The 288,358-nt window shown below is 44.3% G+C and overlaps 2 protein-coding genes and 1 long non-coding RNA gene across 3 annotated transcripts in view; 2 read left to right on the forward strand and 1 right to left on the reverse strand.

The window, feature by feature from the left end:
• Positions 1–42,170: 42,170 nt before the first annotated feature.
• On the reverse strand, positions 42,171–203,283 carry LOC138638822 (uncharacterized). The gene is made up of 3 exons (XM_069728446.1): positions 203,000–203,283; positions 47,041–47,522; positions 42,171–43,368 (listed from the first exon to the last, which is right to left on the reverse strand). The coding sequence occupies exons 1-3, from the start codon at positions 203,177–203,179 to the stop codon at positions 43,212–43,214; spliced, it is 819 nt and encodes a 272-aa protein (XP_069584547.1). The 5' UTR covers positions 203,180–203,283; the 3' UTR covers positions 42,171–43,211.
• Positions 203,284–219,349: 16,066 nt separating this feature from the next.
• LOC138680984 (uncharacterized) lies at positions 219,350–222,937 on the forward strand. The gene is made up of 3 exons (XR_011321863.1): positions 219,350–219,695; positions 222,405–222,565; positions 222,740–222,937. It is a non-coding gene; the product is annotated as an uncharacterized lncRNA (long non-coding RNA).
• A 22,549-nt stretch (positions 222,938–245,486) lies between these two features.
• The window catches only part of EPHX2 (epoxide hydrolase 2), an 81,169-nt gene continuing 38,297 nt past the window's right edge, over positions 245,487–288,358 (forward strand). The window contains exons 1-13 of the mRNA XM_069728447.1: positions 245,487–245,646; positions 256,856–256,940; positions 258,751–258,910; positions 259,536–259,726; positions 262,395–262,517; positions 262,607–262,678; positions 272,982–273,077; positions 273,277–273,355; positions 273,560–273,594; positions 281,860–281,886; positions 285,521–285,606; positions 285,758–285,869; positions 286,131–286,205. Of these exons, the coding sequence (XP_069584548.1) occupies positions 245,543–245,646; positions 256,856–256,940; positions 258,751–258,910; positions 259,536–259,726; positions 262,395–262,517; positions 262,607–262,678; positions 272,982–273,077; positions 273,277–273,355; positions 273,560–273,594; positions 281,860–281,886; positions 285,521–285,606; positions 285,758–285,869; positions 286,131–286,205 (1,245 nt within the window). The 5' untranslated portion in view covers positions 245,487–245,542. The remainder of the gene's footprint in view (positions 245,647–256,855; positions 256,941–258,750; positions 258,911–259,535; positions 259,727–262,394; positions 262,518–262,606; positions 262,679–272,981; positions 273,078–273,276; positions 273,356–273,559; positions 273,595–281,859; positions 281,887–285,520; positions 285,607–285,757; positions 285,870–286,130; positions 286,206–288,358) is intronic.

Below are 288,358 nucleotides of genomic sequence, written 5' to 3' on the forward strand. Positions count from 1 at the left end.
AGAGTATCTGCGTATCCAAACCAGTGACCCTGCAGAGTATCTGCGTATCCAAACCAGTGAGCTTAAAGAGTATCTGCGTATCCAAACCAGTGAGCCTACAGAGTATCTGCGTATCCAAACCAGTGAGCCTGCAGAGTATCTGCGTATCCAAACCAGTGACCCTGCAGAGTATCTGCGTATCCAAACCAGTGAGCCTACAGAGTATCTGCGTATCCAAACCAGTGAGCCTACAGAGTATCTGCGTATCCAAACCAGTGAGCCTACAGAGTATCTGCGTATCCAAACCAGTGACCCTGCAGAGTATCTGCGTATCCAAACCAGTGAGCCTAAAGAGTATCTGCGTATCCAAACCAGTGACCCTGCAGAGTATCTGCGTATCCAATCCAGTGAGCCTGCAGAGTATCTGTGTATCCAAACCAGTGAGCCTACAGAGTATCTGCGTATCCAAACCAGTGACCCTGCAGAGTATCTGCGTATCCAAACCAGTGAGCCTACAGAGTATCTGCGTATCCAAACCAGTGAGCCTAAAGAGTATCTGCGTATCCAAACCAGTGACCCTGCAGAGTATCTGCGTATCCAAACCAGTGAGTCTACAGAGTATCTGCGTATCCAAACCAGTGAGCCTATAGAGTATCTGCGTATCCAAACCAGTGAGCCTGCAGAGTATCTGTGTATCCAAACCAGTGAGTCTACAGAGTATCTGTGTATCCAAACCAGTGAGCCTGCAGAGTATCTGTGTATCCAAACCAGTGAGTCTACAGAGTATCTGCGTATCCAAACCAGTGAGCCTATAGAGAATCTGTGTATCCAAACCAGTGAGTCTACAGAGTATCTGCATATCCAAACCAGTGAGCCTACAGAGTATCTGCATATCCAAACCAGTGACTCTGCAGAGTATCTGCGTATCCAAACCAGTGAGCCTAAAGAGTATCTGCGTATCCAAACCAGTGAGCCTAAAGAGTATCTGCGTATCCAAACCAGTGACCCTGCAGAGTATCTGCATATCCAAACCAGTGAGCCTAAAGAGTATCTGCGTATCCAAACCAGTGACCCTGCAGAGTATCTGCATATCCAAACCAGTGACCCTGCAGAGTATCTGTGTATCCAAACCAGTGAGCTTAAAGAGTATCTGCATATCCAAACCAGTGACCCTGCAGAGTATCTGCGTATCCAAACCAGTGAGCCTACAGAGTATCTGTGTATCCAAACCAGTGAGCCTAAAGAGAATCTGTGTATCCAAACCAGTGAGCCTAAAGAGAATCTGTGTATCCAAACCAGTGAGCCTAAAGAGAATCTGTGTATCCAAACCAGTGAGCCTACAGAGTATCTGTGTATCCAAACCAGTGAGCCTACAGAGTATCTGTGTATCCATACCAGTGACCCTGCAGAATATCTGTGTATCCAAACCAGTGAGCCTACAGAGTATCTGCGTATCCAAACCAGTGAGCCTACAGAGTATCTGTATATCCAAACCAGTGAGCCTACTGAGTATCTGTGTATCCAAACCAGTGAGCCTACAGAGTATCTGTGTATCCAAACCAGTGACCCTGCAGAGTATCTGTGTATTGTAAGGCTGCAGTAGCATCGTACGCAGTGAAGAAGCAATGACCCACAAATTCAAACACAAAAGGCTCTTTTAATGTGTTTCTTCACAGCATTAAAGTCCAATTCACATAAATGCATATAACTTCAGTGGATATTATCAGTGATCAGTTTACACCAGATCAAAGTAATACATATCACATGGCTTTAGATTTGCGGTCCCTAAACAGGCCAGACTTCCCTTGTCCAGTTTCCCTGGGCAACCGCACGCCATCTCACAGTTTCTATACGTCTCCATACACACAGCCTCATATGTTGCAGACACTACACGCCAGCCCTCCTCTGACTATTTCTTGTGGGTGTCCTGCATCACTGTATCACAGTCTCTTTACAGACTCTTTACTCACACAGTCATACACAGTTCAGGATATCCTCCGGATAGCAGCCGGGCACCATATCCACCTGTTTGCAATCGTTGCACATGCTAGTCCTCTTTCGGGCACAGGACATCCACCTCCGGGCACAGGACTGTCCACATCTGACTCCTACGGGCACAGGACATCCACCTCCGGGCACAGGACTGTCCACATCCGAGACCAGTACCATGGATGACTTGCATCTCTGAGTACGCTGCGGGTGCCAGGCTATTCAGCTGCCCTGGGTGCTGGCTCTGCTGGCCTCCATGCACTCTGCAGACCAGCACACACCAGACTGACACTGACATGCACCTCGCACACCTGGCCAGACACCTGACACACCCATACACCTTAATGCAGGGTTTTTAAACACACACAAACCTGTGGCCTTCAGCCACCTGGAAAACCCGGACAGGAGATCCGTGACTCTCATGCACACCTATGGACTTCATCCGTCTGCATGCACATTCTGGGGAGAGCAAACAGCGCCCCCTAGCTGTATCAGAGGCCACAGCCTCACAGTATCCAAACCAGTGAGCCCACAGAGTTTCTGCGTATCCAAACCAGTGAGCCTACAGAGTATCTGCGTATGCAAACCAGTGACCCTACAGAGTATCTGGGTATCCAAATCAGTGAGTCTAAAGAGAATCTGCGTATCCAAACCAGTGAGCCTACAGAGTATCTGCGTATCCAAACCAGTGAGCCTAAAGAGTATCTAAATATACAAACCAGTGAGCCTACAGAGTATCTGCGTATCCAAACCAGTGAGCCTAAAGAGTATCTAAATATACAAACCAGTGAGCCTACAGAGTATCTGCATATCCAAACCAGTGACCCTACAAAGTATCTAAATATACAAACCAGTGAGCCTACAGAGTATCTGCGTATCCAAACCAGTGAGCCTAAAGAGTAAATTGTTATGAACAGGTAATTCAGAACCACAATGGACCTTGAAGTTCAGAGCACACAAGGTGACCTGACATTTACCAAAAATATAGGACGAGCTCTGAGACGTGGAAACTCTGCTGACCGCAATCCCTAATCCTAACACACCACACTAGAGGTAGCCGTGGATTGCGCCTAACGCTCCCTATGCAACTCGGCACAGCCTGAGAAACTAACTAGCCCTGAAGATAGAAAAATAAGCCTACCTTGCCTCAGAGAAATTCACCAAAGGAAAAGGCAGCCCCCCACATACAATGACTGTGAGTTAAGATGAAATACAAACACAGAGATGAAATAGATTTAGCAAAGTGAGACCCGACTTACTGAATAGACCGAGGATAGGAAAGATAGCTTTGCGGTCAACACAAAAACCTACAAACAACCACGCAGAGGGGCAAAAAGACCCTCCGCACCGACTAACGGTACGGAGGTGCTCCCTCTGCGTCTCAGAGCTTCCAGCAAGCAATAAAAACCAATATAGCAAGCTGGACAGAAAATATAGCAAACAAAAAATAACACAAGCAGAACTTAGCTTATGCAGGATAGAGAGGCCACAGGAACGATCCAGGAGGAAGCAAGACCAATACTAGAACATTGACTGGAGGCCAGGATCAAAGTGGAGTTAAATAGAGCAGCACCTAACGACTTAACCTCATCACCTGAGGAAGGAAACTCAGAAGCCGCAGTACCACTCTCATCCACCACAGGAAGCTTATAGACAGAACCAGCCGCAGTACCACTCACGACCACAGAATTCACAACAGTACCCCCCCCCCTTGAGGAGGGGTCACCGAACCCTCACTAGAGCCCCCAGGCCGACCAGGATGAGCCACATGAAAGGCACGAACCAGATCGGCAGCATGGACATCAGAGGCAAAGACCCAGGAATTATCTTCCTGACCATAACCTTTCCACTTAACCAGATACTGGAGTTTCCGTCTCGAAACACGAGAATCCAAAATCTTCTCCACAATATACTCCAATTCCCCTTCAACCAAAACCGGAGCAGGAGGATCAATAGATGGAACCACAGGTGCCACGTATCTCCGCAACAATGACCTATGGAACACGTTATGGCTGGAAAAAGAAGCCGGAAGAGACGAAAAGACACAGGATTAAGAACCTCAGAAATCCTATATGGACCAATGAAACGAGGCTTAAATTTAGGAGAGGAAACCTTCATAGGAATATAACGAGATGACAACCAAACCAAATCCCCAACACGAAGTCGGGGACCCACACAGCGCCTGCGGTTAGCGAAACGTTGAGCCTTCTCCTGGGACAAAGTCAGATTGTCCACTACATGAGTCCAAATCTGCTGCAACCTATCCACCACAGTATCCACACCAGGACAGTCCGAAGACTCAACCTGCCCTGAAGAGAAACGAGGGTGGAACCCAGAATTGCAGAAAAACGGCAAAACCAAAGTAGCCGAGCTGGCCCGATTATTAAGGGCAAACTCAGCCAAAGGCAAAAAGGACACCCAATCATCCTGATCAGCAGAAACAAAACATCTCAGATATGTTTCCAAGGTCTGATTGGTTCGTTCAGTCTGGCCATTAGTCTGAGGATGGAAAGCCGAGGAAAAAGACAAATCAATGCCCATCCTAGCACAAAAGGCTCGCCAAAACCTCGAAACAAACTGGGAACCTCTGTCAGAAACGATGTTCTCTGGAATGCCATGTATACGAACCACATGCTGAAAAAACAATGGCACCAAATCAGAGGAGGAAGGCAATTTAGACAAGGGCACCAAATGGACCATCTTAGAGAAGCGATCACAAACCACCCAAATAACCGACATTCTTTGAGAGACGGGGAGATCCGAAATAAAATCCATAGAGATATGCGCCCAAGGCCTCTTCGGGACCGGCAAGGGCAAAAGCAACCCACTGGCACGAGAACAGCAGGGCTTAGCCCGAGCACAAATCCCACAGGACTGCACAAAAGAACGCACATCCCGCGACAGAGACGGCCACCAAAAGGATATAGCCACCAAATCTCTGGTACCAAAGATTCCAGGATGACCAGCCAACACCGAACAATGAACCTCAGAGATAACTTTATTCGTCCACCTATCAGGGACAAACAGTTTCTCCGCTGGGCAACGGTCCGGTCTATTAGCCTGAAATTTTTGCAGCACCCGCCGCAAATCAGGGGAGATGGCAGACAAAATTACCCCCTCTTTGAGAATACCCGCCGGCTCAGACAAACCCGGAAAATCGGGCACAAAACTCCTAGACAGGGCATCCGCCTTCACATTTTTAGAGCCCGGAAGGTACGAAACCACGAGCCTGTCTAGGATTCAACCGTTTGGCAGACTCGAGATAAGTCAAGTTTTTGTGATCAGTCAAGACCACCACGCGATGCTTAGCTCCTTCAAGCCAATGACACACTCCTCGAATGCCCACTTCATGGCTAGCAACTCTCGATTGCCAACATCATAATTTCGCTCAGCAGGCGAAAATTTCCTGGAAAAGAAGGCGCATGGTTTCATCACCGAGCAATCAGAACTTCTCTGCGACAAAACAGCCCCTGCTCCAATTTCGGAAGCATCGACCTCAACCTGGAACGGAAGCGAAACATCTGGTTGGCACAACACAGGGGCAGAAGAAAAACAACGCTTCAACTCCTGAAAAGCTTCCACAGCCGCAGAAGACCAATTGACCACATCAGCACCCTTCTTGGTTAAATCAGTCAACGGTTTAGCAATGCTAGAAAAATTAGCGATGAAGCGACGATAAAAATTAGCAAAGCCCAGGAACTTCTGCAGACTCTTCAGAGATGTTGGCTGAGTCCAATCATAAATGGCCTGAACTTTAACAGGGTCCATCTCGATAGTAGAAGGAGAAAAAATGAACCCCAAAAATGAAATCTTCTGAACACCAAAGAGACACTTTGACCCCTTCACAAACAAAGAATTAGCACGCAGGACCTGGAACACCATTCTAACCTGCTTCACATGAGACTCCCAATCATCCGAGAAGACCAAAATATCATCCAAGTATACAATCAGGAATTTATCCAGGTACTCTCGGAAGATGTCATGCATAAAGGACTGAAACACTGATGGAGCATTAGAAAGTCCAAATGGCATAACCAGGTACTCAAAATGGCCTTCGGGCGTATTAAATGCTGTTTTCCATTCATCGCCCCGTTTGATACGCACAAGATTATACGCACCACGAAGATCTATCTTGGTGAACCAACTAGCCCCCTTAATCCGAGCAAACGAATCAGACAGCAGCGGCAAGGGGTACTGAAATTTGACCGTAATTTTATTTAGAAGGCGGTAATCAATACAAGGTCTCAGCGAACCATCCTTCTTGGCCACAAAAAAGAAACCCGCTCCCAATGGCGACGATGACGGGCGAATATGACCCTTCTCCAAAGACTCCTTCACGTAACTCCGCATAGCGGCGTGCTCAGGTACAGACAAATTAAACAGTCTACCCTTAGGAAACTTACTACCAGGAATCAAATCGATAGCACAATCACAATCCCTATGCGGAGGTAGGGCACTGGACTTGGGCTCATCGAATACATCCCGGTAATCAGACAAGAACTCTGGGACCTCAGAAGGAGTGGATGATGAGATAGACAGAAATGGAACATCACCATGTACCCCCTGACAACCCCAGCTGGACACAGACATGGATTTCCAATCTAATACTGGATTATGGACTTGTAGCCATGGCAACCCTAACACGACCATATCATGCAGATTATGCAACACCAGAAAGCGAATAACCTCCTGATGTGCAGGAGCCATGCACATGGTCAGCTGGGTCCAGTACTGAGGCTTATTCTTGGCCAAAGGCGTAGCATCAATTCCTCTCAATGGAATAGGACACTGCAAGGCTCCAAGACAAACCCACAGCGCCTAGCATACTCCAAGTCCATCAAGTTCAGGGCAGCGCCTGAATCCACAAATGCCATGACAGAATAGAAAGACAAAGAGCAGATCAAAGTAACGGACAAAAGAAATTTCGACTGTACCGTACCAATGGTGGCAGACCTAGCGAACCGCCTAGTGCGCTTAGGACAATCAGAGATAGCATGAGTGGAATCACCACAGTAGAAACACAGCCCATTCTGACGTCTGTGTTCCTGCCTTTCAGCTCTGGTCAAAGTCCTATCGCACTGCATAGGCTCAGGTTTATGCTCAGATAATACCGCCAAATGGTGCACAGATTTACGCTCGCGCAAGCGTCGACCGATTTGAATGGTCAAAGACATAGACTCATTCAGACCAGCAGGCATAGGAAATCCCACCATGACATCCTTAAGGGCTTCAGAGAGACCCTTTCTGAAAATAGCTGCCAGCGCAGATTCATTCCATTGAGTGAGCACGGACCACTTTCTAAACTTCTGACAATAAATCTCTATCTCATCCTGACCCTGACATAGAGCCAGCAAATTTTTCTCTGCCTGATCCACTGAATTAGGTTCGTCGTACAGCAATCCGAGCGCCAGAAAAAACGCATCAATATTACATAATGCAGGATCTCCTGGCGCAAGGGAAAATGCCCAGTCTTGAGGGTCGCCACGTAATAAAGAAATAATGATTTTAACTTGTTGAACTGGGTCACCAGAGGAGCGGGGTTTCAAAGCCAGAAACAGTTTACAATTATTTTTAAAATTCAAAAATTTAGCTCTATCTCCAGAAAATAACTCAGGAATAGGAATTTTAGGTTCTAACATAGGATTCTGAACCACTAAATCTTGAATGTTCTGTACTCTTATAGTGAGATTATCCATCAAAGAGGACAGACCCTGAATGTCCATGTCCACACCTGTGTTCTGAACCACCCAGATGTATAGGGGAAAAGAAAGACAGAACACAGTGCAAAGAAAAAAAAATGGTCTCAGAACTTCTCTTTTCCCTCTATTGAGAAGCATTAGTACTTTGGGCCTCCAGTACTGTTATGAACAGGTAATTCAGAACCACAATGGACCTTGAAGTTCAGAGCACACAAGGTGACCTGACATTTACCAAAAATATAGGACGAGCTCTGAGATGTGGAAACTCTGCTGACCGCAATCCCTAATCCTAACACACCACACTAGAGGTAGCCGTGGATTGCGCCTAACGCTCCCTATGCAACTCGGCACAGCCTGAGAAACTAACTAGCCCTGAAGATAGAAAAATAAGCCTACCTTGCCTCAGAGAAATTCACCAAAGGAAAAGGCAGCCCCCCACATATAATGACTGTGAGTTAAGATGAAATACAAACACAGAGATGAAATAGATTTAGCAAAGTGAGGCCCGACTTACTGAATAGACCGAGGATAGGAAAGATAGCTTTGCGGTCAACACAAAAACCTACAAACAACCACGCAGAGGGGCAAAAAGACCCTCCGCACTCCGCACCGACTAACGGTACGGAGGTGCTCCCTCTGCGTCTCAGAGCTTCCAGCAAGCAATAAAAACCAATATAGCAAGCTGGACAGAAAATATAGCAAACAAAAAATAACACAAGCAGAACTTAGCTTATGCAGGATAGAGAGGCCACAGGAACGATCCAGGAGGAAGCAAGACCAATACTAGAACATTGACTGGAGGCCAGGATCAAAGCACCAGGTGGAGTTAAATAGAGCAGCACCTAACGACTTGACCTCATCACCTGAGGAAGGAAACTCAGAAGCTGCAGTACCACTCTCATCCACCACAGGAAGCTTATAGACAGAACCAGCCGCAGTACCACTCACGACCACAGGAGGGAGCTTGGCCACAGAATTCACAACAGTAAATATACAAACCAGTGAGCCTACAGAGTATCTGTGTATCCAAACCAGTGAGCCTACAGAGTATCTGCGTATCCAAACCAGTGAGCCTACAGAGTATCTAAATGAGCCTACAGAGGATCTGGGTATCCAAACCAGTGAGCCTACAGAGTTTCTGTGTATCCAAACCAGTGACCTCACAGAGTATCTGCGTATCCAAACCAGTGACCCTACAGAGTATCTAAATATACAACCAGTGACCACACAGAGCATCTACATTTCCAAACCAGTGACCCCACAGAACATCTACATAACTGAGCTTGTAAGTGGTGGCAGGTGCTATTGAGTTGAGCTCAATATGTTACATGCAAAAGATTGAGCTTGGGAGATAGGAGATTAACAATTTGCATAGGACTGCAGGTGAATGTACTGAATTATCTCATGTCACACACGGTTGATAAACTACATAACCAAACCAGTGACCCCACAGAGAATGTACATATCCAAACCATTGACCCCACAGAACATCTGCATATCCAAACCAGTGACCCCACAGAGTATCTACATATCCAAACCTGTGACCCTACTGAGTACTTACATATCCCAAGCCAGTGACCCCATAAAGCATCTACATATCCAAACCAGTGAACCTACAGAGCATCTACATATCCAAGCCAGTGCCCCCACAAAGCATCTACATATCCAAACCAGTGACCCCACATAGAACATCTACATGTCCAAACCAATGACCTCGCAGAGAATCTACATATCCAAACCAGTGACCCCACAGAACAACTACATAGCCAAACCAGTGACCCCACAGAGCATCTACATTTCCAGACCAGTGACCCCAAGGGAATCTACATATCCAAGCCGTGACCCCATAGAAGATCTTCATATACAAACCAGTGACCCCACAAAGCATCTACATATTCAAGCCAGTGACCCCACAGAACATCTACATATCCAAACCAGTGACCCCACAGAGCTTCTGCATATCCAAACCAGTGAGCCTATAGCAATCCGGCAGTGACAACCATAGAGGTCTGCTGGAGGCCTCTGATTGTTATGCAAACCCATCAGCCATCAGCAGTCATGTGATACTGGCGCTGATGGTCGGGATTACCGGCACGCTTTCTGGAAGTGCATATTAAATGCCGCTGTCAGAGTTTGCCTGCAGCATTTAATCAGTTAACAGCCGTGGGTGGATTGCGATTCCACTCGCGGCTGGTAGAGGCACATGTCAGCTGTTCAAAACACTTAGAAGGGCGCAAATGGGTGCGAAGGTGAAGTGTTTCTAATTAGTGCAGGAGTAGGGGAAATCAGTGGCTGCGGTCTTCAGGCTCCTCTCTGTCGCGATAAACACATGACAAACTTCAGCTGCACATGTTGAAACTCCAATCTGCTAAGAAATCTTTGTTTGAGAGATATTTAGCTGATGTGTAGAAGCGAGGACCGCGCTGCTGCGGCTGCTGAAGCATCGGATCCAGAACTGCTGGGGCCGAACCTCCCGTTTCTGAGGGGAACGAGATTGAAGCCGGAACGAGCCGGTACCCAGGGTGAAGGGGGCGTGGCTAGTCTGTGTGAGGTAAAATGCATTGGGCGGCAACTGGGGTGTTGTTCCCGCCAGAACGGCAATGAGGGGCAGACTGCAACCACTGTGAGTGGATCAACAGGCCGTGGCATGAAGAGAAGGGGCGGCATAGTGAGGGACTCACCGAAACCGGCGGGTGCGCAGGAGAGCGTGCGAACAATGGAGCATCGAAGTACAAACGTCTGGGTGTTGGCTGATATTCAGAGAGGCGCACGCCGGGTAAAGCATTGCAGCGCAGCCCTTCAGGCCACAACGGTTGAGTAGGAGCAGAAGAATTTTTTGTGGTCTCTGGACCAGGCCTCTATAAGACACTAGATGCTACAAACTATTCTAAAGTCAGGTCCCCTACTGTATGACACTAGGAGCAGAAGAATTTTTTGCGGTGTCTGGATCAGGCCTGTATAAATCACTAGATGCTACAAACTATTCTAAAGTCAGGTCCCTTACTGTATGACACTAGGAACAGAAGAATTTTTTGCGGTCTCTGGATCAGGCCTGTTATGATCAGGTGACCTTGGAGCAGCATGACAACTTTCACTGGAGTAGGTGGTAACTATACTGACCGCAAACCCTGATCTTATCACCGCAAATATAAGTAGCCGTGGGGTGTGCCTAACAAAACCTAGACACCTCGACACAGCCGGAGGACTAAATACCCCTAGAGATGGAAATAGGAATGCTATCTTGCCTCAGAGCAGAACCCCAAAGGATAGGCAGCCCCCCACAAATAATGACTGTGAGTAGTAGAGGAAAAGACACACGCAGGCAGAAAACAGGATTTAGCAAAAGAGGCCACTTCTAGCTAAATAGGAAAGGATAGGACAGGATACTAAGCGGTCAGTATTAAAATCCTTCCAAAAATATCCACAGCAGAAAATACAAAAAACTCCACCACCTAACTAAAGATGTGGAGCGTATATCTGCAACTCCAGAGAATCCAACCAGACTGAGAAAACACTGACACAGTCTAAGCTGGACAATAGAAAACAAATGAATAGCACAGAATATAAGCACACAGCATGTGTGCCACAGAAAAAGAAACAGACACTTATCTTTGCTGAATTGGCAGCTAAGCAGGAGAGGCCAGGCAGAGATCCAACACTTCCCAAGAAACATTGACAACTGGAAAGGACTAATGAGTCCTGCAAACCTAAATACCCCAGTCAGAATTGCAATCAGCAGATACACCTGTCCAAGACTGAAGCCCAGGGACAACTACATTACCATCTACAACCACCGGAGGGAGCCCAAAAGCAGAATTCACAAAAGTACCCCCCCTTGAGGAGGGGTCACCGAACCCTCACGAGAGCCCCCAGGCCGATCAGGATGAGCCAGATGAAAGGTACGAACCAAATCAGCGGCATGGACATCAGAGGCAAAAACCCAAGAATTATCCTCCTGGCCATAACCCTTCCATTTGACAAGGTACTGAAGCTTCCGCCTCGAAAAACGGGAATCCAAAATCTTCTCAACAACATATTCCAACTCCCCATCAACCAACACAGGGGCCGGAGGATCAACAGAGGGAACAACGGGCTCCACATATTTCCGCGATAAAGATCTATGGAAGACATTATGGATAGCAAAAGAGGCCGGAAGCGCCAGTCGAAAAGACACCGGATTAATAATCTCAGAAATCCTTTAAGAACCAATAAACTGAGGCTTAAACTTAGGAGAAGAAACCTTCATAGGAACATGACGGGAAGACAACCAGACCAGATCCCCAACCCGAAGCCGGGAACCAACACACCGACGACGGTTAGCAAAACGTTGAGCCTCCTCCTGAGACAACACCAAATTGTCCACCACATGAGCCCAAATCTGCTGCAACCTGTCAACCACAGAATCCACACCAGGACAGTCAGAAGGCTCAACCTGCCCAGAAGAAAAACGAGGATGAAAACCAAAATTACAAAAGAAAGGCGAAACCAAAGTAGCCGAACTAGCCCGATTATTAAGGGCAAACTCGGCCAATGGCAAAAAAGCCACCCAATCATCCTGATCAGCAGACACAAAGCATCTCAAATAAGTCTCCAAAGTCTGATTAGTTCTCTCGGTCTGGCCATTTGTCTGAGGATGAAATGCAGAAGAAAAAGACAAATCAATGTACAGCTTAGCACAAAAGGCCCGCCCAAACCTAGAAACAAACTGGGAACCTTTGTCGGACACAATATTCTCTGGAATACCATGCAAACGGACCACATGCTGAAAAAACAACGGAACCAAATCCGAAGAGGAAGGTAATTTAGGCAAAGGCACCAAATGAACCATCTTAGAGAATCGGTCACAAACAACCCAGATAACCGACATCCTCTGGGAAACAGGAAGATCGGAAATAAAATCCATAGAAATATGCGTCCAGAGCCTCTCAGGGACCGGCAATGGCAAAAGCAACCCACTAGCACGGGAGCAACAAGGCTTGGCCAACGCACAAGTCCCACAGGACTGCACAAAAGAATGCACATCACGCGACAAAGAAGGCCACCAAAAGGACCTACCAACCAAGTCTCTGGTACCAAAAATGCCAGGATGACCAGCCAACACGGAACAGTGAACCTCAGAAATCACTCTACTAGTCCATCTGTCAGGAACAAACAGTTTCCCCACAGGACAGCGGTCAGGTTTATCAGCCTGAAATTCCTGAAGAACCCGTCGTAAATCAGGGGAAATGGCAGAAAGGACCACCCCTTCTTTCAGAATACCGACCGGTTCCAAGACCTCAGGAGAATCAGGCAAAAAACGCCTAGAGAGGGCATCAGCCTTAATATTCTTAGAACCCGGAAGGTACGAGACCACGAAATCAAAACGAGAAAAAAAACAAGGACTATCGAGCCTGTCTAGGATTCAGCCGTTTGGCAGACTCGAGGTAAATTAAATTCTTATGATCGGGCAAGACCACAATACGGTGCTTAGCTCCCTCAAGCCAATGTCGCCAATCCTCAAACGCCCACTTCATAGCCAACAAGTCCCGATTGCCGACATCATAATTGCGTTCAGCAGGCGAAAACTTACGGGAAAAGAAGGCACACGGTTTCATTAAGGAACCAACAGGATCCCTCTGAGACAAAACGGCTTCTGCCCCAATCTCAGAAGCGTCAACCTCAACCTGAAACGGAAGAGAAACATCCGGTTGGCGCAACACTGGAGCAGAAGTAAAACGACGTTTAAGTTCCTGAAAGGCAGAGACAGCTGCAGAGGACCAATTCGCCACATCAGCGCCTTTCTTCGTCAAATCGGTCAAGGGTTTAACCACACTGGAAAAATTAGCAATGAAACGGCGATAAAAATTAGCAAAACCCAAAAATTTCTGAAGGCTCTTCACGGATGTGGGCTGAATCCAATCATGAATGGCCTGAACCTTAACCGGATCCATCTCTATAGACGAGGGAGAAAAAATAAAGCCCAAAAAAGAAATCTTCTGCACCCCAAAAAGACACTTAGACCCTTTCACAAACAAGGCATTGTCACGAAGGATCTGAAATACCATCCTGACCTGTTGCACATGAGACTCCCAATCATCGGAAAAAATCAAAATATCGTCCAAATATACAATCAAGAATTTATCAAGATAAGTCCGGAAGATATCATGCATGAAGGACTGAAAAACAGATGGAGCATTAGAGAGTCCGAATGGCATCACAAGGTATTCAAAATGGCCTTCGGGCGTGTTAAACGCAGTTTTCCATTCATCACCCTGCTTAATACGAACAAGATTATATGCCCCACGAAGGTCAATCTTCGTAAACCAACTAGCTCCCTTAATCCTAGCAAACAAATCAGAAAGCAAAGGGTATTGAAACTTGACCGTGATCTTATTCAAGAGGCGATAATCAATACAGGGTCTTAAGGAACCATCTTTTTTAGCAACAAAAAAGAACCCCGCTCCCAACAGTGAAGAAGATGGCCGAATATGCCCTTTCTCCAAAGACTCCTTAATATAGCTCCGCATGGCGGTATGTTCAGGTACAGACAGGTTGAAAAGTCGACCCTTAGGAAACTTACAGCCTGGAATCAAGTCAATAGCACAATCGCAGTGCCTGTGCGGTGGAAGGGAACTGGACTTGGGCTCATCGAATACATCCTGAAAATCAGACAAAAACTCTGGAATTTTAGAAGAGGAAGAAGAGGCAATTGACATCAAAGGAACATCATTATGCACCCCCTGACAACCCCAACTAGTCACAGACATGGACTTCCAATCCAAAACAGGATTATGTACCTGCAACCACGGAAAACCCAGAATGATAGCATCATGCAAATTATGCAACACCAGAAATCGACAATCTTCCTGATGGGCTGGCGCCATGTGCATGGTCACCTGTGTCCAAAACTGGGGCTTATTTTTAGCCAAGGGTGTATCATCAATGCCCCTTAAAGGAATAGGGTTCTGCAAAGGCTGCAAGGGAAAACCACAACGCCTGGCAAACTCAAAGTTCATTAAGTTCAAGGCGGCGCCTGAATCCACAAACGCCATGACAGAAAATGATGACAATGAGCAGATCAAGGACACAGATAACAGAAATTTAGGTTGTACAGTACTGATGGTAAATGAACTGGCGATCCTCTTTGTCCGCTTAGGGCAGACAGAAATGACATGAGAAGTGTCGCCACAATAATAACACAACCTATTCTGATGTCTGAAACCTTGTCGTTCCGTTTTAGACAGAATCCTATCACACTGCATAGGCTCAGGAATTTGCTCTGAGGATAACGCCACAGCGCGCACAGTTCTGCGCTCCCGCAAGCGCCGGTCAATCTGAATGGCCAGAGACATAGAATCACTCAGACCGGAGGGCGTGGGAAACCCCACCATAACATCTTTAACAGATTCAGAAAGACCCTTTCTGAAAATTGCCGCCAAAGCATCATTATTCCATTTAGTCAACACAGACCATTTTCTGAATTTCTGACAATACAATTCAGCCGCCTCTTGCCCCTGAGACAGGGCCAACAAGGTCTTCTCAGCTTGATCCACAGAACTAGGTTCATCATATAATAATCCTAACGCCTTAATAAAGGAGTCTACATTAAGCAAAGCCGGATTCCCAGATTCCAGGGAAAATGCCCAATCCTGTGGATCACCACGCAGCAGGGATATGACGATTTTAACCTGCTCAATGGAATCACCGTAGGATCGAGGTCTCAAAGCAAAAAAAGGTTTACAGTTGTTTTTAAAACTCAAAAATTTGGACCTGTCACCAAAAAACAAATCAGGAGTAGGAATCTTCGGTTCTAAAACAGGAGTCTGAACAATATAATCAGAAATACCCTGTACCCTAGCAGCAAGCTGGTCTACACGAGAAGCTAATTCCTGAACATTCATGCTATCACAAGGCTCCTCAGCCACCCAGAAATAAAGAGGGAGGAGAAGACAAAGCAGACTGAAGAAAAAAAAATGGCTCAAGACCTTTCTTCCCTTCTTCTGAGATGCATTTGACTCATTATGGGCCAGTTGTACTGTTATGATCAGGTGACCTTGGAGCAGCATGAAAACTTTCACTGGAGTAGGTGGTAACTATACTGACCGCAAATCTTGATCTTAACACCGCAACTAGAAGTAGCCGTGGGGTGTGCCTAACAAAACCTAGACACCTCGACACAGCCGGAGGACTAAATACCCCTAGAGATGGAAATAGGAATACTATCTTGCCTCAGAGCAGAACCGCAAAGGATAGGCAGCCCCCCACAAATAATGACTGTGAGTAGTAGAGGAAAAGACACACGCAGGCAGAAAACAGGATTTAGCAAAAGAGGCCACTTCTAGCTAAATAGGAAAGGATAGGACAGGATACTAAGCGGTCAGTATTAAAATCCTTCCAAAAATATCCACAGCAGAAAATACAAAAAACTCCACCACCTAACTAAAGATGTGGAGCGTATATCTGCAACTCCAGAGAATCCAACCAGACTGAGAAAACACTGACACAGTCTAAGCTGGACAATAGAAAACAAATGAATAGCACAGAATATAAGTACACAGCATGTGTGCCACAGAAAAAGAAACAGACACTTATCTTTGCTGAATTGGCAGCTAAGCAGGAGAGGCCAGGCAGAGATCCAACACTTCCCAAGAAACATTGACAACTGGCAAGGACTAATGAGTCCTGCAAACCTAAACACCCCAGTCAGAATTGCAATCAGCAGATACACCTGTCCAAGACTGCAGCCCAGGGACAACTGCATTACCATCTACAACCACCGGAGGGAGCCCAAAAGCAGAATTCACAACACAGGCCTGTATAACACACTAGATGCTACAAACTATTCTAAAGTTAGGTCCCTTACTGTAAGACACTAGAAACAGAAGAATTTTTTTGTGGTCTCTGGATCAGGCCTGTATAACACACTAGATGCTACAAACAATTCTAAAGTCAGGTCCCTTACTGTAAGACACTAGAAACAGAAGAATATTTTGTGGCCTCTGGATCAGGCCTCTACAGTTCAATTTCAACCCAACAAAATGACAAAGTGTGATACAGTGAGCTGTCTAACTTTTTGCAACTGAAAAATTATAATTTTTTTTATATGCCTTAGGTCTGCAGACAGTTTCATATCACCACAGCACTAAATGACGAGGTGGGATACAGCAGGCTGTTTCACATTTAGTTAGTGAAAACATCATTTAGAATGCTATACTCGTGCATGGGAGCACAATAGAAGCAGTGCACAACACACTTGTAGACAGGGGCAGGCTGGGCTGGGTGGCAGGGAGGCAAATTCCCCCAGGGCTGCTACCCCAGCAGCTATGCAGGGCCCAATGGCCGTGCACAGCAAACTGCGTGCGGCCATGTCTGCTGTGCTGTGATGCGGCCGGCAGCCGAGTACGGCCATGCGCATCAGTCTGTCTCAAGCTGCAGACCGCGGCTTGTGAGACCTCAGCGTGCTCATGCAGGGGGTGCGATGACGTCATTGTCTCGCGCCACTCTACAGGCCAGAAGAGAAGACGGAGGCTGCAGTGCCAGGAATCAGGATGAGGGGAGTATAAACTTAATTATTTGTTATATGAACGGGCTGTGGGCCATCCTACTATATATATGGGGGCTGGGGCCATCCTACTGTATATGTGGGGGCTGGGGCCATCATACTGTATATATGGGGGCTGGGGCCATCATAATGTATATATGGGGGCTGGGGCCATCATACTTTATATATGGGGCTGGGGCCATCATACTATATATGGGGGCTGGGCCATCCTACTATATATGGGGGCTGGGGCCATCATACTGTATATATGGAGGAACTGGGGCCATCATACTGTATATATGGGGGCTGGGGCCATCATACTTTATATATGGAGGAACTGAGGCCATCATACTTTATATATGGAGGAACTGAGGCCATCATACTTTATATATGGGGGCTGGGGCCATCATACTGTATATATGGGGGCTGGGACCATCATACTGTATATATGGGGCTGGGGCCATCATACTGTATATATGGGGGCTGGGGCCATCATACTGTATATATGGAGGAACTGAGGCCATCATACTTTATATATGGAGGAACTGGGGCCATAATACTGTATATATGGGGGCTGGGGCCATCATACTGCATATATGGAGGCTGGGGCCATCATACATCTCTGTGTATCTACGGATCCTGACCAGTGTCTTCCTCATCTCCGTGTATATACATATCATGACCATTGACCTCCTTATATTCATCTACACAGATCCTGACCAATATCCTCCTCATCTCTGTGCATCTACAGATCCTGGCCAGTGTCTTCCTCATCTCCTTCTATCCACAGATCTTGACAAGTTGTATCCTCATCTCTGAGGACTTTTCACCAAACTTTTCATGTTTCATTTCCAGAGGCCCTCATTCTCAAGATAGAGACCAAAAATGTTTACCTTGCATCATGTTTTTAATAATAGGTTCCTGTGGTGCATGAATGACTAGACATCCATCCTGTCTGTGGCCACTGTCAGACATGTTCTTCTTGAGCATTCACATTGAATGGTGGCCATAAATGCAGTCCACAGGGTGACTCTAGCCTAAAGATGGTTTCACACCTCTGTGTTTCATGGTCTGTGTACAGACAACAGAGTCTTGACCCATCAGAGGTCTCCTTGCCTGAAGGCATATTTGATGTTGTTTTTTCGATTTGAAAACTCGAGGTCGGTAAGGACAGTGGGGGCCATATGTAGACCATGGAACATTGGTAAGTAATTGCAGCCTACATTGGTTGTCAGTGACAGACACTATGACTTTTTTTGCAGTTTGCTTCCTTTGTGCATTAGTTGTCAGGATCTTACCTGTAAAGTTTTCTTTCCATAATTGTCAGAGCCAAAACACTCTTGTGTTAGCTGTGGCATTAGATACAGGTGCTCGTGCACTCGGAGACATCTTGCGAGCTGTCCAGATTTATTTTTGTTTGTGACAATCAGATAATTTGTATCTGATGTCAAAGCAACTTAGTTGTCTAAACTTTTTACTTTATACATGTATTAATTTCTGTACCCTTCTTTCACATTTTATTAGTTGTCAGAGCCTTATACTTCATGCTAGTTGTCAGGATCATACTGTCTATATATACATTTGTGCTCAAAAGTTTACCCTGGCAGAACCTTTTCTCCTCCACTCATGGTTAGTGGTTGGGTGAAGCCTTTTATTGTCAAAGTACTGTGTTTTCTCTTTTTAAATCATAATGACAACCCAAAACATCCAAATGACCCTGATCAAAAGTTCACATACCCCATTTCTTAATACCGTGTATTGCCCCCTCTAACATCAATGACAGCTTGAAGTCTTTTGTGGTAATTGTGGATGAGGTTCTTTATTTTCTCGGATGGTAAAGCTGCCCACTCTTCTTGGCAAAAAGCCTCCAGTTCCTGTAAATTCCTGGGCTGTCTAGCATGAACTGCGCCCTTGAGATCTCCCAAGAGTGGCTCAATGATATTGAGGTCAGGAGACTGAGATGGCCACTCCAGAACCTTCACTTTGTTCTGCTGTAGACAATGACAGGTCGACTTGGCCTAGTGTTTTGGATGATTGTCATGTTGGAACGTCCAAGTACGTCCCATGCGCAGCTTCTGGGCTGATGATTGCAAATTTGTCTGATAACGTGCTGCATTCGTCTCTCCTTCAACTTTGGCCAAGTTTCCTGTGCCTTTGTAGCTCATACATCTCCAAAACATCAGTGATCCACCTCCATGCTTTACAGTAGGAATGGTGTTCCTTTCATCATAGGCCGTTTATAGCCAGAAAGTTAAATTTTGGTCACATCACTGCAAATTACCTTGTTCCAGAAGTTTGGAGGCTTGTCTCTGTGCTGTTTTGCATATTGTAGGCAAGATACTTTGTGGCATTTGCGCAGTAATGGCTTTCTTCTGGGGATTCGATCATGCAGCCCATTTTTTTTCAAGTGCCTCCTTATTCTGCATCTGGAAAAAGCCACACCGCTAGTTTTCAGAGAGTCCTGTATTTCCGCTGATGTTATTTGTGTGTTTTTCTTTGCATCACAAACAATTTTCCTGGCAGTTGTGGACAACATTTTTGTTGGTTTACCTGACCCTTGTTTTGTTTTTACCGAGCCCCTGATTTTCCATTCGTTAATCACAGTGTGAAAGCTGCTGACTGGCATTATCAATTCCTTGGATATCTTGTTGCATCCCTTCCTTGTTTTATACAGTTCAACTACCTTTTCCCATAGATCCACTGACAATTCTTTTGCTTTCCCCATGAATCACAATTTAGAAAAGTCAGTGGCTGGATGGAAGATGCAAGAGTCTGTCTGGATCCCAGAAACTCACTCAGTTTTTATGCACACACACGGATTATAAGCAAACAGGTCACAGGTTAGGATGTTACCTTTAGTAGCCATTCACACCCATTTGTGTCAACTTCTGTGCATGTTTTGGCCAAGAAAGCAAAAATTCTGCCGGGGTATGTAAACTTTTGAGCACAACTGTAAATTGTCAGGATCATACTCTCTGCCTGGTCATTTCCAGGAGTTTACACTTTACAAGTTGGTTGTCGGAACTATCCTCTGTTATGAACACGTGATTCAGAACCACAATGGACCTAGTGGTTAAGAGCACACAAAGTGACCTGATAGTTACTAACATAGGACGAGCTCTGAGACGTGGGAACTCTGCTGACCGCAATCCCTAATCCTATCATACCACACTAAAGGTAGCCGTGGAGCGCTCCTGACCAGAACCTAGGCGCCTCGGCACAGCCTGAGAAACTAGCTAGCCCTGAAGAAAGAAAAATAAGCCTACCTTGCCTCAGAGAAATTCCCCAAAGGAAAAGGCAGCCCCCCACATATAATGACTGTGAGTTAAGATGAAAATACAAACACAGAGATGAAATAAATTTTAGCAAAGTGAGGCCCGACTTACTGAATAGACCGAGGATAGGAAAGATAGCTTTGCGGTCAGCACAAAAACCTACAAACAACCACGCAGAGGGGCAAAAAGACCCTCCGCACCGACTAACGGTACGGAGGTGCTCCCTCTGCGTCTCAGAGCTTCCAGCAAGCAAGAAAAACCAATATAGCAAGCTGGACAGAAAATATAGCAAACAAAAGTAACACAAGCAAAACTTAGCTTATGCAGGGCAGACAGGCCACAAGAACGATCCAGGAGAAAGAAAGACCAATACTGGAACATTGACTGGAGGCCAGGAACAAAGAACTAGGTGGAGTTAAATAGAGCAGCACCTAACGACTTAACCTCGTCACCTGAGGAAGGAAACTCAGAAGCCGCAGCCCCACTCACATCCACCAGAGGTATCTCATGGACAGAACCAGCCGAAGTACCACTCATGACCACAGGAGGGAGCTTGACCACAGAATTCACAACAGTACCCCCCCCCTTGAGGAGGGGTCACCGAACCCTCACCAGAGCCCCCAGGCCGACCACGATGAGCCAAATGAAAGGCACGAACCAGATCGGCAGCATGAACATCAGAGGCAAAGACCCAGGAATTATCTTCCTGACCATAACCCTTCCACTTAACCAGGTACTGGAGTTTCCGTCTCGCAATACGAGAATCCAAAATCTTCTCCACTATATACTCCAACTCCCCCTCAACCAAAACCGGGGCAGGAGGATCAACGGATGGAACCACAGGTGCCACGTATCTCCGCAACAATGACCTATGGAATACGTTATGGATGGAAAAAGAAGCTGGAAGGGTCAAACGAAAAGACACAGGATTAAGAACCTCAGAAATCCTAAACGGACCAATGAAACGAGGCTTAAACTTAGGAGAGGAAACTTTCATAGGAATATAACGAGATGACAACCAAACCAAATCCCCAACACGAAGTCGGGGACCCACACAGCGCCTGCGGTTAGCGAAATGTTGAGCCTTCTCCTGAGACAATGTCAAATTGTCCACCACATGAGTCCAAATCTGCTGCAACCTATCCACCACAGTATCCACACCAGGACAGTCAAAAGACTCAACCTGCCCTGAAGAGAAACGAGGATGGAAACCAGAATTGCAGAAAAATGGCGAAACCAAAGTAGCCGAGTTGGCCCGATTATTAAGGGCGAACTCAGCCAAAGGCAAAAAGGACACCCAATTATCCTGATCGGCAGAAACAAAACATCTCAGATATGTTTCCAAGGTCTGCTTGGTTCGTTCAGTCTGGCCATCAGAACTTCTTTGCGACAAAACAGCCCCTGCTCCAATCTCAGAAGCATCAACCTTGACCTGGAACAGGAGCGAAACATCTGGTTGGCACAACACAGGGGCAGAAGAAAAACGACGCTTCAACTCTTGAAAAGCTTCCACAGCAGCAGAAGACCAATTGACCACATCAGCACCCTTCTTGGTTAAATCAGTCAACGGTTTAGCAATACTAGAAAAATTATTGATGAAGCGACGATAAAAATTAGCAAAGCCCAGGAACTTTTGCAGACTCTTCAGAGATGTCGGCTGAGTCCAATCATAAATGGCCTGAACTTTAACAGGGTCCATCTCGATAGTAGAAGGGGAAAAAATGAAACCCAAAAATGAAACCTTCTGAACACCAAAGAGACACTTTGACCCCTTCACAAACAAAGAATTCGCATGCAGGACCTGGAACACCATTCTGACCTGCTTCACGTGAGACTCCCAATCATCCGAGAAGACCAAAATATCATCCAAGTATACAATCAGGAATTTATCCAGGTACTCTCGGAAGATGTCATGCATAAAGGACTGAAACACTGATGGAGCATTAGAAAGCCCGAATGGCATAACCAGGTACTCAAAATGGCCCTCGGGCGTATTAAATGCTGTTTTCCATTCATCGCCCTGTTTAATACGCACAAGATTATACGCACCACGAAGATCTATCTTGGTGAACCAACTAGCCCCCTTAATCCGAGCAAACAAATCAGACCGCAGCGGCAAGGGGTACTGAAATTTGACCGTAATTTTATTTAGAAGGCGGTAATCAATACAAGGTCTCAACGAACCATCCTTCTTGGCCACAAAAAAGAACCCTGCCCCCAATGGCGACGACGAGGGGCGAATATGACCCTTCTCCAAGGATTCCTTTACGTAACTCCGCATAGCGGCGTGCTCAGGTACAGACAAATTAAACAGTCGACCTTTAGGAAACTTACTACCAGGAATCAAATCGATAGCACAATCGCAATTCCTATGCGGAGGTAGGGCACTGGACTTGGGCTCATCAAATACATCCCGGTAATCCGACAAGAACTCTGGGACCTCAGAAGGGGTGGATGATGAAATAGACAGAAAAGGAACATCACCATGTACCCCCTGACAACCCCAGCTGGACACAGACATTGATTTCCAATCCAATACTGGGTTATGGACTTGTAGCCATGGCAACCCCAACACGACCACATCATGCAGATTATGCAACACCAAAAAGCGAATATCCTCCTGATGCGCAGGAGCCATACACATGGTCAGCTGGGTCCAGTACTGAGGCTTATTCTTGGCCAAAGGCATAGCATCAATTCCTCTCAATGGAATAGGATACTGCAAGGGCTCCAAGAAAAACCCACAGCGCCTAGCATACTCCAAGTCCATCAAATTCAGGGCAGCGCCTGAATCCACAATTGCCATGACAGAATAGGATGACAAAGAACAGATCAAAGTAACGGACAAAAGAAATTTCGACTGTACCGTACCAATGGTGGCAGACCTAGCGAACCGCTTAGTGCGCTTAGGACAATCAGAGATAGCATGAGTGGAATCACCACAGTAAAAACACAGCCCATTCTGACATCTGTGTTCTTGCCGTTCAGCTCTGGTCAAAGTCCTATCACACTGCATAGGCTCAGGTCCATGCTCAGATAATACCGCCAAATGGTGCACAGTTTTACGCTCACGCAAGCGTCGACCGATCTGAATGGCCAAAGACATAGACTCATTCAGACCAGCAGGCGTGGGAAATCCCACCATGACATCCTTAAGGGCTTCAGAGAGACCCTTTCTGAAAATTGCTGCCAGGGCACACTCATTCCATTGAGTGAGCACAGACCACTTCCTAAACTTCTGACAATATATCTCTACCTCATCCTGACCCTGACACAGAGCCAGCAAATTTTTCTCTGCCTGATCCACTGAATTAGGTTCATCATACAGCAACCCGAGCGCCAGAAAAAACGCATCAATATTACATAATGCAGGATCTCCTGGCGCAAGGGAAAATGCCCAGTCTTGAGGGTCGCCACGTAATAAAGAAATAATGATCTTAACTTGTTGAACTGGGTCTCCAGAGGAGCGGGGTTTCAAAGCCAGAAACATATTACAATTATTCTTAAAGCTCAGAAATTTAGCTCTATCTCCAAAAAACAAATCAGGAATAGGAATTCTTGGTTCTAACTTAGAATTCTGAACCACAAAGTCTTGAATATTTTGTACTCTTGCAGTGAGATGATCCACACAAGAAGACAGATCTTTAATGTCCATCACTACACCTGTGTCCTGAACCACCCAAATGTCTAGGGGAAAAGAAAGACAAAACACAGTACAGAGAAAAAAAAATGGTCTCGAAACTTCTCTTTTCCCTCTATTGAGAAGCATTAGTACTTTTGGCCTCCAGTACTGTTATGAACTGGTGATTCAGAAACACAATGGACCTAGTGGTTAAGAGCACACAAAGCGACCTGATAGTTACTAACATAGGACGAGCTCTGAGACGTGGGAACTCTGCTGACCGCAATCCCTAATCCTATCATACCACACTAAAGGTAGCCGTGGAGCACTCCTGACCAGAACCTAGGCGCCTCGGCACAGCCTGAGAAACTAGCTAGCCCTGAAGAAAGAAAAATAAGCCTACCTTGCCTCAGAGAAATTCCCCAAAGGAAAAGGCAGCCCCCCACATATAATGACTGTGAGTTAAGATGAAAATACAAACACAGGGATGAAATAGATTTTAGCAAAGTGAGGCCCGACTTACTGAATAGACCGAGGATAGGAAAGATAGCTTTGCGGTCAGCACAAAAACCTACAAACAACCACGCAGAGGGGCAAAAAGACCCTCCGCACCGACTAACGGTACGGAGGTGCTCCCTCTGCGTCTCAGAGCTTCCAGCAAGCAAGAAAAACCAATATAGCAAGCTGGACAGAAAATATAGCAAACAAAAGTAACATAAGCAAAACTTAGCTTATGCAGGGCAGACAGGCCACAAGAACGATCCAGGAGAAAGAAAGACCAATACTGGAACATTGACTGGAGGCCAGAAACAAAGAACTAAGTGGAGTTAAATAGAGCAGCACCTAACGACTTAACCTCGTCACCTGAGGAAGGAAACTCAGAAGCCGAGCCCCACTCACATCCACCAGAGGAAGCTCATAGACAGAACCAGCCGAAGTACCACTCATGACCACAGGAGGGAGCTTGACCACAGAATTCACAACAATCCTCTATGTCCGCATTCTCTCAGTTGTCAGCTCTGCTCATACATTAATACAATATTTGGAATCTGATGAGAATCTTCTCTGTAATTCAGCCCATCTTTAATTCATTTCACAAGAGAACGACTTCTAAACCACGGACTTAATGAGCATTTTGTCTTAGTGTACGTCCAGGAAGACTGTAGACCAAGTCCCAAGACGTCCCCTGTAATGTAGCAATCAACAAGACCATTATTTACTGGGAGCTTCTCTACCAGGGTGACGGGAAAATTGCTCAGCACTGTGAAAAGTGTCACCGATATATAAAAGACACCAGCGATGATTGCTGCGATACTCCGAGGGGATCCTGGGGTGTAATCAGCCGTTCCTCCAACAAGCTGCAACTCTGCAGGTAAATTGTATTATATTTTCATCTTAATGTTCGGAATATAAAATAGTATTATAATAATACTCGCCTCCACCGCAATCCTATCACACAGCATAAAATCGTAAAAATCCCCTAGAAATGGCGTAATAAGAGATGTCCTCTTCTGTGACATTGTTACAATGTATCCCAATAACTGGGTGTCAGTCAATAGGGTGACTAATGTATGGTGCCCATTGCGGTACCCTCTACAGATGCGACCCTCCAAATATTATGTGCTGTCAACAATGTAGGAATTACAGCCACCACTAGAGGGAGCTCGCCACATATAGGCCACCTCTAAGGCTTCTATTACACTTGCCGTGATTTTGCGGCCCGTTTTTGCGGCCCCTATAGATTTTTATGGGGCCGCAATAATTTCACGGTGCGCCGTAAGGCCACGAGGGCCATATTTACAGCCGTTAAAAAAAGATAGAGCTTGCTCGATCTTTTTCACAGCTTACGGACAAGGCCCCCATTGCAAATCAGTGAGGCCGCAAAAACAACGGAAGGTTGTTTTTGCGGTGCACCGTGACTTCTGGTTTTTGCGGAACGCCGTTTTTTTTTCCAAATACTTTTGCTATAGTATTGGGAACCCAAAAAACATCAATCCACAAGTTTTTTGTGGTCCGTTATTGCAGCAGACCATGAAAATTGCGTCAATACGGCCTGCAAAAATGGCCCTAAGGGAGAGCTCACTACATACAGATTTATACAGTCACCACTATAGGGTCCTCAATATATATGGATTTATACAGTTACCACTAGAGGGGGCTCACTACATACAGAATTATACAACTGTCACGCCCGCACATACTTACCCGGCTTCTCCCATCCCTCGGCGCGCTCACGATCCTGTCCCGCGCCGCTCTGCCTCCTCCTTCGCCGGCTCTCGGCGTCTGGTCTCTTCGCGCATGCGCGGTCGCGTCTCCCCCGTCGCTGAGCCTTCTGGGAGGTCGCGACCCGGTGGCTCCGCCCCAACATGGCGGCGCCCATCGGGTATTTCTTCCCGGCGTCTCCCTAGGTAAGACGCCTTTGCTTTGTAGGTGCACTGTCTGCCGTCAGTGTCCCTATGCCCTAGGCTCCCCTGTACCAGTGTCTTTTCTCAGCCCAGTCCTTGCTTTGTCTCTGTATCCCGCCAGTCCGTGTTCCTGCTGTATCCTCCCAGTCCGTGTTCCTGCTGTATCCTCCCAGTCCGTGTTCCTGCTGTATCCTCCCAGTCCGTGTTCCTGCTGTATCCTGCCTGTCCGTGTTCCTGCTGTATCCTGCCAGTCCGTGTTCCTGCTGTATCCTCCCAGTCCGTGTTCCTGCTGTATCCTCCCAGTCCGTGTTCCTGCTGTATCCTGCCAGTCCGTGTTCCTGCTGTATCCTGCCAGTCCGTGTTCCTGCTGTGTCCTGCCAGCCCGTGTTCCTGCTGTATCCTCCCAGTCCGTGTTCCTGCTGTATCCTCCCAGTCCGTGTTCCTGCTGTATCCTCCCAGTCCGTGTTCCTGCTGTATCCTCCCAGTCCGTGTTCCTGCTGTATCCTCCCAGTCCGTGTTCCTGCTGTATCCTGCCAGCCCGTGTTCCTGCTGTATCCTGCCAGCCCGTGTTCCTGCTGTATCCTGCCAGTCCGTGTTCCTGCTGTATCCTCCCAGTCCGTGTTCCTGCTGTATCCTCCCAGTCCGTGTTCCTGCTGTATCCTGCCAGTCCGTGTTCCTGCTGTATCCTGCCAGTCCGTGTTCCTGCTGTGTCCTGCCAGTCCGTGTTCCTGCTGTATCCTCCCAGTCCGTGTTCCTGCTGTATCCTCCCAGTCCGTGTTCCTGCTGTATCCTGCCTGTCCGTGTTCCTGCTGTATCCTGCCAGTCCGTGTTCCTGCTGTATCCTCCCAGTCCGTGTTCCTGCTGTATCCTCCCAGTCCGTGTTCCTGCTGTATCCTGCCAGTCCGTGTTCCTGCTGTATCCTGCCAGTCCGTGTTCCTGCTGTGTCCTGCCAGCCCGTGTTCCTGCTGTATCCTCCCAGTCCGTGTTCCTGCTGTATCCTCCCAGTCCGTGTTCCTGCTGTATCCTCCCAGTCCGTGTTCCTGCTGTATCCTCCCAGTCCGTGTTCCTGCTGTATCCTCCCAGTCCGTGTTCCTGCTGTATCCTGCCAGCCCGTGTTCCTGCTGTATCCTGCCAGCCCGTGTTCCTGCTGTATCCTGCCAGTCCGTGTTCCTGCTGTATCCTCCCAGTCCGTGTTCCTGCTGTATCCTCCCAGTCCGTGTTCCTGCTGTATCCTGCCAGTCCGTGTTCCTGCTGTATCCTGCCAGTCCGTGTTCCTGCTGTGTCCTGCCAGTCCGTGTTCCTGCTGTATCCTCCCAGTCCGTGTTCCTGCTGTATCCTCCCAGTCCGTGTTCCTGCTGTATCCTCCCAGTCCGTGTTCCTGCTGTATCCTGCCTGTCCGTGTTCCTGCTGTATCCTGCCAGTCCGTGTTCCTGCTGTATCCTCCCAGTCCGTGTTCCTGCTGTATCCTCCCAGTCCGTGTTCCTGCTGTATCCTGCCAGTCCGTGTTCCTGCTGTATCCTGCCAGTCCGTGTTCCTGCTGTGTCCTGCCAGCCCGTGTTCCTGCTGTATCCTCCCAGTCCGTGTTCCTGCTGTATCCTCCCAGTCCGTGTTCCTGCTGTATCCTGCCAGTCCGTGTTCCTGCTGTATCCTGCCAGTCCGTGTTCCTGCTGTATCCTGCCAGTCCGTGTTCCTGCTGTATCCTGCCAGTCCGTGTTCCTGCTGTGTCCTGCCAGTCCGTGTTCCTGCTGTATCCTGCCTGTCCGTGTTCCTGCTGTATCCTCCCAGTCCGTGTTCCTGCTGTATCCTGCCAGTCCGTGTTCCTGCTGTATCCTGCCAGTCCGTGTTCCTGCTGTATCCTGCCAGTCCGTGTTCCTGCTGTATTCTGCCAGTCCGTGTTCCTGCTGTATCCTGCCAGTCCGTGTTCCTGCTGTATCCTGCCAGTCCGTGTTCCTGCTGTATCCTGCCTGTCCGTGTTCCTGCTGTATCCTCCCAGTCCGTGTTCCTGCTGTATCCTGCCTGTCCGTGTTCCTGCTGTATCCTGCCTGTCCGTGTTCCTGCTGTATCCTGCCAGTCCGTGTTCCTGCTGTATCCTGCCAGTCCGTGTTCCTGCTGTATCCTGCCAGTCCGTGTTCCTGCTGTATCCTGCCAGTCCGTGTTCCTGCTGTGTCCTGCCAGCCCGTGTTCCTGCTGTATCCTGCCTGTCCGTGTTCCTGCTGTATCCCGCCAGTCCGTGTTCCTGTTGTATCCTGCCGGTCCGTGTTCCTGCTGAGTCCTGCCGTTCCGTGTCCCAGACATTCTTTCAGTTAAGTCTTGTTTTCCTATTATTCCCTGCCATTCTTATAGCCTGTGGTTTCCTTCTTTATTTTGGGTCGTCCCTTTGGCTCTAGCTGTTGTGTCTCCATTCCCCCGAGGTCCTGCTCCTAACACTCCCTATATAGGGGGTGATTCCATCTGGTCCGCTCGACTCCGGGGGCTCTAGAGTCACGACCCAGAGGGTCCACTCTCGGATTTTTGTCCGAATACTTACAACAGCTACCACTAGAGGGAGCTCACTACATACAGAGGTATACAGCCACCACTAGGAGGAGATCACTACATACAGATTTATACAGCCACCACTAGAGGGAGCTCACTACATACAGATTTCTACAGCCACCACTAGAGGGAGCTCACTACATACAGATTTATACAGCCACCACTAGAGGGAGCTCACTACATACAGATTTATACAGCCACCACTAGGGGGAGCTCACTACATACAGATTTCTACAGCCACCACTAGAGGGAGCTCACTACATACAGATTTATACAGCCACCACTAGAGGGAGCTCACTACATATAGATTTATACAGCCACCACTAGAGGGAGCTCACTACATACAGATTTATACATCCATCACTAGGGGGAGCTCACTACATACAGATTTATACAGTCACCACTAGAGGGAACTCACTACATACAGATTTATACAGCCACCACTAGGGGGAGCTCACTACATACAGATTTATACAGTCACCACTAGAGGGAGCTCACTACATACAGATTTATACAGCCACCACTAGAGGGAGCTCACTACATACAGATTTATACAGCCACCACTAGAGGGAGCTCACTACATACAGATTTATACAACCACCACTAGAGGGAGCTCACTACATACAGATTTATACAGCCACCACTAGGAGGAGATCACTACATACATATTTATACAGCCATCACTAGAGGGAGCTCACTACATACAGATTTATACAGCCACCACTAGAGGGAACTCACTACATACAGATTTATACAGCCACCACTAGGGGGAGCTCACTACATACAGATTTATACAGTCACCACTAGAGGGAGCTCACTACATACAGATTTATACAGCCACCACTAGGGGGAGCTCACTACATACAGATTTATACAGTCACCACTAGAGGGAGCTCACTACATACAGATTTATACAGTCACCACTAGAGGGAGCTCACTACATACAGATTTATACAGCCACCACTAGAGGGAGCTCACTACATACAGATTTATACAGCCACCACTAGAGGGAACTCACTACATACAGATTTATACAGCCACCACTAGGGGGAGCTCACTACATACAGATTTATACAGTCACCACTAGAGGGAGCTCACTACATACAGATTTATACAGCCACCACTAGAGGGAGCTCACTACATACAGATTTATACAGCCACCACTAGAGGGAGCTCACTACATACAGATTTATACAACCACCACTAGAGGGAGCTCACTACATACAGATTTATACAGCCACCACTAGGAGGAGATCACTACATACAGATTTATACAGCCACCACTAGAGGGAGCTCACTACATACAGATTTATACAGCCACCACTAGAGGGAACTCACTACATACAGATTTATACAGCCACCACTAGGGGGAGCTCACTACATACAGATTTATACAGTCACCACTAGAGGGAGCTCACTACATACAGATTTATACAGCCACCACTAGAGGGAGCTCACTACATACAGATTTATACAGTCACCACTAGAAGCTCACTACATACAGATTTCTACAGCCACCACTAGAGGGAGCTCACTACATACAGATTTATACAGTCACCACTAGAGGGAGCTCACTACATACAGATTTATACAGTCACCACTAGAGGGAGCTCACTACATACAGATTTATACAGCCACCACTAGAGGGAGCTCACTACATACAGATTTATACAGTCACCACTAGAAGCTCACTACATACAGATTTCTACAGCCACCACTAGAGGGAGCTCACTACATACAGATTTATACAGCCACCATTAGAGAGAGCTCACTACATACAGATTTCTACAGCCACCACTAGAGGGAGCTCACTACATACAGATTTATACAACCACCACTAGAGGGAGCTCACTACATACAGATTTATACAGCCACCACTAGGGGGGGCTCACTACATACAGAGGTATACAGCCACCACTAGAGGGAGCTCACTACATACAGATTTATACAGTCACCACTAGAAGCTCACTACATATAGATTTATACAGCCACCACTAGAGGGAGCTCACTACATACAGATTTATACAACCACCACTAGAGGGAGCTCACTACATACAGATTTATACAGCCACCACTAGGGGGAGCTCACTACATACAGATTTATACAGTCACCACTAGAGGGAGCTCACTACATACAGATTTATACAGTCACCACTAGAGGGAGCTCACTACATACAGATTTATACAGCCACCATTAGAGAGAGCTCACTACATACAGATTTATACAGCCACCATTAGAGAGAGCTCACTACATACAGATTTATACAGCCACCACTAGGGGGAGCTCACTACATACAGATTTATACAGTCACCACTAGAGGGAGCTCACTGCATACAGATTTATACAGCCACCACTAGAGGGAGCTCACTACATACAGATTTATACAGCCACCACTAGAGGGAGCTCACTACATACAGATTTATACAGCCACCACTAGAGGGAGCTCACTACATACAGATTTATACAGCCACCACTAGAGGGAGCTCACTACATACAGATTTATACAACCACCACTAGAGGGAGCTCACTACATACAGATTTATACAGCCACCACTAGGAGGAGATCACTACATACAGATTTATACAACCACCACTAGAGGGAGCTCACTACATACAGATTTATACAGCCACCACTAGAGGGAACTCACTACATACAGATTTATACAGCCACCACTAGGGGAAGCTCACTACATACAGATTTATACAGTCACCACTAGAGGGAGCTCACTACATACAGATTTATACAGCCACCACTAGGGGGAGCTCACTACATACAGATTTATACAGTCACCACTAGAGGGAGCTCACTACATACAGATTTATACAGCCACCACTAGAGGGAACTCACTACATACAGTTATGGCCGAAAGTGTTGGCACCCTTGAAATTGTTTGAGAAAATAAAGTATTTCTCCCAGAAAATTATTGCAGTTACACATGTTTACTTCCCTTGTGTGTATTGGAACAACACAAAAAAAAAAGAGAAGAAAAGGCAAATTTGACACAATTTGTCACAAAACCCCCAAAATGGGCCAGATAAAATTGTTGGCACTTTCAGCTTAATATGTGTTGCACACCCTTTGGAATAAATAACTGCAATTAATTGCTTCCTATAACCATTAACAAGCTTCTTACTCCTCTCACCTGGAATTTTGGATGACTTCTTTTGCAAGCTGCTCCAGGTCTCTCATATCTGAAGGCGCGTTTTTCCAACAGCAATTTTAAGATCTCTCCACAGGTGATCAATGGGATTTAGATCCGGACTAATTGCTGTCACTTCAGAGCTCTCCAGCGCTTCGTTTATATCCATTTCTGGGGGCTTCTTTAAGTATGTTTGGGGTCATCGTTCTACTGGAAGACCTATGACCTTGGTACACAAACCCAGCTTTCTGACACTGGGTACTACATTGTGACCCAAAATCCTTTGACAATCTTCAGATTTCATGTTGCTTTGTACACAGTCAAGCCACCCAGTGCCAGAGGCCACAAAAGAACCCCAAAAGATCTTTGAACCTCCACCATATTTGACTGTATGCGCTCTGTTCTGTCTTATTCTGTTTTCAGTAGACATTAGAATGATGTGCTTTACCAACAAGCTCTATCTTGGTCTCATCTGTTCACAAGACATTATCCCAGAAGGATTTTGGCTCACATACATTTTGGCCAACAGCTGTCTAGCTTTTTTATGTCTCTGTGTCAGCAGTGGAGTCCTCCTGGGTCTCGTGCCATAGTGTTTCAGCTCATTCACATGTGTTTGAGACGACACTGATGCTCCCTGACCCTGCAGGACAGCTTAAATGTCTTGGGTCCTTGATTGGGGCTGCTTATCCACCATCCGGACTATCCTATGCTGCAACCATTCATCAGTTTTTCTTTGCTGTCCACATCCAGGGAGATTAGCTACAGTGCGATGGGTTGTAAACTTCTTGATTATCTTCAGCACCGTGGACAAAGGAACATCAAGATCACTGGAGATGGACTTGTAACCTTGAAGTTGTTGATATTTTTCAACAATTTTGGTTCTTATTTCCTCAGACAGTTCTCTTCTCCTAGTTCTGTTCTCCATGCTTAGTGTGGCACACACAGACACACAATGCAAAGATTGAGTCAACTGCTCTCCTTTTTATCTGATTTCAGGTGTGATTTTCATATTGCCCACACCTGTTACTAGCCATGAGTGAGTTTAAAGGAGCATCACATGCTTGAAACAAATTTGTTTACCCACAATTTTGGAAAGATGCTCACATTATTGTCCAGCCCATTTTTGGGGTTTTACGTGAAATTATGTCCAATTTTCCTTTTTCCTCTGTTATTTGTGGTGTTCCAATACACACAAAGGAAATAATCGTGTACAACAATAATTACACAGTCATGAAGACAAGTAGTAGCTGGGCAACTTGGATGTGACCATCTAATAAGACAGACAGTCTACATATATTGATTTTCAGTCCTGACATCCGCTTTTCAATTGTGATAATCATGTCGAGCTTACATTATAATAGCTATACAGTACACTGAACTCAATAATAAAACCACATGCAACTGTCTCCCTCTAGTGGTGACCGGATGTAGCTGGAATGTTGTTCTGTGACTGCAGTAGATTTTGAGCTCCATAAGAGAAAATCTATACTCTGCCATCTATAGAGATATATTCCGGAAATAATCAGGACAGTATTGAACATAAAACTAACATAATGATTTATCATCGTCTTTGCGCCTTTTGGCTGATAATATGACTTTTTATTTGTGCCTTATTCTTTCATTTGCTCCCTTTCTAGGAACCTCTGCTCGTCTTCGTCTCTTGTTCTTTGACCATGTGGCTTCATTTTTCCTTATTAGAATGTTTTGTTCTGATTCATCATTTGCGACTTTTTAAAACGCTGCTACATTTCTGCATAATTTTACACTAATGTCCCTAGCGGAGTTCAAAATCACTTCCCCCCCTAGGAGGTCTTTCCCCATCCTGTCAATTACTTCTTGTTTGCATTGGTTTTTATTTATTGTATGCACATGTTAATAAAATGCCTTGTGTTTTCTACCTTTACTAGAGTTTCTTTTATTGACGGCAGCAATAGGTCTAGCTGCTATCAGTTTTGTATTCCAGCTGCTCTCAGTTTTGTATTCCAGCTGCTATCAGTTTTGTATTCCAGCTGCTATCAGTTTTGTATTCCAGCTGCTATCAGTTTTGTATTCTAGCTGCTATCAGTTTTGTATTCTAGCTGCTCTCAGTTTTGTATTCTAGCTGCTCTCAGTTTTGTATTCTAGCTGCTATCAGTTTTGTATTCTAGCTGCTATCAGTTTTGTATTCCAGCTGCTATCAGTTTTGCATTCTAGCTGCTCTCAGTTTTGTATTCCAGCTGCTATCAGTTTTGCATTCTAGCTGCTATCAGTTTTGTATTCTAGCTGCTATCAGTTTTGCGTTCTAGCTGCTCTCAGTTTTGCATTCTAGCTGCTCTGTTTTGTATTCCAGCTGCTATCAGTTTTGTATTCTAGCTGCTATCAGTTTTGTATTCTAGCTGCTCTCAGTTTTGTATTCTAGCTGCTCTCAGTTTTGTATTCTAGCTGCTATCAGTTTTGTATTCCAGCTGCTATCAGTTTTGTATTCTAGCTGCTCTGTTTTGTATTCCAGCTGCTATCAGTTTTGTATTCCAGCTGCTATCAGTTTTGTATTCTAGCTGCTCTGTTTTGTATTCCAGCTGCTATCAGTTTTGTATTCCAGCTGATATCAGTTTTGTATTCCAGCTGATATCAGTTTTGTATTCTAGCTGCTATCAGTTTTGCATTCTAGCTGCTATCAGTTTTGTATTCTAGCTGCTATCAGTTTTGCGTTCTAGCTGCTCTCAGTTTTGCATTCTAGCTGCTATCAGTTTTGTATTCTAGCTGCTCTGTTTTGTATTCCAGCTGCTATCAGTTTTGTATTCCAGCTGCTATCAGTTTTGTATTCTAGCTGCTCTGTTTTGTATTCCAGCTGCTATCAGTTTTGTATTCCAGCTGCTATCAGTTTTGTATTCCAGCTGTTATCAGTTTTGTATTCTAGCTGCTATCAGTTTTGTATTCTAGCTGCTATCAGTTTTGTATTCTAGCTGCTCTGTTTTGTATTCCAGCTGCTATCAGTTTTGTATTCCAGCTGCTATCAGTTTTGTATTCCAGCTGCTATCAGTTTTGTATTCCAGCTGCTCTCAGTTTTGTATTCCAGCTGCTATCAGTTTTGTATTCTAGCTGCTATCAGTTTTGTATTCCAGCTGCTATCAGTTTTGTATTCCAGCTGCTATCAGTTTTGTATTCCAGCTGCTATCAGTTTTGTATTCTAGCTGCTATCAGTTTTGCGTTCTAGCTGCTATCAGTTTTGTATTCTAGCTGCTCAGTTTTGTATTCCAGCTGCTATCAGTTTTGTATTCTAGCTGCTATCAGTTTTGTATTCTAGCTGCTCTCAGTTTTGTATTCTAGCTGCTCTCAGTTTTGTATTCTAGCTGCTATCAGTTTTGTATTCTAGCTGCTATCAGTTTTGTATTCCAGCTGCTATCAGTTTTGCATTCTAGCTGCTATCAGTTTTGTATTCTAGCTGCTCTCAGTTTTGTATTCTAGCTGCTCTCAGTTTTGTATTCCAGCTGCTATCAGTTTTGCATTCTAGCTGCTATCAGTTTTGTATTCTAGCTGCTATCAGTTTTGCGTTCTAGCTGCTCTCAGTTTTGCATTCTAGCTGCTCTGTTTTGTATTCCAGCTGCTATCAGTTTTGTATTCTAGCTGCTATCAGTTTTGTATTCTAGCTGCTCTCAGTTTTGTATTCTAGCTGCTCTCAGTTTTGTATTCTAGCTGCTATCAGTTTTGTATTCCAGCTGCTATCAGTTTTGTATTCTAGCTGCTCTGTTTTGTATTCCAGCTGCTATCAGTTTTGTATTCCAGCTGCTATCAGTTTTGTATTCTAGCTGCTCTGTTTTGTATTCCAGCTGCTATCAGTTTTGTATTCCAGCTGCTATCAGTTTTGTATTCCAGCTGATATCAGTTTTGTATTCTAGCTGCTATCAGTTTTGTATTCTAGCTGCTATCAGTTTTGTATTCTAGCTGCTCTGTTTTGTATTCCAGCTGCTATCAGTTTTGTATTCCAGCTGCTATCAGTTTTGTATTCCAGCTGCTATCAGTTTTGTATTCTAGCTGCTATCAGTTTTGCGTTCTAGCTGCTCTCAGTTTTGCATTCTAGCTGCTATCAGTTTTGTATTCCAGCTGCTATCAGTTTTGCATTCTAGCTGCTATCAGTTTTGTATTCTAGCTGCTCTCAGTTTTGCATTCTAGCTGCTATCAGTTTTGTATTCTAGCTGCTCTGTTTTGTATTCCAGCTGCTATCAGTTTTGTATTCCAGCTGCTATCAGTTTTGTATTCTAGCTGCTCTGTTTTGTATTCCAGCTGCTATCAGTTTTGTATTCCAGCTGCTATCAGTTTTGTATTCCAGCTGATATCAGTTTTGTATTCTAGCTGCTATCAGTTTTGCATTCTAGCTGCTATCAGTTTTGTATTCTAGCTGCTATCAGTTTTGCGTTCTAGCTGCTCTCAGTTTTGCATTCTAGCTGCTATCAGTTTTGTATTCTAGCTGCTCTGTTTTGTATTCCAGCTGCTATCAGTTTTGTATTCCAGCTGCTATCAGTTTTGTATTCTAGCTGCTCTGTTTTGTATTCCAGCTGCTATCAGTTTTGTATTCCAGCTGCTATCAGTTTTGTATTCCAGCTGTTATCAGTTTTGTATTCTAGCTGCTATCAGTTTTGTATTCTAGCTGCTATCAGTTTTGTATTCTAGCTGCTCTGTTTTGTATTCCAGCTGCTATCAGTTTTGTATTCCAGCTGCTATCAGTTTTGTATTCCAGCTGCTATCAGTTTTGTATTCCAGCTGCTATCAGTTTTGTATTCCAGCTGCTATCAGTTTTGTATTCTAGCTGCTATCAGTTTTGTATTCCAGCTGCTATCAGTTTTGTATTCCAGCTGCTATCAGTTTTGTATTCCAGCTGCTATCAGTTTTGTATTCTAGCTGCTATCAGTTTTGCGTTCTAGCTGCTATCAGTTTTGTATTCTAGCTGCTCTGTTTTGTATTCCAGCTGCTATCAGTTTTGTATTCCAGCTGCTATCAGTTTTGTATTCTAGCTGCTCTATTTTGTATTCCAGCTGCTATCAGTTTTGTATTCCAGCTGCTATCAGTTTTGTATTCCAGCTGATATCAGTTTTGTATTCTAGCTGCTCTGTTTTGTATTCCAGCTGCTATCAGTTTTGTATTCCAGCTGCTATCAGTTTTGTATTCCAGCTGATATCAGTTTTGTATTCTAGCTGCTATCAGTTTTGTATTCTAGCTGCTATCAGTTTTGTATTCTAGCTGCTCTGTTTTGTATTCCAGCTGCTATCAGTTTTGTATTCCAGCTGCTATCAGTTTTGTATTCCAGCTGCTATCAGTTTTGTATTCTAGCTGCTATCAGTTTTGCGTTCTAGCTGCTCTCAGTTTTGCATTCTAGCTGCTATCAGTTTTGTATTCCAGCTGCTATCAGTTTTGCATTCTAGCTGCTATCAGTTTTGTATTCTAGCTGCTCTCAGTTTTGCATTCTAGCTGCTATCAGTTTTGTATTCTAGCTGCTCTGTTTTGTATTCCAGCTGCTATCAGTTTTGTATTCCAGCTGCTATCAGTTTTGTATTCTAGCTGCTCTGTTTTGTATTCCAGCTGCTATCAGTTTTGTATTCCAGCTGCTATCAGTTTTGTATTCCAGCTGATATCAGTTTTGTATTCTAGCTGCTATCAGTTTTGCATTCTAGCTGCTATCAGTTTTGTATTCTAGCTGCTATCAGTTTTGCGTTCTAGCTGCTCTCAGTTTTGCATTCTAGCTGCTATCAGTTTTGTATTCTAGCTGCTCTGTTTTGTATTCCAGCTGCTATCAGTTTTGTATTCCAGCTGCTATCAGTTTTGTATTCTAGCTGCTCTGTTTTGTATTCCAGCTGCTATCAGTTTTGTATTCCAGCTGCTATCAGTTTTGTATTCCAGCTGTTATCAGTTTTGTATTCTAGCTGCTATCAGTTTTGTATTCTAGCTGCTATCAGTTTTGTATTCTAGCTGCTCTGTTTTGTATTCCAGCTGCTATCAGTTTTGTATTCCAGCTGCTATCAGTTTTGTATTCCAGCTGCTATCAGTTTTGTATTCCAGCTGCTATCAGTTTTGTATTCCAGCTGCTATCAGTTTTGTATTCTAGCTGCTATCAGTTTTGTATTCCAGCTGCTATCAGTTTTGTATTCCAGCTGCTATCAGTTTTGTATTCCAGCTGCTATCAGTTTTGTATTCCAGCTGCTATCAGTTTTGTATTCCAGCTGCTATCAGTTTTGTATTCCAGCTGCTATCAGTTTTGTATTCTAGCTGCTATCAGTTTTGTATTCCAGCTGCTATCAGTTTTGTATTCCAGCTGCTATCAGTTTTGTATTCCAGCTGCTATCAGTTTTGTATTCTAGCTGCTATCAGTTTTGCGTTCTAGCTGCTATCAGTTTTGTATTCTAGCTGCTCTGTTTTGTATTCCAGCTGCTATCAGTTTTGTATTCCAGCTGCTATCAGTTTTGTATTCTAGCTGCTCTATTTTGTATTCCAGCTGCTATCAGTTTTGTATTCCAGCTGCTATCAGTTTTGTATTCCAGCTGATATCAGTTTTGTATTCTAGCTGCTATCAGTTTTGTATTCTAGCTGCTCTGTTTTGTATTCCAGCTGCTATCAGTTTTGTATTCCAGCTGCTATCAGTTTTGTATTCCAGCTGCTATCAGTTTTGTATTCCAGCTGCTATCAGTTTTGCATTCTAGCTGCTATCAGTTTTGTATTCTAGCTGCTATCAGTTTTGTATTCCAGCTGCTATCAGTTTTGTATTCCAGCTGCTATCAGTTTTGTATTCTAGCTGCTCTGTTTTGTATTCCAGCTGCTATCAGTTTTGTATTCCAGCTGCTATCAGTTTTGTATTCCAGCTGATATCAGTTTTGTATTCTAGCTGCTATCAGTTTTGTATTCTAGCTGCTATCAGTTTTGTATTCTAGCTGCTCTGTATTGTATTCCAGCTGCTATCAGTTTTGTATTCCAGCTGCTATCAGTTTTGTATTCCAGCTGCTATCAGTTTTGTATTCCAGCTGCTATCAGTTTTGTATTCCAGCTGCTATCAGTTTTGTATTCTAGCTGCTATCAGTTTTGTATTCCAGCTGCTATCAGTTTTGTATTCCAGCTGCTATCAGTTTTGTATTCCAGCTGCTATCAGTTTTATATTCTAGCTGCTCTCAGTTGTGTATTCTAGCTGCTATCAGTTTTATATTCTAGCTGCTATCAGTTTTATATTCTAGCTGCTATCAGTTTTGTATTCTAGCTGCTATCAGTTTTGCATTCCAGCTGATATCAGTTTTATATTCTAGCTGCTCTCAGTTTTGTATTCTAGCTGCTATCAGTTTTGTATTCTAGCTGCTATCAGTTTTGTATTCTAGCTGCTATCAGTTTTGTATTTATGTAATGCATCTCGCACACTATACCTATTCTTTGGGACATATGCAATTACTAATCTTATTTTAGCACACCAGAAGACTAATGTGCGACATTCTAAGGGATCATGATTCTTCTTTTTCTTGCTCTCAAAAGGCTCAGAAAAAAGTAAAAGAAAAAACAAAAAAGTGACTTAAAAACAAACTCGCTAAGGATAGATCAGAGCTTTACTTTATAAATCGCGATATTAGCACGAAATATTGCATCAATTTGGTGAAAAGTGAACTTGCTGGGAAGGGGTTAAAAATGATGGACTTTTATACTAACCTTTCGTTATACCCCAGATGACCACCGCTTGGGGACTAGTCAGTGGTGGCAGCTACCAAAATACACAGAGTGAGAAGAAGACTGAAAAGGGTCTGATCGAAGGACTAGCTGGGAGCTCAGGGGTGGGACATGTATAACATCACAGCCCTCGGGGTCCAGGATAGGCTGAGAGCCATTCTGTAGAAATTGGGCAAATCTAATCCCCTTCCAAAAAATGCAACTTAGAACTGAGTTGCTCATCTGTGGTCATTAATATCTTAGACCTGACAAACTGAGGTGCAATTCACATGATAACCACCAGGCGTCCCCATACAGACACATAGAGCATACACATCCCCCAGCAGAGTATCATAGAATCCTGTTTTCTTTGGTTTTCCCATCTGTAATCCCCTCTATTGAAAGTCTCGTCACTGGATGAGTCACTCAATCTGGAGATTTCGCTGGGAGTCGTCTCTCGCCATTCACAAGGGCTTAGTTCGCTTTGCTGCATAAATTTAATGAAAATGTAATTCTGAAAACAATGTGATTGTAAAATGTATTCCGGAAAATGATTAACGAGACAGGAAGAAAAGCTGGTATGGCGGAGTTCACACCAATGTATCATTATGAGTTGTCTATAGCTACAGAAAAGGCTACAGGAATTCTTCTTTGCTGTACTTGAGACTTCCTCTACCAGCTGCACCGACTTGTTTTAGGCTCCTCCTTCTCTGTTTTTTTTTTCTGAAAATGGGATTGAAATTTTTTTTTTCTTTTAATCATTGTAGAAAATCATGTTTCGTCCCTCAAAACAAGTAAACCATGCCAGGAGCTGTCTTTGTCAGTGGGCGGTTCATCTTCAGTAGCATTCTACCAGAACTATTGGTCTGGGAACTTCCACTTAATAGCTCCTGCTACTGTCTAACACTTTACCTGTACAGATTTGACAAATATTCCCAGGAAATTCAATTTGTGACAAATCAATTCACAGCAAATATAAAGTATTTCACAGTCTAAAATTCCCCTGAACGACCTGTATGACACTATTCTCCTTCCCTCGCACCCTCATCTCCTTCATTTCTGGGCTGTCACACACTATTTCTAGTTTCTTTAGTGTTTTATGACTTTCTCTTCCTATCGCTGCTAAGCTGTGAGCTGTGACGCCTGCTTACTATCCAGATTCACCACAAAATGGTTGCTCCGTTTCCTGCCTCTGCTTTTATACTGGCTGTGCTGGTCTTTCCTGAGAACTGTTATATCTTGACTGACAGCACTGAAGCCAGCGCTGCCTGAACACAATCAGCTCCACACAAACACTGCAGCTGCATTCACATAGTGTCAGATCTCTGTCTGTGCCTGCCACCAAGTCACGTCCTGCAGACAGGAGCCAGCGAGGAGAGTCGGCACTGACACTATGGTCCTGATTCATCATTGCCTTTGCACCTGTTTTTGTGTCTAGTTTTGTGTGTTTTGCACCTTTCTTACGTTTGCACCCAATTCATTATACTATTTGCACCTTTCTTGAAATCTATTTCACATGTTCTCACCTCTTTCTTTTCCGCTCTGTAGGTGGAGTTTAGCGATTACAGATTTTTTTGGCCCAATTCATCAATTGTGACATTATAAAAAGTAGTAAGATTTGTATAGCCACACGCACGGACACTGCAGCTGCACTCACATAGGTAGTTCCTGGCTCTCATCACTGGCTCCTGTCTACAGGACACTACTGAGCAGCAGCCGCAGACAGGAGCGAGCAATGTGAGCCAGCAATTACACTATGTGAGAGTGGCTGCAGTGTCAGTGCAGACTTGCATAGCCACACGCACGGACACTGCAGCTGCACTCACATATGTAATGTCTGGCTCTCATCACTGGCTCCTGTCTGCAGGACACTACTGAACATCAGCCACAGACGGGAGCGAGCACTGTGAGCCAGCAATTACACTATGTGAGAGTGGCTGCAGTGTCAGTGCAGACCTGCATAGCCACAGGCACGGGCACTGTGACTGCACTCACATAGGTAATGTCTGGCTCTCATCACTGGCTCCTGTCTGCAGGACACTACTGAGTGGCAGCAGCAGACAGGAGCCAGGGATGAAAGACGGCAATTACTCTATGTGAGCGCGACTGCAGTGTCCATTGATTGAGCTCAAACAGCACTTGCTTAAGTGCTCTCAATCAAGTTATAACAATGCTCAGTATGCAAATTGAGGGGGCGTAATGATGCATCGAGCCCTTGGCTACATCAAGGGTGCGCTGAAGTTCCCTCATTTGCATACAAAATACATTTTTTATGGCAACTGAATAACTTTATGCTCTAGTATCGATATGACTTTTACAAGTGATAAGCGCCCTACATATCTGTTTAAGAGGTTTAGGTAGTATTTATTTTGGGGTCTCCCTATACAATGAATCTCCAAATGTTATTTTCATTCCATTTTAATATCCGGCCTATACCCTTATGGCGGTCAGAGATCTTGTTTTAGTTTGCTGAGCTCCAGACCCATCTAGGAATGTATTCAAAAGATTATTTCCTTCCTGCAGCTGCCTCTAGAGGGAGCTAATACTAGATGATCATTGAGCGCAGCGTGTAGTGCGCTGCCCCCGGTGGCAGCCGCAGAGGGAGCCATCTTAGCCATCTTTGACTATGAGCGTATTTGGAGCTCTGTGTCAGAAAAAAACATCATAAAGATATATTTTAAAAAAAAATGAATTGGAGCAGAAATTTGCAAGTAAAATAGATTTAAAAAAAACAATAACGTTCCAAATAATATGTTTTTTCCATACTTTGTGAAGGACAGGCTTCATCCCCCGCAGCGTTCCCATGTGATACAATTACTAGTGAAGTACACGCAGATGAATACACTACCTTATTACAATCTTCTATCACATCCGCTACATGAATGAATACATTACATATCTGTAAAATACCTATAAGCTCCGCACTGAAGATACGTCGGGCTTTCATATGAAAACGTCGCTCACATTTACATTTATATAAGAAAATACTGAAAACGCGTATTTCTCAACACAACTTCCCACTGACGCCAACGAGCAGCCGCCATTCTGAAGCTGTCGGAGATGAATGCCGTCGTTGAGCTGAAGGTACAAAATGTAGATCAGGCTTTCTTCAGATTGAGGCAGTCCTCTGTGGTGGTCAATGGCGCATGTAGCCCATGAGGGCACATGGTGAGAGAACGTCCCGCCATGGTTGACCCCAACGTCACATCCCATGGAAGGTTCCAACCCTTCGGACATGGAAGAAAGAGCCAAAAAGTCATCCACCTCTGGGAAGGTAGTGTTCTTCTTCTGGGGTGGATGGAGAATATAAAGGTATAAACCAGCCCACCTAGCGTTTTGGTATGGGACCTCCCTTCTCCTTTCTCTACACCCCTAAATCTACTTATTGGCCCAAGATCAGGATTTCATCATGTTTCTGTAGGCCAAGGTGGTGGATCGTTCCAACTGTTTGGCTAGAAGGACATCCAGATCTTGAGAGGTCTTGTCCAGCTTCTCCGCCAAGTGGGAAGTGGATTGAAGCAGATGATTCATGGTAAGGAAGTTATTCTTCAGCCTAAAGAAGAAGCAGAATGAGAAAAATGAGAAAAGAGGGAAATAAGGGCAAAGTTTTTGAGATTCGGATAGTATGTGGACCCTGCTGGTGTAACCTGGACATTGTCTGACAAGGGATAGTCTAATGGTACAGACCCTATAAGACGATGTAGAGCTGTTTGGACCCACAGCCTAGAAACAAGAGGACAAAGTACTACAGAGAGGCAGGTTCTGAAATGAGCTTGCCGATTGTTTCTATTCTGGATCCAACCTCTGATGACTACAATGTGGAATCATGAGTAATCAGACACTTTTGGAGATCACATCGGCCAACGAGATGAAGGAGTTAACTCTGGCAGAAGCCAATTGCCGCCCCATCACTTGGCATAGCATCCTCCTGTCATTATAACATCGTTAGTCGTCATTAGTCGTGGACTGTCTATCCTTTTGTTTTACACTTTTTGGAATTGATGATTTCCAGGCCGTTACCTGAGGGATCATCCATCATCCTGCCAATAAGAGAGTGGAGATGATCTGCCGTCCGATGTTCTGTGGACAGACAAGATCTGGAGGAGCCAATTATTGTCTTGTGGTTGTGGGATGCTGCCCACCACAGGTAATGAGAAATGTGAAGGCAATTGTGCATGTTCCTTAAGTGGCAGCCTCCTCTGTCACCCCTCGCCCAATGCTCTGCCTAGAAAAACAGTGCAGAGGTCATTGAGATGATCAGTGGGTGTCCAAGAGGTCGGATCCCTACCAATTATGCCATGATGGGATGTGTCGTAAATGTCTATGAGGAGGAGGTTTCACCTTTGGAACTTGCACCAATATTGCAGAGTATGGCCATGTCCTCAGATCAGGTCATCGCTCGTGTGTTCAGGACCCATAAGAAGTAAAGATAATTTCATCAAAGTATCGGAAGATAAGTGTCCTGTGTTTCATGGTTAATAACCATGGTCACAAATAAGGCACAACCTGCCGAAGCCCAGGACACTTTACAGACTCCTGTGCTTTGTTATAATGTTTATTCCTTCATGGTTAAAATGAGATCTTATGGGATCCTCTGACCCCCGGCCCATCTGATAATGGAGGACACCACATATGGTAGGAGAAAGAATGGAGGATTAGCCACTCTCACCATATTGTGCTATGGGAAATATGGAAAAGAATGAAGATGGAGACATAGAGGAAGGAGAATAGGAGGAACAGAAGGAAGGAGAATAGGAGGAAGAGAAGGAAGGAGAATAGGAGGAAGAGAAGAAGGAAGGAGAGAAAGAAGGAGGGAAGGAAGTAGAGAAGAAAGGAAGGAGAATAGGAGGAAGAAAGGAAGGAGAGAAAGAAGGAGGGAAGAAAGGAAGGAGAATAGGAGGAAAAGATGATAGGAGTAAAAGAAGGAAGGAGAGAAAGAAGGTAAATAGGAGGAAGAAAAGGGAGGTGAATAGGAGGACGAGAAGGAAGGAGTATAGGAGGAAGGGAAGGAAGGAGAATAGGAGGAAGAGAAGGAAGGAGAATAGGAGGAAGAGAAGGAAGGAGGGAAGGAAGGAGAGAAAGAAGGTAAATAGGAGGAAGAAAAGGGAGGTGAATAGGAGGAAGAGAAGGAAGGAGAATAGGAGGAATAGAGGGAAGGAGAATAGGAGGAAGAGAAGGAATGAGAATAGGAGGAAGAGAAGGAAGGAGAGAAAGAAGGAGGGAAGGAAGGAGAATAGGAGGAGGAGAAGGAAGGAGAATAGGAGGAAAAGAGGGAAGGAGAATAGGAGGAAGAGAAGGAAGAAGAGGAGGAAAAAAGGAAGGACAGAAAGAAGGAAGAGAAGGAAGGAGAATAGGAGGAAGAGAAGAAAGGAGAATAGGAGGAAGATAAGGAAGGAGAATAGGAGGAAAAGAGGGAAGGAGAGTAGGAGGAAGAGATGGAAGGAGAATAGGAGGAAGGGAAGGAAGAACAGGAGGAAAAAAGGAAGGACAGAAAGAAGAAAAAGAAGGAAGGAGAATATGAGGAAGAGAAGTAAGGAGAATAGGAGGAAGAAAAGGAAGGAGAATAGGAGGAAGATAAGGAAAGAGAATAGGAGGAAGATAAGGAAAGAGAATAGGCGGAAGATAAGGAAGAACAGGAGGAAAAAAAGGAAGGACAGAAAGAAGGAAGAGAAGGAAGGAGAATAGGAGGAAGAGAAGGAAGAACAGGAGGAAAAAAAGGAAGGACAGAAAGAAGGAAGAGAAGAAAGGAGAATAGGAGGAAGAGAAGGAAGGAGATTAGGAGAAAAAGAGGGAAGGAGAATAGGAGGAAGAGAAGGAAGAACAGGAGGAAAAAAGGAAGGACAGAAAGAAGGAAGAGAATGAAGGAGAATATGAGGAAGAGAAGGAAGGAGAATAGGAGGAAGATAAGGAAGGAGAATAGGAGGAAAAGAGGGAAGGAGAATAGAAGGAAGAGATGGAAGGAGAATATGAGGAAGAGAAGGAAGAACAGGAGGAAAAAAGGAAGGACAGAAAGAAGGAAGCGAAGGAAGGAGAATATGAGGAAGAGAAGGAAGGAGAATAGGAGGAAGATAAGGAAGGAGAATAGGAGGAAGAGAAGGAAGGAGAATAGGAGGAAGAGAAGGAAGGAGAATAGGAGGAAAGGATAGAAGGAGAATAGGAAGAAGAGAAGGAAGTAGAATAGGAGGAAAAGAAGGAAGGGGGAAAGGAGGAATAGAAGGAAGGAGAATAGGAGGAAAAGAAAGAAGGAGAATTGGAGGGAGGGAATGAAAGGGGGAAAGAAGGAGGGAAGGAGAGAGAGAAGGAGGGATGGAAGAAAAGAAGGAAAGAGAGAAAGAAGAAGGGAAGGAAGGAGGGAAGAAAGGAAGTAGAAAAATAATAAAATAAGGAAGGAAAAAGCAAGGAAATAAACATAATACATAACAGAGGAAGGAAGAAAGGAAGGAAAGAAGAAAGGAAAAACAAGGAAGGAGCAAAGAAAAGATGTAATATAGGAAGAAAGGAAGGAGAGAAGGAAGGAAGGATCAGAATAAGAAGCAAATGATGGAAGCAATGAGTGAAGGAAGGAGGCATAGAAGAAAGGAATAAAGGAAGAAATGAAGGAAGAAAGGTGCAAAAGAAGTAAGGATCAGAAGAAAGGAAAAGATGTAAGCAAGGAGTCATGGAATGAAGCAGAGAAGAAAGAAGCAGAGGGAGGTAGAAAAAAGCAAAGAAAGCAGGAAAGATGTAAGGAATGAGCGAAGAAAAAAGTAATAGAGGAAAGAGGGAAGGAAGGAAAAAACTAAAGGATCAGAAGAAGGAGCAAAGGATGGAAGCAAGGAGTAAAGAAAAAAGGCAGAGAAAAGAGCAGATGAAGGAAGAAAGGAACAAAGGAATTAAAGAAGGAAGGGAGAATCAAAGGAAGGAGAGAATGAAGGAATGATTTGAAGAATGAGCAAGAAGTGAAATAAAGAGGCAGAGAAAGAAGGAGCAGAGGAAGGATGGAAGTATGCAGAGAAGGAAGTAGGGAAGGAGCAAAGAGAGCAATTGAAGTGAGAAAAGAACAAAAGGACCAAAGGATGGATGGAGCAAAGCAAGGAATGACGGAGCATATAAAGGATCGAGGAAGGAAAGAAAGAAGGAAGGGAATAATTATTTCCTCAAAGTGAACTCAAGAAGATAGTGACTGAAGGTGAAGAGGAGCCGCTGATATCCCTCAAAATTGACCATGTCCGGCTTGGATTCTTACTTCTTCCTCTCATCGAGGAGCTCTGCTCCATCATCACCCATCCGGGTGTGGAGCTCATGGATGATTTTGTTCAGCGTCCCATAGAATTCCTTGTTGTCCTCCCGGATTCCCTTATTATGTTCTGAGATGACCTGCTGGTACCCCAGGTCCTGGGCGTCAGCGTTCACCGTATACTTCAGGCTCTGCAGAACCCGGTTGTGGTCCTGTAGAAGGTTCTGGAAATACTTCACGTCCTCTTTGATGCCCGCAGAGTCGTCCTTCCCCAGACAGGACTCCTGGTGTGGAGTCACAAAAGTCAGCTGACACGTGTTTGTGTCTTGTGGGCGATGGCGGGAATGTTTAGGTTGGTCCTGAGGAGTGTCAAGGATGTATCCGGACCCCAGATCGGCCAAGATGTCGTCTCCACTTTGGCAGGAACTGAGTGACACAACGAGCCAGAAGTTCAGCACCAGACGGACGGCCACCAGCTGCCGCATTGTACCCTGGAATCACAGAAAGAAGAGACATTAATGTCGGTGTCTTTCCTTTTAAGTGAATTTCAGACAAAAAGGAGCAAAAAGAACATTTTTGATTTGTGAAGAATTCATGAACCCGCGTGTGAAATATGGAAGAGTGTGGAGCAAAAAACAGAGAACGATAGAAGAAACGAAAAAAAAGAAAGACTTAAAGGAAGTATATGAGAAAGTTTCCGAACTTCCCGACACCACAGATACGGGGCAGTGTAGGATGATCTGCACTACTTGTATAGGATGGTGGGATCCACCTCCGGAGTCCGAGGAGGCGTCGATCGGATTCCTCAGCGGTGTCGGTGTATCTATAACTATTGGTGTCAGTGAGAGCAAATAATCCTCAGCTCATCCATTACCGGAGGACGAGGCAGAATGCGCTGTCATCACCGAGAGGGAAGAAGTGAATTAACGAGGTGCAAATCTACATGGAGGTGTCAGGACCACGCAGCGTCTGCAGCGCACAGATCGTCCTTTATTCCAGGGCAGGTGTTAGTCTGCGACCATCTGCTGCCGAGAGAGATGAGCTCCCAGCACCGCAACGCACCGCACCGCACCGCCAGGGACATGTGCGCAACGCCGCAGCGGGACACGGAAAACGCAGACTCAGCAGAGCTCAACGAGTCACGGGAGTCTATAGGGAAGCATAGCACCAGTATAGATAGTGCAGTCCTATGTAACACCACAGATAACACAGTGCAGTCCTATGTAACACCACAGATAACACAGTGCAGTCCTATGTAACACCACAGATAACACAGTGATATCTCTCTGAGTACAGATAATGTAGTAGATGTCACCTGCAGTCCTATGTAACACCACAGATAACACAGTGATAACTCTCTGAGTACAGATAATGTAGTAGATGTCACCTGCAGTCCTATGTAAAACCACAGATAACAGTGATAATTCTCTGAGAACAGATAATGTAGTAGATGTCACCTGCAGTCCTATGCAACACCACAGATAACACAGTGATATCTCTCTGAGTACAGATAATGTAGTAGATGTCACCTGCAGTCCTATGTAAAACCACAGATAACAGTGATAATTCTCTGAGAACAGATAATGTAGTAGATGTCACCTGCAGTCCTATGCAACACCACAGATAACACAGTGATATCTCTCTGAGTACAGATAATGTAGTAGATGTCACCTGCAGTCCTATGTAACACCACAGATAACACAGTGATAACTCTCTGAGTACAGATAATGTAGTAGATGTCACCTGCAGTCCTATGTAAAACCACAGATAACAGTGATAATTCTCTGAGAACAGATAATGTAGTAGATGTCACCTGCAGTCCTATGCAACACCACAGATAACACAGTGATATCTCTCTGAGTACAGATAATGTAGCAGATGTCACCTGCAGTCCTATGTAACACCACAGATAACACACTGATAACTCTCTGAGTACAGATAATGAAGTAGATGTCACCTGCAGTCCTATGTAACACCACAGATAACACAGTGATAACTCTCTGAGTACAGATAATATAGTAGGTGTCACTTGCAGTCCTATGTAACACCACAGATAACACAGTGATAACTCTCTGAGTACAGATATTGTAGCAGATGTCACCTGCAGTCCTATGTAACACCACAGATAACACAGTGATAACTCTCTGAGTACAGATAATGTAGCAGATGTCACCTGCAGTCCTATGTAACACCACAGATAACACAGTGATAACTCTCTGAGTACAGATAATGTAGCAGATGTCACCTGCAGTCCTATGTAACACCACAGATAACACAGTGATAACTCTCTGAGTACAGATAATGTAGTAGATGTCACCTGCAGTCCTATGTAACACCACAGATAACACAGTGATAACTCTCTGAGTACAGATAATGTAGCAGATGTCACCTGCAGTCCTATGTAACACCACAGATAACACAGTGATATCTCTCTGAGTACAGATAATGTAGCAGATGCCACCTGCAGTCCTATGTAACACCACAGATAACACAGTGATAACTCTCTGAGTACAGATAATGTAGTAGATGTCACCTGCAGTCCTATGTAACACCACAGATAACACAGTGATATATCTCTGAGTACAGATAATGTAGCAGATGTCACCTGCAGTCCTATGTAACACCACAGATAACACAGTGATAACTCTCTGAGTACAGATAATGTAGTAGATGTCACCTGCAGTCCTATGTAACACCACAGATAACACAGTGATATCTCTCTGAGTACAGATAATGTAGTAGATGTCACCTGCAGTCCTATGTAACACCACAGATAACACAGTGATATCTCTCTGAGTACAGATAATGTAGCAGATGTCACCTGCAGTCCTATGTAACACCACAGATAACACAGTGATATCTCTCTGAGTACAGATAATGTAGCAGATGTCACCTGCAGTCCTATGTAACACCACAGATAACACAGTGATAACTCTCTGAGTACAGATAATGTAGTAGATGTCACCTGCAGTCCTATGTAACACCACAGATAACACAGTGATATCTCTCTGAGTACAGATAATGTAGTAGATGTCACCTGCAGTCCTACGTAACACAACGGATAACACTGTGATCACTCTCTGAGTACAGATAATGTAGTAGATGTCACCTGCAGTCCTATGTAACACCACAGATAACACAGCGATAACTCTCTGAGTACAGATAATGGAGTAGATGTCACCTGCAGTCCTATGTAACACCACAGATAACACAGTGATCACTCTCTGAGTACAGATAATGGAGTAGATGTCACCTGCAGTCCTATGTAACACCACAGATAACACAGTGATCACTCTCTGAGTACAGATAATGTAGTAGATGTCAATTGCAGTCCTATGTAACACCACAGATAACACACTGATAACTTTGAGTACAGATAATGTAGTAGATGTCGCCTGCAGTCCTATGTAATAGCACAGATAACACAGTGATAACTCTCTGAGTACAGGTAATGCAGTAGATGTCACCTGCAGTCCTATGTAACACCACAGATAACATACTGATAACTCCGAGTACAGATAATGTAGTAGATGTCGCCTGCAGTCCTATGTAACACCACAGATAACACAGTGATAACTCTGAGTACAGATAATGTAGTAGATGTCACCTGCAGTCCTATGTAACACCACAGATAACACAGTGATAACTCTCTGAGTACAGATAATGGAGTAGATGTCACCTGCAGTCCTATGTAACACCACAGATAACACAGTGATCACTCTCTGAGTACAGATAATGGAGTAGATGTCACCTGCAGTCCTATGTAACACCACAGATAACACAGTGATCACTCTCTGAGTACAGATAATGTAGTAGATGTCAATTGCAGTCCTATGTAACACCACAGATAACACACTGATAACTTTGAGTACAGATAATGTAGTAGATGTCGCCTGCAGTCCTATGTAATAGCACAGATAACACAGTGATAACTCTCTGAGTACAGGTAATGCAGTAGATGTCACCTGCAGTCCTATGTAACACCACAGATAACATACTGATAACTCCGAGTACAGATAATGTAGTAGATGTCGCCTGCAGTCCTATGTAACACCACAGATAACACAGTGATAACTCTGAGTACAGATAATGTAGTAGATGTCACCTGCAGTCCTATGTAACACCACAGATAACACAGTGATAACTCTCTGAGTACAGATAATGTAGTAGATGTCACCTGCAGTCCTATGTAACACCACAGATAACACAGTGATAACTCTCTGAGTACAGATAATGTAGTAGATGTCGCCTGCAGTCCTATGTAACACCACAGATAACACAGTGATAACTCTCTGAGTACAGATAATGTAGTAGATGTCACCTGCAGTCCTATGTAACACCACAGATAACACAGTGATAACTCTCAGAGTACAGATAATGTAGTAGATGTCGCCTGCAGTCCTATGTAACACCACAGATAACACACTGATAACTGTGAGTACAGATAATGAAGTAGATGTCACCTGCAGTCCTATGTAACACCACAGATAACACAGTGATAACTCTCTGAGTACAGATAATGTAGTAGATGTCACCTGCAGTCCTATGTAACACCACAGATAACACAGTGATATCTCTCTGAGTACAGATAATGTAGTAGATGTCGCCTGCAGTCCTATGTAACACCACAGATAACACAGTGATATCTCTCTGAGTACAGATAATGTAGTAGATGTCGCCTGCAGTCCTATGTAACACCACAGATAACACAGTGATATCTCTCTGAGTACAGATAATGTAGTAGATGTCGCCTGCAGTCCTATGTAACACCACAGATAACACAGTGATATCTCTCTGAGTACAGATAATGTAGTAGATGTCACCTGCAGTCCTATGTAACACCACAGATAACACAGTGATAACTCTCTGAGTACAGATAATGTAGTAGATGTCGCCTGCAGTCCTATGTAACACCACAGATAACACACTGATAACTCTCTGAGTACAGATAATGTAGTAGATGTTACCTGCAGTCCTATGTAACACCACAGATAACAGTGATAACTCTGAGTACAGATAATGAAGTAGATGTCACCTGCAGTCCTATGTAACACCACAGATAACACAGTGATAACTCTCTGAGTACAGATAATGTAGCAGATGTCACCTGCAGTCCTATGTAACACCACAGATAACACAGTGGTCACTCTCTGAGTACAGATAGTGTAGTAGATGTCACCTGCAGTCCTATGTAACACCACAGATAACACAGTGATATCTCTCTGAGTACAGATAATGTAGTAGATGTCGCCTGCAGTCCTATGTAACACCACAGATAACACACTGATAACTCTCTGAGTACAGATAATGTAGTAGATGTTGCCTGCAGTCCTATGTAACACCACAGATAACAGTGATAACTCTCTGAGTACAGATAATGTAGTAGATGTCACCTGCAGTCCTATGTAACACCACAGATAACAGTGATAACTCTGAGTACAGATAATGTAGTAGATGTCACCTGCAGTCCTATGTAACACCACAGATAACACACTGATAACTCTCTGAGTACAGATAATGTAGTAGATGTTGCCTGCAGTCCTATGTAACACCACAGATAACAGTGATAACTCTGAGTACAGATAATGTAGTAGATGTCGCCTGCAGTCCTATGTAACACCACAGATAACACACTGATAACTCTCTGAGTACAGATAATGTAGTAGATGTTGCCTGCAGTCCTATGTAACACCACAGATAACAGTGATAACTCTCTGAGTACAGATAATGTAGTAGATGTCACCTGCAGTCCTATGTAACACCACAGATAACAGTGATAACTCTGAGTACAGATAATGTAGTAGATGTCACCTGCAGTCCTATGTAACACCACAGATAACACACTGATAACTCTCTGAGTACAGATAATGTAGTAGATGTCACCTGCAGTCCTATGTAACACCACAGATAACAGTGATAACTCTGAGTACAGATAATGTAGTAGATGTCGCCTGCAGTCCTATGTAACACCACAGATAACACACTGATAACTCTCTGAGTACAGATAATGTAGTAGATGTTGCCTGCAGTCCTATGTAACACCACAGATAACAGTGATAACTCTCTGAGTACAGATAGTGTAGTAGGTGTCACCTGCAGTCCTATGTAACACCACAGATAACACAGTGATAACTCTGAGTACAGATAATGGAGTAGATGTCGCCTGCAGTCCTATGTAACACCACAGATAACACACTGATAACTCTCTGAGTACAGATAATGTAGTAGATGTTACCTGCAGTCCTATGTAACACCACAGATAACAGTGATAACTCTGAGTACAGATAATGGAGTAGATCATGTGGTTCTTTCTGTAAAGAGAAGCAATACATGGATGACACAATGGATATAAATGTAAGACAATTCATTTTCTTCCATCTTCCATAGACTGATTGTTATAAATAATGGATCCATTTTACATCCGATTTTGAAAAGTTCGTCCTGTATACAATGGATTAATTAGATATATGCACACTCGGGTTCCCAAGTGACAGATGTTCTTCGGACTTTGTACAATGAAATACTACAGCCCCCGCTTCACTCAGAGAAGTAGGAAGAAAAGCTTATCATTATGTGACGATAAGTACGAAAATCGCATGTAAATTACCACTGTAACCGGCAATCAGAACCGAGTCCTTACAGTTAGCGTATTACACAATATTAGATTGGGCATGTGCAGCGCCCCAGAGTCCTGGTCGTTGCAGTAATGTTATTCTTCCACCAGGGGGAGTGATGTTACGTCTGATGGCACTAAAGGAGTTCACCTTGCCAGGTATCACAAACCACATAACACACTTCACACTCCAGTCCACCAGGGGGAGCCTTGCTCCTATCTACTAGGGCACTCCTCACATTAGGTTAAAACTGGTGGGTTGGATAGAAAGTTAGTCAGAAGCCAGAAGTGAGAAGTCAGAAGCTGGCTGAGCTTGACTCAGTCGGTTGCTCACTGGACTTCACCCAGTGCAGTCCCTGTCCGGCAGACAGAGGGGAAAGAGGAACATCGCAGAGCTACAGACAGAGAGGTCCCTGACAGGGGTGGGATCCTGTCAGAGGCCTAGCCAGAAAGACACAGAGCTGCGCCTGCCCCACGTGCGGCAGCATCCTAAGAAAGGACACAAAGAGAATTGTATTGTAGGGAGTGAGAAAAGAAATCATAGCACAAGGAGAAGAAAACCAGAAGGAGTCCTGTCCTGTGAGAGGCTGCCTCCTTCTGGGGCACAGACCGGTGGCCGGAACACCGAGGGAGTAATAGACTCTACGCTTTACTTCAGAGATCGGCAGGACAGTTAATTCTATGTTGGCTGTCCGACCATCATACACAGGAGTCACGGTGGCAAATTGTGGAAGCCGGGGCGTCTCTAGGGTCCTTATAAAAAGCCTCAGGCCACCAGTCATACGGGTTTTGTTCTATCCGACTACGGGGAACAGTGAGAAGAGTAATAACAGTGAGGACCTTGTTGGAGCTTATGCAAGTAAGGACCTACTGTGTTACTGTGCGCATAGGAAGGCTATTGATTTCCACCTGGATAAGGGGACTCTGGAATTGCCAAAGGGGACTCTGGAATTATCCTCAGATCAACCGGACACTGCCTATCCCGTGATCCGCACCCTGGGCTGTGGATGCTGAAGCCTTCAGTAAAGGTAAAGAGACTGCACCCATTGTGTCCTCATTATTCACTGCGCCTCACACCATCCACCATCACCATCTACTCTTCTGAGAAGCCCTGAGGATACACTTCACCTGTGGGAAGGTATACCATCTAGCTGCCATCACATCACCCTAGCGGACCCCTAAGCAGCGTCGGTCACCCTGACCGAATACCACAGGTGGCGTCACACAAACTCTGCCTTTTATTGGACGCCCCTCTTAGGGCCACGGGCCACCGTGACATCCCCGCTGAAGAACCGAAAGACCCGGTGCCGAGTACCCCATTGCCCTTACGTGGGGGTGATCCACATGCAACAGTGCTTAATTTTAGAATCAATGCTCCTAACAAAAATACAGGTGTAATAACTCGTAACTTGTCAGATGACACAATACTTTATTAGCCATGTATCACATTATCTGACAAGTAATGTATTGCTACATATGTAAAGGATCAGAACAACACACAGGAATACATTCCCAGGAACACCAACAGTACATGAATACATCACCAGATCCACAATTTATACAGGATTACATCACCAAAACCATCATCAATCGAGAGATACATGACCAATGCCACCATCAGTACAGTAGTACATCACCAGAACCAACAACTGTACAAGAATACACCAGCAAAACCACCATCAGTACATGAATACATCACCAGAGTCATTATTAGTACAGGAATACACCACCAGAACCACAATCCATACAGGAATACATAATCAGAACATCAGTACACGAATACATCACCAGAACCACCAACTGTATAAGAATACATCACCAGAACCACCATCACTACAGGAATACATCACCTTAAACACCATCATTTTAGGAATACTTCATGAGAACCATCATCAGTTCATCAATACAGCACCAAGGTTAGCACTGCGATCAATTGTAATGTCAGGTCAGCCCTAAACACAATTGTATTGCATGAACCTACAATTCCCAGTATGTTTTTAACAATGCTAAGGAGATACTGGGAGTGAAACCACAGTACTGATGAGACGCAGGCAGTATCAACAAGTAAACATTCACATCCAGGTAGCTTACAGGTGACATCTGATTGGAGTCTTTCTGTTTCTTTTCTTCTTCCTGTCAAAACGCCATGATGAATTTTCACATCCACAGCTCATCTCTGCAGACTTCCCTCTTCTACGGCCTTCTGCAGACTACCATCCCAACACAGTGCCCTTAAAAATAACAGTGTCATTATGTCTGCCTGCCCTATGCTGTGCCTCTGAATAATTGCCCCTCACAATGCTCCCTGCACAAAATATAACCCCAACATTGTGGTATGTGCCCTCCACAGTGTGCTGTCCTTTCAATACTGGGCTCCCTCTTCACACGGTCTCCTTACACTGTGTCCCCCACCCTATACTGCCCAGTCTGTATACTGTGCCTTCTCTTCATACCTCCCTCTGCAAACTGTTGCTTCCATACTATTCCCTCACAGCCTCCCATGCTGTCCCCTCCCCAAACTTCATAGTCCCTATAATGTGGCCCTTTATGCTTTTATCCCCCAATAATATCTACTAACACATTTTACCCATACCCATATTGTCTCTTCACACATTCCCAGAAACTCATTTCCATACTGTCTCCTAACATATTACAAGCCCATAGTTTCTACTCACAGATTCCCAGCACCCTCTACCCATACTGTCTCCTCATACGTCCCCCATTACCTGTACTGTCTCTTAGCATACTCACCGCCGGGGGACAGTAAAAATGCCTGGGAGACACCATGGACCACCGCACTGATGGCGCCTCTCTACTTCCTGCTTCCGGGGAAAATACCCGCCTGGGTCCCTGCAGTGCAATACATACCTACTGCCAGTTAATCAGAGACCGGCAGCTAAAGTCGACAAGAGGCGCATAGCGGTGATGCCAATGTTCGCTTCCGGCTTTTGCGCAGGCTACATAAGATGGTGCTGCACGTCGTGGGAGCGGAGGAAGATGAGAAGAATGGTTATTTTTTATGCTTTCGAGAACCGAGGCAGAACAGGGGACATACAGTATATGCCATGAAGGAACCCAGAATGGGAGACTGTGACAAAGTCACTTGCAAAGTGCTGGAGGGGAGATACGTTTCATTGAGGCTATGTTATGAACTGGTGGTTTAGGAGCAACATTGGACGAGCTCTGAAGGAGGTGGTACCTGTACTAACCGCAGTCCCTAAGCTCAACACAACACTAGAAGTAGCCGTGGGATGCTCCTGTCACTCCCTAGGCACCTCGTCACAGCCTGAGAACTAACTACCCCTAAAGATAGAAACAGGAAAACTATCTTGCCTCAGATAAAATCCCCAAAGGATAGATAGCCCCCCACAAGTAATGACTGTGAGTGGAGAGGGAAAAGACATACGTAGAATGAAACCAGGATGTAGCACAGGAGGCCAGTCTAGCTAGATAGATAGGACAGGACGGAATACTGTGCGGTCAGTATTAAAAACTACAAAATTCCACACAGAGTTTACAAAAATCTCCACACCTGACTAAAGGTGTGGAGGATAAATCTGCTTCCCAGAGCATCCAGCTTAACTGAATTAATCCATACTGACAAGCTGGACAAAACATAGAATGCACAGAACGAATAAGTCCACAACATGTGGACAGAAAAGAGCAAAGAGAGGACTTATCTTTGCTGAACTGGTCAGGATATCAGGGAAATCCAAGAGAGATGTGAATCCAACCAGGAACCATTGACAAGTGGCACTGGCTGAAGGAAAGAGCCAGGCATAAATAGCCGAGCAGAAAGACAATCAGTGGAAGCAGCTGCAGACTGCTAAATCCAAGGAGCAGCCATTTCACTTAAAACCACTGGAGGGAGCCCAAGAGCAGAACTCACAAAAGTGCCACTTACAACCACCAAAGGGAGCCCAAGAGCGGAATTCACAACAGGCTATTAGCTTCAGTGATTTGAAACCCTGATGTTTGCTCCAGCACACTATGTGTTGAGAGGTGGTTAGTCAGCCATTTTAAAGGCTGGATTTTGTGAAGAACCATACAGCGTGTGGGAGGTTGTCCAACTTATCTCCACCCCAGGGTGTGGTCTGGGGCTTAGTAGGCCTCCTGAGACATTCAGTGTTCAGTGTGTCTGGAGAGGTTAACTCCAGAGAGGTGTTAGTGATTGTGCCAACCTGAACCAGGTGTTTTGCTAACCCTAAGCGGGCAGATCCCCGCTACCACAAAGACTGTGCTTTGTGTTACCACTTTATTTTGTTTACCTGCTTTTGCCCAAAGGGCCCTTTTTATTTTACTTCACCATGGTGTATGCCACATATATAATAAACCAGTGAAGATCTTAAAGAGACAGTGCTCCCGTGTTTACCTCCGTGTACAGCTGAGTAAGCCGATCTACCACAGGGACATATATCTCAGGAAGGTGCCTAGGACTGGTGGCAAATATAAAAGAATGGGGGACATATATAAGAGGAAGGACCCCAGGACGGGAGACATATGTACCAGGATGGGGGATATATATATACCAGAAAAGGGCTCAAGATGGAGGACATATATACCAGAAGAGGTGGCATATATAAATGGAAGGGGGGCATATATACCAGGATGGTGGACATATATACCAGGAAGGGCCTATGATAAGGGACATATATACCAGGACGAGGGGAAACTATAAAAGGATAGGGGGGCATATATACAAGGAAGGAAACCAGTATGGGGGTAATGTATACCAAGATGAAAGGCATATATAAAAGGATGGGGGACATATATAAGAGGAAGGAAGCAAGGATGTGGGACATGTATACCAGGATGGGGAATATACTGTATATACCAGAAAAGGACTCAAGATGGGGGACATATATACCAGGAAAAGTGGCATATATAAATGGAAGGGGGGGGTATATACCAGGAAGGAGCCCAGGATGGTGGATATATATACCAGGAAGGAAATGAGTATGAGGGTAATATATACCCAGAGGAGGGGCATAGCAAGCACATTGGACCCACTCAATAAACGCCTTCCCGACCAATTGGAGGCATGAAGATGACTCCACCCCCGAGGATCCTTAGAATCAGTCAACACTGCAGGAAGGTACATCTTGTACCCATAAGGAATGCCTGGCAGGGTCCCGATACTAAACAAACCTTGATTTCATAAAAATATAACTTCAATGCCAGGAGCATGATACAATATATTATCATCCACCATACATTCAATATAGAGGAGTATACAACTGACAATGGAGGCAATTATCTAGGGAGAAGCGAGGACGATGATTAAATTCTGATTTTCAAGACGTCTTAATTGCATTGAATAGAGGAGTGATACAAAAGACTCCTCCGGAGAATACAGAACATTCCGGATCCGTCGCTTAATGGATCACTTAACAAAACTTAATATAATCAATCAGCTCAACTCAGCTGACATTTATCACCGCGCAGGATAGTGCTATCGCCAGAAGTTAGCTGATCCTGTGCAACCATCAGACGGGGGATGGGGTCACTCCAAGGATTGGACTCATAGTTATTATTTATAGTGTATTTTCTGGGAGGCTGATCATTCTGTCATGTTCTGCATGGGAGCAATAGAATTAATGGACTGACAGAGGGAGATTTCTGCCTCTGGCTAACTACCTAGATGCTGCGGTCACTACCGATCGCGGCATCTAAGGCGTTAACCTACATAGAGGGTATTCTCAGCCATCACTGCCGCTAGTAACCTCCTGACCTGATGAATGATGGATATACCCATCCACTGATGAACGAGAGCTTGTGGCGGATATACACAGCAGGTAGTGTTAAGGGGTCCGGAGTTGTGGTCAGGCTTCCATCCATCCCGCCAACTAGATGCATTTACAGTTTTGTAGAGTCTTTCACATGTGAGTACAGATCACTGGAGAATCTCCGCTGACATTTCTGAAAGATCATCATTCTCCGCAGAGCAAAAAAGTTGAATTAATGATCATCATTGTAACAATAAAAGGTCTACATGGAAATGATTGCCTTACACGTCATTAACAGAACTCGGAACCGTTCCCAACCGTCACATCTTCTCCGGCTCAAACCGACCGCTCGCTGATTGATGGAACATTTTCACATTTTTTTTCTCCAAACTCAACATGAAAAGATGCTTCAGACCAGCGTTCAACGAGCTTTTCCGTTCATCTCAATGAGAACGCGCCCATAGATCACGTCATGGCGTGTAGAGCCACGTTCACACATCCGAGCATCAGATTTCACGATCTTATCTTCACGGCCTCAAAGATGCCTATTGAGACGGTCGACATCGGGTCGGAAGCTCCGCGGATGTCTAAGTCACAGTTTTTAGAGGGAAATCTCCAAATCCTCCTTCAAAGTCTTAAAACTCTTTAAAAACTTTGAGCTTTTGCTCCGGAAACTCCAAAAACAAATCCTCTTTCTGCACACGGTCTAAGTTTGACATTGAAGCAGTTCACGCTTTTCTTAAGATGAAAAATCCAAATGTAAAAAACCGTTACTAAAAAGCATGATTTTTTTTTGCAGTTTTCTATGAATATATTCTCACATTGGTTTACAGTGAGTTTTTTGCTGAGATTTTAGAAAGGAAACTCCCAAGTTTTTGAAAAGGATTTTGGAGATTTTGCTGCTTTAAAAAACTCAGCAACAAGACCGGGTATGTGTACGCAGTCTTTTTTGCAGAACCTTCAAATTTTTGAAGAATTTTTTGGAGAGTTTCCGCTCCAAAACCTCCTGTACAAACTGTGTGTGCATGGACCCAATCAGTGTGAACATGCCCTAAGAGCATGCGCACACGGGGCCTTTAAGATGCACATGCTCTTTGAACACACAGAGTTTTCCAAAGCAAAAATGGTTCCGCAAAACGTCATCCGACGACTCTGAACGGTACTTTCGAGAATGCAGAGCTGGTGGCTTCGTTTGGAAGATTGAACATGTCCCTTCTTTTCACCCACGTCAAGGTTGCAAACCCTAAAAAAGGTTAAAAGTAGAAAGAAAAAAGTTTAAAAAAAAAAGAAAAACGCTAAATCCGGTGGCGTCTTTATGGAGCTTTTCCCCATCTTCGCCCATCTTCATAATTCTGGTTTATGACGCGTTTTTTTGATAAGGTTTTTGCGGTGGATATGTGCCAAAAAAACACTTAATTCCTCCACTTCATATTATTATTAACTCCTCATTAAAAAAAAATAATTAAAAAATTGAAAAACGTGCCAAGTGCCGTAATTCATAGACAGGTAACTCACCAAAGAATCGACATGATGCATTTTGTAAAAAATTCAACAAGTGCACTAAATGAAGAGCGAAATGGGGGATGACTGACAGGCGAAGGGGCTACACGGAGGCTTGACGTGAAGGGCGCGCTGCCCGGGCACGTACCGAATGCTAATCTGCGGAGATTATCGTCTGCATTCTGAGCTTTATTTCCAATCAGCGGACAAATTAATTGCTGCTACCAGACAATACTAAAAAGGTCTTGGAAAAACAAAGCTTTGGCCGCGTGCACGGAGGAAGGAAAGCATTCTGGGAAAAGCAACAGACGAGAAAAAAAGGAATCAGAAGAACTGTCCGCGTGATGCCGTTAAATCCCCCATCGCAGGACACATTGCCCACGTCTCGTAACGTCGAAGGAGAGTCAAGTTCACGCATTCAGCGCTTAGAAATCAGCGCTTGGCCCCTGACGGAGACATCCCAGGTGACAGCCACATGTATGATAAACAGACGTGGGCTCCTCGCCTCCAGGGGCCCGGGGAATTCTGAGGGTCACATGTGAAATGGTTTCTAATTTATTACTTTTTGATAACGTCGCCATTGTTGGGGTATTCTCCTGTGAACATCCCTCCATCTACACTGAAAAGAAGCCAACCCTGATTATCTGGACTTATTCATTTCACTGCTTAACATGCAAGAGGCGCGGTGACTACACACGTCAGACACAATGGACCTGAAAACATTCCAGCCGCTCCACAACTGATCTCACCTGCTCTGTCCCCACAGCCATGAAATAGTCATCGCATATCGCCCTGTAATCGGCAACTGCTGTAACACTGAAGAGTGATTCTACTGATATGTGTAATCACACGAATCCGTTATATTATTTACATATCCTTATTAAAAGAATACAATAAATATCCTTTACTTAACACAAAAAAGACCCTACGATCAGGAATCAAAGTATACTATGTACTGGAAAATGGCTCCTGTAATACTGCCCCTATATACAAAAATATAACTACTATAATACTGCCCCCTATGTACAAGAATATAACTACTATAATACTGCTCCTATGTACAAGAATATAACTACTATAATACTGCCTCCTATGTACAAGAATATAACTACTATAATACTGCTCCTATATACAAGAATATAACTACTATAATACTGCCCCTATGTACAAGAATATAACTACTATAATACTGCTCCTATGTACAAGAATATAACTACTATAATACTGCTCCTATGTACAAGAATATAACTACTATAATACTGCCTCCTATATACAAGAATATAACTACTATAATACTGCCCCTATGTACAAGAATATAACTACTATAATACTGCCTCCTATATACAAGAATATAACTACTATAATACTGCCCCTATATACAAAAATATAACTACTATAATACTGCCCCCTATGTACAAGAATATAACTACTATAATACTGCCCCTATGTACAAGAATATAACTACTATAATACTGCTCCCTATGTACAAGAATATAACTACTATAATACTGCTCCCTATGTACAAGAATATAACTACTATAATACTGCCCCTATGTACAAGAATATAACTACTATAATACTGCCCCTATGTACAAGAATATAACTACTATAATACTGCTCCTATGTACAAGAATATAACTACTATAATACTGCTCCTATGTACAAGAATATAACTACTATAATACTGTCCCTATGTACAAGAATATAACTACTATAATACTGCCCCTATGTACAAGAATATAACTACTATAATACTGCTCCTATGTACAAGAATATAACTACTATAATACTGTCCTTATGTACAAGAATATAACTACTATAATACTGCTCCTATGTACAAGAATATAACTACTATAATACTGCTCCTATGTACAAGAATATAACTACTAAAATACTGCCCCTATGTACAAGAATATAACTACTATAATACTGCCCCTATGTACAAGAATATAACTACTATAATACTGCTCCTATGTACAAGAATATAACTACTATAATACTGCTCCTATGTACAAGAATATAACTACTATAATACTGTCCCTATGTACAAGAATATAACTACTATAATACTGCCCCTATGTACAAGAATATAACTACTATAATACTGCTCCTATGTACAAGAATATAACTACTATAATACTGTCCTTATGTACAAGAATATAACTACTATAATACTGCTCCTATGTACAAGAATATAACTACTATAATACTGCTCCTATGTACAAGAATATAACTACTATAATACTGCTCCTATGTACAAGAATATAACTACTATAATACTGCTCCTATGTACAAGAATATAACTACTATAATACTGCCCCTATGTACAAGAATATAACTACTATAATACTGCTCCTATGTACAAGAATATAACTACTATAATACTGCTCCTATGTACAAGAATATAACTACTATAATACTGTCCCTATGTACAAGAATATAACTACTATAATACTGCCCCTATGTACAAGAATATAACTACTATAATACTGCTCCTATGTACAAGAATATAACTACTATAATACTGTCCTTATGTACAAGAATATAACTACTATAATACTGCTCCTATGTACAAGAATATAACTACTATAATACTGCTCCTATGTACAAGAATATAACTACTATAATACTGTCCCTATGTACAAGAATATAACTACTATAATACTGCCCCTATGTACAAGAATATAACTACTATAATACTGCTCCTATGTACAAGAATATAACTACTATAATACTGTCCTTATGTACAAGAATATAACTACTATAATACTGCTCCTATGTACAAGAATATAACTACTATAATACTGCTCCTATGTACAAGAATATAACTACTATAATACTGCTCCTATGTACAAGAATATAACTACTATAATACTGTCCCTATGTACAAGAATATAACTACTATAATACTGCTCCTATGTACAAGAATATAACTACTATAATACTGCTCCTATGTACAAGAATATAACTACTATAATACTGCTCCTTTGTACAAGAATATAACTACTATAATACTGTCCCTATGTACAAGAATATAACTACTATAATACTGCTCCTATGTACAAGAATATAACTACTATAATACTGCTCCTATGTACAAGAATATAACTACTATAATACTGTCCCTATGTACAAGAATATAACTACTATAATACTGCTCCTATGTACAAGAATATAACTACAATAATACTGCTCCTACGTACAAGAATATAACTACTATAATACTGCTCCTATGTACAAGAATATAACTACTATAATACTGCTCCTACGTACAAGAATATAACTACTATAATACTGCTCCTATGTACAAGAATATAACTACTATAATACTGCTCCTATGTACAAGAATATAACTACTATAATACTGCTCCTATGTACAAGAATATAACTACTATAATACTGTCCCTATGTACAAGAATATAACTACTATAATACTGCTCCTATGTACAAGAATATAACTACTATAATACTGCTCCTGTGTACAAGAATATAACTACTATAATACTGCTCTTTGTACAAGAATATAACTACTATAATACTGTCCCTATGTACAAGAATATAACTACTATAATACTGCTCCTATGTACAAGAATATAACTACTATAATACTGCTCCTATGTACAAGAATATAACTACTATAATACTGTCCCTATGTACAAGAATATAACTACTATAATACTGCTCCTATGTACAAGAATATAACTACTATAATACTGCTCCTACGTACAAGAATATAACTACTATAATACTGCTCCTATGTACAAGAATATAACTACTATAATACTGTTCCCTATGTACAAGAATATAACTACTATAATACTGCCCTATGTACAAGAATATAACTACTATAATACTGCCGTATGTACAAGGATATAACTGCTATAATACTGCCCCTATGTATAAGAATATAACTGCTATAATACTGCTCCTATGTACAAGAATATAACTACTATAATACTGCCATATGTACAAGGATATAACTGCTATAATACTGCCCCTATGTACAAGAATATAACTACTATAATACTGTCCCTATGTACAGGAATATAACTACTATAACACTGCTCCTATGTACAAGAATATAACTACTATAATACTGCTCCTATGTACAAGAATATAACTACTATAATACTGCTCCTATGTACAAGAATATAACTACTATAATACTGCTCCTATGTACAAGAATATAACTACTATAATACTGCTCCTATGTACACAAATATAACTACTATAATAGTGCTCCTATGTACAAGAATATAACTACTATAATACTGCCCCCTATGTACAAGAATATAACTACTATACAGTTACAGTTACAGAAGAAGAAGTAATCAGGCTCCTTGCATCTTCTCGCCCAACCACTTGCACCAGTGACCCCATTCCGTCACATCTCCTCCAGTCCCTTTCCCCGGCTGTCACCTCTCACCTAACAAAAATATTCAACCTTTCCCTCACTTCCGGTATTTTTCCCTCCTCATTTAAGCATACCATCATACATCCATTACTTAAAAAACATCCCAGGACCAGAACTGTGCCGCTAACTATAGACCTGTCTCTAATCTTCCCTTCATCTCTAAACTCCTCGAGCGCCTGGTCCACTCCCGTCTTACCCGCTATCTCTCAGATAACTCTCTTCTCGACCCTCTTCAATCTGGCTTCCGCTCTTTACACTCTACTGAAACTGCCCTCAGTAAAGTCTCTAATGACCTACTAACAGCTAAATCTAATGGTCACTACTCCTTGCCAATTCTCTTGGATCTCTCCGCAGCATTCGGTACTGTGGATCATCAGCTCCTCCTCACTATGCTCCGCTCCATCGGCCTCAAGGACACCGTTCTCTCCTGGTTCTCCTCCTATCTCTCTGATTGCTCCTTCACTGTATCTTTTGCTGGTTCCTCCTCCTCTCACCTTCCCCTTACTGTTGGGGTTCCTCAAGGATCAGTCCTAGGCCCCCTCCTCTTCTCTTTGTATACTGCCCCTATTGGACAAACAATCAGTAGATTTGGTTTCCAGTACCATCTCTATGCTGACGACACCCAATTATACACTTCTTCTCCTGATATCACGCCGGCATTTTTAGTAAACACCAGTGATTGTCTTACCGCTGTCTCTAGCATCATGTCCTCCCTATATCTGAAACTGAACCTGTCAAAAACTGAACTCCTCGTGTTCTCTCCCTCTACTAACCTACCTTTGCCTGACATTGCCATCTCCGTGTGCGGTTCCACCATTACTCCAAAGCAACATGCCCGCTGCCTTGGGGTCATCTTTGATTCCGAGCTTTCATTCACCCCCCACATCCGATCACTGGCTCGCTCTTCTTACCTGCATCTCAAAAACATTTCTAGAATTCGCCCTTTTCTTAATTTCGACTCTGCAAAAACTCTGACTGTTTCACTTATTCATTCTCGTCTGGACTATTGTAACTCTCTACTAATCGGCCTCCCTCTTACCAAACTCTCCCCGCTCCAATCTGTCCTGAATGCTGCTGCCAGGATCATATTCCTCACCAACCGTTACACCGATGCCTCTACCTTGTGCCAGTCATTACACTGGTTACCCATCCACTCCAGAATCCAGTACAAAACTACTACCCTCATCCACAAAGCTCTCCATGGCTCAGCACCACCCTACATCTCCTCTCTGGTCTCAGTCTACCACCCTACCCGTGCCCTCCACTCCGCTGATGACCTCAGGTTAGCATCCTCAATAATCAGAACCTCCCACTCCCGTCTCCAAGACTTTACACGTGCTGCGCCGATTCTTTGGAATGCACTACCTAGGTTAATACGATTAATCCCCACAGTTTTAAGCGCGTCCTAAAAACTCATTTGTTCAGATTGGCCTATTGTCTCAACACATTAACCTAACGATCCCTGTGTGGCCTATCATAAAAAAAAAAAAGGTTCCTCGCATCATGTTCTCATACACTTTATGCAGTTAATAGCCCTCTGTGTCTGTACTGCTACATACTTAGGCAGTTAACTGGTTCATGCAGCTTTACATGAACACCCGAGCCTTAAGGTACCGTCACACATAACGATTTCGTTAACGATATTGTTGCTTTTTGTGACGTAGCAACGATATAGTTAACGAAATCATTATGCGTGACAGCGACCAACGATCAGTCCCCTGCTGGGAGATCGTTGGTCGCTGCGGAATGATCAGGACCTTTTTTTGGTCGCTGATCACCCGCTGTCATCGCTGGATCGGCGTGTGTGACGCCGATCCAGCGATGTGTTCACTGGTAACCAGGGTAAATATCGGGTTACTAAGCGCAGGGCCGCGCTTAGTAACCCGATATTTACCCTGGTTACCATTGTAAAAGTTAAAAAAAAAAACAGTACATACTCACATTCCGATGTCTGTCACGTCCCCCGGCGTTCCCTGCACTGACTGTGTCAGCGCCTACTTCACAACCCTCGTATCCTCCCTATCCTACAACCCCAAACAGTTATTCAAAACCTTTAACTCCCTCCTCCGCCCCCCACTGCCCCCTCCAGCTTCCCTCATCTCTGCTGAGGACTTTGCCACACACTTTAAAAATAAGATTGACCAGACAAGGCAAGTCTTTATTGTTCAACCACCACAACCCCTTTGTATACCAGACCAATGCCCAAACCCCATAACCTCCCTCTCCAACATCACTGAAGGGGAGCTTAACTGTCTCCTCTCCAAATCGCACCTCACCACCTGTGCGCTTGACTCCATCCCATCCCACCTGCTCCCCAACCTCACCAACACACTTATCCCATCCCTAACCCACCTCTTCAACCTATCACTAACTTCTGGCACCTTCCCTTCTGCTTTCAAACATGCCACAATCACACCTATCCTTAAAAATCCAACCCTCGACCCAACAGCTATGTCCAGCTATCGCCCAATATCGCTACTTCCATTCACTTCCAAACTCCTGGAGCAGCACGTCCACGCTGAACTTTCCTCCCACCTCTCATCTAACTTGCTCTTTCACAATCTACAATCTGGTTTCCTCCTCCATTACTCCACTGAGACAGCCCTGACCAAAATCACTAATGACCTACTTACAGCCACGGACAATATTCTGTACTCCTCCTTCTAGACCTGTCCTCTGCTTTTGACACAGTTGACCTCTGCCTCTTACTACAAATCCTCTACTCTTCTGGCATCAAAGACCTCGCCCTATCCTGGATCTCCTCATACCTTTCGAACCGCACATTCAGCGTCTCCCACTCCCATACTACCTCCTCATCCCACCCTCTCTCTGTTGGAGTCCCCCAAGGCTCTGTTCTAGGACCCCTACTCTTCTCAATCTATACACTTGGCCTGGGGCAACTCATAAAGTCCCATGGATTCCAGTACCACCTTTATGCTGATGACACTCAGATCTACCTCTCTGGCCCAGACGTCACCGCTCTGCTGTCCAGAATCCCGGAGTGTCTATCAGCCATATCCTTCTTCTCATCTCGCTTCCTCAAACTCAATGTGGACAAATCTAAACTCATCATCTTTCCTCCGTCTCATAGATCTTCCTTACCTGACCTATCTACCGCAATTAACGACATCATGCTTTCCCCCGTACCGGAAGTCCGCTGCCTCGGAGTAACCCTTAACTCTGCCCTGTCCTTCAAACCGCACATTCAAGATCTTTCCACCTCCTGTCGCCTCCAGCTCAAAAATATCTCCAGAATCCGTCCTTTCCTCAACCGTCAATCTACTAAAATTCTTGTGCATGCCCTCATCATCTCCCACCTTGACTACTGCAACATCCTTTTCTGTGGCCTCCCTGCTAACACCATTGCACCTCTCCAGTCCATCCTTAACTCTGCTGCCCGACTAATTCATCTCTCTCCTCGCTACTCCTCCGCTTCCCCCCTCTGGAAATCTCTTCACTGGCTCCCATTCCCTCAGCGTATCCAGTTCAAATTACTAATACTGACCTACAAAGCCATCCATAACCTGTCTCCTCCATATATCTCTGAACTAATCTCCCGACATCTTCCCTGTTGTGAATTCTGTGGCTGAATTCACTCCTGTGGTCACAAGTGGTACTGCAGCTTCTGAGCTTCCTCCCTCAGGTGTTCTGGTGAGCTCGTTAACTGCTTCATTACTTAACTCCGCCTGATGCTGCTATCCTTGCTCCTTGTCAATGTTTCAGTGTTGGATCTGAGCTTCTCCTGATTGTTCCTGTGACCTGCTGCTCTGTATAGCTAAGTGCTTTTTGCTTTTTTGTTGCTTTTTTTCTGTCCAGCTTGTCTTTTGTTTTGCTGGAAGCTCTGAGACGCAAAGGGTGTACCGCCGTGCCGTTAGTTCGGCACGGTGGGTTTTTTTTGCCCCCTTTGCGTGGTTTTGCTTTAGGGTTTTTTGTAGACTGCAAAGTTCGCTTTACTGTCCTCGCTCTGTCCTAGAATATCGGGCCCCACTTTGCTGAATCTATTTCATCCCTACGTTTTGTCTTTTCATCTTACTCACAGTCATTATATGTGGGGGGCTGCCTTTTCCTTTGGGGAATTTCTCTGGGGCAAGTCAGGCCTATTTTTCTATCTTCAGGCTAGCTAGTTTCTTAGGCTGTGCCGAGTTGCCTAGGTAGTTGTTAGGCGCAATCCACAGCCGCTTTTAGTTGTGTTTAGGATAGGATCAGGTGTGCAGTCTACAGAGTTTCCACGTCTCAGAGCTCGTTCTTGTATTTTTGGGTATTTGTCAGATCACTGTGTGCGCTCTGATCGCTAAGCACACTGTGTTTCTGGATTGCCTTCATAACACCTGTCATTAGCAAACATAACAGTACAAGGAGCCCAACTAATGATTCTCAATAGAGGGAAAGAAAAAGTTCTGACATCATTTTTTTTTTTTCTGCTCTGTGTTCACTTTTTTTTTTCCCCTAGACATTTGGGTGATTCTGGACACAGGTGTGGACATGGATATTCAGGGTCTGTGCTCTTCAATGGATAATCTCGTTATAAATGTACAAAAAATTCAAGATACTATTGATCAGAAATCTATGTTAGAACCAAGAATTCCTATTCCTGATTTGTTTTTTGGAGATAGAACTAAGTTTCTAAGTTTCAAAAATAATTGTAAGCTATTTCTGGCCTTGAAACCTCATTCTTCTGGTAATCCTATTCAACAGGTTTTGATTATTATTTCTTTTTTGCGCGGCGACCCTCAAGACTGGGCATTTTCTCTTGCGCCAGGAGACCCTGCATTGAGTAGTGTCGATGCGTTTTTCCTGGCACTCGGATTGCTGTACGATGAGCCTAATTCAGTGGATCAGGCTGAGAAAAATTTGCTGGCTTTGTGCCAGGGTCAGGATGATATAGAAGTATATTGTCAGAAATTTAGGAAATGGTCAGTACTCACTCAGTGGAATGAATCTGCGCTGGCAGCTTTGTTCAGAAAGGGTCTCTCTGAGGCTCTTAAGGATGTCATGGTGGGATTTCCTATGCCTGCTGGTTTGAATGAGTCTTTGTCTTTGGCCATTCAGATCGGTCGACGCTTGCGCGAGCGTAAATCTGTGCACCATTTGGCGGTACTACCTGAGGTTAAACCTGAGCCTATGCAGTGCGATAGGACTATGACTAGAGTTGAACGGCAGGAATACAGACGTCTGAATGGGCTGTGTTTCTACTGTGGTGATTCCACTCATGCTATTTCTGATTGTCCTAAGCGCACTAAGCGGTCCGCTAGGTCTGCCGTCATTGGTACTGTACAGTCCAAATTCCTTCTGTCCATTACCTTGATATGCTCTTTGTCGTCGTTTTCTGTCATGGCGTTTGTGGATTCGGGCGCTGCCCTGAATCTGATGGATTTGGATTATGCTAAACGTTGTGGGTTTTTCTTGGAGCCCTTGCAGTGTCCTATTCCATTGAGAGGAATTGATGCTACACCTTTGGCCAAGAATAAACCTCAATACTGGGCCCAGCTGACCATGTGCATGGCTCCTGCACATCAGGAAGTTATTCGCTTTCTGGTGTTGCATAATCTGCATGATGTGGTCGTGTTGGGGTTGCCATGGCTACAAACCCATAATCCAGTATTGGATTGGAATTCCATGTCGGTATCCAGCTGGGGTTGTCAGGGGGTACATGGTGATGTTCCATTTTTGTCGATTTCGTCATCCACCCCTTCTGAGGTCCCAGAGTTCTTGTCTGATTATCAGGATGTATTTGAAGAGCCCAAGTCCGATGCTCTACCTCCGCATAGGGATTGTGATTGTGCTATCAATTTGATTCCTGGTAGTAAATTCCCTAAAGGTCGATTATTTAATTTATCCGTGCCCGAACACGCCGCTATGCGCAGTTATGTGAAGGAATCCCTGGAGAAGGGACATATTCGCCCATCGTCATCACCACTGGGAGCAGGGTTCTTCTTTGTAGCCAAGAAGGATGGTTCGCTGAGACCATGTATTGATTACCGCCTTCTTAATAAGATCACTGTTAAATTTCAGTATCCCTTGCCATTGTTATCTGACTTGTTTGCTCGGATTAAGGGGGCTAGTTGGTTCACTAAGATAGATCTTCGTGGTGCGTATAATCTGATGAGAATCAGGCAAGGAGATGAATGGAAAACTGCATTCAATACGCCCAAGGGTCATTTTGAGTATCTAGTGATGCCGTTCGGACTTGCCAATGCTCCATCTGTGTTTCAGTCTTTTATGCATGACATCTTCCGTGAGTATCTGGATAAATTCCTGATTGTTTACTTGGATGACATTTTGATCTTCTCAGATGATTGGGAGTCTCATGTGAAGCAGGTCAGAATGGTTTTTCAGGTCCTGCGTGCTAATTCTTTGTTTGTGAAGGGATCAAAGTGTCTCTTCGGTGTGCAGAAAGTTTCATTTTTGGGGTTCATCTTTTCCCCTTCTACTATCGAGATGGATCCAGTTAAGGTCCAAGCCATCCAGGATTGGATTCAGCCGACATCTCTGAAAAGTCTGCAAAAGTTCCTGGGCTTTGCTAATTTTTATCGTCGCTTCATCTGTAATTTTTCTAGCATTGCCAAACCATTGACCGATTTGACCAAGAAGGGTGCTGATTTGGTTAATTGGTCTTCTGCTGCTGTGGAAGCTTTTCAGGAGTTGAAGCGTCGTTTTTGTTCTGCCCCTGTGTTGTGTCAGCCAGATGTTTCTCTTCCGTTCCAGGTCGAGGTTGATGCTTCTGAGATTGGAGGAGGGGCGGTTTTGTCACAGAGAGGTTCTGATTGCTCAGTGATGAAACCATGTGCTTTCTTTTCCAGGAAGTTTTCGCCCGCTGAGCGTAATTATGATGTGGGCAATCGAGAGTTGCTGGCCATGAAGTGGGCATTCGAGGAGTGGCGTCATTGGCTTGAAGGAGCTAAGCATCGCGTGGTGGTATTGACTGATCATAAGAACTTGACTTATCTCAAGTCTGCCAAGCGCTTGAATCCTAGACAGGCCCGTTGGTCGTTATTTTTTGCCCGCTTCGACTTTGTGATTTCGTACCTTCCGGGCTCTAAAAATGTGAAGGCGGATGCTCTGTCTAGGAGTTTTGTGCCCGACTCTCCGGGTTTATCTGAGCCAGCGGGTATCCTCAAGGAAGGAGTCATTGTGTCTGCCATCTCCCCTGATTTGCGGCGGGTGCTGCAAAAATTTCAGGCGAATAAACCTGATCGTTGTCCTGCAGAGAAACTGTTCGTCCCTGATAGGTGGACTAATAAACTTATCTCTGAACTTCATTGTTCGGTGTTGGCTGGTCATCCTGGAATCTTTGGTACCAGAGAGTTAGTGGCTAGATCCTTCTGGTGGCCATCTCTGTCACGGGATGTACGTACTTTTGTGCAGTCCTGTGGGATTTGTGCTAGGGCTAAGCCCTGCTGTTCTCGTGCCAGTGGGTTGCTTTTGCCCTTGCCGGTCCCAAAGAGGCCTTGGACACATATTTCGATGGATTTCATTTCTGACCTTCCCGTTTCTCAAAAGATGTCAGTCATTTGGGTGGTCTGTGATCGCTTTTCTAAAATGGTCCATCTGGTGCCCTTGGCTAAATTGCCTTCCTCCTCTGATTTGGTACCTTTGTTCTTTCAGCATGTGGTTCGGTTGCATGGCATTCCTGAGAATATTGTTTCTGACAGAGGTTCCCAGTTTGTTTCAAGGTTTTGGCGAGCCTTTTGTGGTAGGATGGGCATTGACCTATCCTTTTCCTCGGCTTTCCATCCTCAGACTAATGGCCAGACCGAACGAACCAATCAGACCTTGGAAACATATCTGAGATGTTTTGTTTCTGCAGACCAGGATGATTGGGTGTCCTTTTTGCCGTTGGCTGAGTTCGCCCTTAATAATCGGGCCAGCTCGGCTACCTTGGTTTCTCCATTTTTTTGCAATTCTGGGTTCCATCCTCGTTTCTCTTCAGGACAGGTTGAGTCTTCGGACTGTCCTGGTGTGGATTCTGTGGTGGATAGGTTGCAGCAGATCTGGACTCAGGTAGTGGACAATTTGATCTTGTCCCAGGAGAAAGCTCAACTTTTCGCTAATCGCAGACGCCGTGTGGGTCCCCGACTTCGTGTTGGGGATCTGGTTTGGTTATCTTCTCGTCATATTCCTATGAAGGTTTCCTCTCCTAAATTTAAACCTCGTTTTATTGGTCCGTATAGGATTTCTGAGGTTCTCAATCCTGTGTCTTTTCGTTTGACCCTCCCAGACTCCTTTTCCATACATAATGTATTCCATAGGTCGTTGTTGCGGAGATACGTGGCACCTATGGTTCCATCTGTTGAGCCTCCTGCCCCGGTTTTGGTGGAGGGGGAATTGGAGTATATTGTGGAGAAGATTTTGGATTCTCGTGTTTCTAGACGGAAACTCCAGTATCTGGTTAAATGGAAGGGTTATGCTCAGGAAGATAATTCCTGGGTTTTTGCCTCTGATGTTCATGCTTCCGATCTTGTTCGTGCCTTTCATGCGGCTCATCCTGGTCGGCCTGGGGGCTCTGGTGAGGGTTCGGTGACCCCTCCTCAAGGGGGGGGGTACTGTTGTGAATTCTGTGGCTGAATTCACTCCTGTGGTCACAAGTGGTACTGCAGCTTCTGAGCTTCCTCCCTCAGGTGTTCTGGTGAGCTCGTTAACTGCTTCATTACTTAACTCCGCCTGATGCCGCTATCCTTGCTCCTTGTCAATGTTTCAGTGTTGGATCTGAGCTTCTCCTGATTGTTCCTGTGACCTGCTGCTCTGTATAGCTAAGTGCTTTTTGCTTTTTTGTTGCTTTTTTTCTGTCCAGTTTGTCTTTTGTTTTGCTGGAAGCTCTGAGACGCAAAGGGTGTACCGCCGTGCCGTTAGTTCGGCACGGTGGGTTTTTTTTGCCCCCTTTGCGTGGTTTTGCTTTAGGGTTTTTTGTAGACTGCAAAGTTCGCTTTACTGTCCTCGCTCTGTCCTAGAATATCGGGCCCCACTTTGCTGAATCTATTTCATCCCTACGTTTTGTCTTTTCATCTTACTCACAGTCATTATATGTGGGGGGCTGCCTTTTCCTTTGGGGAATTTCTCTGGGGCAAGTCAGGCCTATTTTTCTATCTTCAGGCTAGCTAGTTTCTTAGGCTGTGCCGAGTTGCCTAGGTAGTTGTTAGGCGCAATCCACAGCCGCTTTTAGTTGTGTTTAGGATAGGATCAGGTGTGCAGTCTACAGAGTTTCCACGTCTCAGAGCTCGTTCTTGTATTTTTGGGTATTTGTCAGATCACTGTGTGCGCTCTGATCGCTAAGCACACTGTGTTTCTGGATTGCCTTCATAACACCTGTCATTAGCAAACATAACACTTCCCTCACGTAATCTCCAGTCCTCCCAAGACCTCCTTCTCTCCTCCACACTCATCTGCTCCTCACCCAACCGCCTCCAAGACGTCTCCCGAATATCCCCCATCCTCTGGAATTCTTTGCCCCAACACGTCCGACTATCAACCATATTCGGATCCTTCAGACGGAACCTGAAAACCCACCTCTTCAGCAAAGCCTACAGCCTGCACTGACATCGCTGCCTCCTCATCACTACCGAAGCTACCGCCTCACCAACACCGGAGCTCCTGCAACCCTCAACCTATTGTCTCCTTCCCCATAATCCTGTAGAATGTAAGTCTGCAAGGGCAGGGTCCTCGCCCCTCTGTATCAGTCTGTCATTGTTAGTTTGCTGTAAGTGATATCTGTAACTTGTATGTAACCCATTCTCATGTACAGCACCATGGAATCAATGGTGCTATTTAAATAAATACCGTAATAATAATAATACTGCCCCTATGTACAAGAATAAAACTATTATAATACTGCTCCTATATACAAGAATATAACTACTATAATACTGCCCCTATGTACAAGAATATAACAACTATAACACTGCTCCTATGTACAAGAATATAACTACTATAATACTGCTCCCTATGTACAAGAATATAACTACTATAATACTGCTCAAATGTACAAGAATATAACTACTATAATACTGCTCCTATGTACAAGAATATAACTACTATAATACTGCCCCTATGTACAAGAATATAACTACTATAATACTGCTCCTATATACAAGAATATAACTACTATAATACTGCCCCTATGTACAAGAATATAACTACTATAATACTGCTCCTATGAACAAGAATATAACTACTATAATACTGCTTGCTATGTACAAGAATATAACTACTATAATACTGCTCCTATGTACAAGAATATAACTACTATAATACTGCCCCTATGTACAAGTATATAACTACTATATTACTGCTCCTATGTACAAGAATATAACTACTATAATACTGCCCCTATGTACAAGAATATAACTACTATAATACTGCCCCTATGTACAAGAATATAACTACTATAATACTGCTCGCTATGTACAAGAATATAACTACTTTAATACTGCTCGCTATGTACAAGAATATAACTACTATAATACTGCCCCTATATACAAGAATATAACTACTATAATACTGCTCCTATATACAAGAATATAACTACTATAATACTGCCCCCTATATACAGGAATATAACTACTATAATACTGCCCCTATATACAAGAATATAACTACTATAATACTGCTCCTTTGTACAAGAATATAACTACTATAATACTGCTCCTATGTACAAGAATATAACTACAATAATACTGCTCCTATGTACAAGAATATAACTACTATAATACTGCCCCTATGTACAAGAATATAACTACTATAATACTGCTCCTATGTACAAGAATATAACTACTATAATACTGCTCCTATGTACAAGAATATAACTACTATAATACTGCTCGCTATGTACAAGAATAAACTACTATAATACTGCCCCTATATACAAGAATATAACTACTATAATACTGCTCCTATGTACAAGAATATAACTACTATAATACTGCTCGCTATGTACAAGAACAAAACTACTATAATACTGCCCCTATATACAAGAATATAACTACTATAATACTGCCCCTATATACAAGAATATAACTACTATAATACTGCCCCCTATATACAAGAATATAACTACTATAATACTGACCCTATATACAAGAATATAACTGCTATAATACTGCTCCTATGTACAAGAATATAACTACTATAATACTGCTCCTATGTACAAGTATATAACTACTATATTACTGCTCCTATGTACAAGAATATAACTACTATAATACTGCCCCTATGTACAAGAATATAACTACTATAATACTGCCCCTATGTACAAGAATATAACTACTATAATACTGCTCCTATGTACAAGAATATAACTACTATAATACTGCTCCTATGTACAAGAATATAACTACTATAATACTGCTCGCTATGTACAAGAATATAACTACTATAATACTGCCCCTATATACAAGAATATAACTACTATAATACTGCCCCTATATACAAGAATATAACTACTATAATACTGCCCCCTATATACAAGAATATAACTACTATAATACTGACCCTATATACAAGAATATAACTACTATAATACTGCTCCTATGTACAAGAATATAACTACTATAATACTGCCCCTACGTACAAGAATATAACTACTATAATACTGCCCCTACGTACAAGAATATAACTACTATAATACTGCCCCTATGTAGAAGAATATAACTACTATAATACTGCTCCTATGTACAAGAATATAACTACTATAATACTGCTCGCTATGTACAAGAATATAACTACTATAATACTGCCCCTATATACAAGAATATAACTACTATAATACTGCTCCTATATACAAGAATATAACTACTATAATACTGCCCCCTATATACAAGAATATAACTACTATAATACTGCCCCTATATACAAGAATATAACTACTATAATACTGCTCCTATGTACAAGAATATAACTACTATAATACTGCACCTATGTACAAGAATATAACTACTATAATACTGCCCCTATGTACAAGAATATAACTACTATAATACTGCTCCTATGTACAAGAATATAACTACTATAATACTGCTCCTATGTACAAGAATTTAACTACTATAATACTGCCCCTATGTACAAGAATATAACTACTATAATACTGCTCCTATGTACAAGAATATAACTACTATAATACTGCTCCTATGTACAAGAATATAACTACTATAATACTGCTCGCTATGTACAAGAATAAACTACTATAATACTGCCCCTATATACAAGAATATAACTACTATAATACTGCTCCTATATACAAGAATATAACTACTATAATACTGCCCCTATATACAAGAATATAACTACTATAATACTGACCCTATATACAAGAATATAACTACTATAATACTGCTCCTATGTACAAGAATATAACTACTATAATACTGCACCTATGTACAAGAATATAACTACTATAATACTGCCCCTATGTACAAGAATATAACTACTATAATACTGCTCCTATGTACAAGAATATAACTACTATAATACTGCTCCTATGTACAAGAATATAACCACTATAATACTGCCTCTATGTACAAGAATATAACTGCTATAATACTGCCCCTATGTACAAGAATATAACTACTATAATACTGCTCCTATGTACAAGAATATAACTACTATAATACTGCTCCTATGTACAAGAATATAACTACTATAATACTGCTCGCTATGTACAAGAATAAACTACTATAATACTGCCCCTATATACAAGAATATAAGTACTATAATACTGCTCCTATATACAAGAATATAACTACTATAATACTGCCCCCTATATACAAGAATATAACTACTATAATACTGACCCTATATACAAGAATATAACTACTATAATACTGCTCCTATGTACAAGAATATAACTACTATAATACTGCTCCTATGTACAAGTATATAACTACTATATTACTGCTCCTATGTACAAGAATATAACTACTATAATACTGCCCCTATGTACAAGAATATAACTACTATAATACTGCCCCTATGTACAAGAATATAACTACTATAATACTGCTCCTATGTACAAGAATATAACTACTATAATACTGCTCCTATGTACAAGAATATAACTACTATAATACTGCCCCTATGTACAAGAATATAACTACTATAATACTGCTCCTATGTACAAGAATATAACTACTATAATACTGCTCGCTATGTACAAGAATATAACTACTTTAATACTGCCCCTATATACAAGAATATAACTACTATAATACTGCTCCTATGTACAAGAATATAACTACTATAATACTGCCCCCTATATACAAGAATATAACTACTATAATACTGCTCCTATGTACAAGAATATAACTACTATAATACTGCTCCTATATACAAGAATATAACTACTATAATACTGCTCCTATATACAGGAATATAACTACTATAATACTGCTCCTATGTACATGAATATAACTACTATAATACTGCCCCTATGTACAGGAATATAACTACTATAATACTGCCCCTATGTACAAGAATATAACTACTATAATACTGCTCCTATGTACAGGAATATAACTACTATAATACTGCCCCTATGTACAAGAATATAACTACTATAATACTGCTCCTATGTAATGGACTTGTTCTCGGAAGAGATTGAATCACAATCAGTGTAATTATATTAGCGTCCTGATAAAACCATCTTTTTAATTTATGCGCGCTGATTACTTATTCGAATGTGTTCAACAACTTTATAATTAATGTATGATCCACAAGACAGCAAAGAAATATGACTCGGAGAAGGAAGCTCCTCCACGACCCCTCAGGGACGACATTGTGCGGAGTTTCCACCACTTGTTGTTTTAATCGTGAAGTGCGCGATTATTACGTAATTTACCACATCATTATTTTTTTCAGATTCCCTCTCATTTGCTTTCGATATGTAAGAATATGTCACAATTACTGCCCATGTAACAGTGCCATTCAGTGCTGAAATAATACTGCCATACTGTGCTGAGATTATAGAACCAACCAACACGACCATAAAATAAAGAAATAGATAATAAATAAACATCATAATAATAATACTGCCATATTGTGCTGAGGTTATAGAACCAACCAACACGACCATAAAATAAAGAAATAGATAATAAATAAATATCATAATAATAATACTGCCATATTGTGCTGAGATTATAGAATCAACCAACACGACCATAAAATAAAGAAATAGATAATAAATAAACATCATAATAATAATACTGCCATATTGTGCTGAGGTTATAGAACCAACCAACACGACCATAAAATAAAGAAATAGATAATAAATAAATATCATAATAATAATACTGCCATATTGTGCTGAGATTATAGAACCAACCAACATGACCATAAAATAAAGAAATAGATAATAAATAAATATCATAATAATATACTGCCATATTGTGCTGAGATTATAGAACCAACCAACACGACCATAAAATAAAGAAATAGATAATAAATAAATATCATAATAATAATACTGACATACTGTGCTGAGATTATAGAACCAACCAACACGACCATAAAATAAAGAAATAGATAATAAATAAATATCATAATAATAATACTGACATACTGTGCTGAGATTATAGAACCAACCAACACGACCATAAAATAAAGAAATAGATAATAAATAAATATCATAATAATATACTGCCATATTGTGCTGAGATTATAGAACCAACTAACACGACCATAAAATAAAGAAATAGATAATAAATAAATATCATAATAATAATACTGACATACTGTGCTGAGGTTATAGAACCAACCAACACGACCATAAAATAAAGAAATAGATAATAAATAAATATCATAATAATATACTGCCATATTGTGCTGAGATTATAGAACCAACCAACACGACCATAAAATAAAGAAATAGATATTAAATAAATATCCTCCTAATAATACTGCCATATTGTGCTGAAATTATAGAACCAACCAACACGACCATAAAATAAACAAATAGATAATAAATATCATAATAATATACTGCCATATTGTGCTGAGATAATAGAACCATCCATCACATCCATAAAATAAAGAAATATATATTAAATAAATATCCTCATGTCATAGTCGTCATATCACTGAACTGAGTGCTGATATAATAGTGCCGTAAGGGTGCACATAAAAGCACAAATATACCCATAGAATAGTGTATTCTATAGTGCACACATCTACGCCATCACTAGCCCATGCTGCCATATAATGCACATATAATAGAACCGCCATATAACACTGATTGATGTTGTACAACATGGTTTCTATCTTTGGGTAACAGCGCCACACCTGTGCACAGGTTGTAACTGGTACTGCAGCTCAGATCCAATGAATGGAATAGGACGAGATGCAATACCAAACACAACCTGTGGACAGGGGTGGTGCTGTTCTTGGAATAGAGCCGCTATGTTGTTCCAATCTTACAAATCCCTTTAATTTTTAAAGCCACAGGCACAGGTTGTCAGAGCGATGATGATGAGGGCAGAGCCTGCGGATCGATCCGACAGGAAGACGGTTCGTCGTGAGGATCCGTAATGTAATGAGGTTACAGCCCCATTAACGTGCGGCGGCACTAAAATGTGACAATTACGGAAAAAGCTGAAATATTTCCCTCTGGGAGATGAAATGAATATTTCCTGTGATTAAACCGTCAGATCGATCCAGCGAGGTCAGGAAACTTCACCGGATTCGCGCAGTTGTCAGAAGCCACAAGCCGCCCGCTCCGTCATCGCTGCGGGGATAATGCGTCCTGTGTAAACGTGTGTGTATGGAGGAGCGAGGCATAGACTGGGGGGTGACACTGCGATGGCTGCACCGGGAGGCTTATAGGCACACACAGAGCGAGGAGCCGGGTGATAGCGAGAAACTGAGGGGCCACAGAGCCAACGTGTCATAAGTCCCTACACCACCCTGACTGAGGGCAGCAGCAAGGTCTGACATGGGAAGGAGATATCCAACGCCCTAATACACCGGAATAGTGCACACAGTGATGTCACAGTACAGAGATAATACACACAGTGATGTCACAGTACAGGGATAATACACACAGTGATGTCACAGTACAGGGATAATACACACAGTGATGTCACAGTACAGGGATAATACACACAGTGATGTCACAGTACAGGGATAATACACACAGTGATGTCACAGTACAGAGATAATGTACACAGTGATGTCACAGTACAGGGATAATACACAGTGATGTCACAGTACAGGGATAATACACACAGTGATGTCACAGTACAGGGATAATGCACACAGTGATGTCACAGTACAGGGATAATACACACAGCGATGTCACAGTACAGGGATAATACACACAGTGATGTCACAGTACAGGGATAATACACACAGTGATGTCACAGTACAGGGATAATACACAGTGATGTCACAGTACAGAGATAATACACACATTGATGTCACAGTACAGGGATAATACACACAGTGATGTCACAGTACAGGGATAATACACACAGTGATGTCACAGTACAGGGATAATACACACAGTGATGTCACAGTACAGGGATAATGCACACAGTGATGTCACAGTACAGGGATAATACACACAGTGATGTCACAGTACAGGGATAATATACACAGTGATGTCACAGTACAGGGATAATACACAGTGATGTCACAGTACAGAGATAATACACACATTGATGTCACAGTACAGGGATAATACACACAATGATGTCACAGTACAGGGATAATACACACAGTGATGTCACAGTACAGGGATAATACACACAGTGATGTCACAGTACAGGGATAATACACACAGTGATGTCACAGTACAGGGATAATACACAGTGATGTCACAGTACAGAGATAATACACACAGTGATGTCACAGTACAGGGATAATACACACAGTGATGTCACAGTACAGGGATAATACACACAGTGATGTCACAGTACAGGGATAATACACAGTGATGTCACAGTACAGAGATAATACACACATTGATGTCACAGTACAGGGATAATACACACAGTGATGTCACAGTACAGGGATAATACACACAGTGATGTCACAGTACAGGGATAATACACACAGTGATGTCACAGTACAGGGATAATACACACAGTGATGTCACAGTACAGAGATAATACACACAGTGATGTCACAGTACAGGGATAATACACACAGTGATGTCACAGTACAGGGATAATACACACAGTGATGTCACAGTACAGGGATAATACACACAGTGATGTCACAGTACAGGGATAATACACACAGTGATGTCACAGTACAGAGATAATACACACAGTGATGTCACAGTACAGGGATAATACACACAGTGATGTCACAGTACAGAGATAATACACACAGTGATGTCACAGTACAGGGATAATATACACAGTGATGTCACAGTACAGGGATAATACACACAGTGATGTCACAGTACAGGGATAATTCACACAGTGATGTCACAGTACAGGGATAATACACACAGTGATGTCACAGTACAGGGATAATACACACAGTGATGTCACAGTACAGGGATAATGCACACAGTGATGTCACAGTACAGGGATAATGCACACAGTGATGTCACAGTACAGGGATAATACACACAGTGATGTCACAGTACAGGGATAATACACACAGTGATGTCACAGTACAGAGATAATACACACAGTGATGTCACAGTACAGGGATAATATACACAGTGATGTCACAGTACAGAGATAATACACACAGTGATGTCACAGTACAGGGATAATACACACAGTGATGTCACAGTACAGGGATAATACACACAGTGATGTCACAGTACAGGGATAATACACACAGTGATGTCACAGTACAGGGATAATACACACAGTGATGTCACAGTACAGGGATAATACACACAGTGATTTCACAGTACAGGGATAATACACACTGTGATGTCACAGCACAGGAATAATACACACTGTGATGTCACAGCACAGGGATAATACACACAGTGATGTCACAGTACAGGGATAATACACACAGTGATGTCACAGTACAGGGATAATACACACAGTGATGTCACAGTACAGGGATAATACACACAGTGATGTCACAGTACAGGGATAATACACACAGTGATGTCACAGTACAGGGATAATACACACAGTGATGTCACAGCACAGGGATAATACACACTGTGATGTCACAGCACAGGGATAATACACGCAGTGATGTCACAGTATAGGGATAATACACGCAGTGATGTCACAGTACAGGGATAATACACACAGTGATGTCACAGTACAGGGATAATACACACAGTGATGCCACAGTACAGAGATAATACACACAGTGATGTCACAGTACAGAGATAATACACACAGTGATGTCACAGTACAGGGATAGTACACAGTGACGTCACAGTACAGAGATAATGAACATAGTGATGTCACAGTACAGAGATAATGAACACAGTGATGTCACAGTACAGAGATAATGCACACAGTGATGTCACAGTACAGAGATAATACACACAGTGATGTCACAGTACAGAGATAATACACACAGTGATGTCACAGTACAGGGATAATACACACAGTGATGTCACAGTACAGAGATAATACACACAGTGATGTCACAGTACAGAGATAATACACACAGTGATGTCACAGTACAGGTGTAAAAGTCGTCCAGGGCCTGAGCTTATCGGGCTTTGTGTGCCCTGGCCTCCCCTTACATAAAATCTTTCCCTGGCAGCTTACTTGTCTCTCCATTGTCTGCGCTGGCAGGGCCTTTCCTCTGTTCCTGTATTTCTCCTCCGGTCACTTGTGAATAAACAGAGACACAGTCCAGGTACAACTCAAAACGCAAAACTTTACTCTCCCCTCACAGCACATCCAGATCCGTTACATCGCTAACATCAGATTTCACATTACACGTCACTTCAGCTTTCCCTTCACTCCTCTCCTTATCACACGGTATCTCAGCGTCCTCCCTGTCCAGATTTTGCGCATTTGAGACTACTCTCAGCCGTTTCGTGCCGGTTCTGAAGGCATCAGCGCATGCTATCATCTGTCACATGGCGAGCGACCTGCCCGTCTTTCCTGCCATGTCCTTTCACTATAGCTTTTGTTCCCGAAGCTGCTGACCCTAGTGTTACTGGGGCTATGCTAGTCCCCTGGTTCTGGAAGGCTGGGATCCTTTCTTAACCCCTTTACCCCCAAGGGTGGTTTGCACGTTAATGACCGGGCCAATTTTTACAATTCTGACCACTGTCCCTTTATGAGGTTATAACTCTGGAACGCTTCAACGGATCCCAGTGATTCTGACATTGTTTTCTCGTGACATATTGTACTTCATGACAATGGTAAAAATTCTTTGATAGTACCTGCGTTTATTTGTGAAAAAAACGGAAATTTGGCGAAAATTATGAAAATTTCGCAATTTTCCAACTTTGAATTTTTATGCAATTAAATCACAGATATATGTCACACAAAATACTTAATAAGTAACATTTCCCACATGTCTACTTTACATCAGCACAATTTTGGAACCAAATTTTTTTTTGTTAGGGAGTTATAAGGGTGAAAAGTTGACCAGCAATTTCTCATTTCTACAACACCATTTTTTTTTAGGGACCACATCTCATTTGAAGTCATTTTGAGGGGTCTATATGATAGAAAATACCCAAGTGTGACACCATTCTAAAAACTACACCCCTCAAGGTGCTTAAAACCACATTCAAGAAGTTTATTAACCCTTCTGGTGCTTCACAGGAATTTTTTGAATGTTTAAATAAAAATGAACATTTAACTTTTTTTCACAAAAAATTTAATTCAGCTCCAATTTGTTTTATTTTACCAAGGGTAACAGGAGAAAATGGACCGCAATCATTGTTGTACAATTTGTCCTGAGTACGCCAATACCCCACATGTGGGGGTAAACCACTGTTTGGGCGCATGGCACAGCTCGGAAGCGAAGGAGCGCCATTTGACTTTTCAATGCAAAATTGACAGGAATTGAGATGGGACACCATGTTTCGTTTGGAGAGCCCCTGATGTGCCTAAACATTGAAACCCCCCACAAGTGACACCATTTTGGAAAGTAGACCCCCTAAGGAACTTATATAGAGGTGTGGTGAGCTCTTTCACCCACCAAGTGCTTCACAGAAGTTTATAATGTAGAACCGTAAAAATAAAAAATCATATTTTTTCACACAAATTATCTTTTCGCCCCCAATTTTTTATTTTTCCAAGGGTAAGAGAAGAAATTGGACCCCAATAGTTGTTGTACAATTTGTCCTGAGTAAGCTGATATCCCATATGTGGGGGTAAACCACTGTTTGGGCGGATGGGAGAGCTCGGAAGGGAAGGAGCGCCGTTTGACTTTTCAATGCAAAATTGACAGGAATTGAGATGGGATGCCATGTTGCGTTTGGAAAGCCACTGATGTGCCTAAACATTGAAACCCCCCACAAGTGACACCATTTTGGAAAGTAGACCCCCTAAGGAACTTATCTAGAGGTGTGGTGAGCACTTTGACCCACCCAGTGCTTCACAGAAGTTTATAATGCAGAACCGTAAAAATAAAAAAATCATATTTTTTCACAAAAATTATCTTTTCGCCCCCAATTTTTTATTTTTCCAAGGGTAAGAGAAGAAATTGGACCCCAATAGTTGTTGTACAATTTGTCCTGAGTGCGCTGATACCCCATATGTGGGGGTAAACCACTGTTTGGGCGGATGGGAGAGCTCGGAAAGGAAGGAGCGCCGTTTGACTTTTCAATGCAAAATTGACAGGAATTGAGATGAGACGCCATGTTGCGTTTGCAGAGCCCCTAATGTACCTAAATAGTAGAAACCACTCACAAGTGACACCATTTTGGAAAGTAGACCCCCTAAGGAACTTATCTAGATGTGTGGTGAGCGCTTTGACCCACCAAGGGCTTCACAGAGGTTTATAATGGAGAGCCGTAAAAATAAAACAAAAATTTTTTCCCACAAAAATTATTTTTTAGCCCCCAGTTTTGTATTTTCCCGAGGGTAACAGGAGAAATTGGACCCAAAAATGTGTTGTCCAATTTGTCCTGAGTGCGCTGATACCCCATATGTGGGGGGAAACCACTGTTTGGGCGCATGGGAGGGCTCGGAAGGGAAGGAGTGCCATTTGAATGCAGACTTAGATGGAATGGTCTGCAGGCGTCACATTGCGTTTGCAGAGCCCCTAATGTACCTAAACAGTAGAAACCCCCCACAAGTGACACCATTTTGGAAAGTAGACCCCCTAAGGAACTTATCTAGATGTGTGGTGAGCGCTTTGACCCACCAAGGGCTTCACAGAGGTTTATAATGGAGAGCCGTAAAAATAAAACAAAAATTTTTTCCCACAAAAATTATTTTTTAGCCCCCAGTTTTGTATTTTCCCGAGGGTAACAGGAGAAATTGGACCCAAAAATGTGTTGTCCAATTTGTCCTGAGTGCGCTGATACCCCATATGTGGGGGGAAACCACTGTTTGGGCGCATGGGAGGGCTCGGAAGGGAAGGAGTGCCATTTGAATGCAGACTTAGATGGAATGGTCTGCAGGCGTCACATTGCGTTTGCAGAGCCCCTAATGTACCTAAACAGTAGAAACCCCCCACAAGTGACCCCATATTGGAAACTAGACCCCCCCGGGAACTTATCTAGATGTGTTGTGAGAACTTTGAACCCCAAGTGTTTCACTACAGTTTATAACGCAGAGCCGTAAAAATAAAAAATCTTTTTTTTCCCACAAAAATTATTTTTTAGCCCCCAGTTTTGTATTTTCCCAAGGGTAACAGGAGAAATTGGACCCCAACAGTTGTTGTCCTATTTGTCCTGAGTACGCTGATACCCCATATGTTGGGGTAAACCCCTGTTTGGGCACACGGGTGAGCTCGGAAGGAAAGAAGCACTGTTTTACTTTTTCAACGCAGAATTGGCTGGAATTGAGATCGGACGCCATGTCGCTTTTGGAGAGCCCCTGATGTGCCTAAACAGTGGAAACCCCCCAATTATAACTGAAACCCTAATCCAAACACTCCCCTAACCCTAATTCCAACGGTAACCCTAACCACACCTCTAACCCTGACACACCCCTAACCCTAATCCCAACCCTATTCCCAACTGTAAATGTAATCTAAACCCTAACTGTAACTTTAGCCCCAACCCTAACTGTAGCCCTAACCCTAGCCCTAACCCTAGCCCTAACCCTAGCCCCAACCCTAACCCTAGCCCTAGCCCTAACCCTAGCCCTAACCCTAGCCCTAACCCTAGCCCTAACCCTAGCCCTAACCCTAACCCTAGCCCTAACCCTAGCCCTAACCCTAACCCTAGCCCTAACCCTAACCCTAGCCCTAACCCTAGCCCTATCCCTAGCCCTAGCCCTAACCCTAGCCCTAACCCTAGCCCTAACCCTAACACTAGCCCTAACCCTAGCCCTAACCCTAGCCCTAATGGGAAAATGGAAATAAATACATTTTTTTATTTTTCCCTAACTAAGGGGGTGATGAAGGGGGGTTTGATTTACTTTTATAGTGGGTTTTTTAGCGGATTTTTATGATTGGCAGCCGTCACACACTGAAAGACGCTTTTTATTGCAAAAAATATTTTTTGCGTTACCACATTTTGAGAGCTATAATTTTTCCATATTTTGGTCCACACAGTCATGTGAGGTCTTGTTTTTTACGCGACGAGTTGACGTTTTTATTGGTAACATTTTCGGGCACGTGACATTTTTTGATCGCTTTTTATTCCGATTTTTGTGAGACAGAATGACCAAAAACCAGCTATTCATGAATTTCTTTTGGGGGAGGCGTTTATACCGTTCCGCGTTTGGTAAAATTGATAAAGCAGTTTTATTCTTCGGGTCAGTACGATTACAGCGACATCTCATTTATATCATTTTTTTATGTTTTGGCGCTTTTATACGATAAAAACTATTTTATAGAAAAAATAATTATTTTGGCATCGCTTTATTCTCAGGACTATAACTTTTTCATTTTTTTGCTGATGATGCTGTATGGTGGCTCGTTTTTTGCGGGACAAGATGACGCTTTCAGCGGTACCATGGTTGTTTATATCTGTCTTTTTGATCACGTGTTATTCCACTTTTTGTTCGGCGGTATGATAATAAAGCGTCGTTTTTTGCCTCGTTTTTTTTTTTTTTTTTCTTACGGTGTTTACTGAAGGGGTTAACTAGTGTGCCAGTTTTATAGGGCGAGTCGATACGGACGCGGCGATACTAAATATGTGTACTTTTATTGTTTTTTTTTTTTTTTATTTAGATGAAGAAATGTATTTATGGGAATATTTTTTTTTTTTTTTCATTATTTAGGAATATTTTTTTTTAATTTTTTTTACACATTTGGAAAATTTTTTTTTTACTTTTTTACTTTGTCCCAGGGGGGGACATCACAGATCAGTGATCTGACAGTTTGCACAGCACTCTGTCAGATCACTGATCTGACATGCAGCAGTGCAGGCTTCACAGTGCCTGCTCTGAGCAGGCTCTGTGAAGCCACCTCCCTCCCTGCAGGACCCGGATCCGCGGCCATCTTGGATCCGGGACCTGGAGCAGGGAGGGAGGGCGGCAAGACCCTCGCAGCAACGCGATTACATCGCGTTGCTGCGGGGGTCTCAGGGAAGCCCGCAGGGAGCCCCCTCCCTGCGCGGTGCTTCCCTGCACCGCCGGCACATCGCGATCATCTTTGATCGCGGTGTGCCGGGGGTTAATGTGCCGGGGGCGGTCCGTGACCGCTCCTGGCACATAGTGCCGGATGTCAGCTGCGATAGGCAGCTGACACCCGGCCGCGATCGGCGCCGCTCCCCCCGTGAGCGCTGCCGATCGCATATGACGTACTATTGCGTCCTTGGGAAGTAGGGCCCACCCCCCATGGACGCAATAGTACGTCTGATGGCAGAAAGGGGTTAAACGTGATGTTACGGGGCGTCTACGCTGCTTGGGCTAACAGCCCACCCGAGCTCTATGGGCTCCCAGGCCCTTCTGACCCAAACCAGGAAGCTACCTTCCACTAACTACAGTGACGCCTCCTACAGTAAACTATTCACATTGCTATATCTGAAACTATACTGTACCTTGTATCTTGTCGCAAAACATGGGTACTGTGCTTTCCTATGAAACAATACCCATACAAATGATTCATACACAACAGACAGGGCATGAAGCAATCACATGTAAAACATTGCAGACAACTATACATATGTTACACATAGCAGAATATCACATTTACAGATCAGTGAAATGACTATTTATCCAGGACGTGTAAAGAGAATATACATAACCGTTCATACAACCCCGTTACACAGGAATACTGCACACAGTGATGTCACAGTGCAGGCATAATAAACAGTGATGTCACAGTGCAGGGATAATAAACAGTGATGTCACAGTACATTGTATGTTTGTACGTACAGTAGGAGCAGTGTTATAGTAGTTATATTCTTGTACATAGGGGCAGTATTATAGTAGTTATATTCTTGCACATAGGAGCAGTATTATAGTAGTTATATTCTTGTACATAGGGGCAGTATTATAGTAGTTATATTCTTGTACATAGGAGCAGTATTATAGTAGTTATATTCTTGTACATAGGGGGCAGTATTATAGTAGTTATATTCTTGCACATAAGAGCAGTATTATAGTAGTTATATTCTTGTACGTAGGAGCAGTATTATAGTAGTTATATTCTTGTACATAGGAGCAGTATTATAGTAGTTATATTCTTGTGCATAGGGGCAGTATTATAGTAGTTATATTCTTGTACATAGGAGCAGTATTATAGTAGTTATATTCTTGCACATAGGGGGCAGTATTATAGTAGTTATATTCTTGTACATAGGAGCAGTATTATAGTAGTTATATTCTTGTACATAGGGGGAAGTATTATAGTAGTTATATTCTTGTACATAGGAGCAGTATTATAGTAGTTATATTCTTGTACGTAGGAGCACTATTATAGTAGTTATATTCTTGTACATATGGGCAGTATTATAGTAGTTATATTCTTGTGCATAGGGGCAGTATTATAGTAGTTATATTCTTGTACATAGGAGCAGTATTATAGTAGTTATATTCTTGCACATAGGAGCAGTATTATAGTAGTTATATTCTTGTACATAGGGGCAGTATTATAGTAGTTATATTCTTGTACATAGGGGCAGTATTATAGTAGTTATATTCTTGTACATAGGAGCAGTATTATAGTAGTTATATTCTTGTACATAGGGGCAGTATTACAGTAGTTATATTCTTGCACATAGGAGCAGTATTATAGTAGTTATATTCTTGTACGTAGGAGCAGTATTATAGTAGTTATATTCTTGCACATAGGAGCAGTATTATAGTAGTTATATTCTTGTACATAGGGGCAGTATTATAGTAGTTATATTCTTGTACGTAGGAGCAGTATTATAGTAGTTATATTCTTGTACACAGGAGCAGTATTATCGTAGTTATATTCTTGTACATAGGAGCAGTATTATAGTAGTTATATTCTTGTACATAGGAGCAGTATTATAGTAGTTATATTCTTGTACACAGGAGCAGTATTATCATAGTTATATTCTTGTACATAGGAGCAGTATTATAGTAGTTATATTCTTGTACATAGGAGCAGTATTATAGTAGTTATATTCTTGTACATAGGGGCAGTATTATAGTAGTTATATTCTTGTACATAGGGGCAGTATTATAGTAGTTATATTCTTGCACATAGGAGCAGTATTATAGTAGTTATATTCTTGTACATAGGGGCAGTATTATAGTAGTTATATTCTTGTACATAGGAGCAGTATTATAGTAGTTATATTCTTGTACATAGGGGCAGTATTATAGTAGTTATATTCTTGCACATAGGAGCAGTATTATAGTAGTTATATTCTTGTACATAGGGGCAGTATTATAGTAGTTATATTCTTGTACGTAGGAGCAGTATTATAGTAGTTATATTCTTGTACACAGGAGCAGTATTATCGTAGTTATATTCTTGTACATAGGAGCAGTATTATAGTAGTTATATTCTTGTACATAGGAGCAGTATTATAGTAGTTATATTCTTGTACATAGGAGCAGTATTATAGTAGTTATATTCTTGTACATAGGGGCAGTATTATAGGAGTTATATTCTTGTACATAGGAGCATAATTATAGTAGTTATATTCTTGTATATAGGAGCAGTATAATAGTAGTTATATTCTTGTACATAGGAACAGTATTATAGTAGTTATATTCTTGTACATAGGGGACAGTGTTATAGTAGTTATATTCTTGTACATATGAGCAGTATTATAGTAGTTATATTCTTGTATATAGGAGCAGTATTATAGTAGTTATATTCTTGTACATAGGAACAGTATTATAGTAGTTATATTCTTGTACATAGGGGGCAGTATTATAGAAGTTATATTCTTGTACATAGGAGCAGTATTATAGTAGTTATATTCTTGTACATAGGGGCAGTATTATAGTAGTTATATTCTTGTACATAGGGGCAGTATTATAGTAGTTATATTCTTGTACATAGGGGCAGTATTATAGTAGTTATATTCTTGTACATAGAGAGCAGTATCATAGTAGTTATATTCTTGTACATAGGGAGCAGTATTATAGTAGTTATATTCTTGTGCATAGGAGCAGTATTATAGTAGTTATATTCTTGTACATAGGGGGCAGTATTATAGAAGTTATATTCTTGCACATAGGAGCAGTATTATAGTAGTTATATTCTTGTACATAGCGGCAGTATTATAGTAGTTATATTCTTGTACATAGGAGCAGTATTATAGTAGTTATATTCTTGTATATAGGAGCAGTATTATAGTAGTTATATTCTTGTACATAGGAGCAGTAATATAGTAGTTATATTCTTGTACATAGGGGGCAGTATTATAGAAGTTATATTCTTGTACATAGGAGCAGTATTATAGTAGTTATATTCTTGTACATAGGGGCAGTATTATAGTAGTTATATTCTTGTGCATAGGGAGCAGTGTTATAGTAGATATATTCTTGTACATAGGGGCAGTATTATAGTAGTTATATTCTTGTACATAGGGGCAGTATTATAGTAGTTATATTCTTGTACATAGGGGCAGTATTATAGTAGTTATATTCTTGTACATAGGGGCAGTATTATAGTAGTTATATTCTTGTACATAGGAGCAGTATTATAGTAGTTATATTCTTGTATATAGGAGCAGTATTATAGTAGTTATATTCTTGTACGTAGGAGCAGTATTATAGTAGTTATATTCTTGCACATAGGAGCAGTATTATAGTAGTTATATTCTTGTACATAGGGGCAGTATTATAGTAGTTATATTCTTGTACGTAGGAGCAGTATTATAGTAGTTATATTCTTGTACATAGGGGACAGTGTTATAGTAGTTATATTCTTGTACATAGGAACAGTATTATAGTAATTATATTCTTGTACATAGGGGACAGTGTTATAGTAGTTATATTCTTGTACATAGGAGCAGTATTATAGTAGTTATATTCTTGTATATAGGAGCAGTATTATAGTAGTTATATTCTTGTACATAGGAACAGTATTATAGTAGTTATATTCTTGTACATAGGGGGCAGTATTATAGAAGTTATATTCTTGTACATAGGAGCAGTATTATAGTAGTTATATTCTTGTACATAGGGGCAGTATTATAGTAGTTATATTCTTGTACATAGGGAGCAGTGTTATAGTAGTTATATTCTTGTACATAGGGGCAGTATTATAGTAGTTATATTCTTGTACATAGGAGCAGTATTATAGTAGTTATTTTCTTGTACATAGGAGTAGTATTATAGTAGTTATATTCTTGTACATAGGGGCAGTATTATAGTAGTTATATTCTTGTACATAGGGAGCAGTATTATAGTAGTTATATTCTTGTGCATAGGAGCAGTATTATAGTAGTTATATACTTGTACATAGGGGGCAGTATTATAGAAGTTATATTCTTGCACATAGGAGCAGTATTATAGTAGTTATTTTCTTGTACATAGGAGTAGTATTATAGTAGTTATATTCTTGTACATAGGGGCAGTATTATAGTAGTTATATTCTTGTACATAGGGAGCAGTATTATAGTAGTTATATTCTTGTGCATAGGAGCAGTATTATAGTAGTTATATACTTGTACATAGGGGGCAGTATTATAGAAGTTATATTCTTGCACATAGGAGCAGTATTATAGTAGTTATATTCTTGTACATAGCGGCAGTATTATAGTAGTTATATTCTTGTACATAGGGGCAGTATTATAGTAGTTATATTCTTGTACATAGGGGCAGTATTATAGTAGTTATATTCTTGTACATAGGGGCAGTATTATAGTAGTTATATTCTTGTACATAGGGAGCAGTATTATAGTAGTTATATTCTTGTGCATAGGAGCAGTATTATAGTAGTTATATACTTGTACATAGGGGGCAGTATTATAGAAGTTATATTCTTGCACATAGGAGCAGTATTATAGTAGTTATATTCTTGTACATAGCGGCAGTATTATAGTAGTTATATTCTTGTACATAGGAGCAGTATTATAGTAGTTATATTCTTGTATATAGGAGCAGTATTATAGTAGTTATATTCTTGTACATAGGAGCAGTAATATAGTAGTTATATTCTTGTACATAGGGGGCAGTATTATAGAAGTTATATTCTTGTACATAGGAGCAGTATTATAGTAGTTATATTCTTGTACATAGGGGCAGTATTATAGTAGTTATATTCTTGTGCATAGGGAGCAGTGTTATTGTAGTTATATTCTTGTACATAGGGGCAGTATTATAGTAGTTATATTCTTGTACATAGGGGCAGTATTATAGTAGTTATATTCTTGTACATAGGGGCAGTATTATAGTAGTTATATTCTTGTACATAGGGGCAGTATTATAGTAGTTATATTCTTGTACATAGGAGCAGTATTATAGTAGTTATATTCTTGTATATAGGAGCAGTATTATAGTAGTTATATTCTTGTACATAGGAACAGTATTATAGTAGTTATATTCTTGTACATAGGGGGCAGTATTATAGAAGTTATATTCTTGTACATAGGAGCAGTATTATAGTAGTTATATTCTTGTATATAGGAGCAGTATTATAGTAGTTATATTCTTGTACATAGGAGCAGTATTATAGTAGTTATATTCTTGTACATAGGGGGCAGTATTATAGAAGTTATATTCTTGTACATAGGAGCAGTATTATAGTAGTTATATTCTTGTACATAGGGGCAGTATTATAGTAGTTATATTTTTGTACATAGGGAGCAGTGTTATAGTAGTTATATTCTTGTACATAGGGGCAGTATTATAGTAGTTATATTCTTGTACATAGGAGCAGTATTATAGTAGTTATATTCTTGTACATAGGGGCAGTATTATAGTAGTTATATTCTTGTACATAGGGGCAGTATTATAGTAGTTATATTCTTGTACATAGGAGCAGTATTATAGTAGTTATATTCTTGTACATAGGAACAGTATTATAGTAGTTATATTCTTGTACATAGGGGCAGTATTATAGTAGTTATATTCTTGTACATAGGGGCAGTATTATAGAAGTTATATTCTTGTACATAAGAGCAGTATTATAGTAGTTATATTCTTGTACATAGGGGCAGTATTATAGTAGTTATATTCTTGTACATAGAGGCAGTATTATAGTAGTTATATTCTTGTACATAGGGGGCCATATTATAGAAGTTATATTCTTGTACATAGGAGCAGTATTATAGTAGTTATATTCTTGTACATAGGGGGCAGTATTATAGTAGTTATATTCTTGTACATAGGGGCAGTATTATAGTAGTTACATTCTTGTACATAGGAGCAGTATTATAGTAGTTATATTCTTGTACATAGGGGCAGTATTATAGTAGTTATATTCTTGTACATAGGGGCAGTATTATAGTAGTTATATTCTTGTACATAGGAGCAGTATTATAGTAGTTATATTCTTGTTTATAGGAACAGTATTATAGTAGTTATATTCTTGTACATAGGGGCAGTATTATAGTAGTTATATTCTTGTACATAGGGGCAGTATTATAGTAGTTATATTCTTGTACATAGGAGCAGTATTATAGTAGTTATATTCTTGTACATAGGAGCAGTATTATAGTAGTTATATTCTTGTACATAGGGGCAGTATTATAGTAGTTATATTCTTGTACATAGGGGCAGTATTATAGTAGTTATATTCTTGTACATAGGGGCAGTATTATAGTAGTTATATTCTTGTACATGGGGAGCAGTGTTATAGTAGTTATATTCTTGTACATAGGGGCAGTATTATAGTAGTTATATTCTTGTACATAGGAGCAGTATTATAGTAGTTATATTCTTGTACATAGGGGCAGTATTATAGTAGTTATATTCTTGTGCATAGGAGCAGTATTATAGTAGTTATATTCTTGTACATAGGAGCAGTATTATAGTAGTTATATTCTTGTACATAGGGGCAGTATTATAGTAGTTATATTCTTGTACATAGGGGCAGTATTATAGTAGTTATATTCTTGTACATGGGGAGCAGTGTTATAGTAGTTATATTCTTGTACATAGGGGCAGTATTATAGTAGTTATATTCTTGTACATAGGGGCAGTATTATAGTAGTTATATTCTTGTGCATAGGAGCAGTATTATAGTAGTTATATTCTTGTACATAGGAGCAGTATTATAGTAGTTATATTCTTGTACATAGGGGCAGTATTATAGTAGTTATATTCTTGTACATAGGGGCAGTATTATAGTAGTTATATTCTTGTACATAGGGGCAGTATTATAGTAGTTATATTCTTGTACATAGGGGCAGTATTATAGTAGTTATATTCTTGTACATAGGGGCAGTATTATAGTAGTTATATTCTTGTACATAGGAGCAGTATTATAGTAGTTATATTCTTGTACATAGGAGCAGTATTATAGTAGTTATATTCTTGCACATAGGGGCAGTATTATAGTAGTTATATTCTTGTACATAGGGGCAGTATTATAGTAGTTATATTCTTGTACATAGGAGCAGTATTATAGTAGTTATATTCTTGTACATAGGGGCAGTATTATAGTAGTTATATTCTTGTACATAGGAGCAGTATTATAGTAGTTATATTCTTGCACATAGGGGCAGTATTATAGTAGTTATATTCTTGTACATAGGGGCAGTATTATAGTAGTTATATTCTTGCACATAGGGGCAGTATTATAGTAGTTATATTCTTGTACATAGGAGCAGTATTATAGTAGTTATATTCTTGTACATAGGAGCAGTATTATAGTAGTTATATTCTTGCACATAGGGGCAGTATTATAGTAGTTATATTCTTGTACATAGGGGCAGTATTATAGTAGTTATATTCTTGTACATAGGAGCAGTATTATAGTAGTTATATTCTTGTACATAGGGGCAGTATTATAGTAGTTATATTCTTGTACATAGGAGCAGTATTATAGTAGTTATATTCTTGCACATAGGGGCAGTATTATAGTAGTTATATTCTTGTACATAGGGGCAGTATTATAGTAGTTATATTCTTGTACATAGGGGCAGTATTATAGTAGTTATATTCTTGTGCATAGGAGCAGTAGTTATATTTCTGATAATTATTTAACATTTTTATTTTTATCTTGAAAGTTTTTCTGAACAGCTGAAAGAGCAGTAGAATTGTCTTTAGTTTGCTCCATTGCTCCTGTTATTATTTAAAGCTTTTTGCAGCATTTTTAAACATTAGGATGATGAGGAATGAAGCGGACTTCTTTATACTTTGACTTTGTATATCTTTGCGTCGTATACATATGAACCCGGATACTGGCTTTGCTCGTACTTTTTGACCCTTTGGGACTTTTTGTTTATTGTCTTTTTTTCTCTTAGACACATTTACGTTCTCACTATTTAATTCGCCTTTGTCTCTATGATGGAGCCTGATGAAGGGTCTCTTGACCTGATGTGTTGCATCTACTGAATAAATATTACACAACTTTTTTGGGGGTCTGAAATATTTTAACAAATCTATTATTTGTGGCAAACCTGTAAATCTCTGGAGATCTTTCTTATTTTTTCTACATATATGGACACTTTATAGTGAGTGGATTTGTGTATGTAAACTTGACCTTCCTTTTGGAACAAGGTATTTGCTCCGTGTGGGTTCTCCTGGCATTTTCTTTTGCCCTTTCTCGGTGCTTGGCATTTTTTTCGGAAACACACAGTTTCCACTGGGGGATTTTATAGATCTAGTCTATAGGCGCCCCCCATCCTTATAAACATATAATAAGCCATAAAATAATATTGGCGGAGTTTGTTCTGGCCCTAAATTTGTCATAGCGATAATTGCAGAGTTGCTGTCACACGAACCGAGGGCTTTACTGTTCTCGGAAAAGAAAAAAATGTCTTTGTTCCCAGCTCGAGACCACAAGCACTTGAATTAAAGGAGCAGGCAAACACTCGGAAATGGGCAAATCCTAAACTCTAATGGGAACGTGAGTCACGGAGCTCGGGGGCCGCCAGAGCAATGATTACCAGCAAACAGAAACACATGTTTTCACATCCTCATCCTCGCTGCGAACCATCCACCGAGCTCCGCGTCCACCACAAACCACAGGCTATTAATATGTGCGGCTTCGAGCAGAAGCTTAGAATTATTCAACGTAAATGAGGGTTCCACTAATGGCATAATGAGTGCGACACCGGGGACCGTCCCCGGGAGGAATCCCTGACAAGTTTTGCCTCCGGCACAAACGTAATGTTTGTTTTTCCCTATAAACAGAATAATAATCATCTTTGTTAGTGGCTCTCCTCCCTGGCTATTAATGGGGGAACTCTAAACCCGAAACAGTTGTATTGGGAGACGTCTCACACACTTTTCCTCATGATAACAAGCCATGATAGAGTATCCCCCGATATCATGGCAAGTAACCATTTTTTTTTCCCATGTACAGTTTTACTTTATCAAAAGTTGTGGTTCCATTCCAACAGAGGTGAAAGAAGAAAAAACTTTTTTCTATAGGCCAATGTATCTATCTACTCTCAATACCCATACCTATTACATGACCAATGTAACTAACTACTCTCAGTACCCATACCTATCATGTGACCAATGTAATTACTCTCAGTACCCATACCTATTACATGATCAATGTAACTAACTACTCTCAATACCCATACCTATTACATGACCAATGTAACTAAGTACTCTCAGTACCCATACATAATACATGGCCAATGTAACTATATACTCTCAGTACCCATACCTATCACATGACTAATGCAACTAACTACTCTCAGTACCCATTCCTATCACATGACTAATGTAACTAACTACTCTCAATACCCATACCTATTACATGACCAATGTAACTAACTACTCTCAATACCCATACCTATCACATGACTAATGTAACTAACTACTCTCAGTACCCATACCTATTACATGACCAATGTAACTAACTACTCTCAATACCCATACCTATTACATGACCAATGTAACTAACTACTCTCAGTATCCATACCTATCACATGACTAATGTAACTAACTACTCTCAGTACCCATACATAATACATGGCCAATGTAACTAAATACAATCAGTACCCATACCTTTCATGTGACCAATGTAATTACTCTCAATACCCATACCTATTACATGACCAATGTAACTAACTACTCTCAATACCCATACCTATCACATGACTAATGAAACTAACTACTCTCAGTACCCATATTACATGACCAAAGTAACTAAATACAGTCAGTTCCCATACATATTACATGACCAATGTAACTAAATACTCTCAGTACCGTATCAATCACATGGCCAATGTAACTTACTACTCTCAGTACCCATACTTATTACATGACCAATGTAACTAACTACTCTCAGTACCCATACCTATCAAATGACCAATGTAGCGAAATACTCTCAGTAACTATACCTCTCACATGACCATTGAAGCTAACTACTCTCAGTACCCATATCTATTACATGACCAATGTTACAAACTACTCTCAGTACCCATACCTATCCAATGACCAATGTAATTAAATATACTCAGTACCCATAAATACTACATGACCAATTAAACTAACTACTCTCAGTACCCATACCTATCATGTGACCAATGTAATTACTCTAAGTACCCATACATATTACATGACCAATGAAACTTAGGGTATGTGTCCACGTTCAGGATTGCATCAGGATTTGGTCAGGATTTTATGTCAGTATTTGTAAGCCAAAACCAGGAGTGGGTGATAAATACAGAAGTGGTGACGTGTTTCTATTATACTTTTCCGCTAATTGTTCCACTCCTGGTTTTGGCTTACAAATACTGAGGTAAAATACTGACCAAATCCTGATGCAATCCTGAACGTGGACACATACCCTAACTTCTCTCAGTACCCATACCTATTACATGATCAATGTAACAAATTATTCTCAGTACCCATACCTATCATATGACCAATGAAGCTAACTACTCTCAGTACCCATACCTATCACATGACCAATGTAACTAACTACTCTCAGCATCCATGTGTATCACCTGACCGATGTAACAAACTACTCACAGTACCCATACCTATCACATGACCAATTATTATTATTATTATTATTATTTATTATTATAGCGCCATTTATTCCATGGCGCTTTACATGTGAGGAGGGGTATACATAATAAAACAAGTACAATAATCCAATGTAACTAACTACTCTCAGTACCCATACCTATCATGTGACCAATGTAATTATTCTAAGTACTCATAAATATTACATGACCAATGTAACTAAATACTTTCAGTACCCATATCAATCGCATGGCCAATGCAACTAACTACTCTCAGTACCCATACCTATCACATGACCAATGTAGCTTACTACTGTCCATACCCATACCTATTACATTTGAATCCCAAATCGTAGGGCATTTGTACCCCAACCAAGGACAGTATCCAAATCTATCCCAAATTCACATGAAATCCATCCATTTTACAGTGCCAGTTCATGGGACAAAACTACAACAATCAGGACTTTGGATAATTATTACTGCATCTTCACAACTGTCAAGATTCTGCTATACCACATACTCCTCTCCATGCTGCACAGACTTGTTTCAGGCTCCTCCCCCAATTAGGTAGCTTTAGAAGAATTCACTGGAGTCGTCACCCTACAATAATAGTAATGCTAAAAAGAAGTATAATGAACTACATAACATATTCCAAAGAGACATTATGGAGAACTGGGGTCATCAACGACGTATTGACAGCCATATATAGATCATTCATCCCATCTGTGGATTTCCCATACATCATCGTCTGAACATCTCATTCCCAATATTGTTATAGGGGAGGAGTTAGAATTTAGGGAATTTACCATATCATGGTCCTAAATTTTAGAAGCAGGTGAAGACACATAGAAAATTAGGCTACCACATTGTTGTATCATTACTGGAAAACGTTCACATGTTCTGGACTTGAGCTTTGCGGCCTCACATGGAAATTCTCCAGAGAGTCCTAATCGGCATCAATCCTTGGAAATCTCTGAGGTGATCCGATGGAAATAGGAATGTTTATTGCCAATCATAAGAGCAGATAATTAAAGAACAATGTGGTCACCATGGACACAGGGCCAACGTTCTATGTGATACGTGGTCACCGTGGACACAGGGCCAACGTTCTATGTGATACAACCGTAACATTCCGAAGGATTCGAAAATGATCAGAAATTCCGTCAGGGGAAGGTTGTCTACGGACACCTGCAACTATCCAACCAGCCGAAAATATGGCAGATTTTTAACCCGTCGCTCTAGTAGACGTGGTCAAAAGGTTCAGTCATCGTCGAGTCCACAGAGAAGAACAAATCTCAGTAATTGACCACTGAAAGTAGACCTACAGTATATCTCAACCCTCAGAGCCAGAAGACTTTCCAAGGATCGAGGACCAATTACCCCTTTTTGACAAAGCATTGGAAGAACCCATCTTTGCTCCGACATCTGCTCTAGGCTTTGAAGAAGCAAGTGAGGACACTGATGGCCATAACCCCGCTAGACCCCTGAGAGGGACACCAACATCATCAAACCGCACAAGGATCTCCACCATATTTTGTAGAGGTATGACGCTGTTCAGACACTCACACTGTGTCATCAGTCTCCTCTTGTTAACCAGTATTTCTCATCCTTCCTGGCAGCCGTTTAAAGTTTATATTTGTTTCCAGCCGTACAATCTGTCACAATCTGTCACCTATTTGTGAGGCTGAACCGCATCCATTTCTGTCAGAGAGGACCCTGCCGGTAATCTAGGCTTTAATAATGAACGGAGATAAAAAAGGCTGGGGGGAGGGGAACGATGGCAGAATATTACCGCACTATATTAGGTTCTGATTAACCCTTCTGTGCCCAGTGCATTCTGCAGAGCGTCACTAAGGTGTACATGCATTTAAACCCTTTACAGATGAAGACCCCCTAAATTAAAGTCGTCAGATCAGACCCTTAAATCCTTCCACCAAATAAATGAGACCCAAGATCATCTGCTCCGGCACCTCGAGGGTTAGATGTGGCATGGAGCACTTTCAAGCAGATAATACTGCCATATAGTGTCAAGATACTAGTAATATACAGTACAGACCAAAAGTTTGGACACACCTTCTCATTTAAAGATTTTTCTGTATTTTCATGACTATGAAAATTGTACATTCACACTGAAGGCATCAAAACTATGAATTAACACATGTGGAATTATATACTTAAGAAAAAAGTGTGAAACAACTGAAAATATGTCTAATATTCTAGGTTCTTCAAAGTAGCCAACTTTTGCTTTGATGACTGCTTTGCACACTCTTGGCATTCTCTTGATGAGCTTCAAGAGGTAGTCACTGGGAATGGTCTTCACTTTACAGGTGTGCCCTGTCAGGTTTAATAAGTGGGATTTATTGCCTTATAAATGGGGTTGGGACCATCAGTTGTGTTGAGCAGAAGTCTGGTGGATACACAGCTGATAGTCCTACTGAATAGACTGTTAGAATTTGTATTATGGCAAGAAAAAAGCAGCAAAGTAAAGAAAAAAAAGTGGCCATCATTACTTTAAGAAATGAAGGTCAGTCAGTCCGAAAAATTGGGAAAACTTTGAAAGTGTCCCCAAGTGCAGTTTCAAAAACCATCAAGCGCTACAAAGAAACTGGCTCACATGAGGACCGCCCCAGGAAAGGAAGACCAAGAGTCACCTCTGCTTCTGAGGATAAGTTTATCCGAGTCACCAGCCTCAGAAATCGCAGGTTAACAGCAGCTCAGATTAGAGACCAGGTCAATGCCACACAGAGTTCTAGCAGCAGACACATCTCTACAACAACTGTTAAGAGGAGACTTTGTGCAGCAGGCCTTCATGGTAAAATAGCTGCTAGGAAACCACTGCTAAGGACAGGCAACAAGCAGAAGAGACTTGTTTGGGCTAAAGAACACAAGGAATGGACATTAGACCAGTGGAAATCTGTGCTTTGGTCTGATGAGTCCAAATTTGAGATGTTTGGTTCCAACCACCGTGTCTTTGTGCGACGCAGAAAAGGTGAACGGATGGACTCTACATGCCTGGTTCCCACCGTGAAGCATGGAGGAGGAGGTGTGATGGTGTGGGGGGGGGCTTTGCTAGTGACACTGTTGAGGATTTATTCAAAATTGAAGGCATAGTGAACCAGCATGGCTACCACAGCATCTTGCAGCAGCATGCTATTCCATCCGGTTTGCGTTTAGTTGGACCATCATTTATTTTTCAACAGGACAATGACCCCAGACACCTCCAGGCTGTGTAAGGGCTATTTGACCAAGAAGGAGAGTGATGGGTGCTACGCCAGATGACCTGGCCTCCACAGTCACCAGACCTGAACCCAAGCGAGATGGTTTGGGGTGAGCTTGACCACAGAGTGAAGGCAAAAGGGCCAACAAGTGCTAAGCATCTCTGGGAACTCCTTCAAGATTGTTGGAAGACCATTCCCGGTGACTACCTCTTGAAGCTCATCAAGAGAATGCCAAGAGTGTGCAAAGCAGTCATCAAAGCAAAATGTGGCTACTTTGAAGAACCTAGAATATAAGACATATTTTCAGTTGTTTCACACTTTTTTGTTAAGCATATAATTCCACATGTGTTAATTCATAGTTTTGATGCTTTCAGAGTGCATTTACAATTTTCATAGTCATGAAAATACAGAAAAATCTTTAAATGAGAAGGTGTGTCCAAACTTTTGGTCTGTACTGTATACCAAGGTATTGTGCCCACATAATATACAGCATCTAAGAGGCGCGCGCAGATAATAATGCCATATAATGTCCATATACTACTGATATATACAGCTCACATAATACCAAGATATTGTGCCGACATAATATACAGCATCTAAGAGGCGCCCCAGATAATACTGCCATATAGTGGCCAGATATTACTGATATACAGTATACAGCTCACATCATACCAAGATATTGTGCTGACATAATATATAGCATCTAAGAGCCCCCAGATAATATAGCCATATAGTGTCCAGATACTACTGATATATACAGCTCATATAATACCAGAGTATTGTGGCAACATAATATACAGCTGCGGTGCCCCAGGGTCCTGGTCGTCGCAGTGGTATTGCTTTCCTCTCGGGGAGAGTGACGCTAAGTTTCGAGGCAAAGAAGGATAACTGCATCCAGGTACCACAAACATGCAACACATTTCACACTCCAGGCCACCAGGGGGAGCTCTTGCTTCTATTTATTAGGTCACTCCCCACATAGGTAAAACTGGTCGCCTGTAGGGAAAGTTAGTTAGTTGCTGGCTGAGCTCCGCTTAGTTAGTTGGTCCCTGACAGGGGTGGGATCCTGTCAGAGAGCAAGGACACGGAGCTGTGCATGCCCTCATAGCTGCAGCTCTTAGAAAGAGACATCGAAGGCAGAACTGTATTGCAGCGAGCGTGCAAAAGAAGTCGCAGCAAATGAGTGGATATCAAAAGGGGACCAGCCCTACACAGGCTGCCTCCTTCTGAGGCGCAGAAGCCCGGTAGGCAGAACACCGAGGAAGTAACGAACTTTATGCCTTGCTCCAGAGACCGTCAGGACAGCTAATTTCACAATACCTGTCCGCCCTACACCCAGGACGCACGGTGGCACCCCTTAGAGGCTGGGGCATGATAGAGTCCTTATAAACTGCCTCAAGCCACCAGTCATACGGGTTTGTCCTATCCTATCCGGGTGACAGAGAGAAATCATCTCTGAGGACCTTATGAGAAGCTTAGCAGTAAGGAACTACACCACCACGGCGCTAGAGGAAAGGCTTTTACTCTCCAACTGGACAAGGAGACTCTGGACTTGCCTCCAAACCGGCCGGACCCTGCCTGCCCTGTGGTCTGGTGCTCTGGACTGTGGATGCTGAAGTCTTCAGTAAGGGTAAAGAGACTGCAACCTTGTGTCCTTGTTTTTTTCTGCGCCACTCACCATTCACCATCTATGCACTGGGAAGCCCTGGGGACATACTTCACCTGTGGGAAGGTATACCATCTAGCTGCCATAACATCACCCCAGCGGACCCCTTAAAGCAGCGTCGGTCACCCTGGCCGAATACCACAGGTGGCGTCACAAACATAAACTTTATCCCTTTAAAGACCTTTCCCTTTTATACGGATGTCCCAGGGCCACGGACCGGGTCAGCCACCGTGACATCCCCCTATAAAGTACAGTACCCGGTACCGAGTACCCCACTGCCCGGGCGGGGCGCTCTAAACTTGGCATTACGAACAGGATGGACTGACCCAGCAAATCGGGTCATGTGCGCCTAAAAGACTGTGCCTGAACCATACTTTATTGAGAGACTGTGTATCGCAAAAGGCCACCAAAATTTCCACCAAAACCACTGCCATTACAGCACCATGTAGCGTGCAGGAGGAGTGGGGCGTGTCATCGTGGGCATAGCCTGGAAAAACAGAGCCAAAGTGAAAGCCGTCCCTCACCAATACTACTATGTCAGAAAGATATGCCCATTAACAAAAGGGATCCGCCTCCTAGTCTGGGATGGTGGAGGTAGAAGAAGGAACCACCCTCCAGGAGAGGAGGAGCCAGAACAACAGGAAGATGCCGACACAGACCTGGTTGGCAAGATGGCGAGCAGAGATCACCCGGAGGAGGGGGAGAAAGCCCGCGGCGCCTCGCACCAATTGAACGAAGAGAAGGCCGTGTCATCACTCATGAACCCTGAGGTTCTTGGCGCGGAGGTCGAGGAGCTGGGTCGCCAGCTCCGGAAGTCGTGGTACCACGAAGTCGCCAGCATCCAGGAGCGGCAGTGCAGCCAGCCATCGGAGCCCCAGCCTGCAGCGGAGGAGACCGGCACCGGAGACGCTGCAACAGCGGGTAAGCCGACTGACCCTGCCCTGGTAGCCGAAGACACCACCCTGCTAGTGGCCATAGACTCGCCACTACCACCCAGACGGGTGTGTAGCCATCTAGCATGGGACCGGCCCTGGGAGACCTTAGAGACTTCTGATGCCCTGCTGCAGCCCATCAAAAGGACTGTGGACATCCAGGGGGAGTGGGTGACCTTCAAATACGATACGATACGATACGATACGATACACTTTATTGATCCCGTGGGAAATTATGGTATCACAGCAGCACAACTTAAATCATAAAAATCATAAAGGAATTCCATAGTTGACATGACAGTTTGTTGACAGAAGAACATTATACATTAGAATAGGTCATACACAACGAGTGAACTGAAATGTAGAGAAATAAGTAGACATTCACCTTGGTGGTTTAACCCTAATGTTATTGTTGTACATTCCCATGGCAGTTGGCACAAACGATTTCCTATATTTTTCCTTCTTACACATCAGAAGTATTAGCCGGTTACTGAAGGTGCTCTTCTGTCTCATGAATAGCTCATATAATGGATGTGCATTATTGTTCATAATTGCCATACACTTTCTCAGAGTTCTTTTCTCCACTACCTCCCCAAAAGAGTCCAGATTACAGCCCACAGCAGAGCTTGCCTTCTTAATAATCTTATTCAGCTTATTAGCATCAGAGGCCCGCACACTACTACCCCAGCACGTGATTGCAAAAAAGATGGCACTTGCCACCACAGATTGGTAGAACATTTCTAACATTTTGCTACACACATTAAAAGACCTCAGTTTCCTTAGGAAATACAGTCTGCTCATCCCCTTCTTGTAGACAAACTCTGAGTGGCATCTCCAGTCCAGTTTGCTATCCAAATGGACCCCCAAATATTTGTAACTCTCCACCTGCTCTACCTCCTGACCAGCAATAGTGATCGGTAAGCATTCCAACTTAATCCTGCTATAGTTGGCCACCAACTCCTTGGTTTTCTTAACATTTAGCTGCAGATAGTTACCATTGCACCAATCCACGAAATTCGACACCACCCTTCTATATTCCTCATCTCCCTGATCTCCCCTAATGCATCCCACAACCACGGAGTCATCCGAAAATTTTTGAAGATGGCAAAGTTCAGATTTATACTGAAAGTCTGAAGTATACAGAGTGAAAAGAAAGGGCGCAAGCACCGTTCCCTGGGGGGCACCTACACTGCTCAGTAATCTGCTTGACACCACTGCTCCCATCTGTACAAACTGTGGCCGATCTGATAGGTCGTCAGTTATCCAATTTCTCATCCCCTCCTCCACCTTCATATCAGTCATCTTTTTGTGTAGTAAAAGTGGCTGCAGGGAGTTAAATGCACTCGAGAAATCGAAGAACATCGCTCGCACCGTGGTTCCGTCATTCTCCAGAAATGAATGTACCCTATGTAACAGAGAAAGAATAGCATCATCCACCCCCAATCTATGTCGGTAAGCAAACTGAAGGGGATCAATAAAAGCATTGACCCTCGGTCTTAAGTGAGCAAGCACTAATCTTTCCAAGGCCTTCATAGCATGAGATGTTAAGGCTACAGGACGATAGTCATTTAGGGTTGCAGGAGAAGTCGTCTTGGGTACCGGCACCAGACAGGAAGTTTTCCATAACACCGGTACCCTCTGTGTTTGTAGACTTCCATTAAATAGGCGCGTAAAGACAGTACACAGCTGGTCTGCACACACTTTAAGGACACGTGAGCTGAGTCCATCTGGTCCTGCAGCTTTACCAATGTTAAGTGACTTAAACTGCCTCCTCACATCATTTTCGGATACTCTAAAATAGGTCTGCTCATCCTCCAATATCGATGTTGCAGAATTTGCACCCAGTTCCCATCCACTATCAGTTGGCACATGTACACATGTACTGCTGAACCTGTTGAAATACTCATTCATCTCATTAGCCTTGTCCATTGTTCCTGGATCATTTTCAAGCCTCAGCTTAAGCCCAGTCAGTAATTTCATTCCTGCCCAAACCTCTCTGGTATTATTGTGGGACAGTTTCTTTTCAAGTTTAATTCTGAAGGCTTCCTGGGCCTCCTTTATTTTATGCTTCAATTCATGCTGTATCATTTTAATTTCCTCTTTGTCACCCAGTTTAAATGCCTTTTTTTTCCTGTTGAGCAAATGCTTCAATTCCTTTGTTATCCATGGCTTGTTGTTTGCAAAACACCTAATCTTTTTAGTCGGCACCAACATATCAGTGCAGAAGTTAATGTAGTCAGTCACTCTACCAACCACTTCATTAACATTTGTATACTCGTCCATTGTCCCAAGCAGCACATCCCAGTCTGTAAGATGAAAGCAATCCTGTAAAGCCTGTTCATTTGTTGGATTCCACATTCTAACTGATTTAAAGGTAGCAGGCTGTTTTCTAACAACAGGTTGGTAGACTGGTGACAATAGTACAAGATTGTGATCAGACTTCCCCAAGGTCGGCAGGGTAGAGGATGAATAAGCATTCTTGACATTCGCATAGAGTAAGTCCAACGTAATTTTGTCACGTGTTGTACATTTAACAAATTGATAGAATTTAGGTAAGGCAGTAGACATTTTAGCCCGGTTAAAATCCCCAGAGATTACAGTAAGCGAGTTGGGGTGTTGGACCCATGGACCCATACCAATACCGACTTGATCGGGTTCCCCGAGGAGGCCCAGCCGGAAGGGGAGCGAATCGAGGTCATCAGCCAACAGGAGTACCACCGGCAGCGGGCGCTCCAACGAGAACAGAAAGAGCGGGAGGAGGAGCGCCAACGCCATGTTGCCCACGAAAAGGACCTACTGGCCAAAACCCGGGCCTGGAAGGTGGGTCGTGAGGACCGGGGCCCGCGGAGGCGTGGGACAGTAGTCGCATTCCACCTCAATTCCGGCTGGGGTTTCATCAAGGAGCCAGATCTTTACCCCGAAGTCTTTGTGACTAGGCGAGACATAGAGGCGCACCTTATGCAGGGACACCCGGACAGGGGCCTCTATCCTGGAGACCGCGTCACCTACACTAGACATTGGGGAGACAAGGGGTGATACGCCCTCCATGTTCACAAATGTGAGCTAAATGAGCCGAAATCGCCACCTCGCGGCCTGGAGCCACTACCACCAGCAGCACCATGTTACTCAGCGTCGCCCCCACCTGGCCAGGTGACCCCTGCATCAGTCACCATGTGCACAAAGGCCACACAGACTACCATCAGGCAGACCTCGGTGGGCACACAAACGCCTATTCAGAGCGTGGACTCTCTATATGTACTAGGTGGGGATCGTCAGACCCACATATACTGCCGTGGAAACAGCCCCAGCCTAAGTAAAACAAATGTGAAAATGACTGTACATAGTTAATTTAACTTCACTGCAAATTTAAAATGACTGTTGCTGTTCACAAGTTTACCGTTAACTCTTTGCTGCTACCGTTCAAAAGTTAAGTAAACCCTACCAGGGTTTCTTCTTAAAGGGGTCCCCTGTTTAAAGGGATCCTATGTTTGCACAAGTTACCTACTTGATTAAACCCTTTCTGACATCAGACGTACTATCCTGTCGAGGTGGGGTTGGCCCGTATGCCCACCGATGGGATAGTACGTCATAGCGATCGGCTGCGCTCACGGGGGAGCGCGGCCGATCGCGGCCGGGTGTCAGCTATTGCAGCTGACATCCGGCACTATGTGCCAGGAGCGGTCACAGACCGCCCCCGGCACATTAACCCCCGCCACACTGCGATCAAACATGATTGCAGCATCTCGGGGGCATAGGGAAGCATCGCGCAGGGAGGGAGCTCCCTGCGGGCTTCCCTGAGACCCTCGGTACAAGGTGATGTGCTCACCTTGTACCGGGCGTCTCCTCCCTGCAGGCCCGGATCCAAAATGGCCACGGGGGGCCTTCCGGGTCCTACAGGGAGGTGGCTTACCAGCGCCTGCTCAGAGCAAGCGCTGGTAAGCCTGCAGCCCTGCATGTCAGATCGCTGATCTGACACAGTGCTCTGCAAAGTGTCAGATCAGCGATCTGTCACTATAACATGATGCCCCCCACTGGGACAATGTTATAAAGTAAAAAAAAAATATTCAGATGTGTAAAAAGAAAAAAAAAATCCTAAATAAAGAAAAAAAAATATATTGTTCCTATAAATACATTCCTTTATCTAAATTCAAAAAACAATAATACTTAGCATCGCCGCATCCGTAACGACCCCACCTATAAAACTGTCCCACTAGTTAACCCCTTCAGTGAACACCGTAAAACAATCTTTAAAAAACGAGGCAATTAACAACCCTTTATTATCATACTGCCGAACAAAAAGTGGAATAACACACGATCAAAAAGACGGATATAAATAATCATGGTACCGCTGAAAACGTCATCTTGTCCTGCCAAAAACGAGCCACCATACAGCATCATCAGTGAAAAAATAAAAAAGTTCTAGTCCTCAGAATAAAGCGATGCAAAAATAATTTTTTCTTCTATAAAATAGTTTTTATCGTATAAAAGCGCCAATACATAAAAAAAAATCTATATGAGGTATCGCTGTAATCGTACTGACCCGAAGGATAAAACTGCTTTATCCATTTTACCAAACGCGGAACGGTATAAACGCCTCCCCCCCCCAAAGAAATTCATGAATAGCTGATTTTTGGTCATCCTGCCTCACAAAAATTGGAATAAAAACCGATCAAAAAATGTCACGTGCCCGAAAATGTTACCAATAAAAACGTCAACTCGTCTTGCAAAAAAAAAAAGATCTCACATGACTCTGTGGACCAAAATATGTAAAAATTATAGCTCTCAAAATATGGTAATGCAAAAAAATATTTTTTGCAATAAAAAGCGTCTTTTAGTGTGTGAGACGGCTGCCAATCATAAAAATCCGCTAAAAAACCCGCCATAAAAGTAAATCCAACCCCCCTTCATCACCCCCTTAGTTAGGGAAAAAATAATTAGGGCTAGGGTTAGGGCTAGGGTTAGAGTTAGGGCTAGGGTTAAGGTTGGGGTTAGGGCTAGGGTTAGGGCTAGGGTTAGGGTTTGGATTTCATTTACAGTTTGGATTAGGGTTAGGGGTGTGTCAGGGTTATGGTTGGGATTAGGGTTAGGGGTGTGTTGGAGCTAGAGGTGTGGTTAGGGTTGGTGTTAGGGGTGTGGTTGGGATTAGGGGTGTGTCAGGGTTAGGGTTGGATTAGAGTTTCAGTTATAATTGGGGGGTTTCCACTGTTTCGGTACATCAGGGGCTCTCCAAATGCGACATGGCGTCCGATCTCAATTCCAGCCAATTCTGCGTTGAAAAAGTTAAAGAGTGCTCCTTCCCTTCCAAGCTCTCCCGTGTGCCCAAACAGGGGTTTACACCAACATATGGGGTATCAGCGTACTCAGGACAAATTGGACAACAACTTCGGGGGTCCAATATCTCTTGTTACCCTTGGGAAAATAAAAATTTGGGGGGCTAAAAAAACATTTTTGTTGGACAAAAAAGATTTTTTATTTTCACGGCTCTGCATTATATAGTGTAGTGAAATATTTGGGGGTTCAAAGTTCTCACAACACATCTAGATAAGTTCCTTGGGGGGTCTAGGTTCCAATATGGGCTCACTTGTGGGGGGTTTCTACTGTTTAGGTACATCAGGGGCTCTGCAAATGCAACATGACGCCTGCAGACCAATCCATCTAAGTCTTCATTCGAAATGGCGCTCCTTCCCTTCCGAGCTCTGCCATGCGCCCAAACCATGGTCCCCCCCCCCACATATGGGGTATCAGCGTACTCAGGACAAATTGGCCAACAAATTTTGGGAACCAATTTCTCCTGTTACCCTTGGGAAAATACAAAGCTGGGGGCTAAAAAATAATTTTTGTGGAAAAAAAAAATAATTTTTATTTTCACGGCTCTGCGTTATAAACTGTAGTGAAACACCTGGGGTTCAAATTTCTCACAACACATCTAGATAAGATCCTTAGGGGGTCTACTTTCCAAAATGGTGTCACTTGTGGGGGGTGTCATTGTTTAGGCACATCAGTGGCTCTCCAACGCAATATGACGTCCCATCTCAATTCCAGCCAATTTTGCATTGAAAAGTCAAACGGCGCTCCTTCCCTTCCGAGCTCTCCCATGCGCCCAAACAGTGGTTTACCCCCACATATGGGGTATCAGCGTACTCAGGACAAATTGCACAACAACTTTGGGGTACAATTGATTCTGGTACCCTTGGGAAAATAAATATTGGGGGCGAAAATTTCATTTTTGTGAAAAAATATTTTTTATTTTAAGGCTGTGTGCACACGATGCAGATTTAGCACAGATTTAGTGCAGATCTGCAGCGTTTTTTCCACACAGAAACGCTGCAGATCTGCACTGTGGTTTACAGTACAATGTAAATCAATGTGAAAAAAAAAGCTGTGCACATGGTGCAGAACAATCCGCGCAGAAACTCTGCAGATTTCAAAGAAGTGCATGTCACTTCTTTTGCGCAGTTCTGCAGCGTTTCTGCACCCATCCATGATAAAAATCCGGAGTGGTAAAAAAAGTGCAGAAAAAATGCACAAAATCCGCAACAAAAACGCACAAAAACTGCAGAAAATCTGCACCTGCAGATTCTGCCAGGAGATGTAGATTTAGCGCAGAAAATTCTGCACCACATTTCCTACGTGTGCACATAGCCTTACGGCTCTACATTATAAACTTCTGTGAAGCACTTGGTGGGTCAAAGTGCTCACCACACATCTAGATAAGTTCCTTAGGGGCTCTACTTTTCAAAATGGTGTCACTTGTGGGGGGTTTCAATGTTTAGGCACATCAGGGGCTCTCCAAATGCAACATGCCGTCCCATCTCAATTCCAGCCAATTTTGCATTGAAAAGTCAAATGGCGCTCCTTCCCTTCCGAGCTCTGCCATGCGCCCAAACAGTGGTTTACCCCAACATATGGGGTATCCAGGTACTCAGGACAAATTGTACAACAACTTTTGGGGTCCATTTTCTCCTGTTACCTTTGGTAAAATAAATCAAATTGGAGCTGAAGTAAATTTTTGTGAAAAAAAATTAAATGTTCATTTTTTTAAACATTCCAAAAATTCCTGTAAAACACCTGAAGGGTTAATAAACTTCTTGAATGTGGTTTTGAGCACCTTGAGGGGTGCAGTATTTAGAATGGTGTCATACTTGGTTATTTTCTATCATGTAGACCCCTCAAAATGACTTCAAATGTGCCGTGGACCCTAAAAAAAAATGGTGTTGTAAAAATGAGAAATCGCTGGTCAACTTTTAACCCTTATAACTCCCTAACAAAAAACTTGTTTCCAAAATTGTGCTGATGTAAAGTAGACATGTGGGAAATGTTACTTATTAAGTATTTTGTGTAACATATCTCTGTGATTTAAGGGCATAAAAATTCAAAGTTGGAAAATTGCAAAATTTTCAAAATTTTCGACAAATTTCCGTTTTTTTTCCACAAATAAACGCAGGTACTATCAAAGAAATTTTACCACTATCATGAAGTACAATATGTCACGAGAAAACAGTGTCAGAATCACCAGGATCCGTTGAAGCTTTCCAGAGTTATAACCTCATAAAGGGACAGTGGTCAGAATTGTAAAAATTGGCCGCTCATTAACGTGCAAACCACCCTTGGGGGTAAAGGGATTAAAGAACTGTGAATCATGAACTGTGCATGATCAAGACTTTGCTTGTAAATAGTTTGCACCTTCTTAAAGGTGCTTCCTACTGGTTTCACAAAAGAAGCTTTTAAAGACAAGAGACTGCTTCTAACATTGTTGTGAGAACTGCTTTGTTTTCCAGAGACCTGAAGGAAAAAACCCATTTGGCACGGCAGTATTCCAGGTCAGGTTCCAGGATTCCAAGTCCAACATTGGGGTTAATGACGGGTCCATCGCTTCGTTTCTGCTGTTACAACGTTAATGATTGACTTGAGTATTGATAGCACTACCTCACTATTAAAAGAAAAAGACTTGAATACTGTTTGAACCCTTAAAGGGAATGTCGAATTGTTGCACTTTGCCAGATGGACTTATATGTTGCGAGAAAGAAAGTTGATATATTACAGAGCTAATATAGTAGATAAACTTGAGACTTGAACTTAGATAGGATTGTGTTCTATATAGCCGATATTATGAAACTGAAGAAAATATAGTGAGCCCATGGGGGTTGATAGATAGTTCTGCACCTGAATAAAGATTGAATGATTATCTGCACTTTGAAAGGTCTAAGCTAGTATACCCGGCCGTAGTGGGTAATCATATTTCATAGTTATATTGTTTTATTAAAGTACGCGTACAATTTAAATAGTTATTGCAACGTTTAAGTGTCCTCCTCACTTCCCATACAGGGAAGCTTTAGCTATAATATTAATTTGTTTTATAAGTGTATTGCATTCCAAAAATTGTATGTCTTCCCCCCCCCCCCCCTTAGCTGTTGTTTTTCTTTTCCCAGTCAGGGAGTACTGGATTTAACGGGGGGAACTGTGGCGCCCCAGAGTCCTGGTCGTCACAGTGGTATTGCTTTCCTCCCGGGGAGAGTGATGCTATGTTTGGAGGCAAGGAAGGATAACTGCATCCAAGTACCACAAACATGCAACACTTCACTCAGGCCACCAGGGGGAGCTTCTGATCCTATTTACTAGGTGACTCCCCATAGATATATTACTGGTAGCCTGTAGGGAAAGTTAGTTAGTTCCAGACAGGAATCAGTTCCAGACATCCATCTGAGGAGGACAGAGGGTCCACGGAGCTGTGCTAGCCCACAGAGCTGCAGCTCCCAGAAAGAGACATTTTGAAAGTCGAATTGTTTGCAGCGAGCGTGTAGGAGAAGGAGCACAGGAGAGGATACCAGAAGGGGACCAGCCCCGAGCAGGCTGCCTACTTCTGAGACGCAGAGACCGGTAGCCGGAACACCGAGGTTGTAAGGGACACTATGACTTACATCAGAGACCGGCAGGACACCTGAACTCTACGTTACCTGTCCGACCTAACACTCAGGAGGCACGGTGACACCCTTAGTGGCTGGGGGGTGCTAGAGTCCCTATAAACCGCCTCAAGTCACCAGTCATACGGATATGTCCTATCCAATCCGGGGGACAGAGAGAGATAACATCTGTGAGGACCTTATGAGAAGCTTAGCAGTAAGGGACTACACCACCACGGCGCTAGAGGAAAGGCTTTTACTCTCCAACTGGACAAGGGGACTCTGGACTTGCCTTCAGACCGGCCGGACTCTGCCTGCCCTGTGATCTGGTGCTCTGGACTGTGGATGCTGAAGTCTTCAGTAAAGGTAAAGAGACTGCAACCTTGTGTCCTCGTTCTACTCTGCGCCTCTCACCCTCCACCATCTACACACCGGGAAGCCCTAGGGATATACTTCACCTGTGGGAAGGTATACCATCTAGCTGCCATAGCATCACCCAAGCGGACCCCTTAAAGCAGCGTTGTTCACCCTGACCGAATACCACAGGTGGCATCACGAACATAAACTTTATCCCTTTAAAGACCTTTCCCTTTTATACGGATGTCCCAGGGCCACGGACTGGGTCATCCCCCTGTAAAGTACAGGACCCGGTACCGAGTACCCCATTGCCCTGGCGGGGTGCGCCAATAATATACAGCATCTAAGAGACGCCCCCAGATAATACTGCCATATAATGTCCAGATACTACTGATATATACAGCTCATATAATACCAAGGTATTGTGGCGACATAATATACAGCATCTAAGAGGCGCCCCCAGATAATACTGCCATATAATGTCCAGATACTACTGATATATACAGCTCACATAATACCAAGGTATTGTGGCGACATAATATACAGCATCTAAGAGAAGCCCCCAGATAATACTGCCATATAATGTCCAGATACTACTGATATATACAGCTCATATAATACCAAGGTATTGTGGCGACATAATATACAGCATCTAAGAGAAGCCCCCAGATAATACTGCCATATAGTGTTCAGATACTACTGATATATACAGCTCATATAATACCAAGGTATTGTGGCAACATAATATGCAGCATCTAAGAGGCGCCCCCAGATAATACTGCCATATAGTGTCCAGACACTACTAATGAAGCTGTTTCCTTAGCTTTGATGTCACCCTCTTGTTATGGGCATTATAGGGCACCATTAGTTATTTGGCACCATGTGGCACTTTTTTTTGCTTTATGCCTATACAGGTCCTTCTCAAAAAATTAGCATATAGTGTTAAATTTCATTATTTACCATAATGTAATGATTACAATTAAACTTTCATATATTATAGATTCATTATCCACCAACTGAAATTTGTCAGGTCTTTTATTGTTTTAATACTGATGATTTTGGCATACAACTCCTGATAACCCAAAAAACCTGTCTCAATAAATTAGCATATTTCACCCATCCAATCAAATAAAAGTGTTTTTTAATAACAAACAAAAAAACCATCAAATAATAATGTTCAGTTATGCACTCAATACTTGGTCGGGAATCCTTTGGCAGAAATGACTGCTTCAATGCGGCGTGGCATGGAGGCAATCAGCCTGTGACACTGCTGAGATGTTATGGAGGCCCAGGATGCTTCAATAGCGGCCTTAAGCTCATCCAGAGTGTTGGGTCTTGCGTCTCTCAACTTTCTCTTCACAATATCCCACAGATTCTCTATGGGGTTCAGGTCAGGAGAGTTGGCAGGCCAATTGAGCACAGTAATACCATGGTCAGTAAACCATTTACCAGTGGTTTTGGCACTGTGAGCAGGTGCCAGGTCGTGCTGAAAAATGAAATCTTCATCTCCATAAAGCATTTCAGCCGATGGAAGCATGAAGTGCTCCAAAATCTCCTGATAGCTAGCTGCATTGACCCTGCCCTTGATGAAACACAGTGGACCAACACCAGCAGCTGACATGGCACCCCACACCATCACTGACTGTGGGTACTTGACACTGGACTTCAGGCATTTTGGCATTTCCTTCTCCCCAGTCTTCCTCCAGACTCTGGCACCTTGATTTCCGAATGACATGCAAAATTTGCTTTCATCAGAAAAAAGTACTTGGGACCACTTAGCAACAGTCCAGTGCTGCTTCTCTGTAGCCCAGGTCAGGCGCCTCTGCCGCTGTTTATGGTTCAAAAGTGGCTTTACCTGGGGAATGCGGCACCTGTAGCCCATTTCCTGCACACGCCTGTGCACGGTGGCTCTGGATGTTTCCACACCAGACTCAGTCCACTGCTTCCTCAGGTTCCCCAAGGTCTGGAATCGGTCCTTCTCCACAATCTTCCTCAGGGTCCGGTCTCCTCTTCTCGTTGTACAGCGTTTTCTGCCACATTGTTTCCTTCCAACAGACTTACCATTGAGGTGCCTTGATACAGCACTCTGGGAACAGCCTATTTGTTGAGAAATTTCTTTCTGGGTCTTACCCTCTTGCTTGATGGTGTCAATGATGGCCTTCTTGACATCTGTCAGGTCGCTAGTCTTACCCATGATGGGGGTTTTGAGTAATGAACCAGGCAGGGAGTTTATAAAAGCCTCAGGTATCTTTTGCATGTGTTTAGAGTTAATTAGTGGATTCTGAAGATTAGGGTAATAGGTCGTTTAGAGAACCTTTTCTTGATATGCTAATTTATTGAGACAGGTTTTTTGGGTTATCACGGAGTTGTATGCCAAAATCATCAGTATTAAAACAATAAAAGACCTGACAAATTTCAGTTGGTGGATAATGAATCTATAATATATGAAAGTTTAATTGTAATCATTACATTATGGTAAATAATGAAATTTAACACTATATGCTAATTTTTTGAGAAGGACCTGTATAAAGGTTTAGATCGGATGAATACCGTATTTTTGGTGTTTTTGCGCTGCACGGAGTCTCAATAGTTAATTCTACGGATATGACATGTCCTGGGGCAGACACATCCGAAGGTGCAGGACTTGTCAGGGGATCCTCTGGAGTTATCCATCATGATCAGCAGATTTATGGAGCGCTCTATTACCAGCGTGCATCACGGGATTACTCACTGAATGCAGTCAATCCCGTCTGCGCAATTCGTGACAGATTTCATTGCAAACCCAATTGCAAATGGTTCCACGGGCGGAGGCCGTACCCCCATGATACCATGGCTAATAGATTTACTTTCTGTCCTATGAATCTGTGTCATGAGGCATGTGCGCTATATATGGGGACTCCTACCTAAGGAGGGTGCATGACGAACAATTCCTTAAAGAGTCGCCCCTTCTGCCAAATGAAGAAATGTGGATTTTTATTCTTGCTGCAAATCCTCATAGTCCGGAATTTGGTGGCCATACAAAAGTCAGGATTTATTTTTCATTCACAACCAGTCAATATTGCTGCGTTTATTCATACCTGCTGACTGTTTCCATGTGAAAGTATAACAGGACTGGACGGCCCTGTAATATTTAGATGTTTCATCTTGTCTATTGTTACTTGCATCTAGTAGAAGAGTTAAATTGAATGCAGATCCATAGACAGGTCAGTGCGGGATCAGAGGGAGCTTCTGCCCATCTGCTTCTGTTTAGTGGGGTCCATCGCACACAACTTTCTCTTGTATTCTGTATCTGGTTAGTGGTTTTTGGAGAAGTCATTGGAAAATTGTGGCTTTTTTTCCGCTTTGCTATATTTAATTTCCAGCCGTTGTGATCCTCATAGACCAACATAGCCCGCTGCTACTCTGATGACAGCTTTGCACCTCCTTGCCATTCTCTCCGGCAGCTTCGCCAGGTCGTCACCTGGAATGGCTTCCAATGAACAGGTTGCCTTGGCAAGAGTCCAGTTGTGGAATCACTGGTCGTCCGAAAGTGTTTGCAACCAGCTCCATAAACTGCTGAGCTCTATTCCACAACTGTTCTAAGCCAGAATATGGCAAGAAGCACTCAACTAGGAAAAGAGAAATGACCGTCCATTATTAACAGGTCAATAGGTAGCTAGAACCTTGAAGGTATCAAGCGCAATCATGAAAACCACCAATCGCTATGATGAAACAAGCCCTAATGATAACCATCCCAGGAAAGGAACATCAAGAATGACCTCTGCTGCAGAGGATAAGTTCATCAAAGTTACCAGTCTCAGAAAACGCAAATTAGCAGATAACAGCCCTCATAAATGATGCACAGACAGCAAACAGTAGACACTCAACGTGAACTATCCAGAGGAGACCGCGACAAGTTGGGTTTTACGGACAAATTTCTGCAAAGAAGCCGCTAAGAAAAAGAGACTTGCACGGTCCAATCAACACAAGGGCCAGGTGGCATGGGCTCCACAATCACCTGAGCTCAACCTAATGGAGACCGTTTGGGATGATTGGACGTAGAGTGAAGGTAAAGCAGTCGATAAGCGATGAGCACCGATGAGATCTCCTACAAGATTATTAGAAGCCATTCCAAGTGACTGAAGAAGCTGCCAGAAATAAAGCCAAGGGGGTGTAAAGCTGTCATCAGAGAAACTGGGGAGTATTGTGAGAAATCTGAGTTTTAACCCATATTCTGGTTTATGTCACATATTTCTTTACTCCTTATTTCCATATCTGTTCCTTCATAGTTTTCATACTGAAATAAGAAAAAGGAAAACTACTGCATGAACAGGGGTGTACAAACTTTTGTTCAATATTATATACAGTACAGACCAAAAGTTTGGACACACCTTCTCATTTAAAGATTTTTTCTATATTTTCATGACTATGAAAATTGTAAGTTCACACTGAAGGCATCAAAACTATGAACTAACCCATGTGGAATTATATACTTAACAAAAAAGTCTGAAACAACTGAAATTATGTATTATATTCTACGTTCTTCAAAGTGGCCACCTTTTGCTTTGATGACTGCTTTGCACACTCTTGGCATTCTCTTGATGAGCTTCAAGAGGTAGTCACCGGGAATGGTCTTCCAACAATCTTGAAGGAGTTCCCAGAGATGCTTAGCACTTGTTGGCCCTTTTGCCTTCACTCTGTGGTCCAGCTCACCCCAAACCATCTCGATTGGGTTCAGGTCTGGTGACTGTGGAGGCCAGGTCATCTGGCGTAGCCCCCCATCACTCTCCTTCTTGGTCAAATAGCCCTTACACAGCCTGGAGGTGTGTTTGGGGTCATTGTCCTGTTGAAAAATAAATGATGGTCCAACTAAACGCAAACCGGATGGAATAGCATGCTGCTGCAAGATGCTGTGGTAGCCATGCTAGTTCAGTATGCCTTGAATTTTGAATAAATCCCCTACAGTGTCACCAGCAAAGCCCCCCCACACCATCACACCTCCTCCTCCATGCTTCACGGTGGGAACCAGGCATGTAGAGTCCATCCGTTCACCTTTTCTGCATCGCACAAAGACACGGTGGTTGGAACCAAAGATCTCAAATTTGGACTCATCAGACCAAAGCACAGATTTCCACTGGTCTAATGTCCATTCCTTGTGTTCTTTAGCCCAAACAAGTCTCTTCTGCTTGTTGCCTGTCCTTAGCAGTGGTTTCCTAGCAGCTATTTTACCATGAAGACCTGCTGCACAAAGTCTCCTCTTAACAGTTGTTGTAGAGATGTGTCTGCTGCTAGAACTCTGTGTGGCATTGACCTGGTCTCTAATCTGAGCTGCTGTTAACCTGCGATTTCTGAGGCTGGTGACTCAGATAAACTTATCCTCAGAAGCAGAGGTGACTCTTGGTCTTCCTTTCCTGTGGCGGTCCTCATGTGAGCCAGTTTCTTTGTAGCGCTTGATGGTTTTTGCAACTGCACTTGGGGACACTTTCAAAGTGTTTCCAACTTTTCAGACTAACTGACCTTCATTTCTTAAAGTAATGAAGGCCACTCGTTTTTCTTTACTTAGCTGCTTTTTTCTTGCAATAATACAAATTCTAACAGTCTATTCAGTAGGACTATCAGCTGTGTATCCTCCAGACTTCTGCACAACACAACTGATGGTCCCAACCCCATTTATAAGGCAAGAAATCCCAATTATTAAACCTGACAGGACACAACTGTGAAGTGAAAACCATTCCCGGTGACTACCTCTTGAAGCTCATCAAGAGAATGCCAAGAGTGTGCAAAGCAGTCATCAAAGCAAAAGGTGGCTACTTTGAAGAACCTAGAATATAAGACATACTTTCAGTTGTTTCACACTTTTTTGTTCAGTATATAATTCCACATGTGTTAATTCATAGTTTTGATGCCTTCAGTGTGAATGTACAATTTTCATAGTCATGAAAATACAGAAAAATCTTTAAATGAGAAGGTGTGTCCAAACTTTTGGTCTGTACTGTATGTATACTGTATATACAGTGGCATGTAAAAGTTTGGGCATCCCTGTTCAAAATTACTGTTATTGTGAACAGTTAACCAAGTTGAAGATTAAATGATCTCTAAAAGGCCTAAAGCTAAAGATGACACATTTCATTTGTATTTTATGCCCCCAAAATTTATATTTTCTACTTTTATCTTTTGTACAGTACATTAAATACATACATATCGGAGAAATTGAAACAGGCAAATATCCTCTTTAGAGAGGAAGCGAACTTGAAATCTAGCGCCACTTATTGGAGGTAGAAATTCTAAAAGTCAACATTGACCGACCCTTTTATGACAAACCAGACACTCCATCTGTAGACACGTGTTCCAGGGCGTTTGCCCCTCATCAGTGCAAAACAAAAGGTTTGATTTGGCAAAGTGAAAGGGTCAATATTGACTTTTAGGATTGCTACCCTCAATAGTTGGCACTAGAGTTCTAATGCTCTTCCTTTCTGGAGCGGATATTTGGATACATAGAAGTACATATCTTTGCACGGTAACATACACATGTCCCCCAGTTTGCACAAATTTACACTTCGTGACTATTATGGGTCCTTCATTCAGCGTAATCTTCTTGCATTGATTAAATGGCCATTTGTTTGTTGCTTTGCTTCCAAGACTTTATTTACATGAACCATTTGTTGGCCTCATACAAATCAATAGAAAATTTGCTCTACCGTTTTGCTTCTTTGGCACTCGACCCTCCAGGACAGAAGCTAGAAAAATCATCTTCCAGCCCGAAAAATAGAAACTCGTTATTTAAAACTCTATAATGTTCTCTCTTCCCTTTTTAACTGCGGTAGATGAATTAACCTCAGGTGAAGAAAATGCAAGTGTAGCAAAAAAAACAAAAAAAAACAACATTAACCATAAAAACATTGAGCACCCGATGTTTAGAGGAAAAGTGGAACATGTGGGATTTTATGACTGCAACCTCAGCAGGAAATTGTGGAGGTTTTACTTCTGGGAAACTTCAAATGTAGCAAGTTATAATACAGAATTCTAAAATTCTACATGATCGTCTTCTGGTATATGAGTTTGTTTCCTTCTCATAAGCTAGTGAAGATGGGTCAAAGCAGGAAAAACTGATACACAGTGTGATGCTTAGTGCACGACCTGCGGGGGTGGAGAATTACCCTTGTGTTATATTCCGCCCCCGCTGATCTGCACATTGGGATAGGATCCATCAACAGCCTTTTCAATGCTATAATATGATCAAACTGTCATGATCCGTTCCAGGGTTTATTAGTGTCTGCCCTTTTTTGGACGGATCATGTCAAGGGTTAACTTTGCTCTGCCTCATTCTGGGTTTGGGTTTGCTATTTAGCTCCCATGAATCTTGCTGGCAGTGTCAGCTATAGTTCTGTCTTCGGCTTGTGAACCTGTCTCTGGAAACCCTTGGTTTGTCCTTCTGTGAACCCTGACTTGTCCGGTGTCTGTTATCCTCCTCTGTCTGCCCTTTCCCTGCGTTTGTCTGTTCTGCTTGTTTCTCTGATTCTGACCTCCTGGCTTGGCTGTTGACTCTGTCTTGATTTGTCCCTATTGTACCGTATTTTGCTCGCCCTGGTTTACTGATCCCTTGCTACGTCCTGACTATCCGTCTGTCTAATCCTATTATACTGTCATGCTATATCGTGCTTTTGACTCGGCTTGTCTGACCACTCTCTCGCAACTTGGTGGCGTCTGTTCTGCTGTCCTGTGTGTGCAGTCTCACTTTCCACTCAAGCTCCCCCTGGGGGAGGTTGCGCTGTACTGCACTGCAGCAGCTTGACACAAACAAGTTGGATTTTTACAATATGGCTCCAGAATGGAGTGCACTTATTTCTTATCCCCTTAGTAAAATAATATGCAAGCTCAGCTATGCTCAATCTCCATTTTAATGGAGAGAACCAAAAAGGTAGATTCAGTCAATTTACAGTTTTCTTTTCTCCAGGGTGTTTCATAGTCCTGGTCTCTTGTAGGTAAGAGGAGGACTGGTCAGGTTTGGGTAAATAGCTCATCCTTTGGATCCCTAAGAGACTTAGGTAACATAGTTGCCATTCTGTAAGTTGTGTTTGGGGTTTCCATTGGAAGGATCACGCTGTGCACCTACAGCCCCAACTGTTGTGAATTCTGCTCTTGGGTTCCCTCCAGTGGTTGTAGGTGGGAATGCAGTTGTCTCTGACTCGCAGTCCTGGCCAGGTGTATCGGATGATTACAATTCTGACTGGGATATTTAGGTGTGCAGGATCCTTTAGCCCTTGCCAGTTGTCAATGTTCCTTGTGAAGTGTTGGATCTCTTTCTGGCTTCTCCTGCTTACTGCCAAATTCAGCAAAGATAAGTGTTTGGTTTTTGTATCTGTGGCACACTGCTGTGTGCTTGTTTCAGTTTTATTCCTGCTCTGATTGTAGGATTCACTGGAGTTGCAGATTTACGCTCCTACATCTTTTAGTTAGATGTAGGAAGTTTTTTGTATATTCTGCTGTGGATGTTTTGAAGGGTTTTAATACTGACCGCACAGAACTCTGTCCTATCCTGTCCTATCTAGCTAGAGTGGCCTCCTGTGCTAAATCCTGTTTTTCTGCCTGTGTATGTTTTTTCCTCTCCGACTCACCGCCAATATTTGTGGGGGGCTGTCTATCCTTTGGGGATTTTCTCTGAGGCAAGATAGTATTCCAATTTCCATCTTTAGGGGTATTTAGTCCTCCGGCTGTGACGAGGTGTCTAGGTGTGTTAGGTACACTCCACGGCTACTTCTAGTTGCAGTGTTAAGTTCAGGATTGCGGTCAGTATAGTGGCCATCTTCTCCAGTGAAAGTTCTCATGCAGCTCCAAGGTCACCGGATCATAACACCCAACATTGTGCTGAACAAACAGTTTGCTGGACCTTTAAGAGAGTGGCAAAATGCTTGTGCTTAAGAGTAGTGGCATTGAAGGAGGAGCACTGGGAAGTTCAAAGCCAGTGCCAATGCAAATATTGCTGAGTGCCAAATGGTGCCAAAGAGTCGGATAACCTCACGAATGTGCTGATGAAAGTACTGGTATATGCCACTATGTGAATGCATCCCCAAGCTTGGGAGGCTTCTGAGGTGCTATGCAGATGGCAGGTCGATGGACATGGAGAATGACACATACATTCCTTAGATTGGGGAGAATTTTGCAGCTGTCTTCATTTCACACCATCCCATGACCTATGTGCACCTCACACTCCAGTCACTTGTCGCCTCCTCCCTATTGATTACAATGAATGTACTAGGAGATAGTTCAATTCTTAGGGGGTACTGGGAAATTTGGCTATAATTTATCTCATCAGCTACCTTATGAATACAGTCACGTATGCTGTAGACTGCCCCTCCATGCTAATCAGACTTGTTTTTCTTACGCTGGAAGACAAAATCAAAGGCCTGTCTCACTATTATGCCACACATGCCAAATCGCCTCCCATGGAAATTGACTGATCTCTCGGTGACGACCAAAACCTTTCAAAAAGCAGCATTTCCAGAAGGCGCCTTGTGCTTCTCGCCAGAATTCACTGCCATAAATAAAGAGCTACAGCATTCACATTCAGGAGTGGACAGTGAGGTGAGAGAAAACGTAGAAGAACACAGCCTGAAAAAGGGGATGAGACAAAAAAAATTGTTGGTTGCATACTGCGGTCACAATCCGTTTTGGGATGAGTGGCAGCTCTGGATCCACTATGATTTAAATGTAGCTTTATTCTCTTCAGGCCAGCAGGGGTTAATGTCAGTTTCCATTGCGACAACTGCAGAGGTGCTAGGTCAGCTGATGTGGGTGGTGACCCCTCCCACCATATGTTAAATAGTCACCTGATGCATCAGCTGACTGTTGGTGATAGAACAATCTATGTTGACCAAGCCTGGAGTAAGGAGCTCGCTCGCTGGCTACAGTGATGGGTCAGCTGATTTCATGGAGCTCATGGTCTGGCTGCCTTTCCTCCGCTGTGTGGTGCTTTGCAGCAGAGAAGGGTATCAAGCTAAGTTTGGTGTTTCTTCCTTGTCTGTCTTGTGTTTGTCACTGTTCTCTGCGTTATTCAATCTGCAGTGGTGAGGCTAGCACCCTTGCCGGCCAGTGCACTAGCCAGGGCACTGTGAGGTGACAGCGAGGGATGAGGTTCCTGATGGCGGTGGGGGGAAGGACCCACTTAGGGCGTTAGGGGAGTACAAGGACAGGCTCAGGTTTGAGCAGCAGGTGTCCTTCTCTCATTCCCTGTCAGCATGGCCTTTCTCTCCCCATTTCCATTCTCTTGTGAATGTGCCGTGCCGTCTGCTGACCGACTCCCTGGTGGAATCGTGACAACTGCCCCAAACATCTTCCAAAATATTAAGAAGTTTTCAAGTTGACCATGTGCCCCAATAGGTCCTATGGAGAGGTTTCTTTATCTCATATGAATAGTTGCTCCTCTTCTCCATGAAATCTATTAGTTATCTCAACACGTAGATTCGGTTGATCTTCTAATTGGGGAATATGTTGTCCTAGTCGGAAAGCTGACATCATATCTGCCCATAAGGATAACACACAGGGAGCGGAGTAGCAGGATTCGTAGTGATTTATTACCTGTGTCAATGTGTTAGGAATCTACACCGAGGACCCTCGCATTTCTTATACAGAAGTGATCTGACTAGTAATGATAAGAATATGTTTTTTTATTATTCATGCAACTGACAGAAGGAGCTTGAGGCCGGCTCACCGCAGAATACTGATGGTTATGTGGCCTCAAGTCAGGGCTCTGCTCATTTACGAGAAGAACTTTGTTTTTTTTTTTTTCAAAAATGAAATATGGATTCTGGAGTGAGAAGCTCCAAGGAAAAAAAGGTTAACGCACTACTAGAATTAATGCGTAAGGAAATTACAAAGAATTTAAAACAAAAATTAGATTTGTTTTTCTTTCAATTGAAGGACGATTTGATCAACCGTAGATCCAAAGGTCGACTGGTCAATTGTTATCTCATATATGCAAATCAAAAACTCTGATCTGTCTAAACATCCAAAGATCCATCGGTCAATAGGATACAATAGTACATAAAGTTTAATGGTTAGATGTCATAGATTTTATTGGATTGTCCCTATTTTAGTCCCCAGAATTGCCACTCGATCCAGGGAACGAGTCTGATTGCAGTATGTGGAGTAACAAAGTCATTTTTCCCCTAATGTCGGACACTTAATATCGGCCTCATGAGGTTTTGGCTTCCTCTGGATCAACACATAGGATGAACTTTTTAGACTTTGTGTCTTCTATAAACCTTAAAACTATGAAAGAATAAAGATTTTATTAGAGGGTTTAAATTTTGGAGCTGATATATGGAGACTGTTCGGTGGTTTTAGGGTCAAGACTGGGATCGGCATCTCTCAAACCAACCTTCCAAAAAGCAGCATTCCCGGAGGTTTCTTTTACATGTTTCTGGGAAGCTCCCACCGTCCAGTTGTACATTCAGAGACTAGGAAAGGGTGTTGAAATGGATCAGATGGACACGGACTAAAAAGAGGTCTGGTTTGGGAACATTTTCAACTTTGTGCAAAATTTTACTGCCTCCCATACATCTGTAAAAAGTTGGAAAATATTGCTTAGGAGCGTGTATGAATTATGAGATCTGGTCTGAGATCAGAATTTAGGGGTTTTACAGTAAGGATCCGAATTATGGAGTCTGAATATTGAGTTAAATCCAGGATTAACCAAAATGAATCACATTTGCAAACCATGGCCAATCGACTCCTTCTGCACCGTCCTCACTATAAAGTGCCCACAGAAAGGGGAATATACAGAAAGAAAAAATGTAATTTCTGACAACCTCACCCATTCGCAAGACAAAATGATTCCCAATGGCGAGCCATGATGACCCAATGTAATCTCACTTGCCTCAATGAATTTGCACACCTTGGAAAGTCATGCACAGCCATAGCCCACCCTGCCAAACCAAGAGAAAAAATGGCAAAAATTGTCAACTGGAGGTGAAGGCACATGGTCGTCATTTACGTCATGGACTGTAATGTTTGCGTTTGCTTGTGGAGATGATAATGAGACTGGAGGAAGCCTGTAACGGTCCAGCCAAGAGGTCCCAGTTGCTTTCATTCGCAGGTTGGTGGAAGATCTCACCCAGTCATTAAGAAGCCACAGATGCAAATTTGAGGTTTCCCTAAACCATAAACCCATTCCTCTGATGACCTATCATGCCACCACTCCATCAACAGAAGAGGACAAAAAACCATCATTCTTGAGATGAGTTGAGAACCCGATTGGCCGCTATGTGATTTATTTCCATAATTTGGTGTTCAAAGATCAATCTGGAACTGACAATTAACACTTCTACTCTTCCGAGAATCCCTCGTATTCGCCATGCTTGTAGAGGAAGGAGGTATGTTCTTACAGTGATCGTAAATTCTAAAGCATGATCAGCCCCCGTTTCACCGGCCAATGATTTTGACCTTATATGTATTTGATTAACAAATCTGACCAAATTCCATTCTCAAGATTTGCCAAAATTCATCCGGGAAGTTCAATTCATGTCAAAAAATTTTCAAATTTGAACATGAATCCAATTGCCGGTAAAAGCTATTATGTTCTTAGTTCTTTCCAGACCCCAGAGTATAATAATGGAGGGTAAAAAATTTAAAAAAATATTATAATCACTTCGCCCCTACTCGGTGCTCTAAATTTTAGATTTAGGGTGTTCTGGTTTGTCCTACAGATTTACGGATTGACACCAAGTTGAGCCCCGGTATCTTTCCCTGTCTCAGGGTTGGCGGCTCTGGAACTCAATCAGGGAGAGCCTCCTTTAAGAGGTGTAACTTTGGCCCCAGTGCAAAATCTGGAACATGGGTCCACCCCACCCCCCACTTATCATGGGCCATTTGTAACACTGTTGTCTTCTTCTGCGGCCAAGGGGCACTGGACATCCTCAGGCACCACGGCCCTGGTGGTGCTGCTAACTCTACACCCCTGGTTCCATTTTGCCTTCAGAATCTAAAGGAAGAAACTAAAATAAAATAAATTCCACCGACACAGACCCCTCCATTCTGGCCCAGTATAAGTAATCCAGATCTCAGTTCTGCACTCAGCAGCATATGGCGGGCAGACGGCAGCACGACTACTGAGTATACAAATCGCGCGTCCCTCGCTGGGAATCTGCACTCCTGGCAATATTCCAATATTTACATTTTTCTTCCATTCATTCATCAGTCTTGTCACAGACATCACAAAGCCGGAGCTAATGCGCTCATATGTAATCACCAGTGCAGTAATGGAGCCGGGGGTCTGCGCTGGATCAAGGGGCTGCAGTCCTCATGTCACAAGTCCCCATTCACCTAATCAATGGAGCCTACTTATCATCAGCACATTGTCACCGACCTCCGGGGGTGGGGAGGACGCCAGAAAGATATTATCGCATATAGTGGTCGCTCCATACTCCACCTGTAGGAGGCCTAATAATTCATCAGTTAAAGCCAATAAAAGGGCACAAGAAGGGTAAAAGGATGTCTATAAATGTGTATAATTACAGCATGTTATTATCAATAAGTGTCAGTATTATAGAAGTTATATTCTTGTATATAGGGGCAGTATTATAGTAGTTATATTCTTGTACATAGTAGCAGTATTATAGTAGTTATATTCTTGTACATAGGAGCAGTATTATAGTAGTTATATTCTTGTACATAGGGGCAGTATTATAGTAGTTATATTCTTGTACATAGGAGCAGTATTATAGTAGTTATATTCTTGTACATAAGGGCAGTATTATAGTAGTTATATTCTTGTACATAGGAGCAGTATTATAGTAGCTATATTCTTGAACATAGGGGTCAATATTATAGTAGTTATATTCTTGTACATAGGGGCAGTATTATATTAGTTATATTCTTGTACATAGGGGGCAGTATTATAGTAGTTATATTCTTTTACATAGGAGCAGTATTATATTAGTTATATTCTTGAACATAGGGGTCAATATTATAGTAGTTATATTCTTGTACATAGGGGCAGTATTATAGTAGTTATATTCTTGTACATAGGAACAGTATTACAGTAGTTATACTCTTGTACATAGGAGCAGTATTATAGTAGTTATATTCTTGTACATAGGGGCAGTATTATAGTAGTTATATTCTTGTACATAGGAGTAGTATTATAGTAGTTATATTCTTGTACATAGGGGCAGTATTATAGTAGTTATATTTTTGTACATAGGAGCAGTATTATAGTAGTTCTATTCTTGTACATAGGGGCAGTATTATAGTAGTTATAGTCTTGTACATAGGAGCAGTATTATAGTAGTTATATTCTTGTACATAGGGGCAGTATTATAGTAGTTATATTCTTGTACATAGGAGCAGTATTATAGTAGTTATATTCTTGTACATAGGGGGCAGTATTATAGTAGTTATATTCTTGTACATAGGAGCAGTATTATAGTAGTTATATTCTTGTACATAGGGGCAGTATTATAGTAGTTATATTCTTGTACATAGGGGCAGTATTATAGTAGTTATATTCTTGTACATAGGAGCAGTATTATAGTAGTTATATTCTTGTACATAGGAGCAGTATTATAGTAGTTATATTCTTGTACATATGGGTAGTATTATAGTAGTTATATTCTTGTACATAGGGAGCAGTATTATAGTAGTTATATTCTTGTACATAGGAGCAGTATTATAGTAGTTATATTCTTGTACATAAGGGCAGTATTATAGTAGTTATATTCTTGTACATAGGAGCAGTATTATAGTAGTTATATTTTTGTACATAGGAGCAGTATTATAGTAGTTGTATTCTTGTATATAGGAGCAGTATTATAGTAGTTATATTCTTGTACATGGGGCAGTATTATAGTAGTTATAGTCTTGTTATTGTCCCTATACTTTTCTGTAACATTTCCAGTTGCTGCTTATGATCACAGGTTGGAACAGTGCAATTCCCCTATTACATTGTCACCGCCTGTTTTATTCCGGATCCATCGGTGAGATGTAAATTTTAGATATGATGATTGCGGGTTGCACTGAGCGCAGTATGTATAACATAATGTGAGAACATCGTATCCCCTCTCGGAGTTAATTCTGCATTTTCAGCCGTGTGTCATCGCCTCTTTCTTGGTGAATGCTCAAGTTGAACATCACAGCAGGAGGTGAGAACGTGTTGGATATTACGGAGAGTGATCAGTATAAGCCTATAGTTACACATAATGACGGTAAACACAATTTCCCGGGAGTGATTTGGGGGAGTCACTTATTCCGCGGTCAGGAGGTGTTTATTATATTGTGGTTTCTAATTCAGAACATTTTTATATTTCTTATCACCATTTCTAGAACTGGGAATTCTAAAAGATTTACTACCTTTTGCCTTTAGATTGTATTTCCATTGCCCAAATGCATGGGATATAATCAGTGGGGATTATTGGCGACCCCATACTGGCAGTAATATGTGAGCACTGTATGGATGTATTATTTAGAAGCTATGTGCCGGTGTTATGTTTGCACTGTATGATACTATAATGTAAGCTTAGTTGGGAGTTTTATGTGGCACTTTATGGTATTAATATGTAAGCTCTATATCGCTTTAGTACGGTACTATTATATAAGCTCTATATGGCAGTGTTATGTACACATTGTATGGTACTATTATGTAGGAGATATATGACCCTGTACAAACCTATATTGTAAGCTCTATATGGCAGTATTATATACCTACTGTATGGTACTATTATGTAGGAGATATATGGCACTGTATGATCCTATATTGTAAGGGGTATATGGCAGTATTATGTACCTACTTTATGGTACTATTATGTAGGAGATATATGGCCCTGTACAATCCTATGTTGTAAGCTCTATATGGCAGTATTATGTACCTACTGTATGGTGTTATTATGTAGGAGATATATGGCACTGTACAGTCCTATATTGTAAGCTCTGTATGGCAGTATTATATACCCACTGTATGGTATTATTATGTAGGAGATATGTGGCTCTGTACAGTCCTATATTGTAAGCTCTGTATGGCAGTATTATATTCCTACTGTATGGTACTATTATGTAGGAGATATATGGCTCTGTATGATCCTATGTTGTAAGCTCTGTATGGCAGTATTATGTACCCACTGTATGGTGCTATTATGTAGGAGATATATGGCTCTGTATGATCCTATATTGTAAGCTCTGTATGGCAGTATTATGTACCCACTGTATGGTATTATTATGTAGGAGATATATGGCTCTGTACAGTCCTATATTGTAAGCGCTATATGGCAGTATTATGTACCCACTGTATGGTGCTATTATGTAGGAGATATATGGCACTGTACGGTCCTATATTGTAAGCTCTATATGGCAGTATTATGTACCCACTGTATGGTACTATTATGTAGGAGATATATGGCACTGTACGGTCCTATATTGTAAGCTCTATATGGCAGTATTATATTCCCACCGTATGATACTATTATGTAGGAGATATATGACTCTGTATGATCCTATATTGTAAGCTCTATATGGCAGTATTATGTACCCACTGTATGGTATTATTATGTAGGAGATATATGGCACTGTACGGTCCTATATTGTAAGCTCTGTATGGCAGTATTATGTACCCACTGTATGGTATTATTATGTAGGAGATATATGGCTCTGTACAGTCCTATATTGTAAGCGCTATATGGCAGTATTATGTACCCACTGTATGGTGCTATTATGTAGGAAGGAGATATATGGCACTGTACGGTCCTATATTGTAAGCTCTATATGGCAGTATTATGTACCCACTGTATGGTACTATTATGTAGGAGATATATGGCACTGTACGGTCCTATATTGTAAGCTCTATATGGCAGTATTATATTCCCACCGTATGATACTATTATGTAGGAGATATATGACTCTGTATGATCCTATATTGTAAGCTCTATATGGCAGTATTATGTACCCACTGTATGGTACTATTATGTAGGAGATATATGGCACTGTACGGTCCTATATTGTAAGCTCTGTATGGCAGTATTATGTACCCACTGTATGGTATTATTATGTAGGAGATATATGGCACTGTATGGTCCTATATTGTAAGATTTATATGGCAGTATTATATTCCCACTGTATGGTACTATTATGTAGAAGATATATGGCACTGTAGGGTCCTATATTGTAAACGCTATATGGCAGTATTATGTACCCACTGTATGGTGTTATTATGTAGGAGATATATGGCACTGTACGGTCCTATATTGTAAGCTCTGTATGGCAGTATTATGTACCCACTGTATGGTACTATTATGTAGGAGATATCTGGCACTGTACGGTATTATTTTGTAAGCTATATATGGCAGTTTTATGTGCCCACTGTATGGTTCCTTTATGTACACTTTATATGGCAGTATTATGTCGGTATTGTATGTCACTATATAATTTACACACTACAGAACACTAATATTAGGCCAATATATGGCAGTATTATATTTAATAAACTCTTTCTAAATTGTCAAATGATTCTTCACTGGCCTAAAACGCTCAATACCAGTATTGCAGACGATCCCATTTCCTTAGGATCGGGAATGACACACTGATCGGCCGGGGTCCCAGTGATCAGACCTCTGAAGAAGCCTTGCGATGTGCTTGGCTTTCTTCGGATATCCTAGAGTCAGTGAATGGAGGGAGGTTGAGCATGCGCACCGCCGCTGCACGCAAGACGGGTGTTGTTGTGGTCCTGGATCCTCGGTGATTTTGCAAATTACCTAGTTCTCCAAAACCTTTTGTCAATGAGCCGTCAATGACGTCGACTGAACCAGCTGTTATAGACGGGTCTCACCGATGGTCTCATGAGTATGGAGGCCTCCAACCAATGGTGTTGGGGAGGCCAAGGACCCAGCATATTCGATTTTTGGACTGGGAATCCTATAGCCCTCCCTTGAGATAAGCCTCCACCAGAGATGTCTGATAGTGACCCTCTCATAGAGAGCAAAGCGAGCGCTCCTGTCAATGGGAGAACCAGGCGAGACAGCTACCGGCCAAACAGTGCGGAGAACCATCCCTGGGGCTTAGAGAAGGGCTTACTTGGCATCCTAGGAATAACCCAGTCATCTAACCCATTGTCTCCTATGTTTAAATCCGCCCAGCTGTGCATATACGGTATGTATACAGTGGGGAGAATAAGTATTGGATACACTGACGATATTGTAAGTTTTCTCACCTACAAAGAATGGAGAGGTCGGTAATTTTTACTGTAGGTACACTTCACCTGTGAGAGAAAGAATGTAAAAATAAAAGCCAGAAAATCACATTGTAGGATCTTTAAATAAATACAGTACAGACCAAAAGTTTGGACACACCTTCTCATTTAAAGATTTTTCTGTATTTTCATGACTATGAAAATTGTACATTCACACTGAAGGCATCAAAACTATGAATTAACACATGTGGAATTATATACTTAACAAAAAGTGTGAAACAACTGAAATTATGTCTTATATTCTAGGTTCTTCAAAGTAGCCACCTTTTGCTTTGATGATTGCTTTGCACACTCTTGGCATTCTCTTGATGAACTTTCAAGAGGTAGTCACCGGGAATGGTCTTCACTTCACAGGTGTGCCCTGTCAGGTTTAAAGGGAACCTGTCACCCCCAAAATCGATGATGAGCTAAACCCACCAGCATTCTGGAATGCTGTAGATAAGCCCCCGATGTATCTTGAAACATAAGAAAAAGAAGGTTAGATTATACTCACCCACGGGCGTTCCCGCTGCTGTGGGCGTTGCGGTCTAGTCCGGGGCCTCCCATCTTCTTACATTGACGTCCTCTTCTTGTCTTCACACTGCGGCTCCGGCGCAGGCGTACTTTATCTCCCTGTTGAGGGCAGAGCAAAGTACTGCAGTGCACAGGCGCCGGGAAAGGGCAGAGAGACCCGGGGCCTGCGTACTGCTGTACTTTGCTCTACAGGACAGACAAAGTACGCCTGCGCCGGAGCCGCAGCGTGAAGACAAGAAGAGGACGTCATCGTAAGAAGATGGGAGGCCCCGGACCGGACCGCGACGCCCATCGGACCGGATCGCAGTGGGACCGCCCCTGGGTGAGTATAATATAACCTGTTTTTCTCATCTTTCAGGTTACATGGGGGGCTTATTTGCAGCAATACAGAATGCATTACAGAATGCTGTAGATAAGCCCCTGATGCTGGTGGGCTTAGGTCATCGTCGATTTTGGGCGTGACAGGTTCTCTTTAGTAAGTGGGATTTCTTGCCTTATAAATGGAGTTGGGACCATCAGTTGTGTTGAGCAGAAGTCTGGTGGATACTCAGCTGATAGTCCTACTGAACAGACTGTTAGAATTTGTATTATGGCAAGAAAAAAGCAGCTAAGTAAAGAAAAGCGAGTGGCCATCATTGCTTTAAGAAATGAAGGTCAGTCAGTCTGAAAAATTGGGAAAACTTTGAACGTGTCCCCAAGTGCAGTGGCAAAAACCATCAAGCGCTACAAAGAAACTGGCTCACATGAGGACCGCCCCAGGAAAGGAAGACCAAGAGTCACCTCTGCTTCTGAGGATAAGTTTATCTGAGTCACCAGCCTCAGAAATCGCAGGTTAACAGCAGCTCAGATTAGAGACCAGGTCAATGCCACACAGAGTTCTAGCAGCAGACACATCTCTACAACAACTGTTAAGAAGAGACTTTGTGCAGCAGGCCTTCATGGTAAAATAGCTGCTAGGAAACCACTGCTAAGGACAGGCAACAAGCAGAAGAGACTTGTTTGGGCTAAAGAACACAAGGAATGGACATTAGACCAGTGGAAATCTGAGCTTTGGTCTGATGAATCAAGGTTTGAGATCTTTGGTTCCAACCACCGTGTCTTTGTGCGACGCAGAAAAGGCGAACGGATGGACTCTACATGCTTGGTTCCCACCGTGAAGCATGGAGGAGGAGGAGGTGTGATGGTGTGGGGGGGCTTTGCTGGTGACACTGTAGGGGATTTATTCAAAATTGACGGCATACTGAACCAGCATGGCTACCACAGCATCTTGCAGCGGCATGCTATTCCGTCCGGTTTGTATTTAGTTGGACCATCATTTATTTTTTAACAGGACAATGACCCCAAACACCTCCAGGCTGTGTAAGGGCTATTTGACCCAGAAGGAGAGTGATGGGGTGCTACGCCAGATGACCTGGCCTCCACAGTCACCAGACCTGAGCCCAATCGAGATGGTTTGGGGTGAGCTGGACCTCAGAGTGAAGGCAAAAGGGCCAACAAGTGCTAAGCATCTCTGGGAACTCCTTCAAGATTGTTGGAAAACCATTCCTGGTGACTACCTCTTGAAGCTCATCAAGAGAATGCCAAGAGTGTGCAAAGCGGTCATCAAAGCAAAAGGTGGCTACTTTGAAGAACCTAGAATATAAGACATAATTTCAGTTGTTTCACACTTTTTTGTTAAGTATATAATTCCACATGTGTTAGTTCATAGTTTTGATGCCTTCAGTGTGAATATACAATTTTCATAGTCATGAAAATACAGAAAAATCTTTAAATGAGAAGGTGTGTCCAAACTTTTGGTCAGTACTGTAAATTGTATTTTATTGCATGAAATAAGCATTTGATCACCGACCAACCAGCAAGAATTCTTTCATTCTTTTTTTTTAGAAGCCTCCTACTCTTCACTCATTACCTGTACTGACTGCACCTGTTTAAGTGTGTGGACACGTGTCTTTTATACAGGTAACGAGGTCAATCACACTCCAACCTCTCCACCATGGCCAAGACCAAAGAGTAGTCTAAGGACACCAGGGACAAAATTGTACACCTGCACAAGGCTGGCATGGGCTACAAGCAGCTTGGTGAGAAGGCAACAAGTGCTGGCACAATTATTAGAAAATTGAAGAAACACAAGATGGCTGTCAATCTTTCTCAGTCTGCGGGTCCGTGCAAGATCTCGACTTGTCGGGTAAGGATAATTCTGAGAAAAGTCAGGAATCAGCCCAGAACTACTCGGGAGGACCTGGTTAATGACCTGAAGAGAGCTGGGACCACAGTCTCAAACATTACCATTAGAAACACACTACACCATCATGGATTAAAATCCTGCAGGGCACGCAAGGTCCTCCTGCTCACACCAGCACATGTCCAAGCCTGTATGAAGTTTACCAATGACCATCTGGATGATACAGTGGAGGCATGGGAGAAGGTCATGGGGTCATATGAGACCAGAATAGAACTTTTAGGTATCAACTCCACTCGCCATGTTTGGAGGAAGAAGAAGGATAAGTACAACTCCAAGGACAACAACCCTACTGTGAAGCATGGTGGGGTAAACATCATACTTTGAGGGTGCTTTTCTGCAAAGGGGATAGGACGACTGCACCGTATTGAAGGGAGGATGATTGGGGTCATGTATCACCAGATTTTGGCCAGCAACTTCCTTCCCTCTGTAAGAGCATTGAAGACGGGTCGTGGCTGGGTCTTCCAGCATGACAATGATCCGAAACACACCACCAGGGCAACAAAGGAGTGGCTCCATAAGAAGCTTCTTAAGGTCCTGGAGTGGTCAATCCAGTCTTTAGACCTGAAGCCAATACAATATCTTTAGATGGAGGTGAAACTCAATGTTGCCCAGTGACAGTCCCGAAACCTAGAAGATCTGTTTGGAGGAGGGGGCCAGCATCCCTGCTGCAATCTATGCAAACTTGGTCAAGATCTACAGGAAACATCTGACCTCTGTAATTGCAAACAAAGGTTTCTGCACCAAATATTAAGTTCTGTTTTTCTATTGCATCAAACACTTATTTCATGCAATAAAATGTTAATTAATTATGGAAAAATTAGTCAATATGATTTTGTCACGGGTATGTCAGAGGCTGCCGGCAGTCGCACTGCATCTAGCTGCAGAAGGTCTCAGCGGTAGGCTTTGCAGATTCCTTTCTAGTCCTTCTGACTTTAGGACCCAGTGGCAACCTCCCCCTCTCTAGTTGACACACCGGGGTGTATGTAACTCCCATCTTGCTGCTGGAAGTTGCGGTTGATATTTCTATTTCCAGCTCCCTGTTGCAGCTTGGAACTATTGCAGTTGGCTATCTTCCTCCTTGCTGTTGCTGGAGGATGTCTATTTTTTCTCTGAGTCTATGCAAGCTAAGTGTTCCCCCTTGTTTGTGTATCCAATCTGTGTTTAGTGGTAGTGGGGATTGACTCAAACTATCCTGTCCTTCCCACTGCAGGGCTTATCGCCAGGGTCAGGCAGGGATTAGGTATCTTGCTCAGCGATAGGTGCAGAACCTATATAGGGATGATAGGGCAGACAGGGTGATGTTAGATCTGCCTAGTGGTCTCCACTCCTCCCTTCCCTAGTGTTTGGTTCCCTTTCCCTTATCCCTTCGTGTTGCACTTAGCCTTTCCTACATGTTACCTGACAGATATTCTGGATTTTTAGATTTTTTTCTCTCACAGGTGAAGTGTACCTATGATAAAAATGACAGACCTCTCCAATCTTTGCAGGTGGAAAAACCTGCAAAATCGGCAGTGGACCAAATACTTATTTTCCCCACTGTGGATAGTATATACACTCCTCTGATCAGTCTATAATGGCTAGCCAAAATTGATATCTTCACGGCCATAATTTCACATGCGGAAACTCCAAAGGGACCGAATCTAATCTTCACGTCCTTACCCAGACTTCATAGTGTGGCCAAGGATTACAGAAGAGTCTATTAATTTCCCTTCATCCCAGGCCCACTCCACTCGTAATTGTGTCACTTCATTGCGAAGGTCAAGGGTTCACCTCGGCTCCATTGTGTGTTCATTTTATGTAGTCTGATGGTGAATGTAATGAGACTGCGGCACGAGGTGTTGTATCATAAGAGCGCGATACGATCCGGCCATTCATTCTGAGCCATCTGCTGGGTAACGACGTAATATAAACACAACCTTCTGATTTCAGACTTTTATTAAGTCTGGAAAAGCAAATTATTTCTTAAGGTAGACATTACTAATGCTGAAGGCTCTTATACAGAGGAACGTGAGAGTTTCTAAAGTCTGCGGTGTCTTCTTACCCAGTTCCGGAAAAAGTCGAGGATCGGTCAAGTGGATCCTTGTGCCACAGTCAGTTTGGCAATGGTTAAACTAAGTTGTGGAATTTATCCCCCACTTTTTCTCCCAGGTGGTGGATTCATGCGGGCAATATTTTTTTTCTGCCATGGAAATGTAATTGCTGCAGATTTAACCCTCTGTTTTTCCGCAGGAAATCCATGTGTAAGACGTGCACAGTTTATAGAATTTTGCCCTCTGTGAAAGCACATTAACACCCCAACAAGTAACTGTGATCACAACTCAAGCCGATACAGAATCCCGGAAGAATGGAACAAATCAAAGGGTCAAGCCGAGACATCAAAGGAGCAGACGGGACGACAACGAGGACACAAGTCACATATGCGACCAAGGAGCTGGACTCCAGCTACCAGGTGACTGCACCCGAGGGAGCAAGGCAAGACGAAAACTCAAGGGCGAAGAGGTGATCAGCAATCGTAGGACAATACATGCAGAAGTATCAGTATTTTACCTCTGGGCAATGGTCTAGGATCAGATTCTTTCTTAGACATAAGCTCCTTTTCAGGAACCGACCAGAAAAAAAATGTTTAAACGGAACTGTTCACGTCAAAAAATGCTATTTCAAGTAGATATTGGGCTAATATCCAGGTTAAAAGCAGTAAAACGATGCCCAGGAGTCTCTAGTGAAAGTGCAGCACCCAGGAGAAAATGAACTCTCTTCATCCCAGGAGCCGCCGGCTTTCACTGATATGGTGTGAGCAGTGACTGTGGCCACTCTGGCACGACTGAAAGCCGGCGGCTCCAGGGAGAAATACAGTTAATTTTCTCCTGAGTGCCGTATTTTCAGTACAGTGGCCGGGCCTCTTCATATTACCTATAGATTAACCCTTTACCTGCAAGTTAATAGTGTAATAGGATGTAATAGATTCCCTTTAAAAAATGGGAAAAATTATTAACATGACGCACTGCAATGTAAATGTGACTTTATCCTAAGTTGGCAATGCCACCGGCGGCGGGAAGCAGAAACCACAAAGCCATGAGATTGACGCACGGTTAGGATAGGAATAAATAGTAATGGAGGTCAGGACATGGAATCAATGAGAAACTTTTGCAGGGGCTTTGCACAGCGTCCCACCCTGTAATGATCCCTTATCACGTTTATCCACAAGATGGCCGATTGTTGGAATCTGCAGACACAAAGTCACGGCTGTGCGTTAGATCGGCGGTACTTACACACAGTCATGTCACACAGTGGCCACACTATGGCGCCGTCGGGCTCAGCTCTTGTGACAAATGGAGAAAGAAGGAACATTTCGTTTTAACAATCAAATAAGGATTGTATCTTTGTAATGTAGTAACACGAAAACCATGAGGTTCTTCAGCAACTTTGCACCACTAACCGTGGCAGACACTATTCTTCCATAACAGTACCGGCCCCAGTACTCTAAGGCTACTTTCACACTTCCGTCTTTATAAAGATGTTGAAATGCGTCATTCTGTGCAAAAAACGCATCCTGCAAAGTTGCCCGCGGGATGCGTTTTTTGCACATAGACTTGTCGCATCGCGACGTATGGACACACGTTCAATACGTTGTGCACTGGATGCGTCGGTAATTGGCGGACCGTCGTCACAAAAAAACATTCAATGTAACTTTTTTTGTGCGACACGTCCACCATTTTTGACCACGCATGCGCAGTCGAAACTTCGCCCCTCCTCCCCGAAACTCATAATGGGCAGTGGATGTGTCTGAAAACAGCATCCGCTGCCCACGTTGTGCACTATTTTGCACAACGTCCGTCGGTACGTCGGGCCGACGGTTTGCGATGGCCCCGTTCCGACGGAAGTGTGAAAGTAGCCTTAGGAGAGTAACATACATAGGGCCCCCATAACAGTAACATTGACAGTGCCTCCTGATAGAGACAGGCACAGTGCCCCCATAACAGTATTCATCACGGGGCTCCCATAAGTTACATTCACAGTGCCTCCTAATAGTGACAGGCACAGTGCCCCCATAAAAGTAACATCCACAGTGCCCCCTACCAGTGACAGGCACAGTGCCCCCATAACAGTATCCATCACAGTGCCCCCATAAGTTACATCCACAGTGCCTCCTAATAGTGACAGGCACAGTGCCCCCATAAAAGTAACATCCACAGTGCCCCCTACCAGTGACAGGCACAGTGCCCCCATAACAGTATCCATCACAGTGCCCCCATAAGTTACATCCACAGTGCCTCCTAATAGTGACAGGCACAGTGCCCCCATAAAAGTAACATCCACAGTGCCCCCTACCAGTGACAGGCACAGTGCCCCCATAACAGTATCCATCACGGAGCCCCCATAAGTTACATCCACAGTGCCTCCTAATAGTGACAGGCACAGTGCCCCCATAACAGTATCCATCACAGTGCCCCCATAAGTTACATCCACAGTGCCTCCTAATAGTGACAGGCACAGTGCCCCCATAACAGTATTCATCACGGGGCTCCCATAAGTTACATTCACAGTGCCTCCTAATAGTGACAGGCACAGTGCCCCCATAAAAGTAACATCCACAGTGCCCCCTACCAGTGACAGGCACAGTGCCCCCATAACAGTATCCATCACAGTGCCCCCATAAGTTACATCCACAGTGCCTCCTAATAGTGACAGGCACAGTGCCCCCATAAAAGTAACATCCACAGTGCCCCCTACCAGTGACAGGCACAGTGCCCCCATAACAGTATCCATCACAGTGCCCCCATAAGTTACATCCACAGTGCCTCCTAATAGTGACAGGAACAGTACCCCCATAAAAGTATCATCCACAGTGCCCCCTACCAGTGACAGGCACAGTGCCCCCATAACAGTATCCATCACGGAGCCCCCATAAGTTACATCCACAGTGCCCCCTACCAGTGACAGGCACGGTGCCCCCATAAAAGTAACATCCACAGTGCCCCCTACCAGTGACAGGCACAGTGCCCCCATAACAGTATCCATCACAGTGCCCCCATAAGTTACATCCACAGTGCCTCCTAATAGTGACAGGCACAGTGCCCCCATAAAAGTAACATCCACAGTGCCCCCTACCAGTGACAGGCACAGTGCCCCCATAACAGTATCCATCACGGAGCCCCCATAAGTTACATCCACAGTGCCTCCTAATAGTGACAGGCACAGTGCCCCCATAACAGTATCCATCACAGTGCCCCCATAAGTTACATCCACAGTGCCTCCTAATAGTGACAGGCACAGTGCCCCCATAACAGTATTCATCACGGGGCTCCCATAAGTTACATTCACAGTGCCTCCTAATAGTGACAGGCACAGTGCCCCCATAAAAGTAACATCCACAGTGCCCCCTACCAGTGACAGGCACAGTGCCCCCATAACAGTATCCATCACAGTGCCCCCATAAGTTACATCCACAGTGCCTCCTAATAGTGACAGGCACAGTGCCCCCATAAAAGTAACATCCACAGTGCCCCCTACCAGTGACAGGCACAGTGCCCCCATAACAGTATCCATCACAGTGCCCCCATAAGTTACATCCACAGTGCCTCCTAATAGTGACAGGCACAGTACCCCCATAAAAGTATCATCCACAGTGCCCCCTACCAGTGACAGGCACAGTGCCCCCATAACAGTATCCATCACGGAGCCCCCATAAGTTACATCCACAGTGCCCCCTACCAGTGACAGGCACAGTGCCCCCATAAAAGTAACATCCACAGTGTGTGATACCAGTGACAGTGATAGTGCCCCCATAAAAGTAACATCCACAGTGCCCCCTACCAGTGACAGTCATAGTGCCCCCATAAAAGTAACATCCACAGTGCTCCCTACCAGTGACAGGCACAGTGCCCCCATAACAGTGTCCATCACGGTACTGCCATAACTGTATCATCCGGCACAGTATCTCCCACGTTTCCAAACAGTGCAGGACACAATGACTTTGTAGCCGTCCTCACAAGTGACCTTCCGGTGCCCCCCAGACAAGTGTACCGTGCACAGTGCCAGTGCCCTGCGCCATTGGTTCGGCACTAATAGTATCAGGACGTTCCCTCTAAGCTTTTCAGAATCCTCCCGATCCCGCGGCCTCTGGATGGAGCATGTGTGATCACCATCAGTCTCTTGGCGGACGGACGGGTCCGGTAATAGTGGAAACACTGACATCTCCATTGTGTTATTTGACAGCTGCTCGTATATAATGGATATTTTAGCACGTGCTAAGACTTCTGCAGCTGAATTTATTGACTGGTGACAAATAGTAAAGTGACGTATAACAGACATCATGCACACTGCCGTCACGTCCTTCTATTACGGGAGCGGTGGTAACAAAAGGCTCCAGAGGTTGTGAAACGCGCTGCCAGCGACTCGCTCCTAAGATACTAAGATGCCTGCATTACCCCTCCAATGAGGGGCTCTGGGGGGCGCTAGTGTAAGTCACCTCGTCACCGTATTAATGGGGGGTGTCACGATATGGTATGAAATATCATAAGTAGTTCTCTAGCCTGTGTGGGCTAAGCCCCCCTTCTTGGAGTAACAGTTTGTAGCTGCAAATTCCTGGCGTCGTCCACCAACAGCTCAACCCGGTCACGTACGTGGTCACGCTTGACCACGCTCGGGGTAGGCGAAAGGCCTTTCACGTCAACATGATGAAGGCTCATCACGAACGTGAACCTTTCGTCCTACCGGTCTGCAGCTTGCCCGAAGACGGTGAGGAAGACACCCTCCTGGACTTGCTGGCCCAAACCAAGGCCAATGGGTCCATCGAGGATGTGGAGGTAAGCGCCTCGTTAACTGAACCCCAGCGGGTGCAGTTGCAAACCACCCTGGAACCTTTCCGGGTCGTGTTCTCCAACCGACCTGGGAGGACTGAGTTAGCAGTCCACGAGGTGGACACCGGGAATCACGCCCCACTACGGCGAACACCCTATCGAATCTCTGACCAGGTGCAGCAGACTATGCGCCAAGAGATCGATGAGATGTTACAGCTGGGGGTGATTCGGCGGTCAAAGAGCGCGTGGGCATCACCTGTAGTTCTCGTGCCAAAGAAGGACCGGACCACCCGGTTCTGCGTGGACTACAGGGGGCTCAACGCCATCACAGCCTCGGATGCGCACCCAATGCCGCGCATGGAGGACCTGCTTGAGAAGTTAGCTGTCGCAGATTATCTAACAATAATGGATCTGAGTCGAGGATACTGGCAGATTCCCCTGAGCCCCGAGGCGCAGGAAAAATCCGCCTTTATCACACCCTTTGGACTGTACGAGTCCACGGTCATGCCCTTCGGCATGAAGAATGCCCCTGCCACTTTCCAGTGGATGGTCAACCTCCTGCTTCAGGGACTGGAGACGTACGCCGTGGCGTACTTGGATGACATTGCCATTTTCAGTCCCTCCTGGAAGGAACACCTGCAGCATCTCGAGGAGGTGCTCAGGCGAATTCACCAAGCAGGACTGACTATCAAGCCGGGAAAGTGTCAGATGGGCATGAGGGAGGTTCACTACCTGGGGCACCGGGTAGGCGGGAACACCCTGAAGCCAGAGCCTGACAAAGTGGGAGTGATCGTGAACTGGCCCACTCCCGTGACCAAGAAACAGGTGATGTCCTTCTTGGGCACTGCAGGGTACTATAGGCGCTTCGTAAAGCACTATAGTAGCCTGGCAAAACCTTTGACGGACCTCACCAGGAAGAAGCTACCTCACATTGTCAACTGGACAGATGGCTGTGAGGGGGCCTTCCAGGCGTTGAAAACCGCACTGTGCAACGCCCCTGTGTTGAAAGCAGTCGACAGCAGTCGACCGTTCTTGGTGCAGACCGACGCCAGCGAGTTTGGCCTTGGTGCTGTGCTCAGCCAGGTTGACTCGGAGGACCAAGAGCACCCCGTGTTATACCTGAGCCGGAAACTTTTGCCGAGGGAAGTGGCCTACTCCACAATTGAGAAGGAGTGCCTGGCCATAGTCTGGGCCCTGCAGCGCTTGCAGCCCTACTTGTATGGTCACACTTTCACTGTGGTGACCGACCACAACCCTCTTTGCTGGCTAAACGCCATGTGTGGAACCAACGGCAGGTTGCTACGCTGGAGCCTTGCCCTTCAGCAGTTTGACTTCACCATTGAACACAAAACGGGCAAAGAGCATGGGAATGCAGAGGGACTCTCCCGCCAGGGTGAACCTACTGAGGTGCCCATGGAGGCATACCGTCGGGTTCTACCTCCCTAGCGCACACCAAAAGGGGGAGGTGTCACGATATGGTATGAAATATCATAAGTAGTTCTCTAGCCTGTGTGGGCTAAGCCCCCCTTCTTGGAGTAACAGTTTGTAGCTGCAAATTCCTGGCTGTCCTTCTCTGAGAGTATGGGGGAAGAGAGGTTTTATTGCCGAACGGAATTTACGACTAGCATTTCCTGTGTAAGCTCTTGTTCAGCTATAAGGAAAAGTGGCTCCAAAAATTCATGAAAGATTCTTTGTTTAGTTTTTGTTAGATATTAGGCAAACGATTTAAGCTAGAAATACGAAAATATATATTTTTATTCTCACTCGATGTATCTACACAACCCGCGAAACACGAGTTTCTAACTCCATCTGGTAAAGAAGTAGGGTTTTCTCTGTAAATATGTATCCCAGATAGGACATATTTGATCTCATTAGAATGCTCACGTTAATCCGAGATGAATTATGGGTTTGGTATGACTCTGTCATGTTTTGTAGTGAAGTTATAGAAATTAGAGAGAATAGTTTAAAGTTTAGGCAGAATGTAGAGAGAGGAGGGTCTGGATAAGCCAGCCTTTCTGTGATGTCACAGCCTTAATGTTTTAAGTGTCTGGCAGGCTCTGAGGAGTCACTTTTTGCTGATTTCTCCCTCTGGACTGCTTTGTCCTATTGTCCTGGAAGAGCTGGTACATCCCATGGACTGGGATGTATGGAAACTGCACTAGCCTGGATGCCTGCAATGCTTTTAATATGTGAGTGTTATCTTTTCTCATTTATTCCCTTTATGTTATAATTACCCTTGTACATATTTGCAATTGTCTCATGTATAACATCTTTATAAACTATTTTTAATAACGCACTGCCTAGTTATTTTGAATGGGATATACTATTATATATTAGTTCGTTCTCCTGCTCTAAACCGTACCCTAAGTCTCTTGAAGGGAAAATACGCTACTGTTACTGTTGTGTTGGGTTAGCTTCGGACCCGTTTAATCGAAGCTGGTGGCAGCGAAAGTGTGCTGACGGTTGGATTATGCTGAAGCAACTGCGGGTTTGATAATTATTGTTCCTGCCTGTGTGGGAGTAGTTATCGCGTCGCTGCAGCGTGCCCAATAGCCAGTACATAGCAGGCAGCCTTTCTGGCGACTAATTACCCAGGGTGCAGTACCTAATCTGACCTGAGAGTAAGGGGGCGCCAGAGAGCTGCAAGTGTTAAGTGGAACTGTAAGCGGGATATACATAAATCCCTGCAGTTCGTGGTATATAGAAAAGCAGTGGGATACCTAGAATAAGCCCCTGCTGTAAACTAAGAGGTCAATAGCCTTGTGTGTGGTTTTTCATCACATTGTTAGCAGTGGAGGGATAACTAAGATAAGCCCCCCTGCACATGTGATAGCCGCCTGTTGGCCTAAAGTCACCCTGATCCGTGACGTAGGGGTGACGGTCACGGTGTGAATCCTGACCCAGTGGTGACAGCGGTCAGGGGAATCGTGACAGGGGGACTCACAGAGACAAAGACTAATTTAAAGGGGGTTTCCAACTAAATATTAAAAGCTTGTCATATATCAGTCATATATCAGTAAACCATAAATCGGAGCATTTCTCAAAGTTTGGCAGTTACTTTGCTTTTACTTATGGAGATATTGGCATTTTTTTATTTTGGGATGCGGCAGCCATTTTTTAAAGAGTGAAAACAGGAAGTCATAATAATAATAACTGTGAACACAATTCTGAGGAATCAGCACGTGCTGGAATTGTTACTTTGTTATCTACAGCGTCTGAGAAGATAAATCCAGTGTTATATATAGTGGCATGTAAAAGTTTGGGCGCCCCTGGTCAATATTACTGTTAATGTGAACAGTTGAGCAAGTAGAAGATGGAATGATCTCTAAAAGTCCTGAAGTTACAGATGACACATTTCCTTTGTATTTTAGGCAAAAAAAGGAAAAAAAATTGTCATATTTTACATTTTAAAAAAGTACAAAAAGGAGAATGAAAAATGTGGGCACTCTGCATGGTTAGCACTTAGTAGTACCCCCTTTTGCACGTATCACAGCTTGTAAATGCTTTTTGTAGCCAGACAAACGCAGTTCTGTGAGATTCCTGGGGCGTCTTGCATCCTCTGCTATTTTGTGGTCTAGTCACATATTTTCAATGATGTTCGGATCAGGGGACTGTGAGGGCCATTGTACAACGTTCAGCTTACACCTTTTGAGGTTGTCTATTGTGGATTGTGATGTGTGTTTACGATCATTCTCCATGTGTAGCAGCCATCCTCTTCCTCTTTTCACCTTCAGCTTTTTTACAGATGGTGTTATGTTTGCATCAAAAATTTGTTGAAATTTCATTGAATCCATTCTTCCCTCTACCTGTGAAATGTTCCCTGTGCCATTGGCTGCAACACAACCGCAAATCGTGATTGATCCACCCCCATGCTTAATGGTGGGCAAGATGTTCTTTTCCTGAAGTTCTGTGCCCTTTTTTCTCCAGTCATACCTTTGATCATTGTGGCCACAGATTTCTATTTTATCCTTATCAGTCCAAACAACTTGTTTCCAAAACACATCAGGCTTGTTTAGATGTTCTTTTCACACTTCTGATGATGAATTTTACACTGAGGATGCAGGAGAGGTTTTCTTTTGATGACTCTTCCATGAAGGCCATATTTCTGCAGGTGTCTGAACAGTAGAACATTGTACCACAACTCCAGAGTCTGCTAAATCTTTGCGAATGTCTTTTGCAGTCAAGTGGGGGTTCTGATTTGCCTCTCTAGCAATCCTACAAGCAGCTCTCACTGAAATTTTGCTTGGTTTTCCAGACCTTTTCTTGACCTCCATTGTTCTTGATATCGGCCATTTCTTATTTACAATTCAAACTGAAGAAAGGGCAACTTGAAAATGCTTTGCTGTCTTCTTATTGCCTTCTCCTGCTTTGTGGGCCTCCATCATTCAGAGTGCTGGGCAGCTGCTTAGAAGATCCAATGGCTGCTGTTTTTTGGCACAAGGTTAGAGGAGGCTGGGTTTTTATAAAGTTGGGAAATGTTCATCACCTGGCATTTCCTAACGAAGATAGTGAAGAAGTCATAACCCTAACAGGCTAATCAAGGTCTGAAACCTTGGTCACAATTATCTGAGCACACAAATCTGCACGGGGGCACAAGCTTTAGCATCAGTCCATTTTCCTTTTTATAATTTTTAAAATGTAAAAGATGAAAATATATAGATTTTTTTTATTAAAATACAAAGGAAATGTGTCAAAGGGATCATTTCATTTTCAACTTTCATTAACAGTAATTTTGGCCAGGGGTCAACTTTTACATGCCACTGTATGGGGTTACATGGGACTGCAAATGATGATATCTACAACATTCTCTGTTATCTCCGTTATCTGTGGTGTTACATAGGACTGCAGGTGACATCTACTACATTACCTGCACTCAGAGAGTTATCACTGTGTTATCTGTGGTGTTACATAGGACTGCAGGTTATATCTACTACATTATCTGTACTCAGAGAGATATCACTGTTATATGTGGTGTTACATAGGACTGCAGGTGACATCTACTACATTATCTGTACTCAGAGAGTTATCACTGTGTTATCTGTGGTGTTACATAGGACTGCAGGTTATATCTACTACATTATCTGTACTCAGAGAGATATCACTGTTATATGTGGTGTTACATAGGACTGCAGGTGACATCTACTACATTATCTGTACTCAGAGAGTTATCACTGTGTTATCTGTGGTGTTACATAGGACTGCAGGTGACATCTCCTACATTATCTGTACTCAGAGAGTTATCACTGTGTTATCTGTGGTGTTACATAGGACTGCAGGTGACATCTCTTACATTATCTGTACTCAGAGAGTTATCACTGTGTTATCTGTGGTGTTACATAGGACTGCAGGTGACATCTCCTACATTATCTGTACTCAGAGAGATCTCAGTGTGTTATCTGTGGTGTTACATAGGACTGCAGGTGACATCTACTACATTATCTATACTCAGAGAGATCTCAGTGTGTTATCTGTGGTGTTACATAGGACTGCAGGTGACATCTACTACATTATCTATACTCAGAGAGCTATCACTGTGTAATCTGTGGTGTTACATAGGACTGCAGGTGACATCTATTACATTATCTGTACTCAGAGAGTTATCACTGTGTTATCTGTGGTGTTACATAGGACTGCAGGTGACCTCTACTACATTATCTGTTCTCAGAGTTATCACTGTGTTATCTGTGGTGTTACATAGGACTGCAGGTGACATCTACTACATTATCTGTACTCAGAGAGTTATCACTGTGTTATCTATGGTGTTACATAGGACTGCAGGTGACATATCCTCCATTATATGTACTCAGAGAGTTATCACTGTGTTATCTGTGGTGTTACATAGGACTGCAGGTGACACCTACTACATTATCTGTACTCAGAGAGTTATCACTGTGTTATCTGTGGTGTTACATAGGACTGCAGGTGACCTCTACTACATTATCTGTACTCAGAGTTATCACTGTGTTATCTGTGGTGTTACATAGGACTGCAGGTGACATCTACTACATTATCTGTACTCACAGAGTTATCACTGTGTTATCTATGGTGTTACATAGGACTGCAGGTGACATATCCTCCATTATCTGTACTCAGAGTTATCACTGTTATCTGTGGTGTTACATAGGACTGCAGGTGACATCTACTACATTATCTGTGCTCAGGGAGTTATCACTGTGTTATCTGTGGTGTTACATAGGACTGCAGGTGACATCTACTACATTATCTGTACTCAGAGAGTTATCACTGTGTTATCTGTGGTGTTACATAGGACTGCAGGTGACATCTACTACATTATCTGTACTCAGAGAGTTATCACTGTGTTATCTGTGGTGTTACATAGGACTGCAGGTGACACCTACTACACTATCTGTACTCAGAGTTATCAGTGTGTTATCTGTGGTGTTACATAGGACTGCAGGTGACACCTACTACATTATCTGTACTCAGAGAGTTATCACTGTGTTATCTGTGGTGTTACATAGGACTGCAGGTGACACCTACTACATTATCTGTACTCAGAGAGTTATCACTGTGCTATCTGTGGTGTTACATAGGACTGCAGGTGACATATACTACATTATCTGTACTCAGAGAGTTATCACTGTGTTATCTGTGGTGTTACATAGGACTGCAGGTGACATCTCCTACATTATCTGTACTCAGAGAGTTACCACTGTGTTATCTGTGGTGTTACATAGGACTGCAGGTGACATCTACTACATTATATGTACTCAGAGAGTTACCACTGTGTTATCTGTGGTGTTACATAGGACTGCAGGTGACATATACTACATTATCTGTACTCAGAGAGATATCACTGTGTTATCTGTGGTGTTACATAGGACTGCAGGTGACATCTCCTACATTATCTGTACTCAGAGAGTTACCACTGTGTTATCTGTGGTGTTACATAGGACTGCAGGTGACATCTACTACATTATATGTACTCAGAGAGTTATCACTGTGTTATCTGTGTTGTTACATAGGACTGCAGGTGACATCTACTACATTATCTGTACTCAGAGAGTTACCACTGTGTTATCTGTGGTGTTACATAGGACTGCAGGTGACATCTACTACATTATCTGTACTCAGAGAGTTATCACTGTGTTATCTGTGGTGTTACATAGGACTGCAGGTGATATCTCCTACATTATCTGTACTCAGAGAGTTATCACTGTGCTATCTGTGGTGTTACATAGGACTGCAGGTGACATCTCCTACATTATCTGTACTCAGAGAGTTATCACTGTGTTATCTGTGGTGTTACATAGGACTGCAAGTGACATCTACTACATTATCTGTACTTAGAGAGTTATCACTGTGTTATCTGTGGTGTTACATAGGACTGCAGGTGACATCTACTACATTATCTGCACTCAGAGAGTTATCACTGTGTTATCTGTGGTGTTACATAGGACTGCAGGTGACATCTACTACATTATCTGTACTCAGAGACTTATCACTGTGTTATCTGTGGTGTTACATAGGACTGCAGGTGACATCTACTACATTATCTTTACTCAGAGAGTTATCACTGTGTTATCTGTGGTGTTACATAGGACTGCAGATGACATCTACTACATTATCTGTTCTCAGAGACTTATCACTGTGTTATCTGTGGTGTTACATAGGACTGCAGGTGACATCTACTATATTATCTGTTCTCAGAGAGTTATCACTGTGTTATCTGTGGTGTTACATAGGACTGCAGGTGACATCTACTACATTATCTGTACTCAGAGAGTTATCACTGTGTTATCTGTGGTGTTACATAGGACTGCAGGTGACATCTCCTACATTATCTGTACTCAGAGAGTTATCACTGTGTTATCTGTGGCGTTACATAGGACTGCAGGTGACATCTACTACATTATCTGTACTCAGAGAGTTATCAGTGTGTTATCTGTGGTGTTACATAGGACTGCAGGTGACACCTACTACATTATCTGTACTCAGAGAGTTATCACTGTGTTATCTGTGGTGTTACATAGGACTGCGGGTTAAATCTACTACATTATCTGTACTCAGAGAGTTATCACTGTGTTATCTGTGGCGTTACATAGGACTGCGGGTTAAATCTACTACATTATCTGTACTCAGAGAGTTATCACTGTGTTATCTGTGGTGTTACATAGGACTGCAGGTGACATCTACTACATTATCTGTACTCAGAGAGTTATCACTGTGTTATCTGTGGTGTTACATAGGACTGCGGGTTAAATCTACTACATTATCTGTACTCAGAGAGTTATCGCTGTGTTATCTGTGGTGTTACATAGGACTGCAGGTGACATCTACTACATTATCTGTACTCAGAGAGTTATCACTGTGTTATCTGTGGTGTTACATAGGACTGCAGGTGACATCTACTACATTATCTGTACTCAGAGAGTTATCACTGTGTTATCTGTGGTGTTACATAGGACTGCAAACCTCTTGCGTAAATTACATTTTTTTTTTCCTTACCTTCCGTAGATGATAACTGCGAGCAATCCTCCCGGTCAGGGGACGGCGGACATACCCCGGGTGCCGCTGAGTGTTGTAGTTGGGGGTTGATTACTTTAATTCCAGTGGTCGTCCCCTGCGATGGTCGGAGATCGGGGGGATCCTTGTCTCAGCCGTCGCTCCTCATAGATTTGGCTCTCATTGACTCTGCGGAGAACACTGAATAGTCCCTTTCTCTCCACTTCCCAGGACTTGGATCTATTTTTTTTTTTTTGGGTAAATGTACTTAACATCTGTGGAATGCTAATGACTGACAGATGAAACAGGCGGCGGAGTCACCAGGGTACGGGCACTCGGGAGGAAGAGGCCCGATCCGCGCCCCCGTTATTACCGACTCCACTGTCCTATTGGCTTATGTCAATATTATTCCTGGAATAACTTGTGAGGAGAAATTAGGGGATACGTCTGGAGGTGAATTACTGCCCCCCACCCACCAAAAAAATAAAAATATTTTGGTTACTGTATAAGGGCCTGACCTCATCAGGATTACAGTCGACGCAACTGAAACGTGGCGGTAATTAGGAGTAAAATCAGCAGCCTAAATATTAGGGAGGATGCGCAGAAATAGCTTTTTGTAGATGTGGGGGAAATAAAATAAACAAAAATAATTTAAAAAAAAAATAATAAAAAATACGAATACAAAAATATAGACTATAAAACAAAAACTAATAATATACAGAAAAACAAAACCATAACTAAAGTCATGAAAATATCAACTTTTCAAACCTATTAGCTTGAAAAGTTGTAATCGCGAAAAGAATATTGCTGTAAAATAACGATTATTGAAAGTTACATAGTGTTTGTAAGCAAAAAATAATAATAAAAAAAGAAAAACAAAATCAATAATTTTAACACTGATATATTTAGAGTAATAATTTTTGTTAAATATGACTAATGATATATATAGTAATTAATATTCTAATATATTAGTGTAAGTTTATGTAACGGGGCATTTGAAAATTTCCTTAGTAACTCTTATCGTAATGTTTATTTTCCTTAATAAAAAAATCATGACTGAAAAAAAAAACAGAAATGTAGAAATTTTTGCAAATTTAACCCCTTTATCCCCAAGGGTGGTTTGCACGTTAATGACCGGGCCAATTTTTACAATTCTGACCACTGTCCCTTTATGAGGTTATAACTCTAGAACGCTTCAACGGATCCCGGTGATTGTGACAAAGTTTTCTCGTAACATATTGTACTTCATGATAGTGGTTAAATTTCCTTGACATTACTTGAGTTTATTTGTGAAAAAAAAAACGGAAATTTGGTGAAAATTTTGAAAATTTCGCAATTATCCAACTTTGAATTTTCATGCCCTTAAATCAGAGAGATATGTCACACAAAATACTTAACAAGTAACATTTCCCATATGTTTACTTTACATCAGCACAATTTTGGAACCAAAATTTTTTTTCCGTTAGGGAGTTTTAAGGGTTAAAATTGACCAGCGACTTCTCATTTTTACAACACCATTTTTTTTTAGGGACCACATCAGATTTGAAGTCATTTTGAGGGATCTATATGATAGAAAATAACCAAGTGTGACACCATTCTAAAAACTGCACCCATCAAGGTGCTCAAAACCACATTCAAGAAGTTCCATAGGAATTTTTGGAATGTTTAAAAAAAAAAACAATGAACATTTAACTTTTTTTCACAAAAAATTTACTTCTGATCCAATTTGATTTATTTTACCAAGCGTAACAGGAGAAATTGGACCTGAAAGGTTGTTGTACAGTTTGTCCTGAGTATGCTGATACCCTATATGTGGGGGTAAACCACTGTTTGGGCGCATGGCAGAGCTCGGAAGGGAAGGAGTGCCATTTGATTTTTCAATGCTAAATTAGCTGGAATTGAGATAGGACACTATGTCACGTTTGGAGATCCCCTGATGTGTCTAAACAGTGGAAATCCCCCAAAAGTGACACCATTTTGGAAAGTGGCCCCCTAAGGAACTTATCTAGATGTGTGGTGAGAACTTTGAACCCCGAAGTGCTTCACAGAAGTTTATAATGCAGAGCCGTAAAAATAGAAAATCTTATTTTTTTCATAAAAATGATTTTCGCCCCTAATTTTTTATTTTCCCAAGGGTAGCAGGAGAAATTGGACCCCAGAAGTTGTTGCACAATTTGTCCTGAGTACGCTGATACTCCATATGTGGGGGTAAACCCTTGTTTGGGCGCATGGCAGAGCTCAGAAGGAAGGAGCGCCATTTGACTTTTCAATGCAAAATTGGCTGGAATTGAGATGGGACGCCATGTCTCATTTGGAAATCCCCTGATGTGCCTAAACACTGGAAGCCCCCCAAAAGTGACCCCATTTTGGAAAGTAGATCCCCTAAAGAACTTATCTAGATGTGTGGTGAGCACTTTGAACCCCAAAGTGCTTCACAAAAGTTTATAACGCAGAGCCATGAAAATTAAAAAATCTTTTTTTTCCACAAAAATGATTTTTAGACCCTCAGTTTTGTATTTTCCCAAGGGTATCTGGAGAAACTGGACCCCAAAAGTTGTTGTCCAATTTGTCCTGAGTACGCTGATATCCCATATGTGGGAGTAAACTACTCTTTGGGTGCATGGTAGAGCTTGGAAGGGAAGAAGTGGCGTTTTGGAATGCAGACTTAGATGGAATGGTCTGTGGGCGTCACGTTGCATTTGTAGAGCCCCTGATGTACCTAAACAGTAGAAACCCCCCACAAGTGACCCCATATTGGAAACTAGACCCCCAAGAAACTTATCTAGATTGTGTTGATCACTTTGAACCCCCAAGTGTTTCACTAAAGTTTATAATGCAGAGCCGCGAAATTAAAAAAAATGTTTTTTCCACAAAAATGATTTTTTAGCTTCCAGTTTTGTATTTTCCCAAGGGTAACAGGAGAAATAGGACCCTAAAAGTTGTTGTCCAATTTGTCCTGAGTACGATGATACCCTATATGTGGGGGTAAATCACTGTTTAGGTGCACAGCAGAACTTGGAAAGGAAGGAGCACCGTTTTACTTTTTCAACGAAGAATTGAGATCGGACGTCATGTTGCGTTTGCAGAGCCCCTGATGTACCTAAACAATGGAAACCTCCCAATTCTTACTCCAGCCGTAAGCCTAATCCCAACCCTAACCACAAAATTTTTTCACTTATAACGCTGTATGGTGGCTCATTTTTTGCGGGACAAGACGTTTTCGGCGGTACAATGTTTATTTATATCCGTCTTTTTGATCGCGTGTTATTCCACTTTTTGTTCGGTGGTATGATGATAAAGCATTGCTTTTTGCCTAGTTTTTTTTTTTACGGTGTTCACTGAAGGGGTTAACTAGTGGTGCAGTTTTATAGGTCGGGTCGTTACAGACGTGGCGATGCTAAATATGTGTACTTTTATTGTTTGTTTTCTATTTACATACAGAAATGTATTTATTGGCACAATATATATTTTTTTAAATTCATTTAGGATTTTATTTTATTTTTTTCACTTTTTTACTTTGTCCCAGTGTGGGACGTCATGGTAAAGTGTCAGATCGCTGATCTGACACTTTGCAATGCGCTGTGTCAGATCAGCGATCTGACAGGCACTGCAGGAGGCTTGCCGGCGCTTGCTCTGAACAGGCGCTTGCAAACCATGTCCCTACTCACATCACGATGCTCCGAAGGTCTCAGGGAAGCATCCAGGGAGCCCCCTCCCTGCGCGATGCTTCCCTATGCCGCCGGAATGCTGCGATTATGTTTGATCGTAGTGTTCCGGGGGATAATGTGCCAGGAGCGGTCCGTGACCGCTCCTGGCACATAGTGCCGGATGTCAGCTGTGATAGTCAGCTGACACCCGGCCGTGAGCGCGGCTGATCGCGTTAGACGTACTATCCCGTCGGTGGTCAAACGGGCCCACCCCACCTCGACGGGATAGTATGTCTAATGTCAGAAAGGGGTTAATAAAAACGAAAAAAATTAAATATCACATGGTCATAAGTATGCAGACCCTTTGCTCAGACACTCATATGTAAGTCCCATGCTGTCTATTTCCTTGTGAACCTCCAATTATTTTGTTCATTTAAAATCTGACCTTATTGATTAGAATCTTTACACTTTATGCGTTTGTTCCCAGGTGCGGCGCTTATTTGTGTAAACTATTGGAGATACATTTATTTTTTAGCTTAGAAGTCACAGATGCCCTGAAATATTACAATCAGCTCATGAACATTTCCACAATTGAGTTTCCCATTTCTGCTGCAATTAATTTTTTGAGAATACAAACAGTCTAATAAACCTCCGCGAGTGAGATGACGACGGGAGTCAGTGAATCGCGATGGGTTCATCGGGGTAAATGCACAAAATCAGAAACGTTGCCAACGTTTCTCTGATGATTCAGGACTGAAGTGGTCGGATGGGATCATTATGGGCAAAACAATGTCCAGCAGCGCATGAAGATGTAATGCTCATTATCTCCATCCAAAAAGAAAGAAATGGACGGGTGAAGAATCTAGTTCTAAAGGAGCCTGACGTCACCTGACCACCATCATTGCTGCAAATGGGCAGCTGCTTTACGTAGAATCTTCTCTAGTAGGAAGAAAAAACTTGATCACACTCATGTTTCTTCAGTAGACCATAGAGGTGAGAAATCCACTGGATCACACCTTGACTATCCTAGATTACCAGGGATTTTAAAGGGAACCTGTCACCTGAATTTGGCGGGACAGGTTTGCGGTCATATGGGCGGGGTTTTCGGGTGTTTGATTCACCCTTTCCTTACCCGCTGGCTGCATGCTGGCCGCAATATTGGTTTGAAGTTCATGCTGTGTCCTCCGAAGTACACGCCTGCGCAAGGCAATCATGCCTTGCGCACGTGCAGTATGCTTTGCCCAACTGCGGGCAAAGCCGAAAAGCCTTAGTGCGCATGCGCCGGCGCACTATGTCCCAGAACACAGCAAAATACTTCCGGGACATAGTGCGCCGGCGCATGCGCACTAAAGCTTTTCGGCTTTGCCCGCAGTTGGGCAAAGCATACTGCACGTGCGCAAGGCATGATTGCCTTGCGCAGGCGTGTACTTCGGAGGACACAGCATGAACTTCAAACCAATATTGCGGCCAGCATGCAGCCAGCGGGTAAGGAAAGGGTGAATCAAACACCCGAAAACCCCGCCCATAAGACCGCAAACCTGTCCCGCCAAATTCAGGTGACAGGTTCCCTTTAACATTAGTTCATGCATTATCCCAGACCACCAGGGATGTTAGCACTTTACTGTATATGAGCCTACTGCATCTAGGGTTAAAAATGTAACAATTGTAAAAAGTGTTCTATGCATACTTGTGTCTCCGTGGTAACAGACTACAAACAAACCCTGTGTAGTCAGCGCATGCAGTTATACTCATTTCATCATTCCTCCTGACCCACCAAAGGCATGGAAAGAAGAAGGACTATGCAGCTTTTAATTGTAGTCTGTTACTATGGAGATCTATAAGTTTGCCTAGGAGCTGTAGATACAAAGCAGTGGGGGATTAGGTCATGCAGAATATATGCAAATTTGGTACATTTTTGGTAGCCATGGAGCCAAAAAATATGGTTGCAGAAGTGAATGCACCCTTTAAATGTAGTTTCTCAGTCTTAGGTGCTGTGCGATAGGCTAAACATGCAGAGAACGGAGGAAAAATAATCATATGTTGTAGTAGGCGATTAAGGCTTTATTCACATGCATTTTTTTTTGTGGCAGTTTTTGCAGCATTTTTAGAGTCTGTGGGTGCAGATTACATGTTTACTTTGTCTACAGAACATGTTTAAGACAATTAATTTTATTATTTTTTAAAAACGCTCCAAAATATAGGGAAAATTATGTGAAAAGTAGAATTTTTCGCTTTGTGTGAGTGAAGAAACACTACAAAAAACGCTGAAAGAAATGCGATGCCACAGATTTAAAAAAAAGCAGCAGTTCTCACGTTCAGCCAGGATGAAAAAAACAAGCAAGATATTTTTCATCTTTTTCAATGTTTTTGGCATATTTTTTCCTGCATTTTGTATGCTTTTTTTGAAGCACGTTTTATGCTTTTTTTTGCAACATTTTTTGGGTACAAATTACATATGTGCTTTGTCTACAGCACATGTTTCATACAATTCGTTTTATTAGTTAAAAATGCTCTAAAATATAGGAAAAAAGTATGCGAAGAACACAATTTTTCATTTTCTCTTTCCTTTCATGGGTGCGCAGATTAAAAAAAAATGCTGCAGCTCTCAAACTAAGGCGGGGAAAGAAAAAGACGAGCTGTGTGCTTGAGATTTCTGGCATCTCAGAGCTGGTGCTGTAAAATGCAGCTAAAACGCCTCGTGTGAACACAGCCTAATACTTTTGTGTTTAGTATTTGTGATATATGTGAATCATTGGACAAATATTTTTTTTCTGTGGATCTGTGTCGTACAATTCTTATTAAATCCATGTGATTGACAGAGGGGGCGAGGGGATAAAAGCTTACGAGCGGCGCGGTCTGCACCCAGGGGACGCTCCTGTGTCTGCAGCGTCCTCCACTCCCACTCATGTTTTCCTTTCCCGTGACCAGCGAGGCTCGCCTGCCAGTACGTCCCTTCCCATCACATAAATGTCTGCGGTTTTCAATGTTTTCACAGCAGAAGTTGGCATTTACTGTATCGCTGACACAACAAGCACCACACAGATATAACAGCAACCGAGCAGAGACTTTCCAAAACTCCAAAAGTTTTCGAGAGCCGCCGATCAGATAAGTGACGGTCATCACCGCGCAGAGAATTGAAAATGTTAATGTTTAATGCACAACTCCAATCACATAAGTTGGAAAGATGTAAAATGTAAAGAAAACAAGAACGCAATGATTGAAGATATCGTCTACCCACATCAGAAGGTGAACGTTGGACATTTTACCATTTGATTTGACAAAAGAAACTCATTTATAAATTGATGGAAGCGACATATCTTAGAAGCCTTGGGACAGAGTTAAAAAAAAAAAAGCTGGAGAAGTTAAGTGACGCTAATGAAAAACAGACGGAGGGTCAATTCTCTACTTAGTCCCATGACTGTGTATACAAAGAGCGTGTTAGAGAGGCAGAGTCTCTCAGAAGCAAAGATGGTCGGAGGTCACCAATCTGTGGACGACTGGTACTAAAAATTGTGAAACAATTTCAGAAAAATGTTACAAAGACTTTGAATATCCTCCATTTGCAGAACATAATGTCACCAAAAGATTCATGGATTTTGGAGAAATACCTGACCTGACTTGATATAGTCGTGCAAGTCACTACATGGGCTCAAGAATACTTCTATAACTCATCGTCTGTGAAAAAAGTTCTCTATGCATTCATCAAATGTAAGTGAACGCTAAAGAAGGACTCAAATGTTGGCACAATCCAAATACACTGCTGTCTTCTCTGGGCCAAAGCTCATTTATTACGGATAGAGGTAAAGTGAAAAACTGTTCTGTTGTTAGATGAATCAAAGTTGAAAATCTGTATGGACACTGTATTCTGTGGACTTAGGAGGAGAGGGACCATCCATCTGGTTATCGAGAAGAGGGACCATCCAGCTTGTTATCGAGTAGAGGAACCATCCAGCTTGTTATCGAGTAGAGGAACCATCCAGCTTGTTATCAGTGCACAGTTCCTGCATCTCTGATGGTTGGAGTTGCATTGGTGCCTGTAGCAGGCGCAGTGCACATATGTGAGAAGTCATAAGTGCTAAGAATTATATAGAGGAGTTAGAACAACATCTGCTCCATCCAGACAACGTCTATTTCAGGGAAGACCTTGTATATTTCTGTCACGCTGGGTGAGGCAGAAGTAAGGTGCACAGCAATGCAGATCTAACAACACCCTGTCTGCCCTAAACGTCCCTAAATAGGTTACACATTGCCAAGCAATCCCTAATCCCTGCTTGACCCTAGCCATAGGCCCTGGATAGGGAGGGGACGATTTGTCCGGTAGTCAACCCCCACTACAACTAAAGACAGCAAGGGTGGACAAATGAGGGGATACACTTGGCTTGAGGAACCCACTGAGATATCACACCAGCAATCCTCCAAAAGGCCCCAACAAGACACTAGCCGACTGCTAGTACATCCACCAAGACAGAGAGAAATTTAGATAACACCTGCACCCTGCTGCAGAAACTGAAAGTATTTAAACCTTCAGCAAAGGTGTGTTAATTGGCAGCAGAAGTGGAGGTAACTACTGGGTCCAAGAGGGAGAAGGATATCACTCCACAGCAGATGCAAAAATCAAACAGGTGCTTGTAAAGCTAATTGCAATGACCTTCTACAGCCGGATCCAGGATGACTGTCTGTCACACTTGTCACACTTGTGACAATTTCAGTAAGTCATTGCTAAACTACATTCAGCATCTATCACACCCGCTCCACAGAAGAAGAGTTTGGGTGATGAACTGGCCGCCTGTGGTCCAGACCTGTCACCAATAGAAAGCACATGGAGCATTATAAAATGAAGAATCCAGTAAAGTCCTTGGGCTGTGAAGCAGAGAGAATCCGACATCAGACATGAAGGGGACAACATTCCTCCCCCAAAACTCCAACAATAGTCTCCTCACTTCCCCGACATTTACAGACTGTTGTAAAAAGAAAAGTGGATGCGGCACAATGCTGGACATGGCCAGGCACAATGTGGAACATAGCCCAGACACAATGGTGGACATGACCTGAACACAATGGTGGACATGGCACAGACACAATGGTGGACACGACTCAGGCACAATGGTGGACATGACCCAGGCACAATAGTGGACATGACCCAGGCACAAGGGTGGACATGGCCTAGGCGCAAGGGTGGACATGGCCCAGTCACAATGGTGGACCCAACCCAAACACAATAGTGGACATTGCACAGACACAATTGTGGACACGGCCGAGGCACAATGGTGAACACCACCCAAGGACAATGATGGACATAGCCCAGACACAATGGTGGCCATGGCCCGAACACAATGGTGGACTAGGCCCAGAAACAATGGTGGACACAACCCAGGCACAATGGTGGCCATGACCCAGACACAATGGTGGACACGGCCCAGAAACAATGGTGGACACAACCCAGGCACAATGGTGGCCATGGCCCAGACACAATGGTGGACACGGCCCAGGTACAATGGTGGACATCACCAGGGGACAATGGTGAACATGGCCCAGACAGCGGTGGACAAGGCCTGGACATAATGGTGGAAACCACCCGGGAACAATGGTGGACACAACCCGCCACAACTGTTCTTGGATGTGTCACTGCCATCAATTTGTAAAACTGTTAATTTCTTCACATGAATGAGAAAAATGTCCAACTTTCAACTTGTTATCTGTTCAGAATCCAGACCGATCACTCCATTCACTGTTCAAGAGATTTCCAAACCATTGCATTCTTGTTTTCTTTACATTTCACAGGTTCCACCATTCACAATACAGTAGGTGATGTGTTGTCCTCAGAGTTGAATGACCACTGGTTTACTTATCTACAGTGATATAGATCTGTTACTTATTACATCAGTCGGACTGCACAATTCCAGTATCAGAATATCAGACGAACCTTCACTTTATTACCCCTGGCCACATCATGTCTGTATTTTGCATATATGTCCGCGGTCACTTTCTCCATGTGTATAGGGGTTATTTTGCAGCATTTACAGTATGTACAGCGCTCAGAGCTGCACATCACCCCCCAGAGCTGCATATCACTCCCCCACAGCTGCACATCACCCCCCCCCCACAGCCGCACATCACCCCCCAGAGCTGCATATCATCCCCCAGAACTCCACATGTACATTTGTACACAGTCCGTGCAGCTTCTGAGGTGCTAATGTCACCTCTTCACTTGGAGATCATGCTCTCTAGATCTTGTCCATCTGCTCATCACCTAAAAATAAGAATAAACAGGACCAAGAAAAATCCATCCATCCAAGAGATTCTTCGTCTTAATAATTATTACCCCCTAACCTGTACTCAGCGGTCATTGAGCCGAGGTCTAATCTGGGCATTGTGCGGAGTATACTGAGAGCCATGAAATATGCATTATAGTGCAATTCTGCCCACAAGGTATTTATCCAGCCATGTATTAAACAAAATTCTCCTTCCTGACAATTTTGTGTTGACAGATTCCCAACATCCTGAGGTGATCCGGAGCCTGAAATTACATATTGTCACGACACAGCTGTCGGATGACGTGGGACTAGGGACTCCTTCCATGTACCTAACACTAGGGGGCGCCTTAGCTCGCCCTACTCCCCAGGATACTTCTGTAGGTGAAGATTCCAGGGCCTCCACCTTAGCTTTTTCTCCTGAGTTAGTCCTCCGTCTGTTCTCTTCTCCCACCCAGGGAAGAGGGGGCACTGCAGTGCACCATAGTACACCAACCTGACAAACAAGGCAACACAAACAAGGGTTAACAGAAAACTCCAGGCATACAAAATATTTACTCACATATAACAGAGGAATGCAATGGGGCATGGAGGTAGGGGAATAAACCAAAAGAGAAGGATAGCGAATTACCACACATACAAACCAAGCAACAGTCACAGATAACTCCTCCAACTCTCCTCATATGAACTCCTCTCCCTCCATTAGCTATGCAGCAAATGCTAGCTCTGACAAGGATTTGTAACAGAGCCCAGGGGAGTGGAGTGACTAACTGAGCTCAGCTGCGAGCTCAGAGATTTCCAACATTGCTGATTAACCCCTGTTCTGCCAGAAGTAATAAACACATTTAAAATGAAAGAGAAGTGCTTCTTCTCAGCGCCGGAGTAGGAGAAATCAGACGCTGTGGTCTTCTGGCTCCACATTGTCACAGTTACCTCATGACAGTACTCCCTCTTCTACGAGGGACCTCCGGAACCTCAAGACCAGGCTTATCGGGGTGTGCCACGTGAAAAGCCCAGCCCAATCTGGCCTCATGAACATCAAATGCTGTTACCCACATCCTCTCCTCAGGACCGTTGTTATGATGAGGTAATTCAGTACCACAATGGACATAGAAGTCAGAGCACATACAGTGATCTGACAATAACCCAAAAACATAGAACGAGCTCTGAGACGTGGGAACTCTGCTGACCGCAATCCCTAATCCTCTCCAACCACACTAGAGGCAGCCGTGGATTGCGCCTAACGCTCCCTATGCAACTCGGCACAGCCTGAGAAACTAGCTAGCCTGAAGATAGAAAATAAGCCTACCTTGCCTCAGAGAAATACCCCAAAGGAAAAGGCAGCCCCCACATATAATGACTGTGAGTTAAGATGAAAAGACAAACGTAGAGATGAAATAGATTTAGCAAAGTGAGGCCCGACTTACTAAACAGAGCGAGGATAGGAAAGGTAACTTTGCGGTCAACACAAAACCCTACAAACAACCACGCAAAGGGGGCAAAAAGACCATCCGTACCGAACTAACGGCACGGAGGTACACCCTCTGCGTCCCAGAGCTTCCAGCAAGCAAGAAAAAACAAATAGACAAGCTGGACAGAAAAAAACAGCAAAAAAATAGCAAAGCGGAACTTAGCTATGCAGAGCAGCAGGCCACAGGAACGATCCAGGAGGAAACAGGTCCAATACTAGAACATTGACTGGAGGCCAGGATCAAAGCACTAGGTGGAGTTAAATAGAGCAGCACCTAACGACTTCACCACATCACCTGAGGAAGGAAACTCAGAAGCCGCAGTACCACTCTCCTCCACCAACGGAAGCTCACAAAGAGAATCAGCCGAAGTACCACTTGTGACCACAGGAGGGAGCTCTGCCACAGAATTCACAACAGTACCCCCCCCCTTGAGGAGGGGTCACCGAACCCTCACCAGAGCCCCCAGGACGACCAGGATGAGCCACATGAAAGGCACGAACAAGATCGGGAGCATGGACATTAGAGGCAAAGACCCAGGAATTATCTTCCTGAGCATAACCCTTCCACTTAACCAGATACTGGAGTTTCCGTCTTGAAAGACGAGAATCCAAAATCTTCTCCACAATATACTCCAACTCCCCCTCCACCAAAACCGGGGCAGGAGGATCAACAGATGGAACCATAGGTGCCACGTATCTCCGCAACAATGACCTATGGAATACGTTATGTATGGAAAATGAATCTGGAAGGGTCAGACGAAAAGACACAGGATTAAGAACCTCAGAAATCCTATACGGACCAATGAAACGAGGTTTAAACTTAGGAGAGGAAACCTTCATAGGAATATGACGAGAAGATAACCAAACCAAATCCCCAACACGAAGTCGGGGACCCACACAGCGTCTGCGATTAGCGAAACGTTGAGCCTTCTCCTGGGACAAGGTCAAATTGTCCACTACATGAGTCCAAATCTGCTGCAACCTGTCCACCACAGTATCCACACCAGGACAGTCCGAAGACTCAACCTGCCCTGAAGAGAAACGAGGATGGAACCCAGAGTTGCAGAAAAACGGCGAAACCAAGGTAGCCGAGCTGGCCCGATTATTAAGGGCGAACTCAGCCAAAGGCAAAAAGGACACCCAGTCATCCTGATCAGCAGAAACAAAGCATCTCAGATATGTTTCCAAGGTCTGATTGGTTCGTTCGGTCTGGCCATTAGTCTGAGGATGGAAAGCCGAGGAAAAAGACAAGTCAATGCCCATCCTACCACAAAAGGCTCGCCAAAACCTCGATACAAACTGGGAACCTCTGTCAGAAACGATATTCCCTGGAATGCCATGTAAACGAACCACATGCTGGAAGAACAATGGCTCCAAATCAGAGGAGGAAGGTAATTTAGACAAGGGTACCAAATGGACCATCTTAGAGAAGCGATCACAGACCACCCAAATGACTGACATCTTTTGAGAGACGGGAAGATCTGAAATAAAATCCATAGAGATATGTGTCCAAGGCCTTTTCGGGACCGGCAAGGGCAAAAGCAACCCACTGGCACGAGAACAACAGGGCTTAGCCCGAGCACAAATCCCACAGGACTGCACAAAAGAACGCACATCCCGCGACAGAGATGGCCACCAAAAGGATCTAGCCACCAACTCTCTGGTACCAAAGATTCCAGGATGACCAGCCAACACCGAACAATGAACCTCAGAGATAACTTTATTCGTCCACCTATCAGGGACAAACAGTTTCTCCGCTGGGCAACGATCAGGTTTATTAGCCTGAAATTTTTGCAGCACCCGCCGCAAATCAGGGGAGATGGCAGACACAATTACTCCCTCTTTGAGGATACCCGCCGGCTCAGATAAACCCGGAGAGTCGGGCACAAAACTCCTAGACAGAGCATCCGCCTTCACATTTTTAGAGCCCGGAAGGTACGAAATCACAAAGTCAAAACGGGCAAAAAACAGCGACCAACGAGCCTGTCTAGGATTCAACCGCTTGGCAGACTCAAGATAAGTCAAGTTCTTATGATCAGTCAAGACCACCACGCGATGCTTAGCTCCTTCAAGCCAATGACGTCACTCCTCGAATGCCCATTTCATGGCCAGCAACTCTCGATTGCCCACATCATAATTTCGCTCAGCAGGCGAAAACTTCCTGGAAAAGAAGGCGCATGGTTTCATCACCGAGCAATCAGAACTTCTCTGCGACAAAACAGCCCCTGCTCCAATCTCAGAAGCATCAACCTCGACCTGGAATGGAAGCGAAACATCTGGTTGACACAACACAGGGGCAGAAGAAAAACGACGCTTCAACTCTTGAAAAGCTTCCACAGCAGCAGAAGACCAATTGACCACATCAGCACCCTTCTTGGTCAAATCGGTCAATGGTTTAGCAATACTAGAAAAATTGCAGATGAAGCGACGATAAAAATTAGCAAAGCCCAGGAACTTTTGCAGACTTTTCAGAGATGTCGGCTGAGTCCAATCATGGATGGCTTGGACCTTAACAGGGTCCATCTCGATAGTAGAAGGGGAAAAGATGAACCCCAAAAATGAAACCTTCTGAACACCAAAGAGACACTTTGATCCCTTCACAAACAAAGAACTAGCACGCAGGACCTGAAACACCGTTCTGACCTGCTTCACATGAGACTCCCAATCATCCGAGAAGATCAAAATGTCATCCAAGTACACAATCAGGAATTTATCCAGGTACTCTCGGAAGATGTCATGCATAAAGGACTGAAACACTGATGGAGCATTGGCAAGTCCGAATGGCATTACCAGATACTCAAAATGGCACTCGGGCGTATTAAATGCAGTTTTCCATTCATCGCCTCGCTTAATACGCACAAGATTATACGCACCACGAAGATCTATCTTGGTGAACCAACTGGCCCCCTTAATCCGAGCAAACAAATCAGATAACAACGGCAAGGGGTACTGAAATTTAACCGTGATCTTATTTAGAAGGCGGTAATCTATACAAGGTCTCAGCGAACCATCCTTCTTGGCTACAAAAAAGAACCCTGCTCCCAATGGCGACGATGACGGGCGAATATGACCCTTCTCCAAGGACTCCTTCACATAACTCCGCATAGCGGCGTGCTCAGGCACAGACAAATTAAACAGTCGACCTTTTGGGAATTTACTACCAGGAACCAAATCGATAGCACAATCACAATCCCTATGCGGAGGTAGGGTATCGGACTTGGGCTCATCAAATACATCCCGGTAATCAGACAAGAACTCTGAAACCTCAGAAGGGGTGGATGACGAAATAGTCAGAAATGGGACATCACCATGTACCCCCTTACAACCCCAGCTGGACACAGACATGGATTTCCAATCTAATACTGGATTATGGACTTGTAGCCATGGCAACCCCAACACGACCACATCATGCAGATTATGCAACACCAGAAAGCGAATAACCTCCTGATGTGCAGGAGCCATGCACATGGTCAGCTGGGTCCAGTACTGAGGCTTATTCTTGGCCAAAGGCGTAGCATCAATTCCTCTCAATGGAATAGGACACTGCAAGGGCTCCAAGAAAAACCCACAACGCCTAGCATACTCCAAGTCCATCAAATTCAGGGCAGCGCCTAAATCCACAAATGCCATGACAGAATACGATGACAAAGAGCAGATCAAGGTAACGGACAAAAGAAATTTTGACTGTACCGTACCAATGGTGGCAGACCTAGCGAACCGCTTAGTGCGCTTAGGACAATCAGAGATAGCATGAGTGGAATCACCACAGTAGAAACACAGCCCATTCAGACGTCTGTGTTCTTGCCGTTCAGCTCTGGTCAAAGTCCTATCGCACTGCATAGGCTCAGGTTTAAGCTCAGGTAATACCGCCAAATGGTGCAGAGATTTACGCTCACGCAAGCGTCGACCGATCTGAATAGCAAAAGACATAGACTAATTCAAACCAGCAAGCATAGGAAATCCCACCATGACATCCTTAAGGGCTCCAGAGAGACCCTTTCTGAAAATAGCTGCGAGCGCACCTTCATTCCATTGAGTGAGTACGGACCACTTTCTAAATTTCTGACAATATACCTCTATATCATCCTGAGCCTGACACAGAGCCAGCAAATTTTTCTCTGCCTGATCCACTGAATTAGGTTCATCGCACAGCAATCCGAGCGCCAGGAAAAACGCATCGATATTACTTAATGCAGGATCTCCTGGCGCAAGAGAAAATGCCCAGTCCTGAGGGTCGCCACGTAAAAAAGAAATAATGATCAAAACTTGTTGTACTGGGTCACCAGAGGAGCGAGGTTTCAAGGCCAGAAATAGTTTACAATTATTTTTGAAACTCAGAAATTTAGTTCTATCTCCAAAAAACAAATCAGGAATAGGAATTCTTGGTTCTAACATAGATTTCTGATCAATAGTGTCTTGAATCTTTTGTACTCTTGCCGAGAGCTGATCCACACATGAAGACAGACCTTTAATGTCCATCGCTACACCTGTGTACTGAACCACCCAAATGTCTAGGGGAAAAAAAAGGCAAAACACAGTGCAGAGAAAAAAAAATGGTCTCAGAACTTCTTTTTTCCCTCTATTGAGAATCATTAGTACTTTGGGCCTCCAGTACTGTTATGATGATGTAATTCAGTACCACAATGGACATAGAAGTCAGAGCACATACAGTGATCTGACAATAACCCAAAAACATAGAACGAGCTCTGAGACGTGGGAACTCTGCTGACCGCAATCCCTAATCCTCTCCAACCACACTAGAGGCAGCCGTGGATTGCGCCTAACGCTCCCTATGCAACTCGGCACAGCCTGAGAAACTAGCTAGCCTGAAGATAGAAAATAAGCCTACCTTGCCTCAGAGAAATACCCCAAAGGAAAAGGCAGCCCCCACATATAATGACTGTGAGTTAAGATGAAAAGACAAACGTAGAGATGAAATAGATTTAGCAAAGTGAGGCCCGACTTACTAAACAGAGCGAGGATAGGAAAGGTAACTTTGCGGTCAACACAAAACCCTACAAACAACCACGCAAAGGGGGCAAAAAGACCCTCCGTACCGAACTAACGGCACGGAGGTACACCCTCTGCGTCCCAGAGCTTCCAGCAAGCAAGAAAAAACAAATAGACAAGCTGGACAGAAAAAAACAGCAAACAAAATAGCAAAGCGGAACTTAGCTATGCAGAGCAGCAGGCCACAGGAACGATCCAGGAGGAAACAGGTCCAATACTAGAACATTGACTGGAGGCCAGGATCAAAGCACTAAAACGGAGCGGAACTAAGGCTACGTTCACATTAGCGTTGCGCGCCGGTGCGTCGGCGACGCAACGCACGACGCACAAAAAACGCGCGCAAAACGCGCGCAAAAACGCTGCGTTTTGCGACGCGTGCGCCGTTTTTTGACGAAAATCGGACGCACGAAAAATGCAACTTGTTGCATTTTCTTGCGTCCGACGCTAGCGTCGGAAACGACGCACGTGTCGAAAAACGCCACCCAAAAAACGCACGCGTCCCCTATGTTAAACATAGGGGCGCGTCGCCGCTGCGTCGCCGACGCAACAGCGACGCACATTAGCGGAACGCCAATGTGAACGTAGCCTTAGCTATGCAGAGCAGCAGGCCACAGGAACGATCCAGGAGGAAACAGGTCCAATACTAGAACATTGACTGGAGGCCAGGATCAAAGCACTAGGTGGAGTTAAATAGAGCAGCACCTAACGACTTCACCACATCACCTGAGGAAGGAAACTCAGAAGCCGCAGTACCACTCTCGTCCACCAACGGAAGCTCACAAAGAGAATCAGCCAAAGTACCACTTGTGACCACAGGAGGGAGCTCTGCCACAGAATTCACAACAGACCATACTCCCTCCAATGTACCAGATACTGAAGCGATCGACGAACAAGACAAGAATCCGAGATCTTCGCAATCTGAAACTCCAAGTTTCCATCAACAATGTCAGGAGACGGTGGTAGCGGCGATGGTACTGAAGATGCAACATATTTTTTGAGGAGAGATCGATGGAGCACATTATGGATCCTAAAGGTAGGCGGTAAGGCAAGGCAAAATGCTACAGGATTGACAATGGCTACGATCTTATAAGAACTAAAAAACCTGGGACCCAGTTTCCAAGACGTAACCTTCAGCTTCATATTCCTAGAGGACAGCCACACCAAGTCACACAGGTCCGGACCCACCAAACGTCTCCAATCAGCCACACTTTTATATTTGGATCCCATCTCCCTCAAATTATTCGTAGTCCCTTGCCATATGGTAGAAATGGAAGATGAAAACCATTATTCTTCCGGTAATCCAGAAGGGGAACTGCTATTAAATGAACTAAACTAAGGATGGAACCCATATGCCCGGAAAAACTGGGACTTACCAATCGTTTCCTGACTATCGAAAAGTTTTTGATGAACTTACGGTGGTAGTTGGCAAAACCTAAAAACCTTTGTAACACCTTCAAATCCTCAGGATAATCCCAATCCAATACTCCCTGAACTTTCACCGGATCCATGCAAAAACAAGGGGAAGACGGAAGACAACACATATCCTAGGAAAGGGATCTCCTCAACCGAGAAATACACTTCTCGGGTTTGACAAATACCGTAAATATTGTCTCTGAGTATATGTAAGACCTGCCTGACATGTACCTGCTGTGACTCAAGGTCAGGTGAATAAAATAATATGTAATTCAGATAGATAAGCATGAATCTGCCTACCAGGTGACTAAAGATGTCATTTATAAAGTGTTGCAAGACGGCAGGCATGTTCGTCAACCCAAAAGGCTTCACCAGATTCTCATAATGTCCCTCGGGCGTACTGAGCGCAGTTTTCCACTCATCCCCATATTTAATGCTATTACATGCCCCCCCCTGAGGTCCATCTTAGAGAACAATTTTGCCCCTACAATCTGGTTAAAGAGGTCTGTAATGTTAGGGAGTGGATAAGTATCACGGACAGTGATCGTATTGAGTTTGCGGAAATTTAGGCAAGGTTGTAACTCCCCATCTGTTTTCGTTACAAAAAAGAACTCCACATCAATGAGGGATGAGGACGGTCTGATATAACCTTTAGCCAGGCTTTTCTTAAAGTAGTCCTTCATGGCCTGTCTCTCTGGACCAGAGATACTATAGAGTCTGCTCTTGGGCAGCTTGGCACCAGGAACAAGATTAATAGCGCAATCATAAAGACAATGGGGGGGAGTTCTTGGAATCCCTGCTCCGAGAACACATTCCCAAAATCCGACACGTAACTCGGCACAGACTGGGTATCCACCCTAGCCACCCGGGTACCCAAGCAGTGTCCTTGACAATACTCACTCCACTTTACTACCTCTTGAGTCTGCCAATCTATCACAGATTTGTGCAGATAGAGCCAAGGAGGTCCCAGTAGCACAGGTGAGTGCAGACCCTGTAGCACATAACAGTCTAACACCTCAGAGTGCATGGCCTCCAGGTGAAGCTGTAAGTCTCGGACGACTTGAGTGAAATGCCCGTCTCATAGGGCAGAGTCAATGGCAATTATGGGTATGGGTATGGACAGAATATGTGGGATGAGGCCTTGGACCTGGACAAATCTAGCATCAATCAAATTAAACTTCGCCCCACTGTCCAGTAATGCAGACACGTCCACCTTAGACCCACCCAGGTGGATTACAGCTGATAGGACAAATTGTGTCCTACCCACGAAGGTCATGAGGACACCTGGGCTGCTAACCTCCCCGCAACCCGAGCCACCTAGTTTTCCTAGCAGCTGTTTAATATGTGATCAGGAGGGAGACGTGCCCACAAAATGGCCCTTTTTACCACAATTGAAGCACACTCGCCCTTTATGCAGGACAACATTTAGTTTACCCTAGTGATGTGCCACACATACCCTCACGGGTTCCTCAATAGGCTCAGTGCTGACCTCCCTCTGCCCCCGGACCTCCCGCACTCAGAGGTGACTCCCTATGTCTCTGGCGAAGACGGCGATCAACCCGGATCACCAGAGACATGGCTGCCTCAAGGGAGTCAGGAGTCTCATACAGAGCTAAGGCATCCTTCACCCTTACTGTAAGCCCCTCACAGAACAAACTTTGAAGTGCAGGGTCATTTCACTTGGTATCCATGGCCCACCTTGAGAACTCAGAGCAATATTCCTCCCCTGGTCAGTCTCCTTGCTGAAGTTGGAGCAGTGTGGACTCAGCTAAGGAGATGCCATTGGGGTCATCATATATAAGGCCCGGTGCCCGAAAAAAATCCCTCCACTGTCTGAAGCGACTGAGAGTCAGAAGGGAGAGAAAATGCCCATGCTTGGGGGTCCCCTTGGAGGAGCAAAATAACTATCCCCACACGTTGCTCCTCTGTACCTGAGGAAACCGGACGTAAGCTGAAGTACAGTTTACAGGCCTCTCTGAAAACAACAAACTTGCCACTCCCCCCCCCCCCCAGAGAACCTGGGATCCGCTGTGGTTTGCTGGGGAGATGGGAGTCCCACACCAGATGTATCAGGATGCTGCAAAACCACCATATGTAAATCTGCCACCTCCAGACTGTGCTGCGGCAGTTACCCTGTCAAAGCAGCGGTTGGATCCATAATGGATCGGAAAAAGTGGTTACAGTCAGAGCTAATGTCACAACACAGCTGTTGGGTGACCTGGGACCAGGGGCTCCTTCCCTGTCCCTAATACTAGGGAGTGCCCTAGCTCGCTCTACTCCCCGGGATACTTCTGAAGATGAAGGTGAAGATGCTGGGGCTCTGCCCTTGCCTTATCTCTTGAGTTTTCCATCAGTCTGTTCTCTTCCCCCACCCAGGAAAGAGGGGGGCTATGTTGCACAGTAGGACACCAACCCGAAAAACAAGGCAACACAAACAAGGGTTAACAGAAAACTTCAGACATACAAAATATTCACTCACATGCAGCAGAGGATTGCACCGGGGCATGGAGGTAGAGGAATAAACCAAAATAGAGAAGGATAAGGAATTACCACAAATACAAATCAAGCAACAGTCATAGACAAATCCTCCAACACTTCTCATATGAACACCTCTCCCTCCTGAAGCCATGCAGCAAATGCTAGCTCTGACAGGGATCTGTAACAGAGCCCAGATTAGAAAGGGGAAAGGAGTGGCTAGCCAAGCTGAGCTGTGAGCACAGGGATTTCCAACATAGCCAATTATCCCCTGTTCTGCCAGAAGGAATAAACACATTTAAAACGAAGGAGAAGTGCTTCTTGTCAGTGCGGGAGTAGGAGCAATCAGATGCTGCGGTCTTCTGGCTCCGCATTGCACGGTAACCCCATGACACATATGTAGCAACTCCAGCCGTAGCGCCTGGTGCAATGATCATTTGTAAATTGTATATTGGTGGGACTAAGGTGATTCTATATACAGTGCACATACACTCACAACATTTATAATTTATATTATACTATAGGATTAATGCTTGAGCCACGTTCCCACCATGAGCTTTTGCTGAGTTTTTGATGTTTGTTTTACCATTTCTGCACTCATTAAGTAAAATAGGTTTCTTGCATTTTTTAAAATATATGCAGCGTAAAAAAATCACTAAAAATTCGTCTATGGTACCTAGCATGCATCTCGGAAGTGAGCGGCTCTGGACATTGCCTCAAGAACCTATTAAATATAAAAATTGAAAGGTACGGATAGTCCTCACTGGTTAAAAAACTTCTTTATTCCAATACTTTAAAACATCGGCGTCGGGAGGATGGGAGCAGGAGTGGAATGGACGACAGCCGTTTCGCGCTGCATTGGCGCTTCTACTGGTCACACAGGTCAGTGAGACCGACATCACCACTTAACAGAGGTAGGCAGCAGAACCTCAACCCCGCTGCTTGAACACATGTGCAGCAGCTATACATAACAATTAAAATGCATTTGGAAAACAATACAAAAACACAATAAAACCGGCTTATTACAGGAAAATGGACATATCCAATCTTTCATTCAAACCAGCGGATTCTTGTGCTCGAGTGCGCATAATCCATATGGCCTCTCTTTTTAGTAGAAGCTTGTGCAGAGCTCCTCCTTGCACTGGAAGAGACACCCTTTCAAGGCTGTATGTCGTTGTAAGTCCTTCTATATTGGTAAGACCATTCGCCTCTCTATGTGAGGGTCAGAGAGCATTACAACTCGATGGGTTCAGGCAAGGGGGTTCCACGTTTGATCAAACATGTTAGGGAATTCCATGGAGGAAACCCAGAGGTGCTTTCTTTTGCTGGCCTTGAAAGGGTGTCCACTTTTTCCGATCCATTATGGATCCAACCCCTGCTTTGACAGGGTAACTGCCGCAGCTCAGTCTGGAGGTGGCAGATTTACACATGGTGGTTTTGCAGCACCCTGATACATCTGGTGTGGGACTCCCATCTACCTAGCAAACCACAGCGGATCCCAGGTTCTCTCGGGGGAGGGGGGGGGGGGGGGCTGGCAAGTTTGTTGTTTTCAGAGAGGCCTGTAAACTGTACTTCAGCTTACGTCCGGTTTCCTCAGGTACAGAGGAGCAACGTGTGGGGATAGTTATTTTGCTACTCCAGGGGGACCCCCAAGCATGGGCGTTTTCTCTCCCTTCTGACTCTCAGTCGCTTCAGACGGGGGAGGGATTTTTTCAGGCACTGGGCCTTATATATGATGACCCCAATGGCATCTCCTTAGCTGAGTCCACACTGCTCCAACTTCAGCAAGGAGACCGACCAGTGGAGGAATATTGCTCTGAGTTCGCAAGGTGGATACCAAGTGAAATGACCCTGCACTTCAAAGTTTGTTCTGTGAGGGGCTTACAGTAAGGGTGAAGGATGCCTTAGCTCTGTATGAGACTCCTGACTCCCTTGAGGCAGCCATGTCTCTGGTGATCCGGGTTGATCGCCGTCTTCGCCAGAGACATAGGGAGTCACCTCTGAGTGCGGAAGGTCCGGGTTCAAGGGAGGTCAGCACTGAGCCTATTGAGGAACCCGTGAGGGTGGGTGTGGCACGTGACTAGGGTAAACTAAATGTTGTCCTGCATAAAGGGCGAGTGTGCTTCAATTGTGGTAAAAAGGGCCATTTTGTGGGCACGTGTACCTCCCGATCACATATTAAACAGCTGCTAGGAAAACTAGGTGGCTCGGGTTGCCCGGAGGTTAGCAACCCAGGTGTCCTCATGACCTCCGTGGGTAGGACACAATTATGTGCACTCGAGCGCAAAAATCCACTGGTTTGAATGAAAGATTGGATATGTCCATTTTCCTGTAATAAGCCGGTTTTATTGTGTTTTTGTATTGTTTTCCAAATGCTTTTTAATTGTTATGTATAGCTGCTGCACATGTGCTCAAGCACCGGGGGTGGGGTTTAGCTGCCTCCCTCTGATAAGAGCAGGGGCGGATTATCAGAGGGTCAATATGGGCGGTAGCCCAGGGCCCAGTGGTCTGGGGGGGCCCTGGGCTACCGCACAGATTGACCCTCTGATAATCACCTGTGAATGACGGCGGCCGCCTCCGGCATTTATGTGCCCCCCCGCCGTACCCGGTGGGCAGAGAGAGGGGGCCCGCATCGGGCCCCTTCTCATCTGCTCACCGGGCTCCTTCCGGCGCTTCGGCGGTTTCCTATTGACGTGCGGGCGCGCGCCCGCACGTCAATAGTTAACAACAGCCGCCAGCCAATTGGAGGCTGGCGGCTGATGTCGGCCGCAGGCGCACATGTCGCCGGCGTCTGACGTCATTGTCAGTCGCCGGCGAGTGTGCGCTGCTGCCGGGAGCTCGCCGCCTGGAGCGCGGACAGGTGAGGAGACTGCTTGTTTTTTTTTTGTTTTTTGTTTTTCATAATGGACACACTGAGCGCAATGCTGGAGGACACTGGGGCAGATTGCTGGAGGACACTGGGGCAGATTGCTGGAGGACACTGGGGCAGATGGCTGGAGGACACTGGGGCAATGCTGGAGGACACTGGGGCAGATTGCTGGAGGACACTGGGGCAGATGGCTGGAGGACACTGGGGCAGATGGCTGGAGGACACTGGGGCAGATGGCTGGAGGACACTGGGGCAGATGGCTGGAGGACACTGGGGCAGATTGCTGGAGGACACTGGGGCAGATGGCTGGAGGACACTGGGGCAGATGGCTGGAGGACACTGGGGCAGATTGCTGGAGGACACTGGGGCAGATTGCTGGAGGACACTGGGGCAGCTTGCTGGAGGACACTGGGGCAGCTTGCTGGAGGAAACTGGGGCAGATTGCTGGAGACACTGGGGCAGATTGTTGGAGACACTGGGGCAGATTGCTGGAGACACTGGGGCAATGCTGGAGACACTGGGGGAAATGCTGGACATACTGGGGCAGATTGCTGGACACACGGTTGGTAATATTCTGGACACACTGTCTGGGGGCAATGCTGGACGCACTGGTGCAGATTGCTGGACACACTGTCTGGAGGCAATATGCTGGACACACTGGGGCACTATGCTGGACATACTGGGGCAGATTGCTGGACACTGGGGGTAATATGCTGGACACACTGGGGCAGATTGCTGGACACACTGGGGCAGATTGCTGGACACACTGTCTGGGGGCAATGCTGGACACACTGGGGGCAATATGCTGGAGACACTGGGGCAGATTGCTGGACACTGGGGCAATATGCTGGACATACTGGGGCAGATTGCTGGACACACTGGGGGCAGGACTGGAGGCATGGGCAGAATGTAGACACGGGGCATGATTGGAGACACGGGGCAGAATGAAAGACATGGGGCAGGATTGGATCATGGGGCAGGATGGATACGATGGAGACATATGGGGCAGGATGTGGAGATCATATGGGGTAGAATGGATACTCATGAGGGCAGGATGCGAGAACATATGGCTGGAGCCAGTAATGAGACACACGGGGCCAGGATGTGGAATATTATTACCATAGGGGCTAATTAAGGGATATTATTACTGCAGTGATGTATTTATTTTATTTTTTGAGTATACTGTTTTAAATGGGGGTCGGTCCTGTTACTGTGCAGAGTGACACTATATCGCCTTTTTTTCTTCATGTGGTGTAATGTAGAAGTTGTGAAAAATTAAGTAATGTGTTCTACAAGCGGAGCTCGAGATAACTGTGTTATTTCCTGCAGAAACGAGTCCTGGCTGGAAGAAATGATGGCGGTCTGTGCTGGATGAAAGATGAAGGACTTCACCTAGAGACGTCACTGGTGAGTCAGTGTTACCTATACACTGACACTATACACTGTATACTATATAGAGGTCCTGTGTATAATACCACCAGTGATCTCTGTATTACCTCTACACAGACACTGCATACTAAGTACAGATCTCCTGTGAATACTGGCACTTATGGTGATAGTATTGTGTTGTTGTTTTTTACTGATCAGTATTGTAGTATTCAGTCACTATGTGGTGGTAATATGTGGTCTGGAAATGGTGTTGTGGTATTTGTCCCTTGTATGTGATATTTGGTCACCAAGTGGTGGTAATATGTGGTCTTGACATGGTGCGGTGGTATTTGTTCCTTGTATGTGATATTATTCGATCACTGTGGTTGTAATTTGTGGTCTGGTCACGGTGCGTTGGTATTTGTTCCTTGTATGTGATATTATTCGATCACTGTGGATGTAATTTGTGGTCTGGTCATGGGGCGGGGGGCGGTGGTATTTGTTCCTCGTATGTGATATTATTGGTCAAAATATACCTAAATTGTATTGCAGATTCTACCAAATATTTAATAGGTTACAGTAGAGTAGGGCCTGGCCATTTTTCTGGAATAATCTGGTTCGGGTATATCATGACCCCCGTCACATGACCCCCGTCACATGACCCCCGTCACATGACCGGGGGGGGGGGGGGCCCACAGTGTCTGAACAGCCCGGGGCCCTGGCTACCCTTAATCCACCCCTGGATAAGAGGTGATGTCAGTCTCACTGACCTGTGTGACCAGTAGAAGCGCCACTGCAGCGCGAAACTGCTGTCGTCCATTCCACTCCTGCTCCCATCCTCCCGACGCCGATGTTTTAAAGTATTGGAATAAATAATTTTTTTTAACCGGTGAGTGCCATCCGTTTCTTTCAATTTTTGTATCCATTGTGGCTACTTTCTTTGGAGTGGCACCCCGGCTCACGGAGCACTCACTGCTGTATACATGCTTGCAGCATCAGTTCATGCAATTACCTGTGCACTGAGTGGGCTTCCTCGCTGTGCGGATTAACACTTTGTTGAACCTATTAGATATCCCTTGTGATCTGTGGTGGATAAGATTTAACACTATTGACTCATTCTTGGCAAGAGGAATAGTGACACTTGGCTTCCAATGTATTAAAACATTTTCAAAGAGGAATAGCAGAACAGCAACAGGAGAGATATATCCGGTCCTCTGTAATACCCCAGGTGGTCTAGAGTTCTGTTACCTAATATTTTTGATGCTCTAGGGCAGAGCTGTAGCTGAGATTTATTTCACTCTGGCAAAGGTTCAGGGGTCAAGGAAAAGTCAATTGTAGATGCTGCCTCTGGCAATCAGGACCCAGGACACCCAGGACCCAGTGAGGACCCAGGACACGCGCTCCAATGGACAGGGAAAGTTTAGGGACACAACTCAACATTCCTAGATTCAAGGCTCCTGTGCTGTCCAGGGACCAACACCAAGGTCTTCTACTCTGGTCTGCAAGAGTTATGGAGACACTCGAGACATCAAAAGCTCAAGGAGGCTTCCCGACACTTATATAAGACCCGGAGACCAGACGTACATTCGATAGGACTTCTTGCACCCTACAGACATTGTTCCCAAACATTGTTCCTACGTGAAAGAATGGCACCATGTCATACTATATATTACACTATTAACATCTAATAGCTCTGGTGGTCTGTGGTGGTTTATGGCTTAATACTCTTCACAAGAGGAATAGTAACAATAAGCTTTTAATTTATATATAGATTTCTAAGGAAAATAACAGAAGAGCAGCAACTTCTCAAAATGACAGCTCCTCTCTAATACCCCTGGTGGTCTAGAGTGGGTCAGGGATTAATTGCTAACATATTTTGGAGGTCTCGGGGACAGATTAAACAGGATGATTCCACCACCTTTTCAGCTTTGGATTACATGTGAAAAATAGGGACAACCCCAGAAAATTTGGGCAGATGACTTCTAAACATATCTGTCCTGGCTGCCTCATTAACCCCTGTGTGGTGCCATCATTCTTGTTGTAGGAGCAGTAAATAATCCTATACACACATTAACCCCATGACTTATAGGGTCATCACAACAACTATACATTATTTCAGAGGAATCTTAAAGTCTCCCTCGGGAGGACCAGATATTCTTCTAAACACATCTTGTGCCTGTGAGGAGGAAAGTGCTGCACACAAATGAGACGTCTCCCTTCATAATGGGATCTCAAAGTATGATCTGGCCCCGGGCATTGCGCCTGCGGTGTGCCCATCTTTTATTCATACCGCAGCGTGTAAAACATGCTCCTTACACATCTCAGCCTCGGAAACTTTGGAAATGAAAAGAATCAGAAGAAATCAATTGAATTCCGCACCGCTATCGAATTGTCAAACTCGATTCAATGTTTACATGGCATGTCCACCACTCTACGACCTGGCGTACTTTCGGGATACCATTGCATGTGTCCTACGCATGACCTCTGGAGAGGAAGAACTACTTGTACACTATTTCTCCAAGGTCAGGATGTGTACACCCAAGACCAATGGAATGGCAGAGAATAGACGGCGTCAAGAACATTGGCCATAACACTGGTTTTGGTTGCAATGAGGAACGTCACCGTAGAGTGTCTACAGGGCGACACCCATAGGTTAAGTTTCTTCTCCATTCACATAAGTGTTTGGGTAGTTGACAGTATCCTGATATTCTCAAGGTGAAGGCGTCGTTATATTCCTATGTGGTGCCCATCAGTGCATGACTTTTGCCCATTGACAAGTGTAGTTGATGGACTGAAGGTCACCAGTTGAGTGCCAGCACGACCATGATGAGAAGGTTCTGTCTCATCTATTTCATGGTGAATGCATAAACTGAAAGGGTGTAACAAACGTATAGTTTTTAAGGTTGATGGTAGATTTAAGACTATAGCCTAACACGGGGATCCAGAAGAAGGCAAAAACTCAATGGGCCAGACATTAGAAGCTCCATATTAGGGGGAAAATTACTTCTTGACTTACTTTTTCCTAGCTTTGTCCCTGACCGGAGTAGGGGGTTGGTTGAAACATGGCAGTTTCTTACATGTTAGGTGGCATGCTCTCAGCCCAGCCTCCAACGAAAAACATATTTGCAGAATTCAGCCTTTCCTCAACCCAGAATCTGCTAAAATGTTGGTACTGCCCTCATCATCTCCCGCCTTGACTACTGCAATATCATCCTCTGTGGCCTTTCTGCTAACACTCTCGCACTTCTCCAGTCCTCCCTTAATTCTGTTGCCCAACTAATCCTCGTTATTCCTCCACTTCTCCCATCTGCGAATCCCTTCATTGGCTTCCAATTCATATATCTCAGAAGTAATCTCCCGATATCTTCCAACACTTAATCTCGTTCCCTACATCCCTCCAGCTCACAGCCAGGTATCCTGGTGCCTGATTTCTCTGAGCCTGACCCCCATGACTTGAACTCGCGTTAGTATGCTATTTTACAAATTATCCAAGCCTCACTGGTTAGCACCCCTTACTTCTTACAACTTGTTCCAAAAGTCAGCAGCTACTCCGTGGACCCCACCCAGGGTCCCCTTCAGCAAGCGGAAGATCAAAAGGCCTGTTAAATGGAATTGCTGGTGCCAAGACAGTGTGGTAACCTTTTGGATTTCCAAAAAAGAGGTGCATATTTTAGAGAAAACCTAGATCAGCGATTGACAAACGATAGATGAAGCAGGGTCAAGGGTTGGTCCTCCTGCTCTGAGCTGTATTAATTTGGTCATCCGACATTCAGACAACTTAGTCAAGTGCCTAGATCACTTTTTGGCTACAAGGTTCTTCAGAGTTCATGTAAGTACATAAGGTGCAAAGCGACAATAAGTTTTGGTGCTGAACTCAACCCCTTTTGGTAAAACCTTGGTGGTCTCAGCATGGAACATTAGATGTAAAATTCTCTAAAATAGAAAAAGGAATTATAATAATTTGAAGATGAGGCAACAAAATTTCCGTAAATTTTATTCTCGTCTTAGACGTGGTGGTTTCCTATTCCGAACACATAAATCTGACGTGATGTACCAAGTGTTTCCAGGACCCCCAAAACCAGGTGTCAAGTTTACAGGAGCAGTGAGGTCTCCAGACACCTCTTCAGTCTTAAAGGACATCGGTTTCCAAAACAGAAGAAGTGAAGGGCCTTCTATATCCGTGTGAAGGCAGCACAGAATGTCTTAAGTCCTGACCTGCACAGCTGCTAAGTGGCGTCATTTCTCAGATTTCTCCTGGGATTTATAACCAGATGATTTTTAGGAATGGTTGACAGCCGCCAAAGAATCGTGTGCAGAAAATGGTCAAATGTAGATGAAGAGAACGTGGAAGAAAAGCTGCACAGAGTGTTTAAGAGAATATTCCCAATAATTTATTCATGTAGCAATACTCTGAACTAAGATTCAGGCCAGTACAGATGTAGATATACCTTAAAGCTCAGCTTCTGTATAGAAACACTTTGCATAGTTATTGCCTAATTAATCTTCCAGTAATATACTGTAATTTCTCATATGATCCCCCGGGGAGTGCAATGTTTCATAACGTCATGTGACTGCTTGTAAAGAAACACATCAGAGTCTTATTGAAGTCAATTAAAGAGACACATAAAAGAAAGAAAACATTACAGTATACGGAAAACTGAGATCTAGAGTAGTTATATTCTTGTACATAGGGGGCAGTATTATAGTAGTTATATTCTTGTACATATGGCAGTATTATAGTAGTTATATTCTTGTACATAGGGGCAGTATTATAGTAGTTATATTCTTGTACATAGGAGCAGTATTATAGTAGTTATATTCTTGTACATAGGAGCAGTATTATAGTAGTTATATTCTTGTACATAGGGGGCAGTATTATAGTAGTTATATTCTTGTACATAGGAGCAGTATTATAGTAGTTATATTCTTGTACATAGGAGCAGTATTATAGTAGTTATATTCTTGTACATAGGAGGCAGTATTATAGTAGTTATATTCTTGTACATAAGAGCAGTATTATAGTAGTTATATTCTTGCACATAGGAGCAGTATTATAGTAGTTATATTCTTGTACATAGGGGCAGTATTATAGTAGTTATATTCTTGTACATAGGGGCAGTATTATAGTAGTTATATTCTTGTACATAGGAGCAGTATTATAGTAGTTATATTCTTGTATATAGGGGCAGTATTATAGTAGTTATATTCTTGTACATAGGGGCAGTATTATAGTAGATATATTCTTGTACATAGGGGGCAGTTTTATAGTAGTTATATTCTTGTACATAGGAGCAGTATTATAGTAGTTATATTCTTGTACATAGCGGCAGTATTATAGTAGTTATATTCTTGTACATAGGGGCAGTATTATAGTAGTTATATTCTTGTACATAGGAGCAGTATTATAGCAGTTATATTCTTGTACATAGGGGGCAGTATTATAGTAGTTATATTCTTGTATATAGGGGCAGTATTATAGTAGTTATATTCTTGTACATAGGGGGCAGTATTATAGTAGTTATATTCTTGTACATAGGAGCAGTATTATAGTAGTTATATTCTTGTACATAGCGGCAGTATTATAGTAGTTATATTCTTGTACATAGGGGCAGTATTATAGTAGTTATATTCTTGTACATAGGAGCAGTATTATAGCAGTTATATTCTTGTACATAAGGGCAGTATTATAGTAGTTATATTCTTGTACATAGGGGGCAGTATTATAGTAGTTATATTCTTGTACATAGGGGCAGTATTATAGTAGATATATTCTTGTGCATAAGGGCAGTATTATAGTAGTTATATTCTTGCACATAGGAGCAGTATTATAGTAGTTATATTCTTGTACATAGGAGCAGTAGTATAGTAGTTATAGTCTTGTACATAGGAGCAGTATTATAGTGGTTATATTCTTGTACATAGGAGCAGTATTATAGTAGTTATATTCTTGTACATAGGAGCAGTATTATAGTAGTTATATTCTTGTAGATAGCGGCAGTATTATAGTAGTTATATTCTTGTACATAGGAGCAGTATTATAGTGGTTATATTCTTGTACATAGGAGCAGTATTATAGTAGTTATATTCTTGTACATAGGAGCAGTATTATAGTGGTTATATTCTTGTACATAGGAGCAGTATTATAGTAGTTATATTCTTGTACATAGGAGCAGTAGTATAGTAGTTATAGTCTTGTACATAGGAGCAGTATTATAGTGGTTATATTCTTGTACATAGGAGCAGTATTATAGTAGTTATATTCTTGTACATAGGAGCAGTATTATAGTAGTTATATTCTTGTAGATAGCGGCAGTATTATAGTAGTTATATTCTTGTACATAGGAGCAGTATTATAGTGGTTATATTCTTGTACATAGGAGCAGTATTATAGTAGTTATATTCTTGTACATAGGAGCAGTATTATAGTGGTTATATTCTTGTACATAGGAGCAGTATTATAGTAGTTATATTCTTGTACATAAGAGCAGTATTATAGTGGTTATATTCTTGTACATAGGAGCAGTATTATAGTAGTTATATTCTTGTACATAGGAGCAGTATTATAGTAGTTATATTCTTGTACATAGGAGCAGTATTATAGTAGTTATATTCTTGTAGATAGCGGCAGTATTATTGTAGTCATATTCCTGTACATAGGGGCAGTATTATAGTAGTTATATTCTTGTACATAGGGGGTAGTATTATAGTAGTTATATTCTTGTACATAGGAGCAGTATTATAGTAGTTATATTCTTTTACATAGGGGCAGTATTATAGTAGTTATATTCTTGTACATAGGAGCAGTATTATAGTAGTTATATTCTTTTACATAGGGGCAGTATTACTACTATATAATTGTCTAAGGGTCACTTTCGTCTGTCTGTCTGTCTTTCTGTCACAGATATTCATTGGTCGCGGCCTCTGTCTGTCATGGAAATCCAAGTCGCAGATTGGTCACGGCAAAACAGCCACGACCAATCAGCGACAGGCACAGTCCGGCGGAAAAATGGCTGCTCTTTACTCCCCGCAGTCAGTACCCGGCTCCGCTCCATACTCCCCTCCAGTCACCGCTCACACAGGGTTAATGCCAGCGGTAATGGATCGCGTTATGCCGCGGGTAATGCACTCCGTTACCGCTGCTATTAACCCTGTGTGACCAAGTTTTTACTATTGATGCTGCCTATGCGGCATCAATAGTAAAAAGATCTAATGTTAAAAAAAAATAAAAAAACAAAAATCCTGCTATTCTCACCCTCCGTCGTCCGACGATGCGCTCGCGCCTGCCGCCAGCTTCCAGTCCCAGAGATGCATTGCGAAATTACCCAGAAGACTTAGCGGTCTCGCGAGACCACTAAGTCATCAGGGCAATTTCACAATGCATCCTGGGAATGGAAGATGGCAGCAGCCGCGCGCGTATCGCCGGAGCTTCGCTGGATCCTAGGGGGTGAGAATATAACTATTTTTTATTTTAGTTATTTTATTTAACAGGGTGCCCACACTGCTAAATCTTGCGTGGGCTGTGTTATATACCTTGTGGCTGCTATATACTACATGGCCAGTGTTATATACTACATGGGCTGTGTGATATACTGCGGGGGCTGTGTGATATACTGCGGGGGCTGAATGATATACTGCGGGGCTGTGCTATATACTACGTGCCCTGTGTTATATACTGCGTGGGCTGTGTTATATAGTACATGGGCTGTATTCTATACTGTTTGGGCTGTGTTATATACTGTGTGGCCTGTATTAACGCATCGGGTATTCTAGAATATGTATGTATGTATATATATATCAGCCACATAGTATATAGCACAGGCCACGTAGTATTTGCTATATACTACATGGCTCCTATATACTACGTGGCCTGTGCTATATACTATGTGGCTGCTATATACTTACATACATATATACATATTCTAGAATACCCGATGCTTTAGAATCGGGCCACCATCTAGTAGTAGTTATATTCTTGTACATAGGAGCAGTATTATAGTAGTTATATTCTTGTACATAGGAGCAGTATTATAGTAGTTATATTCTTGTACATAGGGGGCAGTATTATAGTAGTTATATTCTTGTACATAGGAGCAGTATTATAGAAGTTATATTCTTGTACACAGGGGCAGTATTATAGTAGTTATATTCTTGTACATAGGGGCAGTATTATAGTAGTTATATTCTTGTACATAGGGGCAGTATTATAGTAGTTATATTCTTGTACATAGGGGCAGTATTATAGTAGTTATATTCTTGTACATAGGGGCAGTATTATAGTAGTTATATTCTTGCACATATGGGCAGAATTATAGTAGTTATATTCTTGTACATAGGAGCAGTATTATAGTAGTTATATTCTTGTACATAGGGGCAGTATTATAGTGATTATATTCTTGTACATAGAAGCAGTATTATAGTAGTCATATTCTTGTACATAGGGGCAGTATTATAGTAGTTATATTCTTGTACATAGGAGCAGTATTATAGAAGTTATATTCTTGTACACAGGGGCAGTATTATAGTAGTTATATTCTTGTACATAGGGGCAGTATTATAGTAGTTATATTCTTTTACATAGGGGCAGTATTATAGTAGCTATATTCTTGTACATAGGAGCAGTATTATAGAAGTTATATTCTTGTACACAGGGGCAGTATTATAGTAGTTATATTCTTGTACATAGGGGCAGTATTATAGTAGTTATATTCTTGTACATAGGAGCAGTATTATAGAAGTTATATTCTTGTACACAGGGGCAGTATTATAGTAGTTATATTCTTGTACATAGGGGCAGTATTATAGTAGTTATATTCTTGTACATAGGGGCAGTATTATAGTAGTTATATTCTTGTACATAGGGGCAGTATTATAGTAGTTATATTCTTGTACATAGGGGCAGTATTATAGTAGTTATATTCTTGCACATATGGGCAGAATTATAGTAGTTATATTCTTGTACATAGGAGCAGTATTATAGTAGTTATATTCTTGTACATAGGGGCAGTATTATAGTGATTATATTCTTGTACATAGGAGCAGTATTATAGTAGTTATATTCTTGTACATAGGGTTCAGTATTATAGTAGTTGTATTCTTGTACATAATAGCAGTATTATTGCCGCCTTCACTCAGGACATACAGTTTGCCCATACCCATCACACTTATTTTCTGAGGATCTTGCCCGCATTCTCCACCAAGTGTGGTAGATTGGCTTGCTTGGCTGCACATAGAGGTAGTCATGGAAACGCTGTCTCTTTAAATTTTCCAGTGGTTTATTAAAGGTACTGCATATACCAGTGCAGCATTAGCGAAACAAACGCGGCCTTTGTGGCCTAATGGTAAAACAAAAACATAGCATATGGCACTGTCCGTGTTGTTGTGGGGATCTTTCCCCTCAGGAATAAATAGCAAAATTCAGCTTTTCTTATCATGAAACAGAGCTCTGGAGCTTGCACCTCCAGACACACCCAACACTGAATGAGCCAGAAGCTTGTGTATTTATTCTCTGAACTCCACCCACTCTACAGCTCTTCACCCAACCTAGCCCTGAACATAGCCAATAAACCCTTCTCAGCACTTAGCATGCTGGAGCGTTTTCCTAGGCTTGTATCACTGAAGCTACCAATCTCAGTTATACATATCTTCCTTCCAGCACCTTGGCAGTGACTTTATCACATACCCCCCCTCTACCCAGAACCAGGGTTTTTGGCACCTTCAGTCATCAAACATGGAAGTCTAAACAGGGCATCTGTGTTGCAATGTTGTTTCCCAGGTCTGTGCTCCACATGAACGTTGAAGTCCGGTAGTCCTAGAAATCATTTAGTCACCTGGGCCTTCTTCCCCTTCCTGTCCCTCATCCATCTCAGGGGCGCATGATCTGACAATAGCCTGAACTTCCTGCCTAACTCAAAGTACCTCAGAGTGTCAATTGTCCATTTGATGGCCGATCATTCTTTTTCTATAATGGCATAGTTTTTCTCACAGGAAAATAATTTATTAACATAGTAACATAGTAACATAGTTAGTAAGGCCGAAAAAAGACATTTGTCCATCCAGTTCAGCCTATATTCCATCATAATAAATACCCAGATCTACGTCCTTCTACAGAACCTAATAATTGTATGATACAATATTGTTCTGCTCCAGGAAGACATCCAGGCCTCTCTTGAACCCCTCGACTGAGTTCGCCATCACCACCTCCTCAGGCAAGCAATTCCAGATTCTCACTGCCCTAACAGTAAAGAATCCTCTTCTATGTTGGTGGAAAAACCTTCTCTCCTCCAGACGCAAAGAATGCCCCCTTGTGCCCGTCACCTTCCTTGGTATAAACAGATCCTCAGCGAGATATTTGTATTGTCCCCTTATATACTTATACATGGTTATTAGATCGCCCCTCAGTCGTCTTTTTTCTAGACTAAATAATCCTAATTTCGCTAATCTATCTGGGTATTGTAGTTCTCCCATCCCCTTTATTAATTTTGTTGCCCTCCTTTGTACTCTCTCTAGTTCCATTATATCCTTCCTGAGCACCGGTGCCCAAAACTGGACACAGTACTCCATGTGCGGTCTAACTAGGGATTTGTATTATTTACAATACAGGACTGGATGTTCCTCCCCATTTACTTCTTGGCACAACACAGCTCCCAACCTGATCTCTGAGGTGTCCGTCTGCACCACAAATTTTTTACTGACGTCAGGTGCGATCAAGACCGGATGCTTACGTAGGATGAGCTTCAACTCTTGGAATGCCACCTCTGCTTCAGGAAACCATTTGGCCATTGACATCTTTGTGCCCGTGAGAATGTTGGTCAGGGATGCTGCTGTAATGGCAAAATTCAGGATTAACCGCCAGTAGTATCCCACCATTCCCAGAAATGCCAGAACCTCTTTCTCGGACACCGGTTGCGAACAATTTTGGATTGCCTCCACTTTATTATCTTGCCGCTTTATTTATCTTTTTCTAACTATGGAAGTATTTTGCATCATCTTTCCCCATGGTGCACTTTCTTGGGTTTATGATAAACCCAGCCTTCCTCAGCGCATCAAGCACAGCCTTGACCTTCTACAGTTGACTTTCCCAGTAGGTAACCTTGTAACCAAGGTAACCTTGTTGAGGTCTAGGATCTGGTCCATGGCCATCTGGAAGGTATTTTGGTCTCTTTGCAGCCCAAACAGCTTTCTGGCATACTGGAAGCCATCAGGTGTAGAGAAGGCTGTCTCCACCTTGGCACTTTGGGAGAGGAGGATTTGCCAGTAACCTTTCGTTAGGTCCAGGGTGGTGATGTATCCGGCTGACCCTAGCCTTACTATGAGAGTTCATCGATGTGGGGCAACAGATACATGTCGAATTTAGACACCTCATTTTGTTTCCTGTAGTTGTTGCAAAAACACCATTCTCCATCAGGCTGCAGCATGAGGACAATGGAGCTGGACCCCATAGAGGCCTGTGGAAGTTCCCTAATAGAGAACAGCAGATAGACAATCCCAGTCACCTACGTTGACATCTTATAGAATGTCAAATCTGTGTCCTTGACAGAGCCATGCTGCCCTGGTAGGGTGTTCCCTTATGGACTTATAGTATCCTGGCTATTGTTCTGTTAAGTCACTTGATTCCTCTTGCCGAATGATAGAAATCCCTTTTTATACCCACATCTGTGGCTCACGTCATCATCCACAGGTCATGGGGGATAAAGTTAAATCTCATTGTTTGAGTATTTAATCAGTCTGCCTAGTTTTTCCTCCACTGTTTTGCAGGTCAACAAACTAGCTGTCCTGGTACAATGTGCAATCAACATTTTAAAAAACATCTATTGTTCAATTACCCTGCGTCATCCAAGATAACAACACAATATGCTGCACATACGTTAACTCAAGACTCAACGTTAAAGGCTTATACGAACAATAGTCTGTTTCTTGACCAGCCAAAGAAAAACACATAAATTCAAAAGTCAACATAAAGATAATAGTCTATGCCTCAGGACCTACTTAAATTTATTTCCGGAATAATTAAGGAGAAATGCTGTGTCTTCACACGGCTCCTACTGTATGTGAGTAACTAGGTGCCTCCGCCTTCCGACATAAGTCCAAGAACAAGATATAGTCCTGCTCTATTATTATTGGTTGTAGCAGGTCTTTAAATACTCTGGTCTTATAGGACTGAGACAGTTCGTTTTTATAGACACTAGCAACAGGGTAATCCTTGCCATCCCTGTGGATACAGTGGACTCCCACAATTTTCATGGGGATTAACTGGTGGGAGAATGTGGCCCTTTCCAGGGTCAGCAAACTCTGACATCAGTACTCCATTTATTATCACAGGACATGCTTGTGGCCCCTCAACGTGATCCTAGTTCACAGTGCAGGCTGGATTGGCATAACATGAACAGCGCCTCCCCATGCTGCAGTCCATCTGTTAGGTGGACATAGGACAATGGATAGCTATATGCCCTGGACCGTGACCGTCCTTAGCAATGGCCTTTGGCAACCCCTCAGCGACCCCTTGTGACCTCGGACTTCCCCCATTTGTGGCTCTATTAGCCTTCTTTTGAGAGTCAAGCACCTTCCATTTTGTTTGACAGCTGTTCCACCCTTATTGACACCTTCACCCATGACATGTAGTTTGCCCACAGCCATCAGACTTGCTTTCTGGGGATCTTGCCCGCATTCTCCACCAACTGTGGTAGATTGTCTCACTTGACTGCACATAGCGGTAGACCCAGAAACGCTGTCTCTTCAAATCTTCTAATGGTTTATTAAAGATTATGCATGAACCAGTGCAGCATTAACAAAACAAACACAGCTTAATGGGAAAACAAAAACATAACGCATGGTACTTTCCGTGCTGCTGCGGGGATCCACCCGCTCAGGAACAGACAACAAAAAGTTCAGCTTTCCTTATCATGAAAACAAAGCACCTCCAGCACTGAAGGATCCAGAAGGCTGTGTATTTATTCTCTGGACTCCATCCACTCTACAGTTGTTCACTTAACCTAGCACGAAACATAGCCAATTAACCCCTCTCAGCACTTAGAGTGCTTTGGTGTTTTCCTAGGCTTATATCACTGACGCTAACAACCTCAGTGATACATATCTCCCCCTCCAGTACTTTTCCAGTGACTGTCACAGGTAGAACTGTAGTAGTAGTTATTATCATCTTTATTGGGGCCAAAACCTATTTTATCCTATTTAAAAAAAATGTGTCTACCCTGTAACAGGAATGATTACTCTGCGATATCATTTTCAAATCAGTCGTGACTGGAATGATCCCATAAAGCGAATATCACCTTTTGTTGACCAGTTATAGTCATAAAATGAATAGTTATAGCCCGCAGTGATTTCCATCTCTCTCCCATCATTGCTCCTCCAGGACCACATTGTAGAGTCCGTACTACAGTATATTATGAATTATAGTATAAACTTTCCGTGCTGTAATTTGCACTGGCCATAACTCAGACGTAGAAAGTCGTCAGCTACGAGCAGATCAATAATGGCCTCTGGGCTGTGCTGGATGGAAAATGATCTCATCTATGTTTATTATTGCTCCTCTATAAGGTGTAAGCTTATCCGAGAACGCTCTATATCCCAGCGGGCCGCCGCCACGGGGCGCTCTTGAAGAAAAGTTCACCACATCAAAGAGCCCATCCTCTGTGTTCTGTGTCCAGTCCGTCAGCTAAAAACACGTAACAGCATCCTGACATCCAGCAATCAATTACTTCTTGTTTTTGGAGATAATAAGGAGAGAAAAAAAAAACTATAAAAAAAAAATTAGAGTTGCGTAGCACTTTAAGAGCCCCTTTGGCAGATTACTCAAAATTACACTCTTATCTGTCCTTTTTTTTTGCCGTAGCAATAAATGTGGAAAACGTGGATAAAAACAGGATTTTAGTATATAAACCTGAAAAAAAGATAATTTGTATTCACTAACAGCAAGCGGATTACCGTACATGAAAATGTTAAAGAACCGATATAAAAATGTTTGAAAAATTCAGAACTTTTAATTATACAGATGTCTTCGGAAAAACTTTTTATTGTTATGTTTGTGGCAGGTTTAGGTTTAGGCGCCACTTCATTTTAAAGGAGGACCGTACAGTAAGTATCATATTGAGGTGGTCAAATATGATGAGTTTTCTAGAGGAAACTACCATAGAGATCTTTCCTTCTTTGTGGAGTTTTTAATTCCTTACAATTGTTTGAAGAGTTTTTCAGAGTTTTTGAAGCTTTTTTTTCCTTACATTTTGATTGGTCAGTGTCTAGGTTGTTGTTTTTTTTTTTTAAACCGGAATAGGAAAAAAATAGAAAAAAAAAATGAATCCATCACCAGCAAGTCAAGTTACATAAGAAATTAATACAAAATTTTTCAAGCGTTTTTTGAGCAATTTTTCAAGTGTTTTTGGAGCAGACTAAATCCAAAAGACTCTTCAAGAGAAATTCCATGTGCTCCATATGATTTTCTAAAATTGTGGGCAAATCTGGGCCATGTTTATATTTGCCAACTCTTTTGGAACATTCAGGAACCTCTCCTAAAAAGGAGAGACCTCCAGGGTTCCTGGGGTAATCAGTCATTCTTTTGGAATCTGCTGAAACCACTCAAAACCTCATATAAAACCATCGACTCTGGAAAGTTTTTAAGCCTTGATGTCTAATTGGCCATTTTGGAGAGACACAGAGGGTGGGAATTGGTGTGGAGAGGCATATAGGGTGGGAATGGGTGTGGGGGGGCATAGAGAGTGGGAATGGGTGTGGAGAGGCATGGAGGGTAAGAATAGGTGTGGAGGGGCTTGAAAGGTGGGAAGGGTTGCAGAGATCATGGAAGATGGGAATGGATGCGGAGGGGCATGGAGGGTAGAAATGGATCTAGAGGGGCATGGAGGGTGGGAAGGGGTTTGAGGGGCATGGAGGGTGGGAAGGGGTGTGGAGGATCATAGAGGGTGGGGGTAGAGGGACATGGACGGAGTAGGTCAGAATGGGCGTGGAGGGGCATGAAGGATGGGAATGGTTGTGAAGGGGCATGAAGAGTGAGAATGGGTGTAGAGGGGCATGGTGGGTGGGAATGAGTGTCGAGTGGCATGGAGAGTGGGAATGGGTATGGAGGGGCATGGAGGGTGGGAATGGATGTGGAGGGGCATGGTAAGTGGGAAGAGGTGTGGAGGAGCATGGAGGGTGGGAATGGATGTGGAGGGGCATGGTGAGTGGGAATTGGAGTGGAATGGTATGGTGAGTGGGAATGGGTATGGAGGGGCATAGAGGGCACAAATGAATGTGGAAGAGCATGGTGGGCGGGAATGGGTGTGGAGTGGCATGGAGAGTGAGAATGGGTATGAAGGGGCATGGAGGGTGGGAATGGATGTGGAGGGGCATGGAGAGTGGGAATGGATGTGGAGGGGCATGGTGGGTGGGAATGAGTGTAGAGTGGCATGGAGAGTGGGAATGGGTATGGAGCCGCATGGAGGGTAGGAATTGATGTGGAGGGGTATGGTGGGCGGGAATAGGTGTGGAGGGGCATGAAGGGTGAGGTTGAGAATGGGTGTGGAGGGGCATGGAGGGCGTGAATGGATGTGGAGGGGAGAGTGGTCGTGGAGGTATATGCAGGTTGGAAATGAGTGTGGAGGGGCACAGAGGGTGGGAATGGATGTGGAAGGGAATGGGGGATGGGAATGGGTGTGGAGAGGCACTGAGGGTAGGAATGGGTGTGGAGGGGCATGGAGAGTGGGAATGGATGTGGATGGGCATGGTGGGTGGGAATGGGTGTGGATGGGTGTGGGTGTGGAGAGGCACTGAGGGTGGGAATGGGCGTGCAGGGACATGGAGAGTGGGAATGGTTGTGGATGGGCATGGTGGGTGGGAATGGGTGTGGATGGGTATGGGTGTGGAGAGCCACTGAGGGTGGGAATGGGCATGCAGGGACATGGAGAGTGGGAATGGTTGTGGATGGGCATGGTGGGTGGGAATGGGTGTGGATGGGCATGGTGGGCGGGAATAGGTGTGGAGGGGCATGAAGGGTGAGGTTGAGAATGGGTGTGGAGGGGAATGGAGGGTGTGAATGGATGTGGAGGGGAAAATGGTCGTGGAGGGATATGCAGGTTGGGAATGGGTGTGGAGGGGCACAGAGGGTGGGAATGGATGTGGAAGGGAATGGGTGTGGAGAGGCACAGAGGGTGGGAATGGGTGTGGGGGAGCATGGTGAGGTCTAAAAAAGTTACCTCCTGGATTTAAAATTGGGAAAGTTGTCAAGCATGACCAGTGCTTCCTACGGTGAACTTTGGCCACAACACATCCGAATGAATAGGGCCTTAAGCATATTACAGACACGTTTTGAGAGAATGATGTGCCAACATACTACAGGACAGGAGCTTCCGCTAACAGGACCAAAAAAAAACTCAGACCAGACTGCTCCATATTGAACCAATTATACACAGAAATTAAGAGCAGAGAAGTAAAACAGATTCCTCCGTCAGTTGTAGGTCGTGACCGGAGGCGGCTGATTTACAGTAAGACGCCTGATCAATCCCGGCTCACGGCTCATGTTTTCCATGTTGATATTGTTGCCTGTCTTACGTCAGACCTGATTCTCCGCAGATATCAGAGGCCGGACGGTCATTCTCATACACAAGGACAGGTTTCCCCGTGATAAGGACTTCACATTAAATTCACTTTTACTCGCTGCCAGCGCGGCCCACGCTTCTGTCCTCCATGACTTCATCCTCCGAACTTCTGGCCAATATGTGGAATAATAGACAATGAGATCACAGAAAGCCAACAATGCTCTGTCCCTGTTCTGTACAGAGTGGGACGTTGTGGAGCCATAAGTGTCGTAAATGTTACCCCTTAATGATAAGGAGCCTTAAGGAGTTTTATCCTGCTATGACTACTGCAGGACATTGGGAAAAAGAAACGAAATGAGAAAGGCATTGAAACCCACGCAATCACGGGGCGAACATACAAACTCCTTGCAGATGTTGTCCTTGGTGGGATTTGAACACAGGACTCCAGAGCATTTATTTATGAAATTATCAGAAATATGTTGAAAATGTTGAAAATTCACCCTTTTTTTTTAAACTCTGAATATACCGCACAAACAAATTAATAACATTTCCCACATATCTACTTTACATCAGCATCATTCTTAGAATGCCTTTTTTATTAAGGAGGTGAGAAAGGGTAAACCCTTAGCAGCAGTTTTTCAATAACCTTTTTTGTTTTCAGAGATCACTTCAATTTTTAATGTACTTTTAAGGGGTCTAAATGTCAGAAAATCCATGTTAGGAAAACAGCCAGGGGACCAGGCAGATGTCCTACTGCTGCCACCAATTTGTCAGGAACCAGCGGACAAATCCTGCAGATATTCCCCCACTGTTACCAAGTTGTTGTGAGCGGCACTCCGCTGCCTCGTCAGGACAATTATGCAATTGATTGACGAATGATGGACGAGGCCGCGGCTGTTTTCACTACTAGGCCAGTTATTGAGGAACTCACAGTGATGGTCTGGTACATATAATGGTATACGTATACACCAATTCCATAGCATGGAATATATATATGAATGATAACACCAAAACTTTTTCTCCACTCATGGTTAGCGGTTGGGTGAAGCCATTTATTGTCAGACTACTGTGTTTTCTCTCGTTGCACTGTATATTTGGCAAGCACCCTGATTACCGCATGCTGTTATACCAGACCCCCGAGGAGGTGTTTATCCAGGCATATTGAGGCCAACATTTGATTCTGCTGCTTTTTCTACTCACTGACAATATATATATATATATATATATATATATATATATATATATATATATATATATGTAAGGATTTCACTCACTCAGCTGCGACGGCTGACACTCAGGAGACGTGTTCCTTTAAAGTTCACTGGGTTTATTGCTTCATAAACCATGTGGCAAATAACAGGAAGCAAAATGGGCCTTTGGTTCAGGCAAAGAAAAGCAAGTGTCCAGTTCATCCGGCTCAGTCCTGAAGCCGTAACACACTCAGGAGGGTTTCACCTCCACACATCTCTCTTGTGTAAAGGATTAGCCAGTCTTATAAAGAGCTAACCCCACCCAGTAACCCATCACATGATTAGCCATGTGGTCTGACATTACCACAGGTCCTGAAACACATATACAAGATTATGTGCAAGAAAGGAATACTCCGGGCTACATTACAGCAACCAGGCACTTATGTGGCACATACCTCCCATCGACTACAAACCCTTTAGCCATGCTACATACCTCCCCCCTCTGCCTAAAGCCGTGGGGCTTGGCACTTTCCCCCACTAAACAAGTGATTCTCGATAGGGCATCCGCATTACCGTGCAGCTTTCCGGCCCTATGTTCCACATGGAAACTGAAGTCCTGCAGGGCTAAGAACCAACGGGTGACTCTAGCATTTCTTCCTTTCGTTTCTCTCATCCACCTAAGCGGGGCATGGTCAGATACCAGTCTAAATTTACGTCCCAGCAGATAGTACCGCAATGTGTCCACTGCCCATTTTATGGCCAAGCACTCCTTCTCAACGACTGAGTAGTTCTTTTCAGATGAGGACAGCTTCCTACTCAGATAGAGAACAGGATGCTCCTCCCCATGTAGTTCTTGGGAAAGGACTGCTCCCACCCCAACATCTGAGGCATCTGTCTGAAGAATAAACTCTTTCTTGAAGTTTGGGGCCATCAGAACGGGTTGCTTACACAAAGCGTTTTTCATTTCTTGGAAGGCTGACTCTGTTTCTTCGGACCACTTAACCATTACTGATTTTGTCCCTTTTAGCAGGTCAGTCAGAGGCGCAGCCATCGTGGCGAAGTTTGGGATGAACCTCCTGTAATATCCCACGATTCCCAGGAAGGCTTTAACTTGTTTCTTGGAAACTGGTTTTGGCCATGTTTGGATTGCCTCCACTTTATTGATTTGGGGTTTTATTTCTCCATGACCCACTATGTATCCAAGGTACTTAGCTTCTTCTTTACCCAAGGCGCACTTCTTCGGGTTTATAGTAAATCCGGCCTCTCTTATAGCATCCAACACCGCTTGGACTTTCTCCAGATGACTCTCCCAGTCCGGGCTAAAGATGACGATATCATCTAGGTACGCAGCAGCGTAGGCCTTATGGGGTGCAAGGACTCTATCCATAGCCCTCTGGAAGGTCGCCGGAGCTCCCTGTAGGCCAAACGGCATCCGGGCATATTGGAAGCATCCATCAGGTGTCGAAAAGGCCGTCTTCTCCTTGGCTTCCTGTGCCATGGGGATCTGCCAATACCCCTTTGTCAAATCCAAGGTGGATATATATCTGGCGTGCCCAAGCCTTTCGATGAGCTCATCAATACGGGGCATGGGATAAGCGTCGAACTTGGAGACCTCATTCAACTTCCGATAGTCGTTGCAAAACCTCCACTCTCCATCAGGTTTTGGGACCAGGACAATTGGGCTCGACCAACCGCTCTTGGATTCCTCAATGACCCCAAGCCTCAACATACACTCCACTTCCTTGGAGATAACTTCTCGACGAGCCTCAGGAATACGATAAGGTTTCACATTCACCCGCACATGTGGCTCTGTTAGGACCTCGTGCTCTATGACCTTCGTGTATCCTGGCAATTCTGAAAACAGGTCCCTGTTTTTCTGGAGTAACTCCCGGCACTGCTGTTTCTGGGTCTTTGATAGCGTCTCTGCTATAGTAACCGCTCCAACCTCACCTTCTGGGTTGCTTAACCCCTTAAGCCCCGAGGGTGGTTTGCACGTTAATGACCGGGCCAATTTTTACAATTCTGACCACTGTCCCTTTATGAGGTTATAACTCTGAAACGCTTCAACGGATCTTGGCGATTCTGACATTGTTTTCTCGTGACATATTGTACTTCATTTTAGTAGTAACATTTATTCGATATAACTTGCGTTTATTTGTGAAAAAAACGGAAATTTGGCGAAAATTTTGAAAATTTCGCAATTTTCCAACTTTAAATTTTTATGCCCTTAAATCACAGAGATATGTCACGCAAAATACTTAATAAGTAACATTTCCCACATGTCTCCTTTACATCAGCACAATTTTGGAACCAAAATTTTTTTTTGTTAGGGAGTTATAAGGGTTCAAAGTTGACCAGCAATTTCTCATTTTTACAACACCATTTTTTTTTAGGGACCACATCTCATTTGATGTCATTTTGAGGGGTCTATATGATAGAAAATACCCAAGTGTGACACCATTCTAAAAACTGCACCCCTCAAGGTGCTCAAAACCACATTCAAGAAGTTTATTAACCCTTCAGGGGTTTCACAGGAATTTTTGGAATGTTTAAATAAAAATGAATATTTAACTTTTTTTCACACAAAATTTATTTCAGCTCCAATTTGTTTTATTTTACCAAGGGTAACAGGATAAAATGGATGCCAAACATTGTTGTACAATCTGTACTGAGTACGCTGATACCCCATATGTGGGGGTAAACCACTGTTTGGGCGCATGGCAGAGCTCGGAAGGGAAGGAGCGCCATTTGACTTTTAAATGCAAAATTGACAGGAATTGAGATGGGACACCATGTTGCGTTTGGAGAGCCACTGATGTGCCTAAACATTGAAACCCCCCACAAGTGACACCATTTTGGAAAGTAGACACCCTAAGGAACTTATCTAGATGTGTGGTGACCACTTTGACCCACCAATTGCTTCACAGAAGTTTATAATGCAGAGCCGTAAAAATAAAAAATCATATTTTTTCACAAAAATGATCTTTTTGCCCCCAATTTTTTATTTTCCCAAGAGTAAGAGAAGAAATTGAACCTCAAAAATTGTTGGCCAATTTGTCCTGAGTACGCTGATACCCCGTATATGGGTGTAAACCATTGTTTGGGCGTATGGCAGAGCTCGGAAGGGAAGGAGCGCCATTTTACTTTTCAATGCAAAATTGACTGGAATTGAGATGGGATGCCATGTTGCGTTTGGAGAGCCCCTGATGTGCCTAAACATTGAAATCCCCACAAGTGACACCATTTTGGAAAGTAGACCCCTTAAGGAACTTATCTAGAGGTGTGGTGAGCACTTTGACCCAACAAGTGCTTCACAGAAGTTTATAATGCAGAGCCGTAAAAATAAAAAATCATATTTTTTCACAAAAATAATCTTTTCGCCACCAATTTTTTATTTTCCCAAGGGTAAGAGAAGAAATTAGACCACAAAAGTTGTTGTGCAATTTGTCCTGAGTGCGACGATACCCCATATGTGGGGGTAAACCACTGTTTGGGCGCATGGCAGAGCTCGGAAGGAAAGGAGCGCCATTTGACTTTTCAATGCAAAATTGACTGGAATTGAGATGGGACGCCATGTTGCGTTTGGAGAGCCCCTGATGTGCCTAAACATTGGAACCCCTCACAAGTGACACCATTTTGAAAAGTAGACCCCTTAAGGAACTTATCTAGATGTTTGGTGAGCACTTTGACCCAACAAGTGCTTCACAGAAGTTTATAATGCAGAGCCGTAAAAATAAAAAATCTTATTTTTTCACAAAAATGATCTTTTCGCCCCCAATTTTTTATTTTCCCAAGGGTAAGAGAAGAAATTAGACCACAAAAGTTGTTGTGCAATTTGTCCTGAGTGCGACGATACCCCATATGTGGGGGTAAACCACTTTTTGGGTGCATAGCAGAGCTCGGAAGGGAAGGAGCGCCATTTGACTTTTCAATGCAAAATTGACTGGAATTAAGATGGGACGCCATGTTGGTTTGGAGAGCCCCTGATGTGCCTAAACATTAAAAAACCCCACAAGTGACACCATTTTGGAAACTAGACCCTCTAAGGAACTTATCTAGATGTGTTTTGAGAGCTTTGAACCCCCAAGTGTTTCACTACAGTTTATAACGCAGAGCCGTTAAAATAAATTTATTTTTTTTTCGCAAAAATTTTTTAGCCCCCAGTTTTGTATTTTCACAAGGGTAACATAATAAATTGGACCCCAAAAGTTGTTGTCCAATTTGTCCTGAGTACGCTGATACCCCATATGTGGGGGGGAACCACTGTTTGGGCGCATGGCAGAGCTCGGAAGGGAAGGAGCGCCATTTGGAATGCAGACTTAGATGGATTGGTCTGCAGGAGTCACGTTGCATTTGCAGAGCCCCTGATGTACCCAAACAGTACAAACCCCCCACAAGTGACCCCATATTAGAAACTAGACCTCCCATGGAACTTATCTAGATGTGTTGTGAGAACTTTGAACCCCTAAGTGTTTCACTACAGTTTATAACGCAGACCCGTGAAAATAAAAATTCTTTTTTTTTTCACAAAAATGATTTTTTAGCCCCCAGCTTTGTATTTTTACAAGGGTAACAGAATAAATTGGACCCCAAAAGTTGTTGTTCAATTTGTCCTGAGTACGCTGATACCCCATATGTGGGGGGGAACCACTGTTTGGGCTCATGGCAGAGCTCGGAAGGGAAGGAGCGCCATTTGGAATGCAGACTTAGATGGATTGGTCTGCAGGCGTCACGTTGCATTTGCAGAGCCCCTGATGTACCCAAACAGTAGAAACCACCCACAAGTGACCCCATATTGGAAACTAGACCTCCCATGGAACTTATCTAGATGTGTTGTGAAAACTTTGAACCCCCAAGTGTTTCACTACAGTTTACAACGCAGAGCCGTGAAAATAAAAATCCTTTTTTTTCCCACAAAAATGATTTTTAGCCCCCCAAATTTTTATTTTCCCAAGGATAACAAGAGAACTTGGACCCAAAAAGTTGTTGTCCAATTTGTCTCGAGTACGCTGATACCCCATATGTTGGGGTAAACCCCTGTTTGGGCGCACGGGAGAGCTCGGAAGTGAAGGAGCACTGTTTTACTTTTTCAATGCAGAATTGGCTGGAATTGAGATCGGACGCCATGTCGCGTTTGGAGAGCCCCTGATGTGTCTAAACAGTGGAAACCCCCCAATTATAAATGAAACCCTAATCCAAACGCACCACTAACCCTAATCCCAACTGTAACCCTAACCACACACCTAACCCAGACACACCCCTAATTCTAATCCCAACCCTAATCCCAACCGTAAATGTAATCCAAACCCTAACCCTAGCCCCAACCCTAGCCCTAACCCTAACCCTAACCCTAACCCTAACCGGAAAATGGAAATAAATACATTTTTTTTAATTTTATTATTTTTCCCTAAGGCTAGGTTCACATTGCGTTAGGGAAATCCGTTTAGCACTAGCGGATTGCGCTAACACAATGTCTTTTTAGGTGTCGTGTTTAGTGGTCGCGTTAACGTCCCCGCTCTGGAAGATCGGGGATCGGACCTCGGGCGCGCCGCGGACGCTGCAAGCAGCGTCTGAGGCGCGCCACAAAAGAATGGCACCTTGCTAGCGCGAGCCGAAAATGGCACGCTCTAGCGATGCGCTACACCTGAAAATCACATTGCTGTCAATGGTTGTGCTAACGGACCCGTTGCACGGCGTTAATTGTGACATTTTCGCCGTGCAACGCTGTCCGTTAGCGTTAACCCATTAACGCAATGTGAACCTAGCCTAACTAAGGGGGTGATGAAGGGGGGTTTGATTTACTTTTATAGCGAGTTTTTTAGCGGATTTTTATGATTGGCAGCCGTCACACACTAAAAGACGCTTTTTATAGCAAAAAAGTTTTTGCGTCTCCACATTTTGAGACCTATAATTTTTCCATATTTTGGTCCACAGAGTCATGTGAGGTCTTGTTTTTTGCGGGACGAGTTGACGTTTTTATCGGTTACATTTTCGGACACGTGACAGTTTTTGATCGCTTTTTATTCCGATTTTTTTGTGAGGCAGAATGACCAAAAACCAGCTATTCATGAATTTCTTTTGGGGGAGGCGTTTATACCGTTCCGCGTTTGGTAAAATTGATGAAGCAGTTTTATTCTTCGGGTCAGTACGATTACAGCGACACCTCATTTATATCATTTTTTTTATGTTTTGGCGCTTTTATACGATAAAAGCTATTTTATAGAAAAAATAATTATTTTGGCATCGCTTTATTCAGAGGACTATAACTTTTTTATTTTTTTGGTTATGATGCTATATGGCGGCTCGTTTTTTGCGGGACAAGATGACGTTTTCAGAGGTAACATGGTTATTTATATCCGTCTTTTTGATCGCGTGTTATTCCACTCTTTGTTCAGCGTTATGATAATAAAGCGTTGTTTTTTGGCTCGTTTTTTTTTTTTTTTTCTTACGGTGTTCACTGAAGGGGTTAACTAGTGGGCCAGTTTTATAGGTCGGGTCGTTACGGACGCGGCGATACTAAATATGTGTACTTTTATTGTTTTTTTGTTTTTTTTTTATGTAAAGAAATGTATTTATGGGAATAATATATTTTTTTTTCTGCTTTATTTAGGAATTTTTTTTTTATTTTTTTTTTTACAAGTGTGGAAATTTTTTTTTTTACTTTTTCACTTTGTCCCAGGGGGGGACATCACAGATCACCGATCTGACAGTGTGCACAGCACTCTATCAGATCGGTGATCTGACATACAGCCGGGCAGGATTAGAGCTGCAGCTGCAGCCTGATCCTGACCCGGAAGTGCTCCCTGCAGGACCCGGATGCAGCCCGGCGGCCATTTTGGATCCGGGGACTGCAGGGAGAAGACGCTCGGTACACGGTGAGCACATCACCGTGTACCGATCATCTCAGGGAAGCCCGCAGGGAGCCCCCTCCCTGCGCGATGCTTCCCTGCACCGCCGGCACACCGCGATCATCTTTGATCGCGGTGTGCCGGGGGTTAATGTGCCGGGAGCGGTCCGTGACCGCTCCTGGCACATAGTGCCGGATGTCAGCTGCGATAGGCAGCTGACACCCGGCCGCGCTCCCCCCGTGAGCGCGGCCGATCGCATATGACGTACTATCCCGTCCATGGGAATTAAGTCCCAGGTCACCTGGACGGGATAGTACGTCATATGGGATTAAGGGGTTAACAATGACGGAGTTGCTGTCGGCTCTCTATCATGCCATGGCTTGATGAGGTTGACATGGTACACTTGGAATGGTTTCCGTCTTCCTGGTTGGTGAATTTTATAATTTACCTCACCAAGTTTCTCGACAACCTCATATGGCCCTTGCCATTTGGCCAAGAACTTGCTTTCCACCGTTGGAACTAACACAAGAACTCGGTCTCCCGGATTGAACTGCCTCACTCTCGCAGACCGGTTGTAGACCCTGGCTTGAGCTTCTTGTGCTTGGAGAAGGTGTTCTTTCACGATAGGCATCACCTTTGCAATCCTCTGCTGCATCAGGGCCACATGCTCAATGACGCTTCTGTGGGGTGTGACTTCGGCCTCCCAGGTTTCCTTGGCTATATCCAGGAGTCCTCGTGGATGTCGGCCATATAGAAGCTCAAACGGTGAGAACCCTGTGGAGGCCTGTGGAACTTCACGAATGGAGAACATCAGATAGGGTAAGAGACAATCCCAGTCTCTACCGTCTTTCTCTATAGCTTTTCTCAGCATGCTCTTTAGTGTCTTGTTAAACCTCTCAACAAGGCCATCTGACTGGGGATGGTACACCGAGGTCCTCAACTGGGAGATCTTCAGGGCTTTGCATAACTCCCTCATCACCTTGCTCATGAAAGGTGTACCCTGGTCAGTCAGGATCTCCTTTGGCAGACCTTGCCGGGAAAAGACATGGACCAACTCGCGGGCTATGCTTTCTGAGGAAGAATTTCTCAAGGGAATTGCCTCAGGATAGCGTGTGGCATAGTCCAGGATGACTAATATATACTGATGGCCCCGAGCTGATTTAACTAAGGGACCGACCAAGTCCATAGCAATTCTCTCGAACGGTACCTCAATAATGGGCAGTGGCACAAGGGGGTTCCGGAAATGAGGAGTAGGAGCAGTTAGCTGACATGTAGGGCAGGACCTGCAATAGTTCACTATTTCCCGGTGACACCCAGGCCAATAGAACCTCTGCACAACCCGTTCCTGCGTTTTTTCCACCCCCAGGTGTCCACCCAAGATGTGTGAATGGGCCATGTCCAACACTTTCCGTCTATACGGACCCGGCACTATCAACTGCTCTACCAACTCCTCCCGTATTTTCGTGACACGGTACAACAACTCCCCCCGCAACAGAAAATGGGGAAATCTTGTGTCTGCCCCCGGCTCCTGTACCACCCCGTCAATAACTGTGACATTATTAAAGGCTTCCCTCAGAGTGGGGTCCCTATGTTGGGCAGTCCCAAAATTTTCACCGGTAACTTCTAACTCCAGAATGTCAGATGTAGGGGATACTTCCTCCTCATCCCCAACCAGAACACAAAAAGGAAAACTGTCTGCCTCTGGGTGTGGCGATACCCTTCCAGGGTTCACTGGTTCCCTGCCAGGCAGCTCAGAACCATTTCCCCACAAATCCCAAAACAAACAGAAATCCCGGCCAATAATTATAGGGTGCAACAAGTCCTGAACCACGCCGACTATGTGGGACTCAGTGCCACATGCCGTTTCAATGTCCACCCTGGCCATAGGGTAGTCCTTTGCATCACCATGTATGCACCGCACTCCGACCTTCTTTCCTGGGAGCAGGTGGAGAGGAAAAGTGGCCCTCACCAGGGTCACTAGGCTCCCCGAGTCTAACAGTGCCGTTACTGCTCGACCGTTCACCTTTACGGGACACGCTTGAGGTCCCTCGTTGGATGGAGAGTTCACACTACAGGCTGGATACGCATAGTATGAACAACGGCGTCCCATGCTGCAGTCCATCTGCTCAGTGGTTTGGGAACAACGGGCAGCTATATGTCCTGGCTTGTGGCACCTCCAACAAATAATATCACCCGTGGGGACCTTGGGCACCACCTCCCCCGCCCTTTGTGACCTTGGACGCACCACCCCTTTTTGGGACTCAGCTGCCTTCTGGGACCCCCAGTACGGCATGGGCTGCCTCCCGAAGGAGCTTCCAACCCTTGGTATCTCTCAACCAGTCCGATCAGCTCGTCGGCATTCTGGGGATCACCCTGGGCAACCCAAGACTGTATAGGCCTCGGGAGGGAATGGACAAACCGATCCATCATCACCCGTTCTACCATCTGTGCAGGCGCAGAGGATTCTGGCTGCAGCCATTTCTGGACCAGGTGCAACAGATCAAACATTTGGGAACGAGGTGGTTTGTCCCGGTGATAGCCCCAGGAGTGAACTCGCTGTGCCCTGACAGTTAGTGTCACCCCCAAACGTGCGAGAATCTCGGCTTTCAATTTGTGATACTCTTTGGCATCCTGCAAGGTCAAATCATAGTACGCCTTCTGGGGTTCTCCCGTCAGGTATGGCGCAAGTACCTCTACCCACTGCTCTGGCGGAAGTTTTTCCCTCTCAGTGACCCTCTCAAACACCGTCAGGAAGGCCTCAACATCATCCCCGGGAGTCATTTTCTGCAATGCGCGTCTTACCGTCTTCCGGACGTGGGTGTCATCAGCCAAACCTGGGGTTGGGGCGCTCGCCTTGCCCTGGATGGCGGTTGCCAGAAGCTGCATCTGCTGCTGATGCTCCTGCTGGCTCTGCTGCATCTGCTGCCGTTGCTCCTGCTGACTCTGCCGTTGCTCCTGCTGGCTCTGTTGTATCTGCTGCATCAACAGCCTGTTGGTCTCTTGCTGCCTTTGCTCCTACTGGCTCTGCCTTTTCTCCTGCTGTGACTGCATCTGGACCAAGTGTTTCAGCAGGTCCTCCATTTTCTCCGGCAATGCTTGCTGGCTTGCAACAGCCTTGACCCAGGACATTCAAAAATAAACTCACGTCTCCGCTGGGAACGCTGCTCGCACGTCTACCACCAATTGTAAGGATTTCACTCACTCAGCTGCGACGGCTGACACTCAGGAGACGTGTTCCTTTAAAGTTCACTGGGTTTATTGCTTCATAAACCATGTGGCAAATAACAGGAAGCAAAATGGGCCTTTGGTTCAGGCAAAGAAAAGCAAGTGTCCAGTTCATCCGGCTCAGTCCTGAAGCCGTAACACACTCAGGAGGGTTTCACCTCCACACATATCTGCTGTGTAAAGGATTAGCCAGTCTTATAAAGAGCTAACCCCACCCAGTAACCCATCACATGATTAGCCATGTGGTCTGACATTACCACAGGTCCTGAAACACATATACAAGATTATGTGCAAGAAAGGAATACTCCGGGCTACATTACAGCAACCAGGCACTTATGTGGCACATACCTCCCATCGACTACAAACCCTTTAGCCATGCTACAATATATATATATATATATATACACACACACAAAACACTGGCAAAAATTAAGAGACCACCACATCAAATCCCTGTCATGGGCAGCCCAATCTCCAGACCTGTAGCCCATTGAAAACCTCTGGAATGTAATCAAGTGGATGATGGATAGTCACAACAAGCCATCAGACAAAGAAGAAATGCTTAAATATTTGTGCCAAAGGCAGTGTGAAAGACTGGTGGAAAGCATGCCAAGACGCAAGAAAGCTGTGATTAAAAATCATGGTTATTCCACAAAATATTGATTTCTGAACTCTTCCTGGGTTAAAACATTAGTATTGTTATTTCTAAATGATTATGAACTTGTTTTCTTTACATTATTTGAGGTCTGCAAGCAATGCATTTTTTTTTGTTATTTTGACTATTTCTACATTTTCAGAAAATAAATACAAAATGTATTGCTTGGAACTTCGGAGATATGTTGTCAGAAGTTTATAGAATAAAAGAACAATTTACAGTTTACTCAAAAATCTACCTATAAAGAGAAAAATCAGACAAACTGAACATTTTGCAGTGGTGTCTTAATTTTTGCCAGAACTGTATATATTTTGCAGCATAGCTGGGGAGGACAGGGATAAATCTCAGCTCTCAGGGTCTTGATTAGTTGCACCTGCAATGTTTCTCTAAGAACCAGGAAGTAGCTTCATAGAGCTCCAGTCTCCTGAGGAAGTGTCAGCGTGCTGAAATGGAGCTGAGTGTGCTGCTGGTGAGTTCTCAGCCAAAATGTGAACTGTAGCTGAGAGAGAGACATTCCGGGTTCTCTCTCTGAATTGGTATTGCGCTAATCAGTCTGTTTGTGAGAGATCGTTTGTGGATGCCATGTCGCAGTTGAAGAGCCCCTAACATGCCAAAACAACAGAAACCCCCTACAAAGGAGAACATTTAAACAAGTTACATCTCTTCAGGGATTCCTTTAGGGGCTTAGTAATCATTTTGGACCCACTGGGGTTTCACACGCGTTTACAACATTCAGAGGCAAAAAATGAAAATGTTTTTCCATGAAAATATTGGTTTAGTCCCATATTTTGCATTTTCACAAGGTTAACAGGAGAAAGTAGACCCCACAATTTCTCCTGAGTATGGCGATAGCCCATATGTGGTCAGAAGCCACTATCTTGGCACACCGCAGGGCTCGGAAGGGAAGGTGCGCAGATTTTGCCGAATTGGTATGAGATTATAACATCAACTTTACAGAGTCCCTAAGTTACCAGAACAGCAAAACTTTCCAAAAGTGACCCCATTTTACAAACTAAATCCCTCAATGAATTCAACTAGGGGAGCAGTGATCATATTGACACCACTGGAGAGTCACAGAGTTTTTTACCATTGGGCCCTAAAAATAAAAAAGATATTTCACCGCTAAAATGTTGTATTGGCCCCAGATATTTCCTTTTCACCAGGGGAAATAGGTAAAAGTGGACCTCATATTTTGCTACACAATAAAAGTGGCAATACCCCATATGTGGCTATGTAGTACTGTTTGTTCACACGGCGGGGCTTGGGAGCGAAGGAGCGCTGTTACGGAACCCCACAGCACCAAGAATATGTTGTGCAGTTATATGTATGTATAATAGGTTACATGTGAGATGCATGTCCCTAGTGTATCAGCCCCACAGGCTGCGCCACTGGGCAGAGAGGACAAGATATTCCCCTTTTGACCTTCCCCACCTTTGTAATTCCCACAGTAAATATCGGCAGGCTCCGGCCACCTGTGGCTATGGTAATCAGTGACGCTGCTACCATTAGGCAATTTGAGCTCTTTGGCTCAGGCGGCAGAAGAGAGGGGGCGGCAGATTCTGTAGTAACTGGATTTGCGCTGTTAGGTTTTTTTTTATAAACCTCACCTCAAGTGCCCGCCCCCCCTCCTCCCTCCCTCCTTCCCGCCCCCCTCCTCCCTCCCTCCTTCCCGCCCCCCTCCCTGAAGACGTAATACTCACCTTCCTCCAGCGGTGGCTGCAACTGCGTCTCAGCATCGGCAGCGCGTCCTGTCTTCAGCGGTCACATGGTACCGCTCATTAAGGTCATGAATTTGCGCATATTCATGACCTTAATTAGCACTATCATGTGACCGCAGAAGACAGGAAGGAAGACGCTGCAGAGATGCCAGGAAGTTCTGTGCCGCGCGGTGAGAGGTGAGTATGACAGACAGGGAAAAAGGATGGAGAGCCATGCACGGCAGGGTGGGAGGATAGGGGAGGCATGCACGCAGGGGAGAAGGATAGGGGAGCCATGCACGCAGGGGAGAAGGATGGGGGAGCCAAGCACGCAGGGCAGAAGGATAGGGGATCCAAGCATGCAGGGGAGAAGGATGGGGGAGCCATGCATGCAGGGGAGAAGGATGGGGGAGCCAAGCACGCAGGGGAGAAGGATGGGGGAGCCATGCACGCAGGGGAGAAGGATGGGGGAGCCAAGCACACAGGGGAGAAGGATGGGGGAGCCATGAACGCAGGGGAGAAGGATGGGGGAGCCATGAACGCAGGGGAGAAGGATGGGGGAGCCATGAACGCAGGGGAGAAGGATGCAGGAGCCATTCACGCAGGGGAGAAGGATGGGGGAGCCAAGCATGCAGGGGAGAAGGATGGGGGAGCCATGCACGCAGGGGAGAAGGATGGGGAAGCCAAGCACGCAGGGGAGAAGGATGGGGGAGCCATGAACGCAGGGGAGAAGGATGGGGGATCCAAGCACGCAGGGGAGAAGGATGGGGGAGCCATGAACGCAAGGGAGGATGGAGGAGCCATTCACGCAGGGGAGAAGGATGGGGGAATGGGGGAGCCAAGCACGCAGGGAGAAGGATGGGGGAGCCATGAACGCAGGGGAGAAGGATGGGGGAGCCATGAACGCAGGGGAGAAGGATGGAGGAGCCATGCACGCAGGGGAGAAGGATGGGGGAGCCAAGCATGCAGGGGAGAAGGATGGGGGAGCCATGAACGCAGGGGAGAAGGATGGGGGAGCCATGCACACAGGGGAGAAGGATGGGGGAGCTGTTATGTTTGCTAATGACAGGTGTTATGAAGGCAATCCAGAAACACAGTGTGCTTAGCGATCAGAGCGCACACAGTGATCTGACAAATACCCAAAAATACAAGAACGAGCTCTGAGACGTGGAAACTCTGTAGACTGCACACCTGATCCTATCCTAAACACAACTAAAAGCGGCTGTGGATTGCGCCTAACAACTACCTAGGCAACTCGGCACAGCCTAAGAAACTAGCTAGCCTGAAGATAGAAAAATAGGCCTGACTTGCCCCAGAGAAATTCCCCAAAGGAAAAGGCAGCCCCCCACATATAATGACTGTGAGTAAGATGAAAAGACAAAACGTAGGGATGAAATAGATTCAGCAAAGTGGGGCCCGATATTCTAGGACAGAGCGAGGACAGTAAAGCGAACTTTGCAGTCTACAAAAAACCCTAAAGCAAAACCACGCAAAGGGGGCAAAAAAAACCCACCGTGCCGAACTAACGGCACGGCGGTACACCCTTTGCGTCTCAGAGCTTCCAGCAAAACAAAAGACAAGCTGGACAGAAAAAAAGCAACAAAAAAGCAAAAAGCACTTAGCTATACAGAGCAGCAGGTCACAGGAACAATCAGGAGAAGCTCAGATCCAACACTGAAACATTGACAAGGAGCAAGGATAGCAGCATCAGGCGGAGTTAAGTAATGAAGCAGCTAACGAGCTCACCAGAACACCTGAGGGAGGAAGCTCAGAAGCTGCAGTACCACTTGTGACCACAGGAGTGAATTCAGCCACAGAATTCACAACAGTACCCCCCCCTTGAGGAGGGGTCACCGAACCCTCACCAGAGCCCCCAGGCCGACCAGGATGAGCCGCATGAAAGGCACGAACAAGATCGGAAGCATGAACATCAGAGGCAAAAACCCAGGAATTATCTTCCTGAGCATAACCCTTCCATTTAACCAGATACTGGAGTTTCCGTCTAGAAACACGAGAATCCAAAATCTTCTCCACAATATACTCCAATTCCCCCTCCACCAAAACCGGGGCAGGAGGCTCAACAGATGGAACCATAGGTGCCACGTATCTCCGCAACAACGACCTATGGAATACATTATGTATGGAAAAGGAGTCTGGGAGGGTCAAACGAAAAGACACAGGATTGAGAACCTCAGAAATCCTATACGGACCAATAAAACGAGGTTTAAATTTAGGAGAGGAAACCTTCATAGGAATATGACGAGAAGATAACCAAACCAGATCCCCAACACGAAGTCGGGGACCCACACGGCGTCTGCGATTAGCGAAAAGTTGAGCTTTCTCCTGGGACAAGATCAAATTGTCCACTACCTGAGTCCAGATCTGCTGCAACCTATCCACCACAGAATCCACACCAGGACAGTCCGAAGACTCAACCTGTCCTGAAGAGAAACGAGGATGGAACCCAGAATTGCAAAAAAATGGAGAAACCAAGGTAGCCGAGCTGGCCCGATTATTAAGGGCGAACTCAGCCAACGGCAAAAAGGACACCCAATCATCCTGGTCTGCAGAAACAAAACATCTCAGATATGTTTCCAAGGTCTGATTGGTTCGTTCGGTCTGGCCATTAGTCTGAGGATGGAAAGCCGAGGAAAAGGATAGGTCAATGCCCATCCTACCACAAAAGGCTCGCCAAAACCTTGAAACAAACTGGGAACCTCTGTCAGAGACAATATTCTCAGGAATGCCATGCAACCGAACCACATGCTGAAAGAACAAAGGTACCAAATCAGAGGAGGAAGGCAATTTAGCCAAGGGCACCAGATGGACCATTTTAGAAAAGCGATCACAGACCACCCAAATGACCGACATCTTTTGAGAAACGGGAAGGTCAGAAATGAAATCCATCGAAATATGTGTCCAAGGCCTCTTTGGGACCGGCAAGGGCAAAAGCAACCCACTGGCACGAGAACAGCAGGGCTTAGCCCTAGCACAAATCCCACAGGACTGCACAAAAGTACGTACATCCCGTGACAGAGATGGCCACCAGAAGGATCTAGCCACTAACTCTCTGGTACCAAAGATTCCAGGATGACCAGCCAACACCGAACAATGAAGTTCAGAGATAAGTTTATTAGTCCACCTATCAGGGACGAACAGTTTCTCTGCTGGACAACGATCAGGTTTATTCGCCTGAAATTTTTGCAGCACCCGCCGCAAATCAGGGGAGATGGCAGACACAATGACTCCTTCCTTGAGGATACCTGCTGGCTCAGATAAACCCGGAGAGTCGGGCACAAAACTCCTAGACAGAGCATCCGCCTTCACATTCTTAGAGCCCGGAAGGTACGAAATCACAAAGTCGAAGCGGGCAAAAAATAACGACCAACGGGCCTGTCTAGGATTCAAGCGCTTGGCAGACTCGAGATAAGTCAAGTTCTTATGATCAGTCAATACCACCACGCGATGCTTAGCTCCTTCAAGCCAATGACGCCACTCCTCGAATGCCCACTTCATGGCCAGCAACTCTCGATTGCCCACATCATAATTACGCTCAGCGGGCGAAAACTTCCTGGAAAAGAAAGCACATGGCTTCATCACTGAGCAATCAGAACCTCTCTGTGACAAAACCGCCCCTGCTCCAATCTCAGAAGCATCAACCTCGACCTGGAACGGAAGAGAAACATCTGGCTGACACAACACAGGGGCAGAACAAAAACGACGCTTCAACTCCTGAAAAGCTTCCACAGCAGCAGAAGACCAATTAACCAAATCAGCACCCTTCTTGGTCAAATCGGTCAATGGTTTGGCAATGCTAGAAAAATTACAGATGAAGCGACGATAAAAATAGGCAAAGCCCAGGAACTTTTGCAGACTTTTCAGAGATGTCGGCTGAATCCAATCCTGGATGGCTTGGACCTTAACTGGATCCATCTCGATAGTAGAAGGGGTAAAGATGAACCCCAAAAATGAAATTTTCTGCACACCAAAGAGACACTTTGATCCCTTCACAAACAAAGAGTTAGCACGCAGGACCTGAAAAACCATTCTGACCTGCTTCATATGAGACTCCCAATCATCTGAGAAGATCAAAATGTCATCCAAGTAAACAATCAGGAATTTATCCAGATACTCACGGAAGACGTCATGCATAAAAGACTGAAACACAGATGGAGCATTGGCAAGTCCGAACGGCATCACTAGATACTCAAAATGACCCTCGGGCGTATTGAATGCAGTTTTCCATTCATCTCCTTGCCTGATTCTCACCAGATTATACGCACCACGAAGATCTATCTTAGTGAACCAACTAGCCCCCTTAATCCGAGCAAACAAGTCAGATAACAATGGCAAGGGATACTGAAATTTAACAGTGATCTTATTAAGAAGGCGGTAATCAATTCACGGTCTCAGCGAACCATCCTTCTTGGCTACAAAGAAGAACCCTGCTCCCAGTGGTGATGACGATGGGCGAATATGTCCCTTCTCCAGGGATTCCTTCACATAACTGCGCATAGCGGCGTGTTCGGGCACGGATAAATTAAATAATCGACCTTTAGGGAATTTACTACCAGGAATCAAATTGATAGCACAATCACAATCCCTATGCGGAGGTAGAGCATCGGACTTGGGCTCTTCAAATACATCCTGATAATCAGACAAGAACTCAGAAGGGGTGGATGACGAAATCGACAAAAATGGAACATCACCATGTACCCCCTAACAACCCCAGCTGGATACCGACATAGAGTTCCAATCCAATACTGGATTATGGGTTTGTAGCCATGGCAACCCCAACACGACCACATCATGCAGATTATGCAACACCAGAAAGCGAATAACTTCCTGATGTGCAGGAGCCATGCACATGGTCAGCTGGGCCCAGTATTGAGGTTTATTCTTGGCCAAAGGTGTAGCATCAATTCCTCTCAATGGAATAGGACACCGCAAAGGCTCCAAGAAAAACCCACAACGTTTAGCATAATCCAAATCCATCAGATTCAGGGCAGCGCCCGAATCCACAAACGCCATGACAGAAAACGACGACAAAGAGCATATCAAGGTAATGGACAGAAGGAATTTGGACTGTACAGTACCAATGACGGCAGACCTAGCGGACCGCTTAGTGCGCTTAGGACAATCAGAAATAGCATGAGTGGAAGCACCACAGTAGAAACACAGACCATTCAGACGTCTGTATTCCTGCCGTTCAACTCTAGTCATAGTCCTATCGCACTGCATAGGCTCAGGTTTAACCTCAGGCAGTACCGCCAAATGGTGCACAGATTTACGCTCGCGCAAGCGTCGACCGATCTGAATGGCCAAAGACAAAGACTCATTCAAACCAGCAGGCATAGGAAATCCCACCATGACATCCTTAAGAGCCTCAGAGAGACCCTTTCTGAACAAAGCTGCCAGCGCAGATTCATTCCACTGAGTGAGTACTGACCATTTCCTAAATTTCTGACAATATACTTCTATATCATCCTGACCCTGGCACAAAGCCAGCAAATTTTTCTCAGCCTGATCCACTGAATTAGGCTCATCGTACAGCAATCCGAGCGCCAGGAAAAACGCATCGACACTACTCAATGCAGGGTCTCCTGGCGCAAGAGAAAATGCCCAGTCTTGAGGGTCGCCGCGCAAAAAAGAAATAATAATCAAAACCTGTTGAATAGGATTACCAGAAGAATGAGGTTTCAAGGCCAGAAATAGCTTGCAATTATTTTTGAAACTTAGAAACTTAGTTCTATCTCCAAAAAACAAATCAGGAATAGGAATTCTTGGTTCTAACATAGATTTCTGATCAATAGTATCTTGAATTTTTTGTACATTTATAACGAGATTATCCATTGAAGAGCACAGACCCTGAATATCCATGTCCACACCTGTGTCCAGAATCACCCAAATGTCTAGGGGAAAAAAAAAAGTGAACACAGAGCAGAAAAAAAAAAAAAATGATGTCAGAACTTTTTCTTTCCCTCTATTGAGAATCATTAGTTGGGCTCCTTGTACTGTTATGTTTGCTAATGACAGGTGTTATGAAGGCAATCCAGAAACACAGTGTGCTTAGCGATCAGAGCGCACACAGTGATCTGACAAATACCCAAAAATACAAGAACGAGCTCTGAGACGTGGAAACTCTGTAGACTGCACACCTGATCCTATCCTAAACACAACTAAAAGCGGCTGTGGATTGCGCCTAACAACTACCTAGGCAACTCGGCACAGCCTAAGAAACTAGCTAGCCTGAAGATAGAAAAATAGGCCTGACTTGCCCCAGAGAAATTCCCCAAAGGAAAAGGCAGCCCCCCACATATAATGACTGTGAGTAAGATGAAAAGACAAAACGTAGGGATGAAATAGATTCAGCAAAGTGGGGCCCGATATTCTAGGACAGAGCGAGGACAGTAAAGCGAACTTTGCAGTCTACAAAAAACCCTAAAGCAAAACCACGCAAAGGGGGCAAAAAAAAACCCACCGTGCCGAACTAACGGCACGGCGGTACACCCTTTGCGTCTCAGAGCTTCCAGCAAAACAAAAGACAAGCTGGACAGAAAAAAAGCAACAAAAAAGCAAAAAGCACTTAGCTATACAGAGCAGCAGGTCACAGGAACAATCAGGAGAAGCTCAGATCCAACACTGAAACATTGACAAGGAGCAAGGATAGCAGCATCAGGCGGAGTTAAGTAATGAAGCAGCTAACAAGCTCACCAGAACACCTGAGGGAGGAAGCTCAGAAGCTGCAGTACCACTTGTGACCACAGGAGTGAATTCAGCCACAGAATTCACAACAGGGAGCCAAGCATGCAGGGGAGAAGGATGGGGGAGCCATGAATGCAGGGGAGAAGGATGGGGGAGCCAAGCACGCAGGGGAGAAAGATGGGGAGCCAAGCACGCAGGGGAGAAGGATGGGGGAGCCATGAACGCAGGGGAGAAGGATGGGGGAGCCATGCATGCAGGGTGGGAGGATGGAGTATAAATATGGAGTATAAATACTGGGCCCTATAGAGGGGGACACAGTGTGAGAGGACAGTGTGAAGAGGGGGCCGGTATGGAAAGGAGAGGTCAGTGTGAAGAGCATGTACCATAAGAAGTACAGTGTGGGGGTCATATTTTGTGCAGACAATATAGTGAGGGCAATTTTTTATTCAGGAGCATTATAATGACACTTGTATCTTTAAGGGCATCATGTGGAGATTTTCTGCAAAAGAGCGGAGAAGATGGAAGTCTGCAGAGATGGCTGTGGATGAGAAAACTCATCATGGGGTCTGGACAAGATGAAGAAAAGAACAACGGCTCCAGAGACGACGTCATCTATAAGGTACCTGGATGTAAATGTTATTTGTGATGCTAACTCTCATGTTTTTATTTATGTTAGGAGCATTAAAGGGGATGTCCAGGTTTGTAATGAGTCTGCAGTCATTCTTTGTGACTGCAGACTTCTGAGTTCTCACAGTGCGCACTGCACGCTGTCAGGATTCTCTAGTGCTGGGGATTTACATACATGCAGTCATGTGCTGACTAGACATGTGTAGCCTCCGTCATTGAAAATGAATTGAGCGAGGCCGGGCACGTCTAGGCGGAATGTGGCCAGAAGTATACAAATCACATACGTCCACCGGCCAGGGAGAATCCTAGTAGTGTGCAGTGCATTGGTTGTGAGAATTCAGAAGCTGCGATGTCAGGATTCAGCTCTGCAGGTTCCAGTAGTCGTCACATGGACACTTCACTCATATACGACTTTCACACTTATGGTCCTGTGACAGCGAGCTTCTCTTCTGCTTCTCTCAGTTTTTCACTGAATATTGAGAGCATTAGGGAGAGGAGCTCGTGGGTACATGACTAAGTGTGCAAATCGCATATGTCCTTGGCGGAGGGGGGGCACCAAAATGAATTCTTGTCCCTGGTGTAAGAAACCCTAGATACACCTCTGCTGGTATGCTACTGCGAGCGGCGATTACCGGGTCCGGTGGAGGGATGTGTGTGCACAGGCAGTGAGGCAGGGACTGTGTGTGTGTGGGGGGGCGCCATTTTTCCGTTCGCCTCAGGCAGCAGAGAGGCTAGGTTCACCCCTGATGGTAATGTATGTCTGGCCTGCCGCTTTTCAATTGGCCTGCCCTCTGTATCTGTGTGATATATATTCTGTGTCCTGTGAGTAAAGTGTTGTCATACTGGAAATATGTGGAGATGCAGTGATCTTTTATATGCGCCCATGTAATCAAGGAATTCCAGCCAGCATCCAGCCAGCATCCTTCATGGTTCCTCCTCCTCTCACCTTCCCCTTACTGTTGGGGTTCCTCAAGGATCAGTCCTAGGCCCCCTACTCTTCTCGTTGTATACTGCCCCTATTGGACAAACAATCAGTAGATTTGGTTTCCAGTACCATCTCTATGCTGACGACACCCAATTATACACTTCTGCTCCCTATATCACACCGACCTTTTTAGAAAACACCAGTGATTGTCTTACCGCTGTCTCTAACATCATGTCCTCCCTCTATCTGAAACTAAACCTGTCAAAAACTGAACTCCTCGTGTTCTCTCCCTCTACTAACCTACCTTTGCCTGACATTGCCATCTCCGTGTGCGGTTCCACCATTACTCCAAAGCAACATGCCCGCTGCCTTGGGGTCATCCTTGATTCCGAGCTTTCATTCACCCCCCACATCCGATCACTGGCTCGCTCTTCTTATCTGCATCTCAAAAACATTTCTAGAATTCGCCCTTTTCTTAATTTCGACTCTGCAAAAACTCTGACTGTTTCACTTATTCATTCTCGTCTGGACTATTGTAACTCTCTACTAATCGGTCTCCCTCTTGCAAAACTCTCCCCGCTCCAATCTGTCCTGAATGCTGCAGCCAGGATCATATTCCTCACCAACCGTTACACCGATGCCTCTACCCTGTGCCAGTCATTACACTGGCTACCCATCCACTCCAGAATCCAGTACAAAACTACTACCCTCATCCACAAAGCACTCCATGGCTCAGCACCACCCTACATCTCCTCCCTGGTATCAGTCTACCACCCTACCCGTGCCCTCCGCTCCGCTAATGACCTCAGGTTAGCATCCTCAATAATCAGAACCTCCCACTCCCGTCTCCAAGACTTTACACGTGCTGCGCCGATTCTTTGGAATGCACTACCTAGGTTAATACGATTAATCCCCAATCCCCACAGTTTTAAGCGTGCCCTAAAAACTCATTTGTTCAGACTGGCCTACCGCCTCAATGCATTAACCTAACGATCCCTGTGTGGCCTATTTATAATAAAAAAAAAAAAAAAAAAAAAGGTTCCTCGCATCATGTTCTCATACACTTTATCAGTATTAGCCCTCTGTGTCTGTACTGCTACATACTTAGGCAGGTAACTGGTTCATGCAGCTTTACATGAACACCTGAGCCTTACACTATAGCTGGTCCGAATAACTAAAGCAATTGTTACCATCCACCTCTCGTGTCTCCCCTTTTCCCCATAGTTTGTAAGCTTGCGAGCAGCAGGGCCCTCACTCCTCCTGGTATCTGTTTTGAACTGTATTTCTGTTATGCTGTAATGTCTATTGTCTGTACAAGTCCCCTCTATAATTTGTAAAGCGCTGCGGAATATGTTGGCGCTATATAAATAAAATTATTATTATTATTATTATTATTCAGACTCCAGCCAAAGCAGAGTGGACCTCTTGAAACATGGGGTGGTACTGAAAGAGGTACCCCAGCTTGGTAGACCCCGTTACACTGGTGGCAGACAGCGGGATGTGATACCCAGTCTACAGGAGGAAAGGAATGACTGGAAAACAACTACCAGAAGTTAAAGAGGACTACATTAAAAGATCTGGTGGAAGCTCGAGGGTTAATCGCTAGCAACAAAACAAAAGGGGATTTGATAGCAGCCATCATGGAACACGACAGTGCAGCGCCCCCCAATGTGAACGTGGAAAAGAATGAATTCCAGAGGGAGGTAAAGAACAGACTGGCGTTCCATACCCTGCAGTAGAGATCATACGAGAGGTGATGGCTGATGTGCGTACTGATCTGAAGGAAAAGATGGCAGAGCGGACCAGGATACAGCTAGCCAAGATGGAGTTGGCAGAGCGGACCAAAGTGGAGCTGGCCAAGATGGAGAGTCAGCGAGCAGGGGGAGCTCTGGCCTCCGCCCAGGTACCTTCAACAGTAAGCCACCAAAAGATCCAGTATAATGCCTTCCGACAGTTGGGGGAGGCAGAGGAAGACATTGATGGCTTTCTGCAGGACTTTGAGCGGCAGTGTGCCCTTCATCAAGTGAACCCGGAGGAATGGGTTCAGATTCTGGCCAGCAAGCTGACAGGCTGGGCAGCGGACGCCTATCGCACTGTACCTGATGAGGACTGTATGGACTATGAGCGGATCAAGGAAGTGATCTTGGTCCGGTATGCGCTGACACCAGAGGAATACCGCCAAAAGTTCTGCGAACTTATAAAACGAATAACCGATACCCACGCTGAATGGGCCTGCAAATTACGGCGGTCACTGCTACAGTGGGTACAAAGGAGCCAAGCAACCACTGAGGACGTCTTCCTGCTCTTCTTGTTAGAACAATTCTTTAATGGACTAACCCCCGAGACACAGGAATGGCTTAGGGACAGGCGACCAACGACTCTTGAGGAGGCCGCTCGTCTGGCCGATGAACATCATGATGCCAGGAGGCCTCCAAACCACAGAAGATTGTAGGGGGACCAGCTAAAAACCCGGCCTACCACAGTCCCCCTGGAGCGCGATGCCACATCTGCCATCAGCTGGGCCACCTGCAAAGACAATGTCCCAACCGGACTCAGCATAACCAGTGGCCAAAGGCGGGAACAGCTACCTTCTGCCGGGCCGCTGTACACTACTACCAAGGCGAAGCTGACCCGGCATTGGGGGCTATGACTAACCAGGGGGTGGAAGACATGGAGGAAGTGCTGCATGAAGTAGACCCCATGCAGGCAGCCCGGGCAGATAATCGACAACAGCATCGACAGGTCGTGTGGGTTAATGGGAAACATATGCAGGGACTAAGAGATTCCGGGGCAACTTTGACCCTTGTGAAGCCTCATCTCGTCCGGGACTAAGAGAAGATGGACCGGACAGTGGCTGTCCGTGTAGCAGGGGGAGCCATACATCGACTACCCACTGCCAGGATTCACCTGAACTGGGGAGTTGGGGATGGCCTTGTTGAGGTCGGCTTGATGGAGGATTTGCCTGCAGACGTCTTGCTGGGAAATGACTTGGGGCCCATGTTGTCTGCCTTCTCGGTTGCCCCTCTGGCTGAGACATATCCTGTGACCACCCGGAGACAAGCTCGAGCTGCGGAAGCGGAATCACACTCAGAGGAGGCCCAGGTAAGACATCCCAACCCTACACGTATTCCCATAGCCAGACACATTTCTTGGGCCACTCCAGCTGAATTTAAGAGGGAGTTACTTGAGGATCCTTCATTGGAGGGATATCGTGGGAAGGCACTGGATGGGAGAGGGGTACTGGAAGGGGAACAGTTTGTATGGAAGCAGAGACTCTTCTACCGGATCACAGAGCAGCATCACACAGGGACGAGCCCCACTATAAAACGACAGCTGGTAGTTCCCAAGAAGTATAGGCAGGAGTTACTGCGAATCTCTCATGACATACCCTTGGCCGGGCACTTCGGGGTCAGTCACACCAGGCATCATCTGACCCAAAACTTCTTTTGGCCAGGGGTAACCTATGATGTTCGTCAGTACTGCCAGACCTGTGACAGTTGCCAGCGCATTGGCAAGAGGGGAGATCGATGCAAGGCCAAATTACGCCCCCTCCCCATTGTGGAGGAACCATTTAGCCGAGTAGCGGTCGATCTGATAGGGCCGTTAGCCAAACCCAGTCCGTCACGGAAAAGGTATATATTGACAGTGGTAGATTATGACACACGGTATCCAGAGGCGGTTGCGTTACCTAACATACTGGCAAAGACGGTGGCGGCTGCCCTGCTCCTGGTTTTCTCACGGGTTGGATTTCCCGGGGGATTATAACGGACCAGGGTACCCAGTTTACAGCAGAGGTGACCAACCAACTGTGGAAGCTGTGCGGCGTAAAGTCCATTAGAAGCGCCCCGTACAACCCGCAAACCAATGGGTTGTGTGAACGCTTTAACGGGACGTTAAAACAACTCATTGGGACTTTTACCAGGACCTACAGGGACTGGGAGAAATTCTTGCCACACCTCCTGTTTGCCTATCGGGAGGTTCCCCAAGAATCCACGGGGTTCTCCCCATTTGAACTGGTATATGGGAGGTAGGTAAGGGGACCCCTAGACTTAGTGCTAGAACACTGGGAAGGGGAGGGCATCATAGAAGGGGTTCCTATTGTACCCTATGTGCTGGAATTCCGGGACCGCCTACAGGAGCTGACCCAGGCTGTATGTGGGAACATGAAGGTGGCCCAGTGGCGCCAGCGCGTATAGTACGATCGGAGGGCCAGAGAACGCACCTTGGAAATAGGACAGAAGGTCCTGGTGTTAGAGCCCACTAGGCAGAACAAGTTCCAAGCTGCATGGCAGGGGCCCTACCAGGTAGTGGGTAAAATAGCCGACACCACCTATAATGTCGCCGATTGTGACGACCCCAGGGTTATCTGCATGTTTCACGTGAATATGCTGAAGCCCTACCGGGAGCGTCCTGAAGAGGTAGTGGCCATCTGTGCACCTGAAGCAGAGGATTTAGCCGGACTTCCCTTGCCTGATGTCTTAGGGGAGAGGACTCAGTCTAAAACATGGGACCAGGTACACTTGGGTGAAGACCTAGGTCCCCGGGAGAGACAGCAGGCGAGGCGTTGTTGAGGCAGCGACAGAGGATGTTTTCAGGGAGACTAGGGTACACTTGCCTGGCACAACACAAGGTTGAGATCCAGGATCAGACCCCCCTGCGACAACCCCCCTTCCGCATCCCTGAGTCTGTACGAGAAGGGATGCAACAAGAGATACAAGAGATGTTGCGTTTAGGGGTCACTGAGGAGTCAGATAGTCCCTGGGCATCCCCCATAGTGTTAGTGCCCAAGAAGGATGGGACTACACGGTTTTGTGTAGACTATCGAAAGCTCAATAAGAAAACGTTGACGAATGCGTATCCCATGCCTCGTGTGGATGAGTTGTTAGACTGGCTGGCGGGGGCAAAGTATTTGACCACCATCGATCTATGCAACGGCTACTGGCAGATTCCCCTTAGTCCTGACGCTATTCCCAAGTCGGCATTTGTCACCCCGTTCGGCTTATTCCAGTTTCGAGTTATGCCATTCGGGATGAAGAATTCCCCGGCGACCTTCCAGAGGCTGGCTGACCGGCTTCTGGATGGTCTCCAGGACTACTGTATGCTTGTGCCTACCTGGACGACATCGCCATCTACAGCGCGACATGGCAAGAGAATCTAAATCACCTAGAGACAGTATTGGACAGGATACACAAGGCCGGAATCACCCTGAACCCAAACAAGTGTCACGTGGGCAAAGCAGAGGTTCAGTATTTAGGGCATTGCGTGGGAAGTGGGAAACAGAGACCAGAACCAGCCAAGATTGAGGCCATAGCCAAATGGCCCACCCCACGCACTAAAACCCAGGTCATGGTGTTTCTAGGGACAGCGGGGTATTACAGGAAATTCATCCCCAATTACAGCAGCGTAGCCAAGCCCCTCACTGATCTGACCCGTAAGAACCAACCCCGCCAGCTAACCTGGACCCCAGAGTGTGAAGAAGCCTTCCGCCAACTAAAGGACGCCCTCACCAATACCCCTGTATTGGCCGCACCCGATCCAACTAAACGTTTCCTTGTTCACACAGACGCTTCTATGTTTGGATTGGGGGCAGTACTGAGCCAAGTCGGGCCGGACGGCCAAGAACACCCGGTAGCTTATCAGAGTCGGAAACTACTGCCCCATGAAGTAAGCTATGTGGCCATCGAGAAGGAGTGCCTGGCGGTAGTATGGGCACTCAAAAGGTTGCAACCATATTTGTATGGATGACAGTTTTCCCTCCTAACGGACCATAATCCCCTAGTCTGGCTTAATCGGGTCTCCGGAGACAACACCAGATTACTGCTGTGGAGTTTAACCCTACAACCTCTGGACTTCACCATCCGGTAACGCCGATGGACTAAGTCGACAAACGGAACTTGTACCCACCCCATAAACTTCGGTCATCCCCAAACCGATCCGTTAAGGTGGAAGTTGCAGCGTGAAAATGCAAATATGCCAAAGTAGTGCCAAGTATTTTGTAGTGACCATACACTGAAGGGCCCAGTACATTGTAGTGTCCAGACACTGAAGGGCCCAGTACATTGTAGTGCCCATACATTGCAGTGCTCATATGTTGTAGTGCCCATACATTGTAGTGCCCAGTACATTGTAGTGCTCAGTACATTGTAGTGTCCGTACATTGTAGTTCCCGTACATCATAGTGCCTGTACATTGTAGTGCCCATACATTGTAGTGCCCAGTACATTGTAGTGCCCATACGTTGTAGTGCTCGTACTTGTAGCGCCTGTACATTGTAGTGCTCATACATTGTAGAGCTCAGTACATTGTAGTGCCCAGTACATTGAAGTGCCCATACATTATAGTGCTCGTACGTTGTAGTGCCCATACATTATAGTGCTTGTATGTTGCAGTGCCTGTAAATTGTAGTGCTCAGTACATTGTAGTGCCCAGTACATTGAAGTGCCCATACATTATAGTGCTCGTACGTTTTAGTGCCCATACATTATAGTGCTTGCATGTTGCAGTGCCTGTAAATTGTAGTGCCCATACATTGTAGTGCTTGTATGTTGTAGTGGCCAGTACATCGTAGTGCCCATTACACTGTAGTGCCCAAAACACTAAGTGCCCAGTATGTTGTAGTGCCCAGTAAGACAAAGTCCAGCTCACCATGATCGGCATATCATGATTAAGGGTGCTTGTTCACCAGAAACGCGTTGATATCGCATTTTATTCTTTGTTGCTGCTAATGTTTTATCCTCCACTGAATATGATTTGAAGTGAATAAAGAAAGGTTTTTTTTTTTCACTACCTCGTTGAGCTGGATTCCTCATCTTATTTTGTAGTGCCCAGTACATTGTAGTGCCCGTACATTGTCAGGCCCATACACCGTGCACAACTTGTGCTACTGGAGACAGTTAAGTGGGATGTCCTCGCTATATTAATGCCAAACATGTGGCACCTGTGCTCCCAAATCCAAATATCCCCCTCAAAAGGATTTATTTTTGAGGGGGTGAGAGCCATACCGCTTTTCCACCGCCTGTGTGCTACCAGCAACGATGAAACCAACTATACTCCTGATAACAGATGACAGACCTGAGTGTGGACTTTTTTGTGGGTTGAGTTGAAGTTTTAGGCCGGGGTCACACTTGCGAGTGCAATGCAGGAAACTCGCACGTGTCTCTCGCATCAATACCCGGCACTAGGACCGGAGCGTTAAGAAATACATGCAGCCGTACAGTCCGGTCCCGAGTGCCGGCGGCAGTGCCGGGTATTGATGTGAGAGACACGTGCGAGTTTCCTGCATTGCACTCGCAAGTGTGACCCCGGCCTTACTTGGTAAGTTTTGGGTACATAACATTTTAGATCAGTTTACATTTTTCTTGCGCTCTACGCTGAACACTTAAATTAGAGTTTCAATTGAAATCTCAGAAATTCAAGATTTTTAGGGGATTTACATGGAAGCCCCACTCGAAGTAGAGCTCAAGATAGATATGGACCGGGCCTTATGCTGATTTTTGGGAGGCAGAATTAACTTATCAACAGATGAAAAATGTTTTGAGAGCTATAGCTTATTTATTTTTCCGTCAACAGAGCAAGTTGAAAAAGCGATGACGTTTTTATTGGTTGCATTTTGGGGTACATAACATTTTTTTATCTCTTTCTATTCTAAAACTACACTTCAAGATTTTTCATTATTTTTTTACGCCACTCACAATGCGGTAACAAGCAAATAATAAATAATAATAAAAGCTTAATTTTTCAGGTCAGTACGATCAAACTAATATCATATTTTTGCACAATATAACTATATTTTGCCAAAAAATATTTTTTTACTGCATCACCATGTTCTGGAAAGTGTCACTTTTTACATTTTGTGCCGTGTGACCATTTGATTTTTGCAGGACAGCATGATGTGATATTTTTATTTATATGACTTTTTGATTGTGTTTTATTCCGCATGTGATGAAAAAAACCTGTTTTTATGTTTTTTACTTTTTTATGATGCTCACTGTAGGGGTTACATAACATGACTGTCTTATAGATCTGGGTGTCCTGGAAATAGAAATACCAATTATATGTTTTTATCAATTAATTTTGTTTCTACATTTAAAAAAAGAAAAAAAGTTTAATTCAAAACATTTTTCCGTTATTTTTCTTAATTTTTTTTCTTCACCTAATCCTTTTATAGGACTTTTTAATTGTCTTATGTCTGTTGTAATACCCTGCAATGCTTATGTAAAGCAGTAAGATAGAATAAAAAAAATTATATAACCTTAATATCAGTGTGACCGGCGTTAACAGGTTATTTTTTTCATCCAGCAAATGCCATAAGAAAAATATGCAGGGCAGTAATTATGCCATTGTGTTTTTTTTTTACTATTTCATCCCATATAGAAATTTTGTTCTCATTCAAAAGCAGAACTCTTCCAGGGAAAAAAAACAAACAACCTTCGAAGAAGGGTGTGAAAAACAAAAAAAAATGAAAAACATCCTTATCATTACAGAACACCCATCCAAAAATGTCCGGCAACCGAGGTCATGAAAGTGTTAAGTCGGTAAGTCCGTGGGTCCAATGAGCTGTTCTGCATCTTCTAGGTTTGGATTTAACGGGAATGGAAACTAAAAGCGTTGAAAATGAATTTCTATTTGTGTTATTGGTCGCTGCCCAAGAAGAAAAACATGGTTACAGTAAATTCATTGTGCGCCGTGTGATTTTTTTTCTTTGGCAGAAGATGCTTGCTTGACCTTCTGGAGACATGTTGATGTTTCCCATGGGGCGTTCAACAAAATGGAATTGTTTGTTTACTCGCCAAGGACGCCATGTTCTGACCGAGACGAAACGGAAACAGGACGTGAGCCGAAATCTGGGACTAGTGTCGTGGTTGGAGCCACTGGCATGAGAACGATGCCAATTGTGATGGACCCAAGTTCTGGTCGGTAATGGGGTCATTGAGTGCCAAAGAAAAGGGGAAACAAAAGTCAAAAACTTTACCCATAATCAAGATTTCTGCATTAAAAATAGTGAACTAATAAAATCTCAGACATTAACGACTGTGCCCATTGGTTAGGCCACTTCACTTAGTGGGGTCCAGGAGAACCCCGATATTCACCTTGTAACTCAAAACCGGGATCTGATGTTACTTACATGAGTTCTCCTGGGATTCAAAGGGGCAAAGAGGGAGAAACGTGTCAAAAACAGAGAGCTATGAATGGAAACAGGAGGCAGAGGTTCCTAGCTCAGAGTCTAGGAGGTCAGGAAACCAAGCATCAACCCAAAATGGCATTTAGGGCTTAATCAGATTAATCGTCAAGAACACACTTGAATAATCCAGAAGACATAGGAAGCACAATAATTAAATAACCGACAAAAGTGACGGGACACTGAGAGTGTAAATAGGGAGTTGGTCGCAATCATTGGTCCTCAGATCGACGTAATGGATGGTTCTTCTGATTGCCCCTCAATAGAGTCGGGTGCTGCACATGCTGCCTTTAACCAAAGTAAGCATCGTCCCTCCAAACAATATGGTGGCAGAGTCTAACCCTGGTGATCAGTTTGGAAGTGGAGACAGATAAATATGTATGAGGTAGACAGATCAAAGTCTGGGGGCATTGGATCACTGCATGGACCCCCTCCCACCCACATTAAACAGGTAATTAAAGTAGGTTATCTGATGGAGAGCAGACATGGAGTGTGGACACGGAGTATCTAACAAGTAGCTGACAGTTGTTGGAAGGGTAAACTTTGACTGTATACATCTTAATTACTAAAGAGGTGCTAATCAATGCAAGGTGAAAAAATACTGCACCGAAGGCAGAAGGGACGACTCAGTAACAGAGACCTCATATGGCAATGGACGTTCAATATTTTCCATGCCATATCTATAAAAAACAAGATGGACACAATTCATGGATATATCCATAATAAGTGAGCAGATTTGCATTTGTGGGTGAAATTGCTAAAGTTTTGGTAAGCTTGAAACCCACAGGAGCGCAACATCTCCCCGACTTATGGATTTATCATATTCTTGTGTGGTAGGTGTAGAATGATGGAAGGATGTTCGGTAAGATGACGGCCATATTGCTTCTCTAGGAAGTTACTGGGGTAAAATACGACCCACAGAAGAAATGATGGGCAAATCTGGATTACAATGGAATCTAATCAGCCGTCGCCCTCTTTTCTGAGCGGAGGAAGGAGCGAGGTTGGTGTGGATGTTGGACCTGACTGTGGGTCTCAGCTCATCGTCAGCCTATTGCGATTGGATGAACTCTTGACATCCCACTGGTGGGAGCCGCGCAGCTCATACACTTATCTGAGAATGGCGTAAAGAGATGAAGCAACATTGCGAGTAATAAACATTCAAATAAGGACTTTATGAATGATAATTGTAAGATTTGCACCCATACATCTCTAGTGGGTTTTTAGTTTACGCAAATGTAAACTTTACTTGTGCCTATGGAAAGGTTTAGATCACTCTTCATTGTGGCCTGATTTATTTTGCTTCTTCAATTTCCCAGAACTGTTTTTCTTTGGACATGCAGCTGGTGGAGCTTCAGGTTCAGAGCTCAGTGGGTGTTCCCTGTGAATCTGGTCTCTCAGTTTAGCACCCTTGGTACCCATTTCCTGTCATCGTTCTCTGGCAGATCTTGTGGAATGTTCCCGGTATATGCCAGGCCTTGTGGGTTATTCTTGGAATAGAAGTCTTGAGGAATGTTCTTCGTTTATTGCAGGACTTGTTGAGTGTTCCCAGCATACAGCAGGATGTGGGGTGTTCTCGGTATAAGGCAGGATGTAGGGAGTTCCCAGTATAAGGCAGGATTTGGGGAGTTCCCTGTATACTGCAGCATTTGGGGAGCTCCCAGTATACAGCAGGATGTGGGGAGTTCCCGGTATAAGGCAAGATGTGGGGTGTTCCCAATATCAGGCAAGATGAAGGGAATTCCCGGTATATGGCAGGATGTGGGGTGTTCCTGGCATAAGGCAGGATATGGGGTGTTTCCGTTACAAAGCAGGATGTGGGGTGTTTCCAGTACAAGGCAGGATGTGGGAAGTTCCCGGAATAAGGCATAATGTGGTGAGTTCCCCGTATATGGCAGGATGTGCGGTGTTCCCAGCATAAGGCAGGATGTAGGGTGTTTCGGGTGCAAGGAAGGATGTGGGGTGTTTCCAGTACAAGGCAGGATGTGGGAAGTTCCCGGAATAAGGCATAATGTTGTGAGTTCCCCGTATATGGCAGGATGTGAGGTGTTCCCAGCATAAGGCAGGATGTAGGGTGTTTCGGGTGCAAGGAAGGATGTGGGGTGTTTCCAGTACAAGGTAGGACATAGGGAGTTCCCGGGATAAAGTATGATGTGAGGAGTTCCCGGTATAAGGCAGGATCTGGGGTGTTCCCGGCATAAGGCAGGATGTAGGATGCTCCTGCCATAAGGTAGGATGTGGAGAGTTCCCAGTATACGCTGGATGTGGGGAGTTCCCGGTATAAGGCAGGATGTGGGGTGTTCCCAGTATATGGCAGGATGTGTTGAGTTCCTGGTTTGCAGCAGGACGTTGGGTGTTCCCAGTATAAGGCAGGAAGAGAGGTGTTCCTGGTTTATCACAGGATGTAAGATGTTCCTAGTATACAGCAAGATTTGGGGTGTTCCCTGTATACAGCAGGATGTGGGATGTTCCCGGTATACAGCAGCATGTAGAATTTTCCCGATGTACAGCAGGTCTTCTGGGGTGTTTCCGTCATAATGGGGAGTGTTCCTGATATGCCGTAATTAATACCCACTGGAAATGATATGAAGAACTGGTGAAACCACAATAGGGTCATGGGCACAAAAAACTCCTTGATGTAAAAGTCACTCAAAATCTAGTCAGTCTGTTCCGATCCTACAAAAAAAATTATTATAGACCAAACGGATAAGAAAGTTCCTGCTAGCTATGATTGATACCATCACAGCTAGGGTAGAAAATAGCCGAGCATCGCAGCTATGATAGATATATGGCAGAACATGTAGAGAAATGCTGCCATGATGGAAAGGTCTCAGGCACGGAGAGCTTCACAGCGTGCTGTGGTCAGACCTGTGTAACCATAAACTGTCAAAGGGACCGTCGTAGAGTGACTTCAGCTTTTTGTGAAAACCTGGACAATCCCTTTAAAGGATCGGCTGCTAATGGAGTCAGATACCTCAGGGCAGGGGTCCCCAACTCCAGTCCTCAAGGCCCACCAACAGGTCATGTTTTCAGGATTTCCTTAGTATTGCCCAGGTGATAATTGCATTACCTGTGCAAAACAAAGGAAAACCTGAAAACATGATCTGTTGGTGGGTCTTGAGGACTGGAGTTGGGGAACACTGCCTCAGGGCACCTGCAGACTTCTTGTGGAGAACATGCTTCAACAAATCAGAGCTATTTTGGGATACGTGGGATATACTGGGGAGATAGCATTACTGTGTAATACATACATAGTAACATAGTAACATAGTAACATAGTTAGTAAGGCCGAAAAAAGACATTTGTCCATCCAGTTCAGCCTATATTCCATCATAATAAATACCCAGATCTACGTCCTTCTACAGAACCTAATAATTGTATGATACAATATTGTTCTGCTCCAGGAAGACATCCAGGCCTCTCTTGAACCCCTCGACTGAGTTCGCCATCACCACCTCCTCAGGCAAGCAATTCCAGATTCTCACTGCCCTAACAGTAAAGAATCCTCTTCTATGTTGGTGGAAAAACCTTCTCTCCTCCAGACGCAAAGAATGCCCCCTTGTGCCCGTCACCTTCCTTGGTATAAACAGATCCTCAGCGAGATATTTGTATTGTCCCCTTATATACTTATACATGGTTATTAGATCGCCCCTCAGTCGTCTTTTTTCTAGACTAAATAATCCTAATTTCGCTAATCTATCTGGGTATTGTAGTTCTCCCATCCCCTTTATTAATTTTGTTGCCCTCCTTTGTACTCTCTCTAGTTCCATTATATCCTTCCTGAGCACCGGTGCCCAAAACTGGACACAGTACTCCATGTGCGGTCTAACTAGGGATTTGTACAGAAAATGTATATTTTCCTAACCAGTGGCGTAACTACAAAGTGAGGGGCCCCGATGCGAACTTTCAAATGGGCCCCCCCCCCCCGCGCCAAAATATTTCCCACTGAAATTCACATTTTCCCTATTCATTTCGCACACTATAGTTGTGTTGCAATGTTGTGTAGTCTGACCTAATACTGCCCTGTAATCGCTGAGAAAAATGATTTTATAACTAACATGTCCCTATAGTAATATGTCCTCCCTCGCTCTAATTCCAAGCGCACTCCCGGCGTTTGAACTCTGTGTGCTGTTTCTTCCTGGTATGACGCTGCAGTGCGTCATTTCCGGACCTGTGCAGTGTGGGGGTGTATTGGGTGTACTGGTCGGCTCTGGAGCATACGCACTGCACATTCTGACACTGGCAAGTACACACAATACTCCCCCACAGTGCACATGCTGGGCTCTGCCCACAGCCGTGTACAGCCCGTACACACGCGGCTCTGCTCCGTACACCTTGTACACACGCGGCTGTGCTCCGTACACCTTGTACACACGCGGCTCTGCTCCGAGAACCCGTACACACACGGCTTCGCTCCGAGAACCCGTACACACACGGCTCCGCTCCGTACACCTTGTACACACACGGCTCCGCTCCGTACACCTTGTACACACACGGCTCCGCTCCGTACACCTTGTACACACACGGCTCCGCTCCGTACACCTTGTACACACACGGCTCCGCTCCGTACACCTTGTACACACGCGGCTCCGCTCTGTACACCTTGTACACACGCGGCTCCGATCCCTACACCTTGTACACACGGCTTCGCTCCGAGAACTCTGTACACCTTGTACACACGCGGCTCCGATCCCTACACCTTGAACACACGGCTTCGCTCCGAGAACTCTGTACACCTTGTACACACGCGGCTCCGCTCCGTCCACCCCGTACACATGCGGCTCCGCTCCATACACCTCTTAAACACGCAGCACCACTCCATACACCCCATACATACACGAATCCGCTCACCTCTTTCACCCTCGGCTCAGCTTTGTAGACCTCGTACACACCTGACTCCGCTCCGTACACCTTGTACACACACGGCTCCGCTCCGTACACCTTGTACACACACGGCTCCGCTCCGTACACCTTGTACACACACGGCTCCGCTCCGTACACCTTGTACACACACGGCTCCGCTCCGTACACCTTGTACACACACGGCTCCGCTCCGTACACCTTGTACACACACGGCTCCGCTCCGTACACCTTGTACACACGCGGCTCCGATCCCTACACCTTGAACACACGGCTTCGCTCCGAGAACTCTGTACACCTTGTACACACGCGGCTCCGCTCCGTCCACCCCGTACACATGCGGCTCCGCTCCATACACCTCTTACACACGCAGCACCACTCCATACACCCCATACATACACGAATCCGCTCACCTCTTTCACCCTCGGCTCAGCTTTGTAGACCTCGTACACACCTGACTCCGCTCCGTACACCTTGCTCCACTACACACATACACGGCTCCGCTCTGTACACCTTGTACACACACGGCTCTGTTACATAAACATCCCCTCATTCAGCACCATGACAATCAAGCACAGCAGAGTCCTGCATAGTGCATACACTGAGGCCACTGATCATGTGACCCCTGACTCCTCCCCTCCTGTGACCTCATCACAGGTCCTGTGCACATAGAACAGGTAGGTGTGTGTGTGTGTGTGTGTGTGTGTGTGTGCGTGCGTGTGTGTCAGGTGTAAGCAGCACATCACTCACCAGCTAATGCCTGCCATCTCTCCAGCTTCAGTCAGTGATACGCACAGCCCTTCTGCTAGGTCACATGTCCTTCATGGACACGCCCACTCGCCGCACACTGCTGAAAGTCTGGTGAAGCTGTGGGCGTGGCCAGCAGGATGCGTGGGTGACTTGTCTCCTTCCCCTGCTACTTGTTTGCTGGACTGGGCGGGCCCTGAAAACACTGTGGGCCCCGTCGCAGTCGCGACCCCTGCGACCGCAGTTGTTACGCCCCTGTTCCTACATCTGCCGGTCGACAAAACACATGTAGATTGTCTTCATTATTACAAGAACATGTATAAATGATGGTGTGTTGCTCTTCCAGCATAGTTGAGTTCAGAAGTTCTCTCAATGTTCTTAAGAAGTTCTTGAGGGTCATAAACTGTGGCTTCTTGCAGCTGATGGACAACCGTCTCCCTCCCGCACTCCAGAAAAGCACCATTTGGAACTTTATTCTACTTACCAAACTAATGGACCTTCTTACAAGTCACTGTCGACTGTTGGTTGACCACGGTTATCTGATGTACATACAGGGGTTGGACAAAATAATGGAAACACCTGGAAACATCAACAAAAGTTAGTTTAATCTGGTGTAGATCCACCTTTTGTGGCGATTACAGCCTCAATTCTCTGAGGTATGGATTCATACAAGGTGTGAATTGTTTCCAAAGGAATTGTAGCCCATTCTGCAGTTAAAACACCCTCCAGTTCTTTGAGCGACGATGGCGGCGGAAATCGACGTCTAACTTGAATCTCTAAAATCGACCATAAATGCTCAATAATGTTGAGGTCTGGGGATTGTGGGGGCCAGATGACAGGCTTAACTTTATTAGAATGTTCCTCGTGCCATGTTTTAACGATTCTAGCTGTATGAATTGGTGCATTATCATCCTGAAAGATGGCGTTCCCCTCCGGGAACAGTGCTTGAACCATTGGATGCACTTGGTCGCCCAAAATGCCTAAATAATCTCGGCTGTTTATACTTCCATGAAGGGATATCATTGGCCCAGCGGATCTCCACGAAAAAGCTCCCCAGATCACCACAGAACCTCCGCCATGTTTTACGGTTGGGAGAAGGCAGTCTGGATGGAATGCTTCTTTCGGCTGTCTCCAAACCTACACTCAGCCGAAGGTCAGAAATAGGGTAAACGATGATTCATCTAAGAATATCACATGTTTCCACTGCTCGAGAGACCAATTCTGGAGGTTTCTACACCACTCTAAATGCTTGGAAACATTTGTCATTGAGAGCAGTGGTTTTCTAATTGCAGCTCTTCCGTGGAATCCAGATTTGTGCAGCTCCCAACGAACAGTTTTCTTGGAAACTGGGTTCTGTTGGTGTTCATTGAGCTCAGCAGTGATTTTCGGAGCCGTGGTCTTGCGATCCTCTCTCACAATTCGCTTTAGAGTCCAACGGTCTCTCTCAGTCATCATTGACTTTCGGCCGGACCTGTGCTTTGCTGCGGACGTTTTTCCTTCTCTTTCAAACGCAGTCATTACTTTGGAGACAGTACCTCTTGACACGCCAAGCATTCGGGCACTTTCTGTTACACCAGCACCTGCCATACGAGCACCAGCAATTTGGCCTCTTTGAAAATCTGATAGGTCTGCCATTGGTATCAGGTTCTCATCAATGTTCTTACAATTATGCAAAACAAACAGTTAATTTACATACACATATCACATAACACAAATAATCAACTACAAAACATTACCATATGTCACGGTTTGCATGTTTATCACATGTTCGAAGATTATGATGCCAAAATGTTAGGTGTTTCCATTATTTTGTCCAACCTCTGTACATAGAGAAGGGACAAAACAGATGTTGGGATGTAAGCAGTATCATTTCTCCTTGTGTAGAGGGACAAGCAAGGCCTGACATATCAGAGTGAGGAGACTTATTCGCTATGCAAGACCTATTCCTCTCTGAAGAGGCAATTTGCAAAACAGATGTTGACATGGCTTAAAAGCAGAGGTTCATGCTATAATTTGGCCTCCTACCACCACATGGTTGGCGAAGGATGACAACACTCCACTCTTGTTTGCATGTTGGAGTCACATTTCGGGCTCCATCACATCTCTGTTGGGTTCCTGCCTATGACATTCATTCCGTTTCTCCTCGCGTATTAAGATGCAGACATGGTTTAGTGTTTTTGGCCATTGTCTTGTTGAAAAACCCAATTAATACCTCAGTTTTCAGCTTCTGACCTTCTATTATCCGATACAGTGCAGGACTGAGGGTCCTGATAAGAATACCAAGTTGTTCAGTCCTTTACAGCCCCATACCGTTACTAATAGTAAAAATAGTCTTTGATGACCACAATACGAAGGCTGTGCGAAACACGAGCAATGTGAAGGGTTAATCCAATCCATATCGACCATTTACTGCTAACCTACTGTTGATTTGCTCCTGATCACGATTGCAGCTTTCATCTTCCCAGAGAAAACAAACCACTCCAAGATAATTCAGGGAAGAGACTCAGGAGGTGAGTCACCGAGGGCAGCCGCCATCATCGCCTCTTCAGGAGTATATGCTTCTATTAATGGAAATAACTCCAATAATGGAACCCTCAAAGATAAAAACAGATTAAACCCCTTATTGGCCACATACTTTTTACTGATTTTTGTGCAGGTGGAGGTTTAACAGCACAAACTTTATATAAGTGCTAGGCTACTTCAAATATGTAAACTGACGATAAATAGTGATTAGGATGACCATGTAACTAAATCTAGGATGACTAGTGTCAAAGGTCTGCAGACAGGGGAGTCGTAACTGAACCCACCTGCTTTTATCTCTGGAGTGAACAGCTCTCTGCTGCCCCCTATGGTCTGGACAATTACGCAATTGACTGACGAATAACAGAGGAGGCCGCAGGCTGTTTATACTAATAGGCCAGTGATCGTACGGTATATACACTTCTGATTGTCACGCATGGTATATGTGTATATACCCCCAATACAGTGACTGCTAACTCCACGATAACCCCAGAATTACTCGCTGCCACCACCAGTTGTTTTTTATATTGGCTGACTGGACGTCTGATTCTGGTAGTGTATAGCTTCAAGGTGCGGTTTACAGAACAAAAGGAACAGAACTATTACATTTTATACTTTATCCGGAATTATAGTCAGTGTTAATAAAAATATACAAAAGATTTTACAAAGGGGACAAAACAATACAGCATATACAATTACATACAAGGATAAAACATAAGAAACTTACTACGCCGGCCCCAGACATGGCTCAGCTAGCGAAGGAAAGCAAGTTACACTAACACTCCTCCTCTTGATGACATCACGTGGGCCAGGTTCTGGGATGTTCTCAGCCCTTTGGGATTTTATGGAATTCTCAACTTATGAGATATCTTCACTCCTGACGATTGCAGAAATTCAAGATCGACGTCATATTTTTTATCGAGATTTTACCTTTACATACAGTGGGGCAAAAAAGTATTTAGTCAGTCAGCAATAGTGCAAGTTCCACCACTTAAAAAGATGAGAGGCGTCTGTAATTTACATCATAGGTAGACCTCAACTATGGGAGACAAACTGAGAAAAAAAAATCCAGAAAATCACATTGTCTGTTTTTTTAACATTTTATTTGCATATTATGGTGGAAAATAAGTATATGGTCAGAAACAAACAATCAAGAGTTCTGGCTCTCACAGACCTGTAACTTCTTCTTTAAGAGTCTCCTCTTTCCTCCACTCATTACCTGTAGTAATGGCACCTGTTTAAACTTGTTATCAGTATAAAAAGACACCTGTGCACACCCTCAAACAGTCTGACTCCAAACTCCACTATGGTGAAGACCAAAGAGCTGTCAAAGGACACCAGAAACAAAATTGCAGCCCTGCACCAGGCTGGGAAGACTGAATCTGCAATAGCCAACCAGCTTGGAGTGAAGAAATCAACAGTGGCAGCAATAATTAGAAAATGGAAGACATATAAGACCACTGATAATCTCCCTCGATCTGGGGCTCCACGCAAAATCCCACCCCGTGGGGTCAGAATGATCACAAGAACGGTGAGCAAAAATCCCAGAACCACGCGGGGGGACCTAGTGAATGAACTGCAGAGAGCTGGGACCAATGTAACAAGGCCTACCATAAGTAACACACTACGCCACCATGGACTCAGATCCTGCAGTGCCAGACGTGTCCCACTGCTTAAGCCAGTACATGTCCGGGCCCATCTGAAGTTTACTAGAGAGCATTTGGATGATCCAGAGGAGTTTTGGGAGAATGTCCTATGGTCTGATGAAACCAAACTGGAACTGTTTGGTAGAAACACAACTTGTCGTGTTTGGAGGAAAAAGAATACTGAGTTGCATCCATCAAACACCATACCTACTGTAAAGCATGGTGGTGGAAATATCATGCTTTGGGGCTGTTTCTCTGCAAAGGGGCCAGGACGACTGATCCGGGTACATGAAAGAATGAATGGGGCCATGTATCGTGAGATTTTGAGTGCAAACCTCCTTCCATCAGCAAGGGCATTGAAGATGAAACGTGGCTGGGTCTTTCAACATGACAATGATCCAAAGCACACCGCCAGGGCAACGAAGGAGTGGCTTCGTAAGAAGCATTTCAAGGTCCTGGAGTGGCCTAGCCAGTCTCCAGATCTCAACCCTATAGAAAACCTTTGGAGGGAGTTGAAAGTCCGTGTTGCCAAGCGAAAAGCCAAAAACATCACTGCTCTAGAGGAGATCTGCATGGAGGAATGGGCCAACATACCAACAACAGTGTGTGGCAACCTTGTGAAGACTTACAGAATATATAATCTGTGTCTCCTCCCATTCAGTTTCATCCCATTGCTTCTAGTCTTTCCTTGTGCAAATGATAATATGCACAAGATGGGTTTCTTCACCCCAGGTATTATTTTAATCAGTATAACACTGCCAACCTTACAATGCCTGTAGTTTACTTAACAAAATCATGCTGAGCCACAGCACTTACACTTTTTTCTTTGTTTTTATGGTCTGTTATCCTAGTTTTTGTCTTTTCAGGGTAACGTGTTTCATTTACTCATTTGTCTGCTCTATCACCTTTCGAGTGCAGTTTTATATACTTTCCCCTTGCTGGTATTTCCTGCTGGTGATAGTCTCATTTGGATGTCCAGCAAAACTTTGGTAGTTTACGCCAGTCAATGAAAGACCAGCTAGGGTTTATATATCTGCTGTTTATGCTTCTCACCCTGCCCCTATGTTCTATTTCTTGCTTAGGAAGTAGGCATATTCTCTAGCAGTCCGTACCTTAACTTTTCATTTACTGGTTTGTTTTACTCACTCTGGGATCTTTTTCTATTTCAGCGCACTTTCCCTTCTGTAGGTAATTTTCACTCTGCTCAGCCCTCTGGTTCCTTAGGAATAATGTGATGAGCTGGATGGCCTTTCAGGCAGCAGAGGTCCAAGCTGCTATCCTCTAGGCTGTGGTTAGCGCTATCTTAGCTCATGCAGGACTGTGAGGTCAGGATCTCTAGTTCGTACAGGAATCAGCAGGATCAGTATGTAGTTTTTTAGTGTTTTACCTGTTTTCCCGAGTGAGTTGATATACAATCATAACAATTACCAGCAGTTATGCTACACCATCCAATGATGCAAAATGGGTCCTAAATGGGGGACATTTTACAACACTGGCACAACAGCCTACGTCAGCATTAATGTAGCACATGGCGTATTCCACGACATGAAAAATACACATACTTCTAAACAATATATCTCCCAAATAATGAACAACTTAGCAAGTTTGCTAGGCTCAGGGTAGAGGCATCCAAGCCTTGTTTGGCGTACATTTTAGCAAAGAGCTTCATTCACCCCCAAAATGGCGAAAGGCGGGTCTTTTTAAAACTCTTCCAAACAATGGACTTACTGGTATGTATGATACATGCTCAATAGCTGAGCCAGCACCAATCTCGGTAGATGCTGGTTGTGTTACACAGCCAACATCTACCTCTAAGGCCTCTTTCACATGTCAGTGTCTCTGGTACGTGTACTGACAGTTTTTTCACGTACCGGAGACACTGACACACGTAGACCCATTCAAATGAATGGGTCTAGGCAAATGTCTCCGTGCTTTCACGGACCGTGTGTCCGTGTTGAAAACACGGAGACATGTCCGTTTTCCTCCGGCATGGTCCGCAAAGTGTCCCGCACACGTGTACACGGAGAACAGTGTGCACTCTCCTCCGTGTGCACGTACTGCCCGCAGGAGAGACGGCGCTACAGTAAGTGCTGTCCCCCCTGCGTGTGGTGCTGAAGCCGGAATTCATTCCTTTTTTCCAGCAGCATTGATCAAATTCTGATGAGAATAATAGAACCATTTTTCACATATGTGGAGAAATCGATCGTGTGAACCTACCCTCCTCTTGTGACGTCTCACCTGTGTCTTCACAGCAAACATCGATTTTCTCTCTATAATGATATACTATAGTATTACAGTATATAGAGCGAGTGATTAAACAATCTCAGGTTCAAGTCTACTAAAAAGTAAAGTAAAAATTATAAGTATAAAAAATAAAAATGTAAAAAGCAAACATTTGGCATTGCTGCACACATAACAAAATATATGGAAAAATCCATAAAGAGAAAAAAACAAACAGAAAAGGTCATGTCAATAAAAACGACAAACTCAACATGCAAAAATAACAAGCCCACATTTGGCTCCGTTGACGGAAAAATAAAAAGTTATGGCTCTTGGAAGAATTAAAGAAAAAAAACCAAAAGCGCAAAAAATGAAGGTTCACGTTGGAATACATTTTTTTCAGCTGTATGGGATAGTTTCTTATACAGAGCATTAACCCCAAAAAATTAAAATGTCCATAGAAAAGAAAGCGGATTGGCACATACCATCCCGTGCAACAAAATCCTTTACTGTGGCATCACCACAACGATCATTGCGCTTCAATGGTTGAAGCACACTGTAAGTGTGAAACAATCGTCGTCTGTATTTGCTTCACTGTTTTATCTGCCTGCTGTTTTATCTGCCTGCTGTACACCCACGAGTACTAAGAGAACTAAGTAATGTAATAGATAAACCATTATTTCTTATTTTTAGGGACTCTATAGCGACAGGGTCTGTTCCGCAGGACTGGCGCATAGCAAATGTGGTGCCAATATTCAAAAAGGGCTCTAAAAGTGAACCTGGAAATTATAGGCCAGTAAGTCTAACCTCTATTGTTGGTAAAATATTTGAAGGGTTTCTGAGGGATGTTATTCTGGATTATCTCAATGAGAATAACTGTTTAACTCCATATCAGCATGGGTTTATGAGAAATCGCTCCTGTCAAACCAATCTAATCAGTTTTTATGAAGAGGTAAGCTATAGACTGGACCACGGTGAGTCATTGGACGTGGTATATCTCGATTTTTCCAAAGCGTTTGATACCGTGCCGCACAAGAGGTTGGTACACAAAATGAGAATGCTTGGTCTGGGGGAAAATGTGTGTAAATGGGTTAGTAACTGGCTTAGTGATAGAAAGCAGAGGGTGGTTATAAATGGTATAGTCTCTAACTGGGTCGCTGTGACCAGTGGGGTACCGCAGGGGTCAGTATTGGGACCTGTTCTCTTCAACATATTCATTAATGATCTGGTAGAAAGTTTACACAGTAAAATATCGATATTTTCAGATGATACAAAACTATGTAAAGCAGTTAATACAAGAGAAGATAGTATTCTGCTACAGATGGATCTGGATAAGTTGGAAACTTGGGCTGAAAGGTGGCAGATGAGGTTTAACAATGATAAATGTAAGGTTATACACATGGGAAGAGGGAATCAATATCACCATTACACACTGAATGGGAAACCACTGGGTAAATCTGACAGGGAGAAGGACTTGGGGATCCTAGTTAATGATAAACTTACCTGGAGCAGCCAGTGCCAGGCAGCAGCTGCCAAGGCAAACAGGATCATGGGGTGCATTAAAAGAGGTCTGGATACACATGATGAGAGCATTATACTGCCTCTGTACAAATCCCTAGTTAGACCGCACATGGAGTACTGTGTCCAGTTTTGGGCACCGGTGCTCAGGAAGGATATAATGGAACTAGAGAGAGTACAAAGGAGGGCAACAAAATTAATAAAGGGGATGGGAGAACTACAATACCCAGATAGATTAGCGAAATTAGGATTATTTAGTCTAGAAAAAAGACGACTGAGGGGCGATCTAATAACCATGTATAAGTATATAAGGGGACAATACAAATATCTCGCTGAGGATCTGTTTATACCAAGGAAGGTGACGGGCACAAGGGGGCATTCTTTGCGTCTGGAGGAGAGAAGGTTTTTCCACCAACATAGAAGAGGATTCTTTACTGTTAGGGCAGTGAGAATCTGGAATTGCTTGCCTGAGGAGGTGGTGATGGCGAACTCAGTCGAGGGGTTCAAGAGAGGCCTGGATGTCTTCCTGGAGCAGAACAATATTGTATCATACAATTAGGTTCTGTAGAAGGACGTAGATCTGGGGATTTATTATGATGGAATATAGGCTGAACTGGATGGACAAAATGTCTTTTTTCGGCCTTACTAACTATGTTACTATGTTACTATGTTACTATGTTGGTATGATGATGCCACAATAAAGGATTTTGTTGCACGGGACGGTATGTGCCAATCCGCTTTCTTTTCTATGGACATACAGATCCTTTTTCTTTGGGGGTAATGCCTGGTGCATCAGCCCGAGGTCATACAGCTGTGCCTTTGTCCTGCTTCTCTTCTACGGTATAAAAAAATTAAGACATACAGGGTTAAAATTTTTCCAGAAGAGGACCCTGCACCCGACGCGCGTCAAGACAGAACGGCTCGGACACGGCGTGCACTGTGTAAGGAGACTTTTGAAACCAAACTAAAAATGTAGGAATTGTCATAAATCTGGTGCAGACTAGTGATGAGCGAATGTGGCCGGATAAAGTGTTATTCTCGGGTGCTAACCGAGTGACTTTGGGGTGCAGACGCCAGGATTAATGGTTTTCGCTCATGGTACACTGGATATACAAGGACACAGCCTGGACAGATTTATCCTGCAGCTCACTGACGACCTATCCGACCAGTTTTTTTCCACATTCTTGTACTTTGAAACTTGGGATTAAAAAGTGCTGAGTGTCTGCACATTAATCATGTCACAGATAGAGGAGTGGGTGAGAGGTGTCTGCAGGCAGGGCGCTGGTGACAGAGGATTACACCACAGCTCTCCAGGGCATCCTGATAACACAAATTACAAGAAAAGCCGCCATGGAACTCTTTAGGAATCAGTAAGGCAGGAAAAAAAGCATTATAACATTTTTTTTTTAAAGGGGTGCAATATTTATGCAATCCTAACCGCGTGCAATATGCACACCCATGAGATTTCCCTCTACTCGCTGGTACAAGTTGCCAAACGGCCGCAAGCATGTGCCGGACTCGCTACGTTCATTGTATAGTAAGAATGACAAATCTATATGATTTTCCAGATGTGTCCGATTACGGAGATACAATATTTAATATATATATTTTTTAATGTATAACTTTCAAAAAAATTCAGAACTTTGCAAAAACTTTTTTTTTCCCAGAAGGGGGTTGATTTTTTGCGACACGAGCTGTCGTTTTTTTCTTGGTGGCATCTTAGGGTGCATAAGACATTTTGATCAATATATATATATATATATATATATATATATATATATACCGTATATATATATATATATATATATATATATATATATATATTTTTTTTTTTTTTTTCTTTTGCAGGGGAGGTGTTTGAAAAACTTCATAAATTGCCTTTTTTGTACAAAAAAAAAGTTATTGTGCAAAAGTAATAAAACAAAAACTCTGTAAACTTGTGATCACCATTATAACAGCGACCGTCAGAATATAGTTAATGTCACTTGCGCCACATGGTAGACATTCATCAAAAATAGTGAAATAGCTTTTTTTTTATCCAATCCATTTCCCCCCAAATTTTTTCAAAACATCATTATAACAAAAAAAAAAAGTGTGATTAAAAAATACAGCTCGTTATGCAATAAATCAAGTTGTACGGCTACAGAAAATTAACTAAAGCCACGGGTTTTAGCATGGGAAGAGAATAACAAAACCTTAAAGGCTATGTACATCTTTACATCAGGAAGGGGGGGTTCCAAGACCGTCGCTGTGTGAAGAGGGAAAAATGCATTTACAGGCTCGGGGAAGCCTGAGAAAACAGTCTGCAGATAAGGAGGAAAGCACATAAGGAATCTACTATATAATTGTCTAAGGGTCACATCCGTCTTTCTGTCCTTCTGTCTGTCACGGATATTCATTGGTCGCGGCCTCTGTCTCTCATGGAATCCAAGTCGCTGATTGGTCTCGCCAACTGCCTGTCATGGCTGCCGCGACCAATCAGCGACGGCCACAGTCCGATTAGTCCCTCCCCTACTCCGCTGCAGTCAGTGCCCGCTCCATACTCCCCGCAGTCACCGCTCACACAGGGTTAATGCCAGCGGTAACAGACCGCGTTATGCCGCGGGTAACTCACTCCGTTACCGCCGCTATTAACCCTGTGTGACCAAGTTTTTACTATTGATGCAGCCTATGCAGCGTCAATAGTAAAAAGATCTAATGTTAAAAATAATTTTAAAAAAAATCATTATATTCTCACCTTTCCCGCTCCTCGCGATGCTACGGTGACCGCTCCATGCAAGCAGCAGGTTCCGGTGCTAATGATGGTATGCGACAAGGACCTGCCATGACGTCACGGTCATGTGACTGCAACGTCATCACATCCTGGGACCGGAAGCTACCGCGTGCACCACGCACAGGCGACAGAACTACAAGGGGCTCTCGGATCGGAAGGTGAGTATGTTTATTTTTTAACCTGTGACATACGTCACTGGGCAATATACTACGTAACTAGGCAATATACTACGTAACTGGGCAATATACTACATAACTGGGCAATATACTACGTAACTGGGCAATATACTATGTGGCTGGGCAATATACTACGTGACTGGGCAATATAATATGTGGACTGTGCAATATACTACGTGGACATGCATATTCTAGAATACCCGATGCGTTAGAATCGAGCCACCATCTAGTAATAAAGAGCATCACCAAGGATAAAACTCAGACCTATCCAGCCTATATTACTCAGAGGGAATCACAAACCTCACATCTATCCTATATTACTGGGAGAGACACACAGACCTCACATCCAGCCTATATTACTGGGAGACACACAGACCTCACATCCAGCCTATATTACTGGGAGAGACATACAGACCTCACATCCAGCCTATATTACTGGGAGAGACACACAGACCTCACATCCAGCCTATATTACTGGGAGAGACACACAGACCTCACATCCAGCCTATATTACTGGGAGAGACACACAGATTTCACATCCAGCCTATATTACTGGGAGAGACACACAGACCTCACATCCAGCCTATATTACTCAGAGGGAATCACAAACCTCACATCTATCCTATATTACTGGGAGAGACACACAGACCTCACATCCAGCCTATATTACTGGGAGACACACAGACCTCACATCCAGCCTATATTACTGGGAGAGACATACAGACCTCACATCCAGCCTATATTACTGGGAGAGACACACAGACCTCACATCCAGCCTATATTACTGGGAGAGACACACAGACCTCACATCCAGCCTATATTACTGGGAGAGACACACAGATTTCACATCCAGCCTATATTACTGGGAGAGACACACAGACCTCACATCCAGCCTATATTACTGGGAGAGACACACAGACCTCACATCCAACCTATATTACTGGGAGAGACACACAGACCTCACATCCAGCCTATATTACTGGGAGAGACACACAGAACTCACATCCAGCCTGCATTACTGGGAGAGACACACAGACCTCACATCCAACCTATATTACTGGGAGAGACACACAGACCTCACATCCAGCCTATATTACTGGGAGAGACATACAGACCTCACATCCAGCCTGCATTACTGGGAGAGACACACAGACCTCACATCCAACCTATATTACTGGGAGAGACACACAGAACTCACATCCAGCCTATATTACTGGGAGAGACACACAGATTTCACATCCAGCCTATATTACTGGGAGTGACACACAGACCTCACATCCAGCCTCTATTAGTGGGAGAGACACACAGACCTCACATCCAGCCTCTATTAGTGGGAGAGACACACAGACCTCACATCCAGCCTATATTACTTGAGAGACGCAAACCTCACATCCAGCCTATATTACTGGGAGAGACACACAGAGCTCACATCCAGCCTATATTACTGGGAGAGACACAAAGACCTCACATCCAGCCTATATTACTGGGAGAGACACACAGATTTCACATCCAGCCTATATTACTGGGAGAGACACACAGACCTCACATCCAGTCTATATTACTGGGAGAGACATACAGACCTCACATCCAGCCTGCATTACTGGGAGAGACACACAGACCTCACATCCAGCCTATATTACTGGGAGAGACACACAGACCTCACATCCAGCCATTATTACTGGGAGAGACACACAGAGCTCACATCCAGCCTATATTACTGGGGGAGACACACAGACCTCACATCCAGCCTAAATTACTGGGAGAGACACACAGATCTCACATCCAGCCTATATTACTGGGAGAGACACACACACCTCACATCCAGTCTATATTACTGGGACACAGACCTCACATCCTGCCTATATTACTGGAGAGACCCACAGAGCTCACATCCAGCCTATATTACTGGGAGAGACACACACACCTCACATCCAGTCTATATTACTGGGACACAGACCTCACATCCTGCCTATATTACTGGAGAGACACACACACCTCACATCCAGCCTATATTACTGGGAGAGACACACAGAACTCACATCCAGCCTATATTACTGGGAGAGACACTCCCAAAAAAATCTGAATCTTGGATCAGGCTTTAAACTGCCTATCAAGGGCTCTGAAAATGAATGATGATTTGAAGATTGGAAACTGAACCTCAGTGCAATTTTATCAATTGAAGGTAACCATTAACATACGGAAAAACAACTTTTTTTTCAGTACGCTAAACTGTGAGTTTTCTTGGTGTCCGCAGCCTTTAGTTTATATGAAGCAAGACACATCTATCCAGGCTTCCCACGTTTAATCGATTCCAATAACAATATGTTTCCGTCTCCTGCGTGGTCATCGCCTGACCTTTCATTCGACGCCGTATCTTCTACGATCGTCGTGACCGTCTTTTGCGCGGGCGGCACCCTACATTACAATACTTGAGCCCTGACTTTCTGAAATTTTAATGAAAAACCTGATATAGAAGAAATAAAGTCAACGGCATTTGTGTAATAAAGGATAGTAAATGCTACGCGGTCAAGTGCGTCCAGGAAAGTGGTCCGAACGCGGCCCCCACTCACATCAGCAGACCTCGTATGTAAGAGACTAATTAAATCCGGTAAGTATGTCCCTGCCTGCAGTGATAAGAGCAGAATACTCCACTCCGGAGCCGATATCTACCGGGGTTTAAGGATTATTTTACATTGCACTCCATTTATATTCATCCCCAAAGCGACGACTGAAGAGTAAATAATACAAAACCATCCAGAATAAAAAAAAAAAAACGGATCAGAAAAAGAGCCGCGTTATGGAAAATTCTGCTCTACCGGTCAACAAAAAGTCTCCAGTATCCTGTAAATTACTCCATGAACGTGACCACCTTTTCTTATAAAGCTTCTGCACTCCCATGGACTGTGTTCGGCTAATATCGCAAACACGGCGATCGTAATGCGAACAGAATACGGAAATATTCGGTCATCTCCAATTGTAATCACCTGGTTATAAAACTTCAATATTACACAGGGGTCAGAATTGGGACCTCTTCTTTTTAATTTTTTTTTTTTTTTTCATGATCTTGTAGGGGGCATACAGAGTAGAATTTCAATAATTGCAGATGATACTAAACTCTGCAGGGTAACCAACACAGAGGAGGATATAATATTACAGAAGGATTTATAGAAGTTGGAGGGTTGAGCTGAGAAATGACAATAGCATTTACATAACGATAAATGTAAGGCCACGCACTAAAATGTCTAATTATGCACTTAATGGTAAAACAATGGGTAAAGCCGTCATTGGAAAAGACCTTGGCATATGGGTGGACGGCAAACTCCACTTTAGTGACCAGTGTCAGGCAGCTGCTGCCGAGACAGATAAATAATAGGATTCAATAAAAGAGCAGAGATGCTGATGACAAGAACATAGTTTTCATCTCTCTACATATACTGGCTACAATTGTGGTCTCTGGTGTGTAAGGACAGAGCTGAACTAGAGCGGGTGCAGAGAGGAGCGACCAGCGTTATTAAGGGAATGGGTGACTGCAGAAGACGGGTTATTGAACTTTGATGTTCATGGTGGAAAAGTGATCTTATTACAGTGTATCAATATACAGTATGAGCGACAGTACAGATCTGTACGATGAGCTTTTTATTCTTTGCTGTAGGAGCAGTAAGACTATGGATTCTTTGCTGTATGAGCAGTGAGACTATGGATTATTTGCTGTATGAGCAGTGAGAGTATGGATTCTTCACTCTAGGAGCAGTGAGAGTATGGATTCTTCACTCTAGGAGCAGTGAGACTATGGATGATTCTTTACTGTAAGAGCAGTGGGACTATGGATTCTTTACAGTAAGACTATGGATTCTTTACTGTAGGAGCAGTAAGATTATGGATTCTTTACTGTACAGCAGTGAGACTATGGATTCTTTACTGTAAGAGCAGGGAGACTATGGATTCTTTACAGTAAGACTATGAATTCTTCACTGTAGGAGCAGTGAGACTATGGATTCTTTACTGTAAGAGCAGTGGGACTATGGATTCTTTACAGTAAGACTATGGATTTTTTACTGTAGGAGCAGTAAGATTATGGATTCTTTACTGTACAGCAGTGAGACTATGGATTCTTTACTGTAAGAGCAGTGAGACTATGGATTCTTTACTGTAAGAGCAGTGAGAGTATGGATTCTTTACTGTAAGAGCAGTGAGAGTATGGATTCTTTACTGTACAGCAGTGAGAGTATGGATTCCTTACTGTAACAGTAGTGAGAGTATGGATTCTTTACTGTATGAGCAGTGAGACTATGAATTATTTACTGTCAGAGCAGTGAGACTATGGATTCTTTACTGTATGAGCAGGGAGACTATGGATTCTTTACTGTAAGAGCAGTGAGACTATGGATTCTTTACTGTAAGAGCAGGGAGACTATGGATTCTTTACTGAAAGAGCAGTGAGACTATGGATTCTTTACTGTAAGAGCAGTGAGACTATGGATTCTTTACAGTAAGACTATGTATTCTTTACTGTTGGAGCAGTAGGATTATGGATTCTTTACTGTACAGCGGTGAGACTATGGATTCTTTACTGTAAGAGCAGGGAGACTATGGATTCTTTACTGTAATTTATTGTGAGATGCAAGCGTAACTTGGCTTTTGCTAATAGAAGCATCACACCCTTTGGCATAAACAGATTTTCCAAGACTTGTATCATGGTGGCTTATTCTTCATCGGCTTTTTGCTGGTCCCGAAGCAACAGATGTAACCATAGTGCAAAGCAAAAAAAGCAGCACAGCGCCACACACTGCGCAGTGGCCATTATTGGGCACTGCAGCTAAGCTCTTATTAAAGTGAATGTGATCTGAGCGATCGGCCTTTACCGAGCGCTGATGTCAGGGATCTACTGACAGTAGATTGGTAGGTGTGTTATGTCTCACCCCCACTGATCTGACATCGATCATTTGTCGTCAGGACTGATTAATCTCTTGGTCCAGGGCGACCCCTATAAGCTTAGTGGTAGGATAGTCCATCACTGGCTGGTGGGATGTGGACGGCTGAAACCCCCCACAATCCATAGTATAAAGGATACCAGGATGGAGAACAGCTCGGAATAGGTAGATTTACACGTCGTGGAGTTCCCGGGTGCAGATTAACAAAACAAGTGGATGGAATTTTAATCATTTTAGCCCCGATTTATCATTTGCAAATGTTTAATTTTCTTTTTTTTTTAAAGTCATTTTCTTATTTGGTCTCTCTTTGTACTGGACGATTTTGCACCAAATTCCTAAAAACCTGCGCTCAACGATGAAAGCAAATACAACATCGCTCTCGCCGTTTGCTTTGAGTAACAAGCTGCAAAAAAAAAAAAAAAAACGCGAATAAATAGGCAAAAAAAATAAATAAATAATCCTAACTTTTGCACTCCACTAAACAATTGTGCAAAGAGTTTGCAACAGTTCAAAAAGTTAAGTGATGAGATTAGGACTAGTGATGAGCGAACGTGCACGGATAAGGTGTTATCTAAGCATGCTCGAGTGCTAGCATGGACCATGTTCACATAGTGTGGGGGGTTTTTTTCTGCAGGTAAATAAAAGCTTTTTTTTTTTCCAACCCATAGAAAACAAGAAAACGCTGCTGTTCTGCAATTCAATCAGGAAAAATAAAAGAAGAACCCAACAATGGTGCGCAGCAGATTTCTGAGCTCTCCCGGCTCATGCTTTCTATAAGGAGCCGACACATAAAGGGTTAATGCATCCAGAGCATTGTCAGGGTGAACTCTACACACAGATGGCTACTGTGTATACACCCCCTCCCCCGGTCCCGCCTTCCCCGGCCGGGGGCGGGCGCAGCACGCAGCAGTGACCCCGGTGTCCCGGGCAGCAGAGCTCACAGACATGGCCGCCAAGCGCTTCGTGCTGTTTGACCTGGGCGGGGTGCTGCTCACCCCCGGGCTGCAGGCCGCCTTCCACCGGCTGGAGGAGAGGCACCGTCTGCCCGGGTGAGTGCGGCGCTCCGGGGCTCCGCAGCTGTCAGTCACGTGGTGCGGGGCGCCCGCGTATGTATGGTGGTCCGGCCAATGACGTCACAGCGCGGTCATGTGACACGATTAGGCGGGAAAGAGGCAGCGGGTCCGTCAGAGCAGAGTGGAGGGAGATGGGGGCTATGCAGACAAGGGGCACAGAGGGATGAGGAGGACGGGACGAGTATGCGTGGAAGGGGACCGGGACAAGTATGTGGGGAACGAGTATAGGAGGGAAAGGACGAGTTTATGGGGGAGAGCAGGTAACGAGTATACGAAGGGGGGGACCAGTCTACGAGAGGGGGACCAGTCTACGAGAGGGGGACGAGTATACGAGAGAAGGGACGAGTATACGAGAGGGGGACGAGTGTACGAGGGGGACGAGTATACGAGAGGGGGACGAGTATACGAGAGAAGGGACGAGTATACGAGAGGGGGACGAGTGTACGAGAGGGGGACGAGTCTACGAGAGGGGGACGAGTATACGAGAGGGGGACGAGTGTACGAGAGAAGGGACGAGTATACGAGAGGGGGACGAGTATACGAGAGAAGGGACAAGTATACGAGAGAAGGGACGAGTATACGAGAGGGGGACGAGTATACGAGAGAAGGGACGAGTGTACGAGAGAAGGGACGAGTGTACGAGAGGGGGACGAGTGTACGAGAGGGGGACGAGTGTACGAGAGGGGGACGAGTGTACGAGAGGGGGACGAGTATACGAGAGGGGGACGAGTATACGAGAGAAGGGACGAGTGTACGAGAGGGGGACGAGTATACGAGAGGGGGACGAGTATACGAGAGAAGGGACGAGTATACGAGAGAAGGGACGAGTATACGAGAGAAGGGACGAGTATACGAGAGGGGGACCAGTCTACGAGAGGGGGACGAGTATACGAGAGAAGGGACGAGTATACGAGAGAAGGGACGAGTATACGAGAGGGGGACGAGTATACGAGAGAAGGGACGAGTATACGAGAGGGGGACCAGTCTACGAGAGGGGGACGAGTATACGAAGGGGGGGACGAGTATACGAAGGGGAGGACGAGTGTACGAGAGGGGGACGAGTATACGAGAGAAGGGACGAGTATACGAGAGGGGGACGAGTCTACGAGAGGGGGACGAGTATACGAGAGAAGGGACGAGTATACGAGAGAAGGGACGAGTATACGAGAGGGGGACCAGTCTACGAGAGGGGGACGAGTATACGAATGGGGGGACGAGTATACGAGAGAAGGGACGAGTATACGAGAGAAGGGACCAGTCTACGAGAGGGGGACGAGTATACGAGAGAAGGGACGAGTATACGAGAGGGGGACGAGTGTACGAGAGGGGGACGAGTATACGAGAGAAGGGACGAGTATACGAGAGGGGGACCAGTCTACGAGAGGGGGACGAGTATACGAGAGAAGGGACCGGGACAAGTATGTGGGGAACGAGTATAGGAAGGAAAGGACGAGATTATGGGGGAGAGCAGGTAACGAGTATACGAAGGGGGGGACGAGTATACGAGAGGGGGACGAGTATACGAGAGAAGGGACGAGTATACGAGAGGGGGACGAGTATACGAGGGGGAACGCGTATACGAGAGAAGGGACGAGTATACGAGAGAAGGGACGAGTATACGAGAGGGGGACGAGTATACGAGGGGGAACGCGTATATGAGGGAGGGGACCAGTATACGAGGGGCAATGTGTATACGAGGGAGGGGACCAGTATACGACGAGGGACAAGTATATGAGGGGGAACGAGAATACGAGGGGGGACGCATATACGGGGGGGGACGAGTATATGGGGGAGGGCACAGGGACAAGTATACAGGAGGAGGGGATGAGTATACAGGGGAGGGGAGTGTATACCAGGGAAGAGGATGAGGATACATAGGTAGCAGACGAGGACGAGTATATGTGGGGAGCGGACGGGGACGAACATATCAGGGGGGAAATGGGATGGGGCTGTGCATACAGGGTAGATGGGGACAGTTATACGAGGTGGGGGGAGATGGGGATGGCATATTAGGTGGTGGAGATGGGGACAGGTATACGAAGTGGGGGAGATGGGATGGGGCTGTGTATTCAGTCTGCGGGTGATGGGGTCACGTATATTATTATTTACATAGCACCATTGATTCCATGGTGCTGTACATGAGAAGGGGTTACATACAAATTACAGATATCACTTACAATAAACGAACTAACAATGACGGACTGGTACAGAGGGGCGAGGACCCTGCCCTTGTGGTCTTACATTCTACAGGGTGGTGGGGAAGGAGACAGTAGGTTGAGGGTTCCAGTAACTCCGGTGTTGATGAGGCGGTAGCTCCGGTAGTGGTGAGGAGGCAGCGGGGTCAGTGCAGGCTGTAGGCTTTCCTGAAGAGATGAGTTTTCAGGTTCCGTTTGAATAATAATAATAATTTTATTTATATAGCGCCAACATATTCCGCAGCGCTTTACAAATTATAGAGGGGACTTGCACAGACAATAGACATTACACCATAACAGAAATCACAGTTCAAAACAGATACCAGGAGGAATGAGGGCCCTGCTGCTCGCAAGCTACAAACTATGAGGAAAAGGGGAGACACGAGAGAGAGGTGGATGGTAACAATTGCTATAGTTATTCGGACCGGCCATAGTGTAAGGCTCGGGTGTTCATGTAAAGCTGCATGAACCAGTTAACTGCCTAAGTATGTAGCAGTACAGACACAGAGGGCTATTAACTGCATAGAGTGAATGAGAACATTATTTTTATTTTTTTAGATAGGCCACACAGGGATCGTTACGTTAATGCATTGAGGCGGTAGGCCAGTCTGAACAAATGATTTTTTAGGGCACGCTTAAAACTGTGGGGATTGGGGATTAATCGTATTAACCTAGGTAGTTCATTCCAAAGAATCGGCGCAGCACGTGTAAAGTCTTGGAGACGGGAGTCTGAAGGATCCAAATGTGGTTGATAGTTGGACGTGTTGGAGCAGAGAATTCCAGAGGATGGGGGATATTCTGGAGAAGTCTTGGAGGCGGTTGGGTGAGGAGCGGATAAGTGTGGAGGAGAGAAGGAGGTTTTGGGAGGACCAGAGATTACGTGAGGGAAGATATCGGGAGATTAGGTCAGAGATATATGGAGGAGACAGGTTGTGGATGGCTTTGTAGGTCAGTATTAGTAATTTGAACTGGATACGCTGAGGGAATGGGAGCCAGTGAAGAGATTTGCAGAGGGGGGAAGCAGAGGAGTAGCGAGGAGAGAGATGAATTAGGCAGCAGAGTTAAGGATGGACTGGAGAGGTGCAAGGGTGTTAGCAGGGAGGCCACAGAAAAGGATGTTGCAGTAGTCGAGGCGGGAGATGATGAGGGCATGCACAAGTATTTTAGTAGATTGACGGTTGAGGAAAGGACGGATCCTGGAGATATTTTTGAGCTGGAGGCGACAGGAGGTGGAAAGAGCTTGGATGTGCGATTTGAAGGACAGGGCAGAGTCAAGGGTTACTCCGAGGCAGCGGACTTCCGGTACAGGGGAAAGCGTGATGTCGTTACTAGTGATAGATAGGTCAGTTAAGGAAGATCTATGAGATGGGGGAAAGATGATGAGTTCAGATTTGTCCACATTGAGTTTGAGGAAGCGAGAGGAGAAGAAGGAGGATATGGCTGATAGACATTCCGGGATTCTGGAATCTGGACAGCAGAGTGGTGACATCTGGGCCAGTGAGGTAGATCTGAGTGTCAGCATAAAGGTGGTACTGGAATCCATGGGACTTTGAGTTGTCCCAGGCCAAGTGTGTGGATTGAGAAGAGTAGGGGTCCTAGAACAGAGCCTTGGGGGAGTCCAACAGAGAGAGGGTGGGATGAGGAGGTAGTATGCGAGTGGGAGTCGCTGAATGTGCAGTTGGAAAGGTATGAGGAGATCCAGGATAGGGCGAGGTCTTTGATGCCAAAGGAGGAGAGGATCTGTAGTAGGAGGCAGTGGTCAACTGTGTGGAAAGCAGAGGACAGGTCTAGAAGGAGGAGTATAGAGTATTGTCCTTTAGCTTTGGCTGTAAGTAGGACGTTAGTGATTTTGGTCAGGGCTGTCTCAGTTGAATGATGGGGCGGAAACCAGATTGTAGATTGTGAAAGTTAGATGAGAGGTGGGAGGAAAGTTCAGCGTGGACGTGCTGCTCCAGGAATTTGGAAGCGAGTGGGAGCAGCGATATTGGGCGTATATGAAGGGAGGTGGTCACCGCAAAGAAATGTCCTTGCTGCGCCGCTGCCATTTGACCCCAAAAAACTATTAAAGGGCCTCTGTATGGAAACATCCATTTACATTGTCAGCACATTGGCACCGATCCGTTATAACCGGTGTTTTTCTCGCCGGTCTTGTTATGGGGGAGATGAAGTCAGCTGCTCCCGACTCATCTCTTAATGAATCTTGCGCGTCGACAAGTGTCACACGGCTCGTCCCTTGCCAGGGACTTGAGTAAGGTTTGGGGTGTAAGGAACGCCGCCTTTCGTCATGAATGTGATGAGTGGGGGTTGCTGCATTAAAGATCCATGTATGAGGAGTGAACACAAGACTTGTGTGTAAGGACCTGATGGCTTTTGCTATAATCACAATGTAAACCTTCCTTGGAGGGGTTGTCCGTTGCGTCCACTTGTGTCCATTTACACATGGTTCCCCCCCAAAATCCTGAATTATCCCAATGTTTTCCATCACGCTGAAACAACGTAATTCAGTACCTTGTAAACAAAGCCTAATACGCCTACATTGCTGGTGTATTTACCCAGGAGAAATTAAACCATTCATATAACGTCAGCTGTCTAAATCGGGAAGAACTGCGGCGCCTCTTCATAAAGAATAAAGTAAAGACGTTACTTACACATACAGAAATGCTTAATCAAAAAGTTGCAAAATCGTTAGTGTATTATCGATTTTCAAGTAACGTGGAAGGTGAGGCTCACCGGTCTCCGATTACAGGACACTCACTTTATTTCTAAAACGCCAACATATTCTGCAGCACTTTACTTACATGTACAGACAATACAAAGTGACACATATTTCAGCAGTTACAGGAGGAGTGAGGGTCCGGCTGCTCACAAGTTACAATCTATAGGGGAAACAATAGGTAGTAGAATGCGATTGTCAAGTACTGTCCGGCCATCATTCTAATAAATAAGGGTATTCAAGTGATGTAGGATGGGGCAGAACTGTGGAGAGTTTTGTGGTTGAGAGTCTGAAGTTTTTATTGTATTCTGTAGCGGATGGGTAACCAGTGTAATTACTGGCGCAGGGTGGAGGCATTGGTGTAGCAGCTGGACAGAAATGCGACCCTGACTGCCGCATTCGGGACAGAGGAGTATGTTTAGAAAGAGGAAAGCAATTTTATTTTCTTTGAAATGTGCATGAATTGTGATTCAGATGAGATCATGTCGACACCACTACTGTATATAATGTGTTGTGATTTATGTGAGATGACTTTTTGATATATATATTTTTTGCTGATGTGTATTATGAGGGTATGCGCCTTGTACATGAATTATATGGTATGGAGTTGGATGTGTTTGTTATAAGGTGCTCATAGACTTCTTTCTGACACGTCGCACTTCTTTAGGAGGGAAAAAAATTAATATATATACTTTAGAAACATTGTTTTTACAGTACATTCATTGCTTCTCTTTGGGAGCTGTCAGTCTTCTGGAGCAGCGCTGGGAGAAAAGGTGGCCGGGGGCGGCTCAGGGTGAAAGGTGGCCAGAGGGTTGGTGCTTGTAGAAAGGTTGGCCAGAGGGTTGGTGCTGGTAGAAAGGTGGCCAGAGGGTTGGTGCTGGTAGAAAGGTGGCCAGAGGGTTGGTGCTGGTAGAAAGGTTGGCCAGAGGGTTGGTGCTGGTAGAAAGGTGGCCAGAGGGTTGGTGCTGGTAGAAAGGTTGGCCAGAGGGTTGGTGCTGGTAGAAAGGTGGCCAGAGGGTTGGTGCTGGTAGAAAGGTGGCCAGAGGGTTGGTGCTGGTAGAAAGGTGGCCAGAGGGTTGGTGCTGGTAGAAAGGTTGGCCAGAGGGTTGGTGCTGGTAGAAAGGTGGCCAGAGGGTTGGTGCTGGTAGAAAGGTGGCCAGAGGGTTGGTGCTGGAAGAATGATAGCCAGGGGGCGGCGCTGGGAGAAAGGCGGGAATCGTCCTTGTATTTCGGAAGAGACTCACCAATGCAAGTCAGTGGGTATGACAAAAAAAAAATCGCATGGCACTCGGACCATGCGAGCGCCTCTGATTTTAACACACCAGTCTCATAGAAAACCTGACATTTCATCTGCCACGTAAAATCACAACGTGACAAGTCAGAATAGAATAGATGGCTACAAATATGAGTGACATATATAATTAGTCCAGTGCGTGTAGCTTACTGTACATGTATTTAATTATTAAAGTGCAAAAAAAATGGCGTGGGATCTCCCTGAAAATTTAATTACCAGCTGAGGAAAAGCCTACATCTGGGGGCTGATGTTTAATGCCTGGGAAGGGGGTGATACACATGGAGCTTCCCAGTCTATTAATCTCAGTTCACAACTGTATATTTAGCCTTTACTGGTTATTAAGATGGGGACCTCTCTAACAAAAGACGTAGAGACCCCCCATAATTAATAACCAGCAAAGGCTAGGCAGACAGCTGGAGCCTGATATTAATAGGCTAGGAAAGGATATTGTCCCCCTCTCATATTATATACATCAGCTCTAAGCCGCCCCAGAAATGGTGCATCCATAAGATGTGCCAATTCTGACATTTGGCCTCCGCTCTTCCCACTTGCCCTGATGCATTGGCAAGTGGGGTAATAGTATTGGGGGCTGTGTGATGTCACCTTACATGATGTCACCTGACATCAAGCCCAGGGGTTAGTAATGAAATGGTGTCTATAAGATACTCCCATTATTAACCCCATAGTCATACTCAGAATAAAGTCCTTTAATTGAAATAGACACTGACACCTTTATCTTAATTGAAAATAAAAAAAGCAAAGTTATACTCACCTTTACGCCAAATCCAATGAAGCCCATGTCTCCTGTAAAAGACCAAAAATAATAAGCAACCGCCTTCCTCATCTGTCTGACATGAAGATAATCCACCGATGCCCATGTCCCCTGTAAATGAAAAATAACAAAACAACCATATTCCTAAGCTTTCCGACAACAAGATAATCCATTTGTCCCTTGACAAATCTGGCTCTGCTACATGTATTTGCCGTGCTGAACGTTGGCATGATGCGAGCATTCAGCCTGGCATCCAGCAGAGACACTGAGCTGCGCGTAATCGCGCAGCATGGGTGCCTCGTGGTGTCGTGGGAAAGGTGAGCGGAATTCATAGCCAATGAACTCCGTTCACCTCAATGAAGTCACCGCTAGCGTGATAACCGAGCAGTGAGGTGAACAGAATTTATCGGCTAAGAACCCCTGCTCACCTTATTCATGTCACTATGGACACTGATGCTGCACTACCGTGCGCAGTTCAGCATAGCAACTAGATGTAGCAGAGCTAGACTTGTCGCGGGACATCTGGATTATCTTATCGGACAGGTGAGGGATATGGTTGTTTCTTTTTTCTGTTACAATGGACATGAGCTTCAGTGGAAAAGGTGCAAATGTGAGTATAGCTTTGCTTTTTTATTTAAATAAAGGTGTCAGTGTCTTTATTTCAATTAAAGGACTTTATTCTGGGTGTTTTTTTATTTATAATATGACTATGGGGTTAGTATTGGGGGGTGTCTTATAGACGCCTCTCCATTACTAACCTCGGGGCTTGATGTCACCTGACAATACAAAGCTGACATCAACCCCACTTTCCACTGCACCAAGGCAAGTGGGAAGAGAGAGACTAAGCGACAGAATTTTATAGATGCTCCATTTCTGGAGAAGCTGAGGGCTGATGTTTAGTCTGAGAGGGGGCCAATATCCATTGCCTTTCCTAACCTATTAACAGCCTGCAGCTGTCTGCCTAGCCTTTGCTGGTTATTAATTATAGGGGAGACTCTACGTCTTTTTTTTCTTTGCGGGGGTTCCTCATTTTAATAACCAGTAAAGGCTAAGTAAACAGCTGTGAGCTGATATAAATAGCCTGGGAAGCTCCATGGGTATTACTCCCTTCCAAGGCATTAACCCTCCGTCACATACAATATTCGGACTAACGAGTTCACATACAATGTGCCTGTCAGGCGCCTGCTGGAAAAATACCTATAATATCTAATGTTTGCAATTTCAGTGCTCTAAAAGTGATCAGTGACCTTCATAGGGATGTAATAAAAGAGACTACACATAATCAGTTGCAAAAAAAAACATTTACTTAACATAAAACTAATAACTATGAAATACAAACTTTTCAAAACTCCCGCCAAATAGTTCCCAGTTCGACTCTCTCAAAAAAATGTACAAAGAAAATTTTTGAACACAAACTTAATTTTAAGGTACCTTAAGTACTATTAAAAACATATTCAATCAGAAGTAGATGCTGAGGTTTCCCCAGAAAAGTCACACTTGCAGAGCAAATAGCAAGAATTACACACCATTTTTGCATGTGTCAGGCAAATTGCTTTATGACATTTGAGACATTCATAATTTGAAAGCCTTCTGGTTCCGCTTTCCGTTTGGCAGGTGGTGCAGATGGTGACTTTTCACCATCATCTTCTGGGCGGAACCTTTTGAGCTGAACTTGAAGGCGAGAGGGGATACCGATTGTTTTCACGCTTCTCCTGCGTAGCTTTCCAAGTACTAGTTCATGGGCCAATTTTTTCAGATACAATCATCTACGGAGTGGTTCAAGCTTGTTTTCAAGATAAATTACTTGTGAATTTATACCACCCAAATTCAACATAGCAAAAAATATGACCATTGGCCAGCGTTTGATGTTTCTGCTGACGTTGAAAGTGGAGCACATCTGATCTGCTGTATCCACATCCCCTTTGGTGGCATTGTAAAATGTAATTATCTCCGTTTTTTTTTCTGCCCCAGTCCCAGGATCGATGGCAGCATCATCATGAAGTGTTGATAGAAGAAGTACGATTTTTTTGGCATGTGGTACATAGGAAACTAAAGCCTTTCCATTATGGAATGCAAACATACTGCTGTACTGTTGTCTCTCTTTCACACTTACAAACTGTGGCGGCAATTCCCTTTTGTTTTTTCTTACAGTTCCCACATATGACAGCTTCTGAATTTTCAGATAATCAATCAGATCACAACTTGTAAACCAATTGTCAGCTGTAATATTGCGACCCGATCCAAATAAGGGTTCAGCCAGTCTTTTTACAACATCAATGGGTTTGTTGCTCACACAGTAAGGACCTTCTGGTTGTTTTCCTGCATAAACTTCCAGGTTGTAAGTGTAGGTCTTACTGGCATCAACAAGGGCATACATTTTTATTCCATATTTGTTTGGCTTTGATGGAATATATTGACGAAAGGCACATCTACCACGAAAACCAGGGAGCATTTCGTCAATAGTGAGATTCTCTCCAGGGTAATAACTTTGTTTACAGTTTACAACAAATCTTTGAAATATATCACGAATTAGAGCAAGTCGGTCATGTGTTTTGCGTTCGGTTCGGGTAGTTCTGTCGTCAAACCGAAGGCAACGAATTAGAATCTTGAATCTGTTTATGGACATAACAAGGCTAAATTTTTCAACTCCATCCCCATCTTTACCCCAAAGTTCCTCCAAACTTTGTCTATTTGCCCTATAAGCTCCTGCAAGGTACAGTAATCCAAAAAAAGCACGCAGTTCTATTTCATCTGTGGGCTTGATGGTTCTGTTGCAGATGTACTTGTCCTTTATAATGTCTATATATTGGTTGGTATATGTGACAATAGAGTCCAGAATGTCATCTGTAAATATACTGTTCCAGCATTCAACTGCAGTTTTTGCATTACGTGCAGTTCCTATTACTGCAGGAAGGTGAGTAATAATGTTTAAAGGTTCCCTACGTTTTTTCTGGAATGGCTTCTTGTTCCATTTAGTATTTTTATCTTTTCCAATATAATATGATCCAACTTCTTCATCCTCACCACTGTCACCATCTTGCTCTGTTTCAGAATCCACGACACATTCTTCCACCTCATCATGAGAATCAATCTCACTTTCCTCTCCTAAATCCTCATTCAGTGTGAGGTCTCTATCATCTAACAGCATGTTTGTTACTTCCTCAACATCAAGTTGTTTGGATAAATTGTACATTTTCCTCTCCATTTCAGCAGATAATCTGAAGCAAGAGAAGGAATATGTTAGGGAACTACTGTATATGCCTGAGCAGCACACTTTCTTTTATAAAACCTCCCTTATTTCTATGAAATATCCTCACATTTTGTGCTATACATTCATAAAACAAGCTAAATAAACTATTGTGATGAATAAAAACATAAAATACCAACCTTACTGAATGTGACGTATTCACATACAATGAGCCTGAGAGATCTGTGCAGCTATATCCTCTCCCCTGAAGCTCTGAAATCCAACTGTGATATCAGGTTTCACAGACCTTCAAGAGACAGGAGACTACCTGGAGGGAGGGGGTTTCCTCACAATCTGGTGAGGAAGGAGAAATGAAAGTAAAAGAGAAGCGCCTGTCAGATCAGTTGTATGTGACGGAGGGTTAAGTATCAGGCCCCAGCTGTCGGCTTTCCCTCTGCTGGTTATTAAAATTTATTCAAAATGGTGTGGATAGAGCACTTAGGCATCATTCAAACACCAGATTTTCTCGCGAATGAGAAAAAATACCGTAATTGATTATTTTGACCTGAGTTTGGTCCAAGTGTCATCAATTTTTTTTTGTACATGGAGGGAAAAAAACGTTTCTCCACACTCTATCCTATGAGACAGTCGGTCCATATTCGAAAAGCATCCAATTTTTTTTTTTTGACTTGCATTGCCGATTTTGATCAAAATCAGACATGTCTCCGCGATTTTGCATGGACCACTCGGTCCGCGAAAATTCAAATATTTGAGCGACCCCATAGACTTTCACAGGTACGAGTGCTATCCATGAAAACGACGGAGAGCCTTCGTACGAGAAAATCGTACGTGTGAATGAGGCCTAAGATTGTATTGTCGAGGCCGGGTTCAGAGAACCGTTAAAGTTATGGGATCTGTCATGAGTGCAAATTGCGAAAGGGTAGAAAATACGCCTGTCTGAACCCAGCCTAACGTGCGTCCTCCATATTGTGCTCGTTTCACGCTTAGACTTGTTTTCTTACAGAGGATTCCTGGTGAAAGTATTTGTGAAGAGCGGCTCAGATGGATCTTTTGCCCGGGCCGAGAGGGGACAGATACCACTCTCCCAGGTGAGATGGAAAAACACTCGCGGTACATTGTGTCCGTGAGCCGAAGCCGAGTGCTCCATTGTTTCTGCTGGAAAACACACATATGGGGCCTGATACATTGTTGCAATTGTGATTTTTTTTTATTTTTGCTTTGTTTTTTTGTTGCTTTTAGGCATATGTTCAGGATTTTTCGTGTTTTTTTTGCTATAAAAACGTGATAAAACCGCGAAAAAAAACTCATACGTTAAGCATCCTATTATTAGAATGCAATCCGCAATTTTTGTGCACACGTTGCGTTTTTTTTCCGCGGCGGAATCGCATTCCGGAAAAAAACGCAGCATGTTCATTCTTTGTGCGGAATCGCGGGGATTGAATTGAAATCGCATTGAAACGCTCACTTTCCGCATGTGGCTATGCCCACCATGCGGGAAATAAGCTGATCATGTGTGGTTGGTACCCAGGGTGGAGGAGAGGAGACTCTCCCCAGGGCCTGGGAACCATATAATTGTTAAAAAAAAAAAAAAAAATGAATTAAAATAATAAATCGTGATATACTCACCTTCCGCCGTCCCTCGCAGCATTCCCACTCCTCGTGATGCTTCCGTTCCCAGTGATCATCTGGGGTCATTGCCGCGAGGCATTACTGGGAACGGGAGCATCGCGAGGAGCGGGAAGATTGCCGGGGACGCCAGAAGGTGAGAATATCACGATTTATTATTTTTTAATAATTTTTAACATTATATCCTTTTAGTATTGATGTTACATAGGCAGCATCAATAGTAAAAAGTTGGTCACACTTGTCAAACACTATGTTTGACAAGTGTGACGAACCTGTCAATCAGTTTTCCAAGCGATGCTACAGATCGCTTGGAAAACGCCAACATTCTGCAAGCTAATTACGCTTGGAAAACGCTAGTGTTTAGCGGGAAAACGCATGCCAATTCCGCATGCGTTTTACCACCCCTTGCACAGTTGTGGAATTGCAGCGGAAATGTCCACGGCAATTCCGGACGTGTGCACATAGTCTTAGCCTGATTTTAATTGGTCTTTTTTTGTTTGTTTGTTCTTTTTGTTGTTTTTATGTTTGCCTTTGGTGGCCGCAGTTTCCTGATTTTTACTTCTGGTTCAATAATTGCGACTTTTTGAAAATGTCGCAAATTTTTTCAGCAAATACGTGTATTTGCTTGTTTTTTTTTAGTTTTTTTGCAAATGTTAGAGTTGTGTGCAAAATTAATTTTCCCTTTAAAAGGGAAAGATAAAAAAACATGTTTAATTTTACACAAAAATCGTAAACCGGCATCATTTTGAGTCTGAGCCCCTTACTTGTATCAGCTCTGGCTAATAACTGCAGTACCCGGAGCTGGCTCTGATCGCTGCTGCTTAACTTCTTATATGCTGCTGTTGATCATTTAAGTTCTGCAATCCAAGTGGTGCCCTGATTTGGCCACAAATCGCCCAACCTCCCACCAAGTCCCCACGAAGCAATGGTTGGCTATGGCTTCTATCTTGGACTTCATCTTTGCTGCTGTGGACAATCACAGGATGATTGTTGCCGCCGTGGACGATCACAGTATGATCTTTGCCAGTGTGGACGATCACTGGATGATCGTTGCTGCCGTTGACGATAACTGGTTGATTTTTGCTTCCGCTGATGATCACTGGTTGATATTTACCGCCACGGACGATCACTGGGTGATTGTTGCCACCCCGGACGACCACTGGATGATCTTTAACTCCACGGACGATCACTGGATGCTGTTTGCCGCCGCGGACGATCACTGGATGATCTTTACCACCATAAGTGATTTTCTGATATTTCTCCTCTGATTAGTTTGTTACAGATATGAACAAAGAATGTCAGGCCCTTGCTGAAGAATCTGGAGTTTCCCTCCCCAAGACCTTCTCTCTGGAACAGGTCGTCCATGGTTTGTTTGAGACCGGTGAACTCAACAAGCCGTTCCTGAAAGCCGCCACAACGCTGAGAAACCACGGTAAGACCAGCAACATTTCTGTGCAAAATGTTGTAACTTTTGTGGTTTTGTGTGCAGCAGGTGTGGTGTGGGTATACCCAGGGGTGTCAAACTGCATTCCTCGAGGGCTGCAAACAGGTCATGTTTTCAGGATTTCCTTGTACTGCACAGGTGATAATTTAATCACCAACTCATTATTTGTTTAGGTGACTAAATTATCACCTGTGCAGTACAAGGAAATCCTGAAAACAAGACCTGTTGGCAGCCCTCGAGGAATGCAGTTTGACACCCCTGGGTATGCCCACCTGTCAAATTCTTAAAAGGCAAAGCACCGGCGTTTCTTACCCCAAACTGATGATGATTCTAAATAATCGTTATCAAAACTGCATAGAATATCTCCTAATCCCTCGAAAGGGAATAACTTCATAGCAAAAGTTGGAGCAGAACTTCTGTATTGTGGGATGACGTTAAAGCACGAGATCTCGCTTTTTGCAACATCGATGGTGAACAATGTGACCGCGCTGACTTGGTGTAAAGAGCCAGATGTCGCACATGTTCAGATGGCCGTACGCTGTCTTCTTGAATATGTCTGACAGCGTTCCTGTATCGCAGCGTCTCACGTGCCGTCATCTTTCCCAACATACAGGCTTTAAAACTTGTGTCCTCACCAACAACTGGGTGGATGACAGTCCCCTCCGACACCACACCGCCGACATATTCTCTACCTTGAGCCGCCATTTTGACCTGGTCATCGAATCCTGCCGCGTCGGCATGAGGAAACCAGAGACTCGGATATACGAGTATGCACTGAAGATGATGAAGGCCAAACCTGAAGAGGTGAGCGGTGACCTCACCAGATCACTGAGCGGTGATCTCACCAGATTACAGTATTATACGGGACTCTCGTCATTGTCTACAGCATATATCTACTGCTTCTACTTGGCCGTTATACTCATCTTATTTAAAGGCTACTTCCACTTTCAGCCACATAAAGAATATATTGTACATACAAGGTGTAATCACTAAATGCAGAACTGATCCTGAGTTACATCCTGTATTATACTCCAGAGCTGCACTCACTATTCTGCTGGTGCAGTCACTCTGTACATACATTATATTACTGATCCCGAGGTACATCCTGAATTATACCCCAGAGCTGCACTCACTATTCTGCTGGTGCAGTCACTGTGTACATACATTACATTACTGATCCTGAGTTACATCCTGTATTATACTCCAGAGCTGCACTCACTATTCTGCTGGTGCAGTCACTGTGTACATACATTATATTACTGATCCCGAGGTACATCCTGAATTATACCCCAGAGCTGCACTCACTATTCTGCTGGTGCAGTCACTGTGTACATACATTACATTACTGATCCTGAGTTACATCCTGTATTATACTCCAGAGCTGCACTCACTATTCTGCTGGTGCAGTCACTGTGTACATACATTACATTACTGATCCTGAGTTATATCCTGTATTATACTCCAGAGCTGCACTCACTATTCTGCTGGTGCAGTCACTGTGTACATACATTACATTACTGATCCTGAGTTACATCCTGTATTATACTCCAGAGCTGCACTCACTATTCTGCTGGTGCAGTCACTATGTACATACATTACATTACTGATCCTGAGATACATACTGTATTATACCCCAGAGCTGCACTCACTATTCTGCTGGTGCAGTCACTGTGTACATACATTACATTACTGATCCTGAGTTACATCCTGTATTATACCCCAGAGCTGCACTCACTATTCTGCTGGTGCAGTCACTGTGTACATACATTACATTACTGATCCTGAGTTACATCCTGTATTATACCCCAGAGCTGCACTCACTATTCTGCTGGTGCAGTCACTGTGTACATACATTACATTACTGATCCTGAGTTACATCCTGTATTATACTCCAGAGCTGCACTCACTATTCTGCTGGTGCAGTCACTGTGTACATACATTACATTACTGATCCTGAGTTACATCCTGTATTATACCCCAGAGCTGCACTCACTATTCTGCTGGTGCAGTCACTGTGTACATACATTACATTACTGATCCTGAGTTACATCCTGTATTATACTCCAGAGCTGCGCTCACTATTCTGCTGGTGCAGTCACTGTGTACATACATTACATTACTGATCCTGAGTTACATCCTGTATTATACCCCAGAGCTGCACTCACTATTCTGCTGGTGCAGTCACTGTGTACATACATTACATTACTGATCCTGAGTTACATCCTGTATTATACCCCAGAGCTGCACTCACTATTCTGCTGGTGCAGTCACTGTGTACATACATTACATTACTGATCCTGAGTTACATCCTGTATTATACCCCAGAGCTGCACTCACTATTCTGCTGGTGCACTCACTGTGGACATACATTACTGATCCTGAGTTACATCCTGTATTATACTCCAGAGCTGCACTCACTTTTCTGCTGGTGCACTCACTGTGTACATACATTACTGATCCTGAGTTACATCCTGTATTATACCCCAGAGCTGCACTCACTATTCTGCTGGTGCAGTCACTGTGTACATAGATTACATTACTGATCCTGAGTTACATCCTGTATTATACCCCAGAGCTGCACTCACTATTCTGCTGGTGCACTCATTGTGTACATACATTACATTACTGATCCTGAGTTACATCCTGTATTATACCCCAGAGCTGCACTCACTATTCTGCTGGTGCAGTCACTGTGTACATTACTGATCCTGAGTTACATCCTGTATTATACCCCAGAGCTGCACTCACTATTCTGCTGGTGCACTCACTGTGTACATACATTACTGATCCTGAGTTACATCCTGTATTATACCCCAGAGCTGCACTCACTATTCTGCTGGTGCAGTCACTGTGTACATACATTACATTACTGATCCTGAGTTACATCCTGTATTATATTCCAGAGCTGCACTCACTATTCTGCTGGTGCAGTCACTGTGTACATACATTACATTACTGATCCTGAGTTACATCCTGTATTATGCTCCAGAGCTGCACTCACTATTCTGCTGGTGCAGTCACTGTGTACATACATTACATTACTGATCCTGAGTTACATCCTGTATTATGCTCCAGAGCTGCACTCACTATTCTGCTGGTGCAGTCACTGTGTACATACATTACATTACTGATCCTGAGTTACATCCTGTATTATACCCCAGAGCTGCACTCACTTCTCTGCTGGTGCAGTCACTGTGTACATACATTACATTACTGATCCTGAGTTACATCCTGTATTATACCCCTGAGCTGCACTCACTATTCTGCTGGTGCAGTCACTGTGTACATACATTACATTACTGATCCTGAGTTACCTCCTGTATTATACCCCAGAGCTGCACTCACTGTTCTGCTTCATGGTACGGTGCCCCAGGTTTCTGCTCACTCTCGGCCAGTCCTGTCTTGTAGAGATGTGACTGTCCCCGCCATTAGTGTGTCCCCTCTGGCTGCAGTGTTCCCTTTTCTATTTCAGACCATTTTCCTGGATGACATCGGTGCTAATCTGAAGCCGGCCCGCGCTCTGGGGATGTCTACAGTGCTGGTCAGAGACACAGAGAAGGCTTTGCAGGAGCTGCAGGAGTTGTCCGGGGTGCAGGTAATGAATACTCGGGACTGTGGACCCCGCGATGGCTGAGAACGCTCAGATATTGTCAGTGCATGACGCTCCATCTTGTGTTCTCACAGCTCCTGGATGACGACGTGCTGCCGCCAGCTGCCGACCTCAACACTGTGTCTCATGGATACGTTCCCATCAAGGTATGATTTCCATCGGGGAGTGGGCGCGATGTCTGCGTAGTGACCGACCTGCGTTACTTTCTGTGTGAGTCCTTAGCACACAGTGTAACGTTGTGCCCCCGCTGCCACTGACAATGATAGAGTTGTCACCACCGCAACGTGAGAAGGTGAACGTTTATCTATGGAGCGCTGCCTAGAGGTGTCGTATCGGCACCATAGAGAGACCAGAATCCTGCCATAAACTCACAGAGGCCGCGCTCACACCAGACGCCGAGCACACGGCATGGTCCTGCCTCCGGCCGTCCATCACACAGGACCATTATCTCCTATGAGCATCCATGTTACATCTGGTCTTCAACACTGTAGTATATACAGTGGGGCAAAAAAGTATTTAGTCAGTCAGCAATAGTGCAAGTTCCACCACTTAAAAAGATGAGAGGCGTCTGTAATTTACATCATAGGTAGACCTCAACTATGGGAGACAAACTGAGAAAAAAAAATCCAGAAAATCACATTGTCTGTTTTTTAAACAATTTATTTGCATATTATGGTGGAAAATAAGTATTTGGTCAGAAACAAACAATCAATATTTCTGGCTCTCACAGACCTGTAACTTCTTCTTTAAGAGTCTCCTCTTTACTCCACTCATTACCTGTAGTAATGGCACCTGTTTAAACTTGTTATCAGTATAAACAGACACCTGTGCACACCCTCAAACAGTCTGACTCCAAACTCCACTATGGTGAAGACCAAAGAGCTGTCAAAGGACACCAGAAACAAAATTGTAGCCCTGCACCAGGCTGGGAAGACTGAATCTGCAATAGCCAACCAGCTTGGAGTGAAGAAATCAACAGTGGGAGCAATAATTAGAAGATGGAAGACATACAAGACCACTGATAATCTCCCTCGATCTGGGGCTCCACGCAAAATCCCACCCCGTGGGGTCAGAATGATCACAAGAACGGTGAGCAAAAATCCCAGAACCACGCGGGGGGACCTAGTGAATGAACTGCAGAGAGCTGGGACCAATGTAACAAGGCCTACCATAAGTAACACACTACGCCACCATGGACTCAGATCCTGCAGTGCCAGACGTGTCCCACTGCTTAAGCCAGTACATGTCCGGGCCCGTCTGAAGTTTGCTAGAGAGCATTTGGATGATCCAGAGGAGTTTTGGGAGAATGTCCTATGGTCTGATGAAACCAAACTGTAACTGTTTGGTAGAAACACAACTTGTCGTGTTTGGAGGAAAAAGAATACTGAGTTGCATCCATCAAACACCATACCTACTGTAAAGCATGGTGGTGGAAACATCATGCTTTGGGGCTGTTTCTCTGCAAAGGGGCCAGGACGACTGATCCGGGTACATGAAAGAATGAATGGGGCTATGTATCGTGAGATTTTGAGTGCAAACCTCCTTTCATCAGCAAGGGCATTGAAGATGAAACGTGGCTGGGTCTTTCAACATGACAATGATCCAAAGCACACCGCCAGGGCAACGAAGGAGTGGCTTCGTAAGAAGCATTTCAAGGTCCTGGAGTGGCCTAGCCAGTCTCCAGATCTCAACCCTATAGAAAACCTTTGGAGGGAGTTGAAAGTCCGTGTTGCCAAGCGAAAAGCCAAAAACATCACTGCTCTAGAGGAGATCTGCATGGAGGAATGGGCCAACATACCAACAACAGTGTGTGGCAACCTTGTGAAGACTTACAGAAAACGTTTGACCTCTGTCATTGCCAACAAAGGATATATTACAAAGTATTGAGATGAAATTTAGTTTCTGACCAAATACTTATTTTCCACCATAATATGCAAATAAAATGTTAAAAAAACAGACAATGTGATTTTCTGGATTTTTTTTTCTCAGTTTGTCTCCCATAGTTGAGGTCTACCTATGATGTAAATTACAGACGCCTCTCATCTTTTTAAGTGGTGGAACTTGCACTATTGCTGACTGACTAAATACTTTTTTGCCCCACTGTAGACTCTGTACTTTATCCGTCATATCTCCACCGTGGATCAGTGGAAAACTGAGATCCCGGCCTGTCACCTGTGTTTCATCAGTCCTCATATACAAGTCCGGTCTACAGGACTGATGCAGAGCCTGAGCCTCACGGAGACACGGAGGCATTTCAGAAAACAGATGTGTGTGAGGATCAGTCAATCTCTGTGGGTTAGTGCGCTGTCCGAGGGGAAAAAAGGGGCAACACATGGACTTGTCACATGGGGTATACCCCCCACAAGACCTACCATACACTGGGAACCTCCCACAGGACCTGATCTACACTGGGAACAAACAAAAGACCCGTCATTTAGCGGGAACACCCCACAAGACTTTATGTATTTTGAGAACATACCACAAAACCTGCCTCATGCTGGGAACCCCTCACAAGACCCGCTGTATGTCGGGAACCCCCCACAAAACCCGCAGTATACTGGGAACACCCACAAGACCCACCATATTCCGGGAACCACCCACAAGACCCACTGTATTCCGGATCTCCCCCCCCCCCCCCCCCACAAGACCTGCCGTATGCCGGGAAGCCCCCCACAAAACCCACAGTATACTGGGAACACCCACAAGATTTGCCGTATGCCAGGAACCCACCACAAGACCCGCAGTATACTGGGAACCCCCCACAAGACCTGCCGTATGCCGGGAACCCCCCACAAGATCCACCATACGCCGGGTCCCCCCACAAGACCCGCTGTATGCTGGGAAGCTCCCACAAAACCCGCAGTATACTGGGAACACCTACAAGACCCACCATATTCCGGGAACGACCCACTGTATTCCGGAAACCCCCCGCAAGACCTGCTGTATGCCGGGAACCCCCTGCAAGACCTGCCGTATGCCAGGAACCCACCACAAGGCCCGCCGTATGCCGGGAACCCCCCACGAGACCCGCTGTATGCTTGGAAGCCCCCACAAGACCCGTAGTATACTGGAACACCCACAAGACCTTCCCTATGCCGGGAACACCCTACAAGACCCGCAGTAGACTGGGAACCCGGCACAAGACCTGCCGTATGCCGGGAACCCCCACAAGACCCACCATATGCCGGCAAGCCCCCACAAGGCCCGCCGTATGCCTGGACCCCCCACAAGACCCGCTGTATGCCGGGAAGCTCCCACAAAATCCACAGTATACTGGGAACACCCACAAGACCCACCATATACCGGGAACCACCCACAAGACCCACTGTATTCCGGAAACCCCCCGTAAGACCTGACGTATGCCGGGAACCCCCCACAAGATGTGCCGTATGCCGGGAACCCCCCACAAGACCCGCAGTATGATGGGAAACCACCACAAGACCTGCCGTATGCCGGGAACCCACCACAAGACCTGCTGTATGCCAGGAACCCCCCACAAAACCCACCGCATGTCGGGAACTTCCCACAAGGCCCACTGTATGTCGGGAACACCCCACAAGACCTGCCATATGCCGGGAACCCCCCCTCAAGACCCATTGTATTCCGGAAACCCCTCACAAGACTCGCCGTATGCTGGGCCCCCACAAGACCTGCCATATACCAGGAACCCCCCACAAGACCCGCCGTATGCCTTGAACCCCCCCCCCCCCACAAGACCCGCCTTATGCTGGGAACTCTGCACAAGACCTGCCATATGCCGGGAACCCCCCACAAGACCCACAGTATACCAGGAACCCCCCAAAAGACTCGCCGTTTATCGGGAACCCCCCACAAAACCTGCAGTATACCAAGTACCCCCCACAAGACTCGCCGTTTGTCGGGAACCCCCCACAAGACCTGCCATATGCCAGGAACCCCCCAAGGCCCGCCGTATGCTGAGAACTCCGCACAAGACCCGCAATATACCAGGAGCGCACCAACCTATTTTGTTAACACCCCAAAAGACCCTCCATGTACAGAAGACTTGACGTACTCTGGGTACTCCCCTCAAGACCTGCTGTATGCCGAGAACATTCTGGTATACTTCGGGTCTTGTGTGGTTTTACCAGCATATGGCAGGTCTTGTGGGAGGTCCCAGCATACGGAGGGTCTTCTGTATATGGAGGGTCTTGTGGGGGCTTAACTAATTAGTTTGGGGTGTTCCCAGAATACAGCGGTGTGGGGTGTTCCAGGCACACGGCGGGTCCTGTGGGGTGTTCCTGGCATACGACAGATCTAGGTGGTGTTCCTGGTATATGGTGGATCCTTTGTAATATGGCTGGTCTTGTAGGGGGTTAACCGAATAGGGTGAGGTGTCACCGACATACCCGGGTTCCCAGCGTACAGCGGGTCTTGTGGGGTTCCCAGCATACGGCGAGTCTTGTGGGGTTCCCAGTATACGGCAGGTCTTGTGGGGTTCCCAGCATACGGCGGGTCTTGTGGGGTTCCCAGCATACGGCGGGTCTTGTGGGGTTCCCAGCATACGGCGGGTCATGTGGTGTTCCCAGCATACGGCAGGTCTTGTGGGGTACCCAGCATATGGCAGGTCTTGTGGGGTACCCAGCATACGGCGGGTCTTGTGGGGGGTTCCCAGCATACGGCGGGTCTTGTGGGGTTCCCAGCATACGGCGGGTCTTGTGGGGTTCCCAGCATACGGCGGGTCATGTGGGGTTCCCAGCAGACGGCGGGTCTTGTGGGGTACCCAGCATATGGCAGGTCTTGTGGGGTACCCAGCATACGGCGGGTCTTGTGGGGGGTTCCCAGCATACGGCGGGTCTTGTGGGGTTCCCAGCATACGGCGGGTCTTGTGGGGGGTTCCCAGCATACGGCGGGTCTTGTGGGGTACCCAGCATATGGCAGGTCTTGTGGGGTACCCAGCATACGGCGGGTCTTGTGGGGGGTTCCCAGCATACGGCGGGTCTTGTGGGGTTCCCAGCATACGGCGGGTCTTGTGGGGTTCCCAGCATACGGCGGGTCTTGTGGGGTTCCCAGCAGACGGCGGGTCTTGTGGGGTTCCCAGCAGACGGCGGGTCTTGTGGTGTTCCCAGCAGACGGCGGGTCTTGTGGTGTTCCCAGCAGACGGCGGGTCTTGTGGGGGGTTCCTGATATACTGCAGTTGTTTTGGGAACACACCACATGACCCGCTGCATACCAAAAATCCCCCACAAGACCCGCCATATACCGGGAGCACCCCACAAGACCTGGATATGCTGGGAACACCCCACAAGACCCGCCGTATACCAGGAACACCACACCCTATGCCCTTCAAACTCCTCGGCCTCCAGAGGTGACTATTATTCTTCTGCCAGATATATCCCGGCCCAGACCGGTGCTGTGATTTTATTGTTCTGGCTGATGGCTGTGACCTCTCTATAGTCATATTCTATATACTTACTATATACATAGAGGGCAGTACACAGCCGCCATCTCCATGATATATACAGACCCCGCGCTCTACTGCTGTACATTCTGCCCTATACATCGTAGTGCAGCGATGATGATGAGATATTATTAGTGTTATCACAGGAGCGGAGCCGATTCCCAGAGGCAGCCCCCCGTGTTCCTGTGATGAGCGATGGCAGACAGCACACGTGTGTCACAGCTCATTCTGGGATTAATAGAGATGTCACCTTGATGATTCACTTCTTACCGCACTTTACCAGTAGAGAAACCCCTGAAAGATGATGGTGTAAATCACAGCTGCCCCCACAAACATCGGCGATGCAGCTGTATTGGGATGGAATGACATGCAACGAGCAGGACCCCAACACCCCGAGAATCAACTCTGGTTGTGGCCCATTGTTTATACTTCCAACAGGTCAGACAGTCACATCGAAGCTCATCACAGCTATGATAGAAAGGGGTCCGGACACACAGAGCATCGCAGCTATGATAGAAAGGGGTCCGGACACACAGAGCATCGCAGCTATGATAGAAAGGAGTCAGGACACACAGAGCATCACAGCTATGATAGAAAAGTGTCCGGACACACAGAGCATCGCAGCTATGATAGAAAGGAGTCAGGACACACAGAGCAACACAGCTATGATAGAAAGGGGTCTGGACACGCAGAGCATCGCAGCTACGATAGAAAGCTGTCAGGACACACAGAGCATCACAGCTATGATAGAAAGTTGTCAGGACACGAAGAGCATCACAGCTATGATAGAAAGGGGTCTGGACACGCAGAGCATCGCAGCTACGATAGAAAGCTGTCAGGACACGCAGAGCATCGCAGCTATGATAGAAAGCTGTCAGGACACGCAGAGCATCGCAGCTATGATAGAAAGCTGTCAGGACACGCAGAACATCACAGCTATAATAGATAGGGGTCCGGACATACATAGCATTACTGCTACGATAGAAAGCTGTCAGGGCATGCAGAACATCGCAGCTATAATAGAAAGGAGTCAGGACATGCAGAGCATCACAGCTATGATAGAAATGGGCCAGGACATACAGAGCATTACTGCTATGATAGAAAGCTGTCAGGGCACGCAGAACATCGCAGCTATAATAGAAAGGGGTCAGGACATGTGGAGCATCGCAGCTATGATAGAAATGGGTCAGGACATACAGAGCATTACTGCTATGATAGAAAGCTGTCAGGGCATGCAGAACATCGCAGCTATAATAGAAAGGGGTCAGGACATGCAGAGCATTGCAGCTATGATAGAAATGGGTCAGGACATACAGAGCATTACTGCTATGATAGAAAGCTGTCAGGGCATGCAGAACATCGCAGCTATAATAGAAAGGAGTCAGGACATGCAGAGCATCACAGCTATGATAGAAATGGGTCAGGACATACAGAGCATTACTGCTATGATAGAAAGCTGTCAGGGCACGCAGAACATCGCAGCTATAATAGAAAGGGGTCAGGACATGTGGAGCATCGCAGCTATGATAGAAAGATGTCAGGACACGCGGAGCATCGCAGCTATGATAGAAAGGGATCAGAGCACTGCAGCTCTGCAGACCGGTCACAATTGATCATACTGACTTCTGTCCAATGTTATCAGCATCAGAAATGGCTGGTGTGACGGTGGAAGAAGTGATCACTGAGAATCCAGATTCCAAGATCAACAGGGGGATGTGCTGCGGTTTGTGCCGGATACCTCAGGACCCCTGCAGACAACTGGAGGGATCAGTTACCTTGTCCGCAGAAGCGGGGCTTACACTATTTTAGGCTGGTGGTTTTAATGTTCTGGCTGATTGGTGAATATTTGGACATATTTTTTTTTCATCAGCCTTTATGATGTGATGTATTTTTGTGCCAAAGTGAAAATCTCTGAATGTTTGGACGCCGGTCTCTGTGTGATTAGTGCGTAGCAGATAAGCGGTGGCTGCTCAGCAGAACGTGCTGTACACGGGCAGCTGCCGACTGGCATCAGGGGCAGAGATAAAGCCCGTCACCAGTCCTGATGCTGGCAGGGACCTGTCCTCCAGTGATGGGGCCGCAGTCTGCATTACTTGCCAGACATTGATAAGGATTCCAGTAACCCATTCATTAACTCCTGCCTGTACGGCCAGGACAGAGGCTTCTCACAGGTGCTGACGCGTTTCGCTCCCACCCTTCGCCTGCAGCATTTTATATCGGTATTTTTACCCTTCTCTGACACATATCTGTAAATGATGGATTATTGGATTTAGCTCTTCATAGATCGGTGCCTCGATATCATATATCACAAATCAATCTTGCGCATTTTATATAAAGCATGACCGATGCTGACCCCCTCTATTTATTGCGGAGGTGTGCGAGCCTTGACCCTGTGAGTAATGTATACGCTGTATACTGCTGGTTTATAGCCATCTGTCCCTGTGATCGGTAATATGCTGCAAGAGAGGATGAAGAGGAGCCATCATCCTCTGTTCAGCGAGCAGCACATCGATCCGGAGAAGAGGAAAGGACGGATGGTTCTGTGGTACCACGGTGTGAGGCCAGGGACGGGCATTGATGCCGCAGGAGCCACCGACCCACAGAAATCCCATTCCTCTTACCCTTAGAAACAGTGCGGATGTATAACCTTGTATTCCCTACTGTATGTAGTACAGAGGAAATATACCAACGTCTCTATGGATTTTTACAAGATGAATGGGACGTCTGATGGAATTTTTGCCGATTTGTGGAGGTCAGACCCTGATGCTGGGGGAAGGTCGGGCTCACAATTATAGGTGCTGGATGACATTGTGGTCCGGGCTCTGTGCGGCCGCTCATGTTCTTCCCTCCTTATCTGTATGGACCTTGTGAAAATGTTCCCTTAAAGCTGAAGCTACAATGTCCACAATGTTTTGTGCTGAAGGATTAAGATTTCCCTTCACTGTAGCTAAGGGCCCAGTGCCGCCCCTGATAACAGCCCAATGCCGACCCCTGATGACAGCCCATAGTATTATCCTCCTCCACTATCTGTACAGGGGGCACAATGCAGTCAGGGGGTAACGTTCTCCTGGAGTCACAAAAAAGATAACGCCATGAGACGCAGATAGAAAAGTGTGATCTGTTACTGCACAGAACACGTCTCCTCCGGAGTCTAGTGGTGGCGGCTTTACACCACTCTATTCGACGCTCAGCATTGTGCTTGGTAAGGTACGGCTGCATGCAGTGTTTGTTCTGATGTTATAGTTGAGGAGGTCTCAACTCTAGTTATGGCGTTAGCAGAAGAGCGTTGGTGATCCTCCTCACTCTGCCCCCCATTCTGTAATGTTACGGGGTCTCCACTTCGTAGCTGAGTTGCTGCGGTTTCTTCCACTTCTCAATAATATCACTCACAGGTGATGGGGGAAGATTCAGGAGGAAGAAAAGTAATGAGCAGACTTGTTACCCCGGTGGCTCCTATTACAGGACTGCACTGGTATCAGTGAGCTCGGCACCAGCAGCCGCTTTGTCACATGTTAATATAGGCAGATGGCCTGGGGGACCGGAGGTTACACACCAAGGGTGAGGGGCTGGATGTTGTACTCTGGAATTGGGAGGTCTAATGTTAGACATCAGGGATCAGGGACCAGATGTTATAGACCGAGGCTGAAGGGCCCAATGTTGTACTCTAGGTAGCGAGGGGTTGAATGGTGTAGTCTGTAGGAGAGGGGCCGGAGGTTGTGCTCTGGGGCAAGGGGCCGGATGTTGTGCTCTGGGGGGTGAGGGGCTGGATGTTGTATTGTGGGGGGCATGGGGCCGGATGTTGTGCTCTGGGGGGCGAGGGGCCGGATGTTGTGCTCTGGGGGGCGAGGGGCCAGATGTTGTGCTCTGGGGGGGGCGAGGGGCCGGATGTTGTGCTCTGGGGGGGGCGAGGGGCCGGATGTTGTGCTCTGGGGGGCGAGGGGCCGGATGTTGTGCTCTGGGGGGCGAGGGGCCGGATGTTGTGCTCTGGGGGGCGAGGGGCCGGATGTTGTGCTCTGGGGGGCGAGGGGCCGGATGTTGTGCTCTGGGGGGCGAGGGGCCGGATGTTGTGCTCTGGGGGGGGCGAGGGGCCGGATGTTGTGCTCTGGGGGGGGCGAGGGGCCGGATGTTGTGCTCTGGGGGGGCGAGGGGCCGGATGTTGTGCTCTGGGGGGCGAGGGGCCGGATGTTGTGCTCTGGGGGGCGAGGGGCCGGATGTTGTACTCTGTGTGCCTGGATGTTATACACCTATTATCTATCTTTCTTTCTATCTATTATCTATCATTTATTTTTCTATTAGCTATCTATTATCTATATAACTATCATCTATCATTTATCTATTATCTATCATTTATCTATTATCTATCATCAATCTATTATCTATCTATCTTTTATTTATCTGATTACATGGCTATTGGATCCCAAAACTCAGAAAACGAAAGTTACGAGTTTTCTTGTATTTCTTACTCATACAGTTGTCTGTCCGGTTTTCTGGCCAGTTCTGGGGCTCTCGTCGCTCCGGCTCTTGTGCCATCCTCCTTCTCCTCGATATATCCTTACATGAGTGTCCTGAGATAACCGGCTTTGAAAAATAGAAGTGTTTCCCGCACCTGACGTAGCGCCATAACGTTCTCCTAAGCTGTTCATCTAATGTCACTCATCTCCGGATATCTCTAAAGATGCAGAAAAGTAAGGAAGATGCATCCTGGAGTAATCCTTAATCCCTACTACCGGCAGCTCCTCTCCATTCATGAACCTTGCGGCTCTTCTCTGCGGATGTCTCGTATGTGGAAGACCACCCCGCAGTCGGACCCTCAATACACGCTGCTATACTCTCACGTTTCTTTCCTGACGTGATGTTTGCAGTAAATGAGATTAGTTACTTGTGGATACAATGTATCACCAGTAATGAGGTTGGGAAGGTGCGGAGGAGACCATGAGGAAGGATGAAGTTTGGAACGAGCGTGGTTTTCTTCTCATTTAGAATTTGTGACGTCAGTAACCCTTGTCCTGTTCTTTTCTCATTCCTTGTAGCCCGGCGTGAAGCTTCATTATGTAGAGATGGGAAGCGGGCCGGTGATCTGCCTGTGTCACGGCTTTCCGGAGAGCTGGTATTCGTGGCGGTTCCAGGTGAGGAGCGCTAACCCCACCATATACAGACCGCTATGGTTTGTGTATTACTGCAAAGAATGGCTTCCTGTAGGCCATCTTTGTTGTTGTCCTGAACCACATAATGTGACCGCTGCAGTCAGTCAATGATGTGTCCACGATGCTATGAAAGTGTGTTCATGGCCAGAAACTTTCTCATTTGTTCCCATTTTCATTGTAGTTGCCGGCCTTGGCTAATGCTGGCTACAGAGTCATAGCCCTGGACATGAAGGGCTACGGGGACTCGTCTGCTCCTCCTGGTAAGTAATTTCAGGTTATATCGGTGTGTACCTCTTTCAAAGACAACGCCGGCAATATCTTTACATGTCTGGTCCTCCATTAGTGAGAAATGAGGCTGAAGAGCTATGGTAGATCCGAAGCCTCTGTCACTCCAGCTCTATCCCCTGCTTAGTGAAAAAGGAATAATGTGTTTTTTTTTGTTTGTTTTTTATTTTTCATTCCAGAGATTGAAGAATACTCCCAGCAAGTACTCTGCCAGGTACGACCACAATTTTATAGTCGGACACAGGGATCGCCAGTTCCTTAGTAATATGAGCTGATCGTTCAGGCCTAGAACATTACTAACTAAAGGTTACTTAGTGCCCTTACTGTAACGGGGTCTACCAAGCTGGGGTACCTCTTTCAGTACCACCCCGTGTTTCAGGAGGTCCACTCTGCTTTTGCTGGATTCTGAATGAAGGACGCTGGCTGGAATTCCTTGATTACGTGAGAGCATATAAAAGTATAAAAGCTGACTGCTTCTCCACGTATTTCCAGTCTAAAAGAACACACTTTATTTTCAGCACACAGAATATATAACACAAATACACAGGGCAGGCCAATAGAAAAAGCAGGCCAGACATACATTACAATAGCCGCAGGGGGCCGGAGCCTGCTGATATTTACTGTGGGAATTACAAAGGTGGGGGAGGACAAAGGGGAATATGGTGTCCTCTCTGCCCAGGGGCGCAGCCTGTGGACTGATGCATTTCACATGGAACCTATTATACATAATATATACTGCAAAACATATTCTTGGTGTTGGGGGTTCTGTAACACTTACGCTTCCTCCATTCATGGGTCTGAGTGCGGACCTCGGCGCAATGACCGGCCGCAGATCTCCTGACCTGAACTCAACATCGTAATAAGCATATATGAGAATGGTCAGGTTCAGATCAGGAGATCTCCAGCCCGGGAGGATCATGGAAACGGAGCTTCTTCATATAGCGCCAGATTACAGAGAAATGATTGCATATGTTCGGATATCTGTCTTGTTTGCAGTTCCTTATATAAGGTTATATAGCCAGACCTAATTATTGTATAAGCACTTTATTGTTGGATGATGGTAGTGGTTTTGGTAGGAGGTCATAAAGGGATAGCCTACGTTGGGCGGGCTCGCCAAATCGAATCCTTTGGTTGCCAACCTCTGCGGCAAGGCAGGGACCATGAGGACTAATTCACTCCCCTCACCCCTCTGCACTGTCTTGATTTACGTCAGGGTTTAGTGCCTTCTCATCCTGCATATTTCCTGACCCTCTATTCTATCGATATACAATATGTAACTTTAATCAAATTTAATAAAAGTTAATTTTTAAGGTTTTTTTTCTGTTTGCTGATCCAGTCTAATATACATAATAGGTCTGTTTGTCTATGGACAACTAGAACAGTCTAACTGCGAGGCAGTCACACAATCTGTGCTTTCTTTATACATAGATCTCGGTTCCATGTGACGTGATTGCTAAAGGTACCGTCACACTCAGCAACTTTGCAAAGAGAACGACAACGATCCGTGACGTTGTAGCGTCCTGGATAGCGATCTTGTTGTGTTTGACACGCAGCAGCGATCTGGATCCTGCTGTGCCATCGCTGGTTGGAGCTAGAAGTCCAGAACTTTATTTCGTCGCCAGGTCGGCGTGTATTGTCATGTTTGACATCAAAAGCAACGACGCCAGCAACGTTTTACATGGAGCTAACAACCAGCGAGAACGAGAAGTGAGACGCCGTTACGTCACTGGATCGCTCCTGCATCGTTCTGGAGTTGCTGTGTTTGACGTCTCTACAGCGACCTAAACAGCGACGCTCCAGCAGAGTAACATAGTAACATAGTTAGTAAGGCCAAGAAAAGACATTTGTCCATCCAGTTCAGCCTATATTCCATCATAATAAATCCCCAGATCTACGTCCTTCTACAGAACCTAATAATTGTATGATACAATATTGTTCTGCTCCAGGAAGACATTCAGGCCTCTCTTGAACCCCTCGACTGAGTTCGCCATCACCACCTCCTCAGGCAAGCAATTCCAGATTCTCACCGCCCTAACAGTAAAGAATCCTCTTCTATGTTGGTGGAAAAACCTTCTATCCCCCAGACGCAAAGAATGCTCCCTTGTGCCCGTCACCTTCCTTGGTATAAACAGATCCTCAGCGAGATATTTGTATTGTCCCCTTATATACTTATACATGGTTATTAGATCGCCCCTCAGTCGTCTTTTCTAGACTAAATAATCCTAATTTCGCTAATCTATCTGGGTATTGTATTTCTCCCATCCCCTTTATTAATTTTGTTGCCCTCCTTTGTACTCTCACTAGTTCCATTATATCCTTCCTGAGCACCGGTGCCCAAAACTGGACACAGTACTCCATGTGCGGTCTAACTAGGGATTTGTACAGAGGCAATATAATGCTCTCATCATGTGTATCCAGACCTCTGCGATCTAGTTTAGGTCGGCTCGTTGTCTGTATCACTGCAGCGTCACTGAGTGTGACGGTACCTTTAGGGTCAAAAGACTAAGGACTGTTATATAAAATGACTCCCAAAAAACGATCATCTAATGGGCAAATTTAATCCAAAATCTAAGAAAGCTAAACTGTCTCAAGCAGCCGAGACAAGTGAACAACGTGAGTCCCGGATTGATAGGAAACGGATGAGATAGGCTGAAGCATTTGAACAATAGAAATGTTGTCTTCAGGAGAAACTGATGAGACAGGCTGAATCAAGGGATGTGGAAACATCTGGACAATGGGAACGTTGTCTTTAGGAGAAACTGATAAGATAGGCTGAATCAAGGGATGCGGAAACATCTAAACAACGTAAACGTCTTCCTCTGGAGAAACAGATGAGACTGGCTGAATCAAGGGACGGGGAAGCATCTGAATAATAGTACATCATCTTTAGGTGAAACGGATGAGACAGGCTGAATCAAGGGATGTGGAACCATCTGAACAATGGAAATGTCATCCTCAGGAGAAACGGATGAGATGGGCTGAGTCAAGGGATGCAGAAACATCTGAACATTATCCTCAGGAGAAACGGATAAGATAGGCTGAATCAAGGTATGAAGAAGCATCTGAACAATAGGAACGTCATCTTCAGGGGAAACAGATGAGACAGGCTGAATCAAGGGAACCTGAAACATCTGAACAAACGGATGAGACATGTTGAATCAAGGGATGCGGAAACATCTGAACAATGGAAATGTCCTCAGGAGAAACAGATGAGAGAGGCTGAAACAAGGGATGTGGAAGCATCTGAACAACAGTAATGTCCCCTTCAGGAGAATCAAGGGAACCTGAAACATCTGAACAAACGGATGAGACAGGCTGAATCAAGGGATGTGGAACCATCTGAACAATGGAAATGTCATCCTCAGGAGAAACGGATGAGATGGGCTGAGTCAAGGGATGCAGAAACATCTGAACATTATCCTCAGGAGAAACGGATAAGATAGGCTGAATCAAGGTTTGAAGAAGCATCTGAACAATAGGAACGTCATCAGGAGAATCAAGGGAACCTGAAACATCTGAACAAACGGATGAGACAGGCTGAATCAAGGGATGCGGAAACATCTGAACAATGGAAATGTCATCCTCAGGAGAAATGGATGAGACAGGCTGAATCAAGGGATGTGGAAACATGAACAATGTCAACGTCGCCCTCAGGAGATACGTATGAGACAGGTGGAATCGAGGGATGTGGATATATGTGAACAACAGAAATGTCATCCTCAGGAGAAACGATGAGACAGGCTGAATCAAGGGAACAAGAAACATCTGAACAAACGGATGAGACATGTTGAATCAAGGGATGTGGAAACATGAACAATGTAAACGTCGTCCTCAGGAGAAACGGATGAGAGAGGCTGAAACAAGGGATGTGGAAGCATCTGAACAACAGTAACGTCCCCTTCAGGAGAATCAAGGGAGCCTGAAACATCTGAACAAACGGATGAGACAGGCTGAATCAAGGGATGCGGAAACATCTGAACAATGGAAATGTCATCCTCAGGAGAAATGGATGAGACAGGCTGAATCAAGGGATGTGGAAACATGAACAATGTCAACGTCGCCCTCAGGAGATACGTATGAGACAGGTGGAATCGAGGGATGTGGATATATGTGAACAACAGAAATGTCATCCTCAGGAGAAACGATGAGACAGGCTGAATCAAGGGATGTGGAAACATGAACAATGTAAACGTCGTCCTCAGGAGAAACAGATGAGACAGGCTGAATCAAGGGAACAAGAAACATCTGAACAAACGGATGAGACATGTTGAATCAAGGGATGTGGAAACATGAACAATGTAAACGTCGTCCTCAGGAGAAACGGATGAGAGAGGCTGAAACAAGGGATGTGGAAGCATCTGAACAACAGTAACGTCCCCTTCAGGAGAATCAAGGGAGCCTGAAACATCTGAACAAACGGATGAGACAGGCTGAATCAAGGGATGCGGAAACATCTGAACAATGGAAATGTCATCCTCAGGAGAAATGGATGAGACAGGCTGAATCAAGGGATGTGGAAACATGAACAATGTAAACGTCGTCCTCAGGAGAAACAGATGAGACAGGCTGAATCAAGGGAACAAGAAACATCTGAACAAACGGATGAGACATGTTGAATCAAGGGATGTGGAAACATGAACAATGTAAACGTCGTCCTCAGGAGAAACGGATGAGAGAGGCTGAAACAAGGGATGTGGAAGCATCTGAACAACAGTAACGTCCCCTTCAGGAGAATCAAGGGAGCCTGAAACATCTGAACAAACGGATGAGACAGGCTGAATCAAGGGATGCGGAAACATCTGAACAATGGAAATGTCATCCTCAGGAGAAATGGATGAGACAGGCTGAATCAAGGGATGTGGAAACATGAACAATGTAAACGTCGTCCTCAGGAGAAACAGATGAGACAGGCTGAATCAAGGGAACAAGAAACATCTGAACAAACGGATGAGACATGTTGAATCAAGGGATGTGGAAACATGAACAATGTAAACGTCGTCCTCAGGAGAAACGGATGAGAGAGGCTGAAACAAGGGATGTGGAAGCATCTGAACAACAGTAACGTCCCCTTCAGGAGAATCAAGGGAGCCTGAAACATCTGAACAAACGGATGAGACAGGCTGAATCAAGGGATGCGGAAACATCTGAACAATGGAAATGTCATCCTCAGGAGAAATGGATGAGACAGGCTGAATCAAGGGATGTGGAAACATGAACAATGTCAACGTCGTCCTCAGGAGATACATATGAGACAGGTGGGATCAAGGGATGTGGATATATGTGAACAACAGAAATGTCATCCTCAGGAGAAACGATGAGACAGGCTGAATCAAGGGAACCTGAAGAATCTGAGCAAACGGATGAGACAGGCTGAATCAAGGGCTGTGGAAACATGAACAATGTAAACGTTTTCCTCAGGAGAAACAGATGAGAGAGGCTGAATCAAAGGATGTGGAAGCATCTGAATGTCGTTTTCAGGAGAAATGGATGAGACAGGCGGAATCAAGGAATGCAGAAACATCTGAACAACGGAAAAGGAAGAATGTCATCAAAATGGTAGCAGACGATATATCCAACTTATGCAAAGACGTAGGCGGGCTGACCTGAGTTTGGAAGCGTTTCACTACAACCCAATTCAGGACTGTAGGTCACATCCAAAAGTCATAATAGGCAAAATAGATGTAATATGCGAACATTGTCAAAAGGAGAGCACATTTTACTATTGAATAAAAATGAGTTCAAAAAGTAGTTTTTGTTCGCCTCAGTGTTACAACAAACTTGTAAAAATAAAAAACTGTTAACACCGAACTAGCAAAAAATAACAGTTAAAAAACACATTTTAAAAGCTGAAGATGTCAACTTCAGGGTGGAAGTGGAAATTTAGCCTTAGCAAGTGTAACCAACAATTTAACATATTTTCCGCAAGCAAAGCCGCAGGTATTTTGCTAGTTATAAATGTGAGTCCGTGTCTCCGGTCAATGAGGCTCAGAGCAGGTCCGATTCTCACAGAAGGCAGACTACATCATTTACAGTTTCATCCAATTGTTACTGATAAATTATTAACAATAGGAAAAAAGAAGTTCCGACATTTACCTGCTTCAGTGAAGAAACAGATGTGAAAAAAATGGATGCAACTGGGAGACAACCTGAGAACTTGCTCCATGTCTCTATGATAACATCACATGGATGTGTGCATGTAGCCCTAAGGGGTTGTCTGGGTTTAGCATGAAAGTCTGCAGTCACTCTGACTGTAGACTTGTGAATCCTCACATCGTACACACCACAAGCTGTCAGGATTCTCTTGCATCGGGAGCAGGCGGATAACTGACCACACGTATGCGATAAACATACTGCAGCTACATAAAGTGACTACAGACTTTCATACAAAACATGGACAACCCCTTTAAACCCAACTTAAACTAATTAACAAGTCAAGATGAGCGATGGCTGTGACTGCAAGAGCCACAGTATAGACTCTGAGGCTGGGGCTTTGGGAATATGTGCTCTGGCCCGGGCAGCGGTGTAGACTCAGTGTCCGGGGCTTTGGTATATATGTTGTGGTGGAGTTCGAGAACAGTGTCTTGCAAAAGTATTCACCACCACCACAGTATTTTTTACTACCTCACAACCTGAAATTTCACTATTTTTTATTTTAGGGTTTGCATCAGGACATGTAAAGAACATGTCTACAACTGTGAACATTTGGTTATCTTTTTATTGTGAAGCAAACAACAAATAGGACAAAATAACTGAATACGTCAGTGTGCATAACAATTCACCCCCTAAAGTCAGTACTTTGTAGAGCCTCCTTTTGCGGCAATTACAGTTGCAAGTCCCTTTGGATAAGTCTCTATGAGCTTTCAACATTTTGTCATTGAGATTTTTGCCCATTCCTCAAGGCAAAACTGCTCCAGCTCCTTCACGTTAGATGTTTCCTCTGGTGAACATCGATCTTCAAGTCTGACCACAGATTCTCCATTGGATTAAGGTCTGGGCTTTGACTCGGCCACTTCACAACATTTACACATTTCTCCTTAAACCATTCAAGTGTTGCTTTAGCAGTGTGCTTTTGGTCATTGTCTTGTTGGAAGGTAAATCTCCGTCCCAGTCTCAAGAATATCCCTGTGTTTCGCACCATCCATCTTCCCTTCGACTTAGACCATTTTCCCTGTCCCTGCTGCCAAAACCACCCCACCTTTTGGTCATTGTCTTGTTGGAAGGTGAACCTTCGTCCCAGTCTCAAGAATATCCCTGTATTTCGCACCATCCATCTTCCCTTCGACGTGGACCTTTTTCCCCTGTCCCTGCTGCCAAAAACACCCCCACAGTTTGATGCTGCTATCACTATGTTTCACTGTGGGGATGGTGTTCTTGGGGTGATGACCTGTGTTGGTTCAATTTTAATTTTAGTCTCATCTAACCACAGCACCTTTCTCCACACATTTAGCAAACTCAAAATGAGCCTTACAATTTTTGTGTGTAAGTAAAGACTTTTTTTGTGCCCACTCTTCCATTATGGTCATCTCCATGGAGTGTACGGCTTATTGTATTGGGATCATCAGAGATTGTGATATATTTTAGAACCCAGCCCAGACTTGTCCTTCTCAACAACTTTGTCCCTAACTTATTTGTATATCTCCTTGGTCTTCATGGTGTTGTTTTGAGATCTCCTTGGTCTTCATGGTGTTATTTGGAGATCTCCTTGGTCTTCATGGTGTTGTTTGGAGATCTCCTTGGTCTTCATGGTGTTGTTTTGAGATCTCCTTGGTCTTCATGGTGTTATTTGGAGATCTCCTTGGTCTTCATGGTGTTGTTTGGAGATCTCCTTGGTCTTCATGGTGGTGTTTGGAGATCTCCTTGGTCCTTATGGTGGTGTTTGGAGGTCTCCTTGGTCTTCATGGTGTTGTTTGGAGATATCCTTGATCTTCATGGTGGTGTTTGGAGATCTCTTTGGTCTTTATGGTGGTGTTTGGAGTTCTCCTTGGTCTTGATGGTGGTGTTTGGAGATCTCTTTGGTCTTTATGGTGGTGTCTGGAGATCTCCTTAGCTTTCATGGTGGTGTTTGGTTAGTGGGGCCTCCTGCTAATGGTGTTGCATCCTTTGTGGCCTTTCAGAGAAGGTAAAGTGTATACACTGACAGACATGTGACACTTAGATTGTACACAGGGGGACGTCCTGTCACTTACCATGGGACTTATGAAGGGAATTGCTTGCACCAGAAATTTTTAGGGGCTTCATCGCAAAAGGGCTGAAAACATATGCACATGCCAATTTTTAGCTTTTTGATCCCACTTAGACTATTTATTGCTGATGCATCACACACAAATTGGATCACAAAGTATTTAATACAGGTTGTGATGTAATAAAATAGGTAAAAAGCCAAAGGGGAGCATACTTTTGCAAGCTACTGAACACACAGTCACTTGTACATTGAGTGCTCGCCTTTTCTTCCTCTTAGTGTTTCTTGTATTTCTTGCAGGACATGGTGACTTTCCTGGATAATCTGGTGAGTGATCTGACGTTGACATTTCTCGTTCCTCTTTACAGAATGAGAGTTTTTTATTGAGTGTAAGAGTCTCGATCTCAGTCTGTAAATCTCACCCTAAGACTTTCTGCATGTTTTTATGCCTCTTGCTTTATTGCTGTTTTATCCGAGCTTTATTGGTGTCTTGTCTCTACACAATATATCCGAGCAGTGTCGGCAGCAATCCGACTTCATCCCCCGGGAACAGAACACTACATTTCCACTTACCACTTAACTTCATTGGTTTCTGGATGTTTCTGGACTCATCGCGTGACTCTCCTCTTCCTGAAAAGTGACTGATAGCTCAAAATAACACAGGATCCACCATTCACAATAGATATCACAGCTCACCTCCTCCTCCTACGGTAAAATCACTGATAGCTCCTCCATATACAGTAGATAACACAGGATCCACCATTCACAGTACATGATGTCACAGCTCACCACCTCCTCCTGTGCAATGACTGATAACACCTCTATATACAGTAGATAACACAGGATCCACCATTCACAATAGGTGATGTCACAGCTCACCTCCTCCTGTACAATGACTGATAACACCTCTATATACAGTAGATAACAGGATCCACCATTCACAATAGGTGATGTCACAGCTCACCACCTCCTCCTGTACAATGACTGATAACACCTCTATATACAGTAGATAACACAGGATCCACCATTCACAAGAGGTGAAGTCACAGCTCACCTCCTCCCTCTCTCTTCACAGTAACCTTTGTACACGCTCATTATATGCTTCAGTATAATAGATGTGGTCAGCTTCCATCCATTGCTGCTAATGTACATGTGAAGTTCCTAAAACAAGAGAAAGTTACCATGTATAAAAGCCCAGTGTCCGGTGCGAAAATCGCAGGACTTCACATTGTTAATACAGATTGCGATATGGAGGGAAACTTTTCCTATAAAAATACATTTATCCCAACAACATGATGTAAAGAGTCGGTGATTTTCTGATGATTGCTATACTTACCTTTATAAAAATAAGACCACACATCGAACCACTGCTTTAAAGAGAGTGCGATACCCGGCCAGACCCCCTAAACTAATACAGCCTCATAAATAGCTGCAGAATCTTCCAGAGCCCCTAAAACTATTAGTGACCCTAAACTAGACCTTATTAAAAATACAGACCCCAAAGCTATTCTCCATCATTTGTAGACTGGGAACAGCCCCCAATGTATAAATCCCAGACCAGTCCCCCTGTCTACAGGACCCCTGTATAAGACAAGACCTCCTGCTTACAGAGCTCAGAACGGACTCCAAAACAGACCCCTCATTACCACAAGAGACCGGACCCCTCATTACCACAAGAGACCGGACCCCTCATTACCACAAGAGACCGGACCCCTCATTACCACAAGAGACCGGACCCCTCATTACCACAAGAGACCGGACCCCTCATTACCACAAGAGACCGGACCCCTCATTACCACAAGAGACCGGACCCCTCATTACCACAAGAGACCGGACCCCTCATTACCACAAGAGACCGGACCCCTCATTACCACAAGAGACCGGACCCCTCATTACCACAAGAGACCGGATCCCTCATTACCACAAGAGACCGGACCCCTCATTACCACAAGAGACCGGACCCCTCATTACCACAAGAGACCGGACCCCTCATTACCACAAGAGACCGGACCCCTCATTACCACAAGAGACCGGACCCCTCATTACCACAAGAGACCGGACCCCTCATTACCACAAGAGACCGGACCCCTCATTACCACAAGAGACCGGACCCCTCATTACCACAAGAGACCGGACCCCTCATTACCACAAGAGACCGGACCCCTCATTACCACAAGAGACCGGACCCCTCATTACCACAAGAGACCGGACCCCTCATTACCACAAGAGACCGGACCCCTCATTACCACAAGAGACCGGACCCCTCATTACCACAAGAGACCGGACCCCTCATTACCACAAGAGACCGGACCCCTCATTACCACAAGAGACCGGACCCCTCATTACCACAAGAGACCGGACCCCTCATTACCACAAGAGACCGGACCCCTCATTACCACAAGAGACCGGACCCCTCATTACCACAAGAGACCGGACCCCTCATTACCACAAGAGACCGGACCCCTCATTACCACAAGAGACCGGACCCCTCATTACCACAAGAGACCGGACCCCTCATTACCACAAGAGACCGGACCCCTCATTACCACAAGAGACCGGACCCCTCATTACCACAAGAGACCGGACCCCTCATTACCACAAGAGACCGGACCCCTCATGTTGTGAATTCTGTGGCTGAATTCACTCCTGTGGTCACAAGTGGTACTGCAGCTTCTGAGCTTCCTCCCTCAGGTGTTCTGGTGAGCTCGTTAACTGCTTCATTACTTAACTCCGCCTGATGCTGCTATCCTTGCTCCTTGTCAATGTTTCAGTGTTGGATCTGAGCTTCTCCTGATTGTTCCTGTGTCCTGCTGCTCTGTATAGCTAAGTGCTTTTTGCTTTTTTGTTGCTTTTTTTCTGTCCAGCTTGTCTTTTGTTTTGCTGGAAGCTCTGAGACGCAAAGGGTGTACCGCCGTGCCGTTAGTTCGGCACGGTGGGTTTTTTTTGCCCCCTTTGCGTGGTTTTTGCTTTAGGGTTTTTTGTAGACTGCAAAGTTCGCTTTACTGTCCTCGCTCTGTCCTAGAATATCGGGCCCCACTTTGCTGAATCTATTTCATCCCTACATTTTGTCTTTTCATCTTACTCACAGTCATTATATGTGGGGGGCTGCCTTTTCCTTTGGGGAATTTCTCTGGGGCAAGTCAGGCCTATTTTTCTATCTTCAGGCTAGCTAGTTTCTTAGGCTGTGCCGAGTTGCCTAGGTAGTTGCTAGGCGCAATCCACAGCCGCTTTTAGTTGTGTTTAGGATAGGATCAGGTGTGCAGTCTACAGAGTTTCCACGTCTCAGAGCTCGTTCTTGTATTTTTGGGTATTTGTCAGATCACTGTGTGCGCTCTGATCGCTAAGCACACTGTGTCTCTGGATTGCCTTCATAACACCTGTCATTAGCAAACATAACACCCTCATTACCACAAGAGACCGGACCCCTCATTACCACAAGAGACCGGACCCCTCATTACCACAAGAGACCGGACCCCTCATTACCACAAGAGACCGGACCCCTCATTACCACAAGAGACCGGACCCCTCATTACCACAAGAGACCGGACCCCTCATTACCACAAGAGACCAGACCCCCTATCTTCAGACCTCAGACCAAACCCCTCGTATATTCAGACCAGAACTCCCCTATTTTCAGACCCCAGACCAGTCCCCTCTACTTTCAGACCCCAGACCAGTCCCCTCTACTTTCAGACCCCTTACCAGATGTCCGGATACTCCCCTCTCCTGATTCCGGCATTTCCGTACCTCCCAGGTGCCCCCTGATAGCCGGATGTGGCTTCCGGTGAGTATGTGGGGCGCAGACCGTGCCGTCTCTTCTGGGAGTCCATGTCTCCGATATTTCCAGGGGTGCAGTGTGCGCCATGCATGGTGTCGGGTGTAGCAGAGCTGTGTTCGTTTGGAGACACTGCCTCCTTCTCCCATCTTGTCCCACATGGAGCTTCTCGCCTGTATTTTTCAGGGTGTTTCTCAGGCCACGTTCATCGGACATGACTGGGGCGGTGCTTTTGTTTGGTTCATGGCGCAGTTCTTTCCCGAAAGAGTCAAGTAAGTAGATGATGCGCCCAATGTGTAAGAGGCGGCCATTGTCGGGGGAGTCCGAGGCTGGAGGACACACAGTGGTGGCAGCAGCGACTCCAGCAGTGCAGAGTGTTTCAGGAGCAGACATGTCTATTACTTCTTAGCTTTTGGTTTTCAGAGCCGTGGCGTCGCTCAATACGCCATTCTTCCCCGCTAATCCAGAACGAAGAACCAGTGAGGCCATAAGAGAGAACCCCATCTTTGATTACCAATTTTATTTCCAGGAGCCGGTGAGTGTTTGTCTCCTTATCCTCCTCAATACCGAGCATACGAATGCTCGGGGATCCATTGTAGAACTACAACACCCAGAATGGCAGTTCTATGTCTGTGGATGGGATGGACCCGTCTCTGGCCTGCGATCACACTGACACCCCGGGGCTTCTGGGCTGATTGTGCGCCATCACCGGAGCAGACGGCGGAGTCGGAGCGATCACTAACCTCTGTCTGATTCCTCCTCCGATCGCAGCGCTAATTGTGGTTCCATTCCTTAGGGCGTCGCTGAAGCAGAACTGGAGAAAAACTTGGAAAGAACATTTAAAATATTTTTCCGTGCTCCAGGTGAACAGGTAAATATCTGTCCACAATTTACAGTTGCATCATTTTTCCACACCCGACCCTGTCTGTTCACAGCTCAGTTAGGCTACGTTCACATTAGCGTCGCGTCGCCGTTGCGTCGGCGACGCAGCGGCGACGCAGCGGCGACGCGCCCCTATGTTTAACATAGGGGACGCGTGCGTTGTTTTGGTGGCGTTTTTCGCCACGTGCGTCGTTTCCGACGCTAGCGTCGGACGCAAGAAAACGCTACATGTAGCATTTTCTGTGCGTCCGATTTTCGTCCAAAACGACGCACGCGTCGCAAAACGCGCGCGTTTTTGCGCGCGTTTGCGCGCGTTTTTCCGTGCGTCGCCGCTGCGTCGCCGACGCAACGGCGACGCGACGCTAATGTGAACGTAGCCTTACATCATAGGATATATACATCCTGCATTATACTCCAGAGCTGCACTCACTATTCTGCTGGTGCAGTCACTGTGTACATACACTACATAACTGATCCTGAGTTACATCCTGTATTATACCCCAGAGCTGCACTCAATATTCTGCTGGTGCAGTCACTGTGTACATACATACATTACTGATCCTGAGTTACATCCTGTATTATACCCCAGAGCTGCACTCACTATTCTGCTAGTACAGTCACTGTGTACATACATTACATTACTGATCCTGAGTTACATCCTGTATTATACTCCAGAGCTGCACTCACTATTCTGCTGGTGCAGTCACTGTGTACATACATTACATTACTGATCCGGAGTTACATCCTGTATTATACTCCAGAGCTGCACTCACTATTCTGCTGGTGCAGTCACTGTGTACATACATTACATTACTGATCCTGAGTTACATCCTGCATTATACTCCAGAGCTGCACTCACCATTCTGCTGGTGCAGTCACTGTGTACATACATACATTACTGATCCTGAGTTACATCCTGTATTATACTCCAGAGCTGCACTCACTATTCTGCTGGTGCAGTCACTGTGTACATACATTACATTACTGATCCTGAGTTACCTCCTGTATTATACCCCAGAGCTGCACTCACTATTCTGCTTGTGCAGTCACTGTGTACATACATTACATTACTGATCCTGAGTTACATCCTGTATTATACTCCAGAGCTGCACTCACTATTCTGCTGGTGCAGTCACTGTGCACATACATAACATTACTGATCCTGAGTTACATCCTGTATTATACTCCAGAGCTGCACTCACTATTCTGCTGGTGCAGTCACTGTGTACATACATTACATTACTGATCCTGAGTTACATCCTGCATTATACTCCAGAGCTGCACTCACCATTCTGCTGGTGCAGTCACTGTGTACATACATACATTACTGATCCTGAGTTACATCCTGTATTATACTCCAGAGCTGCACTCACTATTCTGCTGGTGCAGTCACTGTGTACATACATTACATTACTGATCCTGAGTTACCTCCTGTATTATACCCCAGAGCTGCACTCACTATTCTGCTTGTGCAGTCACTGTGTACATACATTACATTACTGATCCTGAGTTACATCCTGTATTATACTCCAGAGCTGCACTCACTATTCTGCTGGTGCAGTCACTGTGCACATACATTACATTACTGATCCTGAGTTGCATCCTGTATTATACTCCAGAGCTGCACTCACTATTCTGCTGGTGCAGTCACTGTGCACATACATTACATTACTGATCCTGAGTTACATCCTGTATTATACCCCAGAGCTGAACTCACTATTCTGCTGGTGCAGTCACTGTGTACATACATTACATTACTGATCCTGAGTTACATCCTGTATTATACTCCAGAGCTGCACTCACTATTCTGCTGGTGCAGTCACTGTGCACATACATTACATTACTGATCCTGAGTTACATCCTGTATTATACCCCAGAGCTGAACTCACTATTCTGCTGGTGCAGTCACTGTGTACATACATTACATTACTGATCCTGAGTTACATCCTGTATTATACTCCAGAGCTGCACTCACTATTCTGCTGGTGCAGTCACTGTGTACATACATTACATTACTGATCCTGAGTTACATCCTGTATTATACTCCAGAGCTGCACTCACTATTCTGCTGGTGCAGTCACTGTGTACATACATTACATTACTGATCCTGAGTTACCTCCTGTATTATACCCCAGAGCTGCA

This window comes from Ranitomeya imitator, chromosome 5 (genome assembly GCF_032444005.1).
Source record: "Ranitomeya imitator isolate aRanImi1 chromosome 5, aRanImi1.pri, whole genome shotgun sequence".
Lineage (NCBI taxonomy): Eukaryota > Metazoa > Chordata > Amphibia > Anura > Dendrobatidae > Ranitomeya > Ranitomeya imitator.

What these genes read in the sequence shown, in the direction of transcription:
- LOC138638822 (XM_069728446.1), bottom strand. Translation starts at nt 203,179, where the DNA reads ATGCAGCAGATACAACAGAGCCAGCAGGAGCAACGGCAGAGTCAGCAG. An exon ending in ACACCCACGTCCGGAAGACG is followed by an intron (nt 47,523 to 202,999) that starts GTAAGACGCGCA and finishes CTGTGATTCCAG; the next exon opens with GGTACAATGCGGCAGCTGGT. An exon ending in CTCCTCGATGAGAGGAAGAA is followed by an intron (nt 43,369 to 47,040) that starts GTAAGAATCCAA and finishes CTTCTTCTTTAG; the next exon opens with GCTGAAGAATAACTTCCTTA.